This window comes from Thermobia domestica, chromosome 9 (assembly GCF_964235325.1).
Source record: "Thermobia domestica chromosome 9, izTheDome1.hap1.1, whole genome shotgun sequence".
Lineage (NCBI taxonomy): Eukaryota > Metazoa > Arthropoda > Insecta > Zygentoma > Lepismatidae > Thermobia > Thermobia domestica.
The window spans coordinates 215,938,554-216,197,742 of NC_137462.1; the positions used below are offsets into that span (position 1 = coordinate 215,938,554).

General features: G+C 35.4%; 3 protein-coding genes across 8 annotated transcripts; 2 read left to right on the forward strand and 1 right to left on the reverse strand.

Annotated features, from left to right (window-relative positions):
• The first annotated feature begins 28,857 nt into the window (after nucleotides 1–28,857).
• Nucleotides 28,858–149,894, forward strand: LOC145660590 (uncharacterized). Of its 6 annotated transcripts, none has more exons than XM_081725845.1 (3): nucleotides 28,858–29,043; nucleotides 49,052–49,642; nucleotides 148,103–149,894. In XM_081725845.1, the coding sequence occupies exons 2-3, from the start codon at nucleotides 49,061–49,063 to the stop codon at nucleotides 149,888–149,890; spliced, it is 2,370 nt and encodes a 789-aa protein (XP_081581971.1). In that variant the 5' UTR covers nucleotides 28,858–29,043; nucleotides 49,052–49,060; the 3' UTR covers nucleotides 149,891–149,894. The 6 variants fall into 6 exon arrangements, with proteins under 6 accessions (XP_081581971.1, XP_081581968.1, XP_081581966.1 ...); XM_081725842.1 differs by lacking the exon at nucleotides 148,103–149,894 and adding an exon at nucleotides 138,564–142,846 and having other exon boundaries at nucleotides 28,872–29,043; XM_081725840.1 differs by lacking the exon at nucleotides 148,103–149,894 and adding an exon at nucleotides 117,853–123,221 and having other exon boundaries at nucleotides 28,875–29,043.
• A 7-nt stretch (nucleotides 149,895–149,901) lies between these two features.
• Nucleotides 149,902–161,477, forward strand: LOC145660591 (uncharacterized). Its single transcript, XM_081725846.1, has 2 exons — nucleotides 149,902–150,210; nucleotides 159,308–161,477. Exon 2 carries the CDS (start codon nucleotides 159,422–159,424, stop codon nucleotides 161,183–161,185), a length of 1,764 nt encoding a protein of 587 aa, XP_081581972.1. The 5' UTR covers nucleotides 149,902–150,210; nucleotides 159,308–159,421; the 3' UTR covers nucleotides 161,186–161,477.
• A 21,079-nt stretch (nucleotides 161,478–182,556) lies between these two features.
• LOC145660592 (uncharacterized) lies at nucleotides 182,557–237,810 on the reverse strand. The gene is made up of 3 exons (XM_081725847.1): nucleotides 237,622–237,810; nucleotides 186,454–186,640; nucleotides 182,557–183,416 (listed from the first exon to the last, which is right to left on the reverse strand). The coding sequence occupies exons 1-3, from the start codon at nucleotides 237,693–237,695 to the stop codon at nucleotides 182,703–182,705; spliced, it is 975 nt and encodes a 324-aa protein (XP_081581973.1). The 5' UTR covers nucleotides 237,696–237,810; the 3' UTR covers nucleotides 182,557–182,702.
• Between the last annotated feature and the right edge of the window lie 21,379 nt (nucleotides 237,811–259,189).

Sequence of the window (259,189 nt, forward strand, 5' to 3'; positions counted from 1 at the left end):
CGTTTTACTTGTTTGTTGATTTACATTTTTTGCAGTATCTAAGAAATATCGAATCTTCAGAACACACATGATTTTGGCAGGTCCTGCATGTTTGCCTTTGTAATTGTCCTTTTCGCGCATCACACAAGTATAAAATATTTTCTTCTTTCTTTCTCCAACCTTACGTTGGTAACATGCATTAGCCTAAATCAATAGTTTTGAACTTGGCAGCCACATACTGGATTGATTTGTCAAGATCTACAGCACGTCTATTTCCAATATGTGGCTCGATGTGACTTTCTGCTATTGCAGTAAGAATATCCTTTCTGAAAGTATTCCGATCAGGATGTAATGTACTCCAGACGAATAGGCTGCAACAGCTCATACATCAAGCCAATTCATAAAAATAAATGGTCATATATTAGTATTTCTTTGCCATGAATATTCATGGTCCAATTGGTCTCTTCATTCCTTCAGTTTGGTAAGAATTCGGGTGGGACGAACGTCTTTTGTTTTTCAATGTTCCCACTATTGTAAGGCCATTGCCAAGCAATGTGTTGGCGAGATCAAAATGTGTGAAATAATTATCGCATGTGGTATTATTTTACTCCCAGAATAAGACTCCACCAAATGCAAGACCACATTTTCTCCCAAGTTTTTGGCTGTTATTTTCTTTCCAACGTAAGTTGTACCATACAAAAGAATAGTGTGTTTTGGAATCTGCTATTCATCATACCTTCATCCCACACTTACGTGCTTTCAATGGCATATATTGCGTAAATGGACATCTATCTACGAATGGAACAAGCTGTTTGTCAACATTCAAATTTTCACCAGGGCCATAGTGGCTTTTCTAGCATTGGTTCATTCTTTCCCAAACTTCACGTATTGACGCCAGTTTATCTTTATTTCTTCTGTCACTTCTTGTTGTTTTGTCATCCAATTGGATAAATATGAGCAAATACTTAAACCTGTTTTTACTCATAGCACCGCGAAATATTGGAGGTCCATACTTTTTGTCCCATAGCAGTTTTGTGTTCAGATCTTTGCCTTTGGAACGATCAGTAGTATACAAAGGTTCAAGTAAATACTTCAATTCTCTCTCATCGACCGGCTTCCACTGATTCTGCATGTTGCTTCTTCATGAGTATACCGAACGATAATCTTCACACCGTCTTGAATAAATAATAACAGAGCGTCTAAGGGATCTTCGATTATTTTATTTGGAAAAAGGAACCTTATTTACTCCCCCTGATGATGTTCTGAGATTTCGTCTTCTGTAGTCAAGGAGGTTCAAAATATCATGTGGTTCCGTCCTTTGCATATCAAATCTTTTCATTACTTTGGCACCGATTTCCAAAATCTTCAATCTCAGAATTACTATCAGTATCAGAAACTTCTAATGCTTCACTTTCCCAAACACATCCGCTATCTTCAAGTTCACTGCACATAATGTCTTCGTTTTCATCCCCAACACCTGACGAATTACTTACACAATATTTGAAGAAGCAGGTATTTCTGCACTTCCATTAGCAATAACATACATTAAGAGTTCCACAATTTGCACCACAACAATAATCAACTGATACAAATGTGACATATAGTTAATAATTTAAAGACAATTTCCTATATTACCACAGGGAACCCAAATATATGAACAATTTAGTAATGAGTCCATTGGACTCATGTTGGCCTTTTGTGTTACGAAATTAGAAATATATTTTTAAAATCTATCCTAACGTATATTTTTTCAATTCCAAATTGTATTCACACTTTACATTACCTACCGATAGCATATCTATAAAGAGACATCTATTGACCAAGAAATAAATTGCAGCTGGATAAAAATTATACACGATGAGTCCATTGGACTCACGTTGGCCGTTTAAGGGTTAAAATTATCTTCCTTCTTATATTGTGGTCTCTATTTCAGCCATCTCGCTTTACAAAATTATTGTTTATTTTTATCTTTATGTATAGTTTTAGTTTTGCCACCATTAACTTAAATGGATTTATATCTCCTGTTAAACAAGAAGCATTAAGAGTCTTTATGTACAGAGGAGATATTGATGTGTTGTTCGCTCAAGAAGTGGCCCTTCAAGAGTATGTTATCTTTCAAATCATACATGCTATTCTTGTTTTACGGAGAATTGGCTAGGTAGAGCTATCATTTATCGTAGTGATCTAGAGTTTAAGGCCGTTAATGATGACCCAAATGAACGAACCTCCGTTGGAATGCTTCAACATATCAAATTATGTAATATTTATGTCCCGTCTGGTTCTCACAAAAAGCGAGAGAAACAGGATTTCTTCAACACTGACCTTGCACAGGCCTTATTTAATGGTACCAACCCTAGTATATTAGGTGGAGATTATAATTCCGTTTTACAGAATATTGACCAGACTCCAAACTTTAACTTCTCACCTGAACTCCAGTGAATAGTAGACACATATCATCTAGTTGATGTGTTGCGTCACTTTGGACCCACTGACCCAGGTCACTCATTTCATACGTCAAAATCATTCAGTCCCTTGGACCATTTTTACATAAGTCGCTCACTGGTTGCACAAGTACGAGGTGTTACCTTTGAACCTGTTTGTTTTAACGATCACTATGTTCTTATTATGAGAATAACCGTACCTGTGTCAAAATCTTCGACAAGTAGTCCCTTTTGGTATTTGAACACTTCTATACTTAAGGACCCTCAATATCAGCATTTAATTCGAGAGTAATGGAGGATCTTGTTTCCGTTAATATCACGCTATCAGGGAAAACTTAAGTATTTTTGGGAGAATCGAGTTAAACCTAGATTTCCATCCACAAGTAAGTAATATTGTATCCAAAAGAACCAGGCATATAATACTGAATACAACTATTACTCGCATCTACTCAAAGAATACATGCAAGAACAATTGCGAGGCCTTCTGGTCAGGCCTCAAATACAAGAAATCAAAGCCCATTTGTCATTGCGTAAATAATGAATGCGCCGTTCTTTGTCCGAAGCAAAATTGACCCAACCGATGACACGTAATAGGTCAGCATTGTACAAATTGAAAAAGAATGACTCAGAGACAAACAAAAGTTGATTTCGTCCATTAAGAGCAAGAATGGTCAAATTTATGAAGGTTTATAGGAACTTCCCCAATTTCTTCAGCATTATAAAAAACTGTATTCAGCACCTCAGGTAACGAATGTGGAGGAATTTCTTTTAGACTTTATCCCTTCAATCCTAGATGTTAATGCTCAAGAGTATCTAAATTAGACTTTACCATCGATGAAGTTGAGACCTCCATTAGATTACGCAAACGTGGAAAATTTGAAACTGGGATTGACTCTCTTCCATTAGAATTTTATTTTAGTTTCATTGATATTCTTGCCCCCTTCCTCATGGATCTCTTCAATGAATATCCAGAAAATTTTACTTTAGGAGAATCTCTCTCTATGGGTATTACTGATTTAATACCTAAAAAGCCTAACTCTACGTTTATTGATAATTATCGCCCGATCAGTATTTTATGTGCAGATTTAAAAATCTTAACCTGATGTCTAGCGCTTCGTATGAACAATTATACGGGAGAGTTGCTTAGTTTCTGTCAATACTGTCATGGACGACACACGTTACTTTATGAACCTTTAGCTAACGTAAGAGATTTTATACCCTATATGAGTCTGCCGCCCCCACCCCTGTGACCATTTTATCCCTGATTTCTCACAAGCTTTTGACAAGGGATCACACGACTATATCTTTAAAGTTCTTCACAAATTTGGATTTAATGGCACTTTTCTGTCCATACTACAAGGAGTGTATCACAACAGAACAACGAAGTTAAAAATCAATGGTGATTTAAGTTTCGTTATCCCTTTGTGTACTGGAATTCTTCAAGGTGACACCATGTCCAGTACTCTATTTAGTCTCTCAATCGCACCTCTAATATACTGGCGCAGACCAAACTCAATGGCATCAAAATTTACGACGCTTCTATTTCAGTCGCGAGCTACTTAGATAATATACACTTCTATGTGAACAGTATTTCCACCCTCGATGATATTCAGAGTCTTTTAGACACGTATCAAAGTATTTCAGGAGCAAAATTAAATAAACAAAAACTCGTCTTTATTCCAAATACCCGAATCAATACAGTGCATACTACACGGCTTTTAATTCAGTCAAATTCTGGGTATTGAATGGTTCAATAACATCAAACAAACCATTACTTTCAATTATTATATAATAGCACACAAAAAACGTGGTTTTCTGATACGACATAAACCTCGCAATATGAACATGATCAATAGAAATTTCTTTCTCAAATAAAAATATTTTAGCCTTCTGTGGTTTGTTTGCTCTGTTTTTCCCCTTCTCCTACAAACATACAAATTCCTCACTAGTCAACCTCTGTTCTTTCTGTGCCATAATAAAGTATTCGTGTTTCGCGTGAGCAACTCGTACTATCCCCGGCACAAGGTGGAATCTCATTCCAAGGTATAGCGATGCAAGATTAAGGACTACTGTTGAAAAGAAACATCGACGTGTTTAAGAACGATACGAACAGAGATCTCTAGTAATGTTATCTCTGCTTGTTTAGTTTGCGTCGACCTCGAAACACCTATTAATATATTTCCTAGCGGATATAAATTCCCACACATTCGAGAACCAGTTCTTGATTTACCGTATGAGTTGATTTCCCGACGTAATTTAGGCCCCATGCCTGTGAGAGCAATTTATCGACGTTACATACAGACACAACACTTCGTCACGCTTCATTTTCAATTGAAAGAATCACACCTTCACTGGCCTGATATTTGGCGAAATATTAATGCTTTCTTAACTACTTAACAGAAATTGCTTTGGTGTTTTATTGTAAACAACAAATTCGACACTCTAGACAGACTCTTTCACTTAGGAATAGTGAATCACAATATATGTTTCCACTGCAATAACATAGATACTATTGAGCATCGCTTACAATTTTGTACAGAGATTCAAAATATCTGGCAACATTTTAGCTTACTTATAAGTAAATTTGTCGCTCGTCTCCACACTATATTACGGCTACCAACATTCTTATCTATCCTGATTTTAATTGTTTTCCTAAAGCAAAGATAACAGTGTAATTTGGCTCGTTGCATATACTAGTCTATATGTGCTTACCACACATCCACTATATCATGCCGATGTGTTTCGTCTTATCTCCGACACCATTTGCAGAAAATTCCTGTGCAGTATAACAAAAACATTTTGCAAAATTATTTAGTTGTCTTAGCTTCACAAACTAGTATCTACTTTTCTTAATCGTCAATTGTTTCTATATTTTAACCAACATCTTTTGTATCGACTGAATAACAGCCCAATGTAATGACTATCAACTCTTTGCAATAATTTGGTTGTCTTACCTTCACAACAACTTGTGTTTACTATTCATAATTGTCAATTGTTCCTTCTTTATTTATTTTTGAAATTTTTCTTTCATTTTTCCAATTTACTTTTATATTTTTCAACCACATTGTTTTTGTATTACATTTGTAACTGTCCAATTTAACTGTAATTAAATTGTTAATAAAGTTTTTTTAAAAAGGTGCCAAGTCGAAAGAGCACTCGCCTAGTAGTCAAATGGTTGGTGTTTTGCGCCCACACCAGGATGTTTTTTTACTTTTTAAAAATGTTTTAGAGACCTTAAATATAAACAAATTACGCACTTAGGCGACTTAACATATCTTGGGGAGTAGTTTTTGTGGTTCATTGTCCTTTCGTAGCATCTCTGCCGCTGGTGGTATAATTTTCAAAACGGAAGTGGGGCCAGCGCAAATCGTCGCTACGGGGATCCAATTTTTTGTGAGATGTCACTAGTTGCGCATCGGCCTTCTTTTGGGTTATTTCAAGAGAGATTTTATTTATTTTAATTTCACACAAAAATCGTTTCCATCCTTTAGTTCTTCAATTTGTTTTACACACGTGTGAAATACGAAATATGCAAGATTTACTACGTCTATAAGGAACCAACATCCAATTTTCCTTTTAAACATTTCTAACTTTCATTATGATACAATTTCGACTTTTAATGTAGGCTCTTTCTGATAGAAATTTAACAGCAAAATAGTACTCATTCAATTTTTCTTTGTCCTTTTTCTATATTTTCTTTTCTTTTTCTTTTCTTTTGTTCAGTTTGCATTAATAGTCTGGAATGGAAGGTACGACCTACGCAACCTACCAGGTTTATTATAATGTATTTCAGTTCTGTACGTTTAATGAACACTACCGAATTTGCAACCGAACCACGCGGAAAGACGGGATGTGTTTTAAACTTTTAGCACGATCCTAGATGTGTCTCGGATCTTTTCAGTTTCAATGGAAATTGAGTATTTAATTTGATAGCCAAGTTTGGTGTTCATTATGAAAGTGACTTAATGATTAATTTTTCAAGCATCTTCTACGTATTTATTTAAATAGTTCTTACAAAAATTTAAAAAAAAAGTTATTTCTATATTGCTGTTGAATTTCTGGAAACGGAATATAATGTTAGGTTCTATTGTTACTGACGTTTAAATCCAATATTTTTATCTGTGCTCCCTTTTCTTTTTCTTCTTCTAGCTTCTTTTCTCTCTCTGTCTCACTTCCGTACCTCTAACAGATATCTATTGGTTTCAATTTTTCATTGAGATAGTTTAAGTTTCTCTCTACATCAGCTTATGAATCTCGTTTCATCTTATTTTTATTTTTTCACTTTATTGACACTAATACATGTATATTTTGAAATTATAATTGTGCTCATGTTGTTGCAGATTTTAATATGAGAGACAGAAAAGAAGGAAAGAGAGGGATTATCTCTACCAAACACGATTGTGGGTTAAGAAGGTATATATTGGATGGCCTACATGCAAGGTGTTAGCTGTCACTTTTTTAAGTGGAGTGTATAAGTTCAGTAATTCACCAAGAATATAGTCAATCAAAAGCGTTTTGTAACGAAGAAATAACAACATGAATTTTTAAATCTCTTTTAACAAACTGTCGAGATCTTAGGGTCAACTAACTTTACACTTTCCGATACCGATTACCTCGAAACCCCGGTAGCCAGAATTAGCCCGGGATAGAGCACTTATATATTAAAAGAATGACAAACTCAGCAAAATGCAGACGTCTTCTAGTGTGAGAGAAAAAAGGAATTAAATCTCTCATTTCTAGTTCTATTAATCTTGTAGTTCTGAGTCAGTGTCAAAATTACCGACAGAAATAAGGACAATGAATTATGATTACTTTGTAGAACATTCCACTTTATTATCACAAGAATTTCATCTTCCGGTTAGTTTAGTTGTGAAGAATTATAGAGTATATTGCTATACTATGTAAAGTATGTGTACTGTCGCTGATTTCTGATGACAATCAGAAACAGAGGTAAGAGATAAATTACAGTAATAGTTTTCAATTAAGGGAGAAGTATAACTACTTTTATTTTAACAAATATTTTGGCTTAAAACGTTTGTTTGGGTTCACCCCTTCCCTCTCAACGTTGGATACGGAATGCAAGAACATATTTAGATTTTGGTTATTGATTCCAGTATATTTCAAGCATCATTTCTCGGATGTAGGCCTGTGCGATATATCGATATCAATATTGACACATATCAACATTCGATATCGCAAATATATCGATTTAGGAGGGCGAGGCATAGAGGACCACCTAAGACTGGCGATGGGAAACGAAACATAACTTAATTTTTACAATAATGTCTTTCAATGACAATTTCTTTATTACCACAAATAGCAATGTAAATAAATTCACTTGCAAATTTGCAATATTGTATATTGTAATTTCTTAGGCGCCTAAAATTTCTCTTCCCGAAAAAAGAAGAAAGAAAAAAGCACCTGTCAAAAACAAATGCTTCGAACTTTGACTTAGAATTTATCATAAGAAAGTGTTTTTATTTCTCTCTCTCGGAGATATCCATCCCATTTGGCATTTGAGACTGCCATTGACAAAAAACCGCGCACATGACCGCTATATGCAAACATGCTCTTAGGCAGAATCAGATATTGGGAAAGGAAACGAGTTTTCAATAATAATAATAATAATAATAATAATAATAATAATAATAATAATAATAATAATATAATTGAGTTTACAAGTTGGGTCCCGTCTTCTATCTTGCATGGGAGTCTCGCAAATCTACTACCCTAATGGTGTCCCTTAGTCTGTGTTTGTCTTTCTTTCCGTTTCCTGTGCTGTTAGACGTTTATATTAAACTTTTACATTATGTTACTTATTTTCTTAATTCCGACTCTTTTTGAAAAAGGAAAGAAACTGCTTTCCTCTGATATCTATTTCTTACCAGTCATCTTGTTTCCACTGCTTAAGTAAGACCATTTTGTAACTTTTTGTGTCATCCATTTCTCTCACAATAATGAAACCATCATTCTTAACAATTTACTTTATTCTTTTTTTTTGCAGTTTGCTACACTGATATATATGTAACAGAATTGAGGTTTGGTCCAACGCTTTTCGAATTCTCAACCAACACAATTTCCGACTTTTGAGGTTGCCTACTATTGCAGGAAAAGTAGAATTGCAGGTGGTAACGCACTTTTGGAGTCGTGTATACATTATTAGTTAATAAAATTGTTCGTTGTAGAACATTTGTGGTCTAAGTTATGGCTTCCGCTTCTGAGGTCGTTGGTTTGTTGAAGGAGTAAATAAAAATATTTCTGTTGATTTTTCCTCACCCTCCAAGTTTCTTTAATCATATAAGTTCAGGACGTAACAAAACCATATTCATGCATTGTATCATTGATGTGATTTGTATTTTGTATATTCAAATTTTCAAAAATATTTAACATATTCACATTTGTTCATGTGATCTCAGGTTCCTCTGGCACATCCTATTCCAAAAAATGAAAGAAAGAAGAGAAAAAAGAAAAGATAGTAGTATAATAAGACATGTTGATTCTTTTAGGTATAATAAGATTTTTGTCACCTACTTTTCCACACGTAAAATAACATTTCCAATGAAAGGAAACACAGCGAACATAATTCCCGCATGCATAGTATAATAAAAAGACAAAAAAAAACAGCATTTGCAACGGATTGTCTTAAAAATTCAGTTATGTTTCTTTGAACGAACTCAGCAGGGATGTTCATCTTAGCTCAGTGGTAAGCCACGTAACTTGTCATCGTAAGTTCGAAAATTCTAATCCCGTTTCTAGTGATGAGCGCAAGAGTCTTGGTCTTGCAGTTTGTGCAAGAGTCTTGCATGCAAGACCAAGACCAAGACGAGGAATCCTGATGCAAGACCAAGACCAAGGGGTGCAAGATCAAGACTCTTGCGCAAGAGTCTTGCACAAGTACCGGTACTACTTGAATTCTTTTATAGAATGTAAACAAAGAGGAAAAATCATTACATCTTTCACTTGAATTTCTTGCCTTCAGTAAAAATGCCGCTTGAGTGAATGTGTTCCCAGTAATTTATGCAACCCTGTGAGTAGATCTGCCCCTGTAGCATAGCTACAATATGTCGTTTTCTGAATCGGTTGTTCGCGTTTTCTGTAGTTATTTCAAGCTACACAGGTTCATTGTAATCAAAGCTAGTTGCACACAAAGAAATGTGTCATTGGTGCTGGATTTTGATGCGTTCCTGCGTTTCTAAACAATGAGGATTGCTTATCGGGAAACAGTAGCGTAACGCAAAAATGTCGGCTCCCCCGCAGGATTATTTTTGCCCCTCTCCCTTTCCATGCCCATTGACTTCCCACTATATTTTGTCTCTGTAGAAGACAATGGTTCATATATCATAATTAACATAGTAACCATAGAATATAATTAAATTGCAATTAAAATTAATACTCATCAAAAAAAAAAAAAAAACACGAACTGCTGAATTTCGAAGTTCATTTGAAACTGTGTAACTTTCTATCATATTTTTCTGCAAATATTTCTATTATATTACTTACGTAATTGCTCTTGTTCTTTTGAGCTCCTCTGTGGCTAAGCGGTTAGCGTACGCGCCTTTGGCATGGGAGACCGGGGTTCGATTCCCGGCGGGATCTCAGGTGGTTCGGATTCCACGTTAACCATTACCTCCACGTCTCATATAGTCTTGCTGCTGAACGGGACGTTAAACTCATAATCAACTCAACTCAACTCTTGTTCTCTCGCATTCAACACTTAAAATACTGAGACTGGTCAACCGTTCTTGAGTTATGGAACTGCGTAAATAGTTCTTTATCAGTTTTAATTTTGTAAAAGATCTCTCCGCTGCAGAAACACTCATTGGTAAGGTCAAAAATTAACAAGAAAAAAAAAACTGTGCATACACTGGGAACGCTAGAAGCCAAAATATAGTTATCCATTAATAGGATATAGGTCTATGCTAGGTCCCGAGTTGTTGTTTTCAACTTTATTTCATTGTGTAATACCAATTTGAAATCGCAACAATGTAAGTTATAAAGGTTCTGAACTGAATGTAGTAATAGGAATACCTATTTCTTTTGCTTAAATTTTTGCGCCAAACAAGACAATTTCAGCACATTGTACAGTCGGCAGCAAAATTATTTTTCCTTAATCCTAGAGTGCTAAGATGATTTTTCAAACTCATATTACTAGAATGGATAAATTTTCATTCAGAATATAGCCTAACTTTTCCTTTTCTAAAGTAAATAATATTATGCAAGGAAATGGATATTCCGTATTCAGCTCACTTTTTTGTTGTTTATAGTTTTTGACATTTTCTTCGCGGAGGGTCCCCAACCTGTGGCTCCCCCTCCCCCGCACTGCAGGCCCTGTGGCCCCCTTCAGTTATGCCACTGTCGGGAAAGCTGACACTATTCTACAGGTGTGTGTTATCTGGAGTAAATTTAAACTTTTGACCTTCGAGCTGGTAAAGTTTGTTGGCTCGTCCTGACATAAATATAGCAAAAAAGGGGTTTGTTTTTCACCCTTCAGTTGTTTCGCTACAAGCAGTCTGCTAACGAAACGCCACAAACGTTCAGTAAGAAACTGAATGCGAAATTGAAAAAAGTCTTTCTCATTCTGCACTGAACAGTTAGCTTCTAAAAAAAGTGCATTGAATTTTTTTAAAATTAACATCTTGGGTTTTAATTCTCGGGGTTTTCCCGCTTCCTTCTACTTTCTTCATTCCATCATTTTATTCATTTCTCATCATCCGTCTCCCTGAGCCTTGGTGCATAAACGTAGGACGTTAAACTAGATATTTCATTTCATTTCAAAACATGTTTTGGGTGTTCTTCTTCCAAAACTAAAGAGAAATGTATTATTGAACATCGGTAATTCCGTACATCAAAAGTGCCGACTACATAGCCTTGGATCCGAGGCTTAAGCATCCGTTGGAAATTTTTAATGTGTGCTTATAAATTTACTATCGAAATAACATTTTCATAACATTGAAAAAAACTTACTGCATGTGACCGCAAGTTTGATTTCATGGGTGGATGCTTATACATTGAATAATTGTTTACCAATATAACGTTTTGCCTCCTTCGGTATACGGCACATCAAAGATTGAGCGATATAACATTATACAACAATAAATAATCCATATTCACAAGTAAGAGTGATTTTGTACAGTTATTTCAAATAACTTAGAGTTTGATGCCCTTATTTTGGATTTCTAATATAGGTCAAAAGCAGTGGCGAATTTAGGATTTTGTTCCGGGGGTAAGAACAAGAATAAGTACTTATATTTTTCCTTTTCAGTTCCTACAAATTTTAATGAAATTGCGCATATAATAATTTTTTTTCTGTTGGCTTGAGCCTGGTAGTCCCCTATATACACCACTGGTCAAAAGTATTTATATAAATTGAGTTTACTTAAAAGACGTAGACAGTTGAGTCGTTTTCAGTTTTCACTCAAACTATTCTAAAATATTAAGAAGTTTGATTATTATTATTATTCTTTCATTTTTTCTCTCTTTTTGGCCAATATTGGTAAACATATCACCACCACCATCATCATAGCCATTCTGCCATTATTATCAGGTCACTTGCTGCAACTGAGAAGCTTAGATGTATGGTGGTTCTTAGCTACTGTCTTCGTCTTCAGGTAGCAATTTTGTTTTAATACCTTCCTTCAACTACAGTCTGCTTCATTCCCTCCCTCTCTTTCTTTCTACCATACTCTCTAGCACTTCCCTCATAATACAGTTCCTCTTCAGCCAATATTTGTGCCAGTTCCTCTTCCTCCTCTTAATTACATCTAAAATTCTTCTTTTCTCCCCTAGTGCTACTATTTCTAACACCTTCTCATTCATTTTCCCTTCAATCCAGATAATTTTCTTCTTTTTCCTCCACGCCCATGTTTCGAAAGCCTCCAATTTTTTAATCGCTTTTGCGTAATGTCCATGTTTCTGCCGTATAGAGTACGTATTGGAATCAGTAAAGCAAAATCTCAATATTTAATTGGGAGTTTGTTAAATACAAAGATCACCTAATCGTGGTTGAAAAGAAAAAAATCTGACATCATTAGAGTGTAAAAATAATTTTGCAATTAATGGTATTTCAGTAACCTGTGCCGTCTTGATTTTCTTTCATGCGTCTCAGGGTAGCTTCTAGAGTTTGTGCTGTGGGCTTCCAGTAGCTTTCATAAATACAAAGCTTTGTGCTGTGGGCACCCATTGAAAAAAAGTAAAGGTCATCGCCTATGTTGTACACCATCATCATACTTACACGAAGGTAAACTATAGTACATTTAGAGACATATATTGTATTTCCGTTATTATTATTGGTGCATTGTAGAATTTATTATCCCTTATATCCAGAGTAAAGTTTACCTATGAAAAACATAAGATGTTTTAAAAGCAAGGCTTGCAAGACTCATGTAAGCAAGACCAAAATCAAGACCAAGACCGAGGGTTCGAATGCAAGACCAAGACTAAGACCAAGACAACCCGGGTCTTGGTCTTGATCTTGCATTTGCTCATCACTACCCGTTTCGGTAAAGCTTTTCTTAGGTAACCATATATTCCTCAATGAATGAATAATTCTATAAAATAATTCCATTAAATAAATCAATACATATATACACCACCAATCCAAATGTGCTGGACTGCATAACTAAATGAACAAATTTAGTTTGGTTTGACCCTCCGGCTCTCGAAAATCGTAACAATCAGTCGGCCTGGGACGAGCTCATTGTTAATTACCATGTAGCTTCTTTATTGCAGACTACAAATAACATTGAAGATAAGGCCAGGCTTCTCGCGGTCATGTCCCCTGGAAACGGTGCATGGCTTCAAGCTCTACCATCACCATCTCTGGGCCTACACCTATCCAATGAGAGCTTCCGAGTATCCGTCGCTCTACGATTGGGAGCAGATATATGTGAACCACACCACTGCCCCAATTGCAACACCTTAGTAGATAAAAAAAAAAAAAAAAAAAAAGATGACACGGTTTGTCGTGCAAAAGCAGCTCCGGCAGACATCCACGTCACTCAAGTGAGAATGATATAATATTAAGAGCTTTAATATCTGCGGGGCTCCAAGCAGTGAGGGAACCGAATGGATGTAGCCGTTCAGACGGAAAAAGACCTCATTGTATGACATTAGTACCATGGAAGAAAGGAAAGACATTGATTTGGGATTTCACATGTTCAGATACTTATGCCCCCTTCAATCTTCAATATTTCTCAGTACAAGCTGGACTCTTAGCTGCTTGAAGAGCGAAAGAAAAGAGGAATAAATATAGTAATCTACTCGATAACTATTGCTTTGTTGCAATAGCAATTGAGTCTAGCGGTTCTTAGGAAGAAGGCGGCCTCAAATTTATAAATGAAATTGGCCACCGTCTATCAATTAAATCAGGAGATACTCGAGCAAAATCTTTCCTGATTCAACGCATTAGTATAGCCATTCAACGTAGGAACGTGTCGCCTATTATGGAAACGTTACCCACCGGTAAAGAGCTGGAAGAGGTCTTTCTTCTGTGATTGCAGAGCAGGGAGGTTTTGAGTAAAAACAAATCATTAGTGCAACAATTTATGTAACAACCGAGCAAGGAGTAGGGAGAGAGAGCTCACAGCCCATAAGTTTATATGAAAAATTACGGCAGAATGCTGTAGCGTACGTCAAGACATTGACATAACATGACCTGCTGGAGCCATTGAAAGCAGAAGATTTAGTATTACCTGCCAAACAGAATGGGAATAAAGGTGTGTATGCGAGCTGTGGTTTCTTGGAAAATATCTCCGATCATGCTGAACGGGTAGCACTTCGAGGAATCATGTAGCCTATGTTCGGAAGCTTTCTGAGGCCAGCAAAGCGAAACAAGAGGCACGTAGAACAGGCGAATAAGAATGCAAAGAGACAGAGAAGAGTTTAAGCGTTCTTGTTAGTAAAATTGTAAATCATGAAAAATTACAATATCTTATTGTTGTATTAAAAATTTAAAAATATATAATAAACAGTATTATATATATATATATATATATATATATATACAAAATGTTCATTTATTATGTATCCAAAATCCATTGCTGAAATCCTCTCGATGCCGAAAACGAGGAAAGTGTAACTTTGAGGCTGCCTATATCGAAAACTATAAGACATATTAAGGACGGTTAAAAAAATCAGAGGAACTAGTACACTCTCTATCTAAATATCCATGTTTCAGAGTTAGGTCCTACCGGTGCAACGAATTTTATACAGGGAGCAGGGGTACAGGAACCTTGATTTAAGCAAGTATAGAAAAAAGAAGATATGTTTTGATAGAGAATGTCTAATTATCGGTTTATTAAGCTGTTAGGTCATGTACATGAGTATTATCATTTGTAAATTTCACATTATCACTAATTTTAATATCTGCAATTATGCAATCACACATAGCATAGTTTAACATCAAAGAAAAGTGGTTGACAACACTTGTGAACCAAATTCTAACAGTTAATATCATTTGATAACGGTGATCTAAAAGTGTTATACAAACAAAAATGATAAACAAATAATTACGGAGATACAGAAATAAGAATTGGTGTGAAAACGAACATTAGAACAAAGGATTCAAAAAAAAAAAACTATTTACCGAAGAGCTGGTGTAGCATGGTACATTCACTGACATCTTACTTTTTCTATCCAATAGTAGATATGGTAGATATTGCGAGTAAATGACGATGAAAGAAATAATAGAATGAAAAGTTGGAGGAAACGGGAGATCTCAAGTAAACCCATTAACACGATGTCGTCCAGTACGAATTTACGTACTATAACATATTGAAAGAGTATACATATTTGTTCTGCGTACCACAATGAACAAGAATCCAGATAACAATAATCGATGTGTCATCCATCATCAGTACACATTTAATGAAATGGCTGATATATATCTTAGTATGGTCGTGCCTATGGGAACCCACATGAAGCACAACTACTATACCATGAATATTTTGCAAATCGTGTTCTTCCCTACCATAGTACTTTTGCTGCAATCGATAGGGCATGTGTATGCTACATATGATTCAGTTAGGCGCCTTTGGACATTCTTGACATCTGATCGAGAAGAGAGAATTCTTCAGATAATTAAAGAAGGTCCTTTTACCAGTACAAAAAGGCTAGCAACACTAGGTGTTTCACATGGAGCCGTGTGGAAAGTATTTCGCGAACAACTCTATCTCTTCCACTTGCAACATGTGCACGGAATAGAAGAAAGAGTCTATTGTCGGCGAAGACACCTTTGCAAGTGGTATTTTAATCGGTGTGTAGAAAACTCTCTATTTCCTTCATTAATCATATTTATTGATAAGAGGTTCACGCGAGATAGTGTTGTCAACATCGACAACGAACACCAATTGGCAGAAGAAAACCCCAACGCAAATGTACCTACCCGACACCATCAATTCTCGATTAACTTCTGGGCAGACATGTTGAGGAACGCACTTCTAGGGCTATACATTTTATCACAACGTGTCACAGGTGCAACATACTTGCAATTTCTTCAACGAAACCTTCCGGAATGGTTGGAAAATGTTCCTTTCTCAAGAAAGTCTCTCAACTTTGGTTAAGACACGATGGTGCTCCACCACATTTTCTGCGAGACGTTCGTGTATTTCTTGATCAGTACTTTCAAGACGGATGAATAGGGAGAGGAAGACTCATACAGTGCCATCCTCGCACTCCTGACCGAAATCCTTTGGATTTTTATTTGTGGGACACCTGAAAAGTATACTGTACAAAACACAAATAAACGAAATACATGAATTGCAGCAAAAAATTCGTAATTGATTTGCCAAGGTACGTAATACACCTGTGCGTTCCAATAGTGTACGTGAATCACTATCATCTCGTGCAGAGTATTGTATTAAAGTGACGGATGACGGATGACACATCTAGCATCTGTTATAATTATTATTGTTATCTGGATTCTTGTTCAGCGTAATAGTTCAGAACAAATATGTACACTCTTTTGATACGTTATAGTATGTAAATTCGTGGTGGACAACATCGTGTTCATGGTTTTACTCGAGATCTTCCGTTTCCTCTAACTTTTCATTCTATCATTTCTTTCATCATTTACTCACAATATCTACCATATCTACTATTGGATAGAAAAAGTGAGATGTCAGTGAATGTACCATGCTACACCCGCTTTTCGGTAAATAGTTTTTCCGAATCCTTTGTTCTAATGTTCGTTTTCACAGCAATTCTTATTTCTATATCTCTGCAATTATTTGTTTATCATTTTTGTTTGTATGCCACTTATCTTGCTTAGATTACCGTTATCAAATGATATTAACTGTTAGAACTTGGTTCACAAGTGTTATCAACCATTTTTCTTTGATGTTAAACTGTGCTATGTGTGGTTGCATAATTGCAGATATTAAAATTAGTGATAATGTGAAATTTACAAATGATAATACTCATGTACACGACCTAACAGCTTAATAAACCGATAATTAGACATTCTCTATCAAAACTATCTTCTTTTTCCTATACGTGCTTAAATCAGGGTTCCGATACCCCTGCTCCCTCTATAAAATTCATTGCACCGGTAGGACTAACTCTGAAACATGGATATTTAGATAGAGAGTGTACTAGTTCCTCAAAGTTACACTTTTCTCGTTTTCGGCATCGTATAACTTTGAAACAACGCGGTTTTCTCCCTATGTCCATGATGTCCATGTGGGCTTTTTTATTTGTTTAGGTGAGAGGATTTTACCAGTGAACTTTGGGTACATAATAAATGAACACCCTGTATATATATATATATATATATATATATATATATATATATATATATATATATATATATATATATATATATATATATATATATATATATATATATATATATATATATATATACAAGCAGTAGCCAGACCAAAAATGTAGGGGGGTCGATCAAACGTATTATAGTTCATCACCATATTATTGTTCATTTGCAAGCCTACCGTGGAAATTTTAGGGTGGCCAGCAAAAGTTTAGAGGGGTCCCGGCCCACCTAGACTCCCTAGGATACGGGCCTGTATATACAGGTTGTCCCAGGAAGGAGGGGCAATATTTTGGGAAATGGTAGTATGAGTGCTTCTAAGCAAAAAAAAAAAAAAAAAAGTTCATATTAACATAGTTCCTAATCTCAACGGTTTGAGAGGTACAGGTTGTGAACCATTTTTGACTTTGTTGCGTATTGTTCACCCTGTAACTGTTTTATAGTGGTAAAACAGCGAATTTGAAAAATGATGGAATGACCTTTCCCACAGTATGCAGCATGTGGCAGTATTGTCTTCAACTATTGGCAGGAAGTATAAAGCGAGTGTTTCGTGTTATCATTTCCCTGTGTTCTGATAATGTGACACTTCGTGGACATCGAGAATCTGTGAAACAATGCTACAACTCAGGTAATTTCCTTCCAACTATCAGTCTTACGGCAGAATTTGATGATGTTTCGAAGGTCCTTTTAGAAGACAACAGGAAGATCAAATATCTAAGTCAACAAATTATTATTGATATCACTGATAAATCTGCAATGAGATTCAAGAGGTTTTTTTTTTTTTTTTTTTTTTTTTTTAAGCATTATCCTGGATTCAACGTAAGACTTTACAACAACCGAGCAAATAAGCATCACCATTCGTTATGTTATCTTCTAAACATAGTGATCATTTCCCACAGTTTGAATTTGTAAAAAGCTTCCTTGGATTTTATTATATGGATACACACTGTGCAGAAAATTATGAAAATTTAATAATAAAACTCCTATTAGAAAATAGGATTGACATTAAAAAGTGCAAAGGGGAAGGCCACGATGGAGCAGCAGTAATGAGTGGTCGTATTTCTGGCTCGCAATTGCGGATTCAGAAACATGCCAAGAATACCACATATCTTCAGTGCGCAGCACATAATCTGAACCTCGTGTTATCGGATACTGCAAAAGTTAACACAGAAGCTGTTAATTTCTTAGCCATTCTACAAGATATATGCAACTTCTTTGGTAGCAGCGGGAAACAATGGAAGTCTTTACAAGACTGTATTCCCAAGGACACATCTCCGGAAAATTAAACGACACTGAAGAAACTCTCTCAAACACTCTGGGATTCAAGTCATAATGCCGTGTAGGCACTAAGAAAGAGATATGCGGACGTTGTGAAATGTTTTAATGTAATGTGCCTTAATGGAACACAAAAATAAAACGGACAGAAGCAGCTCGTTATAAACGAAAAATGGAAAGATTCGATTTTTTTGGTAATGCTTGTGTTGTGGGAAAAATTTCTAACATTGTAAGAAGCATTAATGTTGTATCAGAAAAGCTGCAGAACCCTAGTATGTGCTTGCTAGTGTGTCAACGGGAACTGAAAAAAAAAAATGCTCTACAGCGGTGCAAGATCTTAAAAAGAATGTGTCTCAAGTATTCGAGGAAGCCAGTGCTTGTGCACGCAGATTTGGTGTTTCAAGTAAGTTAGAAGAAAGAAGGAAGCCAGTGCCGAAAATATTCTTTGATGAATTGACATAAGATACTCAATTTACTGACCCTGTCACTCCGAAGGTTTATTATTTATTTTATAATTATGTAAAATCGTAACATACTATATATATTCATTTTAAATCCTTTTGATAATACTGGTTGATACATTACTGTTTATTTACACTACCACTGCAAAAAAGTTTGAATTTTACATGAATATGTTTTTAATGAACAAGGCACTCCGTCCAGTTTATTTTTAAAAGACATACCACAACGATATAAAAACTGTCAATACCCTTCTATTGATAATTTTCGGTTTATGGTCGCTTCTGCGCGTACGCATGTTATAAATGGTCATACATGGGGCCTGTTCGATGGGTGAGAGGGCGCAACTAGGGATTTTTCCCAGGGGCGCCAAAGGCAATTGTTACGCCACTGACCAGGCCAATGTTTTCCGTGGTGGTAGCACTTGATGGTCTCCCAGATCTCGGCTAATTTTCAACACTCTGCCTACCACGCTTGAATTCCTGCACCCATCTTTTCATTGTGGCATATGAAGGAGCAGATTCATCTACATTTTGACCATATCCTGTTGGGTCTCAAACGCCGACATTCCTTTTAATTGCAGATACTTGAGACTGACCTGTACACGTTTTTTTTTCAACTTCTTTCATCTCACTCTAGTGGCGGTTTTAGCGGGTAGGCCAGGTAGGCACCCAAAAGTTTTTAAACAATAAAGATTAAATATATTTCCCACTGTTTATATTAATGGTAGATAATTATTTAACAAATAGCATCAACCACTACTGTAAAAATAACTTTCTACTGTCATTAATCAATCAAATCCATGTGCGAGGTAGCGAACCTAAACAAAATTAAAATTCTAAAGCCACCCCTGTCTCACTCACTTCAAAAGCTTGTAAAAGACAAAAGAAATTACTTAGAGCTTAATATACATTAATATCAAAGGTTGTACCATTCTAATACATATATTTATTCTATTCTAGATTATCATTTTCTATGTTAGGCTCAAAACTTTTCAGTCACCCCTCGTAAGCTTGAAGTACAATGTGGTAAGTAACAGGAGTAAATCTGTGTGTATATATGCCTATGGAGAAAAGTGGTGTAGCACCTGGTCTGTGCTTTGGAGCATAAAATGGCGAATACCAAAAATGTGGAATAATAAAAAAAAAAAAAACGAAGGTAGAAAAGTGAGCAGGAACACATACCGAACGTGTGTGGGACGTGTCTGACAACATTTATGTATTGCAACACACGAGAATACAAAATATCAATAATTTGAGCGTTGTATGCAACAAAATCTGGAAACTGCACTGAACTGAATCTAATCAGATTCAAAATCCGGGACCACAGATACAGAAAAAAAAGCAGCGTTCCGCACTTTCTTGTAAAACTACTGCTTGGCAAGAGTAACAAATAGTAGCAGAGCTTCCACATCCTTCTTTGAATTCTTGATTCCCGGTTTGGCTGGTTTCTTGAGGAAGAACAGAATGGTGTCCAGTGATGGTGCCTGCACGGAATAAGCTTTTTCTCTTACACTGCAACTGCAATATGTTTTCGAAACTGAGAGAAATCCATGAGGGGGGTTCATCCTCTTCCCCTTGCCCGATTTACTAGTAAATCCGGAAACCGGACTCGGATTAAATATCCGAATTACAAATCATGGGTTTTGATTTTCAAATCTGACATGCGAAATCCAGATTTTAATCTGGATCCGGATATCCAATATCCGAATATTTCAAAACCTGAATATTTCAATATCCGGATTTTTGACGGCACTGTTTGAATTTCCATATTAACATCGAAGAAGAACCAAAACACTGCAGTTCGCCCTGATTTTGCTATATTTCTTTGCAAGAGTTCACGATTTATCTTTCTCTTTCATCCCTTTCACTTCTGTCATTCTTATTCGACTGTTCGATTTTGTCAATTTCGAGACAAAATGGTCAAGTATGTCTCCCTACCAATGCTTTCACTTGAAACGACCCTTGAAAACACAGACACGTCGGGTCGCCTCCTCGCATCTACCAGTGTTTGCTTCACTAGACGCAGACAGCTGCGCCCTTGTTACCCGTACCGGGAAACGGCGACTCGATGGAGATGAATTGTGTGTGTGTGTTTTTTTTTTCACAATAGGCTCTTTCAATATGCACTAGAGGCAGTTGCGGATCTAGGACAGGTCGGGGGGCCTAGGCTCCAACTAGTTTTTTAAATGACAAAAATAATTTAAGCTTTTATTTATATATTTTTGAAAGTTTATAGTAAACATAGTCTGAATTCTGGCTGCCCCCCAGTTTTTACCTTCTAGATCCGCCACTGACTAGAGGTGACGGAAAAGGAAAGTAAGTCCACACGCCTTCTATATCAATGTTTTACCAGGAATCGAGGTAACTCGACTTCGCTTGTTATTGCTGAGGGCACTTCAATTCTATATGTAAGATATATACTGGTACTAGATATATGATTATTCAATGGCAAATTCGTTATTTTTCCTATAATTTGTGCCTCATATCATATTTTAAAAATGAACTCAAGTTGAAAAAATCACTAGAGGTACCTAAGCCCTGAAGGGGGATATTTTGACAGAGCGTAGAGGCATGAGTAGCCGACTATCCTTTTATAGAACTGTGCAGCCGCCATTGGGCGGAAGTACGTCATACATGACACATCCAAAGAAAGTGGAGCTTTCGTACTTTTTCCCTACTCGCTTTTCTCAAAGCACATATTGCATCAGGATAAATGTTCAAGCTAGAGGTCTACGCAGGTCGGAATTTTTAGCTAGGGATAAGCACGAGTCGAGACATGTCTCGAATCTCGCCTCGAGTCGACTCGAATTCGAGTCGAGATTTGAGTCACACTGTAAAATTCGAGACAAGTCGAAACAAACGTATTTCTCGACTTGAATTTTTGAGTCGAGACTACTCGTAAAAATCTCGACTCGACTCTAATGTCTCGAAAATCTTTCCATAATTTTTAATATTATTTTGAACAAAGTATTCACTCAGAAACACTCGGCACGAGAATTTCGAAGGCTGCAGGACTTGTCGGGTGTTCAAGGAGTGCTGTGGTAAGTGCCTTCAACAAGTGGCGAAACCAAGAGGAAACGACGTCCAAACGTCGAGGAGCAGGGCACTCCTCAACACATTACAGAAGTCGGGCGTCGTAGGCTGGGCAGATTGGTAAAACAGGGCAGGCAGCGAACTGTGGCGTAACTAACATCAGACTTTAATTATGGGAAAAGTACAAGTGTGTCTGAACATACAGTGCACCGAACACTCCTAACGATGGACCTCCACAGTCGACGACCCATCCATGTGCGAGTGTTAACACTACGACATCGGCAACTATGACTGAAATGAACACGTAACCATTGCCACTGGACCTTGGTACAGTGGCAGAGCGTTGCATTGTCTTATGAATCCCGATGCCTTGATCATCATGACGATGGGAGGGTGCAAATCCGTCGTGTTCCAAGGGAACAACTCCTTGACACCTGTACTGCGGGACGGAGACAAGCTGGAGGCTGCTTAATTATGCTCTGGGGAACATTAATGTAAGCACACATGTATAAAGTGGAGCTCGGGCAAGGCACCATGACGGCCGAGGTGTATCGCACACTGCTTGCAGACTACGTACACCACTTCATAACGACCATGTTTCCCAACGGTACTGGCATTTTTCAACAAGATAATACACCATGTCCGAAGGCCAGGAGTGTGATGGAGTGGTTCGAGGAACACAGGGGCGAGTTCCAAGAGATGTGCTGTCCCCCAACTTGCCGGATCTGAGCCCAATCGAACACACCTGGGATGTAATTGAATGTGACATCAGAGCGCATCGACCCCCTCCCCGGAATTTACGGAAATTAGGTGACCTGTGTGTGGACATGTGATGCCAACTCTCTCCAGCGACCTACCATGCCAAGACGCGTCGTCATTGTTATCCGTACCAAAGGTGGACATAATGACAATTAGGTAGGTAGTCATAATGTTCTGGCTTATGTGTGCGTATATTTTAACTCGTATAATTTTGTCTCGAGACGAGTCGGGACAAAAACTGTCAAGTCGAGACAACATTTTCTCGAGACGAGTCGAGACAGGCTTAAATCTCGACTCGGCTAGACTCGTGCGCATCAATATTTTTAGCACGGGCCTGGCAAAGCACGGGAATTTATAATGCGAGGACCGACCCAAGTCCAAAACATGTTTTAGCCTTTAGACCCGTGCTCGTGTGATAATCACATGAGCCCGAAATAATCCCGAATTACAGAAACTTAATAATAAATGCAAAATTGTATTTTTATTTACAATAATTAAAGGTTCAATTTTAAAGTTTAAAAGCTTCATGATTCAGAGAGAATAACGAAATAAAGGTTATTGTTTACATTTACTAACTATCAGGCACGCAACCAGATGGGGCTAGGGGGGCCTGGCCTCCCTAATCTTTTCGTGGCCCCCAGGCATCAACACAAAATGCCATTATTAATAGAAAACACATAATTTAAATATTTGTAAGAGAATTTTTTAATGACTTGCCCCCCTAACATGTTTATGCCCCCCCCCAAACATATGTGGCTAGTTTTGGACCTGCTAACTGTATGAATTCTCTAAAGAAAATGGTCATTTATTTTTTATTTCGTCTCTCTTGTTCTCGGTGCATAAACATGGGACGTTAAATTAAAAATTTCCTTTCACACAGAGAAAAATCCGTTCTCCGGACAGCGGTATATTGTACAAATATACGGTATCCTCTTGCTTACTATCGAAATCAGTACGGAGCGTATTTTATCCGTATGCTACATAGGCACTGCCCTTAGGTGTTACATCATGCCGTTGCAGGATGTCTGACATCTAACAGTTCTCCGTATATCACATGTATATACTTAGGTTACCTTCATCAGCTATATGTTTTATACTTCTATTTGTATGTGAGATCTTGACCGCCTACTTTGTTTCATACGGAAAGTAGGTATAGATGGAACACTTATACAGAAAGTATTATAAAACATGCGTTTTCAGTTATACGTCTGCTGTACGTTAAGTCCAAAAACTACAGGAATTACGCATGTGACCTATCTTTTTAAGTACGCCACTTACAATTATTTTTCTCAGTGCATTTCATTTAGGAAATTCTCATGAAATTGAAACATGAATATTCCAAATATTTAAAACAAAATATCAATGTGTGCAAATTCTTATGCAAAGGGATGTGTACTTAACACACTCAGATACTCCTCAGCCATTGTCAATTGCTGTAAAGAAAAAAAAAAGGAATCCACAATCTGGCTGCTCAAAATTTCAATCACAGGTAAGCTAAGTATATTTTCTTCTGCTACTTTTAGTTTTTTCCTCCACTACACAATTCGTTTTATTCTCAAATCCACAATGATAATCAAATTTTTAGTGTGCGCGTCTCAAGTTACAAATTTAGATATACTTTAAAAGTTCTCTAGAGAGAACGATTTGGTAAATATCGTTGTACAGTATATTTACAAGGTTAGACCCAAGAAATATGGTTGTATAGGCCTATTTAAAGTTTACAGCCCGAGCCAACCCCAACCCCGAAGTGATCTATGCTTTGTAGGTCCGGGCCCGTGCAGACCTCTAATTCAAGCACGCCATTGCAACAATAAAGCTTGTATATGCAAGAGAATAAAGAGGACATTGGTGTACCCAAGGGGATTTCGGGGTTTGAATTCCCCTTGAGCAGTGTACCAACATCTGAAAATATATAAACTTGAGAGCTTGAACTCCTCTAAATGAATTTCTGCGTACGATACTGAAAGATATCATATGGATCACCGATAAACGAAACTGTGATTTTCAACTATATTTTGTGGTAGTGTATTGCCCGCAGGGCCGTACTACAACCCAGGGACCCACCGGTTCTCCCGTTTCCTCCCACTTTCTTCATTTCACCATTTCATTCATTTATCATCATCACTGTCTCCTTTACCCTAGTCGGCATAACTGTGGGACGTAAAACTCAAAGATTTCATTTCATTTTCATAATTTATAGAATTGGAACACTTCTCCATTATCATGTATTAATAGTAGTATCATAACTTTGTAAAGAAGATATTCTGATGTTCTATCATCCCCAGAATCTACACAACCTCAAAGTGTGCACACAGTATGAATTCTTGCAGAGGATATCTCTCTCCCCCACTTTCACACATGCGAAGTGGATTGCTGTAATCACTCTCACATGTAAAGATACCTCCATTAATCAGCTGTCTACAAAGTATCGAACTATTAAAATAACTCATTACCAGTGGTGTATTTAGAATCTCGTTTCGGGGGGTGGCTTGATAACCTGTGAGAAACATTTGTGTTGTACGCATAATGCCAAAAAATAATAGACCCCCTAATGAAATTATTTCGGGGGGCTTAGGCCCGATAGCCACCCTCCTAAATACGCCACTGCTCATTACTAAAAAATATATATATCATCAGTGACATCAAAATATATATTTCTCAGTTTTTTTTAAAATATGTTCTGTATAATTTGCTTTACAGCAGCTGTTTGTACTCATCTATGATCTGATCCACGTATTTTCAATGTACTATACTAATATTTGACTTATACATTCACATAATAACGTTAATGAAATACACGTAGGAAATGCCCATTTTTCACAAGTATAAAGAAAGGGCCCACAAAATTCTAATACTGGCAGTATGCACAATTCAAAGCAAATATATAGTATTGTACTTTTTCGCACAAAGGACTCATTTCACACTGAATCACAGTCCTTAAGAAAAGCCATAAGTACGTAGGTAGATCATTTTAAAGTAAGGTTTGAACGTTTGAATTTCGTTTATTTTCTTTAAACATTTTTGGAGGAACGGAAAGGAAGACGAATTAAATTTGCATTTGCACAAGGCCCCTTATAATACTCTTAATATGTTTTTAAAATACAGTGTGTCCGTAAAGTCACGGTGCACTTTTGACCGGTGACAGGAAATCAATTAAACAAGATGAAAATATAAAATCTTCACCAAATAAAAGTAAAACTCTCCAAGTTTCATACCTATTCAATGCAGTTCGATGTGGCTTTTATTTGTTGTCCCACACACATCTAAACGATATTCAAGTTTTTCCCACACAAGGATAAGGACGTCTGGTGTAACAGAGTGAATAAAGTTTGTGATTCTGTTTTATATTATTAATGTCGTTGATACTTTCAGTGTACACATGTTGCTTCACATAACGCAAAATGTAAAAGTCTAAGGGCTTCAGATCCGGACATCGTGATGGCCATAGCTTGGCAGAACCCCTGCCAATCAACCGCTGGGGGAAAGTTGTATCCAGAAACTCATGAACAATGTCGGTGCAGTGTGAAGGAGCACCGTCATGTTGAAAGATGACACAATCTGGAAATTGTGGCAAAGCATACAATTCCAACATTTCAAGGCACTGTAGTTTGCTATCACAGTCTGCTCGGCAAAGAAAAATGGGCCTATCACTTTGTCATACATTAGGCCACACCACACGTTCACTTTAGGGGTGTTACGTTCGTACTCAACGTCGGCACGAGGATTTTCAGCAGTCCATATTCGGACTTTATGGTGATGAATATGTCCACAGACATGGAATATCGCTTCATCGGTAAACACAATCTTCTGCAGAAATCGTTCATCATTCATATCTGTACAAACTTGAATCGTTTGGATCTATCCGCCGGTCTGATAGCATGCAACAGCAGCACTTTGTATCCCGAAAAACGTAGTCGTTTCTTGAACACTTAATGAACTGTAGTCTTGCTTAGGTGTAATTATCGAGCACACACACGAACAGACTTTTTAGGTAGCTATCATGTATAGCCGCTACAGAATCGTCATTTACCGATGGCATTCCAGAATAGGGTTTGTCCAACAAACTGCCGGTATCCAACTGCTTATCCCATCAAGTAATTTTATTCCTATGTGGTGGCGCTTTGTTGTACACGTGACGGTATTTAAGTTGCACTTTGGTCACGGATTCGAGTTTAGAAACCCACAGAACACACTGAACTTTCCTCTGTACAGTCCACATCTCGACTGGCGTGGGCGTGGGCTAGTACGGAGTTCATGGTGTTGCATCAACTGTGTGTGCACACGCTTGCACATCATACTACGGAAACTAGGAGAGTTTTCGTTTTATTTGATGATTCTACATTTCTATCTTCTTTTCTGCTTTGTTTTCCTGTTGTTTACCTGTGACCGGTCAAAAGTGCACCACGAATTTACGGCCACACTGTACATCGTTTAAAACAGCTACTTAGCTGCAACAGTGATTTATTCTGAGATTTTCCTCTAAAGATATAAATATTTTCCTCTTTTTTTTTAAAAAAAAAAAGAAAAATCGAGTTGAGTTTTCATGTTTTGTTCTGGACTCCGTGACCAAGGAGCCCCCCAAAATTTTAAAATTACTGAAAACATTTTCACCATAAAAGTTTAAAAATATGACGAGTCACTCCTATATAAAACATGGCCGCTTTTGAACATGTTGAGAGAAAGCCCATCATAGAAGTTTTTCAGGGGTCCCTTTATATTTTCCCGTGTCCAGGGCCCCGATGGTCTTAATCCGGCCCTGTATATTCTCTACGCGGAAAACAACAGTGCTATAAAGTGTAAATTATTATTTAGTTTCAAATTATGGCATCATTTGAGACTTCAATTTAGCTGAATACTTCAATATTAACAAAATTATAGAGCAAGATGGGCAATTAGTAACCTTTCAATGGTTGAATTACAAAAAAAAAAAAAAAAAAAAAAAAAAAAAAAGGGTGAAAGGCTCATGGGGCAACAATATTGGTTTGGGATTAGCTGACTGTATTGCCGGTACTCGACGTGTTATCGTCCTCCGTTCCGTTAATCCCGTGTGCGAGAAGTATGTGCCTTTTTTGTACCGCTACTTACGATACAGGGCGGAGGGCCCACCGGGAAATTTCCCGGTTCCCTGCCTGGCCAGTACGGCCCTGATTGCTCGGATTTGTGTGTTTTCAATCGAAGCAATGAAATATAAATTTTAATATATAAATATGCAGTAGTAATTTTTCTAGCGTAACTACTATTTATGTTAATATTTAAAATAAGAAATTACAGCATTGATTGTTGGAATTTTACTATCAAATTACAACAAAAGGCTATGATTTAAATAAATCTATTGCACTTGTTTTCTGTAATCTGAGGGATCAGTATGAACAGTCTTAGCATAATTCTGCGTACCACAATGCAATGTAAAACGTAATTATTACCCCAATTTTTATTGAATTTTGCGTTCCGCTGACGCAGACTGTCGAAGAATGTGCCCGCTAATCAAATTTCTGTGGAACCACCAGCTACTAACGTAGACAGATTTTACTGTACATAACTGGCAGATACACAAAATCCATGAGTATATTCGGTTCTCTGCTCACACTGTTTCACATTAATATTTCAAATGTTATTTCTATAATGAAGCTGTGAAATAAATACTAACAGTGCTCCTTAAATGTAAATAAATTTCGCGCCAATTTCAAAGGTTCATGATTGTATAAAATTATAATCATAGCGGAAAAAGTGTTTAATTGGTAACACTGTAGAACAGTGCTCTACAGTTTTCAAAGTAAAGTAGGAGTTACATAATTGTAATTTTACTGTAAATTTTAGTTATTCCTCAATTATACTTTTATGATATATTGTATACAGTTAAGTTAGTGATATGCATTTTCTTTAGCATATCATCAGCAATTTTCGAATGCACTTTGCTGAGCTCAATAAAATTTTGAATTTTCCCTCTCCACGACAAACTTGCCAGATGGTTATTACGCATAGCTAGCTTATTGACAATTTGAGTTTGCAACGATGATTCATTATAAGTTTTAAATTAATATTGTAAATTATAAAATATGTCAGTATGGATAATAACATTTAACATTTACCCACTTTCAATAATAACATTTTTATATTCTATTTCTATGTGCCCCACCTCCTCTGTAATTTGTATAGGAGAATCGCTCACGTACAAAGGATTCGTAAGGTTGATCTGGTACCTCTGAGCCATCAGTGGAATCTGGAATGTTGGTGAACGATGAAGCGACGCCAAGCTGAAAGTGTGAAGTCCTTGAAGTGAAAATATCACTAAACTACAAATTTATAGCATGGTGTAACTACAAATAAACAGGTAAATACATAGAAGTATTGTGTCGAAATATATATATGCTTGTATTTTTATTAGCCTAATTTTGCATGATTTGAGTTAAATTCTATTTCATGAACGCAATGAATAGCTTTAATGATTTTCTTCGATTTTTTTACTCCTGTTCTTGCACCTTAATATGAAACCGCAGTGTTATCTTCATGCTGGCATGGCTCTGATTGTTTTATTAGCAAGTGTAGCAGAAACATCAAAAGTCTGGTGCTCTATGCTATTTTTCACTCATAAAAAGAAAATTCACCAGAATTTTTATTAACCACTAAATTATACCAAGACGCCATTTTGTGATTGTGTTGGTGCCACTGAACTACAGAGTAAATAGCAGTGTGCTAAACTACGTATATTAATGGAAGTGTTGTTCTATATATGATGTTTCATTTCGCATCTTCGAAAATTAGTTGAAATGTCGTGCATTTCTATCTTCGAATTCGTAAAATATTAGTGTAAGGGATGGAAAGGTCGATTTCATGAAGAAGTTTAGGAATGGCGTCAGAACTTACCAAAATGGCGATGATACAAGTCTAATTGTAAGGTAAATATTTAAAATGTCAAGAGCATGAAAAAAAAAAAAAAGTTTAAGCATTGCTCGATATCTGTTTATGGTTAATTGTGTGTAAAGTTTTCTTTTAATTATTTAATGGGGAGGAAATCATTTGTACGGAAATACATACGTATCGAGATGCACAATTCCCCGGTTTTATGAACAGTGATGCAAACTTTGGGCGTAGATTTGGTTCATTAGTACCTTACATTTTTACTGTTGTTCTAGAGTCATTAAATGTTACAAGTTTAGGTGCAGCTTTACTATACGGATCCCAGATTGTAAAATGTACGGAAACATTCGGTGAAGTTAATTTATCCATTTTATGTTGAGAGCAGAATCCAACAAACTCGTGCGGGCTTCTAACCCGTTACTATTACTACTTATACTATGGATCCGTATAGTAAAACTAGACACAAGTTTAATTTTGGTAATGTACTGGAAGCGTGTTTATTTTGTGCAAATTCTGAATATCCAGGCTTCTATATTATGATCGGTCAATGTTCTGGTAAGGGGGTCCAGTGCCTTTGACACCACTTCTTTCTATTGATTTTCGTTTGATTACATGATATAACGTTATATCAGGTTAAGTTAGGTCAGGTCTGGTTTGGTTTGGTTAGGTTAGCTTAGCTTAGCTTAAAGGGGTCCAGTGTAGTTTTGGACCCCCTTAATGGACCTTATGATCAAAAATGATTACTTGTATATCGGTAAGGTCGCTGTTGGCTTATTGTAGTCCCCATGCAAATTATGTAAGAATTTCAAACTTTCAAAAGTCATAATTAAATATAGAAAGCTTTCTTTAAAACTGCTTCCCAAGAATATGGTCTAATCGATTCCTAATGGAATGAGAGCTCGTATTCTATTAGTACCTCTCTACAATACGCATAAGCATTTATGTATATAGCAATTTATGGCTAGTCACTGTTTACACTCGCAGACCTCTTATGGATCCATAAATTCATTGCATGTATGCTTTTTTAGCTGGGTGGATTGATTTAAATCATTTGATTTTTTAAATAAAAATCATTGGTTTAATTAAAATTCCGAAATAAATTAATTTAAAGTGAAGATATGTAAAATCCCGTTTCTGTTCTATTATTTCGATTATGGAAGATAATTATAATACAATGAGACTCAAATGTATGTCAGCGCAATATGAAAACTAGTATCATGCAGAGGATGGAGAAAATCCCGTTTTGGATGGGTGACTGGTGAATCCTAGGAAATCACCATGGACATTTAAGATGAAGATTCTTTTGTGTCCACGTCTATTTCTTTGTTTCCAGGTAATATGGGCGTATTTAGAGAGGTCTGATCCCCTCCGAAGAAAAAATAAAAACAATTAAAACTTTAGTCGAAATTCATGTACTAAATACGTAGAAGTTCCTCGGAATTGTGATACGACAAATTTTGGATGCGTTAAAATATCAAATGATACTTTTGATAAAGTGAATACTTTCAAATATCTAGGATAAATATTAAGACGAAAACGATATTTACGAAGGAAATAAATGTCAGTTAAAAACAGGGAATTCGTGTTATTATTCAGTTCAAAATCTCTCGTCGCGAATTCTGTCGAGGAATTTGGAGCTTAAAATACATAAAACGGTAACCATGGCTCTTGTTCTGTATGGTTGCGAAATATGATCGTTTACAATGAGGGGAGAGCATAGACTGAAAGTATTTGAGAATAACATCCTGAGACGAATATTCGGGCCCAATTGGAATGGGGAATGGCGGAAACTTCATAACGAGGAACTACATAATTTATACGGTTTACCAAACATTGTTGGGGTCATCTAGTCTAGGAGACTTAGGTGGGCAGGTCATGTAGCCATGATGGAAGAAAGTAGGAACACTTTCAATGTCTTGAGTGGAAAACCAATGGAAAATAAAAATATTAGGAAGAGCTAGACACAGATGGGAGGGCGTAACCGGTAACATCCCGGTATATTTTCATTCTTTGCATAGCTATATGGGATTCACTCGACGGTTCTGTCAAATAGAATATATGGATAGTAGACGGTGTCGAACATTTTTGAAGGAATGAGAGTAATTACTGATACTATCAATGCGCAGCATATTGAAATGAACTTTGAGTGATAGTGTAAGTATTGTATGTTTTACTTTGCTTGGCTGATATTTAGTATTCCCCCCCCCCCCCCCCCCAATGTTGCACATATAAGGTTTACAGTGTGTTACTTACTTTACAAACTAAAATGGAAGAAAGTAGAAACGCTTTCAAAGTCTTGACTGGAAGACCCATAGGAAAACGACCATTAGGAAGACCTAGGCGCAGATGGGAGGATAATATTAAGATGGATCTCGCAGAGATAGGAATACAAAGTAGAAACTGGATGCAATTAGCTAAGGACAGAAGTCAGTGGAGAGCTTTTGTGAACGCGGCACTGAATCTGCGGGCTCCATAGGCCATAGAGTTAGTTAGTTAGTTAGTTAGTTAGTTACTTTACAAAATATAGCTGAACTTGGGACAGCTAGCGAAATCATGGAACGATTAGGGGAGATACTAAATGGCATCCCTTTGCTCTTTCACTATCGTTAAGCATATATCCCCGTCGCTGACACGCCTGCTCACTACAGACCCACCCCCTCGCTGCCACTCGGACCCTCACTCGGTTAGGTAGCATTCGTTCCTTTTTTTGTGACCACCCAGCACAAGTTTGTTCGTGTTTTATTCACTGTAGTTTTTATACCATACGTCCACACTGTATTTATACTGAGTCCTCCTGAAGTCAATCTGAAAGTAATACTGGAGCTCCTCATTTAGTACATGCTCTGCTAAAACAAATGCAAAGCTCTGACCTACTCTGAACATGTTAGAATTTGCTAGAACCGTCTGCTGGAGCAGGGTTGGCAAAAACCATGGTTTTTATCAAAAAAACCAAAAAAACCGGTTTTTTTTGGTTTAAACCAGGTTTTTATGGTTTAAATGATTTGCTCTATATATGCACTCTATCATATATGGACAGAAATAAGTTTGTTTCGCCTTGATGTTATTATGCAACAACCGGGTTATGCTGGAAGGGGTCACATAAGCTTAAAGCGGAATAAAAACAGCTTCTCGAGTTACATCCGAGAGAAATTGTCCTCCATTTGAACTCGGAACCAGGACTAATTGGCCACAAATGCGATACGTCTGCCGACTCACTCACGAAGGAATCCTGATAAAAAAAAAAATACGTTGTACTGATCTTTACATGCTTCTTAAATAACTGTCAAGAGTCATTTCAGAAGGACAAAAAGATAAACAGTTGCACAAGTGAAACCATTACACAGAATTACATATGAACAATTTCAAAGTACGACGGAGTACAGAAGAACTAATTTAGTTCAAGTTAGTTAACAACGACTTTTATTGGTCCAAATTAAAGAAATACACCGACTTAATCTGCATATCAATAAGAAAAGTGTATAAAGATACGAATTATTTGAGTCCACTCTGGCTCAGACTCATTTATACATAAATAGATACCAAAGATACTTATTTCACTAAATGCCTCTCGTGGGGTCTGTATGACCCCCCCCCCCCACACACACACACAAAAAGTACGGCATTTTCGATGTATTTTATCAATAGTAAACATTGAAACGAAACAATATTTAGAATTTTTCTTCGATTGCAATTACATAACAATAATAACAACTACAAAAAAATCACAAAATAAACATTTATAAACTTGTAAAAAAAAAAGTTGCTTTTGTAGTATAATCTTTTTGAGTAATGAATGGGGAATTTAGGTCTGAATATAATACGAATAATATACGAGAGTGAAACGTGATAACCCACAAATGTGTGTTCATCAAGATTTTACAAACACACTTTTACGAACATTTTTTTGTATTTTGGTTTAAACCAGTTGGTTTTTTTGAAAAAACCAGCTGGTTTAAACCATGGTTTAAACCACCTTGGCTTAAACCAGCCAACCCTGTGCTGGAGTAATGCCCATATATATATATTCCATAATAACGTGAAGCATTATTTAGTAAGTTTCACAGATAAATGGATCGTTAACTCTAGTACTTCTGGGATTGCGTGTCATGAGTTAGCACTCTGCCTTCTGATACTTTTGCTTTTTTTGTTGTGTTTAATTGCTAGCTTATGGACGAAACCTTGTTTAGCAGGTCAAGTATGATTGATATAGTTATATATGGATTCACATTTCACAGGTAAGAACATAATATACAGTGGATTCTTTTTAATTCGAAGTCCAAGGGGACAGGAAAAAACTTCGAATTATCCAACAACATTCATTTTCACATATATATAACAACAAACAAACCAAAGTACTGTGCATCAAAACCATATTCATATGGTGTAGACTATCTTTAAAGCAGCTTATTATTTGCGTGATTGAATACCACAAACTAACAAACGACATTGACTCCATTCAAACTACGTGTACAATGGAAAATATATTTACGTACAACACTACAACATACATTGAATAGCCCAAACAATTAAACACCAGTAACAATTTGAATATTTTGTTCTCACTTTTAAAAAGTCGTAAACATCAGTTGCTTAAATTTGATTGTTTTTGTACGGTCAATAAATCTTGAATTTCATGTATTGCGTGGAATACGATATTAATAACATTTGGTTGAGCTTATCAACAATTCATCTTAAATGTTCAACCAGTTCTGAAACAAGATGAGATTGGCACACGTTCTCTATCTTTACTTCTTTTCCAACTCACCTTCATCTTTATCATTACATAGATTTTCTATTTAGCTTTTGTATTACTCTTCCCTATGGCTGCATCTGGATAACTGAAAACACGTTAAAACTATATTTCTCTATTTACATCTGTCCAACATTAAAAACTTCAACTGTATTTACTTCGAATTATCCAAAACATAGATTCAAGAGTTCGATTTATCCACGATTTTTTACTATTGTTTTCAATACAGTTTTCAAGGGGAATGGACTTCCGTTCGATTTAACGATACTCCACTTTACCGTATTTCGATTATTTGCACATTACTATGATAAAATATCACAAATATGTTTAGTAAATTTTACAAATGTGTGGATTGGTACAGTTTTTTTGGCACTGTTTAGCACAGAGAACCATCACATGGCCCAGTGCGTGCGATTTTATTTCTCTACAGAAATTTGCGACTTTGCATTTTTGGTGTAGATTTACAATAATCCGCCAATTACAACATATGAATTACACGGTTACAATGAATGAGTACATTTGAAAGGTGATTTGAAACTTATATATATATATATATATATATATATATATATATATATATGTGTTATGTTATGTTATGTTTACAAGAGTAGGGTTTCTAGTATAAAGCTGCAAATGAACTTCAGGCACACCAATCAAACTAATTGGGTGTTACAATTCGTTCACTAATATATTTATTATACTCCAAAGATATGTGGTGGGATGCATGACAACACTCTACTTAGCATAGATGAAATGCAAGGAAACCAACCGAAGTAATTGTTGAAAATTTAAAATTCTTTCAGTATATGCGCATAAATATAGCTTCCGGACATGTGTCATAAAAGTCACAGTGTAAGGAACACTAACCAACCTGTGCTAGGTGGTCACGAAAAGCACGAATACTGGCTTTCCTAATTAGGGGGTGGGGAAGCTGTTGGATTTGCTCGGGGGATCAGCTACTTGAGCGATGTTGCGTATATGGTGAACGAGGGAAGTGGAAAGACTTCTCTCCAGTAGTAAGAGTTTTACTATAGCACGTGTAAAAGTTTCACACTGGTACACACACAGTATAAGAACACAGCTTTTGCATACTGTTCAGAAATACGAACCGTCTGTAAATGTTATAGTCCTTTTACATTTGCATTTATTTATATTAACTGTCTAATATCACTCGCAATGGTTGTACACTGGTAATCCCACACGTACAAATATAAAATACGGCTGTATTACTTATTGTTTTTTAGTTCTACCCTTAATCATCCACCCCCCTTAGAATGAAGGGCTTGAACGTGTTACAGTAAACAATTTCATTTCATTTCATTTAACCGTAAAATTACCGATTTTACGGAAAGCATGCACTTGATAATTTGGGTACTTGCAACAGATAGTTCATTTCTGTCACGATATTTATTTCATATATCATTCAGGTTGAACCACTGAAAGCTGTATTAAAATGCTTGTGAACACAACATTCACCCTTTTGTAATGGCCAAGTAGTACAGGTTGTTGTAAACTTCGTGTTTTTAGCATAGTGTCTAGTTTTTGCGCATACTCACTGTCGTTTCGTTGGTACTTCCTACGGAAGAGCTACCGCACTGTAGAGGTCTGCATGCAGGGTTTGAAAAAATCTGGGTTTTTTCGAAATATTTCAATGTCTTTGGGGTAAAAGTAATTAAATGTGATTTATATTTCAAGATTATCATTATCACAAGTTGCAACAATTTTGTATTCACTGCTATTTTTTTTTTTTTTTAATGGTCGCCATTTTGAAATTTTACGTTGGATCGCCGCCAAAATGTATATAGCTAATTTAGAGTGTTTCGTGCTCGTACTCTGAAGATTTCAACCTAAACAACCAAAATTGCGCTTTGTAACGTGGATACCTGCTATTTTGAATGAAATGGCAGCCATTTTGAAATTTTACGTTGGTATGCCACCAAAATCTATATACAGGAAATTTAGTGTCTCGTGCTTGTACCCTGAAAATTTAAATTTACGACGAGACCGAAAGTTTAAATGTAGTATGTATGTATGTATGATACAGGCAGACAAACGAACGAATGTATATTGAATCATCCCAGTAGCCTCAGTGCAGGGCCGTAACTTGTGAGGGGCAGGGGGCAACTGCCCCCAAGGAAGCTCCCCGCCCTTCGAGGGGGGGCACTTCAAGACAAAATTTTCTTACTCCACATACGATAAGATCATGAATTTATAAATGAAGCATCAAGCAGGTTCACTACATTACATAAAGCAACACACAAAAGGTAAATAAAACAAAACTGAGTCATGGGCCCATTTCAGTAAAAAGATCTGTATTATAAGGAGCCCTAGAAATAATATTTATTCGTATGGTTTGGAAATTTGTCAATATTGTTCCTTTAATTAATTTGTCATGTATGGAACGGGCTCAGGGGCGTAACTAACGGCCCCGCAGACCTTGCCTTGCGGGAGGGCCCGCAGGCTCCGGGAGACCCATATAAAGAGAAGATGGAACAACTTTTTCTAGGAGGTCAAAAGGCACGTATTAATGCTTGATCCCCAGAAAAAATCTAAGCTGCGGCACTGCCTCAGTGACGTTCGCCAAATATGAACACCAAATATATTAATTTAAAACCAAAATATAATTCATATTTATAAAATAAATGTTTCAAAATGTGTTATACGACATAAATATTTCCCAGCGTAAAATAAATAGTTTTATTGTTGAAGTTCACTTCCGATACTTTGTGCGTTCAATTACGGGAATTTCCCGAGCACTTGTTGCAAGACGGTTGGTTCTATCTAGAAAATTAGTTTAAAACTATTAACGAAGATATAATTCATATTTTATAAAGTAAATGTTTAAAATGAAGTATCTTCCATCGTAAAATAAATAGTTTTATTGTTGAAGTATTCAGTTCCGATGCTTTGTTCGTTCAATTGCGGAAATTTCCCGAGTACTTTTGCGACTTTTTTTTTTCTTCGAAAATGCAGCTTTCTGTACTGTACATCGAAGTTTCCAGTAGTACACAAGTTTCAATTCAGCACTTGAAATAGTAAGCGTTACGTAGTTCTCGGAACTCTGAACATTAAGCTTCTTAAATTTGACATGAATTTTTAGGTTATTGCTGGTGTTGATTCTACAGAATGCTTATTCGAAGAGTAACAACAAATAACTGAATTAAACTTGTTGTTGGAAAACCAAATTTTACTGAAGAATACTTGTGTTACCATCAAAGGTAATCAAAAATAATACCAATAGTTTTACGAATGCACTACAAATTTACTGGTAGTACTGGCACCTACGGCCTTAAATCCGTCAAACATATGAGGGATAACGTCCCTCGGCGTCGCCGAGTCGGCAAGCACACTCTTCACGGAAAGTATTTTCAAAAATAAATGAAAAATTGCATATGTTACTTCAAATAAGCTTAATACATACATTAATTTGGGTCCATGACGTTTGGGCGCAAAACCTTTAATCCAAATAGGTTTACCTACCCTACCTACATATGTTGTAATGTATTTCATAACTAGAGCACCCAGTGTTCAAGCACTGGAAATTTCGAAAAACTTCTACATATCATGCACAACTTGTCTCAGCAAGTTGAAAAGATATGGGAACACACCGTAGCAAACTATTGACTGCCCGTCTCCTTGCTATGCGGCTTAGTTTTAAAAGAATATTTCCTTTTAATAAAACAAGACATATGTAATAAAGACATGTAATTTGTGTAGTAAAAAAAAAAAAAAGTATGTTTTTCGTTAATGTTATTTTAAACGTGTGACTATGTATTCATACCGCACTGTGTACTTTATTTTTTGAGTCAGACATTATTAGAGTTATCTTAAAATGTGTACATTGATGTACATATTTTCATTTCTATAATAAATTATACCAATATTTAAGACCAAGGGGTCAGAAAGAAACTAATAAGAGCTGTTTTTGGAATAAAAATGGTATTTTTAATGATGTGTAATTCAGGAATCATTTATTGAATGCTTTTTTCTTATTTGATTTGCCCATTAGGCCGGATAGTTGATACTCTATTGTATTGTATATCTGTAAAGTTATTTAAGATTTCATAAAAATAGGCACTAGCTATACATTGAAATAGGAAGAATTAGCCTATTCTTCCTATTTAAAATTTACTGTAAGCAGTCTGTGACACTCCAAAACAAATTTTTGTCCTTTATAATATATCTAACGTAAAAGAGCGATACGATTGGGCTGCAAAAGAAGAACAGCATTATTTCCAATAAGGATACGGAATCCGTATGACACTATGACAGAGTTTTCAATGACCAGTTAAGAACGAACAACCACGCCGAAGCAGCTCATCATGGACTGCTTTGCGCCCAAACGTCCTGCTCCAATTAATTTGTTCTATAATTATCTCAAGCTAAGGCAAGTTTCGTTATTCATTCAGTGCATTCAGAATTTTATAAAGGTCTCATGTGGAATGTCGTTGTATACCTTAACGTGAAAGCATTTAGTTCGCCCAAGGAAAGTTCAAAATCTGATAAAAATCACTTTCAATGTGATCACCTTAGTTATACCAATAATATTAACAAAATGCTCAAAAACTCTTTTTAAAGTAGGTCACACCCGAAAAGACTCAGTGGTGTTTTTCGGGCTGGACCCACTTGGGCAAACCATGTAACTCATGTGTGATCAGTGTTTTTTCGATGTGCAGTATGTAGTGAAATAATAGTACATTATACGCACAACGAGTTATAATGTGTAATGTAGCATTCATTGGACAACACGCTCCAAAGAGTAGAGATAAATCTTAAGGTTGAGATTTGTTTTTTGTGCATGAACTGCACAGCAGAGACCTGTTTCAGTACTCCATAGTCTTACCAACTGTGGTCGCCGACTTGAAATGTTAAGTGTAAATAGGGTTGCATCTGTCCAGGCATTTGCCAAGTCATGGCGAATTACCCTGTATTTGGTTTTCTCTGCATTTCTTTCTGTTGTCCTCATATCATCCCCTATCAGATTAACGTCATCAGCATCAGCCATAACCTGAGAGTCCCATTGAGCTCTAGGTCCTGACTGCTGTAAATTTTCCTCATAGCGTATTCCAGAGCAAAATTTAATGAAAATAGCGACAGCATGTCTCCATGTTCCAGGACATTCTCGACGTGAAAGCTCATTCCCTATTCGGATTTGATTTTGGATTTTATTTAAACATATCTTAATTAATGTAATGAGCTTTTTACGGTATACCAAATTCAATAAGTATGTTGCACAATATTTCCCACAACCCAGTCATAGGAATTTCTGAAATAATTGATGTACAGTTCGCAGCAAAAAACCTGCAACTTGAGCATGTAAGTTTATTGTCAAACTACGCCTAACAGCGCAAGGAATCAACATAACGTCCAAGTGGCACGGATCACGCCAGGAGAAACCTCGGCGTCCTCCCCTGCACATTTATTTTGGAACAAAAGACTTCGTCGTTCACAATAAGCTTACATGCTCATGTTGCAGGTTTTTTGCTGTGGACTGTGCCGGGGTATTGTATTCCTATTTCTTTTTCGAATACTTGGCGGATGGTAAATGTCTGGTCAATAGTTGATAGATTTCGTCTAAATCCACACTAATAATCTCCAATAATTATCTGTATGCGGGGTCAATATTTCTAACAGAATGTTTGAGAGCATTTTATAGAATGTTGACAAGAGAGACCTCGATAACACTAGTCAACAAGGTTTTTGCCACATGAAAGAAGAATGCTGATCTTTAAGGAACTTTGGCCGCTGAATTCGAATCTGCAATCCATTTTTCTCTATCACGCACAGTTTTCCCGTGACAGAGTGATTTTCGGGAAATTTCCCCTTTTCTTCATTTTTGTACCTCTAGCTCGGGTACCCTTAGGCATGTAAACATACAAATTATATACTAGGTTAGCTTGATTTATACTTAGTAAACCCTGTAAGTTTCATCTGAGTCGCATCATTCATCATTGAGAAATAAATATATTTCTATAAATATATGCTATGTGTACTGTCCATTTTACCATATAAAATAGGTGCAGAAAAATCACATGTAACTTCCACGGGGATTACAATATAAGCAAGGTTTATACTTAATTGGATTTGTAATGAAACATACTTTACAATGATGTATACACCATGTCCGCCATTTTTATGAGGGGAATTCTAGAGTGATTTTTCGGGAAATTGGACAATGAAGAAAATGAGTTCCTTATTTCATGATTTTCCCCTCCAGCTAATTAACTCATTGGGAATTTCTTCTATACCTGGAAATTTGTATTTTTTTAAATTTCTTGGTAGGAATTTCTTTGTTCGACTAAGCTGTGAAATATATGATTGTGCTGTATGAACTGCACTTTTTAACGCGTTTATCAAGTTGATAAAGAAATCTTTTCAGCTATTCAAAATACTACCCATGTCCTTGACAATTTTTCATAAGCCTGCTGTTGATAGCCTTAACTTTTTGATACCATTATACAAGTCCCAGATATTTTTATTGTTATTGTTATCTTCAAGCAGGGTTGGCAAAAACCATGGTTTTTATTTTAAAAAAAAAAAACTTTTTTTTTTTTTTTTTTGTTTAAACCAGGTTTATTTGGTTTAAATAATTTGCTCTATATATTCATATCATATATGGACAGGAATAAGTTGCTTTTGTAGTATAATCTTTTTGAGTAATGAATGGGGAATTTAGGTCTGAATATAATACGAATAATATACGGGAGCGAAACGTGATAACCCACAAATGTGTGTTCAAACCCAAGATTTTACAAACACTTTTACGAACATTTTTCGTTTTTTGGTTTAAACTTTTTTTTAAACATCTGGTTTAAACCAGCCAACCCTGTCTTCAAGTTCCATAACTTTGGCTTTAATAAAATTACGTTTCTTTGTTCTAAATGTTTTGGAAATTTCCCACCCGATTTCAATGAAATTTTGTGCATTTCTATCGTTCGGATTTTGTATCCAACACGGTTTTGTCTCTCTTCTGTGATAGTTTAGTGTATTATTTGTATGAGATATTTTTATAGTGAGTGTGTGTGTGTGTGCTTCTTTTGAAGGTAATATATGTACATATCTTTTTTGCTTTTATACTAAAGTTTATAACTATTACGTATGACCCTTGTAAACAATGAAATGTATGAGTTGTGTAGAGTTGGGTGGACATCCACACGTTCAACAAAGACATTGCTCTCCACCACTTACAACAACGCAGGCTCAATGCATTACATCTCTTGATAACTCCGCCCACTGGTACACTTCTTTTATGAAGTGTTCTAACCTCAGGGCTTCTAGGTAACAAAAGATTTCGAATGCATTTGAAATAGCTTTTATTGATTGGACTTTTCCGTCCAATTATAATTAATTCAGCGATAGCCACACCTTTTGTGTTCCTTTCGAAGGAATCCTGACATACCATTCATGCCCAACCACTGAACTTTTCCATTGCACCGTAAATTTGTGTCGTGTTACACCTTGCACTGGCACAATTGAGCCCTTCAAGAACTCCCTCCCCCCTGTTTTGGACAGACTTATCGGTCGTTTCACCCAAGGGTTAAGTTCTGAATGCGGACACTACCAGGGTACGCACTTGGTCCTGTACCGCTAATCAGAATTATGCTTTGCCAAGGTCCCACAATTGACGCTGCACAGAATTCCTGTAAGATGATACCCGTGTAACTTACGAACAGAAGACATTGATACCACTACCACCGTTGAATTGAGTATTATCGAGTCACTGAAAGGTGGCCTCTGACAGATAGCTGCACATGTTGTAAACAAAACGAGAGGGAGGATTATTTGCCAGTCACAGTAGTGTTCTTTCACGCTGTTGCTTGGCAACGAATGTCACTAACCGCGCTGTTGCCGGTAGTTGAAACAAATTGTTAAACGTCTTAAGTTTGTCGGCAGAGCTGCTGTCTCTATTGCGGAGCCTCTGGCAACAGCGCCTCCAATACTCCATGTGCTCTATCTGTCAGAAGCCACCTTTCCTTGCGCACACAGTGGTGCTGAATGCATTTCCATAACTAGGTACCAGCTACAACTAGGGCTTTGATTTTCAGATGAGTCATTTTGAAATGAATCTATCAAATCTTGGCTAGACTCCGGTCTTGTAAGTAGCGTCAAGCCGAATAGACAGCGTGACTCTTCTAATAGCCAGATACCAAATTACAACTTAACTTATTTGACTCACAGCCTGGTATCAAGGTAGTATCCTATACTTCGGGTTGCAGACCATCCCAGTCGCTTTGAACAAGATCGAATAATTCTTTGATTGGATTAAGTTCCTATCAATAACGCCAGAGACTGTGAGGTAGTACAATGAAAGTTAGAAACCTTTTACATCTTACACTGTAATGTCCTAGATATCTTACGAGTATTTGGATCTGATTCTCGTTCCCCCGTTATTAAACATTCTAAAGAAATTTCGCACAGTTCACCCACCTCACTCGTGGAGTCTGTATTTTTCCTTTAAAGAAAACTATTAAATATAGTCACTCTGCAAAGGTAGTCGCTCTTTAATTTGCGGCCTAGTAAAAGATACATCGTGAACTAGTGAGTATCAAGTCTTTGACAGAATAATTATTACCAGTTCTGTGAAGTTAAGTCTAGGCCGAAGCCAACGCTACCCTGTAAACTAAGATTTTTCGATTTGGTTATAGATGCCATCAGGAGATAGTCCGAGATAGTCCCTGAAGTTTCTGACCAGGTGCGGAGGGAAAATGCAGCCCCTACTTTGGTGCTAGTGTTACGAACCACGGTCACTCCATTTACACCATTAAGAAAATTGCCATTATAGATGCACTGAAAAAGCATTGATGCGTGGGGGAAACGGCGCTGCGAGCTGGCAGAGACCCTTCTCTTGCTGGCTCCTCTTTAGTATCTGAGTTCGTGTTCCTTATTGTGATTCTGCCGCTTGGATAATATTTAGGCTTTGTAGTCTTTTGCAAATCAGTTTCCTAAAGAATTTTGGCTTGTTACTAAGCTTTCGTGTAGGTGTCGAACTAAGTTACCGGAAAACTCTACCGTCGGCTCACCTCATTAATTGGTGGGTAGCGATGAAGCAAAGTGTTTCGCTGCTCATCACAAGATAAACATGAATTTATTCTTCGTTGCAAACTAAAAGGTGTGGTTTTTAATTATTATTCAATCGGTATCGTCAGAATTTCACGATGGTCTTAGTTTTGGTTTAATGTTACACGCAATAGTGTAACTTAATATGTAAAGTATACGAGGGAGGAACCCAAAACAAACCGGATTGAAAGTGCTGTGCCTTCCTAGGCATAGTAGAGTTCTCATACTAGGTAGGTCTATTAGAGACCTTCCCAAATAACAGGGTTGGCAAAAACTGTGGTTTTTATTGAAAAAACAAAACAAAACTTTTTAAACCTTTGTTTGTTTGTTTGTTTAAATAATTTTCTCTATGTATTTATATCACATATGGACAGAAATAACTTTGTTTCGCCTTTGTGTAACTATGCAACAACCGGGTTATGTTGGAAGGGTTCACACAAGCTTAAAGCGTAGTCCAAATCGTTTCTCAACTTACATCCGAAACAGATTGTCCTCCATTTGAACTCGAAACCGGGACTAATTGGCCACAAATGTGATACGTCTGCCGACTCACTTACGAAGGATTCCTGATACGTTATACTAATCTTTACATATTTCTAATACAATTGTCTAATTGTCAAGAGTCATTTGAGAAGGACAGAAAGATAAACAGTTGCACAAGTGAAACTATTATACAGAATTACATATGGACAATTTTAAAATACTGCAGAGTACAGAAGAACTAATTAAGTTCAAGTTAGTTCACTACAGGGTTTGAAAAAACCCAACCCACCTGGGTCCATGTGGGTTTTTCGGGTTTTATTGGGTTTTTTTCGGGTTTAATTGGGTTTTTTCGATATATTTCAATCTCTTTGGGGTAAAAATGTTAAAATATGATTTACATTTCATGAGTGTCATTGTCACAACTTGCAACAACTTTCTATTCAATGCTGTTTTGAAAAAATGCCGCCATTTTGAAATTTTATATTGGATCGCCGAAAAAGTCTATACATCAAATTTAGAATGTCTTGTGCTTCTATCCTCAAAATATCAACTTAAAAAGTACGAAAATTGTACCTTGTAGCATGGATAACCGCTATTTTGAAAAATGGACGCCATTTTGAAATTTTATGTCGCCAAAATATATACAGCTAATTTAGTCTCTCGTGCTTCTACTTTGAAAATTTCAGCTTGAAAGACCTAAAATTGCGTTTTGTAGCGTGGATATCACCAGCAGCGCAAATTTGTCTTCAACATTGGGGGGACGGGTAAGACGGTATATATATATATATATATATATATATGCGATGTACAAAATATTATGAAGGCAAAAAACAATGCTGGGGAGGATTACCCATGTCGGTCCCGGCGTCCTCTACAGGGGACATAAAATATGACGACATTATAATTGCTTTATAACTTTAAAATCCGACCAGCAACATTGAAAACTGTTCACAAGGGATGATCCAAATATGATCATTCCCTGTAAACAATTCTCAATGTTGCCAGTCTGATTTTAAAGTTGTAAAGCAATAATAATATCGTCATATTTTATGTCCCCTGTGTGGGACTCCGGGACAACATGGGTAGGGGAGCAGAGTTGTCTTCAACATTGTGAGGCGGTCAGATTTGAGGTTTATTCTGGGAGGTATCAATTTCATCTCACGTTCCTTTGTGACAGTTGGACACAAATCATCACATTTCTTCCTAAAAGACACATTTCCAATCGGATTATTGAGGGGGACAGTTCCAAGATTGTAGGGGATATGTCCCCATCATCCCCCGGGATTTTCGCCAGTGGATATCAGCTATTTTTTTTAAAAAAAAAAAAGAGCGCCATTTTGTAATTTTACGTTGGTATACTGCCAAAATCTAAACAGAAAACTTAGTGTCTCTGGTTTGTATCCTGAAAATTTAAAAGACCGAAAGTTGAACACTGTGTGGTAAAGGCAGACAAGCTAACAAATGTAGATCGAGTCATCCTAGGAGCCTCAGTGACGTTCGCCAAATAGCTATATTAATTTAAAACAGACATAATTCATCAAAATGTCTTAAATATTTTTCAACGTAAAATAAATGGTCTTTCGATGCTTTCGATTACCCGAGCACTTGTTGCAAGACCGTTCTTTTCCGAAAATTAATTTAAAACAATTAACAAAGATAGGCCTATAATTTATATTTTATAAAGTAAATGTTTCAAAATGTCTAAAATGAAATGTCCTCCAGCGTAAAATAAATAAATTTATTGTTGAAGTATTCACTTTCGATGCTTTGTGGGTTCAATTGCGGGAATTTCCCGAACACTTCTTTCACGACGGGTTTTCCCTGAAAATGCAGCTTGCTTTAATGTACACCGAAACTTCCATTAATACTGAAGTTTGAATGCAGCACTTGAAATAGTAAGCGTTACGTAGTCTTTGGAGCTCCAAGCATTAAGCTTCTTAATTTTGACAAGAATTTTTACGTTATTGCTAGTGTTGATTCTACAGAATGCTTATTTGAAGGCTAGCAACAAATGAGTGAACTTAACTGTTGTTGGAAAACTAAATTTTACTGAATACTTTTGTTACCATCAAAGTTAAGAAATAATACTAATAGTTTTACTAATGTATTTACATATCTATTGTTAGTACCGGCACCTATGACCTTAAACCCGTCAACGTATGAGGGATAACGTCCCTCGGCGGCGCCGAGTCAGGAAACACACTATTTACGGAAAGTATTTTCTAAAATATACAATCGCTTACTTTACTTCAAATAGGCTATAAGCATAATCCGCACATTTATTTGTTCTACAATTATCTCAAGCTAAGGAGAGGTTTATTTATTTATTCATTCATTCAGTGCATTTAAAGCTTTATAAAGGTCTTATGTTCAATATTGTTGTCTATCTTAACATGAAAGCATATAATTCGCCCAAAGAAAGTTTAAAATCTGATAAAAATAACTTTCAACGTGATCACCTTAGTTGTACCAATAATACAATAACAAAAAAGTAAAAAACCCAGGTGGGTTTTAAGATGGTTTTTTTCCGGTGGGTCCAACCCGAAAAAACCCGGTGGGTTTTTTCGGGCTGGGCCCACTTGGGCAAACCCTGGTTCACTACGACTTTTATTAGTCCAAGTTAAAGAAATACGACGACTTAATTTGCAGATCAGTAAGAAAAGTGAATAAAGATAAGAATTATTTGGGTCCACTTTGGCTCTAACCCATTTATACATAGATAGATACCAAAGATACTTCTGATTTCAATAAATGCGTCTCGTGTGGTTTGTATGATCCCCTCTCTCCAAAAAGTACGGTATTTTCGATGTATTTTATCAGTAGTAAGCTATATTAAAACGAAACAATATTTAGAATTTTTCTTTGATTGCAATTGCATAACAGTAATTACAAACTAAAAAAAATCACATAAGAAACTTCATAAACTTACAAAAAAAATGTTGCTTTTGTAGTATAATCTCTTTGAGTAATAAATGGGGAATTTAGGTCTGAATGTAATACGAATAATATGCGGGAGTGACACGTGATAACCCACAGATTTTACGAACACTTACACTTTTACGAACATTTTTCGTTGTTTTTTGTTTAAGGCAGCTGGTTTAAACTAGCTAACCCTGCCAAATAAGTTGCCCAAGCGACTTCTACGTAGGAGGTTAACGTTTGATCGTAGTGTTATTCTCAACTTTTCTCGTTTGCCTCTTGGGAAATCGTTATGGCAGATTTAAAAGAAGAAAGAAAAAGTGTTTGAAATTTCCCTCCTGCTTGAAAAATCGGCAGTGGGAGCCAAAAGGTTTTCAAGAAGGATATTGTTAGCTGCACACACATTTTCGAATGGTTTTGGTGCTTTAAGCGTGGTGAGATACATGTTGAAGATCGTGATCGTTCTGGGCGCCCTTCATCATCTCGAAACAGCCAAAACATTGAAAACGTCACCAAAGACAATTAATCGTCGTTTCGTGATGATGAAATTTCAGAACAGACAGTGAGTTGGAGATCGAATTAACGGAGTTTTACTGAGGATTTGCAAATGGGACGTGTTGTCGCGAAGTTTGTTCTTCGCTTGTTCATACAGGATCAAAACACATTCGTCTGTTCGGAATCTCAGGGGTGGACTACCGTTCCCCATCATCCGTATCGCTGAATCTAGTTCCGTGTGACTTTTTTTCTGTTTCCGAGAATGAAAAAAAAAAAAGGCTAAAAGAAGAGAGTTGCGATGATGTGGAGGATGTAAAAAAGAGTTTCGCAGAGGACACTAGACAATACCAAAGTCGAAGAATTTCAGAGGTGCTTCAAGCAATGAGAAAGAACACAGAAGTAGTGCATCGCATCTAATGAAAAGTACTTTGAAGGAGACTGAAAGGATTTTGTTGGAAAGAAGAAAAAAAACTTTACAAAACTCAAGTTTCTTCTGGGTCCTCCTCCTCATATTTTGCCCGATAGAAGTCCAAAATCTTGTTTAACAAACTTTGTCCTACGGCTTGGTTTATCAATATTATTGTAGTATAATGCTCGAAAACATAAATGGGTTTTTAAGTGCTTCAAACTGCGCTCACTTGAGCAGACCCTGGTTGAAATAAAAGAATCGGAAATGTGAACAGAGAAGGGATGTACGTTAGTTGAAAAGAATAGGCGGAAAAATGACAAAGTGTACGTGGAATAAGAGTAGTAGAAGGATATTGCCTCGCATTAACGTTATTTAATTAGAAGAAATAATGAATACTCGAAAGAAAGAAGACTGTTTTCTACTAGTAGAAGCTTGAAGAAATAAATGCACGGTTTCGGGATAATGTGGCCCTTGCTATGGAATCTCAACAGACAAGTGAAGTGAAGAAAAGCTGCGAAAAATAGGAGTTGAACACTAATTTTAGATGAAAGCAGTGGTGGGTTGAATTAAGCGTTTCTGTCAGTTACAAAAGTGAGAGGAGGACATAGAGTACATGACTAGTTTTCGGAATCTAGGAGATATTACTAGTAAAGATACGAAGTGCGAACGTGAGGCGAAAGCAAGGACACAAAAGGTGAGCGAAGCATGTAGAAGAAATAAGAAGATATACTGTGAGTTTTGAAATAAAGATCTAAGAAAGCGATTCACCAAGTATTTTGTTTCGAGTATCGTTCTCCAAGGAGCAGAAACATGGGCGTTACACTATAAGTGCAAATGCTATGGCTTAGAAATAGGCAAGAAAAAAGAAAGAAAGAAAAAAAACTCTAGAAGAATTTATTATTTCTCAAATTTTTGTATATAAAAGTTGTACTGTAATTATAGAGTAGAAAACATACATTCATTCATTTTTTTAGGTGGTATTTTTTATGTAGCAGCCATTTTGCATAGACGCGTAATCGATATCCTTTTTTGCAGTTTACAAAGATTGCGGTAAAGGCTGTAGTTCTGTTATCTTTGAAGATATCGATTTCAAACATGAGCCATTTGAAATAATTAAATGTTTAGAGTTCGATATCAGAGTATCGCCTTTTTGTTACGTGTCTTTAAACATGACGATTTTTTTCAAACATCGTCTAGTTCAACCTGAAGTATCTCGAAAGGGACACATAAATAAACTCGCAAATCTTCACAAAACAATCGTTGTTTGCGTAGTAATACATTGTTAAATATGATTACTAATACTTTTACATAATATGCATATGGAAGATTCGTTGATAGTTTTATAATTGTATTTTTCTGTCATTTCAGATCTGAGTCATGGCTGAAGGAATAGTAATAAAACAGGAACAGCACACAGGTCCCAGAAATAATAAGTGCTTCATCTGTTCTTGTTTGTTAGGGACATCTCTTAGAGGATGTTTCAACATATTTGAAGCAAATATATCCTCAAGTATTGGTTCAACAGTGAACAAAGTTCTCGCTGACAGTCTTACTGATATTTTAGGTATTGAAGTCAATCAAGAATCTGTTCATAGTCACGTCATTTGCAAGAAGTGTTACAAATTACTCTGTGACATTAATGACCTTGAAGTCAGAGTTATTTATTTAAAGAGTGAAGTTTACAAGAAATACCAAGAAGGTCTTCAAAGAGAGAGAGAAAATGAACCTGGTCCAATTGTGATTAGTGTAGATCCTAACCAAGTTTTATCTGACAATGAATGGGAGAGTACAGACGAAAGGAAGAGAGCTAATACATCAGCACAACAGTCCTCACAGCAAGAAACAGCAGCAGCAGCAGCAGCATCGGAAAAGGAAAAGAGTGAACCTGTTGCCAAAAGGACGAGAAAAGAGATTGCTCCCAGACCTGTTAAAATTGAACCTCTACCTCAAGAAATCGAGGTAAGTATTTGGATTATATTAAAGTTGTCGCGTGAATACAAGGCTTGACGCTTAGAATGAAGGTCACATAATTCTAAACGAATGTCCTGTATTATTGTGGAATATACAAAATTATCACTCCACTAGAATTTTGTATTTGATGAAATTATGGCATGCCTTTTGCCATTAGTGGCCCAGATTATCCCTATTTTCAGCTTTGCTTATCGTTTTAGTGCATTGTACCCTACGTAGACTCAGCCATTTGCAAATAAACCGTAGACAAGTTCAATATAATTTATATTCTGGCTCATTATAATACTAAGGAAACAAGAATCATCTGCCATGTTGAAAAAATGCCATCTGCTATATTACTTAAGGCGGACTAATATTTTGATTTTGTTAATTTCGTAAGGAAACTAAACAGTACTATATTTAATAGAAACATTTCATATTGATGGAAGACTGAGGTGATCAAAATTCGAAAGTACATTATGCTGTCATTGTACAGCGTCGATGTGTTGTATTATCTCTCTCTCTTCTGTACAATTGGTGGGCTTTTCGTTCAAAATACCTAACTTCAAGAATGAAAAATTCAACTTTATAGTGTACAGGGATTTTGATTAGCTGAGTTTCGCTCTCTCTCTCTCTCTCTCTCTCTCTCTCTCTCTCTCTCTCTCTCGGAGTTCAAACTACTAGTTTATTGTGTATTTCATCAAGAAAATAGATGCATACGTGATGAATTATAGGATAGTAAGTTGACCATTTTTGCAAAAATAAGTTTTATTTCTGCTAAAAGTGCTAGCACAGCTTTAAACCTTGTATGTAACTATAAGGGGCGATCAAATGAAACCCGTTCAGTGGTCATAATTCATGAAATAAATTTTATTTCGAGTGGAAACTTGTACACTATCTAGAGGCGTCTATGGTTAGCGTGCAGTAAAAATATTGTTCAGAATAAGTCACCATTAGTGTTGAGACACTTGTTCCACTGTGTCACTAATTTACAAATGCCGTCCATGTAAAATTTGGACGGCTGACTATCAAACCAATCACGCACAGCGTCCTGAATCTCAGCGTCAGACTGAAACAGTGTCTATTGGTCACGAATGTCACGAAAAAGTCACAAAATCAGAAAACGGTCATGAAATCTAGCTTTTGGGTCACGATTTTTATTTATTTATTTATTTATGTATTTATTTATTATTAAATAACTAAAATTGTAAGTACAGATTGGAAAATGTTGTTCTATAAAAACGTTGAAATTCACCACCAAAAATGTCTATGGTCGGTTTTAGACGCTACCAAATCGCAAGCAAAATAAGTTTCTATCGCATGCATGAAAATTCGGCCTAATTCGCTCTTGAAAATGTTAAGAAATTTTATGATTTGGTAAAGAAAAGGTCACGAAAAAGTCACGAAATTTCATTTTGGAATTTTAGTAGACACCCTGTGAAATATCTGACCTTTCAATGCCTTCTTTAAAGGCTCAAAGATGTGAAAGTCACAAGCTATGGATTGAATACTAATGCGTCTATCCGCAGCTGTAGCCGCATTCACCTTTTCACGCGTGTCTTTTGTGGCAACAACATGGGCTTGACCAGGACGGGGATAATCAGTGGTTTATTCACGCTCCTTCCGAAACATTCTGGCCCAGTCCATCACTGTTGTTTTGGAGACGCATACATCACCATACACGTCTTTCTTACGCCGGAACACTTCAGCTGGTTGACAACCTTCGGCACTCAGAAACTGGATGACGGCACGCTGGTCCTGTTTGGACGGATTGGTAGAGATACGATTTTGTTGGTAGAGGTTCGATTTTGTGGTAAATAAAAATTCGCAATTTCGTTATAAAAAAAATACGCATAAAGCGGAATAAAATCGTGAATAAAAATTCAATGTAAGAACACTATTTTCCTTGCCAATTACAATTAGTTACCTTTTATTTAACCTTAATTTCCACTCATCAATCACCATGATATGAGCTTATGCATGACTATATCAAACAATATTTGAGTTTTTAAACAATAACACTAAGCATACTCACTGAATAAAAGTATCATTTAAAGAAAAACACACACAGAGAGAACATTAATAGAAAAAATAACTTTAGTGTTCACAGTTTACTTATGCAAATAACACTTAAGCATTGTTTCATTGTTTTCTGGTGTTAAATTTGTTCTTTTCTCGTTAAGTATGTCATTGTAAGAAGAGAGAACCCTCTCCACATCAACATTCGAAACTGATATGTACACTCATGTCCAAAATGATTGTTGCATATCGATAAGTGTCTTGTAAGACATAATTTGATAATGCTTTTGTAGGATACTTTTAATACTGATACTATGTGTATAATCGGGAAATGAATATTTGTGGTAAATTTCATAGGGAAAGAATTATAAATACGTAAATTAGTATGAGTGAAACAAAATGTTGCTAAATGGACAAGAAAGTTTTGTTTTCGTTTTATTGTTCTTATTTACTGCTCTTTTGACATGAAATGTGTGTCACATACATGTCTTTGCCGATTATACACATACTAAAAATGTAAGAAATACGGGGCAAATTCGTTATCAAATTACATTCCTTCAACAACATATTTATAGACATGCGACAATAATTTTGGACAGTAGTGTACATTAGTTGGAGACACTTTCAAGCGATTTCTGAATGCTCATGTAACATACCGCGCAACACTCTTTCTACACTAATCACTTCACCCGTACATACCGTTTGGAGCTCGCATGTACAATTTCAAAAATTCATGGTGGTCAGTTTTCTCAAAAATGAGAATTTTCATCACATTGCGTTGAAAAATTGTCACTTTTGAGTAAATTTCGTGGAATAACGGGACTTGTTGCAAATTTCGCTAATTCGACAAAATTTCGAGTTTAATCGTGAGCGTTATATGGCCTAACAAATGGTGAAAAAGTATAAATTTTAGATACACAACGTTTTCGCACAAAACTGATTCATTTCGCGTTTTCGCGTGTCACCAAAAAATCGTGTCTCTACGGATTGGGGATCTTAAACGTCATCTTTCACTCGTTATACCTGCAAAACGGAAACGCGTATCAACATTTCTACACACAAGGACATTAGCTATTACACACTATTAAACAAACAATATCCGCCTACATACTATACCAATAATACATGGAACGAACGGGTTTCAGTTGATCGCCCCTTATACTTAAAGAACAATAGTACTAACTCAGTCAGAACTAACTCATAAACAATAGTTAAGTTTTCTCGTGATATCGTGGACATTTATTCAAGCGGCAGTGAAATTGCACCAAGGAGATAAAATAGTACCTTCTTTTATTTCTAATTGGACATACTTCACGCCAATATCGTGCACCTATCGGAAATAACGGGAAATTCGCTTACTGGAATTTGAAAAAATTATCAAATGGTATTGTGCATCGAAAGATGTTAAACCATAAAAAGTACCGAAAATACCCTTACTATAGGAGGAGACTGGGCGTCTCAGCCTGAGAGTTACGCTAATTCCTAATAGTTACAGTCGTGCTAATAGATGTTGCTGTCTGCCTTGCCAATAGTTGACAGTAACATGCAAGCGTATTTGTGGTCCGAACAGCACAAGCAACAGAAATCATATCGTTTTATTCATAGTGATGCTCATTCAGATGATGATGATACCGAATAAGTTCAATCGCTAGTGAATAATACTTAGTGTATAAAGGGCAAGATAATAAGCATTGAAGACGCTTATACACTATACGACTTTGAAAACTGATATTTAATTACTTGAATGGGGATAATAATTAATGATAATATTTAGTTCGCCTCCAAAAAGTACTGCTTCGTATTACCTTTCGTACGTAAAACAGACATATTATTCTTCCTCGTGATCTTGGTTGAATGATCAATAAGCATAGTAGTAGTACTTGTCCTGCCGCTCTCTCATCTAGCGTGTTAAAAGATATTTCAATGTTGACCAATTACCATCTTAACCATTTTGAAAGTGATGGGTGACAAGGATTTTATACTTCATAAGAAGACCTGTACGGTGTATGTATTATTCGTGCATCCAGCTGGTTTCCATGTATTTAACCTTTATAATCGTATCTGAGACTATCAGAGATCTTCGCCTTTGTTTCAAGCCTTGTGTTCACGTGTTCATTTCTTTTTTGCGTAAGGTTTAAGCTATCCGGTGAAGTTTTGGGCAGTTTTACAATTTTCAATATTCCTTAACTGCTAGTTTTATTTTGATCAGATTAACAGAGCAACTTTCTATTCGAACATGGAAATTGTTTTCAACAGTAAAATATGCTTGCTGTGCGGTCTATACAATGAGAACAATAAGTATGTAGAACGTTTGAACAGACTACCAAATTTTGATATTATGTCGGATTAAATTACTATGAGGATATTAATGTCGAGTGAATTGGTAAGACTAAAAACTTGAAATTTCGGTAGGCAAGAAGGCCGGTTGAATTAAAATTAAGACGTTAGGAATATGTACTAAAACTTTATACACAGGAGAAAAAAATTCCTATTCACCGATACTTTGCATAATTTGATGTTACATTTATTATTGAAATATGTAGTTATTAGCATAGATTTATTATTATTCTATATCAATGAAACTCCATTGCTATTTTATATCAATAAAAGATGAATGCACTGCAGAACTAATATGGTAAGTTCTCTAACAGCCATCACGTACATCAGGCTTTCCAATACTCCTATATTTCCTAAATATTTGCGTCTCTTCCTATAAACTCCTATATTTTTGTGGCATTGCTACTTCCACTTGTGAAAATAACATAAGGAAATCATGCGTGGGTGGTTGGACGCCTTTTCTCTTCACAGTAGAATGGTTAAATGGAGAGCACAAGATAAAGCATGTCATGAAAATAATCGTTACAGAAGGATTAAACAATTTCTGAAAGACTAATTGTTTGAAGCCAGACTGCATTTTGTCATTTGTACATCAGTTATTTTTGATAAATTTTTGTGTTTCAACACACAGACCCACTAACTCATTTACGCTACTCAGAGTTATCAGAACTAAACCCTGGCCGGCGAACAATGTTTTCTGACAGCTCATCTCGCGAGGACGACTGAGGAGTGCGGTATTGCCATGTACTTCTCGCGCAAGGGGAGAATCGTCTGCTTCCTCGCTGATGGCGAGAGGGGGTGAGTGAAAGTTTGGCAAATGTGCGGTGGTTACCATGGAGACGCGACTGGTTCTGAGCCTAAGGTTGGTTGACCTGCTGTCTTCTGCTCACCGCCGTGGTCTTGTACAAAGCTGTCAGAAATCGTTCACCGACCAGGGTATAATCAGAATGCTGCTATTGAAGTTCGTGAAACCAGATGTGTTTGAGGGAGAAGAAGAGAACTTATTTATCTGCAATTGATTTCAAGAACTGCAAATACAATCTGCGGCAACCTAAAGTTGGAGTGAAAGAGCAAACTGTAATAGCTAACTGCTCAGAGCTACAAAAGAGGGAATTCAGGGAAGATGTGAAGCGATTTTACATTTGTGTGGTTTCAAAACTGCTTAAGAAATTACCAATATCGAAACGATTGTTGAAGTACATGCAATGTCTACATCCACTATTCAGAAAGGGGATTACTTGTTTATCCCTTGAATGAAATTTGGCAAAAGAAATGAATCCTGTATTTGCAGATTGTAAGAACATCGATGTCTTCATGGACGAGTGGAAACTATTCTGTAGAGCCTTACCGATGATTCTTGGTTTATGAAAAAAAAAAAAAAAAACTGTGATGATGTCAGATACTTGTCCGTGAATCAATACTGGACAAGAGTATGTGATATAAGAAATTCAAATGGAACAATTATAAATATCCAGCGATGTCTGAAGTGATCAAAGCTTGTCTTATCAGTATTTCATGGTAGTGCTGATGTGGAACGTCGTTTCTCAGAGAATAAACCCATTTTAGGAAGTGATCGATCCCATCTTGCACACGAGACTGTAAAGGACGGCATTAGAATGTATGGAGGAAAAGTTGAAAACCTACCTGCTACAAAGCAATTAATAGATGCTATGCAGAATGCCTGGAGAAAGTATAAAGATTACTTAGAAGACTGCAGATCCAAAGAACGCACAGTGGGCAAGATTTCCAAACAAGAAAGTGCGTTAAGAAATGCGAAGCAAGAAGCTATATCAAAGTAAGTTTCAAAGAGTGAATCGTCTCTAAAGAAATTAAATGAAATGGACGAAACAGTACAGAAGGAAATGGAGGTAGAATGATGAAAGATGCTCACACAAGTATTTTTTAATACCTATTGGATATTTGAAATCCTTTTTCAGAGCTTCACGAAACCTCCTATATTTTTTCGTCATGTTTTTTCATTTTCATTGGCATTGATAAAGACTGCTTACATTCATCTCCAGTTTATCGCATTTTTGGGATACTATTAGGGAAGTTTGTTTTATTTTGGCACACTTCCCGCCAATGCACTTGGTTGGCTTTTAAAGTATTTTCTGACAGCACTCACGTGAACGTTTTAATTCAATTGACGTTTTATTGGCTTTGTCGTGTAGGTGACGTTAGTTGTCAGCCAGCACATCAAGAGGTCATTGCTATTTGGCATGTATTTGAAAGCTTAGTTGCCACACGCAAACAAATTTGTTAGTGATTTGAGAGTGGTGTGACGTTTTGCTGTATTTCCTAGCGTATTGCAACTCGCAACTTAACCGTGGCTTGGGAAACACGCGTTGCAGACAGATCCAGTATTGACAACCTTATATCCAGTTATAGACATAAGTATTCCTACAGAACTAGTTCTGAAATAAACCATGTATTTAAAATGAACCTGAAAGAGCTACCTATAATAAATTAGTTTCGTTTCAATGATTGTAAAAATTTAATGAAAGCGTAATGTCGTTAATATGATTACAACAGATTGTACAAATGACTAATAATGTAGTACTGCTTCTATTTTACTAGACGTAAATATTCAGCCATCGTGTAATAACACAAAAAATAGCCATGCCATCAACCAATGACTCAGCAATATTGTTTACAATATGTATCAAATGGTGTTCATATGAAGCAGAACAAGGTAATGGCGGCAAAAACCGAAGGATAATACATTGGAAGAAAGATATTTTGATATGCTGTTACTCCGAAAGCAAAAAGTCACCTATATAGTGCAGAGACGTTTGGCTAGTACACACAATATAAAGATAGAGCAACCAATGTAAGCATTAAAAGGGACCAAGGAACTTGAAAATAATACAAAAGTGATTTCCTGAGAGAGATCGACACAGTGCATGAGCACTTGAGAAAATAAGTGAAACCATGCACTATCTAATGATTCCTCAGCCAAGCGGGATACAGATGTAGAATGTAAAGAATAATAGTCGTATATTAACGTAATAAAAATTCCATTCTCTTACATAAGGCATGGGTACATTGGTGCTTTCTATTCAAATCGGTGAGGGTGTGTTGGTTCACCTTTTAAATTTAGGAATTGTGAAAAAATAAAATTTCATAAATATTTTCCAGGACCAAATATAAATTTCTGTACATTTGATTGGTCCTGCTTATCCCCACATATGAGTAAACAAACAAAAAGAAACAAAAAAAAAAAAGCCCAAATTATAAACATTGTCATATCACGTGATAGGTTATTGACCTAATGTATCTTCTTTGATAAGGCTTCCTCAACATACAGTTATATGGTTGGATGCAGGGTCTGTTCTCCTTCATAGGACATACATACATTGATGTATCCCTCTTAATTTTTGGGAGGGGTACATTGGCTTACCTTTAAATTTAGGAACACTAAAAGAAAAAAATGTTAAATGTTTTCTAGAACTCAAGTGTATATTTCTGTATATTTGGACGGTCCAGTTTATCCTTTTTATGGATAAAAAAAAATGTCAAAAAATCAAAATTGGAAAGCTTTTGATATATCATTTTTGAGGCTTTAGTGTGTTACATGCTTATGGAGATGGATGCATGGTGCCATGTCTCCTTCATAAGACATAAGTACAATGATAATCCCTTTCAAAATTTGGAAAGGTATACATAGAATCACCCCTTAAATTTAGTAATTGTTAAAAAACAAAATTTTGTAATAGGTTTTTAGGACTGAAATACATACCTTGTAAATTTGAGCGGTACTGCTTGTCCCGTTCCATGCTTAAAAAAATTACCGTAGTATTTATATTACCATGTGGTAGGTTATTGATCTAATTTATGTTCTTAGATGCAGCTTTATTACAACATATGTTTATATGGTGTTAAGTACAGGGTCTGCTCTCTCTCTCTTCATAGGACATAGGTACGCTAATACTGTTCTGAATTTTTGGGACGAATACATTTTCCCTCTCATTAAATTTGAGAATCGTGAAAAAACAAAAAATTGGTAATATTCTGTATGACTGGCTTATGTATATTAAAAAAAAAAAAAAAAAAAATCAGTGGTTCACGTTGATCCCTTGCATGGATAAAACATTACCAAAATTTAAATTTGGGGATTTTAATCTCATCTAAGGTAAGATACTATTATATTATATGGATGAGTACAGTATATAGTGTAAGGTCGTTGTTGAAGAGTTCTTTGTTGAAATCGGATTTGTTGACCCCATTTGTGACCTCAAATTTTGGGTTTGAAACGTGATATGTAATTTATTGTAACGTTGATATACATCAATAATTTCACACTTTAAATCTTAGGATTGTGGTTACAAGTCTTAGTGTGTCATTGATGGAAAAGTTATTCTTGGTGCAATCTGATCGGTTGTTGAAAAATAGTTTATTTACATTTTTATTATTATTTTTTTTAAAATCACTGTTCCAAAACTTTTTCAGTTTTTTTAAAAAAAATATTATTGTAGTTACGACTCCCAGTCTGTCTGATGGAAAATTTTAGAACTTGAAACCTGATCAGTAATTAATAAAACTTATTGATATACACACTTTGAATCTTAAGATTTGAAGTAATGACAGGGTCTAAGATCATAGATTTATTTGAATAATTGTAAACGTTTTTGTTATTCGAATAGTTGGATATCCGATAAAGTTTGACGGTTAACTGAGAAATATTTATTACAATATTTCTATTTCAATTTATTAAAGACTGAGTTAGGGCTTGCGCCTTATCTTCCAATATTTTTCCTTGTCATTGTTTGTTTTGCTGAAGAGTATAGTTATGCTTTTTAAACAGAGTATTTGTAGTACCTAATACCTAATTATTAAAACTGATTTATGTGCAACAATTTCACACTTTGAACTTTACCTACAACTTAATAATCATAGATCATTGATGGAAAGTTATTCTTGGTGCAGTCTAATTGATAAATCACTTTCAGTTATATTTAAATTTTTAAAAAGGTTTCAGATTTTTAAAGTTTTTCAGGTAGAAAATTGTTGATTAGATGTTTGAAAACTTGATTTGAATTGTTTCACTACTGACAAAATTTAGAAGTGTAAGAAAAGACTCGGAATAGTTTCGAATGAAGAAATATCGTAGAATTTCATCATAATGCAGTCATACATGTCACAAGTAGTTTATAAAGCGTCAGCAGAATTTGCATCGTATCCATTTATAATTGTTTTCGATACTTTAGGTTGTACATGAAATGAAAAACAATGATTTATAATTTTGCTTTTTACTTTTTATAAAGAGATACTACTTGCCGACCACATACATCCATGTCGAGCTTCACACAGTCTGCATAAATGTTGTACGATATGCATTACACATTTCTCAAATAGACTTTTTCGGAAATATGCTTATCAAACAACACAATTCAACACAATGTTTTACACAGTTCAGTGCACTTGTAAAGTTGTTCGATTCAGTTTATAACAGGTGCACAATGTAGCGTGGCACTTTCCTTACGTAAGAGCACCATTTTCTCACCAAGTATTGTACGTAATACTTTTATTTTTGTGCCTAATGATTTCACAGTTGTCACATTCAGTTCATCATGAAAAGATTTACTAATATCAACTAGGTGAGATTTTCCAGTCTTCAGTGTCCAATTGCACACCAAACAGTTCTGCTTCGCCAGATCTTGTGACAAGTTCAAATGAAGTAGTATTTATACCAATAATTACATGCTTAGTTTTCAATGTATTTATTTATTGGGTAGTAGTTGGCAAGCAGTTCTTCGTAAACTTCAGCGTTAGCAGTACACATCTTTTGTACTTGAATGGTCTTGCTAGAACGATTTCATCACAAATTAGATTGTTGTTAATGATGCCATGCTGAATCATCGTTGTCATTAAAATGGAATGTTACTGAAGTTGTAAGATCCAATGAACACAAAAACATTCACTAAACATTAAGATGTAATGACATTGCATGGAATTGTGTATTAAATCGCAGTTGATGACACTTTCCAGCTAATCCTTTGCAAACTGGAAAAAAAAATCATGATTTTTTAAAAATCTCATCTTATCTTTATATCTTATCGTATAAGTTGTGAACTAAAAAATCGGAACTAGCTTGCGGCACAAAATAAATATAAAATACATACATTTCGCCTGAAGTTATAAAATCTTTAAAAATAAAAAAAAAAAAAAAAATCGGAGAGGGGATCGGACGCCTCTAAATACGCCCCTATGATCTGAAACAAACAAATACGCACACGAAAGAATTTTCGTCTTAGATGTCAATGGTGATTTTCCCGGTGGAATAGTTAACGATTTACAAACCCTAGGTTACGAAGAGAAGGAAGCAGAATTCCTTCATTACCCGTTCAAAATGGAATTTTTCTTAATTATCCTCTGCATGAAACTCGTTTTCATACTGGGGGACGCGGTGACTCAGTGGTAGAGCGTTCACCTTCGGTGCTTGGGGTCCCTGGTTCGATCCCAGCTCGCGCCGTGTGGACTTTGTGGTGGACAAACACCGTGCTCGTGGGTTTTCTCGGGGCTCTCCCGTTTCCTCCCACTTTCTTTATTCCACCATTTCACTCATCTCTCATTATCACCGTCTCCTTTAGCCTAACCGGCATAAGCGTGGGACGTAAAACAAAGATTTCATTTTTTCGTTTCATTTTGTTTTCATACTGTGCTCTACATACATTTGAGTCTCATTGTATATTGTATTACGATTATTAACTTCCGTAATCAAAGTAACAGAAACGGGATTTTACATATTTGCACTTTAAATTAATTTATTTCGGAATTTGATTTAAATCAATCCACCCTGATCCTTTGTAGAATAAGTGTACAAATCTGATGTTTAAGAAGCTTACTAGTTCTTGTTTTGTAGCTTTCGTCGGTAAATAGTTTAAATATTTAATAGAGTTCTAAATTATAAAGATTGTAAACAAAAATGTTCAGGCAAAAGAAAAAGAAAAGAAACAAAAATTTTCAAGCTTAAATAATTTTAATCAAACATGTTCAAAGGAAACAACAGTCAGGGTTGGCAAAAACCATGGTTTTTATTGAAAAAACAAAAAACCCGGTTTTTTAGGTTTGAATCAGGTTTTTATGGTTTAAATAATTTGCTCTAAGTATTTATACCAGATATGGAAAGAAAAAAGTTCGTTTCGCCCTGGTGTTATTATGCAACAATCGGATTATGCTGGAAGGCTTCACATAAGCTTAAAACGGAATCCAAACTGCTTCTCGACTTACATCCGAGAGAAATTGTCCTCCATTTGAAGTCGAAGCCGGGACTAATTGGCTACAAATGCGATACATCTGCCGACTCACTCACGAAGGACTCCTGACAAAAATACGTTGTACTAATCTTTACGTAATTGTTAATATAATTGTCAAGAGTCATTTGAGAAGAACAAACAGGTAAACAGTTACAAAAGTGAAACCATTATACTGAATTACAGATGGACAATTTCAAAATACTGCAGAGTACAGAACTAATTTAGTCCAAGTTAGTTCACTACGACTTTTGTTAGTCCAAGTTAAAGAAATACGACGACTTAATTTGCAGATCAGTAGGAAAAGTTAATAAAGATACGGATTATTTGAGTCCATTTTGACTGACCAATTTATACATAAATAGATACCAAAGATACTTCTGATTTCAGTGAATGCCTCTCGTGGGGTTTGTATGCCCCCTCCCCCTCAAAAAAAGTACGGCAATTCGATTTTATCAATAGTAAACATTATTAAAGAAGGAAATAATATTTAGAATTTTCCTCTGATTGCAGTTGCATAACAATAATAAACTTAAAAAATCACAAAAGAAGCATTCATGAACTTATTTTAAAAAGTTGCTTTTGTAATATAATCTCTTTGAGTAATGAATAGTGAATTTAGGTCTGAATATAATACGAATAATATACGGGAGAGAAACCGATAACCCATAAATGTGTGTTCATCAAGATTTTACGAACACTTACGCTTTTATGGTGTTTTTTTTTCTTTCTTTCTTTTTTTTTTTTTTGGTTTTGTTTTGTTTTGTTTAAACCATCAAAAATTTTAACTTAAAAAAATTAAACCAGATTTTCAAACTAAAAATTCTCAATCCAAATTTTTCAAACTAAAAATATAAAACCTCAGACACTGATTTTTTTCTTTGTAAGAAAAATTCGAAACCTGTTAAAAGTTTAAACAGACTTTTGAAAATGGTCAGCCAATCAGATTACATCAAGAATAACTTCGCATCAATGACTTAAGGTTATATTTTCAAACTAAAATTTTGAAACAAAAGCTTTCAAAAAAATTAAAGTGATCAATCAAATTGTATAAAGAATAACTATTCACTAATTATCTTACATTATGAGTTATAGATTCAAAGTGTGACATTGTTGCATATAAATCCGTTTTAACAATAATCTATCGGCTACTACAAATACTTTCAATTTGGAAAACAGACGTACATCCTTCAGCAAAACAAACATTGACAAGTAAAAGTATTTTAATAAGTAAAACTTTTTTACAGTTAACCGTCAAAGTTTACCCGATTTTCAGCTATTCGGATTACAAATGGTTTTCAGTTATTCAACATCTATGATTTTAAACTGTGTCGCGACTCAAAGTATAAAAGATTCAAAGTATAAAAATTTTTGTTGTATATCAGTAAGTTTTAATTACCTATCAGGTTTAAAGTCCTAAAATTTTCCATTAAGGACCTTAGATTGAGAGCTGTACGAGGGCCTCTATTTATATTTTGAGCCTAGCAATGAAAAAACAGTAATTTGTTATTAAATATTGATTTATAGTTTTTCGAAATATTCTTCTTTATGATCAATATACTTTTGCATTCGTTCGAACCATTTGTTAAAGCATTTTTCCAGTCTTCCTGAGACACGTCCATAATATGATTTTTGAATGCTTCTTCCGCTGACGAAAATCATTGCCCACGCAATTTATTCTTGACATTTGGGTACAAGAAGTCATTGGGTATCAAATCAGGACTGTACGGCGGATAACCCATCAATTCGATTTTTTGTGTGCTCAAATAGTCGGTTCTTGATGAAGAATAATCCGACGGTGCTTGTTTGATTTCCGTATTTGACCGAAGATCTCCGGCAAACAAATTGTGTACCGTTCAGAGTTGACCGTTCTACGTTCCTCTAAAGGTACAGTTGCCACATGACCAGTTTTCCCGAAAAAAAAAAAAAAAAAAGAAAGGCGACTATTTGTTTCGGTGTGCTTCGAGCGCTAACAAATTTTGTTGGATTTGGTTCATCTTGAAATACCCATTCAGTCAACTGCTGTTTACGTTCCTGCTCATGTGCATATATCCATTATTCGTCACCTGTTACAATCTTATATACGTCTTTTGAAGCACCACCATTGTATTGAGCATTTGTGTGCACCAATCGACGCGATCTTCTTTTTGAGTTTTTGTCAAATTATGTGGGATCCATCGAGAACAATCCTTTCTCACAGCTAAATAATCATGTAATATTTTATATATGGTGGTGGAACTAGTGTCTAGGGTTGCCTCAATCTCACAGTATATCACATGACGATCTTGCACTATTAGGTTTTGCAAAACATCAATGTTTTCTTGAATAACAACTGATATTGGACGGCCTTCGCAAATTTCTTCAGTGAGCGAATGGCGGCCACGACTAAAATCGTTACACCAGCGTTTCACAGTGGCAAAAGAAATTGGGCTTCATCTCAAGTGTGGAAGTAAGTTGATCGATGCACTCTTGTCTTGATAATCCACATCGAAAATAGTATAAATCATCGCACGAAAATTTTCACGAGTTAATTCCATTTTTCTGTTGTCACGCAATCTTCAAGTCGACGTAAACAACACAAATTAATATATTGATGAAATATTTGAAGTTCGTTATGGTCAACAATGTCAAACGTTTCTATGCAAACAAAAAATAGCGCCTAATCAGTGTTGCCAAGGCTCAAAATATAAATAGTGGCCCTCGTAACTACAGTACTAAGGATCAACAATTTTTCAAACTAACAGAGTAGTTTTGAAACAGTGATCGAAAAGATTTTTAAACAGAACTTTTAAAAAATGTTGAAGCAAATATTTGAAAGTGATCAACCAATCAGATTGCACCAAGAATAAACTTTTCCACCAATGACCTTAGATTGAGAGTGGTAACTACAATCCTAAGATTCGAAGTATGAAATTGTTGTATAAGTTACAATAATTGCATATCAGGTTTCAAATCCAAAATTTGAGGATAGAGATAGAGATCAACCAATCAGATTTCAACAAAAATAAATTTCCAATAACAATCTTACTGTACTCATCTGTATGGTAATATGATATAATGAAATCGCTTATCTTACAAGGAGAAAGCATACTTTGGTAACTGAACTTCGGAGCCATTTTTTTCAAGATGATAGTGTGCATTTAGAGTGTTCATATTACAAACTGGGAGAGCGGAATGGTCTAATATAGCAAAGAAAAAGCATCATAAAGTTTTCGATTCGCCACATATGTCGTACGTTGCGCAAGTTTACCAAGTGACGGCGTGGCAGAATCAGTAGCATCTGTGACTCACGTGCCAACGGTTCGGGTTCTTTTCCCTTGGAGTCAACTTTTTCGTTTTTTGCTTGAACCAATAAAGTAGCCACTTGTAGCTACAAGTAAAATGTTAATTCACCATATGTTTATAATGAATTAAAACAATAGAAATATTCAAATCAGTTGTAAAATCTTTCAATGTTCCATGTAAACTACCAACGAAATGTAATCTATTTCGTAAATATTTCGATATCACGAGTTATATTATGGCTACCACAGTCGTTGTGTAAAAAATGTTCTTGACGCTTTGTGTCTACATCTGTTGACAGTGTGTGTATTACAAGCACTGGCGCAAATGGCACGGGGGGGGAGGGGCAGGAGAACATGTCTCTTCCAATCTTGAAACTGAGCAACTGTCCTCCTAAAAATCCGATTTGAAATGTGAGTTTTGGGGAGAAATGTGATTTGTGTCCGATTCCCACAAAGGAAAATGAGATGAAATTAATATACCCCCCAGAATAAGCCTCAAATCTGCCCGCCTCCTAATTTTGAAGACCACTCTGCTCCCATGATCCTCCACAGTACTGTTTTCCAACATAAATATTTTGAACATTGCTTTGAAACAATATGGGAACGGTCTACCCGTCTTCCCCCCCAATGTTGGAAACAGATTTTTGCCGCTTATTGCAAGGGGAATAAGAGGGAAATTCCTTTGGTTATAGGAACATCCAGTATTACCAAAGGAGATTTCCTTCTCATCCCCCTTGTAATTCTCACACTGCGAACAGATGTAGACACGAAGCGTCAAGAGCATTTTAAACAACGACTGTGGTAACCATAATATACATAACTCATGATATCAATATATTTACGAAATAGATGACATTTCGTTGGTAGTTTACATGGAACATTGAAAGATTTTACAACTGATTTGAATATTTCTATTGTTTTAATTCATTATAAACATATGGTGAATTAACATTTTACTTGTAGCTACAAGTGGCTACTTTATTGGTTCAAGCAAAAAACGAAAAAGTTGACTCCAAGGGAAAAGAACCCGGACCGTTGGCACGTGAGTCACAGATGCTACTGATTCTGCCACGCCGTCACTTGGTAAACTTGCGCAACGTACGACATATGTGGCGAATCGAAAACTTTATGATGCTTTTTCTTTGCTATATTAGACCATTGCGCTCTCCCAGTTTGTAATATGAACACTCTAAATGCACACTATCATCTTGAAAAAAATGGCTCCGAAGTTCATTTACCAAAGTATGCTTTCTCCTTGTTAGATGAGGTCAAAATTCCCAAATTTAAATTTTGGTAATGGTTTACTCATGCAAGGGATCAACGTGAGTCATTCAAATTTTCAAAAATTATGTAAACCAAAGTCATAGTAAATATTAACCTTTTTTTATTTACAGTTCTCAAATTTAAGAGTTGTGCCAAATTTTGATGTTTTGACAACTTTTTTACCCATAAAAGAGATAAGCTGGACCATCCAAATATACAGAAATATCTGTTAAATTCCTAGGCGACATTTACCGAATTTTGTTTTTTCACAGTTCCCAAATTTAAAGGTGGGCAAATATACCCCTTCCAATAATTAGGAGGAATGCATCAATGTACCTATGTCATATGAAAGAGGACGACCCTGTACTTTAACCATATAACCGTATGTTAAGTAAACCCTCATTATAGAAAATAAATTAGATCAAAACCAAACGCGTGACGAACATGTGACAGTACCAATATTTGGCAATTTTTGACCCATGGAAGGGTTACGAAGGACCACCCAAATTTACTAAATTATGTATTAGTGTCCTAGAAAAAATTACCAAATTTTATTTTTTGACAATTCGTAAACTTAAAGGGTAATCCTATATAACCTCAAAATTTTGAAAAGGAAGTGTGGATGGGAAACAAAATTCTAGGCGGCAATTCACTGCTTGCTATCAGTGTGAAATTCAGTGAATTTTCTAACAGGAAGAGCAAATTATTAGATGAATATTCTTCCTAGAGTATAGATACAGTGCAATTTGGTGGTAGCATATCGAAGAACATATTTTTAAAAAATCAGACATTTGTAGCTAATCCGGAGAAATTGATTTTGTTCTCAAGCCTTTTCATGAACATAGTTAATCAGTGCGTTAGGAACAGGAAATAATTTTAATACCTTTAAAAAATAATAAAAACGCCACTTACTTAAGTATTACTTAAGTATTAATTACAAATTTTCAGTTATATTAAGTATGTATTTTAGTGTGTTTAGAGCTTACAAAATTTATTCTTTATAGACAGGACGAACAAAAATTGTTGCAAGTCTAAATACTTCTTATTTTACTCAACTGAACTAAACAATTTGTCTATAAGGAACTCAAGGTTTAGCGCCGCAGAAACTAGACCTCTCCATTAAATTCTGTCCTGTTTCTAACTAATCCATAGCGAATTGTTATTACCCATCTCTTTACAATCTTAGTTAATATTATTTCATCTTGGAACTGCAGTGGCTTACATTGTAGAACCCTCATCTCTGGTGTTTGGAGTCCTTGATTCTATTCCAACTCCCGCCAAGTGGGCTTTATGGATTTAATCGTGCTTTCGTCACCCTAAATGTCTTTAACTTCCCAATTACAGTAGGAAGTTAAAAATCTAAAATAATTGGGACCGTAGGTAGTTCGGATTTTCGTAAATGACCAAGAAAGTGCCATTTAGGCTTAAATATACTGTATGGTATGCTCTTTTATCGATACAGTGGTTATACAGTACATACAGTAATTACAATACTGTACGTAAGGCTACTTACATTTAATATTTCTGAAGAATCTGCTCGTACACTAAATTACATTGTTCTTGTAACTCACACTTAAACCTTAACTTGTATAGGCCTAAGGGAAAATTTAAAATATATATATATAACAAACAATTACATATGAATGGGCTTTTGTAAAAACACTGACTTAACACAACGCTGACAGTTCGTTTATCGCTAGCGCTAAGACAAAATGTAAAAAGCTTCTACGGACCGAGTTCGGATTTTTGACGTCCTACTGCATGACTTCTTTTTTTTCGCTCTGCTCTTTAGAAAACCTCCTCAAGTATTGAGAACAGATTGCTTAAAAAATTAAAAAATGACGCTTTTTGATATGCTACACATATCAGCCAACTTCGGATAGTGCTGATAGGAATGGGCAAATCAGTGTTCGACAATCCGATGACCGATTACCTCAAATGGAGTAAGAGGTTAAATATATGATCGGCAAAAAAGTCCTTAAACTAGAAAGGATAAGATCGATCCTATCACAGGTTATTATAAGGCAATATCGTCCAAAACCTTTTACAAATTATAGACTCCTGAAACCCCATCCAAAACGATTGCCGTGATTTCATTGCCAATAGAACCTTTCAGTTCCATAGTTGTCTGCGTTCTACGTTAAAATCACAAAACAGCAGATCCAGTGGCGAGCAGTCTATTCAATATTCTAGAGAATTTCTTGTAGAGCTGCTAGTTATTTTATATATCAAAAACTAACCTGAATAATATTCCTTTTTAATAAATTTTTAGCCGATATTTTCAGTACGTCCCACGGGTACTTTTCTTCGGGGCTAAAGTTTGACTATCCTCTATGCTGTTCTTTACATGTTTGTGTTATAGTTCTAATTTTTATTTTTATTAATATAATTTGTAATAATCGTATCCCAGTCCTTCTCAAGGTTTCCTTTTTCAGTGTTCAAAAGTTTTTTTTTTTTTTTTTTTAAATTACCGTATAGAATCGTTACGAGTTTCAAATACATTCCTTTGAATGTTACTGATCGCTGTATGGAACTCCTCTACCTTTTGTACTGAATGTTTTGTAGTTTGCGGATGTTTAGATAGTTTTTGTTCTCCCGCGACTCTGTGTTCCTGTAATGTAGTGCTTATATTTCTTTCGTTATTGCAATATAGAAAGCGTCATAAGCACAATCTGATATATACTACTTCGGCAAATTTTATCCACAAAATAGTTCGTGTACTCAAAATATTTTTCAAGTTTCTCGGGGGCTTAAAACTAACTTTAGGAGTATGTCTTTTAGCTGTTTTCGTCAGTTTGGGCGATATCCCGGATACAACGGAAATGATAACCAACGGAAGGGGAGGAGTTCTTGTTTACGATTTTTTTCTGACCCATTTTCTCTAATCTTAGACGTACAGTGAGCTTTGTTTCCATCAGGGTGGAAAAATATCGTGATTTTTTTTAAAAATCATTTTATTTTTTTTTTATTTAAATCGATTTTTTTGATTTAAATCAAATCTTTCTCCTCGTATAATACAAGTCGCGAATTGAAAAAAAAAAAAAATTGGAATTAGTATTAAATGTTAATTATGCCATTTAAGTGAAAGTGTTGGGGTTGAATTTTGAATTATCCCCAGTTGTTAACCTATATCAATCCCAAACAATGTTTCTTACCCTTTTTAAATTATGGCTCTTTTTAAAGGTAAATTATAGACTTTCAGTCAAACAGCTACAGCATCATCCCTATTTATCCTAGGATCATGGTACTTATATCACTCTCTTTAGGATAGAACAGCTTTTGAAACGGTAACATTCACATTTCCCTATCATGTCCCTGAAGCGGTAAATTTTGAGAGTAATCGGCATTTTTTTTTTTTAATCCCCTCTGGATACCCGTGTGTTAACGCACAGATCTCAAAATCAACTGGGAAATACTAAGGGATGTACTAAATGTGTGTACAAAATTTCAAGCTTCTATCTTGAGTAGTAAGGGTGAGGAAACTATTTAAGAATGAGCTAAGAACATTCCCACAATGACCCGGGTGTAATATAAAAATTTCCTCAGACATCCCTATTTATCTTAGGATCATGATTTGTACATTATTCTCTTCAGAATAAAACAAATTTTCAAACGGTACCCTTCAAATATCTCCATCATGTATCTGGGGCGGGCAAATCACGAAAAAAGGAATTTTCTGTTGAAAATATCTTTAAAAAAAAATCTCCGTGAACCCCTCCCCCTGTTTTAAGGCTGAGATCTGAAACAAATCTGAAAAATGCTGAGGGGTTCACTGAGTAAATGTGCAAAATTTCAATCTTGTAGGTGCAAAAGTAAGCCCGCGAAAAATTATATTCCCCAAATATCCCAGATTCCCGTGTAAAACAGGATCTCAGGAAACAGTTTCCTGAGACATCCCTATTTATCTTAGCATAGTACGTACGTCATTTTATTCAGAATAGAACAGCCTTTCAAACGGCACCATTCATATGTCTCCATCTGAGGCGGGAAAATCACGAAAAAAGCTATTTTTGTTAAAAATATCCTTTTTAAAAGCATTTTTTGCCCCTCTGGACCCCAATGTTTCCACGCAGAGATCTGAAAACATCTGAAAATTATTAAAGGATGCACTGAACGAGTGTAAAAAATTTCAGTCTTCTGAATGCAAAATGTAACCCTCCAAAAAATAATAATAACGCGTATAACAAAAATTATCTTTTTAAATTTGACGTCATCACACACAATGCCTCAACGCAGAAAGGCGTGAAAGCATATGTAACGTGTTCTAAAATGCCTCCAGTCTTGAAGAAAACGAAGTAAAGAAGCCCTATTGGTACTTTTTTAATCGAATAATGAAGATTCTACCCTATCACTAAAAATAGGTGATATAATTTAAAATGTTAAGCATTAAGGAAAAAGTACAGCAACATTTATCAAAATGACACTTTTTTTCACAAAAGTTACTGATATTTGGCAGGGGCCTATTTTTAAAAACTCAGAACTAGCTTGCGGCATGAAATACATAAATTTCGCCTAAAGTTATAAAATTAATCAAAAAAAAAATGGAGAGGGGATAGGACCCCTTTAAATACGCCCTATTGTCTGGGAACAAATAAACACACACAAAAAAAGAATTTTCGTCTTAAATGTCGATGGTGATTTCCACGTTGGAATAGTTAACGATTTTAAAACCCAAACTCAATGTTACGAAAAGAAGAGCAGGATTGCTCCGTTACCTGTTCAAAACGGGATTTTCCCTAATCATCCTCTGCATGACACTTGTTTTCATACTATACTGTACATTTGAGTCTCATTGTATTATGATTATTAACTTCCATAATCAAAGTAACAGAACAGAAACGGGATTTTACTTATTTGCACTTTAAATTAATTTATTTCGGAATTCAGTTTAAATCAACGATTTTTATTCAAAAAATCAAGTGATTTAAATCAGACTGATTTAAATCAATCCACTTTGGTTTCCATCATTAAGAAAGAAAAAAAAAAAAATATATATATATATCATGGTTTTTGAGCTTTTAGTTAGTATATTATTGGTACGACTATGATCACATTGAAAGTGATTTTTGACTTTCCTTGAGCGAATTAGATGCTTTCATGATAAAGTATACAACATTCAACATTAGACCTGTATGAAGTTCTGAATGCACTGAATGAATAAAAAGACTTACCTTAACTTCAGATAATTATAGAACAAATTAATGTATGGATTGTCTTTATAGCCTATTTGAAGTAAAATATATAATTTTCTATTTTAGAAAACACTTTCCGTGAACAGTGTGCTCGCCGACTCGGCAACGTTATCCCTCATACATTTGACGAGTTTAAGGCCATAGGTGCTTGTACCACCAGTAAATATGTAAATACATTAGTGAAACTATTACTATTATTCCATACATTTGATGGTAACACAAGTATTCATTAAATTTCGTTTTCCAACAACAGTAGTTTAGTTCAGTCATTAGTTGCTACTCTTCAAATAAGCATTCTGTAGAATCAACACCAGCAATAGCGTAAAGATTCTTGCCAAATTTAAAAAGCTTAGCGCTTGGAGTTCGAAGATTATGTAACTTTACTATTTCAATGCTGAATTTCTACTTCTGTACTAGTAGAAGTGTCGAAGTACAGCAAAGAAAGCTGCATTTTCGGGAAAAACCCGTCGTGAAAGAAGTGCTGGGGAAATTCCCGCAATTGAACGCACAAAGCATCGTAAGGAAATACTTCAACAATAAAACTATTTATTTTAAGCTGGAAAATAACTTATTTGCCATATAAGACATTTTGAAACATTTATTTTATAAAGTATGAATTATCTCTTTGTTAATTGTTTTAAATTCATTTTCGGGAAAGAACCGTCTTGCTAGTGCTAGGGAAATTCCCGTAATTGAACGCGCAAATTAAACTTCAAAAATAAAACCATTTATTTTACGCTGGAAAATATTTGCCATGTAAGACATTTTGAAACAGTTATTTTATAATACATGAATTATATCTTTGTTTTAAATTAATATATTTGGTATTCATATTTGGCGAACGTTACTAAGGCTCCTGGGATGACTCGATCTAAATTTGTTCGTTTGTCTGCCTGTACCACACACACATTACAGGATACAACTTTCGGTCTTTTAAGTTTAAATTTTCAGGGTACAAGCACGAGACACACTAAATTTTCTGTATATATATATATATATAATGGCGGCGATCCAACGTAAAATTTCAAAATGGCGGCCATTTTTCAACTAGCGGGTATCCATGTTATAGAGTTCAATTTTCAGACTTTTAAGTTGAAATTTTAAGAGTAGAAGCAAGAGACATTCTAAATTTGCTGTATAAATTTTCTCGGCGATCCAATGTAAAATTTCAAAATGGCGATCATTTTTTCAAAACAGTAGTGAACAGAAAATTGTTGCAAGTTGCGACAATGATAAACTTGAAATATAAATCACATTTTAATACTGCCCCAAAGACGTTGAAATGTTTCGAGAAAAAACAAACGAAAAAAACTCACATGGGCCAGGTGGGTTTGTTTTATTAAACCCTGATATATATATATATATATATATATATATATATATATATATATATATATACTGTGTGTGTGTGTGTGTGAACATAAATTAGCAGTAATGTTAATTATGGCAACATTGCAGTACAAGAATTTAAACTTACGAAGTGTTGGAAGACACATTGAATGCAGAAAATCACAAAAACTAGATATTAATAAACAATATAGAATCTAGGTGGCATTTAGAGCTAGTGCACTAACTGTTATCATATATAGAGAGTTTGTGTATATTTTCATACAAACATAAACATATAAAGAACAATATAGAGGATATTTTTAAACCCTAGACCGAAGAAGAGTAATCCTGGAACATACTGCAAATATCGACTAAAGATTCATTAAAAAGAGCATTATTTCTGTTAGTTTTTGATGTATATTATAAACATTTAAACAAAATGAAGTAGCAATAATAACTTAGCACATTAAGGGCTCTAATAGACCAGATGATGCATTCAGAAGACTGTGTGTTTTGTGTTACGTAGGTGAAAAGTACACACAAACTGTAAGAGGTCTAGATAATATACGAAGTGGGTTGAGGAAATGAGACACAACACAGCGCTCGAACCTACAACACTGGTGCCCCCACCATTACACGGCAGCTAAATTAATCCTTGCCATTGACTCAGCACAAGTTTGAACTTGCTCCAGTTATTTCACAATCGTTGAGAGCGTTTGAAATGAAGTTGTGCTTGTGCGGTGCGTTATGGAAAGCATTGTCAAAAGTGTGTGCCATCAAATTTCCTGTAAATCCGCTACTCTGACTTACGAAAAGTTACAAAGGGCTTATGGAAAACTTACCTATCCAGGACACAAAAGTAGGATGACCGTAGTGAGTTAAATTTGAACATATTTACCGTCTGTCAAATTTTAACACAGGATTTGGACATGGAAAAAATGTGCTCCAATATAGTTTTAAAGTACCTCATTACTGAGTAGGCCAATTGGAGGGATGTGTGTCTTCATCTTCTGAACTCCCTTAAGAGAGAGCCAGAATTCTTCGGTCGTATTATCACAGATGAATCGTGGGATTTTGAGTCCGATCCCGAAACAAAACACCGAAATCAGCACACGGCAAACTCTTCCTGTCTCAAGAAAGCGAAAATGAACAAGTCGTTTTTCAATTATTATTATTATTTAACATCGGAGGATCTCACAAGGAATTTGTGCCACCACGACAAATTGTCAATCAAACTTTTAAAGACCTTGAAACACTCAGGAGAAGGGTGACATGTACACTGATGCTGCTCAACACCACCACCATGTCACGTGCATTCTCCCCATGAATGAACTTTGATGTAGACTGGTTTCTCGGTCGCTATTTGCTGTTATATTCCCCTTGCCCATAAATGCCATCTAGATAATTTGGATTATGACCTGAAGGACTGAAAGATATTATTCCAGCAGAAGCCTTTCAGCATTGCTACAAAGAATGGAAACAACGCCTCCATCACTGTAACTGCTCAAGTAGACTATTTTGAAGAGGATAATCTTGATTTATAAAAGTAATAATTAATTGCTAACGAAAACCACTCATTACTTTTCTAACACACCACGTATTAACGCATGTGTTAATAGTATTTGAACAGACGACTTTTTCTAGGTATAGTATAGTAATTTGACTTGTTAATAATTGTAATTTGACTTGTTTTTAAATAATTTACAGAGTTAAAGCTAACTAGCAGACCAGAGGAATTATCAGAAAATCAAGTCCATTACAGTAATAACGTTCAGTTTTTATGTAAACTTTTCGTTTTACAGTAATATGAAAGATATATATTTGTAAGAGCCAATTCAGTATCACGCTGATTTTACCTTTATTTATTAGACAGTAGAAAGATATTTTTCATTGTTGTGTAATAATCGGCTATTCTTCATATTTATTCGAAATATTCTTGCAAAGAAAGTTGCTCTGTTATGTCGGAACTTAACTATATCTTTTCACTTAACTTACTGGAAGAGTTTAAACCTTGGGCAGTTGGAAGTAGCATTCGATCAGATGCCGATACAAATTCTATGATATTATCGGATATTATTTTAATAGTGTGAAATAGTGAAATATTCGCTCCCTTTTTTATGTGTAAGGAGGCAGGATTATGAAAACATAATTTAACTACCATTTTTTAAATACAAAAAATACCTATTATACATGTCAAGCAATTTCTGATCAAATGCTTCCGACTATATTTTAACGATGTATTTGCTTTTTTAAGTATTTTATATTTTAATCTTGTAATATGTGATGTGAACACTATTTAATCCTTTTGAGATTTTATTTTGTACATGTGTAATAAAGTGAATATTCTTGTAAAATAGTATATAACTCGGTAGAGTTAATGCAGATATCACCAAGATATGTCACTTCCTAACACTAGTGTACCATTTTGCACAATAGTTGCGTATATAACAAAACATAAAAACCACCGGGAGACACTTGATCAGAGGTCATGAACCCCTGTTGTGACGTCATCAAAATGACCGTCGTATCGAGTGATGTAAGTTCGTTTGAATGATTTTATCTCATTACCGATCGTGATATTTTGATGTTTCAATATACACCATTTGAAAGATATGGAATTAAGCTACAGAAAAGGTTCCAGAACTATTTTTTTTTTAAACACGAACAGTTAAGAAGTTAGAGTGACAAAAAAATTGGAAGTAAGTGATATAATAGTAATATTAAAAAAATATAAAAGCTTTTTACAGCGATATTTAAGTTTTTTTTTCCTTCGACATTTGAGTAACATGTGTTTTTAGGTATAATAAGACCCTTCTGAACATAAATCTGAATATTTTCAATTCGAATTTCACTTACTTGTATCCGAAACTCAAGATTGCGGCCAAAATTACTACAGTATATATATTAGCTGCAACTATTGCTGTGCGATATCATTTCCTAGGTTTTTGAGGATAAGGAATCAATTTGTGACTCCGGAAGTGTCTCAAAGTCACAAAAGCCAAGATGGTATCCAAATTCGACAAGAAATAAAAAGTACTGCTTATTAATGTAAGATATCAACCCATGTTTTCAAGGTCAAGTGTCACATTGATATTGCTTAGATTCTGATTCTGAAATCGAAAGTGCTCAGAAACTCAAGGTAGCTACCCAAAAATGACTCAGTTCATGGAAAAATTTGCAGTCAAAAAAGAATAATAGCACAGCTTCGTTCTTGGAATGAGCTAAATACATCTTTGATGTTGCACATCATTTTTCCCCTGACTTATTTTTCCTAGAGTCGGGTTCACCCCAAAGTCCAAATCTCTAAAATCTTCCCGTAATTTACAGGAAGAAAATTGTAGTGTTTTCGTATACTGTTTGAAAGATCTTGAATCAAGATACAGAAAGACTTTTTTTTTTTTTTTTTTTTTTTTTTTTTTTTTTTTTTTTTTTTTTTTTAAGGCGAACGGTTTAGGAATGGCGACAGCAATTTAAAAGGAAGTGAAAAACAAGAAACGTACGTACAATTGTTGTTTTAGTCTCTGTATTAAGCCTGCCAGCTACAAAGCAACGTAAAATTTAATCCAGATTTTATGCATCGACAATGGTTGCATTTCTTTATATTTCATGATATTAAGTCTTTCTAGCTTGTCCGTAATGATCTCGGTATTAGCTGACCAGAAGGACTCGTAGTCATCTTCAACTTTTTTATCAATCCCCACTCGGATCTTAAGGCTAAAGTTTTCTTTGGAGATAATTTGTCATAATGAACACTGGAGGGTAGCTCTCATCAGGTGACGCAGCAGAGCATTACTTGTCGGTGAAATATTTTTAATTGGCCTATTCTGCTGCGTAAGGAGAACCTACCGCAAGAGTTCCTCATTTATGGTCTCCACTGAAGTTGAGAAATGGTACATTAGAACGACGGAACGCTAAATGAGAGAATAATTTTTCATCTTCAGAGATGATGTCGGGAACCTTGGAATAACCCGAAAAACCTTCTCTATGTCTCGAAATGCATCCATGTTTTTCATGTGTATTTTTACCAATATCTGCAGAAACTAGTCAGCTCCTATAAAGGCATGGAGAAAAGGCAAAGGTCTGAAACTTTGTATTGCAACAAGTAGATGGGACTATATTTGAGATGTTTGAAGAGGATGGAAAAATTCGGAAATGAATGTGAGCCCATCTGGTCAGCTAACGCCGAATGCAAATGCAGAGAGAGATGTAGTCGCTATCGATGCGTAAAATCTGGCTTAAATGATTCTTTGCCATGTAGCTATGAGGCTCAGTGTAGAGGTTAAAATACAACCATGGAAGGCATGTTCCTTGTTCTTAAGTCCCTTTCAAATTGCTGTCACCATAACTTCCTAAACCGTGCGTCTGACAAAAAGATGTTACATGACCTTTTTTGTAACTTAAGGGTCTTTCAAATGGTATATAATAACATTACAATAACCATCCCGTAATTTGTGGAAAGATTTTGAGGATTTGGGCTGGGAGTAAATTCGCCTTTGTATAAGGAAAGTCTTGGGAGAATAATATGCAATAACCAGTTATGTATTCAGTCCATTTCCAGAAGGAAACTGTGCTATTATTGCTTTTGATTTATTTATTTATTATTATTATTATTATTATTATTATTATTATTTTAATAGCAAACTTGAGATTTTGAATATTTTGGAATCAGAATTTAAGCAATGAGATCCTTAACCCCGAAAAATGAGAAACGATACCTCACATTCCAATATGCAGTACTTTTTATTTCTCGTCAAAATTAGCCTGCATCTTGGTTTTTGTGGTGGTTTGAGTAATTTCCGGTGGTCAGATTGAATTCAGAGATCAAAAATTGATTTTTGACTTCGAAGACCTGGGAAACAAAAAGAAGTATTTTTCTGAAATGTTACAATATCGCTCACTTCGAAATGTTTGCCATAATAACTGCTCAAACATTCGTGTTCAAAAAAAAAAAAAAAAAAAAAAAAAAAGTCCAAAACATTTTTTGGAACTTAATTCGAAGTCTTTCAAATGATGTATTGAAACATCACAATTCGTTATTGATAATGGAGATATAATCATTTAAACGGACCTACGTCTCTCGACACAATGGCCATTTCAATGACGCCACTGCAGAAGCACATGACTTCCGATCAAATGGCTCTCGACGGTTTTTCATTCTTTGATATGTACATAACCGCTGTAAAAGTTTCACACTATTTTCAGGAAACGAAATATTTTTACGCTAACTCCATTGACTAGAAAACAAAATATAAATTCTAACAATATGAAGGAATTTCGTCTCAGTGTGACAGTTTATTGAATACACAAGCTATTCAAAATCATATATACTGAAATGCATATCTGATAATTACGTAGGATACATAGAGTGCTTCATGTATGCGAAAATTAATAGAACAAAGAGAAATTTGTAATACGTACTCCTGTGAAATAATAGTATACAAGTGCAAAACAAAATAAAAGTTGCAGATTGCAATAATATTTGCATTAAAAATTTGCCAAATCAAGTATTCATGGCCACCACTCAATAGTAAAACCCAGTAAACAGCATCATATCGGTTGATTTTCTCTGGATTTTCCCGTTTCCTCACTTTTTTTTTTCCATTCATAATCACTCATTTGCATATATCGTTCGCCTCTTGTAGTCTAAAGAACATAGACGTGAAATGTTGAATAAAGTGAAGTGTTCGTTAGTTTCAAGTAGAATTATTTATATATAGTTGCTTAAAGAACATGAACACTTAGCTGATTTTTAACACTCACCTCTATGATTCCCGAAGGTATAATATGAATGTTTTTCAGTGGTAATGATTTCCTTGTATTTAATTTTTTTTTCTTAAGTGTACCTATGTAACTCGACGCTTTTTTACACTTTAAAGACGTATTATATTTTACAAAACCCTTTGATTAAATCACTTTATAGTATTGGTATTCATAGTCTTTTTGGTCTAAAATCGAAGTTTTTCAATATGCCCCCATCTTGCTGATGAATATGCACATTATCTGTCGTCAGGAAACATGGAAGTGAGTGTGATATACTCACATGTACGTTGTGCATGTCGATTTAACAGAATTAGTATCATCTGACAGGTTCAGTTTCCGAAGAATAAATTATATTAAACAAGTTTTGTATTTCGTGTACCGTGAAACAGGACGTCTCCTTATATGTATTTCGAGCTTCATGTTTATTCATTAGCATGAGTTGAACGTAAAGCCGATGAAATTAACAAAAACAGAATTGTTGTAAATTCCTTCCTAGTTGGTAAAAGTTAAGAACTTTCATCTCACCCCAGTTACTCCTTCATATTATTATCGGTCTCCGCGTATGGACGTTTAAAATATCTAAACACGTATAAAGAACCTCGTGTGGCCTCTGTCTTATTATTGTCGTATTTTTAAGTACTTGTTTATGTTAAATGTTCTCACTGAAATAAATAACACTTGTGCGTAGTGTAATTTAATATAATTCAACTTGCTCGTTCATTTTGATAGTTGGATTCTATGAGAATTGTCTTAGAATGACAAAATATATCTACTAAATGAGAGACTACTGAACTGTAAGAGTTGGAAATTGTACTTAATATAATCGTATAATTTCCATCTACATACTTCAGATAAAATAATCTGTCTCAGCATAATGTAATATTGAGACGCTGATTTAGTTTATAACATGTAGTAATTACATATTGTTACACAGTTTAACAGATATATATATACTAGTCCTTTTTCAAGTTTCTAATCAGATACTAGGTCACAAGATAAAAAGTACAAGTTGTGTCCTCAGAACTCATCACCTGTCTTCTACGAAATACCTTATTCTCATTAGTTTGCATGTACGCTGCATTGTATTCATCATGCTGATGGACGCCTGTCGATTTTTCCCTTCTAAATGCAGTCACTCTTGAAATCAGGAATACCACTTGCCAGTTGACTTACTGAGGGTGGGTTGGTTCCTAATTTCGTTTGGAAGTACCGTTAAACGGTCGCATTGTATTTCTTGGGTTGTTAGAATTATTAGATGCTTACCTAAAAGTGTTCATATAATTCGTCCTTTAATAATAATAATAATAATAATAATAATAATAATAATAATAGGACAAACAGAATACCAGGAAGTTGCTTCTCACAACAGCACAGAGCCGACAACATGTTTACGGATAGAAAGTAGCTAGTTCAGAGTAGTGATATAGGTTGGGTAAACACCCAGTGGTTAGATAAATTTAAAATGTTTATAACTTGTTTACCCACCCAAAAAGTGAATATTTTACGAAAAATTATTATTTGTGAACTTGTTTGAATTGTTAGTCATACTGATGGTATCTTGTATATTTTTATCACAAAATAATTCCAAATATTGCACGACAGATATTTTATACTGAACTGCATAGCAAACCTTAGTTTTGTAGGGATTTTTGCATTATGTTTTAGTCCTAAATATTTGCCGAGAGTTTGGTTACACGAAAAAAAATAACAAAGATTGATTATTTTATTCTTTCATGAAAATATCTTAGATTATTGGAAATGTATAATAAGGTATTAGAAGTCATACTTGTTAGGTTTATTTTTGTCTGCTATTGGGAGAAATGAACTAGTTGGTCACGTGGAAAGATTTTCTGACCTCTTACGTTCGTCGAATATGTTTCTGTTTAAACAAATAGACATGTCTTGGTCTAAAGATAAAATATCCATAATGTATTGACAATTGTATTTCGTGTGTTCTGTTCGGGAGCCCTTTGCAGTGATTTTGAAGGAAGTGATATAAATAAGCATTATATTTTTCGTGTACAAGAGGAAATCCAAATATTGCTAATTTAAGTCCACTAAAATTCCAATTTGGATAAATACCCGGGTATTTACTGGACCACTCTACAAGGTTTCAGGTCGAGAAATTTCTGAGAGATTTTATATTCTAGCCACTATCACCAGTGTATCTAAGAAACGCAAAGCTCAAGTTGATTTCTGAACCGGTTTGGAAGTTAAAGATTTTTTTTTTTTTTTTTAAATTTATCAAAAATTGTGAGTGATATTTGCTGCTGGTCTCAAGACGTAGGACATCAGTTAAGGTGTCATTTTAAAGCTTATAAGCCATCTGAAAGCTCTTGTCATAACGCTATAGATTTTTAATTATTAAGTCGAAACAATCAGTTTTGAATTTGATTTGCTCAAAAACCATATTTTAAAAATTTGAATAATCGAACTACTGTATTACAAATGTATCCCCAAAGTTTTATTTTGGGATCATTTGTTATGTTTCCATTTTCAAACACAGAGTTAAAAGTCAGTTTAATTTAGGTTCATAAGAAAAGATCACACTAAAGAAATAACGATGTATTGAAATCAAATTAATAATATATAGTCGTTAAAAAAAAAGACATTGAGTAGCTTTTTTATCCATAGTTGGAAGTTCAGGTCGTCTTGGATACTGCTTACAATTGGGTTTGCAGTGAACTTGAAAGGTTTTTTTCGGTTGTGACTATATCTTTGTCAGGCAGTTTGTATAGTCGGCCCGTTGGGATCACACAGTTCACCCACCTAACATAATATATCCACTGCATAAAATCAGAGAACAGCTGATTCCCCTGGATATGCAAAACATGGAGATCAACCAGCCGAAGAAAGAAACATCACTTTCGCTTGACCATTGTCCAAAACATATGACTGCCATTGCCAGCTTGGCGTCGAATTTGATGAGTTACTCTGGTAGTTTCCATATTTTGAATAAGAAATGGCTTTCGTATTATGTCGACTTGTATACATTTCCAGGAGTACGTATGTCGAAGAAATGTTTTCCTCCAAATTCTTATTCAGCCTGGACATTATCGGAGGTTGTTTCACCGTAAGTTGATGGAATGGTAGGAGTCCAACCTTTTGTCTGCAGCGAGATTATGGGAGACAGAACATACTGCTTAAAGGCTTCAAGTGGCATCCGAAGGCAGTCGCCCGCATTCGGAATCAAACCCGGGACGCAAAAAGCACAATCGTTAGCCACTGGGCCAGACTTCACGTTAGGATACGGAGATGAATATTTGTTCTAGATTAGGATGTTTTTTTCTCAGTACTGGATTAGCACATCGTATTACTCGTGTAGCTTTCAAGTGCACAAATAATGCATTCGAATTTTTACTTAGCGTATATAATGTTAATGCCTTTATTAAACTTGTTTCATACTCCTTTGTTCTGGAGTATATATATTGTTTTAAAAAGAACAGTGACATAGAATCAAATTTATTACAAATTTCTATGATGAAAAATTTAGGAAAAAGACTTAAGTATGTTATTTCGATTTAAATAATAATAATTATCTCTTGATTGAGGTATGAAAGAAAATAAGACGTTTTACTAATAATTGATATGAATATCAGATTAAGAAACTGGAACTTCAGTTGAGCGTAAATCCTTTCGTTTAGAAGGAACGGACGTTATGTGATATCCTAGTTGTCATAAAGCTTGGGCTGCAGTTGCTTGTATTTGTGATTAGTTCGTATTGAGTTTTTAAAATCTTTGGTCGTGAAATCGATCCATACTTGTTTGTTAGTTTCCCAAAAAGCATTTTTCGTTTAATTAGATTCATTGTACAAAGTAAGCGAAAGACTAATGAATCTTTTCATTTCAATAGTACAAAGAAAAATTTTTAGTGTAGTTCTGGTGTAAACAGTGATCGTACACACTTCATTTTGAAGTAATCATTTATAAAACAAATTTATTGACATTGTTCAAAATATTAGGAATGGTAACCACATGTAAGATCATTTTGTAAAAGATCTTGGGTATATGACATAAGGAGAAGCAGTATATATATATATATATATATATATATATATATATATATATATATATATATATATATATATATATACACTACTACTACTACTACTACTACTCAAAATGATAAAAATGTGGAAACTGTAAACTGCGGGAATTTTCAGTGAGATCTGCTCAGATTGGCTATTTCTGAAAATTAGACACTTGTAAATTCCATAATTTCAGGATTTTTATGTAGTGTACAAAATGAAGTCTAAAATGTATAGATGCATGATATAAAAATAACTCTTAACTACCAACAAATGGAAACAGTACCTTGTATTTAGTCAAGAGAGCTGTCAATGATGTTACGATAAAACATTACATGAGAGTTTTATGTAGGAATTCATCAATATTGCAGTCTCTTATACTCTATATTTTTCATGTAATTCCTCCTTTTGCGAGATGAACGAATACACATGTTTGTTCGGAAGCCTTAAATTCTTCATCTGCAGTCTGTAAAGAGATTTTCCATTCGCAAGTTACAGCTATTTGGCAAGACGTGGGATAAAATTTTCAGGGTTCATTAAATGGAGTAAATAACTTGTAACTAATGTTCATTTATTGGGAAGGTTAACGTGTTCTACTTCCTATCAGAAGTTGGGATCTGCAAATAGTAGTGAAGATTTACTTCTCAAGCTGGAGTCAGCTAAGTTCTTGATCGTGGATGCCAGGCATAACAGAGTCTAATCGGAGATCTGTTCCAGAACAATTCTAAACATTGAATTGAGAGCAAATTCAAGAAAAAAATATGTAGATCCCTTCCTTAAATTTAGAAAATCTGAACTTGTACTTTCAAATTGTAGGAATTTGGGATATCCAGATAATCATACCATATGTTTGTTCCTGTTTATCACAATTCAGTGCTTGGTATGTGATCCAATTTGTCTCACTAGTTAAATATTAGCGTTGTTAATCAAAGAAATTGCGCGTTAATATAATCATTGATTTTGTAATATAATTATTAAATGCCCACGTTCCTTAACTTACAAAAGGAAAAGTGTTATACGGGTAATTACATGCTCCTTATCCTTTTTTGTAGGTTATATCGACAGATACATGTATAATACATACAGAACATTTCATAAATTCTATTAGTCATGTAATAATTTGAATATGTGGTCACATGATCTTACATGTTTAGTACTTGAGGAGTGCCATATTGTCAATATCCAGTCAGTAGATTAGTTTGTAATTAGTTGTTAGTCAGTGTGATAACTGCTGCCCATTTTAAAATTGAACCTGTGAAGTGCTTTTTCTAAAGGACACTTTTCGACTAAAACTTCCTAAACCAAGTTAGATGTGGTAATGATGTTTAACACCAAATAGAAAACTCAATAACTTATAGGTTAAAATTTGATTGATTTAAAGGTAAAATTTGCTGTTCTTGCTACACGTTGTCAGTGTTAATCCAAACGACACCAGTTAAATCAACGTGATACGCGCGAATGAAATAAAACTTAACTTTCTTACGCTACAGCTCACGAAGGTTGATAGCCACCAAATAACGCGAAAATCAACTTCCAATCTTCATATTTCGCTTCGAAAAATAAGGTCAATAATAATGTAATATCATTCTTACAAACATTTATCATTAGTTTATTTCCAGCATCAGTGTGAGAAAGATTGGGAGGGAGATTGTCAAAGGCACTTCATACTAGAAGTGCCATTTCTGTTTATCTGGAACTTACTGTTTTCATAGTGTAAGAACATTTAGAGAAATTTCCAATAGTGTTAAAGAAGGTCGAGGTAGATAGCGATGCTAATGTGATTAGCATCATGTAGCTAGTTTTTAATTGAATATTTTACTACATTCTTGGAATGGCAATATTACTTTCTTGGTATATTTGTTCGATCTTAGTGTTTGGTGTATGGATTATACTTGCGTTTTTCGTTGCAAGTATAATGTGGTATACACTTCGTGATATATCGGTGTTTGTGGCAGTCGATTATACAAATGTTAAATCATCTCAAAGTGAGGAAGAAGCAGCCATGCCTAATGAGGACCACTGAAATATTTTGGGGATGGATTGAAGTTTATCTCAACATGTTGACCATTATTCACGATGGTGAGTTTCTAGTTCGTAAGATATGTCTATTTCTAAAACTTAGGAAAATAAATGTCTCATTATTATGTGTTATATAACCCTGGAAAGATTTAAGTAATTTAAAGTGCAAAATAGTGTGCGTGATAAAATAGTTACTAATTTTTAAAAGATTTTAAAGCATTTTCCAATTCACGTGATACACATTTTATTTTTGATTAGTAGTACTTGGAATTGCTATAAACCTATATAGTACTTAATTGGAATAACTGCTTCGTTTTATTATTTCTCGGAAACTTACAGCAGAAGGCACAAGTAAACAAATCCCCCAAAGATCGATCTGGTATACGATATTTATTTCTTCCCTTGATTTTGTTTAAAGCTAATTACTTCTAGTTGCAAAAGAAGGCAATGTATACGAGATTAGCCTCTGTACACTCACCGAAAATTTTATCTTAGCTCGGGGAAGAAAATTGCCGCATTAAAAGATAGTATAGCCACTAAGAAGGATTGCTTAGTATATATGTCTTACTTGTGATGACATTTTTGGAAAGAATTGAAATTTCATGACTACCTGAACAACCTCAAGCAATTATAATATTATAACATATTACATTCCAGTTATTACGTGTGTAGAAAACTCAAACTGCTGTTGTTGTGAATGAATACCTTGCGTCCAAAATAGTAATTGATTATCGGGAATAATGACACAAATATTTTATTTGAAGAAGTACTTTTTGTAGTGAGGTTGATGATAACGAAAGCTTTTGACGTTGTAATAGAAGTAACTGCAGCTCAGATGGGATGGGTCCTAAATTGCTTATTGCTGTCGTCTTTGGTTCCGTGTGTCCGTGTTTGTTACATTTCGTGGTCACGTGGGTTTTAAATCGATTTAAACTCAGTCAGAAATTCACCACGTGGGAGTTTATTATTATTATTATTATTTTCCTTTGTTCATTTCTGAAATACTTAAAAGCAAATTAGAAATTTAAGTTCCTTTTTCTTGGCTCTTTCGCCGATTCATAAATAGCCCGCAGAATGTTAACGTATCGTTTGATAAACAGGGGTGTCAAGTACTTATAAAGTACTGTGGCACAGTGAGCGATTTTAGACAGAAATGGATGAATACTTCCGTGATAATGCATGTCACGAAAATACGGAGTGTTTTAGCTCTTAAGTTTCTGTAATTATTAGGAAACTTGTGTTCATAATTCTGATGTTAGTTTTCCGTTACTTTGAAATTTATAATAATACTAAAACATCGAAAAAATCCTGGCCACCCATTGCTCTCGAAAAAATCCTGGCCACCCATTGTTCTCGAAAAAATCCTGCCCATCCATTGAAGAAAGATGTGAATTGACAAAGATGCACAGTTGTTTAATTCAGGTCTGTCAATTGATGAGAACATGTATCTTTTCAGTAAGAGGCTGATTTTTGGACAAGGCTGATTAACTGCGAGTAAGTTTATTTTGCCTCCTGCAGTAAAAATACTCCGTGATAGTTGTAACATATCCGTAGAAAATATGAAATTAGTATTTTTCAAGTATCACTAATTGATTCCAATACTGTTATCGTTACGTAAGTGTACGGCATTTTTGATGATGGCGTGTATGCGAGGAAGAATTTTAGTACAATATAAGAGTTCCGTCTAATTGTGGAGTGTCTACTATTAACTTGAAATCCTGAAATTTGTATCGATACTGGAAATTATTGTGTTACACTGGAGAAATGTAAAAAATGCTTTTGAAACCCTTCAAGAAGTATCCTCATCATTAGGTGTAGGTGGTGTAGGGATAACTGGTCAACCACTGGAAAACTAACTACTCGAGAAAGAAAATTGATAATGCTTATAAGACCTGTTTATAATATAACAGTGTGTAATTGAAAATTTGCAGAACAACACTTTGGTTTCCCAGCGGGTTGTACATAATGCAGTTTCTAACCATGGAAGCATTTCATATGTAAATATTTCCAGAAGGATGATTCAGGCTGTGAGAAACTCAAGAAGTGGCCTTCTACTTAATATTGTATTCTGTACCAAACGTAATATGAATATAAATAAAATTCCAAATATATGTAATACAGTGAACTAGGTAAGAAGATTTGTGATGGATGGTGACTTCCGTTTTAGTTTTTATCCACTGTGCATTCTTTGTATTAGAATACTGAAAAATACTGCTTTTTCAACATATTTTAGTCTGTTAAATACCACAGCATACAGTAGTATGTGGTACTCGCTTTTTTTGGTTCACCGTTATGTACTTGATTTTTTTCTAGCACAACATTGGGTAGTATTGGAAATATCCAAACCAACTCCAGTAGACACCCTGAACTGACATAAATTGGCCGAAGTTGTCTCGGTTTTACAGTGCTATGTCTCGAACTATGAAAAAACTCGTTGCGAACTATTCTAACTTTTACGCTGTTCAGTTGAGAATTTCATATAAAATATTTTTAAGACTGTACGGCGTAAATGCATAGTAGATCTAAGTGCTATTTTAAATGTATTAAAATTTTATGCAAGGTAACTTTTATAACGCTGCTGTACGGTAATCAAACATAATCGTTTATTCGGAAATTGGCGGTGTATTTCAACATTTTTTTTCTTTCTTTCGTGCCCTAAGTATACTACATAAGGGACGTGTACATAACAGTATCATACACAGAACAGTAGCATGCTTTTGTTATGTGAATGAAATCTTCAATATTTTGCCCTTCGTTCATGAAATGTTGAAGCGTTAAAAATGGCAGACAGTGTGTGTTGATCGTTTGTTGTGTATTTAATCGTGATATTAACAGCACTAGTTCCGATTGCACTCTTTCAAAGAAAAATAATTAATTGTAATTAAATGAAACACATTCAAATTTAACATTATGTTCAAAAATTCATTTCGCTGAAATTATCTTCTAAAAAATTCTAAGATTTGTAGTGTGATATTAAAATATGTTGTATGGACACGTTGAAAATATGTGTAAACACGATTTAAAGAGATATTCGTGATATTCGGTCTTGAAGGATTTTCACTTACAAATAGTTGGCGTACAAATGAAATTTAACTAATAGTTATTAGTAATTTGAAGTAAACACGTAGTGATGCAGACATAGTAGTAAGAAAATCAGCTGAAAGTTTTGGTAATACTCTAGCATTGAGTATGTTGGTAGTATTAATAAATTGCAATGCCTATTAAAAAAAGAGCAATACAAGGATTATTTTCTCAAGGTTTTAGTAAAAAAGATGGAATTATAATTTTAATTGTATGTGGTACGTCATAGGTGCCTAGAAAAATACTAAATGCCACATTCCCAAATTTTTCTAAATTCCGGAATTGGCTGTTCCTACTCCCGCCGGATATTAGTGTCAATTTCATAGTTTTCTAAATCGCTGAGGTAGTGATATTTTCGACGCCGTCTATGTCCAACTTCGGCTCCCATCGTCATCGGGGGAGGAGTAGTGTGAAAAATAGCATGTCCAAAATGACCGATATTTGTGACGAATAAGTAGTTTCGAGGTCGTCAAGGTGATTGGTGACAATTCTGATGATATTTAATAGTTCAAACAGAAAGTAACGTGTTAGCTGGTCCGGGAATTGATAGGGGCAACTCTGAAGTGATTGCTGTTCATTCTACTCATTTCTGTACTTTCAGATATGACATGGTATAAATCTTATCCTCCCAATGCGAAGAATGGGTATTTCAGCTAGTTTCCCCTAGAAGGAAAGGGAAAAAAAGTGGAAAGCAAAAAGATGGAGTTACAATTGTTGTAACATGGCCACATATCAAAATTATTTAAGGATTCCGTTATTTAGGTCTTTAATTTAAAATAATTAAAGACTTATTTCAGTGTTTTATGTTCCATTAGATGGAAAGAGGAAAAACATGTGGGTTGCAATAGTTATAATAAGGTACCCATGTTTCAAATTTCCGTAATTCCGAGACATGTTAGGAATATAAAACTTGATATATATCAACTTCTTCTTCAAAATAAGTGAGCATATGCCATATTGAAATTCCGCTTTTAACGAGACAAGAGTCAGTTTCTGATTTTTCAGTCAGTATAAAAAAATAATTTCAAAAGTGTCAGTCTCATCACGGGAAAAGGTGTGAAGTTTTGAAGTTAATTTTTGAACAGACAGAAGACTTGGGCTGACGTGGATTTTTGTCCTTTCACTTTCATTGGAATGTGTATTCTAATGGAGCGGAGGGAGGGGGGGAAAGAAGTTTAAATTTTTCGCAAAGGATAATGCCATAAACTTATTTTTGTGCGATGAGCGGAAGCAAAGGCGTGTGGGGAGGGAGTTCCAGCCAACGAAGGCTAGTAATAAAATAAAATTGCTTTGAACGGGCAAAATTGGATTTCGTGTAAGCAGCAATATTGTTTTTCTAATGCATTTTGGTTATTCAGGGTTCCCATCAACCTGGAAGTTCCGGAAAAGTCGGGGAGTTTTAAGTACGAATCTTTTTTCAGAATATTTGAGAAATGTCGGTCTGTGAGATTTTTCTTTCCGCCTTCCCCGGCTATTTGGTAAGAGTGAGTTTATAAAATGAATGAATGTTTTACAAAACTCCTCTCCTACACACACTATATACATACACATATTGATAAGGAACCATCTGGTTGGAGAAAATGTAGTTGCATATTTATATTATATATAGACTTGAAAATTTGTAAATCGTGATATTAAATGACTGGGAACCTTGTTACTTTATTTCCAAAAATAACAGGCAAGATATTGCAATTTTATCTTACGGGGACAGTGTGTGTTGAGCCAGCAAACATGGCGGGAGTGAGCGTGGCGAAACTGTGACGTTTGGCTATATGATTTTGCTGTATGGGCATAACCTCTATATTACAACAACATTGAATCATAGATCTGTTATATGTGAATGATAAATAAATAGATAAATGAAAATACATCGTATAGATATATACATTTTTCAAGTTCGATAAAGAGATTTTCAATTTTGTGGAAGCACTTCCTGAATAAACTCGCATTTAATAATCACTTATTGTTAAGAAAAAAGAAATTATGAAAAGTATTTGAGCTTCGTGTGTTTTAACGTTTTAGACTCCTTTATAAGAGAGTAAACACTTTTATTCAAATTACAGAGAGTTACGCTAGAAATATCTTAGTCGAGAGTACTTAATTCGCTAGGTAAAGAAAATGAACCAAAGAAAAGAAAATACAATGTGATACTAATTCCACTATTCTGAATTTTGTTTTCCTGAGGTGTCACTCGCCGTTATACTCAAGAGGCGTTTCTATAATTAACAGAATTTTAATAGAGAGGTATAATGAAATAACTATAAAAATGTTTCTGAAATTTCTCTCGATACCTTTTGTTACATAATATCATTATACAAGTTACATGTAAAATCAAAGTTGACTTCTAATAATACTTAGGTACTGACCGCCGATCAGCTTACTCGGCACTTATTAGTGGTTATCAAAATAATGGAAACACCTGAAAGAAAAATGCAATTTATCTGATTAACCGGCTGGTCGACTCATCAGCGTGCAGAACAGCTCTCATTCCTTGTGCAATGCAACATTCAGTTCTATTACCGAGAATGCAAGGATATCTTCTTCGGGAGTCTGAGATCTGGGGATTGGATGTTGAGACCAGGGCAGATGTTCACCTATTGTTCATGAAACCATGCCCTAATTGCTTCGGCAATGTGATCCTGGAATGTTGCGTCATTCATTGATCGAAAAGCTTGGACCATAGGAAGCACGAAGTCACGCTAAAATGTCCATAAAAATACTTGACACCAATGCATTCTGTGAATGTCATTACAGGACCTACGGAGTGCCAGGACATTGCAGCCCACAGCATCACAGAGCCGATGCGATATTAAACGTTAGGGAGGAGACTGTTGAGGTCATAAGCATGGCCTATTGCTAAAAATAAAATAAAAGAGAACTTATTGGATCATATTATTATGCGTTTTAAGTTATCGGCGGTGAACTTGCAATTCTAGTTACTATTTTCGTCACACTATAAACGTTAATGGTCGTGATCAGCGGTTTGGAAATTGCAGTCGACGGCAAGTGTTAGTTTTCAACTCACGTCCGAACTGTAAAATTGGCACATTAGGCTTGTTTCAAGTGTTGATCGTGTTCCGCAACCACTTGCCACTTTCACTCTGCGGTCTTTGATAGGTTTTTTTATTTTTATTTTATTTATTTATTTATTTATTTATTTTTAGTAGATACTGCTCTTCACGAAACACCTAACACTGACCTCTTACGTTAACTGCAAACCCACAATTTGACCTGAAACTCATCAGATTCTCTCTCTCAGATATATATACTGACATTACAGACTGTCACTTAGCACACCACTAAAAACGTCCAGTCGCTACACACACGTTCTGAGTGTTACTACCCCACACATCTTATGTGTTGCAGAAAAGTGTTTCCGTTATTTTCATAACCATGTGTACGTGCATGACAGTTGAATCTATTCGGAAAATCAAAAGGTCTGTGATACTTATTCTTATGTATGCTAGAGTTACGTATATTGTGATTATAAGTCAAGTGATTTGCGAATGATTTATCATTTAGTTACGTTAAAAATAATTTACTTGCAACATTTATTTTTTTCTCCTATTGAACATAATCGATTGAAATGAACTTCATAGTTTTGTTTCTCATAAGTTTTCTTTCCGTAAATCATTTGTGGTGTCTCAGAAAAAGAAATGAGTAAGAAGTCATAAAAAGGAACATACGTTAATTATGATTATACTGACGAATAGAGGAAACGACACATTTTTAACACACTTCCTTTTATAGGTCCCAATTCAATGATACTCAGAATTAAAAATTGCATGACTGGACCGGCACTCGAGCCTGGGATCTTCCATCGTACCGTGTCCATGCGTTAACCACACTATACTGACTTCGAGTGAGAGTGTGTGTGGCTGTTCAGTATAAAATATTTCTGATCCAATAATACACTTTCTCATTCTTTGAGTATCATTGAATTCACACTTATAGAGGAATTAGCGTATATAATGTTACAACCGTCGGAGGTAATCTGTATGTGGATACCAGATTGCCTAAGCACAACAGGAAGTTGTAGTACAAGCCATAGGGTCTGAGGAAAAGAACACCAACTTCAAGAATGAGAGAATATATGGCTGTTCAGTAAGCAAACTGGGTAGCGTAGTGGTTAATGTATCGGCACGGTAATCCGAAGATCCCGGTCCAGTCATGCACTTTTCACTCTGTGTATCATTATGTTTAGGTCTATTCTAAAGTTAAGAGTCTGGACAGTTAAGTACAATTCAGTTTCCTTAATCACTCAAGTGATTGTGACGTAATGCGGGACGAAGTACAGTGGGTTTTACGTGTGTGAACACGACGTACCTCAGTTGTCACATAACGTTTGTATTGTCCGTTTTCATTGTTTACTGGCATGATTTTGCACACTTTTGAAACTAAAGTGGACTGAAGGAAGCAACCACTTGAGTGGTTAAGAAATAAGTGCAACCCACAGAGTTAAAAATTGGATGAATGAGCATTTTACTTACATAGTATTTGAAATCAAATAATTTTTTGATGTGTTTCTAGGGGACTGAACTGTAGGAATGTATTAAAATTGAGCATTAAGAAAAACAAAAAGATGCTAATATCAAATTATTAAAAAAATAATAACACCAATACTAATTCCGTGAAAGACTTATAGTCGTTAACAGAAACATAAGAATTTCTCTTAGCATGGTTCACACTGACCTTGATGAGTCAGGAAATTTGTTAGGAATGTCTTCTAGCTGTCCACAGAAGATATAAAGAACACCTGAAAGAATCAAGACAGATTCGAAAAGATGGTATTCAGGAAAAGGCTGAAAAAATAAAATTATCTTGAGAAATAAAGAAGCTTGAATAAATAAGTATGTTACAGTTTTGGTAATGTATGACTCCCTTAATCAGACACAGTATGAAGTAAAATCTAAATGCTACAGCTTATGTGTCTCAGAAAATGAGAGGAGGTTATTTCTAAGAACGAGAGACACAATTTTGTGGTAAATAAGAACTCGTAATTTCGTTATAAAAATATGCGTAAAACGGGATAAAATCGGTGAATAAAAATTCAATGTAAGAACACCATTTTTCTGGCAATTACAATTAGTTGCCTTTTATTTCACCTTAATTTCCACTCATCAATTATCATGACATGAGCTCATACATGACTATATTAAACAATATTTGAATTTTTAAAAAATAACACTAAGCATTCTCATTGAATAAAAGTCATTTTAAAGAAGAAAAAACGCGCACAGAGAACATTAATAGAGAAAACTAACTAGTGTTCACAGTTTACTTATGCAAATAACACGTAAGCATTGTTTCAATGTTTTCTGGTCTTAAATTTGTTCTTTTTTCGGAAACACACCAACTCCTTTTTGTGGTTTTGGCTTTCATTGTGCTTCACACACGAATCGCGTCGCTTCCAGGCTAGTCTAATATTACAAAACTTACAACTATTTTTTGACGTGCATCAAACACTAGTAACTATGATCTTTAAATCCTTGTGCTCTATCGAAACAGTGTTGTGATTTTTCGGCATTGTACCGGTTGCTTTGCTGTTCAGAAGTACAGGAGGCAAATCTGGGACCACACTCGTTGCAGTCAAGAAAACAAACAAACTTAGGGAGAACTGGCGCCAGACAGCAGGCAGTCCCATATTTTGTTGTGGTAGACTCACGGTCAAGTATGCAGAAGAGAGAGATAATGATAATGAATAAATCGTAAAAGCGTCGAAAACTTGACACTTACGTAAATTTCGTGGAATATCGAGACTTATCGCAAATTTCGCTAATTTGACAGAATTTCGCGTTTAATCGCGAGCGTTATATGGCCTAACAAATAGTGAAAAAATACGTATTTTAGGTACACAAGTTTTTCATACAAAGCTGATACATTTCGCATGTCACCAAAAAATCGTGTGTCTACTAAGATCCAATGAGATTCTTCCTTTCATTTGTAACAGCTTTTAATTGCATACAGATTTGAACTTTTGATTATGAAATTTTCACTTTTTTAAAAATTTAAACTTTAGTAGGACACCCACCTGCGCCATTCCACGTATATTTTCAACACACTTGTATTGTCTTCTCTTTCATCTCTGCTCTATTCAAAATCTGTCTCCACAACTCATGGATATTCAGTCGACTATTCCAGTTCATCAATTTCTCTGTCTTCATATCTATTCCGCGTCATTCCATTTTCTGACAATATTTCTTCTTTTTCTCTCCATTGTTTCCACGTCTTCCTAGTCGGTTTCTTGTCCTGTTTCTGTCACATACTTATATCAGGGTTTGAAAAAAAACGGGTATTTTTGAAAAAAAACCAACCCACCGAGACCCATGTTTTTTTTTGGGGGGGGGGTATTTTCTGGTTTAATTTTTTCCCCTAAATATTTCAATGTCTTTGGGGTAAAAGTGTGAAAATGTAATTTATATTTCAAGATTTTCATTGTCGCGACTTGCAACAACTTTCTGTTCACTACTGGTTTGAAAAAATGGCCTCCATTTTGAAATTTTACATTGGATCTCCGAGAAAATTTATACAGCAAATTTAGAATATATATATATATATATATACGGCTAATTTAGTGTGTCTCGTGCTTGTACTCTGAAAATTTCTATTTAAAAGACCGAAGACTGTGCTTTGTAACGTGGATACCCGCTACTTTTTTTTTTTTTTTTTTTTAAAAAAAAAAGGACGCCATTTTGAAATTTTACGTTGATATTCTGCCAAAGTCTGCATAGGAAATTTAGTGCGCCTCGTGCTTGTACCTTGAAAATTTAAACTTAAAAGACCTAAAGTTGTACCCTGTAACTTGTGTGGTACAGGCAGACAAACGAACAAATGTAGATCGAGTCATCCCAGGAGCCTTAGTAACGTTCGCCAAATATGAATACCAAATATATTAATCTAAAACAAAGATATAATTCATGTATTATAAAATAACTGTTTCAAAATGTCTTATATAGCAAATATTTTCCATCGTAAAATAAATGGTTTTATTGTTGTTCACTTCCCATACTTTGCGCGTTCAATTACGATAATTTCTCTAGCACTGGTAAGACTGTTCTTTCCCAGAAATGAATTTAAAACAATTAACAAAGAGAGAATTCATATTTTACAAAGTAAATGTTTCAAAAAGTCTTAAATGAAATTAAATATCTTCCACCTTAAAATAAATAGTTTTATTGTTGAAGTTTTCACTTCCGGTGCTTTGTGCGTTCAATTGCGGGAATTTCCCCAGCACTTCTTTCACGACGGGTTTTCCCCGAAAATGCAGCTTTCTTTACTGTACATCGACACTTCTACTAGTACAGAAGTTTAAATTCAGCATTGAAATAGTAGAGTTACATAATCTTCGGAACTCCAAGCGTTAAGCTTCTTAAATTTGACAAGAATTTTTACGCTGCTGTAGGTGTTGATTCTACAGAATGCTTATTTGAAGACTAGCAACTAATGACTGAACTAAACTACTGTTGTTGGAAAACGAAATTTAATGAAGAATACTTGTGTTACCATCAAATGTATGGAATAATAGTAATAGTTTTACTAATGTATTTACATTTTTATTGGTGATACAGGCACCTATGGCCTTAAACTCGTCAAATGTATGAGGGATAACGTTGCCGAGTCGGCGAGCACACTGTTCACGGAAAGTGTTTTCTAAAATATAAAATTACATATTTTACTTCAAATAGGCTATAAAGACAAACCATACATTAATTTGTTCTATAATTATATAATTACCTCAAGCTAAGGAAAGTTTTATCCATGCAGTGCATTCAGAACTTTATATAGGTCTAATGTTGAATGTTGTATACTTTATCATGAAAGTATTTAATTCGCCCAAGGAAAGTCCAAAATCTGATAAAAATCACTTTCAGTGTAGTCATCGTAGTTGTACCAATAATATACTAACAGAAAGCTCAGAAACCCAGTTTTTTTTTTTTTGGGGGGGGGGGGGGAGTTGGGCAAACCCTGGCCTATATACTGCGTTATTTTCCGTCTACAATCTAACGTCGTCCTTGTGTTGTGCATTTTTTTTCCTTCTAACTTCTTCTCTGTTCCTCTTGCATAACTCATTTTCCATTCTTTGAACCTAATTGTATATATATATATGTATACTATATTTCCCTTCATCACTTCGTTGAATCTCAGTTTCTCATTCCTTTCAATAAATCTAATATTCTCCTACTGCCTTCCCTGTATATTTGTTCTTCTTCAAGACTGGGAAGGTGTGGAAGGATTGGAAATTGAAAGAGGCAGAATGAATACGAAAACAAGAGAGAGAGAACTTGATGAATTAGAATAGTGGACTGAATATCCATAATTTGTGGAGAAAGATTTTGGATAGGTAGAAAAGAAAGAAGAAAAAAAGATAACATGGAGTGTTGCAGGCGTTGAATTAAAAGTTTAAAATCTTTCAAAGGTGAAAATTTTTTCATTAAATTCAGATCTGTACTCAATTAAAAGCTGTTAAAAATGAAAGAAAGGATCTCATTGGTTCTTAGAAATAACCTCCTTTCGTTTTCTGAGATACATATAAGACGTAGGATTTAGATTTTATTTCATAATGTGTCTGATGAAGGGAATCATACAAACACTTACTTATTAAAAGTGATTCCTTTGGTCAGGTTTTCATTTTTAATTAAGGCAAAGAAGTTCAAGGTTAGAATGAACTGCGTTCATAAAGGAAAGAAGTTTCCTTGGTTGTAAATAATCAGAGAGACAAAATTATGATATATAAGTTGTCTTGTTCTATGTTTATGAATATATTCAGAATGCCAAGATATTCAAGATATCGTTAGTGAAATATTGTTTGGTGCTAGTGTTTATTGTATACCAAATGCAGGAAGTATGACTCACTAAGTATTTACATTAAGAAAATAACCTTATTCTGTATTTAAAAAAATGAAAAGTAGACTTTCGGGCGGCTTTGGGGATCGTTGAGCCCGATTTAAAAGATTTCCATAAATGTTTTTAGGTGAGGGAAATTTACTTACTTAGCCAAGGAAATTCAGAGAAATCAGTACCAGAATTTTATAAAGCTGTTTAGGTTATGCTTCTTCTTTTCTTCATGTAACTAATTTAACTAATTCACTTTACATGAAAGTGATTTACACAAAATAATAATTGGTTATATAACTAATTGTTGATTATCGGATTATTAGAAAACACTGAAATTAAAGTTATTTGAAACTCGTTGAATGTTGGACCTGGACTATTAAAAACAACTTAAATGCGTCCATTTCAGTCTTTAGTATATGCTATTTTTTTTATATAATATATACTTTTTTATGCCATGAAATTGAAATTCGTCAGCACGTCTATCGAAACAGTGTCCCTTTTAATTTGAAGCAGCTCAAGACAGCACATCAGTAGTGTAAAGCAAAGATAAGAAATTTTGTAAGTGATGTAATATTTACGAACTATAACTGTACACTATGTAGATTTTCCTTATCTTTTAATTTCATAGCTATTCATAATTCAGAAGTGGTAAGAGTATGCAAATCGTGGTGAAAATATAAATTCCAGAGTATTTATATATGGAGTAAACGTACACTAAATGCAATGTGCATTTTTTATTTCATTAGTCTTTCACTTATAATGGTTCAATGTATAGAGACTAACGTCCCTGAAGAAGAACTTTCCGCTCACCAGATTTGTGAGCTGGTTAGAATCTTTCATTGTACAAAGCCGAGGATAAATAGGGTTGCAGCTTCTAAAAATCGCTAGGATCGTACGGAATTATGGAAGTTACAGTACTTCATATCAAATTTCCGTGCATTTAAACTAGACTTCATTAACTCCTCACTAATTAGAAAATATTGCATAATTACACGCGCTCTATCTACAAACCGCAATATCACTGCAATTGTAACACTGTATAGGCTGTTACACAACCCTTCCACACGTTTCTGGCTATATATTTATTATTACATCATAACTAATAGGTGTAAAAGTGTGAATATTCGTTTTAATTTATGTGGACTTGACGTGGGATTAGTATATCTGAACGCCCAAGACTCAAACTAGTTCTTAGCAAATAGTATGTGTAGATGAAAAATATTTGTTGTTATGTGTCTAGTAAATTTCTTTTCATTAGTAACTGTGTACTAAACTATTGATCGCTTCTTCATTTATATCCTATAGAACCCGTTTTACTTTAGTAAAGTGCGCCAATTGAGATATGTCAATTGAAGCAGTTGGTGTGATATAATATTCATATCATTTCAGAAAGTTAATTTTTAATTTAAAAAAGAAAAAAAAATCTTCGAATATAAATTCGTAGTTACAGCACGTTATCCTATCTCCACAAACACGTGTAGTTTTTAATGCATCATTGCAAATATTTCTGTAAAAGTTTTCTTTCTTTCTTCCTTTGGACTCAAATACCGGAGGGTATTGTGATTTTGGTTTGTTTCTCCTTCGTTTGTTCATAATAAATAATTGCTTTTTAAAATAAATGTACGTTGTATATACGAGAATCTGACTAAAACTGATGAGCAACAATGTTTCATGAATTAAGTTTTGGTTTTAGTAAAGAAAATCACATTACATCTTAATCTACAGAGTTTTTCTTCTTTTCAACTGTCTCCATTTGTTTGACATATCTCGAACACCTTTCCTGAAGCTTGAGTTAGTGTTTCTGTACTACTTTTTGTACGTCCTCTATTGTCTGGTAGTATTGACCTCATAATTGGTGCTTCACAAAACCGAACTTGATAGTCGGAGGGTGCAGTGCTGCTTAATGAACTGAGATTAAGGGTGTGGCTTGTAGTGTTGAATGATTTTCTTTCCAGGACGTTTATTTCGCTGCAGCACGGAGCATTTGGTTTGACATAACAGTGAGCATTTGTGGCTTTCCCAAGTTCAAGGAATTCAATTAGTATGCATTGCATTGTATCCTAGAGGGCAGTGTCCATAACTTTCGCAGCAGATGGCACTACCTTTGTTTTCCTTGATGACGTAGAAAAGTGGTGGTACATATTTTGCAACTTTATTTCCGGTTCATAGATGGTGAGACGAGCTTTTATCACCATTAAAAAAAAAAAATGTCTAAAGAAGTTCTTGAGCCATGTTTTTAGGGCACTTTGTATTCAACCATCGACAAACATTGGGCCCAGCGGCAACAAAATTTTCGATAACCTAATCTCCCAGTCATTTCCTGCAGTTCACTGTACTGTAACAAATATTGGTATACTTGCATCCACATTGACCGTCTATCTTTTTAATGATGATAACTTATTTCAGTATAGTGTTCTGTTGAGGCAGTTTGTAGGAGATCGCTACGAGGCTGATCTTCGATACTTGTGTTTCCATCTTGAAAATGTTTTGGCCATCTTTTAACACACACATATCTCCATATGCATGTTGAATCTTGTAAATTTCAGCAACAGGAATTCCCTCGTTAACGAGGAATCCAGTGATGATGATAGCTATTTTGAAACTATCACACAATCGAAGCCAGTGATGTTACACGACGTCGGCGCGTTCAGTAGTCTGTAGATTGAAATGATTTCCTTCATTTGCTTACTTTTTTCCCCTTCCTCATTATTTTCAGTATCCTCCTTGTACGAATTTTACACAAACAATTGTACTGTGTTCGAGGAGTTGAGTTTTTCCATTTTAGAGAAAAGTAAATAGTTCTTAAACAAAGCAAGAAATCCTCTTAAATTATACATGACAAACTTAATGCAAACGAGTTTTCACTAAAATGTTTGTATATTCGTAGAAACACAAAACTACGGAGATAAAATATGCAAGGTTAATTTGTCTGCTTGACTCAGAAATGGATATCACTAGAAATTTATTATGACATCGTGAAAAAAAAAAAACATACCAAATCATTTCTTATTAGACTTTAATTTGCTTTATCTCCAGTGTGTTAATGAAATGAAATGAAATGAGTACATACATATTTTACTTCTATTAGCTATGATGACAAATTTCGTATGAATTAAAACCATGTAACCGACTCGCATGGGCAAACAATATAAGATGCAGAAGTGACGATCATAAGTGATTAAGGCTGAACGCACATCCCATTTGTAGCTTTCGTTTTCAGTGAGTTTTGCGTACTGTATGTAAATAATTGAAATAGTGTACAAAACCTTTCACAAGCTCAGTTTATTCATCGAAAATTTGCTTTCATGGAGGCAGTAATGTGGAGACTCACACTAAGTGACAATTTCCATCTACCTTGCCTCTATTGAATACTAATTGGGCCGCCTGGCTCGTACGGCGCAGCATGTTTACGTGTATGTGGAATGTAAATAAAATGGTTACTCATTAAAATAATCGAAAAGACAGTGGGAGAGTGAACGACTATTATATTTTGCCTGTGCTTTATTTCCGTATACAATTCTGAAGTTCTGAAGGAATATGAAACGAACTTGGGTTTTTTTTTTTTTTGTGTGTGTGTGTGTGTGTGTCTTTATGCCCTCGTCGGGATTCGAACCCAGGACCACATGCGACCATCAAGAGAATGTAAAGAACATGTTTAAAACAAGTGATTAATTGTTAAGGAATATGTCTCTTGTTTCGATGTTCTTTGCTTAATGGTTTTATTTTGAAATAAAACTGTACAACTTCCCTTCTGCTAATGTAAGAAGGAAAACTAAATTCGTTCGTTTGTTTTACATTATCCAACCAGCTGTTTCTCGACTTAAGGTACTTGAGTACAAAATGCAACTAGATAAAAGATAACTAGTTGATGCAGACTGAGCTAAATTGAAAACAATTGCGAGTTAATGGAAAATCTCTGTGTAATTCATAACTTGTGCTTCGTGATTTAATTTGGCATGGATTGTTTCAAGCATTTCAGTTTACACGTATCAGAAAAAATATCGTGGTCCTGGGTTTCTTTGTAAAAATTTGGGTTGGGTAAGTTCATCGAATATAAAAATAAAGTAGACTAGCAACATTATTTTCTTGACAAGCAAGTTTTCGTCCATTTTATTTTTCGTGCGACCTTTTGTTTCCAATATTAAAACTCTGAATGATTAGAAATATAACTGTTACTAGTTTATATTAATGAATGAAAGAAACATTTCTATTTCTAATCATTCTTTTTCTTTCTTTGCTTCAGGAAGATGTTTGTGAAACATATGAAATCACCCTAGATAATGATAGTGACATTGAATCAGGACAGTATTATGAGGAAGATGTAATAGTAGAAGCAGTACAAGCCAAAGACGATGATACTGGTGTTTATGTGCAAGTCATTCCTGGTGCAGGGCAAGAACTCAAGTGCGTAGTAAAGGAGCAAGACGAATATATTTGTGCTTTCTGTGAAAAGAGATTTTCAGGAGCCAGGTATATGACAGATCATTTAAAGAAAATGCATGAAATAACTTTACATATATGCGATCAGTGTGACAAGACTTTCGATTCGTATGAGGATCTACTTAAACATATAAAGGAGCATATTAGTAATGAACAGGATGAAGGGGAAAATGAACCGGGTGAATTTCAATGTGAAGTTTGTAACAAAATTTTAAATAGCTTTAAAGAATTGCAGAAGCATTCTGACATACATCATGGAAAGAGATTTGAATGTGAAGAATGTGGAGAAGTTTGCAAAACTAAAAACTTATTGAAGATTCATCAAAAGAAAACCCATAAAAAATTTTGTCCTTATAAATGTGAGGAGTGTCGTATGGAATTTGCAACGAAAACCAACTGGGCTGTCCATATGAAAGTGCACAAGATGAAAACAATACATTTAACATGTAGGTATTGTGGTAAAGTAGCCTCTAGTCCTCTTCGACTTGAACGCCATGAAAGTTTACACGGAGGACAAAAAGATTTTGTATGTTCTATATGTGGTAAGACATATGCAACCGTGGCCAGTCTTAAGAATCATACTCTTGTTCACCAGGATACTAAACGGTTTGTATGTAATGTATGTGGGAAACCCTTCAGGACCAAACGTGAACTGGCTGACCATGAACGAACCCATACGGGAGAACGTCCGTACCAATGCGAGATCTGTGGCATGAGTTTCGGCCGCAGCAGCAACTTATGGCTGCACAAACAAGCAACGCATTTTGATGATATTCGTTACAAGTGCGATATCTGCGGTAAGGGATTTAAACGACGTCGTTTGGTTAATTTCCACAAACAAGCTGTACATACCGGGGAGCGCCATACCAAATGTCCACAGTGTCCTGCGACCTTTGTTTATCCTTGGCACTTAAAGAAACATCTTCGCATTCACACAGGCGAAAAACCATATAACTGTGAGATATGTGGTAAGGCTTTTTCAACAAGCGAAAATCGTAACGCACACCGATATATCCACAGCAGTAAGAAACAATATGAATGTTGTGTCTGTGGAGCAGGCTTTATGAGGAAACCACAATTGTTCCTTCACATGAAGAATGAAGGTCACATCAATGATACCATTATTGTCAACCAGTCCACAGCACCGATCAAGAAGGAAATAAAAATTGAACCAGCTCAAGAAATGGAAGAAGTAGCTATGCTGGACGGCCATACACAGATATATATCCAAAGCACAGATGAACACGTCATCATACCTGAGCTTACACAAGCTGATGGCGCTGTTCATGTTTACAGCATTGAAGATAACGATATGGATCATGATGATGATAAAGTTCAGCATGTTATTATTGAAGGCCCCATTCATTTTGCAGAAGATGGTGAAAACAATGAACTCACTGGCGCTATGACGTACGAAGTGACTGAAGACGAATCGGGAAGGCCCACTCTAGTTATTCCAGCCGCGTCGGTTATTAGTGATCCTTCAGTGTTACAAGGTGATACAGTTATGATCAATGAAGGTATAGTTGAATCTACTGGGACCGAAACACCGATGATTATTAGGGTAACAATTCCAGAACAATCAGAAAAATCAGATTAAAAACTCCAGTGTTTATTCAGTTGTAACTTTACAGTGTTCTGTTAATCAACTGAATTTTTGAAGCAAATATAAAACAAGTACTTTGTCATTGTACTTTCTGTACTGAAAATGGTGGTAATTTATAGCATGTAATAATACATTCATGAACTGAAATGAGATGTACATAGTGTCGAGTTACCACGTTGATCTTTTATTAAATGTTTCACATCCTGTAATTCCACTAATTGACTTTGGAACAAATGCTATGCAGTTTGACAAAATTTATGAATTTACAATAGTTGTATGTTAATAAAGAAGTTTCATATTTCAAATAATTATTTTTTACTTAATAAATATACTAGCTGAAAACATCTCATGCGAGTACATAGTATGATCTAGAAACTGCTCACGTTCTTCTTTTAAAAATTCTTGTTATTAATGCGTTTGTTGGGTGATAGCCTACAACCAAATTAAGTTTTTGTGTGAAAATAGATTTTTTTAATGTAATAAAATACTCTTTAAATTTTGAGATTAATGTATTTGCACTCTAAATTGATCAGCTACAAGTGAAACAGTTAGTATTTTGCAATATGGTAGCAACGCTAAGCATTCAATATAATTTATGTATGCTTCATTGAGTAGAATGAGTAAAAGTACACTTCTAAATATTTCAGTTTGTTTTAAACTCTAGATTCAATATTCATCTTATTACAAGAACAATGTATATAATATAGTTCGTTGTTAATATTACATACTAATATAATTATGAACGTGGTTTGAAAACAGCCAGATGCTGGAGTCAGCACATGCATAAAATAAAAGTATTTGAAGAAGTGACAATAGAAGAGATGTTTTTTATTTGTATCTTCAGACAGAATATGCAGAAATTGTAGAAAAAAATAAGTAGTGTTGAAGATAATAAGTACGACAAGTGTGTTTGCAAGCCATTTATTAAATTGAATGGTCTTTTAAATTAAAATAATTGGTAAGAATCACTGTTTAAAATTTGATTTTAAAGAAAGGCTGGTTTAGTATGCATTTCTTTTGTCTTGTCCAAGTGTTCTGCCCAGCGTATTTGACATAGCCAATAGGAATAAGACAGTAAAGGAAAAAGGTAGGTTGGTACAGGCATAACGTCATTCGGCAGCTGAAGTTCTTATAATCACATTAGATATTGCTCGATGAATATGAGTGAACTTTCTGCAAAATTGCACTGTATTTTACAATTTTATTTCGATAAAAGCGCAAGTATTGCGCAGGCTCATGAAGAAACGTGTGTTGTTTATGGACAACGTTATCAAAAGCAACGGCCAAAAGATGATTCAGTTGCTTTCGTTCTGGCGACCAATCACAGCAGAAGTGGATAGTATTCTGGCAAAAGTCAGTAAGACTGGCATGTAAGCTATAATGACCGCCAATGACCTAAATATCCATTACAAACAGTGTTAAATCATTTGGAGAAAGCTGGCTACAAAAGAAAGTTCGACGTTTGAGTGCTACATGATCCATTATCTGACTCGAAAACATTTACTCTATCGAATTTTATCTGCGAATCTCGACTGAAATGTAACGAACTTGAGCCATTTCGAAAGCCGTTGATCACGAGTGGTAAAAAGTGGATAAGCTACGTCAACAATGTGCAAAAAGCATCGTGGTAGAAGCGAGAAACTTCATAATCTGTAGCAAAGCCCACAGTGAAACCCAGGAAAGTTGTGTGTGTATGTTTGATGGGATTGGAAAGACATTGTACATCACGAGCTGCTGCTACCAGGCAGAACGATGTACTCTGACCTGTACTGTCGACAATCAGCGCGAGTGGACCTAGCGATTGAAAAGGAACTGCGGGAACTGGTTAACAGAAAAGGTGTCGTATACCACGCTGACAACACCAGACCGTATACATCTTTAACGACCCGTCAGAATTGAGAACTTGGGAGGTTTTAAGGCATTCATTGTATATCCAGGATCTGTTACCATTAGACTACCATTTTGTTTCGATCTTGGCTGAACTCCCTGAATGGTGTTAATTTCAAAAGAGACATGTGAAAGCCACGTATCACAATTTTTTGACCAGAAACCACATAAATTCGATAGCGACGAGATTATATTGTTCCGGAAAAATGGCGGAAGGTCATCGAAGAAAACGGTGCGTAAGTGGTTCCATAATGTTATGTTCAAATCAGTAAATATATTCTTAATTTTAACCCCCAAAGACCCAGGCAACCTATTGAAATTAGGAAACAGATTGAAGGTTTAGATTGAGAATCAGCATAGGTAGTGATGGTCAAATGGCGGCCCGCTCAATAGAAAGAGAAATGTGTGATTGGTTGCGGTTAACTCCATGCGTAACAGAAGTGTGTAGCTGGCCATCATAATACTCCTGAATCGAGAATGTATTTTTAACTATGAGAATATTTTCTTAACCTTTGAATTACTAAGTTCATTTTGCAAGGTAAGGCTGTTAATAGCGGACTCTGTATTAGAAAAATCGGAATTTTCATAGTTACTTGAAATGATCATAGTTCAGGTTCTAACTATCCTAGACACATGAAGAAAGAATCAGGATATGAGGAATGCAAAGAAGACTCAAATGTATGATTTAGGGTGCGGGAAATGAAAATAGAAAATTCCTCGCAAGTGTTATTTTGTTCTGGCCTGCAGTGCCTTACATATTGGCCATTATTGAGCATAGGAATACCACGTATGAAGGACTGATATAAGGCACTCTGGTTCCTTAATGTCAAAATAGCAGATTCTTCACATAGATAAATCTTCGGCAGTTGTGGTATAGTTGCTGTGTTCGGAGCAGTGTGTGTGTGTGTGAGAGAGAGAGAGAGTTTTACAATTCCCTAAACTCAAAAATAAAGTTTGTTATAAGTACAATTAAGAAAGAAGTTATCAATAAGGTAAGAACAGACTACTCAGATGACTCCAACTTTCCAAGTATTTATACCGGTTCTTAAAACGAAATCCAGACGTTAAGGCACTATGACATTTTGAAACATTTTAGAAACAGTATTGACAGGGGATTCATTCTGCAGAAATAAGTGGAGCACTTTTTTTTTTCTAGAAAGATACAGAATGACATGGCAAATATATATATATATATATATATATATATATATATATATATATATATATATATATATATATATATATATATATATATATTCTTTTTCTTGATTTGCTATTCACACAAAGCGTTCTCGTTTTACGTACTGTTCGATGTTCCTAATTATTAACAGGTTATATCTAAAAATTAATGTGTGTTATTCCTTTGACTTCTTTTAGTGTTCAGAGTAACGTTAATTTTAAATGTAATATTCTCTGTTAATACCGAAGTATATAGAACGTAGGTGTACAACCTAACAATTGACATTAAACTGCTAACAAAGCACTTAGGCAAATCCCACTTGTATATCCGGGCTCTATCTTTCAACAGAATGTAGTGTTGATTTGAAGTTTACATATCCTACATTAATATATTTTAACACTTCTATTAAGTGTTTATTGTAATATTGAAATTAATAAGGTTCAGTTGGCAGTAATACTTATGTCAGAATATAAGGTGACAATGCATCCCTGATACTTTGTGCATTTTGCTACAATAATACGAGTATTGAAAATAGTGAGTTTTCATACTGCTTCTCGATTTTTGTACATCATTACACACAAGCAAAGTTTTCGTTGTTTTTGTCTATTCACTTTTTTTAAACTGTAATTTCCATATTCAGAAATATGAAAAGCACATAAATGCTTGATGTAGACAAATAACAAAAGGATATTGTTCAAGAGGGAAATAAAGCAATGTCGTACAATGAATTTGCGTAATAATTGGATGTTTCAAATCAACGGGAAGTTTCTGAAAGTACAAAGTGGGTATTTACAAAGTGTAAGTGAATGTTCACATTGCGTTATTTGTGTGGTCTATCATAACATCCCCCCCCCCCCCCTTTTGCATATAGCGCAACAACCGCTTCTAACAGTGCCTGAAATTACTAAGAAAATATGAAGTCCTGTAGAGCCTTATCAGTTCATAAGGACCCTCAACCGCTGACCTGCTAAGAATATTTCATTCATGCTATAAATTATAAAATGGTAGCAGTTGGGAAAGGCGCGCCTAGAGCGCGTAAGTCAGCTATGATCAGATGTTACAGAAAGTCACAAGAGCAAGTTTATATTGTTCAGTAGTGATGTCTTGCATTAAGTGCCTAAAGGGAAAAGTTTCTATCTAAAGTACTGAATTCGTCAATAGAACTAGCAGTTATGTTATTTCGCGCCTTCGTGGAAGATTTGCACACACGTCATATGATATGGAAAATAATTAATCATATTTTAACTGAGTAACAACCTAAAACACCGAACAGCTTTGTCCTGTCTAAATATCTTATAACCGACACACTTTCACTGTCAAGTCATTTGCTTTGTACAGTGAGCTGCGAAAGCGTGTGAGTGGCTAAAGAACTCTACAGAAAAATTCGATTAACTCGAAGGAAATACCGCATTCAACTGTTGTTATTCATTTCGCGTCCATACTCAAGGCGATGCATTGGAATTTTTTTCAATTAACTTCGTTTAACTAGAAAATTGTTCATCTAGTACCTCTTATTATAACATTTTACGGGTTGATAAAAATTATATATAGTGGCGGATTCAGGATATGATCAAGGGAGGGGCTAAACCGTAGTTTGCCGCTTTATCCAGTGTAAAACAGGATTAAAGTCCATTTTATCCAATGTATCCCTTGGATCCGCCCTTGTATATATATATATAAACCTCTCAAACCGAGAATGTTTTTTTTTTTTCCTCACCAGTATTATGTGTGATTGATTAGAAATGTTACTGCATCTGTTTCACAACAATGAACCGTGGAAGACACATAGTTTAATAAATTAATTCATCGATATTAGAATTCTTATAATGTGAAAACATACAGATTAGAATCAATTCATGGCATTGAAACCGAAATAAGCTGAACAGAATAGCTAGCTAGGTAGTCATAGTAATAGCTTGCTCCCGCAATCTGCTCTCAGAGAACCTTATAAGACAGAAAATCTAAACTAAAGTGTACTAAGATATAAATTTTAAGAAAAATTGAGTGAAATTTGTTACATCTGGATAGATTTCAGTGCATACATGCTTACTTCTTACAGTAAATAAATGTTTGCCTGATGATTACGTAATGAAATAAATTGACCCATAATAGTATTTAATATTGATCATTTACTGACTTACCTCTTAATGTGAAGAATTGCTAAACGGATTCTCCGAAAACCTTCTGACCTTGATGACTTGGAAATTCCCACTGCAAACTTACACCACATCTCATGACTGAACAATAATATTTTTCATTATCACTGGTACCTCACAGGTAAAGAATATAGCTTCCCACTTAGCATTCCAGCTTATAAAATTCCTTAAAAATCAACTTTTTGTTAGTCATTAAAAATCAGTGTGCACTTCCTAACATTCTTCTGAACCTTGAGCGTAACAATCACTTTCTGTTTAAACATGTGTGTAATTTTAAAAATATTACTTTTTAAGTATGATACTTACCAAAGTGATTGGCCTTGATTTCCCTTGTGACGTAAGGAAAGAAAGGAAAAAAAAAAAACTAGCATTACAGAAATTGAAGAATGTCATCTTACTAGAGATGCAAGTGCTCGGCAAAGCTCTTTTCCACTTTTTTCTTTTTATAGTATTTCAACTTAGTTGAAGAAATAACTGCGTTCATCTTTCTCTTCGCTTCTTTAATATGTACATTCTAAAAAAAAAAAAAAAAAAAAAAAAAAAAAAAAAAAAAAAAAAAAAACAATCGTAAGGTTCAATAAATCAAGGATAACCAATCTCTTGATAGAAAATTAGAGGCAAATCGATGGGGACAGTGGGTTTTCTAGTTCAAATGAATTGTTTGAAGAGTTACTAGAGCTATATTCAACGACAAAAGTGTTCTAGTGAAAATCTAATAATGTTAGCTGTAACATTTCTGAAATTGTTAGACTTAGTGTAGTGGAAAAAATTATTATTTAGAATTAATACATAAATTGAACTTCAGTAGTACGGTTTTAGAGCTAAAGACTATGAGGAAGTGTATCTACCTATATATATAACATTTATTGAGGTCGTTAAAATTCGAAAAGGTGGCCGTGTGTGGCTGTAATTTTGTAAACTGAACTTATATTAATTTTAACAAAATATCTGAAGCTCACAGTAAAGTGTTTCCAGAACAGAGAACAAAATTATATACCAAAACAAAAATTGCTTTATATCTTTTTCTTGGTTTATGATACTTTTTTCTTGTCTACCAAGTGAGTTTAGGCAACCAACATGACCATTCTGATACGCTGGGTTGCATAATGTACACTTACTGAGTACCAATTCAGTGCCACTTAGAAAATCAATAAAGATATCCAGCCCTGGACTGAACATAGAACTCATGAGTAATGCATGTTGTAAAGGCGCCTTTTTTAATTGTAGAATCCACAACAGAAAAGCAAGGTGATACTAGAATAACAAAACAATAAGTGAAGGAAAAGCGAAAATTTCCTCTTTTTTTTTTTTTCCTTTCTTTCTTATCCAAAAGAAAGGTCTGCTTTTATGGGAGAACCTTCGTCTCAAAAAATACTACATTTTTTGCATCTCTACTTCCTACATAATTGAATGAATCACTACATTGAATATTAGTTGTTATCCCATGTATGATAAAAGAAGTTATGCATTATAATTTGACAAGTTTGTAAATCATGCCCTGTTTTTTGAGAGACAGTAGCGGTTACACATACGAAAACAGGAAAAGCCATACGGTACACAGATCCTCAACAAATGCGTTGCAGATAATGAAATCACCTGTTCTAATTACATCGCGTCCATTTTTTTTTTTTCCCTCGTCACTTCACTGTTACTTTGATATTTGGAGCGTTTGTTCCTTTTTGTTTACTGTGGGAATTCTTGATTCAGTGTCTACAAGAAGAGTAATAACTGCAATGCAAGTAGATCTAATCATTTTATTTTTTTACCAAAACCTCGGAATTCACCATATCAAAAGCCTTCGCTTAAGTTAACATGCACCATATACCCGATACAAATTAAAAATTGAAAGGTAAATGAAATGAACCTGTGGTTTCGATTTTTCAACCGAAGTAAACTACTACTGCAACAGAAGACAGTAGCATCCATTGCTGTTCCTTCACGACAGAAAGGTTCTATTTTGGGTTGTCTCAAAGTTCAAATAACTCATTGAGAAATGTTCCCTCAAGAACCCGATGGTAATCTTTCAGCCACCTGTTAGGTTGTAAAGAATGCAGACCAATTCACTACACAGCATATTACAGAGATGGTCACAGAAACGAAGACTTCTTGTGCACTTGATATCTTTCTACATCTAGAAGAGAATTGTCTCCATTGGATTCACTTGCCGTGCGTTTCAAGATGCAAGAACATGTCTTTCTTTTCGAAAGCTAGATAACACCGTTCAGTGCCCCTCTATCTTTCTCCAGTTGTTTTTCAAGACTGATGATTGATTCATGAACGATACGCCGATGGCCAAGAAATATTCTTTTTCTATGCCCTATTTTTAATTGAAATGACATAAAAAAGAAGCTTTTGGTTTAGAATATTAGTTCAAGGAAACGAAATTAATCCACTTTGCATTTAGCTATAACGTAAACTAGAAACTGAATATTTGTGAAAATATTGTGATTTTTGTCGTACAAATGAAACTTCAGGCATTGCTTAATTCGTCATTTGTTTGTTAACGACATTTCACATTGAACTTTTTAAAAATAAATAAAAGCCATATGTGTACACTCAAGATTAATTACCAGCTTAACAATCTGTAGAATGACAAAATTAGTAATTTTTTTGAAAAAAACATTGTCATATTACTTTTCATTATATTTATTCATGATAGACAGGATTTGTTATATCATGATTTCGTAAAACAGAAAAACACATTAATAATAAGAATATCAGGATTTCCACAGACCTGGAATGTCAGAGAAACCAAGTAGTCGTTTCCAATAATGAACAAAGATTTGAAGTGAGAAAGGTATTTGGGATTCAGAAATCATTCGATACAGCAATATAGAGTAAGAAGTTACAGATACCTTAAGTCATATTAAGGTGTGTTCTGCTATGATTTGTAGTTTGGTTCTGAACTCTGAAATCAATTGAGCTACAGCATCTTGAATCCCATAATCTAGACAGTGTGTGGCGCCTCTAGCCTGAACTGAAATACATACATCTTTTTAACTGTCTTTAAAAAGAGGACGAGGATGTCAATTCGACCTGCTTATTTGTGTGGATGCGTAGGTTGAGGCATAAGTCTTCCGACACAGATTGACGGATTTTAATGGTTCTTTATTTGTTGTTTTATTCTTTTCCGGTTGTTTCACATCTAACCATAGTTTTCCGAGGTAGACCATGCAGGTTCTTAATAGCTGATAGTGTTCATACCATAATTGTATGTATGATCACGCATAATTTGGACATAGGTGTACCAATTTCGTTGCTTTTCTTTTGTATGAAAAAGACTCTTGCATTGATTTCATTTAAATTTAATTAGGATCTTGATAGTCAGCTGAGTTAGACTATGAAATTCCTCAAGTTGATACTGTTAATATCATAATTAACCGACTTCATTCTGCAAGCTCTCACACAACTTGAACACAGATGTACTGATTAGGGATGGCCACAAAGTTCCGGTTCCGCGAGGAACCGGTTCTCGGAGATCCGGTTTTCAGAACTGTTCCGGACCTGGATCCGAAAACCCGATTCCAGAACCGGATCTTAAGAACCGGTTCCAGATCTGGATCTGAAAACCCGGTTCCAGACCTGGATCCTAAAGCCCCCAAAGACCCGTAAAGAAGGCAGAAAGTTCACCTTCATAAATAATGCAAAGAGGATCATGCGCTTGTGCCTTCCCCGCCCAAACGAAAAGGGTCTTTCACACTCACAAACAAAAAGGACACGAATGATCCTGGTTATTGATTAAGTTGCTTCCGGCGTCCATATCTGGAATTTAACTGAAACTGTTGACACTCCGTAAAAAATATAGTGAAGCGTCATACTTGCTTTTGGCGACTTACACTCCTTTACATTCATATACAAGAGCATATTTCGGTAAACCTACCAGTCAGTCTTGTGTCAGAAAATGCTGCAAAATAAAAGGATCAATGGCTGTGAAATGTAATTATGAAATATTTCATTTATCAGTTATATGATGGTGTCCATAAATTTGTTTCTCGTAGAAATACTAGACTGTAAGGAAATATAAATTTTGGTTGTTTTTATGTTAGTTTGAAGATTATAAAGGAACGGAGATGTAAGAAAACCGAGATATATACCATCCTGTGTAATATTTAGTTCAACTCAAATATCAATAACTTCTAGCTGCCTTCAAGGTTACTTTTTAGAAAGCACGTCAATGTAACATACAGTAAAGTTTGTGACACTTCCCAACATGTCATGGTAGCTTTCTTTCATTTTACTTTGTTACAAATTAAAACTACAGTAATTCTGTGAAGACACTGTCTTGAAATTGCGAGATTTTGTCTTGGAGATCTTTCCAGAAAATGCGTTCTCTGCACCACGCCAGTAACGTGCAAGACATTATAGTCGAGTAAGAGGAGTTCAAGAAGGTGAGTTAATAGAAACAATAGCGCCTCAGAAAACTTAAAATGTCAAATAAGTAAAGTGATAAAATTATGTTTGATTTGGAGACATTCTGTTGTTGGGCTTCAACTTGAGTGAAATAATGTAAAGAACTATTTCTAAATTCACAGCAAGATGAGAGGGAGAGAGAGAAGAAATGAGTTTTCTCTCTTTCACGTAACAGTATATTTTTTACAGTCGAACTATGTAATTACACAGACTTGTTCAAAAGTAAATTGAACCTCTTTCGTGTGTATCCTGTGGAATATTTATACTGATTTCCACGTAAGGCATATTTATAATTGCAAACTAATATAAAGAAACAAATGAATAAACATTATCCTGGTTGCCATGCGCTGTGATCTGCTATTACTATTCGGTTCATGGAAGAGCTGTTCAACAGTAGAATTATTTTCAAGGATGCATCATGAAAGAAACTGGACTTCCAAATAACTATTTGTTAGAAATTAAAAATCATTAACAACAAAGAATAAATAAAATACATGAATTTTGGCCCCTCAAAATGTTAGTTTATGTGGGGAAAAGATCTTTCGGTAGACCAAGGAGAGAGAATAATATAAAGTAGTATCTTAGAGAAATGAGTAAAATAACCTTAATTAGATTGACAGGTTAGAATTACTGGCGGGCATTTAAGATTTGTAAAACCATCGAGTTGGTAGCGAGTAGTTCAGATTACAGTACTTTCCGGAAACATCGTAATGTAGAATCACTGAACTCAGTACGATATAAAAGTACATAAATCCAAGTCCGCAATAGTGGAAGCCTAAGTGAGTCTTTAATACAAATTCTACAAAGTACTACCATACCTGTTCGTACTTCGTATACCGATTTAGTATCTATTGATAATTCTCTTCAGGAAGCGTTAATGTGATGTATTCGCTTTTACAGTTTTCTAATCACAGAATTAATTTCCACGTGGCTCTAGCTTCATCCATTTGTTGAAGCGTTGTTGAGTGAATACTTCAACTCTACTGTAGTCCATTTTACCTAGTTACTAAACTAGAAATGCATCGCTGGAGTATCCTTTACGTAACTTTTGCGAATACAATCCATAACAGACATATACAATCCATACGTAAGCTTTTTTTTTTAACTAGGTGACGTTGATTTACCCCCTCCCCCTCCTTCCAAACTTACCGTTGAAAACTAGAAATGAATTTCCTTTTCATAGGCCGATCCCATTGTTCCAGTTTTTCAGTTGAAACATAACATTTTGAGTACTAGATTCCTTATACCTATATACACGTATTTAGTAATCAATATAGCCCTACATTGAGCGTGAATGAATTTGTCAGTGTCATTTTTCTTTTGTTTATTTTCAAATGTTGTAGGTAACTTGAATAATTTGTATCTAGAGTAGAGGAAGATAAAGTCTTTGAATGATCCGTTAGAATAAATTTCCACGTGAGATATCAGGATTGGAATACATTACATTCATGTTATTTATTTCATATTTAAGGTTTCAGGATTGGATACTGTTAGAATAGTAGATATGTATATAGCTATGGTGTTGATTTGGTTTAGAAAACTCTGATCAAATTGCATCCATATGAGATACACAGAATGAGCCTTCTGTTGTTTCCTATTGGACAGATTTCCTTTGTGTATATGTGTGTGTGTGTTAAACGAGATATCAACTCTCTTAGAACAAATCTCAATGTCCTGTGACAGTTTTCATTTGTAGAAACCTTCGAATCCATGCAAAGTGTATTACAAGACACTTTTTTTTTTATTATTATTATTAAGTAATTGTTTTCCGTAATTGAAGTAGAATTAAGTCATTACATGAAATGTGTGTGATTTTGCGTTTGCGTTATATGTTACTATGTTTATATAATTAATAATAAAAGTTGTTTGTCATTTCCATTATATTTTAATAAAGTTTCTAATATTAAAATAGTTACCTAATTCGTGATTAAAATGTGATATGTAGGCTGCTTTTAGAGTTGTACAAAGTTTTGCTCTCTTGAGAATGTTATTTAAGGGAAATAAGGGATAGAATTGATAAAGAATTACTTGTACAGAAATAAAGGGGTTGCTGTCTAATTGTCTTACTTTCTCTCACTCTAGGAAGACAATGAGTCTGTAGAATGCGCCCTAGATGGAGATAGTGACAGTGACTTTGTTCCGACTGAGTATTATGATGAAGATGTATCAGACAATGAGCAAGAAACAGCTCCAAAACAAGAGAAAGAACGCTCCAAAACAAAGACGAGAAACAGAACTAAAGAGCAGCCACAGACAAAGGAAGAGCTTCAAGTAGAATCTGAAAAAGAGGAAGAAATTAATCAGGTTAAAGAGGTTAAAGAGGAAAAGACCAGTACAGATTATGTTTCTAAAGATGGTGATACATACGTTTGTACAGTGTGTGACAATCGGTTTTCAGTGGCAAAATCAATGACAGATCATCTGAAGAAATCTCACCAGATCAAATTGTTCCTGTGTGAAGAATGCGACGAGAAATTCCCAGTAAAGAAAGAACTTAAAAAGCATATGGAAAAACATGAAGACATGGAAGTTGGCGCAGACAATGAAGAAGGAGAATTCCAGTGTGAATTTTGCAATAAGTATTTCAATAATCTAAAAGACTTTAAACTGCATAAAAAGAGTCATCGCGATAAAAATTATCGCTGTGAAACATGTGGAAAGTTCTGCAAAAGCAAGCACTTACTGAAAGTTCATGAAAATACTCACAAGAAAACTCCGTCGTACAAATGTGAGACTTGTAACATAGACTTCACAACAAAAACCAACTGGGAGGTTCATATGAAGATCCATAAACTCAAAAGTGAACGCTTTAAATGCACATACTGTGAGAAGCCTTTCACGAGTCGTGTTCGACTGGAGCGCCACGAAACCTTACATGGTGGTCGAAATGATTTTCCGTGTCCTACTTGTGGCAAAGCATTTGTGTCAGAGGCAGGGTTAAAAGCACATAGTTTGCTTCATTCAGGTTTGAAACGCTTTATTTGTAATTTGTGCGGTAAGGCTTTCACTACAAAGCCGCGTCTTGTGGATCACGAACGCTCGCACACAGGCGAAAAACCGTTCCAGTGTGAGATGTGTGGGGTTAGTTTCGGTCGACGCAGCAATTTACAGTTGCATAAGCAGTCAGTTCACAGTGATGAACGTCCATTTAAATGCCATATTTGTGGAAAAGGCTTCAAGCGTCGGCGGCTGGTCAACTTCCATATTCAGGCTGCCCACACTGGAGAACGTTCCTACAAGTGCTCTCAGTGTAACGCAATGTTTGTGTACCCGTGGCATTTGAAAAAACATACTCGTATCCATACGGGCGAGAAACCTTACAAATGCGAATTCTGTGGCAAAGGATTTAGTACCAGTGACAACAGGAACGCTCATAGATTCATTCATAGTAAGAAAAAACCGTATGAGTGTAGTGTGTGTGGAGCCGGTTTCATGCGGAAACCACAGTTGTTCCTACATATGAAGAACGAGGACCATAACAGTGACACGGTGATTATTAACAAAAAGAATGTTCCGCCAATGCAACAAAGGGAGGTACGACGAATCGATGTGAACGAGGATCAGGAAGCAGTGACTGCAATACAACAGCAACAGCATCATCCTCAACAGCAGCAGCATCCACAACAGGCACCACCACAACATCATCAACAGCAACATCACATACAACAAAGAGAACAGCTGGATCACAGAAACGTAGCAATCGAAAGTAGATCCATAGAAAGCCGAAATATTATGATGGAAAGTAGGAATATGCATATTCAGCCAAGAAATATGTCTGACGGTCAGAGGCACATATATATTGAAGGCGCTAGTGAGCATGTTATTATACCAGATCTCGCAGGAGCAGAAGCTATCCATGTATTTGGTTTAGAGCAAGAGGCAAACGCTCGCAATGAAATGGAAACAAATCGCGATCGTGTTCAGCATGTTATTATCGAAGGCCCTATTCATTTTTCAACACTTGATGGAAATGAAGGTGGTGGACATTTGTTGTCACTGTAATTGGAGAGAGGTTATATATAGAAATCATATAACCTTCGTGAAATAACACAGCAACCCATATACAAAATAAAACTATAGGCAGCAAGATTGTAGAGAAATAGACTTATTTCTTAATGACAAGTGTACTGAATGTTAATAGTATTAAAACTACTTATTTATACAGTTAGTGTTTTATGTTCGTAATTTGATGTAGGTATTTTAATGAGAAATTGCTGTGCATGTATATGTATATATGTGCTACATGTAGAAAAATGTAGTGAGCAATAACTAATAGTAACAGCTTCGCTCACAGTATCCTTCAGTACTATAGTTATTTTAAAATAAAAAGTATATTAAGAAATAGATACATTTACGAGTGAAATAATATAAATATTCTTATACATACAATATTATGTAACTAACCTTCGGTGTTCAAAAGAATTTCGTGTTACTTTATTTCTGTTCTTTTTTCCTTAAATGAAATTTTGTGATAAAACGAAAATCTAAATTGTAGATTTTAAAAACATATTTTCAAACAATATTATGATTCTCTATTATAGCAAATTATTTTTATGATGATTAAGTTACGAAATAAAATTACACTTTTCATTTCAAAATATCGCCTTTATTGTATTGAAAGTAATTTTATGCAATACTTTTGTGATGTATAGATATATATATTGTTTTGGGAAAATCATGTTATTAAATCCAGTGCTTGAGAAAAGTAAGCGAAAACGAAAACAGATTTCGGTACAATATTTAACATTGTATTACACTCATGTTATCAATAAAGCAAAAAATCTCAAATACTAAGTTGTCTCTTGTCTTTTATGGTAGCAATGTCAGACTTTCCTTTGATCTTATGTGTAAAGTTTCATAGAGAAGCTTTGAAAATTAGAAATCTATTGAAATTGCATTTTTTCCAGCCAGCATCTCACGTATAATGTTACAGTTTACAAAGATTGTCATGTCTTTTGATAAAAATTGAAAAAGAGAGGAACTTCGAGTAGGTGTATTTGTAGTGAACGATAATAGCCATCTCAAACCGTTTTCGGTCTTATCTTTGAACTAAAAACAATGCAGTCCTCGACAAGAACGTTATAAATAAACTTTTTTTTTTTTGTTTTCTTTTGTTTAAAGAATTTTGTCTATTAGATACTTTTCCCAGGTGTATTCAACATAATATTCTCAACCCAAAAATAGTAAAACTAATTATTGATATTTATTTTATGTGATTCTCATTCTGAGATAGTTCTTTTATTTTTAAAAAAAAAAAAATGTAAAAATACAGCTTAAATCTGTACTAGCTAGGTATATTGATGGGAATCAAATGAATTACAAATATGCATTTTTGTAAAAGAAAATAATAACATTTAAACATTTACATTTCACGATGATTAGTAACTTCTTAATTCTCAGTTATATTGTCTCGTTTTTTTAATTTTATTTATTTATTTATTTATTTATTTAATAAATTGACGATATGTACGTTAGTGAAATTATTTTATATAAACACTTAGTCAAAATATGCATTTGTTTTCGAAACTAAAACCATTTATTAATAAAAAGTACCAAAGATCAACTATGCTAATGCCCCTTACAGAAGTTTTTAATTGATTGATTGCTGTTAAATAGAAATCCAAAGAATGAAAAAGTGCGGGACTTTAATTCTCACCTGTAAGAGAAGTGGTATAACAAAAACTTCTATTTCTCCCATTCTGTCGCGTATGATTAGTATTAGTTGCTTTGACAGAAATGTTATCTTATTTAGTGTGATACGGGATAAGAGTCGTCGTCGTCGGTATTCAATACACGTAAAAAGATTCTAATGAAACTTGTTTTAATATTCAGAAATAACTGAATACTTTGCAGTGCAGTGACACTGAAAGTTGCATGCTTGTTTTTAGTGCAAATTATCGATTTTTTTTTCGTGTGGAATTAATGAGTATTTTTGTTATTAACTAATGTGATTCGAACTTAAAATGATTGGCCATAGCTGAACTCATTAATTTCAGTATTGAAAGATCATATGTTGATACAGTGTTACTTTTTACAATTTTAAATTTTGCTGTGGAGCAGTTTGATAATAAATTATAGTATTAATATTGAATGAATATCAAATGGCTATCATCTTAACTGTGTGCTTTTTTCTACTCTAGGATGACTGTGAGTCAGTTGATTTCGCACTAGAAGCAGATAATGACAGTGACAGTGATTTTGATCCAGGAAAATATGGCGGTCGTGAGGATGATGCCTCAGACGTTGAGAAACAGCCGGAGCGTAAAAGAGGGAGGCCAAGCAAGGCTGATCGACCTCCCATTAAAATTCAGATAAAACAAAACAAAAAGAAAAAACAGGAAGTGATAGTGTCAGTGATTCAGGTGAAGGAAGAACGTACTACAAAAGTCAAAGAAGAACGTACATCGAAAGTGAAAGAAGAAGGTGCAGAGGGACGCAGAAGGGTTAGAGAAGACAAGAAGGATTATGTGACTAAAGAGGGTGATGAATATGTGTGTTTAATGTGTAACAAAAGATTCCCTGGCACGAGACATGTGAGCGACCACCTGAAGCGCCAACATCGTGTAAGTTTATTTTTATGCGAGCACTGTGATAAAACATACACATCCAAACAGGGCCTTCAAATCCACACCAACAAACAACATTCAGGAATTTCCATTGCGACTCCTACCAAGAGTAACAACAAAACGGAAACTGAGAAAGAGGCTGCTGCTGAACCTGAGGGCGATGATACACCAGACGCTGATAATCACATAGCTGCAAATGATGACGATGATGATGATGGTGGTGGTGGTGAATGTGCAGAAAATATTGCTAAAGATACTGCTACGTCAGGTATAACTACTACTGTAGGTGATAACACAGAAGAAACTAAACCTTTTGAGAATATTGAAGGGGATTTCCAGTGTGAGGTTTGCAATAAAATTTTCAACAATATGAAGGACTTAAAGAGACATCATAAAGTTCACAATGATATGAAATTCCAGTGCAACGAGTGCGGAAAAGTCTGTAAATCAGGCCATTTATTGAAAGTACATGAAAATATCCACAACAAAATCTTCCCGTACAAGTGTGAAATCTGTTCGAAGGATTTTGTTTCCAAAAGCAACTATCAAGTGCATGTCAAAATCCATAAAATGCAATTCGAAAACCTCAAATGCAAATATTGTGGACAGTGTTTATCAAGTCCGCTTCGGCTGGAGCGCCATGAAAGTTTACACAATGGTCAAAAAGATTTTCCATGCACAATATGTGGCAAGTCGTACGTGTCAATTAGCCGCTTGAGGTCCCATACAATCAATCATACCGCCGAAAAGCGTTTTATATGTAGCATGTGTGGCAAGGCGTTCAAGACAAAACCCGAGAAAACTGACCATGAACGCACCCACACTGGCGAAAAACCATTCCAGTGTGAGATGTGTGGGACAAGTTTTGGCAGTAGCAGTAACTTACGTTTGCATAAACGCGCAGTCCATTACAACGATCGTCGTTATGAGTGTCATATCTGTAGTAAGCGATTCAAATTAAATCGTCTATTGAAATTCCACATCCAAGCTGTGCACACGGGCGAACGACCACTTCAGTGTACAGAATGCAGCGCAAGATTCGTATATCCATGGCATCTGAAAAAGCATCTCCGTATTCATACGGGCGAAAAACCCTACAAATGTGAGATATGTGGAAAAGGATTTAATACAAGTGAAAATCGCAAAGCGCATCAGTTTATTCACAGCAGCAAAAAACAATATGAATGTTCTGTTTGTGGGAAAGGTTTCATGCGTAAACCACAGTTGCTTCTTCACATGAAGAACGATGGTCATACTAATAGTACCATTATCGTAAATCAAGCAGCACCTGTAAGTACTCGAGATACATCCGGTGCTGAACGGATGCCTCGAGAGATTCATTTGCAGAGACAAATAATCCCGCAGCAACAGCATGACCAACAACAGCAGCAGCATCACCAGCAACAGCAGCAGCAACAACCTCCACCTCCACAGCACAGACAAGAAGTTGACAATCGAGGTATAATGGAAGGTCACAGACAACTATACATAGAAAGCACCAATGAACATGTCATTATTCCTGACATGGAAGCTGTGTATAGTATGGATGAGCAGAATACAAGAAACAGGGAAAGAGTACAACATGTTATAATTGAAGGTCCTATCAGTTTCACTGAATTAGAAAGTAGTAGTAGTGCTGCTGAACATATGGCTCATGCTATGGGCTTTGGAATAAACCAAGGTAATCCAGGTGCCAATCACATGGGAATTCCAACGTCGTCACATATGATCCCAGTGCCAGTAAGTGGGGCGACGATGTATCAGAGAGATATGTCAGCAGTTATGATGAACAATCATGTTCAGACTTCGGGTGCTCAGAACACTCCAATGATAATTCAAGTCGCAGTTCCTAAACACTAACTTTTTTTTTTTTTTTTTTTTTTAACATGATCATAAACTTGATGTTCTGTATTAGTGTTGTGTAAGTGAACAGGTGCTCAGCTAGAGAAAACTATCGTCCGGTACAGAAATTGTAATATCAATCAATCCTAAAGCTCTGCTAGCGTGTAAATGAAACCCAGTCGCGTGTATGTTTCCTGAGAAAGGATTATGGCATAGAAAATGCTTATATTAAAGCATTCGTTTTTTGCTGCATGATAGAAAATGAATCATATATACATATATAGTTAGATATAAATTATTTGTGTAAGCTGTTTTTAAGAAATCTAACATGGGAAAATATATTATTGAAATATTATGCAATCATTACAACAAAAACTGAACATGACGTGTCGAAGAAATTTTTTGAGAGTTCAGAAACTATTAACTTGTAATGAAGTGTCCATGAATTAACGAAAAATTCAAATTACTTAGGTTCAGAGAAGTAGTGACTTTACTTCTTGGTAGATTCCTTGTCAGTTTTTGTTGACAATGATCATTTGATCTATTGTAGTTAAAATTGCAGTATTAGAAAAATACGCAACCGGTTAAGTGGTACATTGTACAGGCATGTATGTAATAGATTCTATTTATTTTTATTGACATTATCTAGAGTTGAATTATGAGTAATTCGTAAGCATTCGCTTACTTGTGGGCCATGCTGTGCTGTGAACATTTTTGTTTCATTAGCATATGCATAGAATAAGCGACTGCGCAAGAAATATTGTCGTGTAGGGAAAAGGAACTAATTTGAAAAAGTTAATTGTAATCGTTAACTTGTTTTTATGTTGATATACTCATCAGTTACTTTCATTGTTCTTATTAATAAACTGATAACGTGAACGATGTCTCTCTTGTAATGGATCAGTGCATTTGCGTATGACCTCCTGAACATAGTTGGTTTTATACAGTACCGATAGTTAATCTTTACGATGAGCGAGAGCTTCAGTTTTAAGCTTTCGTACTAATGAAGTTCGCAAAGAAAGAAAAAGAACGTTCTGGATCTTTCGACACCGTTTTAGTTGGTATTTGTTTACCAATAAATAAATAAAATTGGAGAATTTAACTCCAAGAAGTCATTTTTAGGATTAACAAACTACAAAATATCTTCTTGGGAATGATTGTGTCGTCTGTGTAAAGAATAGTGCCAAAACCGTAACTATATTTGTGAAATAAAGCAAAAAAGTACACAAGAACGAGTAGATCTGTTTACAAATGCTGGAACATTTTACTATACGAGTAGCCAGATTGAAGTTATGCATGAGATAATGAGTCTCTATACGTGAAGAACAAATACGTATATGTATTTGGGTTCATTATTAAGTTTTGATACACGAGCTTTCTTAACGTATACCTGTACACACACACACACACACATATATATATATATATATATATATATATATATATATATATATATATATATATATTGTTCTTTACGAAAACAACATAAAGTAGAAATAGCTTCAGTTGGAATCATTAACTTTTCGTTTTGAGACAAAAGATTAATTCCACGATTGTAAGAGATCAAAACGGAATTACAATGGAAAAACGTTTTCAGAATATTCCCTTTTACAGAAAAGAACTTGTAGAGCAAACTGAGTAGAGTAATCAAATGGATAGCAATCTCGACTACGGTAGGCGGATACGATGTTAATTATCCCCATTTGGATCGTAACGTTTTCAGCGTCTTGTCGTACAGAACATTACGAAAATAATCTTTGAAATCAAATGAACTCGATTTGAACTTAGCTTTCTGGGCAACACCTTTTGTTGCAAGATCATACCCGTAATTTTCAGCCATCAAACACACAAAAGAATACGTCATCTACGCAAGTAGAATTTGGACGTTTATTGCGCGAGTTGTCTGTGCAAAGTTCGTGCTTCTGTTTGCCCGAAGTTTATACCATCCATTTTTAATCACTGTTCTCAATTTTATCAAGGAATAGCTTTCTCTTTTATATTTAGCATCATTAAAACACTGCTTGGAGAGCCAATTCAAAAAGTAATCATAAGACCTTGCTATACATGTTAAGAATCGTAAAAATTGGTGGAAGGTTCCCAAGCATATTCTCATTAAATATGAAATTAACCTTTGGATCCAGTGGGATTCGGAATATCATTGATAACCTACCTAGCGTCCAACCTAGTGTTTTTATTTTTGATACATCTCTGATTTACTTGAGTTTTCGTAGTTTTTTAAATTTTATTTAACGTACTTCATTGCTGCTCGGATCGATTTTAGTTTTCAAATCATGATGCCGTCAAAATGTGACTAATAAGAGAAATACTCATTTTAAAATTATATGTATCATATGAAATGTAGGTTGTAGAAGACAAAAATCAGGATGAATATTTCCTACAGTAGGAAACGTGTACCAAAATTTGATTACCAGTCTAGGAAGTATTAAGTTTTTCATTCTTTTAAATATTGGATCTCAAAGCAAATATAAAAGAATATAATAGCAACTAAGACGATCGAAATACACACATTAAGATGCAGAAACAATTCCTATTTCTTTTCTATGTAAATCTTAATCCTTCTCATTATTGACTGTAGGTTTCAATGTTTTTGCCTTAGTAAGTGACTTAATTGGACACAAAATTGCTTTTTCTTATATTCTATATCGTAAAAGATACTAATAAAATTATAAATCACTTGTAGGTGGTTGTGTGTGTAAACAGGTTTAATATTGGATGAGATGGTACCCTTAGTTCTGATATTTGTACTTTACACATTGGAGATGGGACGAACTAATAGAAAACCTGTTTTCAGTTTATTTTAAATTAATGCAGCCGTGTAGTTTTTTGTCGGTTTGAATATAGATTAGGAGTAACTTCGTGATGTATGATCCCTTTAAGTAAGAAACATTTGCTTACCACTTAACTGGTTTCGTAAAAATGTATTTTGTGCGAGATGTCTTAATTAGCTTTGTAGTGTATGTAGAATGTATTTACTAATTTTATCATTGAGAAAATATACGTGTCATTAGAAATGTGCTAGTAGATTGTGTTGCTATTAACTAGTAGCAAATTAATCAATAAAAACTTTCATGTTCTTAGAAGACTCTTTATTTTTTCAAATAAATAAGGAACAGTTCGCTGATGTATTTAGAGGTTTCTTCAGAATACTTAGAATATAAGTAAAACTTCAGACTGAATATGCATTGTGCTAACTTAGATATTTAATCATAACATGATAATATACATATTTTGTATTCATTTGGATTAACTTTGGTATGCGTCTGTTACAGTTAGTAATTATTCCCGACAGTTTCAGTGGGAACTTTAATTATCTTCGGCGGGGTTTTTCTGCGAAACATCTACAGCAAACCCATCAGGTCACAGAACTTCCATTGTTTTGATATTCATTCTTGAAAGCTTGAACTTTCACGGAATCACTCTAAAACTTTTTTGATTCTACTCAAAACTGATTTGTGCAGATGAGCCATATAGTTGTCATCTTTGAGACCGTAATCAGTGCTGATCTTCTACTTGAGGATAGCGTGATGCATACAGAGATTTTATACTATCCTTGGCGTGTCATAAGCATATGCTAACTAATCCGTACTGCATTTAATTTTTTACAAGATAACATTTGTTGGCACACTTTCACTACTTATTTTACAGAAAGCACTAATTGGAATTCCTATACAATAATTTGTCCAAATGCTGCCTATGATTCTGTAAAATAAAGCAGATTTGAAATAAGTCGTTTGCTGGTCAAGGAATATGATTATTATACCTTATTCTTAACAACTATATACCTTGGCAGTCACTAAATTTCAGACGTATACCAAGGTTAGTCCAAGTTAATATTTGTTATCATGCATCAGTTTAGTATTAAGTTACTATGCATATTTCGTATTAAGAATATAAGGGGTGTAACACACACACACAAATAAGATGTATTAGTCATAACGCATTACTTCCTGATATGCTCTTCACCTTCGAATACCCTGTTTGGCATTTCCACACTTGCATTCACTACTACCACTGATGGAAACAACATTGAAAGTTATTTTCTGTGAGTCACGCATAAAGTCTGCTGTTGTAGGAAACGAGAGAATCTATTACATATTTCAACATACAATATTGTTTCAATATATGCTATATACAGGCGCGGATCCAAGGGGGAGGGCTATAGGGGCTACACTGGATAAAATGGGCTTCAAACCTACTTTACATTGGATAAAGCGGCAAACTATGGTTTAGCCTCTCCCTTGATCATATCCTGGATTCGCCACTGTATATACAGGATGTTTCAAAACAACACAGACAAACGTTTGGGAGGTGATTTCTGACACCAAGACAAGACAGAAAGTATAGACCAACCTGGGTGCACAAATACTTCCTTTCGGAGTTATAGGCTACCGAAATCTTGAAAAAATGAACTTTAAAGGTTCATAGCTCCAATACTATGGGACCTACCGTAGTCGGGTCAAGACTTCACTTAGGAACTAGTAAATGTCCTATCCAAAAATACATGTTTCAGAATCCTGCGGTATTTCCGCAATAATTTTTATAGAGAAAGTTTGGCTATGGGCATATAATTTGAAATACTCGCCAACTACCTCTATAAAAATTGTTGCGAAAATACCGCAGGATTCTGAAACATGGATATTTGGATTGGGTACATACTAGTTCCTAAGTAGTCTTCAGAAATCACCTCCCAAATGTTGTCGATGTTGTTTTGAAACACCCTATATATATTATATTATTTCTTAGATTATAAGGCGCACCTTTTTGCCAGCTTTTAGACGTCCAAAATTCAGGTGCGCCTTGAATTCGATGTATATACTGCAATATACATATTTATTCATTGCACGTAGGTTACAACATAGAATCTACTGCACTCTTTAGTACTGGTAGTTACAACTAATTTGTTTGAAATTGGTTGTACCTTGTATTAAACGACAGACTGTACAAAAATGGTAATCGCTCACGAAGAATGAACATATCGTTTTACTGATAAGAAAATGCGTATCGAAATAGGAATGCATTTGTACATTATTTCTGCGCCTTAGATTCGATGGCGTCTTGTATTCGAAGAAATACGGTATATATATATATATATATATATATATATATATATATATATATATATATACGAGGGTCATTTAACTCGAAAGAAGCTTACAGTCCTTCGATGTAGTCTCCACCAGCCTTCTTTAATTTTTGGGTCAAGATCAAAATCGCAGGGGCTCATATCCAGGGAGTATGGTGGGTGCTCTAGTACCTTCCAACTCCATCGTCGCAACAGTCTGTACTGTATTGGCTGTATGGCATCTGACTTGTGTAGGAGAATTGGTCTAGACTCCAGGAGGTGTGGATGTTTGCGCCGCAATACTGATCGCAAACGGTAACTGAGGTATGAAGCATTGACGGTAACGCCCGGTGGAACTTGATGTGACAGGATACTGCCTTCGTGGTCGTATGACATCATCACCTTCACGTTTGCTGGCTCTTGCCTAAGCTTTTTCGCTCGTGGAGATTCTGGGTAGCGCCATTCAATCGACTGACGTTTCAATTCAGGCTCGTACGATCTTTCACACGTTTCTTCACTTCCAATAATGCAGTGCAAGAAGTCATCACCTTCCTAACTGTAACGTTGAAGGTGTAGGCGCGCACATCCCCACCAATGCCACTTTTGAACCTCGGTCAGAGCATGAGGTACCCATCTGGCTGCAATTTTCCACATGCCAAGGTGTTGTGTAAGCATGCGGAACACTGATCCGGAAGAAATGTTCAGCTCCTGCGCCAATTCACTACAAGTTCACCGCGGATCACCGTCAAGCAGTGTCCGTAGTCTTGCAAGATGAATTTCGTTCGTAGCCGTTCCCTCTACTGTGCATTTTGTCTGTTGACTGTTATCCCGTCTGAAATGCTGCAAACCATTTCGCCACTGTCCGATACGGTAGAGCAACTTCACCACAGGCCTCTGCTAATCCTCTGTGAATCATCCTAACATTTCACCCTCTTGCCACCTAGAATTTCATAAACACACGCTGTTCTGCACGCGTGAATATTCCGTTAGGGCCGTATTTCACACAACAGTCACTTTAACAATGTCTGCTTGCCACTCACACAATGTCTGCTTGCCACTCACACCGTAATATGGGACCGCAGTAGCGTTGAACTGACTCGTACACATCACGGAACATACTACGTTCGTCATTTGTCTCCTGCTCACATGACACTCCAATCGTAGCAGTGTTGCCAGTTCGAGTTAAATGACCCTCGTATATATATATATATATATATATATAGGGTGAGCGGTAACTACGTGGACAAATTTAGACAGGTGATAGTACTTGTAAAAAGAAGCAAAAAATGTCCTAATGAACATGGAAGAAAATCCGTACCGTTTAGAAGTGACAGTGTGTCGAAAGCGTGGGAACATGAACTTCAGAGGACAACAGCCTAAAAACAATACATCGTAGAGAGTGCGGTTAGAAACGTCACAAAGTCATACCTACTTTATTGAAAAATGCATGTTTGAAAATGCAGCTATACATGCGCACGAGATTCCCCAAAGGAACGGAGGGATTCCCGGACATGCTGTAAAGGAAAGAAGTGTCACATATTGTTCATCCCGTGCGCACACGTAGCTAGCTGCATTTTCAAACATACAGTTTTCAATAAAGTAGGTATGACTTTCTAAGTGCACTAGTTTATTAAAGTTTAATACTAGCGATTTCACGTTGCAGAAGAGATTTCTTTCGGGTGTATAATATGAGTATTTTATGTGAGTGAGGGGTTTCTCCTGAAATCGTGTCAATAATTGTATATATTGGAATAGGACTATTACGCAGTTACAGTTGTATTTAACATACGAGTTGACAGTACTACTTGCAGTCGGGTATGGAGAAGAAGCTGCCAGATGACCAAGCTTACAAGAAATCTCAACTGTAAAGTCCTTTAACCTACAGGAAAAACGGATAGAACGTATACTTTATTTATTTACTTATTTTCTTATATTTAGTTTTAATCTTTGGTGTTTACCGAAAACAGTGACTTCCAGTTTTGACCTTCCGTCTACATCCTACTACATCTCAAAAAATATGACAGTTTTTTAATTGTATATTTTCAGAAATGGCCAATCATGTTTTCCTTGTCGATCCAGTAACTTAATTATTACTCTCGGTCAAGTTACGTCTACATAGTTAAACGGTACTTTTTTATGTACAGATTAGGCTTGACTTTTATGAACAATAATATAAAACTTGGAGTAGCACATAGTTAAGTTTACTTATACATGTGATCCCAAAGTTGATTCCTGATAGGAAAACAAGTGTTTTTATTCTACATCGAATTGTAAGAATGCAAATATGTATAGCTTCGATGGACAATAAGAAAAAAGTTCAAATCAAAGATAAATTTGTAAGTAAAAGCTGAAAATTTATTTTCTATATTAATTCATTTCTTTTGATTATACATTACATCTTCTTACTTACATGAAACACATGATGTATGCAACAGTTTTAAATATAGCCAATGTGATATTATTGTGGTCCTGTGCTCCGTGTTCTAGACCCCGCCACTGATGGTAGCACTCATCATTTGAATATTCGAGATGGCGTAGCAAGATTATTAGTTCGATGTTGTCAACTAATGTTATATACATGAACAGAAAAATTCAAAATAATGAGAGGGGTGCGTTATCACTTGAAGCTATATACAATCCGCTGGATAGCACTGGATGAACCTTTGCATTACTGCAAATTTCTACCATGGTCCTTGTAGTGCAGTTACAAGTGTAGCGAGTAGTGGTGGTTACGTGGTATGTGCTGATGTCGTATATACAGAATTAAATACCTCCAAGAAATGAAGTATCATTGGAAAAAATTTCTACGATTGTAGCATTACGACAGGCAGGCTGCATATCCTTGAAACAGTCCGACTGCATCATGTGTCCCGTAGTAGTGTTTACATATTCTCCACGTACGTATGTGGAAACTAATGTTTTGAAGGACTGGTCTAAACAAGCTCAGTGGTAGAGCGTTTCCCTCTGTTACGACGAGTCCCTGGTTCGATCCTCGGCCAAGTAAGTTTGTAGTGTATAACATTGTATCTAGGTTTTCTCAGGGTACTAGTTTCCTCCCACGTTCTCATGCAACTAACACTTCCATCATTATTCACTTGTCTTAATCATTCTCACACGCAGAATCGTGGGGCATTAAAACTGATAGATTGAAAGACTGGTCAGGCTAGGGAGACATAGAAAAGCCATTATAATTAGTTAAAGAACATAAGGAACACAGATTATTAATTTTCCATAGTCACCTCTACATTACCTGATTCCAGATTTAAGCTTATTCTCTTTTGTTGTATTTCTGAACAATCGGAAACTTATTTTTACTGGTTACATCATTCTTGTTTGCTGAATCCGTATCAACAGTATTATTATTTCAGATAAGTGATTTCGTATACAGTAGAAACTCGATTAACCGTCACTCTGTTATCCGTCACTGCTCCGGACAGTACTGTGCTTTAAATTGCCGTAATTGGCGCCGTGCAGAGCACGGAATAAAGTGTAAGCGAAATGGACTGAAATAGTCATGCGTCACTTCCGGTCATGCTAGTTTTCACACAAAAAACTTGGTACAGTACTGAAACCCTTATGGAGAAAAACATGGACTTGAAACACTCAAAATGGCAGAAATTAAATTCCAAACTTATGAATTATTTTCAAGACGAACCTATATTAGTGTAACATGGAAGGAATACGGTTTACTCTGGTTCTGTTCAATCATTATAAGTTGTGATGGATATTTATAAAAATCAATTTTATAGAAAGGAGATGTTGCTTGATTTCCGCTTTTTCCAACGCCGGTCCGGCTTAAGAACCTTTTAAATCTACTTACTGTAAGAGGTTTATAACGATATTTCTGTTATCCGTCTATTCGCTTAACCGTCATGGTCCCGGTCCCGAGGGTGACGGTTAATCGAGTTTCTACTGTATATACATGATTTTCGTGTGTAAATAACTTAGTATTTTTAGGTGCTCCTAACTATATTCCATGATAAACTAGGTAGCTTGTCAGTTATCAGTAAATCTGTGTGAGTATTCTTTTTCGTATTGTACATGTTAAAAGTTCACTATTTTTGTTAGATTCTTTTCAGGATCTAGAAAGTGTAAAATGAAATAAAGAGTATATAAATGTCATTCACCATTGCGTGATGAGGGATACTTTTTTTTCCGAAATATAAAGCAGAAGATAAGTATAAATTTTGAACGTGGAAACACGCAGTGTCAATCTGAAGGGGCCAGTACTAACCAGGGAACAGTTGTCACGTCTATCTAAAATAATAATAATCTAGAATGGGCAAAACAAAGAAACTGAACATGTAGCTAATGGAAAGAGGATTTTATTACAGATAAACTGAGTTATGATTAACCCTTTGAGGATTTTATGGTACAATTTGTACCATACGCGTTTTTCATGGTACATTGCGTTATAACTCTCCTATTTGAGCTTTTCCGTCCGTTTTTAGTCCAGAGGCATTGTAGAAGACATTACGTATGGTTTCACACCTTCCTGCGTCCAGACATAGGAGGTGATGACGTCATAAGTCTAAAATATATTTTTTCATTTATTAAGCCTATGTTCAATATTTTTTGGCGCGCTTATTTTTGCACGTAGAAGATTGAAATTTTGCACAAACGTTCAGTCCACCGAGTAGTATTTACCAGATTTTTTTTCAGATTTGTGAGTTAAAACAAGGGGGGGAACCAGAGGGTCAAATGGTTGAAAAAAGGGATATTTTTACCCCCAAAATCCCTTTCTTCAGGATTTTCCCGCCTTATATACATAATGGAGACACGTGAGTCATACCGTCTGAAAGCCAGTTTTATTCTGAAGAGAACGATGTGCGAAACATGATCCTAGGGTAATTAGGGATGTGTCAGGGAATTTTTATCAAAATATACTTCCGTATAGGGGAATATGGGGCAATGTCGGTATATATATTTTATGGCGGGCTTATTTTTGCACCTAGAAGATTGAAATTGTGCACAAACATTCAGTCCACCGAGTAGTATTTAACAGATTTTTTTTCCGGATTTATGCGTTAAAACAGGGGGGTCCAGAGGGGCTAAAAGTTGAAAAAAGGGATATTTAGACCAAAAAATCCTTTTTTTTTTTTTTTCGAGAATTTCCCGCCTTAGATACATGATGGAGACATGTGAATGGTACCGTCTGAAAGGCAGTTCTATTCTGAAGAGAATGATGGGCGAAACATGACCCTAGGGTAATTCGGGATGTCTCAGGAATTTTTTTCCCTGAGATCATAGTGTTTTGTGGTAATTTGGGCCATTGTGGGAATTCTTCATAAAATTTCTCCCGCCCTTACTATTCAAGATAGAAACTTGAAATTTGGCACACACATTCAGTATACCAAGTACTATTTATCAGATTTTTTTTAGATGGCTACGTTTACACAGGGCCGCTCCATGGGAGGCCAAAGTGCGAGAAAAAAAAATTCCCTCTGAAATTTTCCCTTTGACATCATTTTTCCCGCTCCTGGTATATGGTATGAGCATGCAAGTAGTACCATTTGAAAGCCAGCTCTATTCTAAAGAGAATGAGGTATGAACCATGATCCTAGGATAAATAGTGACGATGCAGTAGCTGCTTGACTGAAAGTCTAAAAAATAGCCCAAAAAGCCGAAATCTGGAAAGGGTTAAAGCTTGTTTTCTCGCCTTTCTAGAAAGTTGTGACCTTCCACTCAGCCGACTATTAAACAGAAGAGGTTTCTGGTATCAAGAGTTTGGAGGTGCTTCAGTAGTGTAGTATTTGTAGGATACTTGGAATCGAAACAGCACCACAGAATTCTCTTGCTTCATACCAATTTATGTGGGATTCCTGTAGCAAGGAAGAGATGCATGTAGATAGGGCGGCATGATTTGACCTTATTCAGAGACCGGACTGCTACCCTACTGAGTTGCTATTTTCTCGATTGTGCAATTTTGCAACATCTGTCTGTGCCGTTGCTCTAGTGGTTAGCGCGCGCGCCTTCTATACACGGGCTCTGGCTTCGATTTACAGTAGGAGACTATTGAAATTTGAACACTATGGAGGTTCAAATTACACCTTAAACTGTAGGTCCACGTCTCACATAGCTTCCGTGTAGAAAAGGAACGTTAAATTTTTAACAAATAAACAAATCCATCTGGACCTGGGCAATATTACAAGACGATAGCCAGAAACAAGTAGGGAAATTAATAAATAGTATGGTGTTCATATGCACTACAATAATTGCAGCATATGGAGAATATTTTCGCTCCTGCATTCGTTATTCTATTGATTTTACATATTTACATAATATTCATGCTTGTGGTAAATCAATACTAATAATTTCATTACATGTTTTCTGATTAGCTTGCTTTTATTGAAACTAGAGTGGCGATAGTATAAATCAGTGGTGTCCAATTATAATTAGCCTGCGGGCCATAACTGTCTTTACTAGTAAAGTGGAGGGCCGCAGCTAATAATAATAATAATAATATTATTATTATTATTATTATTATACTACAAAAGAAAAATATAGAAAATGTATTTGAAATATTACATACGTATTCGATGTGACAAATGAAGGTCACTAGCAGCGTTTACAAGGGCTGGGACATCTACGTCCATTCCTGTTGTTGCGAGCCGCAGATGATGTAAAAGAGAAGAATCTCCAAGGCACCTTGTGAAGCGATTCTTCACAGTTTCCTTGGTGAAAAATACACTTTCACACAAATAAGTACTACCAAACATTAACACTTTTTTTCGACTAAACTCTCAAAGCTTAAGAAAATGTGCTGCCGTGAATGCCCGCGCCTTTTTGTTGTACAAAGCGCTAAATTGATACTTTATTTCGAAAGAAGAGTGGAAATATTAAAAGAATGAATAAATATAAATGAAAATACGAGTGAAAATACGTAGTATGAGTGATAACAATCGTAAGTCCTGAAAGCTTTGTGGGCCACAGAAAATGGTTTGGCGGGCCGCATGCGGCCCGCGGGCCGCCATTTGGACAGCACTGGTATAAATGAACACTTAAAAGGTTATATAGGTGATTAACAAATAAAGAAACTGTGATTGATTTTATAGATTTCATATGTAATGTGAATGCATAAAAAGTGAAACTTTTTCTTTTTTCATTAGACAATATAATCTTAAACAACTTTTTAAAAATCACATGTTCGATCATCATATCAATCGGAAATTGAATTTCCTATGCAGCGAAAACTTGTGTATAAGAATATACTTGGGGATGTACACAAGCCTTGTTTGTTTCTGTTCAGTTTTTTTTTTTTTTTTTTTTCTTTCTTTCTTTCTTCAAAATTCTATCGGGCTAATAAGAAAATTCGACATACACATGTAAGAACAGAGTTCAAAAAAGTGTTTGTGAAAAGGATGTCCTTTTCTAATCATTTTGTAGATTCGATCTTTTCTCAGAATCACTTTTAATACAGCCTAATTAATGCAAAGAACGTGCCAATACAACATAAAATATGTATCGATATTTGGCAACACTGCGTATAACCTTGACGCTTTGACAATGGGTAGACCAGTTATTTTAATAGCGATAGCAGCAGAGGACACATTTATAGCGGGTGTGCTGATAGGGAAAGTTGAATAAACGCTGTTTTCTGTACCCCTTGGGATTTGTAGTTCCAGGGAGAAATGGATGTTAGAGCATGTCAACTAAAGGAACCTGTAGGATAAACTATTTGCTGCAGGAAGATTACACACCAAGCGAAAGTAGCACTTGAAAGTCAGTTTCACCATTTAAGGCAGAAAAGGTTCATCAATCCAAATCAACTAGAAAAATTATGTTAAATCATTTCGTCGACTGTCAAGAAGAGACTTATCAAGACATTGTTTCCCCAGACATTGAAGAAACATGTGGTATGAAAACGTTGCATGCGTCACACATGAACACCACAATAACCCCAAACCACACAAGGCCAATACGGGTATTTCATATGCGCTTCACATATATATATCAGAATGTAGACGCCTTGTTTACTTAAACGTGAATTTATGTAAGAATAAGGATACACTTCTGGGTAGATGAATTAACTTACAGCTAACCTTCTAAATTTGCAACTCAAGTCGAATGGTCAGTACGATAAGATGTAGAACAGCTTGCCATGTAATCTGGGTGCTGCAAAGGATTAAAATCCAGATCGTGAATTAAATCATCAGAAAATAACATAGCCCACTGGTTTACAGTTCATGTACAATGCTTCCACACAAAACTAGCAGGCTATTTATGTGTTGTAATCAGTGGCTTCATCAGACCGATTTGCGGGTATACAACCCTGTATTCATGGTAAGTCGCAGCCAGTGAATGCAACGAGATCTCTCAATAGCTCCCCGACTCGACGCGGGCGTCGTCATACAATTATTTATTAATAATACTGTGACCCATTGGGTTACATGGAAAGTACACTTTATGAGCTATTGAGCAGTGATCTCTTAATGGTCTGATATTGTTCAAATTGGAGTGAAATGATTCGGTGGGTCATATTTCTTTTCTAAACAGGACGTTAGCAGGAACACAGCACACGATAGTGAGTTGCATGTCTTGCCTAAGCGCGATCACAAATGGCCGACGACGGTACGAAATATTTCGTTTTGTATTGGACGGCTCAAATACCGTCTGGCTGCCGCGTCAACAGGTAGGAGGCATTTCTCGGTCACTGTTGAATACTTCAGGCGAATACTTGATTGTGCAGATTTAGTTTAGGTCGGCGTAAAAGTAATTTCTTTAAATGTATTTGTTAAAACAAAATCCTAATGCCTTAGTATACAATTTATCAATATAATTTCGTGCAATATACTTCAAAACAACGACGACAACGTTTGGGAGGTGATTCCTGACACCAAGATAAGACAAAAGATATAAGACCAACCTGGGTGCACAAATGCTTCCTTTCGGAGTTATAGGCTGCCGAAAACATGAAAAAACGAGCTTTAAAGGTCCATATCTCAAAAACTATGGGACCTTCCGTAGTCGGGTCAAGACTTCACGTAGAAACTAATATGTGCCCAATCCAAAAATCCGTGTTTCAGAATCCTAAGGTACTCACACAACAATTTTTATAGAGGCAGTTTGGCTACGGACATATAATCTGAAGTACTCACCAACCACCTCTATAAAAATTGTTGTGGAAGTTCCGCAAGATTCTGAAAGATGTGTATTGAGATTGGGCACATACTAGTTCATAGTGAAGTCTTGACCCGACTACGGTAGGTCCCATAGTTCTGGAGCTATGGACCTTTATAAAAATTGTTTTTTCGTGTTTTCGAATTTGCAAAAAATTTGTTCTTTTTCAATAATCAAGAATTTATGCTGTAGTACAAATAAAGCAAAATAAAATTTCCTTGGTGCAGATTTTGAAACATTTGCAAATGAATGTTAAAAAATTAAAATGTTGATCCAAGCGGTTTGAAATTTGAAAATATATTGCTCTGAAGTTGAAAACTTTTCCTTCGAAAAATTTTCTTCTTCTCTTACTATTATTACACTGGTCAAAACTATTAGGGGAGCAAGCCAGAAAACGAAAAAAAAAAAAAAAAAAAATTTCCAATGTACTTAGTTGTAGGGGTTGTTGCCTTGATAATTTCAATGTATGTGTGCTGAGTAGTCCGCGTGAACGAACACGGATGTAATGTCGCACGCCCGAGGCACAATTTGCGATAAGGGGTGAAATCATGAGGATATTGGGCTGCTAAACATCGTGACTTGGGAATGTTAAGTGCTCTGTTTACTTCAGCTTGCAGTTAGAGAATCGACGTATTCTCATCTGGAGGGAACGTGGATCTTAAAATTATTTATCACATATTCAGGAATTATCGCAGTATGAAGGTGATGGAATATTGGTATGGGCAGGAATCAGTATCGGATGAAGTATGGCCCTGCAGATCATCCAGAATGGTACTCTGTAACAGCTCAGCGGTACTAAAATGAGATCCCCACGCCTTACATTGTTCCAATGGCTGTAGTAATTGGCAGTCGTTTCATTTTTATGGATGATAATTCCAGATATCACCGAGTACGTGTAGGCAGAGAGTATAGAAGAATTGTGTGGCCAGTTTCTTCCTCAGACCTCAATCTCATTGAACACCTAGGACACACTAGGCAAACTTACTGGGTGCTAGGTCAGCAACAGCTACAACTCTCCAATAGTGGGGAAACGTCCTATAGACTAGCATCGACAACCTGATCCAATCCAATCCATGCCAATCAGAAGTGCAACAGTTTTAGCCGTTTGAGAGATTATGCACCTTATGAGAGATTTGTGTCAAACTAAACACAACGTACTGAGCAAAGCTATGTGATAATATATAACACAATCACGTAACAGTTTCAACACAATAACTATGTCTTCATCAGACTTCCACTCCTTCTGTTGTGTTAAAACTGTTACGTGATTGTGTTTTATATGTATAATTACATTGCCTTGCTCAATGTGTTGTTCTGTTTAGTTTAACGTATGGAAACAAGGCCTGATAGAATAGATTTGTGTGTGCATGTGCACATGTCCATTTCTGTCATGTTACCACGATGTTCACGTAAGTTTATTATTATTATTATTTTATTCATTCAAGTGCATAAATCACTCCTAGAATTCATTCGTGTTGATCATACAGCACAGACATATTAGTGATTACGGCAACGAAAACCTACAACCAAATACAGAAGGAAATTCGATTTCCCTCTGTCTTCTAGTTTTGTTTCTTGGTTTGCTCCCCTAATTGTTTTGAACACTGTTTTAATGAAAGTAAATTCAGAGTGTATGTTCAGGACAGTCTGTTAAAATTTATAAAGTTGCTGTTCGAATGTTCTGTGACAAATGTGATCATCATCGTCACCTTTCATCCAGTTCCCAGTTTACGGACCTGTTTCAATAGAAATTGGTATAAATATTGCATTACGACATGACATATAGACGTTCATAAAATATATAAGGCAATTATTGTAACAAATAATACATTAAGGTTCCTGTTTCTTTAAACAATATGTTCTGCATGTAAAAGATTAGTAACGGAATTCTAAATTTAGTGCAACATTCTCCAAGTGCAATTTTTAAACACACCTTTGAATATTCATAACATCTCGCCATACAAGAGAACATTTTACAACCAAAAGGAGGTTACACGATCTCCAAGTTCTATAGAACCAAATCAATAGAATTCAGCCGTATTCGTTGTTCCGGATATATAAAGTTACAACATATAAAACAGTGTTCGATCATGGCAAATATTTGCTACGCTTGTGGAGGCTCTGGCCATATTTCTTCTGCCTGTGACAAAATAAACAGAAAAAAGCAAAGAATGATGACAGTGGAAAATACAGAGACAAATGAAGACATTATACTCACCGCGATACAAAGTGAAGATTCTTACGAAGACAACATATCTAACCTCATTCAACGAGAAAATATGATATACGTACAAGAGTTATTGCACTCTGAATCATGGAAACTAGAAAATACTACTTATTTCATGCAATGCTACTCATTATGAAGAAGCGGAAAAATATCTTAATCTTATGGAAAAAGATGAATTACCTTATATAAATAATTTGGACTGTTGTCTAATATATGTACTTTGATTTTTCGGAAGGTATGCCTGAGCAAGTGTCACCTAATAGTACAGAGAAATTAGCTAACTGATATTTTTCGTAAAGAATTAAATTCTAATAAAGAAGTAATGAACGATTATGTACTTAAGACATCAACGAGGGAGCCAGTACTTCAAGAGAGTGCACGAAGAGATCTACTTGAAGGCAATGTGAGGAAAAGGTTTAAAAAATTCGAAAGATAACAAGTCGGAAACTAAACAGATAATGGTAAAGAGTCATGTAGTAGAGGAGGAAGAAGAAATAACAGTTGACAATAAACCATTAGGAAATACTAAAAAGAAGCAGAATTTTGGAAAGGGAGTTACTTTATTTTATTGTATAAATACGATTATGGCGATAGGTATAAGTGTATAGAAATGAAAAAAAGGTAAAAATGATTGAATGTTGTATAACAAAAAAAGAGGAGGTGAATGTTGGGAGTTATAATCTTAATTTAATGTCTTGACGGGATCTAAGCTATTTGATAGTTGTGGCTGAGCCCTGGATTGAAAATAAAAGATGAGACTAGTGGATTTTAGATCATTATTAATTCATATTGAGGTTGTTAATGGTATCATCTAAGAAGACATTGATACTCATTATTTATAATATAGAAGGCTTGATAAATAATAATAATAGCAACAAATATAAACAACATGGACCATTCCATACTTGTTGCAGGCCTTTCAATATATACATATATATATGTTTAATAACAAACCTGATATACTTACTGAATCAAAGTTCTTCACATATATAATGAAATAAAGTGAGCCTATTCATCAAGACAAATAATCCGACATTAAATATAGGTAAAGGTAATTTTAAACGTGGTTAACGCAGTAAACAGTCTTGTTTAAAAATCTGACAATACTACTATTGCTTCTTATTAGTATCACGCTAGTAAACCGTATAAAGCTTCTAATATCAGTACTATATACGTCCATTACTCCACACGATAACTCTTGAACTATTGCGATTTTTCTTTTCGCAGTAATAGACGTTATCAGTGGCTATCCATACCCTATTTATTCATATATATACAGTATGTTTCGTGTAACTAATATACAAACATCAAAACATTCAAGAGTTGCGGATTGCATAAGTCTAAGCAGAAATATTAATATAATCTTTATTATAAACGCAAACCTATTCATTCATAAATATACGTTTCGCGTGATCCTCTTTACTGTCTGTAGCAGGGTTTATTTTTTCTAACACACAAATATGATAAGTAACATCTCCACTTCACAGAAATTTTCGAAAACAAATCCTTTATTTTAGTATTTACAAATAAGGAACCCTACTGTCACTTTTCGTTTAGAGAGTAATTATTGAATAAACAGAATAACTTGTGAAAGTTAATAATACAAAATAAATGTCTGAACTTCAGTAGGACTTATCCATTACTGTGAATGTACTTTTGTCACGTACACTACATACTATAGAAGTTATTATGGAATATTCTCCAAATCAGATTGGATCCAATTACACAACTAAAATATGTAGGTTCTTCATTACAATAGTCAGTATGCATTTGATTTGGTTTTTTATTCTCATATTGTAAAATATACAACTGCTAGTAAATCTGCAGGACATTTAGCACCTAAATCTTATACTTAGAAACAAGGTTTTGATTACATTCAAAGAAGAATTTTTAAAAAATATCTTAACAGATATTATGTAGATGTAATGTGTGTGTACATATATGTATGTGTTGTAGCGAAATAGTATACTTGAATATTTGATACATTCAATTGTTTACCTTTTTCTGCTCTAGGATGAAACTGAGTTGAACGGCTTAGAAGCAGATAGTGACAGTGATAGTGACTTTGATCCAGGTGAATATGGTGCCGACCTTGATTGTGCTACAGAAGCATCTGATAATGAGGAAAGAGTAATTTTAGTTGTTCCGAAAAATAAGAAGAAATCAAGATCTTCTGGCAGCACATCTTCTGGGAAACAAACCAAGACTTTTTCTGCTGAAGTGGAAAAGAAGTATGACGAGGAGGAGACAAATCGTAAAACAGAGGAAGGAGAAGGAGAAGAGAAATTACAAGATGAACCTGTTGCAATTAATAGAAAGACAAAAGATGCCAAGAAGCAAATCGCAGCCATAAATGAAGTTAAAGAAAGACTATCTAAGAAAAGTTCTGGAGAAACGTGTGAATTTAGTTGCATATTGTGTAAAACTACCTACGTAGAATTGAATGACCTTGTTCTACATTTAAAATCAGATCATAACGTAATTTTGTATATGTGTGATAAATGTGAAAAGATATACACATCAAAACCAGGTCTTAAGAACCACACTGCACAGCAGCATGGAGAAGGGGCAACTTTGAAACAACCGAAAATCGAAAAACCGAGTGCATCAGACATCATTGTAGATGAACTAATAGATATTAAAACCCAAATTGACAAATCAATAGAACCAGACTTGGGAGATAATACAGAAGGCGACTTTCAATGTGATGTTTGCAATAAAATTTTTAACTCGTCACGTGATTTAATACAACACAACAAAGTACATAACGATAAGAAATTTCAGTGCCAGGAATGTGGGAAGGTTTGTAAATCAGCACATCTGCTGAAAGTACATGAAAACAGTCACAAAAGAGTGAAAAATTATACATGTGAAATTTGTTCAAAGGATTTTGTTTCAAAAACAACTTGGGAGGTTCATATGAGAATACATCAAATCAAAACGGAAAAACTACGTTGTCAGCATTGTGGAAAATGTCTTTCAACGCCACTTCGACTGGAACGTCACGAGAAGCTACACAATGGCCAGACAGATTTCCCATGTACTACGTGCGGAAAATCCTATACGTCTGTGAACCGTCTAAAAGCACATATGGGCACTCATTCAAAGTGTAAACGGTATATTTGTAACCTGTGTGGGAAGGCATTCCGAACAAAACCGGAATTAGGCGATCATGAACGAACACACACAAAGGAAAAGCCATTCCAGTGTGAGATGTGTGGAATGAGTTTTGGTAGTAGCAGTAATCTACGGTTGCATAAACGAGCGGTTCACTTCAATGATAGACGTTACGTGTGTGAGTACTGTCAGAAAGGATTTAAGTTAAACCGTCTTCTAAAATTTCATATCACTGCTGTGCACAAAGGTGAGAAACCATTACAATGTCCTCAGTGCACATCGAGATTTGTCTATCCATGGCATCTGAAAAAACATCTTCGAATTCATACGGGCGAAAAACCATACAAATGTGAAATATGTGGTAAAGCTTTCAATACAAGTGCTAATCGAAATGCTCATCGATTTATTCACAGCAGTAAGAAACCGTACGAATGTTCCGTTTGTGGCAAAGGATTTATGCGGAAACCTCAGCTGTTCCTCCATATGAAGAACGATGGTCATACTAGCAGTGCGATTGTCATTAACCAGGCGTCTGAAGTTGTCGATAAGCCTATGGAACAACAGCAACCACAACAAACACAACAGCATCACCATCTTCACCATCAACAGCAGCAGCAGCGCTCAGAATCAGAAGAACAGAACATGATGAATACTCACCGTCAGGTTTATATCGAAGGTGCCAATGAACATCACGTCGTAATGCCGGAAATACAACATCAGCAGGTCCATGTGTATGGCATAAATGAGGATGCGAACCGAAGGAACGAACGAGAAAGGGTACCACATGTTATCATCGAGGGTCCCATCAGCTTTGCTGAATTAGAAGGTAGTGTCAGCACTGAACATATGCCTCATCACATGAATTATGGTGTAAATCAAGGAAACAGTGGAGAAAATCCTATGGTGGCTATTCCTACCTCTTCTCACATGATACCTGTAAGTGGAGCTCCTATGTATCAGAGAGATATGACACAGGTAATGATGTCGAATCGTATACCGACATCTGGTGCACAGTCGTCGCCAATGATCATTCAGTTGACAGTTCCTAAACATTGAATTGACATCTAAACATGTTTCTTGTTAAGTGTACGTAAGAAATGTGTTCAAGTTAAATTTAAAATTCTCACAATAAGAAATTTTATTTAGGAAAGAATTGAAATACCTGAATTATAGACTGATTTTGCTTACGTACCTGTTAATCATTACAAAAGAGTAGTTGCTCTACCAGTGTACTTTTTCAGTCATTCAATTTCATGGCAGAAACTTAAGTAGATAGTGTTTTATACATGTATGCCAAACGGAAAATAGTATCTTTAGTAGCTGCATATTCATGCTGAATGTGCTTTACAAGGGTTGATAGAAAAAATGATTCATAGTATCTTGTTCATTGTAGCTTTGTAAATATTCCACAGTATTAATATAACAAACTGACCAAAGCATCAAATATATATTAATAATACTTAAGTAACAGTTTGGGCAACGTAGCACTGCCTTCACCAGACACGTTATGAAAGATCAGTCAAAGAATAGCAACGTAGATGTACACAGAAAAGAAGAGGAAGACACGCCAAACTTCACAGAGCCAGTCAAGCTTTCCATTCACTTTTTAACTTAAAGTGATTGACTAAAACTGAAGGGAAAGCTTGATTGGCTCTGTGAAGTGTGGGCATGTCCTGCTCTCACTTTCTGTGTACTTTCAAGTTGTTATTCTTGGATTGATCTTTCATACGTGTCTGATAAAGGCGGTGTTATGTTGTCGAAATCGTTACTCAAGAACTATTAATATATATTTAGTGCTTTGGTCAATTTTGTTTTATTAAGACTTCATAGTGTGTGTTATAAACGTAAAGTTTCGGCAAAAAGTAAATATTTATCAGGAAATCATAAAATTGTGTTAAGTAAAAAGTGAAATAATGTGATGGAGTCATTGTAACTTAGAATGGAGGTATAAAGTTGGCTTTTTTTGTTTGTAGTACAGCTCTTAAGTAAAATGAAAGACTTAAGAGGCGAAAACAGGAAACATTTCGTTCTAAATATATTTATTTAGTTGCGTTCTTAGACTTAGAAAAACAACAGTTGCTCTTTTAAGGAGATGATAAACTCAGATATCATAATTTTCCTTCTTTTTTCGTATTTTGCTCATCTACAGTATATATTATTTTACATACCGTGTCTTGCTGAAATAGAGACTTGGAAGTTAATTTTGGTTTTAATTGATTAACAACATTTACTTGATTGTTGTGCTACATCAGTTTTTACTTCCAACATTGCCATCATAATAAATAGCATGAAGGACATCGAACAATTTGAAAAATATTCGAACCATTTAGTTTTTGCGTTACGTGCTACTTTTGTTGCACATTGTAATAGTTTCCTGGAAACTTCAAATACTTATCTCCGGATACCTCTCGAAATGAATTCTTTGCAGGTTTCCCCTTCTTTTTCCACTTTTATTTAAAGTTTTATTATTTAGAACTTACTAAATATTAGTAAATCTGATATATTATTGTTTCTGCAACCAGTTCACATAGATTATATGGATTTCTTTCATGCAGTGCTTGACTGTTAAGTGCTAGTGCAATACTAGTACATATTCTTCCGTAGGAGAAATATAAAAATTCGACGTATTTTCAGATTTCCCGAAAATAAATCTATATTGTGATGTGAAGGGATTTGTAAATTGTGTTCTGATTTAATCAAGGTATTATTTTTGTTTGTAAATAGATCATTTTATGATATAGCTTACATAATGGGAAAAATATTTGTAGTTGTAAAATTAGAAACATACCTTTTATAAAAAAGCTTATAATTTAAAATGTGCATGTTTATATTGTTCCGTAGTTTCTTAATACTTGTTTAGAAATTATTCATATTTCGTGAGTATGAATACCATCGGTTTGATTTTTTAAAATTTTATTTTGAAGATTTTTTTTTTTAATTTGTAAATGTCTTGAAATCAGTGAACATGAAAATAAAATTCTATTACGTGTCTTGAATGTGTAGAGTGTATATACCGCTGTATTTGTAAACAATAATATATGGAAAACATGTATTGGTTCCATTTAAAGGTTATTAAATCAAGAAAATTCTTACTAGCAATCTTTAGTGCTTTGGTGTGTAGATTTGTCACACAGTGAACTGTAGTAAGAAAACCACTAAAATAAATAAAAATAAAAATATATAGTTGTTTTATTCCATTACTTGCACAATCAGGAAAAGATTTGACTGTATGTGAAAAATTTTTGTAGTTTGAAAGTTGAAACTTTTCTTATACCTGATAACGACTACGAATCGGATTATATTTTAATATAAATTATACATGTATTAGAAATTTCAATACGTATAAAAAGTTCAATAAGTATTTACGCATTATCATTAAATTTGGTGCAAGATATTATTCAAGTAAACTATTTCTGTTATATTTAAGAACGACGTCCGTCCAATTAAAAGTTACAGATTAAATAATATCAAGAAAAATTCCTTATATATCGATGAAACATAATTATTAAAATGTCAGAATTGTTTATCTTATCCGGAATTTTTTCTTAATTTTTTTGGAAGCATTTGAATAATATTTATATATATTAACGGAAATTACTAATTATTCGCTGTTTCTTGCAGAGAAAAAATCTTATTACTGAATTAAACATTAGTATGACGTGAGGATTCTGGTAGAAGATAGGTGAAAATCCATTGTAATGTTATGTCAATCAAATGCTATAAGATAATTCTTGTAAATTTTACCAAAAGTAAAAACTAACGATCTTTTTTTTATGAAATGGGGTGCATCTATCGTGAGAAAGCAGTATAGATGAGTCTTGATTTTGGGAAAATTAATTTAGAGGGATCTGAAGATTTTTATGAAGTAGGGTGAACGAACCGTTTCAAATGCGAAAAATTAGCTAAGATTATCCCTTTTCAGAGTTGGAAATAATTCTAAATCTATTGCAGTCATCAAATGTTTAATTATTGTGTTATAGGTATAATGACGTAATATGGTAGATGGAAGAAGGAAAAAAATTAAAAGAATTCACAATTATTACGAAACACGGTTTATATATATATATATATATATATATATATATAATGTGTAATTAATGTAGTTACTTTCATAACATTAATTTGTAGCCCTAATTTTGGTTTTAGAACATCCGAGATTTAGTTCCGTGTATTGTAGAACCAACTATATTTGTATGTGTAAATACGAAGCTTTAACATGTATTCCATTTACCCTTTCAGAACTGAGAGCGGAAATATCCCTAGCAAACTGTAAACCCCGAAGCCACTTTTCCATATTTTGTATTGCACGTTTCTTTTGTCTTGTGGTAAGATTTTTTTTTTTGGGGGGGGGGGGGGGCAGTAGACCTTGATTTAAAAAAAAAAAATCTGCTCAATAAAGTTGCTAACAGTTACATTCACGTCATGTGTTCGGATTTGTTTATTCTATGTTGCGTAGGCTTATTCCTGCCATCAACTTCCTTCAAAACAAGCGATTACAAGTCCAGCTGAAAACGTGAGTGCATATTACTTGTTAAAAGTGTCGACAGAATCAATAAATAAAGACCGCGATCTGTTCTCTACATCACTTTTAAGGGTTTAACGCTATAGCTGTTCATTTTTCTTTTGTCTCTTCAAAAGAGGCCTTCGTTAGGTAGAAAATTATTTTTCATTATCTCAGATCCTCACGTTTTCAGGTGAATTGGGAGATGGTTTTCTAGCAGGATTCCTTTCGCATTTGAGAGATATGTAAGGCTGTAGGAGTTTAGTTGAAGTTTTTTCATTTCTTGCTGTGTTTTGTAAGAAAATGCTTCTGGAACTTTTTGAGTAGCTCGTATTTATGGTTATCTTTGTATTATGATCAGCTATATTTGTTTCTTGATAATACATCGAGCAATAAAGGAAAACGCTATGCATCAAACGAAAGGTATTTTCTGTATCATCTAGATTAGTGATTCCCAACTGTTTGGACAGGAAGGGCGAGCAAGATGGGGAAGGCTACTGACAGAAATAAACTATATTCGTAGTTATAAATATTACGACCGTTGAAACAAAAAGCAAATTAAATACCATACAAACATAAAACAAAATCTGGTAAAGGCAGTAAAGAGTATCACTCAAAACGTACATTTATGAATGAATGGGTTTGCGTTTATAATAAGAACTAAGAATATCTAAATATTTTCGCATAGATGTTTATGCAACCAGTAATTCTTACGTGTTTTGAGAGTTACATATTAGCGTTAGGCGAAACGTACTTGTATCAATAATGTGATATGGGTACCCACCGTTAAAGTCATGTGTTTATCCATGGAGATGTTAACAGATTGATTCCATTAACGAACTCGGCTGAGATATTAACTCTGTCTAATACAAGAAGCTGAATTCAAAATTTCCCTTTCATTCACGAGTTATGTGGAATAACAGACGTTACGTACCAACATTACAATCTTACAAGGTCCACTAGCGTGATCCTAATAATCCATCAAGAACGAAGCTGGTAATAAATAATACTGTACTACAATGGTATGCAGAAATAAATATAAATTGGTGATTATTATTATTATTATTATTATTGAAGTTTTGAGAATTCAATGCTGCATCTGAAATCACAATGGAGTTTAGACCAACGAGCAGCCAAGTTTACTGTAGGCCAGGGTGCAAAATCTTTTGGAAACTTTAGGGTTAAAGAGTTTAGTGATCCATATTAATACGTAATTGTGCTTCTTTTTGGAATCAATATTAATGCGGAATTCTTGGTAGGGGGAAATTGCTCGTCCTCCTTCTCCACCCCCACCCTTCGTGATTTAGCTCCCTGCTGTTACCTAATAATTAACATATTCATAAAACTCCAGACCACTTTTATGTCACTAAAGCAAACAAGTGGATCAACTACTTATAAAAACCTACAGATTACCCATATTAGAAGAGGATCTTATATGCACGACAAAGATATTTTACAAATCCGAGAAAACAGACAAGAATTGGCAAGGAGTGGCTAACAAAAAGCCATTAGTACCTGAAACACCTGAGAAAGTAACATAAATCGTTCCAGCGCAGTTTCTTAAAATCTTTTGAAGGTCAACAGACATCTTTAGCAGTATAATTTAAAACCTGTATTAAAACCATCAATTAATGCAGGAAAGGCATTAATACATTTCAGAAATTATTTCAAGGAAAAACGAGATGTTATCGGGAGTATATTAGGCTTCGTGAGAACACTGGGATGACAAACCTAATAACGTCAGGTAAAAAGCATAAAAGGAAGTCTGAAAATAGCATTATCACCATATTTCGCCATTCAAAACATTTAAAGAAAAGCATTAGCACACTAAAAAACTCCAATATGTCGTCTAGGTCGCATTAACAATTTATTTTTGTGTGATTCTTTTCTTTTAATAAATTGTAAACATGGTGTGTAATGGTTCCAGGGCAGAAGTCCAAGAATTAGCTCCTTTAAATGAGCTGTTTAGTAATGTCGATGTGCAGTCTGATGCATCATGTAATTTAGCCGCTTGATCGTTGTATGCAAGGTTCAAGTTATTTACATCTCAAGTTCACCTAATATAATCTTTCCTCCCCCAGAAATTATCTATTTATTGGTTTGTTTAAAGAATTCGTTGCACTCTACTTCAAAGGAAGAGGAGGAAACATTCCGTGGCCGATTTGTCACTTTTGTCTTACATACCTTTCAAAAGGACGAACTCCAAGAATTATTAGATACTATTGTAACGTGAATTCACAGTTAGAAATGGAATGGAAAAATAAAATAAACTTGAATAGCTTCGAAACAATCATTGCATACATAATAGAGATAGATAGATGTTTTCATTCGGAAAATGCGAGAAGCTTTCGTGAAAATTTGTCGTAAATTTAAATATTTTTTATGAATGTATACGTATAAAATTAAGACATCCCAAACAGGTCTTTAATATATTTTATTAATACTAATTGAAGAAAAGTATAATTAAATTTTACCGAAATCAATACTGATTTAAGCATAACATGGTTTCTTATATACACCTTAGTATTTCTAACAATTGAAATTTAGATCTACAGATGATTGTCAAAATAATTAAAACACCTGTAGTTTGCAACACGTAAGACATACATGGGAAGTTAAGTCATTGTCTGTAGTACGCTAGGCAGAAAAATGGTGATGCAAAACGGAAAACTTCTCTGATTTTAAAACAGCCCAAATCAACGGTGCGCGGTTAGTTGGCGCAAATGCATCTAAGGTGGCCATTGTGTTATGTATGCCGCGAGGAACTGTGTCCAAGGTAATGACAGTCTACAACTCATGGCTAAATAACATTGGCGAAGAGCAATATTGGACGGAAGAGAAGCCTTACTGATAAGTATTATCAAGGATTCAAGAGGGTTGACACCAAGAACCGTAAAGCAGATGTGGTAAAAGTGACTGCGTAGATCAGTCAGCAACTGGAACAGCCTATTGCGACAATCCGACACGAGTCGCAGAACCTGAAGATCCACATCACGGTGCAATTTCCAAATCACTAATCGCCACCAACAACGCTTTAGCGCGAAGAAAATAGTGTCTGGAACATGCTACCTCTTTCCCCTTATTTCCAACAATAAATTGTGTTTATGTGTGGTAGTTGTCCAAAAGAAGCTTATGATCCAAACTGTTACCTCTCTACCGTAGCACATGGCGGTGCTGTGGGCCGTAAATTCCTGGTATTCCGTGGGTCATATGATTACACTCAGAGGTTCTTCACTGTCAGTGATTATGTGAATATTTTAGGAATTCATGTGCCTCCTACGCCTATATGTTGTTTCCGGTCAATGACGTAGTTTTCCAAGATGGCAATGTGCAAATTCATGCTGCTGAAGGCCCGGTTTCGTGAGCATCTGGATGAACTATACTACATTCCCTGTCCGCCGAGTCCCCAGACTTCGACACTATTGAGCATAAGTCATAAGTTTTGGAGTATATATCCTCTTCCATTCCCCCTGATGGAACTTATAACCTGATAGATTCGTTATAGAACATAATTCAACTAGCCTCAAGTACGTACGTTATTCCATTGTATTCTTAAGTAACTTAAGAATTTGGAAAATGTAGATGAACTAAACTAACCATCCTTTTCTTCCGGATCCTACCCTTCCAATTATAAATTTGAGTGTAGCACTGCATGAATAATAATACAATAATCCTGTGGAGACTATTCACGACTTATATGCATCCATTCCACGACGAATCAGGTAGCTATTTTGCAGGCTAGCGATGGTCTCATGCCCTTTTAAGTTAGTTTCATTGTTTTCAAGTGTTTTCATTATTTTCATAACCATGTGTATATTGTACTATGAGAAATTGTTTGGTAATTATTTATTGATAACTTAATTAGTTTATCAATATAGTTACTTTTTTCATTTTGAAGTATTCAAGTGATAGTGTTTTACTTTTTCTAATTTAGGGAGGAATTGTAAACGAGGATATTCCTGACAATGACTTGAAGCCATGGAATTGTGATGAAGATAGTGCACCATCAGAAAACGAATATTTGGTAAACAGTGAAAGAAAAAATCAAGAAGGTTCGCAGAAAACAACAGAAGCTGAACAATGTAATAATAAAATGCAGGTTATCAAATACTTCGTTCAATATGGTGCCTGTTATATGTGTACGTTATGCAAAATGAAGTTTTCAGAAATATTAGGTGTTAAAAACCACTTACGAATATTCCATAATATAAAGTTACATTTATGTCATCAGTGTGACAGGGTGTTCGAAAGAGAACATGATCTTGTGCAGCATATTATTGACCACGCCATTGTGGAAGTCAAAAAGGAAGTAATTCAGGTAGAAGTATCCTCTTCTTCGGAAGAAGAAAAAGATTATGAACGTTCATGTGATAATATAGAGACCAAAGAGCAGTGTCAGCAAAGAAAGCAGGAGGATGAACAGGTACGAGAGACTTTTCAGAAGGAAGTATGTAGTAAACATTCTGAGCAACGTAAAATAAAAGAAGAGGAATCGCACTTACAGTGTAAAGAATGTGGATGTCGTTTTGAATCAAAACAATCATTACAAGTACATAAAAAGAAACATAAGGAATCCTTGTTCTATATGTGTCAAACTTGTTCACTATATTTCCCTAATAAGTCACTGTGGATTACTCATACAAAAGAACACAAAACAAGCGAGGAACCATTGATATGCAGATACTGCGAACATCCTTTTATCACTAAGCGTGGACTTAAACAACATGAGGAACTGCATGACGGGCAAAAAGATTTTCCGTGTAAAATTTGTGGAAAAAGTTACCGAACAGCTAAGTTATTGCGCGTCCACCAAAGAACCCATATAACACCGAAAAGGTATATGTGTAGTGAATGTGGGAAAGCTTTTAATACGCGTTATGGATTTATAGTTCACGGACGTGTTCATAGCGGAGAGAAGCCATTCCAATGTGAAATTTGTGGAAAGAATTTTTCAAGTCAAAGTAGCATCCGTCTTCATAAACAATCAAAACATTCTGATGAAAAACCTTACAAATGTAGCCAATGTGATAAAAGATTTTCAATCAAACAGCTTCTTATTTACCATGAACAATCAATACATGTCAAAAATAAACCATATCAGTGTACTGAGTGTAAAGCTAGTTTCGTGTTTCCTGCATTGTTGAAGAAACATATTCGTCTGCACGAAGGAGAGCGGCCATATTCTTGTGAAACTTGCGGCAAAACATTTCGAACAAAAGAAAACTGGAAAATCCATCAGTTTACTCATACGAATATTAGGCCATTCCAATGTTCAGTATGTGGCACTGGATATTCCACAAGGCCTCGACTGTTAGCTCATATGAAGAATGAAGCGCACGAAGGTAGTATAATTAGAAATGAACCAAAGCTTCCTATGGTGTCAAAAGAAGCTAATAAATTACAGAGACACGAAACAAAAATGAAAGACGAAAATAAACAGATTGTAGTAAAAGAAATAAATATGTATGAAGTAGATCAACAGGTCGACGTAGTAAAGGAAGAGACAGTACAGCATGTTATAATTGAAGCACCGTTTAGTGAAGAAAATGAAAGTAATGTTATTTATCAAATATTTGAAGGAGATGGTCATACGGTTGTTGTTCCGAATACAGCAGAAGATCAACTGAATAGTATAACTATTTATGAAACAGATTTGGTGTCAGTAAGTGAACTCGGAGCAGTGGAAATTATACAGGACGACAAAGAGCAATGTGTAAAATAAATAATTTTTTTTAAAAAAAAGTGGGGGAGTATTTTGATTAGTTACACCGAACGAAATAATAAAAAAAAAACTCATGAAGTTGCAAGGTGTAACACAACTTAAATCTACTGAGCATGATAAAGATAATAAGATCGTCTTTAAATTTAACGTAAAAAAATAACTCAGAATTTTCCACTCCATCTGTTTCTGTCAATAAATAAATAAATAAAATGCAATTTTCCTTAACTGCATGAAAGTAAACAGTAAATAAACGGATTCTCGGACAACAAACTAAGATTAATTCCAATTGTACGAATTTGAGGCAACCAATTTTACTGCATGTACGTATATTTTTCGTTGTTGCATCATTAAAATATATATATGTTATAGTAATATGATACTTTTCTTTTGCAATAGATTTTGCTTCTTTGTATAACAATTGTGTAATTCAAAAATCAAGAAAAAAACACCTTGTATTTATTTTCCTTCTTAAAGGATCATGATTTTAATGACTGTAACTTAAATTGTTTGCTAATGTAATAGGCATCTCCAGTTGGGAATCAAACAAGTTTTCTTTACTCATATCCAGAAGAGCTGGGAATTAGATGAGAATTTAGAGCAAAAAGGTGCGACTACATCGAAAATCGATTGCTGCTAACTGCTATGCCACTTACTTTGCTCCTTGAGAAAAACACTTTTCTACACTTGAGATTGATGCTAAACCATTCAAATAACATGGACTGTATCACAACTTCCATTGTACTTACGAGAGCTAAATTAGATATTATATAAGAATAGAGGAATCGACTGTTTTTTTTGTTACTTCATATAGCTGCGAATTCGATTATATTCAGAGTACAGGAAATTACCTTTTATTTAACCCAGATTTCAATTTCTAATTATTAATTGTGCTATTACGTCATTAAGTAAAAGTAAGTAAAATCGATTTTTCATCGAATTGGCAGCAGTCAATAACATAAAGCATCGAAAAATCAGTTGATTTTTCTAGTCTTATATAGTATCTAATTCAATTTCTACTAAGTATTTCTTAGTTTAACCACTAGATTGTCCAAGCACAGGAGTTCTGCTACAACCCACGCGATCTGAGTAGCTGAGTATCAACTTAAAGAATGGAATTAATTGACTGATTAAAGAGTGGACTGGGTGGTTATCGCAAGGCACGAAAAGTCGGAAACAAGTTCATTCACAATTCAGTCACACTTTTTCAATTTGTGTAAAATATAATAGTTGATTACAACTGAAAATAATTTTAACTGAATATAGTACAATATAACCGAAAAGCACTCTCACCGAACAATCTGGGAATTCCGAGTTCAATCTACTTAGGCTGAGATTTCCTTCCTTATAGTCAAATGGCATTTGAAATAAAATACTATTCCTGGGTCTTATTGAAGGTTTGTGTTTGCAACAACTAAAAAATTGCTCGAATGTCAACTTTGTTCCTTTGGGCAAAACTAGACCTTGAATATCAAAATCCGATTTCAACTTTAAAGAATTAAATGATGTCGTTTTATAAAGCATATCTCGAGTTTCAAGGTCAGTTAAAAAAATAAACACTTATTAGTATCTATTTAATAATTCTCAATTTAGTAATCGCCGATCGATATATTTTCTATTGGAAATTTGTAAAATTAAAATAACTTGATTCTTTTCCTTTATAATGCCAGTTTGAAATTTCATTCTTAAAGACAATTTTTGTTTTTTTACTTTACTGTACTTTACTTTACTTTACTTAACTTTCAGGAAAACAAAGCAGTGTTCTCTGTATGTGTGTATGTGAGTTTAAATCTCCTGCAAACTTATAACTTTGGTTACAACAAAATTATATTAGATATCACAAAATATATTGGATGAGTAAAATAAATTAGCGTATAACGAGTAGAACGCCTCAGCTAAATTTTGTGGATTATTTTTAAAATATTGCAATGAATAGAAAAACAATGAAATTTTACAATAGTTCTTAATACAAAACACTGGACCTAATACGAAATGATAGAACTGTCAGTAGTAGAAAGCATATTGATATTGATCAGTTGCTTTCGTTCACCATTTTGAGGACAAAGTAGAGACAAAACTTCTATAGACGAAACCTGTAACTTAGAAGGAGGCCCAAGTAATCCTTTTGTGATTTCCTTTTCCGCATCTTCATAATTCGATTTACGAACCCAGACCTATTAAAGTGCGTAGATAAGAGTATTGATCTGATGAAATTGGAAAGTCTGATAGCTACCAGAAATACTGGCATTAACTTTGCAGTCAGATGTTTTTTCCTAAGATAAACATGAATAAAGGTCAAGGAATAACAGGAATTTGAATTTTTTTACGTGATTGACGCGCATTCTACTTACAACAGAACTTTTGCTTTAAATACAAAACTGTTGAGATTTCTCTTCGTTAGTTCCTTGTGTGTATGAAGTGTAGCATTCATTCCATATAGGGCAAAGAGATTTCTTTTTGTACACGAACTTCATAATCTCATGCTATTGGGGGATGATGAGCTTGCTGAAAACGTTTAAATATATATTTCTTCACTGTAGAAGCTACAAATCTTTAAGAAGTCTTTCAAAGTTGTAACAAATTAAGCTTTGACTGTACCTATACTTGGCGGTCACGAAAAGAACAAACATTTGTGAAAACTAATAAAAAAAAGGCGGGGGTTATTACCTTATTATTCGTACAGGGAATGCAAAGGTAGAATCACTACTGTAAATTTTTTGATTAGTAAATCACTGCTGGCAGAAAACATAGTTGTTATACAAAAGCATATTCGTGTTTTAAGTACGCCATGTAGCAGATATTGACCAGATGCAATCGATGGTTTATGTGATAACTGTTGGAAGATACTGCGGAGCATACTTGCCAAACAGAAGGTAGAAAGAAATGCATATAGCAAAAAGTACATAAGAAGAGAAAGTTGGGAGCGCATTACTTTTCATCGACCAGTGTGTTTTCAATGGTACCGTCTTAATGAAATGTTCGTATCTATTCCGCATTTTTTCTTCCTTTACTCAGGACAATCTTTATATATAATGAGAATCATGGAAGGAAAATGCTAATCTAAATAATGTTTTGTAAAATGTTGGTGTTTTCCGGCAATATTTTATAGTTTCTTTCTTTTATAGTTAACAATTTTATTGATATTTGTTCGACTTAAAACAACACACCGTCCGATGAGAAGTAATGTTACATATATATTTACGATAGCACCGATGAGAAGTAATGTTACATATATATTTACGATAGCAAAGTAGGGTGCGTAATAAGTCGCAAACAAACTGCACTGTCTTGAACGAATTTATTACTTTTGAACAAATATGACACCTAAAATGCAGAAAGTCACGAACTTCAACATCATCAAATGCATGAAATTTCGAGAGTAACACTTCAAGGTGTATGTATCATACTTGCGAGCTTCATATAAAACATCTTTTTATTACAGGTATACTACCAACTAGGTGTTTAAACCAATACAGAGTACATTTTAGTAATATCACTTTACTAAAATCAAATGAATCGGAAATCATTAGCTGTTGCTTGGCAGTATAGTAAATAATTAAATTTTCATTCTGTTCTATTTTTTTTTCTTTCTTTCTTTTTTACATTATGAATTAACAAAATAAGAGAACTGTGACGGTAAAACTTAAGGTATTCATTCAGTTGGATAATAAACAGTCAGCACATTTATTTTCATACCAATAGACATTTATTGTATTAGCTTCTCTGTGATAGTGCTGTGAAGAACAATAAGTACGAATGTACGAATGCATGAGTATAGAAATAAATACACTATGAGCAAATTACTCATTTTAAATGTTTTAACTCGCTGTTTGAATTTTCTTTGATCTACTTTTAGTGTCTAGAAATTCGGGTACTAGTTATTATAGAATTCGAAGTTAAACTACCTATATATTGAAATGCTAGAAGGAAATGGATTTGTGTTTGTCATTTTTCCCGGGACTTCTGTCTTTTTACTCATTTATGACGCGTCTTAGATTTTGAAGGAAATCATACATCTAATAATATTTCATTGTTTTTACCTTTCTCATCATGGAAAGCTGTTGCAGTCATAAAACTCGGTTCTGCTTGTGGAAAAGTACATTAAAGGAATTTTTCTTTTAAAATAAATAAGTAGAAATAATAAACTCTGGATTATGTGCGTTGATCAATATGGCATTTTCTTCATTCGTAAGAAGTAAGGTTAACAAAAGGCAAGTGCTGCTTGATGAATACTCACAACTATTATCAGAGGTACGACATTTTATTTAATAGGCATTATCGAATAGGAAAACGAGAGTAATGAATGTAAAACATTCCAAACAAAAATTAATAATAAACTTCCTCGTCGCTTAATTATTAGTTGTTTTCTCATTTGATGCTGGAGATCCGAGCTTGGAGTACTTGTGGTTCGAATCATACTTCAAGCTGTACGTCCACATCTCACATAGGTGCTAAAAAAGGAAGTTAAATTTCAAACAAAGAGTGAATTGTTTTCTGTGTCGCTCCATTCTTTTGTCGTATGTGCTTACAATGAACAGATGCAGAGTGCAAAAATACATGAGGTTTCAATTGATTAAAGTACAACAAATAGGGTGCCATGAAATTTTTATCTGAAACCGGGACAGGTTCCGGCTTTTTAAAAATCATGAGAACTGAGACACAGGTCAGTGCGTAAATTAGTCCCTGCTTACCTTAACAATACCTGATACATTTATATTGTAATGTAATATAATATATATAAGGTATAAAATATAAACAGCATTTAACTTAGAAAATAGTAGAACATGATACTGCTGTATGTAGGGAATTTCAGTTTAATTATTGCCTCTTTGTTATTATTAATTATTAGTACCTTTACAAGAAGTAAATATACTAATTTACTTCTTTCACTTAAAACAGGACAAAACCTACATTTTTCCAACTACTGACGGGACGGCCGGGACACACTTCTAAAACGGGATTTATGGTCGACCTTATTTAAAACTCATCATGTGGTTTATCAGATTGGATATTAAAATCAAATTACGAGCCCATATAGTATCAGATACTTTTCTTTCTAAAACAGTACCAGGTATATTATTATGATGAAAAGAGTTCTAATTTATTCTTGGTGGGTGAAGTCAGTCCCTTCATACACAATTGGTATCGGGTTTAGCATATGTTGGCAGTGATTTTTCTCGTAATATTTTGTAGCTAACAACAATACAGGGTGATAATAGTAGGTATACAGTACCGTACTAATCAGCTCATTGCATTGTATATAATTTCTTATTGCTATCCATCAGGTAGACTTAGTTTCTTTATTATTTGTTCTTAATATCCTTTTTCTTACACGTTAAGCTCGGAACAGCCGAAGCAAATAAAACCATAAACTAGAATGTTATACTAGATCAATGCAGGGGTAGGGGGCGCGGTAGCTCAGTGCTAGAGCGCTCACCTCCGGTGCTTGGGGTCTCTGGTTCGATCCCAGCTCGCGCCGTGTGGACTTTGTGGTGGACAAACACCGTGCTCGTGGGTTTTCTCGGGGTTCTCCCGTTTCCTCCCACTTTCTTCATTCCACCATTTCACTCATTTCTCATCATCACTGTCTCCTTTAGCCCAACCGGCATAATCGTGGTACGTAAAACTTAAAGATTTCATTTTCAATGCAGGGGTGTATACCTATTTTTGGGCCACTCTGTATATAGAACACTCTCCTTCAGTGCTCCATCATGTCTAAGTTGTTACTCGTTCTTGTCTGGCATGAAAGATTTGGGTTCGATTTCCGGTGGAAGCTCATGTAGTTCAGATTTCATGTTAAAACTGTAGGTCCATGGCTCATATAGCCTCGATAGTGCAAAGGAATGTTAAAACATACCAACCAAATCTCTCTCTCACGGATAAAAGTTACAGAGTCACGTGATATTCCTTTCGTAATTTTAATATTTCGTCTTGTATTCGTATGATTTCAACTTCGGAGTCATAGGATGGAAATGTCGGATGGACAGAACTGAGCACTTCTGAAGTTTGATTTTAATTAAAATGTGAATTCTGCCAAAGTCACAGCAAGCATTCGAGAGTTCTAGGGCATGGGGCTGGCAAACTGAAACGTTTATGGGAACAGCCCTCAAACGTTTCTCAAGGAAATATAAATAACTGCCTTCTTTATGTACAGGGTGGTACAAAAGTAGGTATACAGTACCGTACTGATCAGGTCATTGCATTTTATATCATTTCTTATTGTTATTCACCTGGTAGACTTAGTTTCTTTATTATTTGTTCTTAATGTGTTTTTATTTATATCTTAAGCTCGGAACAGCGGAAACAAATAAACCCATAAACCAAAATGTTATACTAGTTGAACACGCATGAACTTTTATACTTACGCGCCTAATTTTGTGCAGTTCAGAAAGATCCACCAATTGGTTTACCGGTATGTCTTACATAGATATTTTTTTTTTTTTCGCTAAACGCTAACAACACTAGAAATTTCACGTCACAGTTAAAACTTAGTTACTACTTTTTGGTTGTATTATATAAAGGGTAAATTCACTGAGTGACTCACTGATTTACTCATCAATAAGTCTTAGAAATTATTAGGCCTATAACCATGACGTTTTGTGAAAATTTTCCTCTTGCACCCTAGGCTGTACATAATATGAAATTTGGCAAGAGAAGATAGGGGAGGCTTGAATATTTTTTGCGTTCGCCAGATTTCCGAAACTATTACACGTAAAGCTGTGAAATTTTCTATAAATATTTTCCTTACACCTTAAGCTTCAAATAAGGCAAGGTTTTGGGAATTTCTTATCCTAAGTGGAGATGAGGAGCTTAAATATTTTCATTTGGCGTTCGCTTTATCTCCGAAACTATTAGGTCATGAGCCTTGAAATTTCCTATAAATATTCTCCCTGCACCGTAAGCTTCAAATAAAGCGAGGTTTTGGAAATTTCATATGCTAAGGGGGATGGAGCTTAAATAGTTTTCTGGCGTTTTCCAGATCTCCAAAACTGTTTGTACATAGAACATTGCAATTTTGCATAAATGTCCTCCTAAGACCCTAGGCTGCAAATAACGCAAAGTTTCGTGAATTGCGTATCCTTAGGAGTAATGGGAACTTAAATAGGTTCTTGGTGTGTTTGTATCTTGACATATCGAAGATGAAAAGGAAAGGAACACACGAAGAAGAAGAGACGAAAAATATCATCCGTGGTATCATGGGGAGGTAGACGCTAGTTAATACCTATACCTGAAAGTGTATTGTTTGTAATCGAAAAACGAACAGCTGAACCGTTTAAATACTCGAACTTTTGTTTTAATCACGTCACTTTGGTTGTAACACATAACCTAAGAGGCTAAGGCTCAAAATTTATGAGAAATTGAGTGTCTCGTGAGTATGTCAAGTTAGAAAGGCGAAGCTTGGCACATAAACTGCTCATTACAAATAAGCGAACACATGTCCAGAATTTTTGAAAATTCCTGTTGCAAGGAGGAGGGGGCATCTGATATATTTTAAAGGCACATTCAAAGTGACGTTGTGTGTTGTTTTGATCGCATCATCAAAAAACGGCTGAACAGTTTGAAATTAATCTTGAAACAACTAAGGTAAAAAGGGCACATAGGCTTACCCACTACACCAAGAACGCACGACTTTGATTCTCCTCAGCTTGTTTTTGTTACTGTTCTGTTGACAGTGTACCCTCTACAGCCTAGAATTTGACATGCAGTTTTCCAGTTTCTGACTTTTATCTCCTTTTCTGTCATAATTTATGATAATCTTCTATATGTCACTTGTATATTTACTTGGCGGCAATGTCTAGATGATCTATTTCTATTTCTATGATGCGTGTTGCTCCATAACAGAATGATCAAATGTATTTTCCTTGTAAGTAGTCCAAGGGACTTCAGGATCTATGTTCAACTTTTGGGACAACTCTGGAAGGCAATCTAGGTTTTTGTAAACAGAAGTTTACCACGGAAGCTTTTACATATGTTAACCTTCTGTATATAGTCAAGCAATATTTAAGAAGTTCATTTTGATAAAGTTATCCCAAACATGTGAAGAAAAAAATATCAAGTATTAGGTGTGACATCACTATATGTAGGTTCGATATAAATATCTGAACTTTGACATGTTTTAATATACCCACATTAGAATGAAAATGTACTATTGCGTAACATAAAATGAACACGTGAATGTAATCGACGTTAATCAGCAGTTATAAATGCGTTCGCAATATTTTATTCCGATTTATTTTTTGTATTACTTTTCGCGAAAAGGATTTGCACAACGAACTTGAAAATAAATAAATAATAAAAAAAAAAAACTATTAACACAAATATTCTAATTACAAGCCTAAAGTACATATTCTGAATTTATTGAAAAGATACTAAAAGTGTGTCAAAGATGATTATATGTATATAGTGACTGTGTAACTTTGGTCAACTTGTAGTAGAATCGACCTTAGTATTTGAAGTTAGAAAACACCTTTGTCCCTGGTGTTTTAAACTTGTAGTAAATCTTTTCACTTTTTGAAATAGGTATTTAAGTGGAACGATAATTGAAAGATATATTTCCTTATTCTTTCGGACTCATTTCGAACGCTGTTCGTTTTTAACGAGTTTCTATTCCTTTCCCTGACAAAAGATGAGAATGATGAATAAAATGCAATAGTTTTAGACAAAGTAATCATTCATTTTGCGTTTTAAATAATACATACTATATTTAATTTTCTCTTTCAACTCATAATGTAGGGAGCCGCAGTGGCTCAATGGTAGAACACTCACCTCTGATGCGTTGGGTCCCTGTTTCGATCCCAGCACGCGGCAAGTAGAATTTGTAATAGATAAACATGGTGTTCGTGGTTTTTGTCGGGATTCTTCTCCCTTCATTCCATCATTTTATTCATTATTATCACCGTCTCCCTTAGTTCGGTGCATAATCGTGGGACGGTAGAACTTGAAATTCCATTTCACTTCATAATGTAAAGGTTGTATTTATTTTTTGTAGTATAGAGTAGAGACAGTATAGAAATGAGTATTGATAATTTTACATTATAAAGGAGATCAACACTTTTCCAGAACGGCTTTTCGTTAACATATTGTACCAAGATTTTAGACTCATTCCCAGGCGTATTGGTACAAACCAAATACATCTTACGTAGAATAGTCTCTTTATTGGTAGTATCAATTACATAAGTGGCTTTATTTTTTGGATGAAATGATACGAAGTGCAAGTCTTCTAACATCATATTTATTTCGTGAAATCGTCGTATATTGCTATAATTTGTAAAGAGTATTTAGTCACCTTACAATGAAAAAAAAATTACCGTAAAGTGTAATTTTAGATTGATTGAAATTAGTTATATTTATGTATTTTGTATGCATATATATATATATAAATGAGAAGTAAACATATATTTTGCCTCTTTTTCTGGTTAGGAAGAAAGCGATAAGTCTCAGAATGCAAGCCTGTCAGAGGAGGACATCGACAATTGTGATTCGACTCCTTTCAGATATTATGAAGAGTGTGATTTATCGGATACTGAATATGATATGAGCAATTCACAACACATTCATGGAAGTGAAGAGGATGTCAAAGGTGACAAGTACAGTGAACTTTATATTGAACAAACAAGTAAACAGCAAATTAATGAAAAGCGTTCTATAAATTATATAATGCAAGATGGTGTAGAATATACATGTATGTTCTGTCGAGAAAAATTTCCAGGGTTATGGTATGTTAAAGATCATTTACAGATAAAACACGATGTAACTCTTCATGTCTGTGGACAGTGTAATATGCCATTTGAAGAAGAACATGATCTTGTGCAACATATTATAGACCATGCAGTTGTAGAAGAATTTCGTGCAGACCAATTTAATGTGGAGGTGACAAGTACTGAAAGGGAGAATGTTAATTTTACTTTGAACGAAAATAAAACTACTAGAAGACCTGGCAGACCTAGAAAATGTGAAAATGTTGAAGGAGACTTTCAGTGTGAAATCTGTAACAAGATATACAATAATTCTTGGGACTTACGAAAGCATAAAAAGGAACACGAAGAATTGAATGTGAAGTGTGAAGAATGTGGAAAATGCTTCAGATCAAAATATTCATTAAAATTACATCGAAAATCTCATGAAAGTACGTATCCTTATCGATGTGAAAACTGTTCAAAATCTTTTCGTAAAAAGACATTGTGGAAGGTTCATTTGAGGGTTCATAGGATAAATGAAGGTCCACGGAAATGTAAGTATTGTGATCGTCCCTTTTACACTAATTACAGGTTAAAAAAACATGAAGAATTACATAATGGACAAAAGGATTTTCCGTGTAAAGTCTGTGAGAAAACCTACTCTACGGCCAAACTTTTACGCATGCATTCTGCAACACATTCCGATTTAAAAAAATTTGTCTGCAATGAATGTGGGAAGGCGTTTCGGACACGGCCAGAATTTACTGATCATGAACGCATACACACAGGCGAGAAGCCTTTCCAATGTGAATTTTGCGGCAAAAATTTCGCGAACCAAAGCAACATGCGTGTACATAAGCGGGCGAAACACTTTGATGAAAGACCCCATAAGTGTAACTTGTGTGAAAAACGCTTCACCATTAAGCAGCTCTTGAATTACCATATGAATTCTGCTCATACCGGTATAAAACCCTATAAATGTTCTCATTGTAAGGCAAGTTTCGTTTATCCAACTCATTTGAAGAAACATATGCGTTTACATAGCGGAGAGAGGCCATTTAGCTGTGAAATTTGTCACAAAACTTTTATAACTAAAGAAAACTGTAATGCACATCGATTTACACATACAAATATACGCCCTTTTGAATGCTCCGTGTGCAGGAGAGGCTTTTTAAGGAAACCATCACTGCTTTTGCACATGAAAGAAGAAGGCCACGAAGGAGGGATAATCAGAAATCAACCGCTAAAGTCGCTACTAGACGAACACCTACAAGTGAAACAAGAAAGTCAAAATAGTCATGTATTAATGGAAAACAGCACATTCCATCAAATTTTCTTACCTCAGACACAAACAGAACAGATTCATGTATATAAAATTGAGAACACGGAACAGGATGCTAATGATGTACAGCATGTGATAATTCAGACGTCATTAGACGAAGAAACTACCAATAATATTATTTATCGAGTGACAGAAAACAATATTGATGCTTCTACTGTGATGGTTCCAAATACACAAGACGAACAAACGGAAAATTTGGCTTCGTACGAAACAGATATACCATCTGTAAATCAACTGGGAGCTGTAGAAGTTATTCATATTACAGTTCCTGATCAGTGAAATCAAAATGCTAATAAAAAAAAATATTGTTCCTTTTCATTGATGAAATATACTAAATAATTAATTTAATGATATGAAGTCAGTGTATATTGTTATAATAGCTTTGTATGATTATATTTTGTATAAACCATGTATGAACTGAAATGCTGAATTAAAGTTTTCTGTGTACCTAGTAGTTTCTTGGCAGTGAAGATATTTGAACAGTTTCTTAAAATACTCATTTCCACGTTTCCAAAATTTCTACCTTATTTACTCTGAAAAGTTGGAAAAATTAACATATGACAAGAAATAATAATAATATAAGTACAAAATTGAGCAACAAGTTCAAAAACTCTCAAAATACTGAATTTCCACTTTCGGGTTAAGAATAATTTTCCATTATCATACAACTGCAGTACTCAAGGCATATCTAACAAGTAAAATGAATCAGTAATTCATGTATATGTCTGTAAGGTAACGTAACTGATAATTTATTTCATTGAAAATTTATTGGTATTTATTTAATTCGGCTTACAACAGAGTGGAACTCAGCCTCAGTTCAGTGAGTATGAAACAAATGAACTTCGATATACAAATATAAAATCGTCTGCTCCGCATTTTTCATTACAAATTCGAGTCTTGGTTGGAGCTTTTTAAGTAGATAGTATGCATAAATTTGAGCATATTTTAAAAACCAGTGGTACGCATATTTGAATAGACCTTACAAGCATTCAGTGATTTCTTGTTTCTTCAAAAGTGAAGACTTCCATACAAGAATGGGACAGCTCCAATTTTACATTTCAATTTTACGTTTCAGGATTGCAAATAAACACAAATCAATTTATTTTACTCTGGCCTCGATTTTTTTTTTTTTGTGTGTGTGTGTGTGTGTGTGTAAAGGCGTATGTTATTGTAAGGTAATACCTTTCTTTACCAAACGTTTGAAGGCAAAAGGACAATAAATTTATTTTTAACGAAGTTTTGTTGCAATCCTGTGCCAAATGTAAAATTTGGTGCTGTCCCCTTCTTGCACCGAGGTCTTCAATTTTAATGTGCCAGAGACACCCATGATGTAAGTTAGGCGATAAACATGTAAAAATGTATTTTGCTGAAAGATATAAGTGTTAAAATTAAACGAAAACTTCAGTTTAATGGTGGTTAGTTTGAAATATAACGTTCTTGTCAGTACCGAAACTATATGAGTCTTGAACCTACAGCTTAATGTGGGATACAAAGTACATAACCTTTCACCGGAAATTGAGCTCCCTCGTGCCTAGGCAGTTAGCGTATGTGCCTTTGGCGCTGGAGATTTGGGTTTGATTCCCGGCATGAGCTCATGTTCAGATTCCACGTTAAGCTTAAGATCCACGTCTCATATAACCTCGCCGTTCAAAGAAACGCAAACTCAAATCAAAACCAAACCAGTTCCACCGGGAATTGAACACGGATTTCCCGCGCCAAAGGCCCGTACTTTAACCATATAGTCATGAGGTAGTTCGTGTTTAGTTTAAAGTCGCACAATTGTGCTCTGTAGACTAAAGGAAATGAATTATAAATGTCATGGAGTGAATTGTCATGGAAGAACTTATGGGAGAAGAAATTAGAAGGAATCAGGAGAACTCCGGGAAACTCCAACACCTGACATTGTCGATCACAAACTCACCTGGCCTGAGATCGCTCAAGAGGTGAGACTTCTCCACGTAGATAAACTGTCAACATATTTCAGTTTAAAAATCAACTAGAAATGCAGACTGCAATGTCCTCTCTGTCAGAGAAACTCTTATTCTTTTGTTTTGTTTTGTTTCTTTCTTTAGATGTACAAACTTCTAGAAAATAGAACAGTTTACTATAGAGGTATATAATTGGAACAAATAAATCTCAAAACGGGTATGAAAGACAAATTAGTTACCAGAAAAAAATATAAGTATTATCACACGTCACAAAAGAAAATGAATGTAAGTACTTTCGTTACGCTTCATCAGGGAAGAGTAGAAATACAAAGGAAAGGAAAGAACAAAGAAAAGGAAGAGAGAAATAGCTGTGAATCGTCCAGCCAGGTGCTATACTGAAATCCAGCCAAATGGATACTAAGCAACTCCCTTTGTTATATTTTTCTTTCTACTCCCTCTCTTTATGGTGCTTAACGCACATGTTTTCTGTGCTCGTGCTCCCTGATTCGATTCCTTATGGGTATACTTGCTTCTGGTACACACTCAAGTAGTATTTTGGGTCTCACTTCAAGCAGTACCATCTCGTATAGCTTTTAGTATTTAAAAGAGACGTTAAATTCATATAAATCAACTTAACTTTTGTGCCATGTGATAATGTTCATACTACACTGGTGTGCAAAACTTAAGAATGAGATAGATAAAATAACATAAAATATTGCGTAGTCGATAAAAATGAATGAAAGTCCGGCAGTATGTTGTCAGAGGTCTCCTACATGTGCATAAGGAAAAAGATGTTGCGTAGTGTGATCGTAAACGTCGCACGGATCTGCTTCCCCAACAGGAAGCAGTTGAGTAAAAGGGATAAGCTGTTACGGTGCGTTGTTGTAGTGTTATAACATGGCCCGGAGAAAACATTTTGGAAACTTCCCGGAAATTGTCGTCGGGAAACTTAAAGAGGGACGAAGTGTGACCCAGAAGTTTGGTATTGTCCATAGTATTGTTTCACATGCATGAGGAACATTCCGAACCACAGATAAGGCTATGCGAAGCAGAGGTAGTTGTCGACCACTGGCAACTACAGCAGAGGAGAGGCGCTACATTGTAAAATAGGCAAGGCAAGAAGGATCCGGCGTCAAACAGCGAGTGCAATTACAAACACATCAAAGAGGACTTAAAGTCACCCAATCTCATCGGGGTAGTATCCTTGCCCAATGGCTATTACGTTGTTTCCTGTTGACATCCGCACCAGCAGCACCGTTTGCGATACTACCAAGAACATCAAAACTAAACCAATGTTCTCCAATGCGAGTAGATTCACTCTAAGTAGTGATTCTGGACGTACGCTCATTTGGCAAGGGTAGGAATAGTAATGAATCCAAGAACATTGTCGAACATTATCATTTTGGTGGTTCGGTGCTTTTATGTGGGGATGTATAATGTTGCATACCGACCTAATTTTTATACGCGGTACACTCATCGGTAAATGTTACTGGGACACTATACTTCTCCACATGCGTATTTTCAGAAGTGCATTCAGCCCCAGCTTCGTTACGGATGATAATGCTCGACCGCATCGAACATTGCAGATGGCGCAGCTCTTGGAAAGGGAAGGTATTCAGCGAATGGACTGACCTTTCTGTTCCCCCCGGCTTGAATTCCTATCGAGCACGTTTGCGATGCTATGGGGAGACATCTTGCAGCACGCCTAGATGCATAAAGGGAGATCCAGCAGTTGTCAACAGCGCTGAACTCCGTGAACTCTATGTGAATGTAACATCAAACCACAACAACTCATTACCAACTTTGTGAACAACATAGAAGCACATTGCAAAGCATACATTCATTGCTGTCCGTGATCACATGCACTTTTAAGGACCATTTTACTTCTTCTGTAATGTCAGGGAAGGGCATCATGATTGTGGTGGATAACTTATTGCCTCTGTATAAAAATGCTATTTTGTTCTAATCAAGTATTTCTTTCTGTCGTTTCTTGCATCATACTTTAGCACTACGTTCTATATATGGGTTAAACTTCACCATCTGTGCAGCTTGAAAGTGACACAGCACGCGAAACTTACTTTATCTTTAAATTTTGCATATCACTATATTTTCTTACATATATCAGCGTTTTTTACTTTATTTATTTATTTATTTTAATTTTAAGATTTTGGTTTTCGTGTCGCAAATTGCTAAACAAATTTAAAATTTGCGTCGCAATTTCCAAGTTTTGTATCACATTCTTGGAAGTAAAGGAACATATTGTTATAATAACTCATTCATGTGGATAGGGAACAACAATCAGTAATGATAATGAAAAGCAACGCAACGAAAAAGTAGGTGGTTTTGAATACGTCCACATGGAGTTTTCTATTAAGTGCTGAGTCCGAAACAGTATTTGAGTTATGCAGTCTACGAAGTGAATTTTCATTTTCACGATAAGGACACAATAAGTTAATTGCACACAAATGTTAGTTTCCTAACTAATATTGTTTCAAATACTACTTGTATTAAGTTCATTATCCCACTTTTCTAAAAGTTTTAAACCAAACACTACTTTTCTTTCTCTATTTTTGAAGAGAAAACTTTAACAAAAAGAATATTTCTGGACTAACGCAATGTAATAACTAAATGTATTGTTTATGACATTCTTAGGAGAGCTTGAAACAACTATGAAAAGATAGAACAAAAAAGAGCTTAGAACTACTACTAAATTCCCATGCTTTTGCTAATTGTCTTTTTGCCGAAACGTAAGATGGAACCTTGCATCTCGAAATCTGATTAAGGAGCTTTATTTCCAGATGCAATATAATGCCAAAGAACATAAGTTATCTTTGCCGTCATTCCTATGACCAGTCTCCAGTAATATGGTGTGTAGTCCGTAGTGAATTCTTTGTATTACTGAGAGCCTAACATATACACAAATGGAAAAGGTTGAGTTTTTGAGCGAGGAAATATTTATCACTGAACGTTTACTAGTACATTGAAAGAAAACCGTTCTGCTTGAAGAGAAGACAATCATATGCTGCTTTTTCTTTATTCCAAAAGTACCACACTTTTGTAAGAAATTATGATCAAAAGTGTATTGCATTTTGCAATGCAACATTTCATTTGCATGACTTGGTATCGCAAACTGTTATGTGCTAACGCTTAAAATATATATATAGAGAGATGCATAGATAAATAAATAAATAAATAAATAAAATATGGTGGTCCTTAATTTTCGACTTCCGAGATACCTTGAGTCTCATCCACAAGAATTGTTCCATATCAGACCAAAGTAACCTATGAGAAAAATTAGCTCAATTGAATAATATTAAATGGTGCCCCAAGCGACCTCAAGTTTTGAATGCATTCACAATATACAATATTAGACAAAGATATTAAATAATCAACTAATTGCTGAGCAAAGCAAACCAATTTTATTTTAAAACTAATAACTTGCGACAATTTCGCCAGCTAAACACTTGTCTTCATCAGATACTATCAGTCTGATAAAGACAAGTGTTTAGTTGGCGAATCTATCAAATGCTACAAGTTTTATAATAAAATGGGTTTGGTTTGGTTTACTCAGCGATTAGTTTATATCAATTGTATATAATAGGCAAAGCTGGTAGAATGGAGAGTATTACAAAAAAAATGAAATCTTTGAGTTTTACGTCCCACGGTTATGCCGGTTAGGCTAAAGGAGACGGTGATGATGAGAGATGAGTGAAATGGTGGAATGAAGAAAGTGGGAGGAAACGGGAGAACCCCGAGAAAACCCACGAGCACGGTGTTTGTCCACCACAAAGTTCACTTGGCGGGGGCTGGGATCGAACCCGGGACCGCAAGCACCAGAGGTGAACGCTCTACTACTGAGCCACCGCGCCCCCCGGAGAGTATTACAGTAGGCAAAGTTACACACATATATTTGGAAGATAACAACTACTAAATGATTAGAGATGAAATGGAAATAACGTCAGATGTGTGTTTGTAATGAGAAGGTACTTCGAAAACGGCATGATATATGATTCCTATTCTCTTCCTATTAAAAATTTTGGACCTGAATTCAAGATGAGAGCCTTGATGATACTATACAGTAATAAATGCGAATCTTTCTCCATTACCGATATCTAAAATAAGGTGTCACTCCCTCTAGTCGTTTCAAACTTACAAGGTACTTTAGCCCCATATTCCACACTGTAAATGCATTGAAAATTTGAAGTCGCATGGGACATCATTTTATATTGCAATATCCTGAACAGTTGTGTTTACAAACATTAACCATGTGCGGATTACTATGGCTGCAGACGACAGAGACAACAGCAACGCCACTGCTTCACCTGGAGCACCTATATAACCGAGAGAGTTCCAAGGAAAGACATCAGTCTGCGACTGGTCATCCCTCCTCTAGCTTGCTCTGGAGCTCTAGGAGATACCTATCCCTAAGCCTCTATTTTGTTTCGGAACTCCAGGTTCCCCATCTGCTCTTACCTTGCTCGGAGTTCTGTTGGGTATCCTAATCTCAGACACAGTAATATATAGATAACGAGAAACAAGTTTCTGATATGGATTCAGTACCGCAAGAATTATTTCCATCACCAACTTTATTCCTTTATTGCAAACGGAAATGGTAGAAATATGTTACTTCCTGTTTAAATATTGTTCAATGGAGCGGTAACGGTAATAGGAGGTGACAAACTATTTTTATATGGATTCATCTCAGCCTTATTCTTTACTGAAACAAGTAGTCAGAAACAGTAGTACCTTCCGTTTCAATATTGATTTCTATATAGTTGTAAGAAATAGCAAGAAGGTGTTTTCGATATGGATTCAGCGTCAGATGAACAGGTTCTGTCTCTCACATTATCCCTTTATTGCAGCTGGAAGTTATAAATTGTTTTAATATTAAATTAGCATAGTCTGAAAGTTCACAGTTCATCATAGTTTCACAACTGTGAAACGAAACTAACTTTTCCTTTTTTAAAAGATGTTTCATTTCATTTCATTTTTTTTTTTATTTCGTCTTTAGAATCACACATATTGCACAAATTAGTGTGTATGAATAAGACTCGTCAAAGTATAAAAATATACATGGTGATTTTTTTTTAAAACTCACGGATTTCATTTGGGTCTAGAATTTCTAACTGAAGTCCGATTCCCATGCGGTTTGTGGCAAAGCAAATATTCGCCAGTGTACCTTACAGTTGGAATGAGGTTCGTGTAGTATGGAGATTTGAGTCTTCTTCGTTAGATGGCAACCTCGCCAAGGTCAATAAGAAACAGGAAACTGAGCCGTTGTATTGGGAATTGTGTTGTACATTTCTGTGCTGCTGTGTGAGTATGATCAGAACTCAGTGAGAATAGTGTACTCTTTCGAGCAACATGAATTTATCGTTAAAATTTTTTGGAGAACGAAATCTGTTGTTGCTACTCAAAGGGCATTTAGAAACAAATTTGCCTCACGTTCTACCCCAGACAGGATCATAATATGGTCACTAGTGAATAAATAGGAAGAAACAGGATCGCTTCTGAGTGAGACAGGGAAGCATCGTACCCCGCGGGCGGGTATTGTCGAAGATGTCAGTTATTGACTCCTTAGGTTGCCCAAGAAATCTCTCCATCGTTTGTCGCAACAAACCGGATATAGCTATTCAACATGTGATCTATGGGTGTTTCCACTAATACTTAATTTGTATTCTGCAATTTCGCTTCAAAAATCCAAAACTTCATTCCATTGTAAGGTACACTGGCGAATATTTGCTGTTTTTCTTGAGGCGTGGTCGATATTATACCGGATGAATTTAAATCAGTAAACATAGTCCCATAAATCTCCCATCCCTCCTTATTATTTGCCACAAATTGTATGAAAATTGAACTTCCGTTAGAAATTCTAGACTCAGATGAAATCCGTGAGTTTTTAAAAAATCGCCCTGTATAAACATACATACTTTTGACATATACATGCTGATTACATTGAAATACTAGGCTACATCCACGATACAAAAGAAACACAAAAAATAGACATCTTTAATACTATCAGTGATCAAATTCATTTACATATCTAGGTTTAATCATATAATGCAATTTAATTGTGAGTAAGTCGAACTTTTGATTTGAAATTCTTTTGTGAATTCAGAAAAGCTTCAGAATGAAATTTAAAAGAGACAGTAACGAGTACCTTTCCTTGACCTCATGAATTCTAGTACATTTTACTCCTTTCTCTCTATCCCCTTTAATTCTGAAACTGTACACAACGCCTACATGACTCTTTGTGACGTATCTATCTTTCCACTTTTTATCATGATTGTGTACGGATTAAATTGGATAAATAATGAAGATGATAATCTGGCTGCAGAATGTAAGATTGTAGTGTCTAGCCAAATCACTGAGAATAAAATATCTTAATTTAAAATTTGCTTTGTAATATGAATTGGTTTCAATTGCTTTCTAATTACAATGACTCTGACGTACTTTCTGAACATTTATTGAAGTTATTTCTGTGTAATTTTAACGTCTTTATCCTACAAGAACGGGTCTACCTAAAAAAAAAAAAAAAAAAATCGCTGGTATACCCCGTAACTTAATGAAATGCATTAAGTTATATTGTGTTTGCATTTATACAAGGGGAAAAAAAGTGAAATGATAATTAGTCTATATGAAAGCTACGAAAACATAAGCATGTTGTTTATGAAGTCAGAAAGCAGTAATTCTGCAAAAATTAACTCATCTGTCAATAATAATAATAATAATAATAATAAACTGTGGAAGGTAATTAATTCTAAAGTTAAAAGAAAACGAGATTGTGTTTATCCTCTTCCAGAAAATTTTAATAATTACTTTGTGAACTCTGTAGTTTAGGTAGTAATAATATTGACAAACTTAATATGACAGCTGTCAATCTATTGAATTCAAGTATAAATTCTGTACAAAGTAATTTTTCATTTAGAAATATATCTCCTCTACTATTTTGAATATCATAAATAATTTTAAATCTTCAAACAGTATCGATATTTATGGATTATCGAGTAATGTAATTTAAGAAAAGCTATTGATTGAATTGTCTTGCTACTCACCTTTTACATTAAGCAATGTCTAATACAAAGAATCTTCCCTCAATTTTTAAAAGTATCACGAGTTGTACCTATCTATAAAAAGGGACCCGAATATTTTCCATCCAGTTATCGACCCATTTCCTTAGTAGCTTAGTTTCTTTATTATTTGTTCTTAATGTATTTTTACTTGTATCTTAAGCGCGGAACAGCCGAAGGAAATAAGTTAGAATTTATACTTGATCAATGTAGGGGTGTTACCTACTTTCGGGCCACCTTGTATGGGACATATAGGTCAAGTTGTTCTATATATTTCCAACCTTGAAAGGGTGGGATCACTTCCGCGCAAGGAATTGAAACTTGTTTTGGAACTTACTCGAGAAATTCTTTCAGGAAAAATATAGGTTATCTCCAGATTCAAGGTTCAACTTTGGAGTAATCTCTGGTAAGACTATTGTAGTATGTCGTAACTTTGAGTGAGCTGTCCCTTGAACAATCACTGATGACAAGCATATTATTTAAATCTTATTATAATATTTCCCCTTCATAACAGAGACTTCCTAGTTCATATTTGTCAGTGGTGATAAATGAACATTTTACTTGGCCGTTTGTACATTATTTAGGGGACAACAGAGGGAAGGGGATCGCCGCCTTGGAATAAATCCCTCTGCAAAGAAATCTTAGAAAGCATAATCTCAGATTTCTATCCCCTTTATAATGGAGGTCATAGGCGGCGAGGGCCTATACTGACTAAGGTAGCCATGTCAAACTTATTCTTCCAAATCGCTTATTATAAACTATTATATTAAAAATATATATTTTTTTCTCTATAAAATTACATTTGCCCTTCTTCAAACGGAACAAAATAATTTAATGAAAGACAAGGATTAAGACAAACGTTAAAGTACAATGTCTACTTCATACTCAAGAATAATCGTATTATGTTCAAAATTAAGGATTCCGCTAGTCCCCAATTTTCAAATCAATTAAGACGCCATAGCTCTAGAAAATGAACAACTCGTTCACCAATGAAAAATATTTCAGAATCACTTATGGTTCTGTAAGGCACTTTGTATTATTAGGAAATATACATTTATATTGTAAAATTTATATAGATTAAAATTAAAGTTGTAAAGGGAGAAACTGCTTATATTTCTTGAAATTCTTCCTGAGTGTGACTTTTGCTTTTTCATTTTTCTTAGACGGGTGAAAATTCTCCATTATGTTTTCTAGTAAAATAAGTAAATAAGAACATCTAGTATCAATATGTTCTTCTTCCCTAACTAATAATAGGTGACATCACTTCCAAATTTCTTTTTAATGAATGTAAAATGCAGATGAAAAGAACAATATAAACCTTAAAACAGACGATACATCAGAAGGAAGCGCCCTGTTGCCTACCCGGCTGGTATAGTGGCTGGCGCACCAAAAAAAAAAAAAAAATCACAATCATTCACTTTCATTAATGGTCCGTCTCTTTTAGGCTATAGGGCATAACTGTGGGACGTTCAATTAAAATTTAGCTTTATTTCAAGCGCCCTGGTATAGTCAGAGTTCATGTATATTTCAGTCGAGAAAGCTTTACCATATCAATATTATTTTTCGATTTTAAGAGAAATACCAATTCAAGTTATGTAAAATTTAAGTTTGACATGGCTAGACCGAAGTGTTAATGACATCTCTCAGGCCCGTCAAAATCCCGGGAGATGGTAGCTATTAAGCATATATGAGCTTTTAACTGCTTGCCCAAGACCAGAAGTCATCGGACTTCGACTGTAAATTACTACAAATTCAAATTTTAGGAAATCTGTATTTAGTATAAAAGAACGCATTGGAATATTAGGAACTCGTTGTTGTACAAAAGGTCTTCAGGTCTTGTGCAAAAACCTACAGAAATTGTATTGCATTTTAGTTATTGATCAGAAACTGGTAATGCACTCAGTAGATCTCGTACAATCAAGCTCTTCATATTATTATTTCATCCATAACTTTGGAACGAATTAATCGATTTGATACCGGATTTCACTAAATTAGTTAACACTAACGCTCTTTCAACACTTACAAAAATAAAGAAACACTACTTTATTCCTTTAAATTGTTCTGATGTTACAAATAGGAGCAAAGATAATGAATTTCAATGGACTTAGGAAGCTTGATATTGTACTCTTGTTTTTTTTTTAACTCCATAAATAGCATTCAACTCAATTTTAAACATCCCTGAAAGTGTGACCAACACAAAGGAAAATTTATCTGCTTCTTAGCATTGGCATTTATCAATGCATACACACGCATAAACAGTGGTCTAATTCATTTTCCAACGAGTTAGCTTCATTACGTCTGTATGATACATTCGTAGTGTATGGGACTATAATCGAATTTTTATTTACAAACGTGATTTGTGTGAGAAAATCCTCCATTAGATGCGAATTAAATCCTTTTACTAACCACTCCATACATTTCCACATAAAAATTTAAAAGAAAGCGTAATTAATTGCTTAGCCGGTAAGGTAGTGACTCGATGATTCGTAAGGCTAGGGTTTCTATGACATGCCATATTTTTATTTTGGCATCTTCTTATACGTATGTCTAATTAAATGTAAATACATTTTGTAACTCTGCTATTGGATTTTTTTTTTTTTTTAACAACTTTTCCGCCACCAATTAATATCACTTTGTAGTTACTATTGTTCGAGTAAATTGTTCTACACGCTAGGAACTGGCAATAGTGAGAGGAGGAGAAAAAAGGAAGAAAGAAGATGCTTGTTAGTGACTGCAGGAAAAACTGGAATCGTTTGCAAAAATTCGTCTAAATGCAAGATAGTTGTTAACTACTTTGGAAAATACTGTATTATTGCAACTTAAAAATGACTCTGCGGAAATTAAGTTATATGCACGAGCATTTCCATATTTGCTTACATGTTTCAAGTGAATAAGAAAGACAAAGGAAACACATGTGTTAAAAAAATGTTACTTGTGATTTGCTACAGAAAAATCGTAATAAGTGATAATCCAAATCTATTATTTTCTCAAAATAATCCACGTTGTATATGCCAACAATTTGTGTGGTGAAATTGGGAGTCAAAGTTCGTTATTTAGTAAAAATCGGAAGAATGATAGGTTAACCTATCACTAAGAATATCAGAATATTTAAAGATCTATTAACAGGTACAGTTCATCATCACAAATAAAAGTATAGAAGCATAAAACCATCCTTACTAATCTTTTGATAAGTGATTAACAACAACAAAAAAGCTTTAGGTCAACTAGGTAGGTTTGCATAATAAAATGTTATGTTGTTTGGAATTCTTCATGGTGTATGCTTTTGCTTAAAAAGAATTTGATTAAAAGTGCAATGTGCTTTCAACTGAACATTTTAATTTACCAATTTCCAATAATATGGTTAACAGTGTTACATGCAAGTTTGTGCAAGAGTGTGAAAGCGTGAGCGAGCAAAGATACGACTTAAGATCAAAGGCAAACTTAGATTGAGACTGAAGAGTATTGTACTCGATATTTTTTATTGTGTTGATACAGAAGTTGTTAACGAGGTTATCCAGAAATAATACTCGATTGAAAGGAAATTATAGTACCTTTGAAGGGTTATACTTCGGGATAAATTCGGGCCTGCTCTTAGGAATTTTTCGAAAAATATTTCAAACTATGTTGTATTCAGTATCAGATATTGATCAAAGTCTTTTGTCGAAACCTTCTGGCTTATGAAAAATATACAGGAACATAATACTTTCCTGGACCGGGGTACCCCCCAGCAGCTACAATTTCTGATTATTCTGAATACTAAAATTAGATTTTTATTGGTCACATAAATGTATAATTGAACTATATTTTTGGTTCTATTTTAGGTAAATTTCACTTATTGCTCAGAAACATACTTGTCATTATTAATAATGAGGTTATTTGGAACTTTCTTAGAATATTTAGCTTTGTGTAACAGGATTTTAAGGAATACTGCAGTCTGAACGTAACAGTTCTTAATCTGGGGTAATACAACCATTTTCAACAGAAAAAATCGACACCTCATCCTATATCTTCCTTCTCGCCTGCAGTAATACCTAAAATCTAGTTCTTTTGTTGTATATTGGTGAAAAATATTTCAGAAAAATTTGATGAAGTAATGGTAAATTTCTACCTCTCTCCGAAACATATCCAATATAACATTGTGTTCACAACTTTTCATCATCCACTGGAACTGTATTGAAAAAGAAGATTAAGGTACCGCACAAATTTTTTCTACGTTTCACACTAGAATAGACATTACTTTCGTTCATGTTTTCTCTTTACAGGGTTAGCATTGTGCTGTGATGAGTGGTTTACGTCTTAAGATCATTTATTCAGGACAGAACAACTTTGTAAACTTCTTAATAAATTGCTGTTCTCAAAAATTGTTGTTAAATACTTATTTCTTGTGAATCATTCTGTCATTTTTAGGGTATAAATATAAGGATGTTTTCAAAGATTTTCAATCAGAGAGATCCGAGCCCTAGTGATTACGTGTAGAACTTATGAATTTGAGTATACATCTATCGCGAAGAGATATGTTATTAATAAAATAAAATGTAATGTATCCATATAAATTTTCAGACCCAAATATTGCTATTTTGTATAATACGTCAGAGATTTAGCCCTAAGAGAACAGTAATTAGTGTTTCGTAAGAGTTCACGCTAAAAATAAAGAAAAGTAGAAAGGGAGTTTCTTGGTCGATATTATATTTTCATTATATTTCTTGGTTATCTGTATTTCAAATAACTGGCTTCGTACCGTTATAAAATGCAATCTAATTAAACCGAAAACCATGTACGAAACAGAAAACAAAACAGTATATTTTCCATTATGTTCTCATATGAAAAAAGGTTGTTTCATATGAAATAGCTCCAGAGATAAAAAGACAACAGAAAGTACCCAATTTGTTAGAACAGATACATCCTTAACTTTCATAATCCATTACAGAGGAAATCGATATTCTATAAAGATGAAACTAATAAGACTGACAGTTACATAAAAGTGGAAGGACTTTGAAGGGCCAAAGAATGAGTGGAAGCCATAAATTTATCAAAATAGAAGCAAGAAGACGTCTCAACAGTATTCATTAACTACACTCCTGGCCTGAATCCGAAATTTTCTAAGTCAGCGTCTACATATAAAAGCAGATCTATTTATACCAAACGAATAGAAATTTCAAAATCCTATAACTGAGACAATGCTTATAAAAGTATGTTAAGGCTTAGGACAGAAATTAATGGAGAGCTTTTGTGAACAGAGCATTGAACCTCCGGGTTTCATAGCGAGTTAGTTCGTATGTTCAGCCTTTAGAGGGTGTTTCTATAAGTCAACAAAATAGAAAAGAACCTCTATCTGTCATATACGCAAGCGTGATCATCAATAGGAGAGACATTTTCCTTCAAATTGGCCAACACAATATGAGAAAAATTACTATTCTCAGAAATTCCGTTGCACGCCTCACTGAAGTGCGAAACTCCTTTCTGATAATAATTGAGCATGTTTGCACTCCGATTTTTCATCTAGAACAGCAACTGAAGGTATAATTGTTCAATATGTTATACGTTGAAATTTCTCACGATTATACGCATAAAGTAAAAAAGTTTCAGAAACAAGATAACATAGCAAGATAAAGGGCAGTTGTTTGCTCTGTAACATATTCTATCAACATGTATATTGGAGTATACAAGGAACTGTTTGCTTGTTGACGACATATAGTGTATGAAATATGAATATATGACTAAATTTTGTTTCAAAACAAACCCGATGTCACTACTCATCCTGGTTTTATTATTGTTCGCGGTGAAACTGTCAAGGGGTCAGGATTGTAGGAAATTAGTTGCAAATGGAGTTATCAAAAAATAAATGTACACTCATGTCCAAAATTATTGTCGCATGTCTATAAATATGTTGTTGTAGAAATATAATTTGATAACGAATTCCCCCGGTATTTCTTATAATGTTGGTATGTGTATAATCGGCAAAGACATGTATGTGGCAATAAAACTTTCTTGTCCATTTAGCAACATTTTGTTTTACTCATTCTAATTTTCATATTTATAATTCTTTTCCTATGAAATTAACCACAAATATATATTTTCCGATTATACACATAGTATCAGTATTAAAAGTACATTGCAAAAACATTATCGAATTATATTCTTACAAAAAGACAGTTATAGATATGCGACAATCATTTTGGACATGAGTGTACATCATAAGTTTAGTAGCCTTAGCATAATAAATCAGATACATGAAGAATATAACAAACTATATAGTATTACCACTGAGAAGAATACAATTGTTCATTGGGCTATTTGAAATTATATGCCACGCTGTAAGTTTTTATATACTTAGTATACAGATAAAAACATTACATTCCAATAGCATACTAAAAAAATAAATTTAATAACAATAACGAACAAGCAATGACCTAGACTGTGAAGTGGTATATTGTTTAGCCGTCTGTCTGCTTGCTCACGAAATCACCCTGTTTTTCTTCTATAGTTTACTCTGATCACAGATTTCTGTATTGTTAAATTTCAAATTCTGTACACTGATGTGGTGTAGATGTTCTTCATAATGAGTTCGACTTGCCAAAGACCATGTCATTCAACGTATCGAATGGACCAGCTTAATTGAATAAAACTACGTAGACATTTTCTGGAAATTTTTAGAAATGAATAAAACTGTACAACCTTTTAGAAGAATGTAGAAAAGAATAAAAGCAGAGAAAACTTTGTATGCACTCTGTGAAATTTGTATGCCTTTTGAACAACGTAACTGGAAAACACAGACATACTTCGTCAAAAACATAACCTCCTTGACAAGTAATAACAATAGTAATGATAAAAACAAATAAGAGTAAAGAATGAAAGTATTAACAGACTTTGGCATTATTAAAAAAAAATCAAATATAAATAAAGCAGAAGTATACAAAAATAAGCATTTTCCACCTTACTGCGAGTTTTGCTTAATTTCGATAAATAAAATTTAATTTTATCCTTTACTATTGTTTATATTTTGAATTACATATACAAATTAAAATTATGTAGGCGCATGAGAGGATGATTCGAATTACAAGAGCAATTCGAAGAAAGAAAGAAAGAAAAAAGAAAAACAACTTTTGCGCATGTGAGAAATGGCCGGGAAGAGTGACGTCAGTTCTGTGGTGCTGTGTGCAGTAGTTTAGTAGACAGTGAGCAATGAAAGGAGATGGTGTGTTGCATTTCACTCGTCCGCTATAACAATTGAAAATGAACGTTTCAACAGCAAAACCCGCCAAATTTGAAGTACGTATGGTCACACGATTTCTTAGTGTCAAAAAACTTTTCGCAGCTGCAATTCATCGCGAACTGTGAGGTGTTTACCGACCAAACGTGATGAGTGAAGATGTCGTACGTGAATGGTGTCGCATGTTTAAAGATGAACGAACTGACGTGCACGATGCGACAAGAAGTAGGCTCCCATCTGTACTCAGCAATGAACTCGTGCAGGAAATTAACAAAACTGTCCGTGAAATCCGTCGATTCTCTTCAGGGACGTCAAACATTGGCTTACGTCGCACCATTTCGACATTTTTCCAATCTTTGTTATGGAGTTTTTGGCGGTTGCCTTTGCCATTATACTAGCCTACCCTAGGAAAGTGTCTATTTATTGTGACAATCAAGCAGTAATTTACTGCTTTACAAAACGAATATGTAGAGTGTGGTATCTTCTTCCTGTAGCCCATATTGTTTATAACTTACATAACTATGTAATTACATTTGTAAATTCTGAACATAATAAAGCGGATGAAGCCTCACGCGCAGAGGGCGCGATCCTCTTACTGCCCTCAACCAATCGGGACGCGCCACCTGGATCCTGCGGTAACAAAACCCAGGAGACAGGTGGTGGCAACTCAGTTCTCGGGGATTGAGGGTAGAGAGAGGGTCGCTGCTCCGCGCGCGTGGGGACTTCGATTTCACAATGCTGTTAGCGGGTGAATTCATTCCCAGGCAGGAGGAATTTCAAATCTTGTAAAATGTTATGATAAATGCCTCCATTTGAATGGTGAATATGTTGAAAAGTATTGTAATGTACCAGTTCTGTACCTGCGAGTATTCTGTATCTGTCATTGATAGCCAAACGTCAGTTTTTTATTATTTTTTTCGAATTGCCCTCATAACAAAAAACTGGTCACGTATCAATATATCCTCCCGTGTGAAAACTAAATATTCTCCAGACGTATCGGAACAAGCTAGTTCCGTCTTCAGTGGAAAGGTAACAAGGATAAAAAATGGATAAGAGAAATATGGCAAGAGAACGAGAATACATACCACCACATGAACGTAACATAAAGATTGGTACTGAAAAGAACGAGCAGAGCACAGTGGAAGAAAGGAAGAGTTGAGTCTGAAAGAAGCATAATGTCTATGCAACGTCACTGTTGCCAGAACCAAAATACACATCAGAAGTAAGCAGTCAGATTTTATCAATGTTGCCAGAATCCAGATTTAAAACCAGATTATATTTATAAATAGAGAATGATTTTTTTTCTAGTAATGCCTTACATATATTAATATTTGGGGGCACAAAATCTTTTAAATGCTTAAGGTCTCTACGGGTTTTAATCCGGCCCTGGCACTGCCTGTATATTTCTTATCATAGTCATCAACAGTTGTCAATCCACATCTGGATTAGGGCTTTTCCAACTTCTTTCAAACATTGGGTAATTATTTTTTTACGTTACTCTATTTCATTTCTTAATTTGCAGAGTGGGTGTCAGCTCAAGACTTTCCAGCTTCTTCAGTTCCTCCACGTGTTGTAAAGATAGACCCTAGACAATTTCCTTTCTCTTCCTTTCCTCGTAGTTCTTAAACTTTCCCAGTGTCCATAGCAACTTGAATTTCACGTTTTCTCTCCATAATTCTTTTCATTTTTTCATTTCTTTTTGGTTTATCACATCATATTTCTTTGCATGGCGAGAACCCAGCCATCTTTTGATTTTAAAAAGATTTTGACTAATATCTTCCTATATCTGTACTCCCATATGTCAGTTAATATACTATGATCATGTTTTCAAACGTTACGGGTCAATATGTGTTTGTTCGCTAGTAATTGTCAGGCAGTATGTACAAAATATCAATGGTGCAGTCAGAAGGGTTGATCAGGCTCAAGTCCCCACTCCCTTCTTTGTGCAGTGATATTGAAAAAATGATTCTGTTTACATGCAGTATTGGATGTAAACACGTTTTTCCATTTTGTGAACTCAATGTTTCACAAATTTAAAAAAAGTATTCTACAGTATTGTAAAAAAAAAAAAAAAGAAAAGAAAGAAAAAAGAAAAAAGGTACTCTCCAAAAGCTTCAAATTTAACGCTTCGTAAGATTTCAACAAACTAGTTATATGCTGAATTCTTCATCTTTTTCAGTTATTTCCTGTAAGAAATGCATCCAAATTTAGTACCTGTAGGTGCAAATAGAAAGCATTAAAAAAAGAGAGTAAACGTTTTAAGTTTCAAAAAAATATCACTGAACTCTTCTTGAGATTGTATACAGTATATGAGTATATGCAGAGCACGAAATTTCAGGTCTGCTGCCCATTTTCTCGCGCACAGATTAATTTATCCAAATGCATATCACAAAACTAAAATATTTGGTCGCCAGCCAACCGAAAATTTTGCCTTGGTACTACAAAAAAAAACCTTTTGAGCACTTTTTTTGAGAGTAAGGTGAATATATATATATATATATATATATATATATATATATATATATATATATATATATATATATATATATATATATATATATATGCGACTAATTTATATTATTTTATTAAAGGTGAACCTAATGATAAATTTCAGCTAAAAAGTGAATTTTCTGCTGTCTTGACTTCCCTGTCGTTTTAGAAAACCACGAATTTGGCCTTTCTTATAATTTAACTGTAGCTATGGTTACCCAAACACTATGACAAATTTTCACAGACTTATCGGGCTTTGCTTATTCAAACGAATAATAATAATAATACTTAGCTGAATCTGCGCTCTCTACACAACGCATCATTCACATATGAGCATGAATCTCCTTGTCATTCCTCACAACATCTGTACATATCCCTTTACATACACAAGTGAAAGACTCTTGATAAAAATCGGCAAGAGATACCGTAAAGGGTAGACATTTTCGATTATTTTTTCAATATCTTGCACCATTTGCAAGATTTGAGTCTACTTTCGGTTGGAATTTCTAATTCATGTATGATCAGTGTTTTCTTTCTTCTTGCATACAGTATATAATAAGCAAATACATAACACACAATTAATTATAATGTCAGTGATATACGGTGTTCATTGGGCAAAACACTCCAAACAATAAACATTTATCTCAGACTGAAGAAATGGTTATTCTTCGTTTTCATAATCATTTCTTGAAATTATCATTATCGGGTTAATCGATGCTAAGTGATCGAGAAAAAAGAAACATTGCTGCTCGACCTTTTCAAAAAAATCTAATTTGTTCAGAAGTGTTGAGTCGATACAAGAGTACTTCAAAACCACAATTAATTATTTTTTTCAACATCCAATGGCAACGCAGCGGCTGCCGCCATTTTGCGTTTTCTCGATTTCAGGCGTTTATGTTGTTTTGAATATCTCACCGTGTGTTTGTCCTAGCAAATTAAAAATTGTTGGGCGTCTCCAACTTCTGCAGAGCTAAAACTTTGATCTCTTAACATTTTTGCCTAAAACCATTTGAAAGAGGTGAAAATCAGGGCCTACAGTAGCAATATTTTTGGACATTGAAAATATGTTTGGGAAGAGGAAACAACTGACGTAGAGGTCTGAATTTGTGTGTGTGTATATGTAGTATGGGGTCATAAGTTTATACAAAAAATTTTGCGGACCTATAGCTGCTCCCAAAGGCCTGAAAAAATATTAAGTTGGGGAATTATGCCAATGCGGCATATTTCATTGTCCAATATCTTCAATGGGCCTGGATAAAAAAATCAAACTTTGGGAATAGTTACTCCTTAAGTATACCATATCATACAAAAACAGTGCGTTTAGTATTTTTGAGCAAAAGGGGGTCAAAGTATTAAGGAATGACGTCATACTGTAGGAGATGTTTTGTTCAAAAATTCAATTGGAAACTCGTTGTTGTGAAGTAAAATACAGTAAATGGTTAGTACAGTCAAGGCTCTAAGCTCGTTTCTTTCCTCTAGTTATGACTCACTGTCTTATCACACTCACAGCAGCACTGGTGAAAAATGCCACTATCAGCAGAAGGCGAGAAAAGTTAAAATGCACACTTGGCAAAAAGTCCATGGTATCTTGAGTGCATAAATTGCGATAAGAAAATTAATTTAGGCAAATTTGAACGATTTGCTAAAGATACCATGGACTTATATCTCCAAAACTACACATTGTATCCAATCCCTGTGGACCAGCATAAAATATTACTGCACGGAAGAAAGATACTTGCGATATGTATATTGCCTATAGGGCAATTTCCGGAAGAGGCTCAAGAAGCACGAAATAAAGATAGTAGACGATTTCGAGAAAGGTTTACGCGAAAAACTTTTAGAGTGGATAAAAGTGGACAATCAATCTACTCCTTATCATGTTAGTTGAAGTCTTCGAAATTTCCCACATACAAATCACACGAAGACGAGCCAAGATATACACGAGTTGTTAAAAATTGAGAATACACTTCCAGAAGGAGACAATTCCATCAACTACAATTCCGAAGACAGATCAGATGAGGAAAGAAACTTCAGTGATTCTGAATAATATTGTCAGTACCTACTTTTGTCAGGTATTTTTGTTGCTTTTGCATTTTATTAGTTATTGTTTTCAGCAGTCTTTTATGAGTGAGGTACTTTAGGGTTCCACAAATGTGTAATTCACCATCATTTTCAATATGTAGTTACCATACTACATTCTTCATTTTGTATTAAACTGCAAACTCCTTGCCAAAGCTTCTTTTAGTGTCTCAACTACTATATTTAACACTGGAAAGTCGACTAGGCTATTCTTTACTAAAATTGAATTTTTTCCACCTAGATTGCTGAAATTTAACACTGTGCCGGAGAGAGATACTAATCCTGTATGCAAAAGTGTGGTGTTGGAATGTATAACTCGCACGATAATATGTTTCACTTTTTTATAATTTCAACACTTCCGCTGTACCCCTAAAAATGTAATAAAGAAATAATGGCCATTTTTTTATTCAATTAGAACTGAACAATTTACACAAAATTTGGAATCGACCAGAGAAAACGGCACGTTTCTAGCAGTTGTGGTTTCCGAGATCTCATTGTCGAAAGGACTAAAGAGAAATATATAAACTTTTCCTAACCACGAACATATAAACCTAGCATTCTAATATATAGATGACTCGAAAAATGATCACTTAAGCAAACGAAAATCCCTCTCAAAATTATATTAGTTAGTATTTTAGCCTTTATAGAGAGAAGTCTATCTAACACTGTAAGTCTCGATTTATGATAAAACCCAGTCTTCATTACTTACAAAACCTAACAATATGTTCAAATGCAAACAGACAACGCTCTGAAGAAAATGAAGATATGGATCAGCAGTCAAACAATAGGAAGAAGCAGCAAAAGAGCTGTGTACGTACAAAAAAACAAAAAGAAAAAAGATATTAAAAGGATTATCGATATGGATTACACATGTTTCGTTCAAAATTTAATAAGTTAATACAGTGTCTCACTATATCTTACAATTAACAATGGAAAAGTTAATTACACTTTACAGAGTAGAAAGCACTTATGCTTCCCCTTGGTTCTACGTTGAAAGGAATCTCAATTTTTCCGATTTTCTAAACATGCACAAAATTCTTTCTACGTAACTTCTTCATATTCGGTAAACGAATATTTAAGCACGTCCTTGCATACTCATAACCATCTGGTGAATAATGATATAACAGATTAGCAAAGGAAGTAAGAGTATTACTATATATACTACCTTTCGTCTTATGGCGTGCCATAATTTCTATTATGTCTGGAAAGAACGACGATAAACAAAGTGCACCTTTTTCGCTTATTAAGTCTCTACTTTTAAGTTCAGTCACAAGATCTTGTAAACTAGACACTTCGACATCGTGATTTTTTTTAGAAAGAGGCACAGGATTCTGTTCACTTTTATTCACTTCATTTTCACATTTCCTTATCAATTTACTGGGACTCAAAGATACGTAATAGTTATGATCCTCATCTAAATCCGATGACTCATTTTGTTCGGTGAGTTGCATGTATTCTGACAAAAGATAACGTTGTTCTTCTAACAAAAAAGGTTCATCACCACGCAAGAGCTCTATAGTCTGTAGCCCTGAATTGTCTTCCGTAACAACCATTGTATCTGCACAATCTAAATCTACCTTGTCTTTAGTTACTTCTTCAATTACCAGTGTCAATTTCTCCGTTTCAAAATCACTTTCACTGTCTGTGGCTTCCTCACGTGATGATTTTGCTGCTTGTAATCCACATCTTCCTCTTTTTGGTAATGATCTTTTGTTGAACGATTTTTTTCTTCCCTAAAAACAACAAATAATTCTAAATAAATTAACTTCTTATTGGATATTTACATATAGGATACACCACAACTTACGACTAGCCTAAAACATTAAAATATTGATCTTTTAATCACTATTATTGTATCAGTACTAAAAACACTAGTTTATTGTAATGTTATGATTACTATCTTTATATTCATAGTGTCCCTGAAAGGATAGTCAAGAATGATGATTAAAGAAAGAAAGAAAAAAAAGAAAACGAAATCCTTGGACCAAAATACAAAAGAAAATAGTAGGCCGACAAAACATTCTGCAGCAACATGATTCTGAAAGAATAAACTATAATACCATAAATAATGACAAGAAAATATCATACTTCTAGTCTTTATTATGCATTATTGCACACTTAATTTATAACAAATTCCCAGTTGGAATCAAGCAATGCAAAACTCAAGGAACCGCCTCCACAAACACACTGGAATTTCCCTATTGTATTCTGAAATTTAACAACTTAAAAAAACTTGTTCAAATCATATCTCAGATATAAAAGGTACTTCGAATATTTATTGTCACTTTGGTATGCAATATTGTAAAACAGATGCTTACAAATGTGAGACATGTCTTTTTTTATTCTTTACCAATTTATTGTTCATTTCATTTAGAAATATCTAACAGCAAAATAAACATTTTGCAGATATGTAGAAAGAAACTCATCTTGCATCTGGTGCTGCTGTTTCCCCTGTTAAAACTCCATAATATTCAATATTTCGGCCCACGCTGGAGCCAAGGACGCGAACACTCCTACTACAAACTGAAACTAATTATTGGGACATTGTTTTTTTGTCCCATAACTAACTAACTAACTCTATGGCCTATGGAACCCGGAGGTTCAATGCCGCATTTACAAAAAGCTCCTCATTGACTTTTGTCTTTAGCCAACTGGATCGAGTTTCTACTTTGTATCCCTATTTCTGCGAGATCCATCTTAATATTGTCTTCCCATATGCGCCTAGGTCTTCCTAATGGTCGTTTTCCGATTGCATTTCCAGTTAAAACTTTGAACTCGTTCATACTTTCTTCCATTCTGACTATATGACCTGCCCGACCTGCCTTTTTCATTCTACCGATGCTTTTAGATGGTGCTAGCAAGTATCAACGTCTGCATCTATCGACTTAAAATGCCATCTGGAAACAGTCGATGTAATTATTCAGTGGACGGGAAAATTAACTCTTTGGCCCTTTATTTACGACGCAACGCGACGTTGTCACACAGTGAAATTTGCATCTTCGGACGAAGACCCGAAAGGTATACAATTATATATATTTTCACTTTATTTTTACCTGTAGGATAGTGCGCTGTGAGTGCCATTTTTAGAATACCCGATAAAGTTTGAATTATCCACAAATATGTATTGCTAAATATCCAAAGAAACAAAATTAATATATCTATATGGATAAAAGTAATATGAAGTAGACTCCACCTTTAAGGGAGTATATTATTTTCGTAAAACAAGACAGACAAACGACATTTACTGGTATAAATTAAGTTACACACCTACGAGGAAGTATAGTACCACATACACTGAATTAATACACAAATCCATATACACAAGTAATAATAACCTTTATTATTTGTCCTCACTTAAAGGAGTTCGTGATCATCGTTTAGTTTGAATTGATTGTGTTTACGTTACCAGTAAAACCTTCTATTTCATTTATTGTGTTAATACGTTATGCGTAACATTTGGTTGACATTCAATAGATCATGTTAAGAATAGATCACCACATTCAAAATTTTCAACCATTTCGGAAGCTTCAGATGAAATGTCATACCGTTTCTTTACTTCATCGCCGAAATCGTCTCTATCTTTATCATAATCATCATCAGATAGATTGTTTTTGTGTTACTCTTGTCTAGGGCTGCCTCTCAATGACTAAAAAGCAATTATAACTGCAGTTTTCTATTCGCAATCAATCCACCACTAAAAATTCTGGCCCTGTATTACTTCGAATTATCTAAGGAGAAGGTAAAAAAAAATCGATTTACTCATAATTTTTACCATAGTTTTCAAGAGGAATAGACTTCAGTTAGAATTAAGCAGTCCGCCGTATGTATATAGATAGATAGATAGATAGATATAGATATATGAGAGATAGATATAAGGGAGTTTTTTTTTTTAATTTGATACAAATGTGTAATTTCTAAACCAATAAATAAAAAGCGCTGTCATTTTGTAAGAAGCAAACATCAATAGGGGGAAATAATTTGATATACTGCACACGGTGTTGCCAACTCCATATACAATTATAATTTTTTTTAAATGACACGACGTCAGATTATTGCATATGTCAAATTTATACGTTAAACGTAAACTTACAATACCATACTTACTATTCAGTATGTTGCAAACCAAGGACGATACAGTATTACAAATATACAAATTTTTGTAGCCTCTATCACGCTAACAGCTCAACAGATCTTCAATTTAAAAATACGACTAAAATCAAGTTCTCAATATATAAATAATAATCAATACTTCTTTAAATGCCATAGTTAAATATAGTTATTTTGTATAGCAGCGGTTGATTTAAAAAAAAAAAAAAAGCTAAAAATAAGAATAGCGGGTGGAATTTTTGATTTGATACAATATCTTCAAGAAGTATCTCTCTTTGACAAGGTTCGTGATTTGTTTTCCTCTTTAGCAGCGGCACAAAAGGGAAGGGTAGGAGAGTTTGTTTCGATTGCCTATCAGCTTAAGTGAAGTGAATGGTAGTTATATTTCTATTATTTTAACATAACAATTGAATGTTAGAGATTTAGTTTCATTCGCTGCGTATTGCACTTTTGTGTGCATAATATTTAACGAACTACAAGTGATTATTTGATAATTTTAAGTGCGTTATTCTTAATTTTATTGAGATCAACCACCACTGAATGAAAACCATGCAGAAATTACCATTCAGCCGTACATAAAAATGTGTATCATGTGACTTACTTAAGTCATAAAAAATGGATTACTTAAATAATTTAAACTGTTAAAAATAGAGTAAAGCTTACCTTTTGAAATGAAAAAATAGTTGGTACCGCATCATCTCTTAGTTGTTTCCGATTGACATAACCACTCAAGTAACAACTTTCGTCAAAATGTGCCGAACAGATTCGATGATGTGGTGATGGCTTAAAATTTTTCCTCCCTATAGCTTCAACCCATTGTTGGCAAATTTCATTATTGCTGAGAGGAAATCTGCGAAAGGTAATATAGTCAATAACATTACGAAAATATTTTATCGATTTTTTTTTAAAACTCTTACTTAGCAAAAGCGTTTTTAACATATTAATCAAACATACCAGTACTATGTGCTCTACAAGTAAGTGTGATATCCTTTCGGTTACATGAAACCCTACCGACAAGCTCACACCTAATTGTTGATAATAACTAAAAATCAGATTATGTAGTAAATAAATGATTATGTTCTCCAGAATTATAATATAAGAAAGACGAACCGATAAGTATTATAATACACATACTCCTGCTTCTTCCAACTGTTTTTCAATGAAGTTCTATTCTCTTAATATTTTCCTTATGGTAAAAACTGAGTTAAAATGAAAGACTGTTGTCAATACTAAGTCCTTGACTGAGTAACTTTCCAATCATAGAAGTTCAAATGTCATGAGATGAAAATCAAATAGTGGACTTTTACTGGATGACTTACATATTTGCATTCATTAGTATTAGTTTCTTATTTTCCTAATGTCATAAATCACTGCAATCATGATCTCAGTCATTTATTAACGACGTTTCAGATACAGCCAAAAGGCTATAATACTCTTAAGTTAAAGTATTAACAAAGGGAAAGAAAATCTGAAATCAATCAGAACCTATATATTAAGATACAACCAGTAATCATCTGCTGAGACAGGTAAAAAGCCTGTAGAACTCGCCACGATGGTCGACCTTCGGATTCGAACCCAGAACCTCTAAAATAAGAAATACGTACTCTAATCAACCACCTATGCTCATTCGAAAATCATTTTAGTAATTTAATACTGAAAAATGTTCAATATAATATACATGTCCTTATACACTTTCAAGAGAAAAATATAAGAATAAGAAAAGTATTGTAGCCATTTGTAAGTTTTAATTATTATACTAACCACCCATAAAACACGTAGGGAACCCATACTTAAAATAGCACTTATTACAGTTGTTTCCTTTTACGACGGCCTGGAACAATTTTACTCATGGGAAACTTCTGCAGTGAAACAAATCTTTCTGCCTTGCCCACCTTTTCTTCTGAATCCAGTAAAGCGTGCTATACACTACGAGATCAATCCTAGGAAATATCTTAGAATTTATCTTCGGAAAAATGTTATGACATATCTTGTAGGAAATCTTACCCTTTTTGTCCCATACACGTAAAGAGTTTTCCTGTCTGACCGAATGACGTTTATCAACATTGTGAAATAGTTCATTTTAATAAAAGTACAAAGTCGAAAAATTACTATGCTAACCACACTGCACATCCCACTGATATTAATATCAGGCGCTATATTGTTAAATTGGATACCTCTTTTAAGAAAAAAAAAAACATAAAAATCAGAAGGGTGCTAGTATACTTCTGGCGCACCACATTTTAGAAGATTTACAAGTAAAATTTAATACTTTGCATGAAAAGACATATTTATAAGGAACAAAGTTTTTGCAAGCAACATAATTAAATACAAAGTAGTACACCTGTATTTTATGTTTAAAACTGCAGGGTTACTAGTGTAAAATCATTTGAGAGAGAATGTTTAGCAGAAAGGGTCCAGCTATTTTTTCTAAGAAATGTTACAATTTCGGTAGTTTCTATTCACATTAGTTTAGTTTAGGTTGGTTAGGGTTAGTTACGGTTATGTTACGTTAGATTATATTAGTATATGGGTCTAACACAATTTTCAAAAAGTGATAGAATTTCGCTTACTTCTATTAATATTAGGTTAGTTTAAGTTAGTTAATTTCATTAGCTTAGATTTGGTTAGGTTGTGTTAGGTCTAAGTACTTGCATCTTCCATTTCTCCTGTAAATTTTGTATGTTCTGCTTGCTTCTGGGCCCCTTCTGCGAAACATTTACCTAAGTGAGTGCATATGAAAGATGACCGGTGATACTATTTTCCATTACCGGTATATTTCTGCATAGTTTACAGAAGCTATAATTTATGTTTGCAAGTGGAGCGCTACTACCACGATACCATGACATGTGCTACTCAAACTCGTATCATTGCCAAAACCCACTCGTTTTCACTGCATTCACTGACGCGCCTGTTTCCTTCGCTCGCACCCCCTCACTGACGCTCGGACCCCCGCTTCGCCCTACCCTGACTCGGTTAGATAGCATTCATACTTTCTAGAAGCGACCAGCGCAACTTGGTTTGCGTTTTTTGCACTATAGTTTTTATACTATATATCTGGACCCCGTATTTGTACACAAATCATAAAAGAATTGTAGTTTATCAATTACTTTTGATGGTCCCCTTCAGGGATTTTATCTATGCTATGTTAGATATTTTCATGTCGGTCAACGCAAATCATTTAGGAAACAGTGTCAAATTATAATTTTTCAACAATTATTTCGAGTGGTACACCTAAAGTAAACCTGCACGATCAGAAGATACCTCATCAGTTGTGTTTTCACTTGTTTTGTTTTCACTTTCTCTCACCTGATGTCGCTTAAATCCAAATCTTACGAATTTTCTTTCCGAAATAGAGCGTGCTCTAAACAAGAGAAATCTCATAGGATCGTTCAGAACACAGGAAATGACATGCGATCTGATGCCATACACGTTGAGATTTCGACTCTAGGACAAATCGTAAGAGATTTCCTAGGATCTATCTTATAGTGTATAGCTGGCCTAAGAGACCGAATACGCGTTCTACGTTAAGATGGTGTCTGCAGACATAAAGCATCGCTATATTTTGTTATTACATTTAGTTTTCCCTGCTTGTAAATTGTATTTATGTTAATATCAAGGATATTAAAATAAACTGCAAGGTTCTCTTTTACAGTATTTGATATCTTCGTCTCTTTTCACTTGTACCTGATATACGAAGTATTGCTCATGAATAAAAAATATCCGTACAAGAAATTACTATTTGGAGGGTGGAGACGATTAATTCACAACTGCATACAGTTTTTATTATTATTATTATTATTATTATTATTAAACTCTACATAATGTCCTTATCTCGTAACAAGCATAATTTCGTCCCCTCGTTTGAATAAATAGGCCTGTGCAAGACCATGGAAGGTATACAAGTATATAGACGTATTTATATAATTCTATATCATCATCGTCACGTGTTCTAAAACTGCAGACTTACGACTTAAACACATCTATAGGGTATATCTTAAATTGTCTGAATATATTATTGAAATAAACTCACGTGCTAAAAATTTAGGAACAGCAGCACACAACATTGGTACCTTCTGCCGACGGAGTAAATTGTGTGAACCGGTACAACAATGGAGTTAACATTGACATAACTTTCATCAGTAGAGACCGGATGTTAGGCAAAATGCTTATTCTTTAATATTAAAGATATGGTCAAAAATAACGTTTTAAAGTTTATATGGGGGGGTTATAGTTTCAATTTAAGCCAATTTTATTTTACCTATTTCGCCCATTCCTGCGTAAATAATTGCTTTTGTGCCTAATGTTGCCTATTCTATGCATTTTCTTCAAAATAATTTTACTGGAAAAAATATATAACAGTATTTTAAGAAAGGATTCTGCTTCTTCCGAGAAATATAAATATAAAAGTATTGTTTATAGTGATAATATGTCGTAAACCTTTGGACTGCTATGTGTACTGATAAAGTACTATAAAATTTTGGACTGCTGTGTGTACTGACAAGTGTATAAAATTTGGACTGTTGTGATAAAGTGCTGTATACATTAAAAGAAGACATTAATAAACAGATATGAAAAATGAAATGAAATCTTTGAGTTTTACTTCCCACGATTATCCCGGCTAGCCTAAACGAGACGATGAGAAATGGATGAATTGAAGAAAGTGGGAGGAAACGGGAGCCCCGAGGAAACCCACGCACACGGTGTCTGTCCATCACAAAGCTCACTTGGCGCGACCTGGGATCGAACCAGGAACCCCAAGCACCAGAGGTGAACTCTCTACCACTGAGCTACCGCAGCCCCACAAACAGGTATGTTTCGATATTCTTTGAACATTATCTACGACTTGATTTTATTTTTTATGTGTATTCAGTGTTTATCTTCATTATTTGGAAGTTAATTTTAATGCTTATTTTTTAAAATTTTAAGTGCCCCTTTACGTGCCTATTTTCCAGGTTTTTAATGCCTAAACATCCGGTCACTATTCATCAGTTATAGCTATTGGACGATACTGTCATAATTGGTCGTATGAAGGGTTATCACAGTTTGATCGTGGAGAGAGTATGAATGGGGCACACACTATCACCAAAGCAGCCATTCTTCTAGGATTTTCTTAAACAAGACGTCACATGTACTCCCATGCGCAAAAAAAATTGCGCGTATACTGTAACTCAAGATTTTTCGCATTTATTCCATTTTCCTTACGTTTATGGGTAAAATTCAGTTATTAGTATGTGGAGATAATAAAAAGCAATTCATGTAAGGAGATATTTCCAAAAAATATAATAAAATAATAAAAATATAAGCAAAAAACAAAATTATGCTTGGTTTTGTGTATACTGGCAACGGTGATTTCTAGGGATTTTTTCAGTAGCAGATCACAATTGCGGAGGGAATTCAGTAGGGGAATCGAGAAGTTGGATCAAGGAACTGGATAGTGGACTAAAATGTTGCATTTATTGGTTAAAACCTAGTGTGTAGATTGCCTGCCAAATATAAATTAGCTTCTGTAACTAAGATGTCGTACGAAAATATAGAATTAAACAGAAAAACTCTTATCTTAAGGTTCGAAGCGATACGGACCATGGTTATGAAGATAATTTCTTTAAAAAAAGGAGCTAACACCATGTAGCCTCCTTGGTTCGGTGGGTAGAGTGGCGGAGTCGTAGTTATTTTATAATTGTGACACCACATCGAATCCCATCTCATCCCATCCCATTTCTTTTTACAAAACATTATAATTTTCATGTTAATAAGAACCGAAGCAATATAATAAGGACAACTTACTAATATTTTGCTGTAATGACGTATTTATCCAGGATTAGAGAACTATTGTTAATAGCTATTATTTTCTGTTCATGCTGTTGTATAGTTTCTCTCATCCTGTTTTCTTGGGGAAAAAACAATTTTGTCTCCAACGAAGTGTGAAGGATATATACGGACAGAAAGAGACATCTTAGTACCAAACGTGATTTATCGTGATAAAGTGGAATAGTTTGCCATTATTAAAAAAAAAAAAAAAAAAAAAAAAAACTGAAGTTGGCTTTTCTTTAGGATTTAGCTTAAAAAAAATATGTTTTTCTTTATAAGACTATACTTTATGATTCAAGGTGTGTGATCATACCCACAAATTTAGCTAGTGAGTGAAAGATAATTGTTTATACAAACATTTTACAGGTTTAGGTGCGTGAAACACCAATACACCATGGTCTCGCTTATCCGACCATCCTTTGTTCCACATACCATATGATCCGATATATCATTGCAAATAGCACCAATCGGCAAGAAGATCTGCAAGTTGTGGTCTTAATCTATTTTTCATGCTGTGGAGTCTATCGCCTAGCGCGCCCGTCTACACCTTGACTCATACGTCTATCATTCAGTGCAGACACGTATCCAGGTTTTCTATTCGGAGGGGGCCCAACACGAATCCTCGTAAGCACGTAATTCTAATGTTTTTAAATATCAATAATAATAATAATAATGCAACAGTTCTGTACCTCTCTTAAACTTTTTCCTACTTTTCATTTATAAACCGGTTTATTTTGGAAACTGCATTATAGCACAAACAAAATGAAACATATTTTCGAGAGAAATGTAACTAAAGAAAACTGTCTGCTACGTATATCACATAACAAAAATAGCAAGAAGACATGGAGTGTATCGTTCTAATATATTAAAGTTAAAAACAGAACGGAAACGAAATGTTAATCCTATTTAAAACTGTTCTTTAATTCCACCTGGATCAGTGGCGTATTTACGATTTTGTTTCGGGAGGGGATTTGCTAACTTTCGGGGGGGGCTTTGCCTGGAAATGTGAAAATTCTGCAAGATATTTCATTTACTTTACTATACTAAGTAAGATTTCGTGGGGGGCTTAAACCCGGAAGCCACCCCCCTAAATACGCCACTGCACCTGGTATAATGGCATTATGGTATGTTCTTAGAATTATAACAAGACAACAGCACATTGCCCAAAGTTTGGACACTGACTACTAGTAAACTGATATAAAAGAACCTCAAAAGGGTAAAGGCAAGTTTATTAAAAAGTGCTTGAGTTTCGGAGAGAGACAGCTCTCAGGCCCTCACGCTGGATACGTCCCTGATTCAGTGCAGTGCAGTTATTTGTTATAAAACATTATTATTAGATGCGTAATATGTAAAATTATATCGTAAGTTTTACTTTTAATAGGTCTTTTCTTAACACATCCATATTATCCAGCGTTCTGCCTGCCTGTTTATGTCGGATAAGCGAAACTCTACTGTATTTCCAAAGCTAGCATATACATGAACTAGAATTGTATCGTCCTAGAACAGACAATAGTCTGAAATGCTTATATTAAAAGGCTGGAATTAAAAAAAAAGCATAAGTACTGATTTGCAAGCGTGAGAACAAATTAAAAACAATTCAATATATTTCCTAGGTATCAGATTATCATCTTATTATGTCGATGTGTATTCTTTTTTAAACATAGTTTTAAAAGTTATACCATTCGCAATATTCCTGAGGAAATCGAAAGAAAAACTCCTTGTGCCTCTTATGGCAAAGCGGCTTAAGTGCATGGTCCGAAACCGATTCCCACGTTAAGGTATAGATAAAGTTCCCGTACTTCAAAAATGCAAATCCGGGACGCTACTAAATTACGAGAATCTTTGAAATGCTTAAAACTGAAAGAAGTGTTGAATACTAATTTACTTTCCTCCATTAGATAGAGTTGTTCAAGTATTACGTTATCACATTTTTATTCATTTCACCAGATCTTCCAAGGACGCCAATTTCTCTTTAAATTTGGAGGGGGGGGGCATTCAAATGCAGAAGATATATATATGAGGATTTTAAGACAAATTACACTCAAATAATGCCAAATATTGTATATTCATAAATACAAAGGAGGCCTACATGAGCTTTGAGCGGGCTCGGCCCCCCAGGATCGGCGCCCTTGCCTTCTTCCTAGTTAAGCAAACGCAAGCAGATGATTTACTCCCTCCCCCTGGTAAGCAAAATTGTTTTTTTTTTTTTTTTTTTTCCTCAAGATCTGTTGTGTTTCGTGAAATAACAGCAGGAATTTCCTGATTACTTAACCATCTAAATGAATGTTTTCACTTAGAGCCATCCCGTCGATTCGCGTTGCCTAGGACTAAAATAAATTAAGGGTCAATAATGAAGATGAGACTTCCATATCAAACATGAAGAGACATGTGGATCGGAGATCTTTCTTTGCTCCAACTTTGATTTTTTTTCAAATCCATGATGGGAAATTATATTATGAGTACAATTTTCGAAATTAATAGTATACAATCGTAAAAATATCTTACAAAACGATGGTTTATTGCAAAATACTTTGACTGAAAGAATAAATTACAAGTAATAAACTTGTTACTTTTCCTGAAGACTCTAAGTCGTGAATGAGACGGAAGCTGTCGAGCGTAGTGCTTGGAACGATTGCCTCACTTGTTCTACCTTCCCGTGGCGCAGCCTTGATTCGACTTGATCCTAAACGGATTATTCAGAAGTCGAAGTCGGAAGATGTTTCCCATTTTTCCAAAACACTCTTGGTCGATTACAATCTGCCTCACTCGTGAGGGGACAATCCCATGCCGTAAGCGTCGGTGGACCACCGATAGGCAACTAGTGACATGTCCCCAAAAATTGGCGGTCCCGCAGCCAAAAATTGGTCCCACTTCCGTTTTGAAAATTATACCACCACCGACAGAGAAGCGACGGAACGCCAACGAACCACAAAATTATTCCCCTAAAATACGTTAAATCGCCTATATGCGTAATTTCTTTGCATCAAGATGAGTCTAAAAACATTTTTAAAAAAATAAAACGAAAGTGCCCTGAGCTGGGCGTGAACCATCAACCTTAGGGTTACTAATTGCGTGTTCTTCCGAATTCGTCACGGAGGCGATTATGAAGAGACAGCTTGTAGAGTGATAAATCGTTGAAGTATTTTTAATATTTCTAATCAGAGTGCTTCTTTAACCGTGTATATTTGAAGACAACTGTTCGGAATCAAATCAAATGCACTCGTCATGTAATTTTATAACAAAATGGCAAGCGTCTATTTACTTTTTTCATAGTTCTCCCATATTCACTTGCTAGTGATCGGCGACAGTTGCCAACTAAATTCATACAATTATACGCACCCACCTCAAGATTTTTCACTTCATGATGTAAAGGCAGGAGTTTGACCCCCGGAGCTCAAATATTGTCCTTATAATAACAATTCGTCAGGGAAAAATAATATATAATAATAACCGCATGCACATGACTGGCGATAGTTCATGTTGGTCCCTTTACGATTCTCCGTGACAAATCAAACGAGCGCGGACCAAAATGAAGTCCTCGTTCTTACGTTGTGGTAACTTCAATACCCCCGATTCTAGATATCTGCTTCGACTCGACGAATCCCTGCCACTAGTGGTACGTTAGCGGCAATTCTTCGACGCGTCGCTATATCGACGATCGCCATTTACCGGCAAGTGAGCCACTAGGAGTTGGCGACGTTTACGGCATGGGGAAGCTAATAAACAAACAAACAAAAAAAAATTATAATAATAAATCTAAAGCCTTATAAAAAAATTTTCTGAAAAGTTACATCTAGCAAAATCATTTGTTGGTATTCCAGAACTGTGAATTCACCTTTATTCATAATTTACTTCTATCGTAGTTTTGATATGAGAATGATATGTCTGAAACTAACACAGGTCATTAATACTTTTTTTTTTTTTTTTTGCTTTACTCAGATTTAGCAGTTTTACTTAACAGTCAGTCAATTTGGATCTGTGATATCAGAGTTTTAGAGATTTCCTTAATTTTTTCATTTCTAAAAAAGTTTGCAACTAACACCATTAACGTATCTCTTTCGATATTTCCATATGTAATGGCTTGGTCACTCCCAGTATATTTCAAACAATAAAATATTTACGGTGTCTTACTCCATTAATCCGAACTACATTTTACATCCAACAACTCTGTGCATTTTCCCTTAAATCTGCAAACTTTCTACTAGGTTAAAACTCAGTATTTTCTATTTTCTTCCTTTCTTGCTAAAACGAAAGTGTTCTTTAGACAACCTGGAATGATGACTCTATACTACATTATGTTGCATAGGGCATTTTATGTAGCATATCATTTGACAGTTGGACACTTTCTTTTTATATTGAAAGCAACAGGGATTAAGTCCTTCTACACTTATAAGTAAACACATTCTTTTTGATTCGTGGAATTGTGCCAATGCACTAGGTCCAGAGAGTTTTTAATTTAAGATAATAATAATAATAATAATAATAATAACAATAATAATAATAATAATAATAATAATAATAATAATAATAATAATAATAATAATAATAACTATTATTATAATTATTATTATTATTATTGACTTAGGTTTTCCTGAATATTAAGCAATATTTCACAAAAAGCTGGTATTTTTAAACAAATATGTTCGATATCAAGTTTTCATAAAAGTAGTCACTCTCTCCTATAGATAATTTCAGAGGGGCCGCGGTGGCTCAGTGATAAAGCGTTCACCTTTGGTGCATGGGATCCTTGGTTCGACCCCAGCTCGCACCAAGTGAATTTTGTGGTGGAGAAACACCATGTGCATTGGTTTTCTCGGGGTTCTTTCGTTTTCTCCCACTTTTTTCATTCCACCATTGCATTCATTTTTCATCACCGTGTCCTTTAGCCTAGCCGGTATAACCGTGGGTCGTAAAACTTAAAGATTTGATTTCAAATAATTCCAACCCAAACAGTTGCAGGAAGTATGTCATTTCGAATAAAACAAACCACTCTATAAAATTCTGAGTATTATTATTTTTTATATATACAATTCTAGCGGACCTTATTTCTAAATCGAAGGGTAAGAAGACTAAATTCACTCTCTTATTATTATAAATTCATTTCAATTGAAGCAGTTAAAATAGTTGGGAAAAATTAGAAAGCCATACCCTATATTCCAGTGTGCCACAACCGGATAACGTAGCACACTGGCGTGCCCAGCAAAATGAACAGTGTGACGCAAACTTTTACCTATTATTTACAAGAATATTTGTCGAGTTTATTTTATTTATTATTATGAACGATTTTTCCACGGATCAGCTCTCTGTATACAATTAAACAAACAAGTATCACATTGAGGGAATGAGTGTAATTATTTACTTTAATAGTAATAGAAATGTATATATATATATATATATATATATATATATATATATATATTGCATTTTCTACCGGGAATAACTGCATCCGGTCTAGAAAGCTGGGACTAACAACAAAGGAACCCGATGTGCTAAACACACACCACCTACACCTACGCACTTCAATACACTAACGAAGGTGCAGACTATTCATGAATTAAAGTCTCTCACCCAATGTATTCTCCTAACATGTCTCCCAGCGATTACAACATTTTTTGGTATCTCAATCACTTCCTAGTAGGATAGGTTTACATAGAGACCACTGATTAACCTGGTATTGGATGTTTCACTTTCTTACCTTTGGAGTTGACAGTCATCGGTTGAACAATCTCACACGCAAATATCTAATATTAACAACGTTCCTTCTATAATTTCGTAATATTGTATTATTTCTTTATATTATTTATTAGGTTGGTTAGGCTTGTTTCAACACTTTTCTCTTTGCACCTACTTATTACCTTATTGTTCATTTGTAGATGTAATATTAATTTTGTAAGCCTGTTGTAACTGGGATAAAATCCTGTAATAGGCAGCAATAATAAATAAATAAATAAATAAATAAATACCTTAACGTTGGATAAAAATACACTAGCTCTCACCGGGAATCAAATCCAGAACCAATGGACTTGAACCATTTGGCAACAACAAGGCACATTTAAATAGAAGTTTCGATTTTGTTAGGAAAATTGTAATTAGGTGTAACATTTAAAAATATATTTAAGAATGGGTACGGATGAAACGCACTGAATTTTCTCGCTCGAATTTCTTAAACTGACTCGTGTTAGGCTGCAGCTATTACTGAAACATTTATTTGGGAAATGCGAATAAAATAATGTGTTTTGGAATGTTCGAAGCAACTTATGTCCAAAAGTAAAGTACCCATTGGTCATATTTCTGTTAGAAATAACTTATGCCATATATTAAAATTATTAAGGAAATAATTGTATGTGAACTATGAGCAAAAGCGTCTGAGTACTTTCTGAGAAATCGTCAAAAAAGTCATCCCCAAGAATAAAATATCCCTTGTGTATCGTTTCAGGACAAACGAGTTATGCTATTTATGAAATACGAACAAAATTGCCTGAGTCGTTCTCCACAAAATCGTAGGGTAAATCTTACTCCGAAAAGTATTATACCACTTCTAGCTTTTTAGGATGATGGAATTATGCCGTATCGTTAGGTTATTTATGTGACATTTATTTATGAAATATGAACAAAATTGGGTCAGGCGTTAATGGGAAAATCGTGGAAAAGTAGGCTAAACTACCCTTCTGAATGTTTACAGGACGAACGAGTTGTGTCATATTGTTAGGTTATTAATGATACATTTATTTATAAAATGTGATTGAGAAAATTGTTCGAAAAAACGCATCCCATACAGTAAATTACACCTTACGTATTTTTTCAGAGCAATGATGGAAACTATATTTGTAAAAAAAATAAGCAAAATCTTTACAGCTATTTTTGAAACAATTTAATTATTTTAAATTTTCATCCTTCAGGAAACTACCCTTATTTTTATGTGTCGGAGAATATAGAATTCGAAACGATAAAGTGTTATAAAAACTTCATGTCTAGACTTAGGTCCAGATACGTCGAACAGTATGGCCTCTATTTGAATGCATGTAAAAGCGTGACGAACCAACAAACGAACAAATGGACAGGCATCAAAATCACTTTTTCGATATGTGGGGACGTGAAACTTGAATTCATTGAAATCTCGAATTCGATTTTTATCACTATTACTACAATTTCTTCTTTCGTCGCTTGAACGTGAAAAAGAATAGGAATACAACGACACGTAAGGTGATAATTTGTAATTCCCAAAATTTAATGAGTTACGTTTAATGTGTTGCCATGCTAGAAAAAAAAGCTTATGCCTGTTTGTTATATCATTTTAATATCAGTTTTTCACGCTACTATATAATGTAGAAATATGGTATGATTATCGTTCATATTCATTCTATATTTGGAAATATTCGTGTTCCGTATACATAGATCTGTATAATTTAGTTACGTTCAACGAAAGCATTCTTGCACTTCTGGATATGAAAAAAAAAAAAAAAAAAAAGAGAGAGAGAGAGAGAAAGAAAGTCAATACTCTAAAAAGCAAAAAACAAGCACACACACACACACACATAAACGATCATTTAACATCAGGTCGATGTAACAAGGGGTAAGACTGGGCAGACAGTCAAGGTCGCGTATGTTCTTCCTGACACACAAACCCGAAGTGAGTTGTCTGCTGTTCAAGAACGGGAAGTAACATGCAAGACTATAAACTGAAAACAATAACTGTTTCCAATAGTACACGTATTCTAATACTGAATAAATACGTCGATTAAAGGATACTACCAATAAATTATTTCCTTATTATATTGTTTCGGTTCTTATTAACATCAAAATTAAACACTTCCTATAATGTTTTGTAAAAAAAAAAAAAAAAAAAAAAAAAAAAAAAAAAATGGGATGGGATGAGATTCGATGTGGTGTCAAAATAATAAAATAACTACGACTCCGCCACTCTATCCACCTAACCACGGAGGCTACGTTGTGTCGCCTCTTTTTTTAAAGAAATTATCTTCATAATCATGGTGCGTATCGCTTCGAACCTTAAGATAAGAGTTTTTCTGTTTAATTCTATATTTTCGTACGACATCTTAGTTACAGAAGCTAATTTATATTTGGCAGGCAATCTACACACTAGGTTTTAACCAATAAATGCAACATTTTAGTTCACTATCCAGTTCCTTGATCCAACTTCTCGATTCCCCTACTGAATTCCCTCCGCAATTGTGATCTGCTACTGAAAAAATCCCTAGAAATCATCGTTGCCAGTATACACAAAACCGAGCATAATTTTGTCTTTTGTTTATATTTTTATTATTTTATTATATTTTTTGGAAATATCTCCTTAGATGAATTGCTTTCTATTATCTCCACATACTAATAACTGAATTTTACCCATAAACGTAAGGAAAATGGAATAAATGAGAAAAATCTTGAGTTACAGTATACGCGCTTTTTTTTTTTTTTTCGCATGGGAGTACATATTAGGTGACCATGGCGGATGCAATAACACAACCGGACGATTAACTAGGATGGTGTAACCATACAACAAAGGCAAACTCTATGACAGATCATAACCAAATTAATTGCGAATACTACTGAACTCCTAAGTCAACGTACTGTACAACTCACACTGTATTTCTTACTTTGGTAGCTGTAAATCTACGTAAAAGTGTCAGTGTTAGCATTTAGTCATCGGGTACTGTGCCTTACCCAGAACAGAAAACATTCAAAGTAAACAGTGGACGACTGACGCCGTATACCTAATTGACAAATCAGATTTCAGATCTTTCAAGCTGATAGTCATATATACGAGGGTCATTTAACTTGAAGTGGCAACATAGTTGTGAAATGGAATGTAGTGAATCACTTATCTCAAGAAGCTTACAATCCTTCGATGTAGTCTCCGCCAGCTTGTTGAACCCTTCGCCAGATGTCTGGTAACCGTGGAATAGCTACCTGTCAAAGCCCCCACTTTGTGAGAGGGTGTTGGCATTGCGCCCCTAAGACACAAACAATGCTGGGAATGTCTTTGAAACGTTTTCCCCTGAGAGGTTCTTTTATTTTTTGGGAAAAGATCAAAATTGCAGGGGCTCATATCTGGGAAGTATGGCGGGTGCTCCAGTACCTCCCAACCCCATCGTCGTAACAGAGCCTGTACTGGATTGGCTGTATGGCATTTGACATTGTTGTGTAGAATTGGTCCACACTTCAGGAGGTGTGTACGTTTGCGCCGCATTGCTAGTCGCAAATGGTGACTGAGGTATGAAGCATTGACGATAACGCCCGATGGAATTTGATGTGACAGGATGCTTTCGTGGTCGTATGACATCATCATCTTCACCTTCACGTTTGCTAGCTCTTGCCTAAGTTTTTTCGGTCGTGGAGATTCTGGGTGGCACCATTCAATCAACTGACGTTTCAATTCAGGCTCGTAGAATCTTCCCCATGTTTCATCACTTGCAATAATGCGGTGCAAGAAGTCATCACCTTCCTCATTGTAACGTTGAAGGTGTAGGCGCGCACATTCCCAGCTATGCCACTTTTAAACTTCGGTCAGAGCATGGGGTACCCATCTGGCTGCAATTTTCCACATGCCAAGATCTTGTGTTAGCATGCGGACCACTGATCCGGAAATAATGTTCAGCTCCTGCGCCAATTCACTACATATCCAGCGCCAATGTGTCCGTCGTTTTGGTTGTCAAGCAGTGTCCTTAGTCTTTCAAGATGAATTTCGTCCGTAGCCGTTTGCATATGCCCTCCACCGTGCATTTTGTCTGTTGACTGTTATCCCGCCTGAAATGCTGCAACCCATCTCGCCACTCTCCGATACGGTGGATCAGGCCTCTACTAATCCTCTGTGAATCGTCCTTTCATTTCGCCCTTGTGTCACCTGGAATTTCATAAACACACGCTGTTCTGCACGCGTGAACATTGCATTAGGGCGGTATTTCATACAACAATCACTTTAACAATGCCTACTCGCCACACACACCGTAATATGGGACCGCAGCAGCGCTAAACTGACTCGAACACATCCACGGAACACACTACGTTCGTCATTTGTCTCCTGCTCACACGACATTCCAAATGTAGCAGTATTGCCAGTTCGAGTTAAATGACGCTCGTATACGACCACATGAAGCTATGGATTCATTGTGTCAGCACGGTGCGGTGCTTTTGTAATGGTGTGAGGTGTATTTTATTACTGGGAACAGGAACCTTTAGTGAGATCTGTCTATGTCCATACCTCCCCATAAGGGACTTGCACAACAGTGATTCGAAGAACACCTGACAGTTTCAAGTGCTCTATTAGTGCCCTCGGTTGCCAGATATAAACCCTCATTTAGCAAACGCCACTGAGTGACAAAATGCAACCATTTATTTGGTCTAGGAATTAATTCGTGCGGTTGGTACGCACACATTGAAGCTGTAGTACAAACACAAAATACATAAATACCTTAAGAAAAATATTGTCCATCGCTAGCCACCACTTTCGCCCATCTGTCAGGCAATGTACGGATTCCGTGGCGAAAGAAGTCCTCATCCTTGGAAGCGATCCAGTCAGAGACCCATGTTTCGATATCTTCTGAAGAAGTAAACCGCTGTCCAATCAAATCGTTGTTCATGCAAGCGAACAAGTAGTAGTCCGAAGGAGCAACGTCTGGTGAATACGGCGGGTGGGGTAAAACTTCCCATCCGACATTTTCTAATAGCCCAGTCAATAAAGGTTTTTGCAAGGAAAAAATTTGGGTAAAGCTGATTTTCTCTCAAGTGATAGACCACTATGAGAGGAACATTTTCCCAAAAGTCCCCGCCCCTCCCCCTGGAGCTTCTCCCCCCACGCCCCCTCAAAGTTAAAAAATGGGCGTTTTAGAAAAAGGGCCATATCTTCAAAACTAATGGACATATTGGCATGCTTCTTTTTTTCTCGTAATTTGTGAAATATGCTCTACAATTTTGTATTCCTTAAAGTTTTTCATAAACCTAATGGTTTCTTGGCAATTTTAACCTAAAGAGTAAAAAATGAAAAAAAAAATCGCCAGCGCCATTTTGTTTTTCCTCTTATATTTCCTTAGTGACTTGTGATATGGAAAAATGTTTCAAATAAATCTTAAAGAGCATAAAATTATCTTTCCAACGGTGTATATATTGTGGGGGTTACTCTTAAAATTAGCCATGTAGCGAGGTAAGTTTGAAGACGAGCGGGCTCAAATTTTCGCCTCAAATATCAGTCACTATGTTTCATTTCGAAAGAAAAAAAAATAATAATAACAAAGCTTTTTTTTTAAATAATAAACCACTGCATTGTTAGAAAAGCATTTTTGTTTAGTCCTGCCTCCCCTGTGAAGCTTTAACCCTTACTCTATCCCCATTACCATTCCAAATTTAAAAATAAGCGTTTCTGATAAAAGATATTATTTCCAAAACTATTCAACACACTGATAATTTTCACATTCTGTTTTATTCTTAAAAAGTGATAAAATTATTTTATTTTATTTTCTATTTTTTTTATAAATCTAATAATTTCTAGATAAACAAATAAACTATAAAAATTTGAAATATTTTGTTTGCTCTTCCTTTCCCTATTTTTTTGCCTTGGATCTCCTCAGTCAATTAGCGTATGAAATTATATCTATAACATTTTTTATTATGTTTACATCTTAATTTTGAACATGTCCCCTATGCTTACTATAGTATTTTCAACTTAATCTTCCGTAGCTATACACTATACTATTTAATTTTCGGATGATGATTCTACAAGTTCTTCCTCGGAATAGAAATGTGAATTTAGGCAAGACAGACCATACAGTGCTCACATGGCAGAGCAATCTATTTTAGTTATTTTACATTTACAGTATTGCCTACATCCTTGCTTACACGAACATGATATTATGTACAGAAGCTCGTCTGGTGCAAATGGCTTGGATGTGGGAATATTTTTCAATGTCTTTTTGGAGCGTCCGTTTTCTTTAATTAATTTTATCCTCCAACCCCATTCTGCGTCAGGAAGTTTATTTCCTAACCATTTCTGTACTTGCAAAACTACTCTGAGCGAATGCTCATTACACGCTTCAGAAGTTGGAGGTAGTTTAGCCAGGTCGAAGTTAGATCTTAGTGAACTTTTCTTTGTGAAAGACAAAAATCTGTGGTATCGGGCTTCATTCAAATTTGAGTATTTTCCCAAATCATACAAAGCCAAAACTAATTTTTCACCTGTAGATAATATTTCTCCTTTAGATTTTGAAATATCCAAAAACACTCTGGCCCAGTTTTGAAATTCCGGTGATTTGAGCATATCTATTACTTTTAATTTGCCCATACCATAAAAACACGATGTCGTGTCACATCCTGTAAACGCGTGACAGAACAAAAGTAGTTGCCGGCAATCTCCAAACTTTTCAATCAATGTTTCGATCCTGAAGTACCGTGTGTTCGGAGTCGCGCCACCTTTCTCTTTACAGAAGTAAACAGAAGCACTTTCTTTCTCAGGACTAGAGATGCAAAAAAGCCGGTTTTTTTGAATCGATGGTTTTTTTCACATAAAAAGCCGGCTTTTTTGGGAAAAAAACGAGAATTTTGGAAATTTTGGCTTTTTTCAACTTCATGATTTTTCCATCTAAATAGCTTTCTTATAGTATATTCTATAGTTAGATAAAAATTCCATGACCTGAATGTGATATTTCGCTCTGAAATTCACCATCAAGATGGATGGAGCACATGTTTTACGAATTAAAGCTAACATGAAGAATGTAGTATTTGAGGGTAATTTTAGAGGCTATTTAACTTTATTTTAACTTTTGAGTTATCGACATCTTTTTTCTTCTCTAGTTTGTCATCCGTGTTTCATTTCTAAGAGCTTTTAGTACTCTAGCTTCTAGCGCAAAAGTTAAACTTACGTTTTTCTATATATCCGTCAAAGCGTACTTTTTTTAATATGTCCGTCAAACCGTACTTCTACATTTCTGTTATACTGTAGTTGTGCAATGATTTAGCAATAATTTTCCGGATATAACCTTGAATACCAATTTATACAAATAATCAGTAGCGGATTTAGAAAAGTACTTTGGGAGGGGTTTCTCTGATTGTTTCGTTTTCTAAAAAGTCCTAATTTTATTTGGGAGGTCTTGAAGTTTATGAGTACAGGCATAACTAATATTTTCGTTTCGTTTATATGTTTAGCAATAATCTTCCGGATACAACTTTAAAAATCATTTTATACTGAGAATCAGTGGCGGATTTAGAAAAGTATTTTGGGAAGGGTTTCTTACTAATGTTTAGTTTTTTTAAACATTCGTAATTTTTATTTGACGGGAGCTTAAAGTTTATGAGTAAAGGCATAAATAATAGATATTTCGTTTGTTGCAGACATTCCGTAACTTTAGGGAACGGGCTTCAGTCCGAAAGACCGCCCCCCTAACCTTCGCAAAACCGTCACTGTTGGTAATTAGTAATAATAACGATTTAAAAACAATAAAAAAGGAAGTCGCCCAACTCACAGTACACGCACTATTTCTACATTCACAGATGGAATGAAGAAAAGCTTTGTCAGAATGGTCGAATGCTGGTTGAATCCCGGACTTCCCGATAGAAGCGCAAAAGCTAATCACTCAGTCATGTTTGTTGTGCAGTTGTATTTAGCTTAACTTAAATATATTCCGTAGTCCTTCTTTGGGGGGGGGGGGGTCCGTAATGATATGTTGAATCCCTCTTGTTAAAAATTCAGAAAACTTGAGGATTGGGTAAACTGTGATGGTGGTTCTATAAAACTTAACTGTAGAATTTCAAGAATATACAGAACCAAAAGCTCTAGATGTGCAGCCTTTAAGTGTATCATATAAATCTAAGTATTTCTCTTATGTTTTATTTTAATTTTATTTTGTTTCAAAAAGAGGGTATGGAATATTTTGAAGTAAAAATACTACATACTATTTTGCTAGTTATTTGTGTATTCTTTAAAAAGAAGTGTTTACTTTTAGGGTTGGCTGATTTACACCAACTTTTTTTTTAATAACTGGTTTAAACCACAAAAATAAAACGAATGAAAAATGCGAATCGTGTGAACTTCATGGTAACGTTTCCAGATATCAAACTACCTGCAATAGTTTTATTTCCCTTTCACCTTTTAATCAAGGTGTCCCATGTTCAATTCTCGGTCGAACCACAATCCTTCTTTCATGCGTAACCCAAGTAGCGGTTCGGATGTCAGTTTAAGCGAAAGTCTTCTCCTTGATAACCTCGGTATTTCGTAAGGATGTTAAGCCTAAATATACGAAACAAACCAAATTGTATATTTCTACATGCCTAAATGTGTGTTGTTTTATAAAGAAGCTAATATTGCTTAAATATATTGATAGAAATTGGCAAAATTTATCGATTGCCTACGTAGCTTCCAACATTAGCTTGGATTGGACTTTCAATGATATCTACGTACCGGTACTAAATTTGTAATTTAATACCTCAGTTTTAGCGTACTGATTATGGTACGTTGACCTTTAAATTTTACATGCAAAGCAATAACAGGATTTTCCCGTTATTGTCTTACATTTCAAGTAATGACGGGATTTTCCCAATGGCTAGGGCGGGAGATTCTCAACTTAAGAAATTTACTGACCGCACTTCTTTAAGCTTATGGGAGTTCTTCCGGCATAACCCCACTGTTGCATAATAACATCAAGGCGAAACAAACTTAGGCTATTTCTGTGAATATGTTATATAAATACATAAAGCAAAAAATCTAAGTCAAAAAAGCCTGGTTTAAACCAAAAAAGCCTGGTTTAAACATCCCCCCAAAAACGGGTTTTTGGCATTTTCAAAAACAACCACGGTTCTTGCCAACTCTCCTATCTTTTGTATATAGGAGGTTAAAAAATTCTTATTATATACATTGGTTAATCCTGTGGAATTCATAATGTAAATATGTTGAAGAAAAATTGTTTGAAATATTTTTTCGAAATTCATAGTTTATTTTCGAGGTTTTATATTATTATCAGCATCAACCACTAATTAAATGATTTTTTGTGTTATAGAGAAGCGATACAAAGTCTGTTTTATCAATTTAAAGCAGTATTTTGAAAAAAGCCCAAAATTTCCGAAGCAAAAAAGCAAAGCAGAAAAAACAGAGTTTTTTTTCAAAAAAGCCGGTTTTTTTCCGAGCCCTTGCATCTCTACTCAGGACACAAAGCAGTAAGTAAGACTACCAGGTCAGTATCAGATCCTACAACAATAACTTTTGAAGCAGTTTTCAACTGTTGAATGGCCGTCATTACAATGTCAACATCTGCGTCTTCGTCTGCTGTAATTACAGTCAATCCCCGTTTCACGAGTTCAGACCCCAGAGCCAACGATAATCTCTTCTTATTGTTTCTATTACCTAAGAACTCGTCTTTTCCCGTGGCAAGACTGTTTTGACAAAAAATTGTCTTGTGAAGATTTTTTCGCCGCTCTCCTGTTTTGTTCTTCATTTTTCGTGGTAGGCTCACTAGGGTAACCATCAAAAACAGCGATAGATTTTTGACCATATTTATTAAGAACATGTGTACAATAGTTCTCTAAGACAGCTCCAAAGATACAATTTTATGGCCATGGCAGATGGTGAAGAAGAAACCCTCCGTCTACAATATATGTTGCATTCTTTACATCTAGTTCTTCGATGATTCCTTCTTCAAAAACTTTCATCAAGGATGATTTTGTACCTTTTCGAAGAGAAACTTCGTCAAACAGAGCTGGTGGGCGTACTGCCAATTCATATTCGAAATATGTCTTTAATATGCTGGCGCTATCACAGGCACATAATATCCGATTAAAAAGCTGTTGAGAATTGATATTGATCTCTTTTGATCTTACTCTTGCTGACTTCTGTGCTGCCTGTGTGTTCACCTTTTCTGTGCAGTTTGAGTTCTTGGAAATTTTTACCTTTAATTTTGTTCATGGTAGAAAAACCGACATCGTATGCTTGATCACAGTTTATTGAATCATCACAAACAAACCCAGTGGCCAAAGAGACCAATTCACCAGACAACTTTGTAAAAGGATTGTGTTCTTGTAACCAAGCTGTAAACTTCTGTAAGTCTAGCAAGTCTTTCTTCTTTCTGGATTCTCGTAGTTACACGTGCTGTTCGCTAAACAGCATTGCTGTTCCGAAAAAATCTTCTACAGCCTCATGGACTTTGAGAAAGAATGGTGTTCCAAGTACCCATTTTGAAAGAGTATTGTCAGTAATGCCACGGCCATGTGTCAGTCCTCCAACAGATTTCATGGGTCTCATCAAATCTTGTTCTATGCACATATCAGACCACGTTCCTGACCAGCACTTGCCTTTCCGCCTAATAGTGAAGAATCCTTTCTCCTTAAAAAGAACTAGTTCTTGATTTGTGAGTTTTGATTTAAGTTTGCACATCTCTTGTGCATACAAGTGGGCGGATTTAGCATAGGGGAGATGTCCGGCAGCATGAAAATATGGGAGCATTTGAATTGTTGTATTCAGATGTAAATCCCAGTTTCCTGATCTTTCTGCAATGATAAACAGCATTATAAGGTCAATGCATCTAAGGAGATTAACCCACAGCTTAATTGTTCTGCTTAAAGTTCTAATTTCCTGCAAGAAATCGTTAAATTTGCTCAAAGCTTCTTTAACAGCTGGTTCTTCTAGAACATCTTGTTCATTAAAACTCTTTTCAAGAAGATCTTTAGAAATATTTTCCAAATGTGCAAGAGAGCCATTTATTTCAGGAAAACTGCTCTTCATCACTTTAACAATCGCACAAGCAGTAAGGCTATATGCTCGGACGGCTCTTGCGTATGCGTGACCATTCAAATGTGGTTCACAGTCAGTTTACCGTAAACTGTAGCCCATAGGTCTTCCAAACCACTCCCCTCCATTATCTTTCCAATAGCACCCATAAAAGACATTAATAGATGGAATACTCCTAGCCTCAGAATAATTTTTGACACTTCACTGTTGGGATTTGCTGACTCTACAATTTCAGCCGCCTTTAAAAACAATGGTTGATCGAACGTAACAATACAGGCATGGCATTGCTTCTGACATTGTTCTGCAGCATAACTGAGAGCAGAGAAAATTGTTGATGGATTGCTAGGATCCATGTTTATAAAGGGAATTCCTAATATATATGTATCCTCACAATCTTCTCTTCTAGTCATTACGGAGGTCATGAATCCATTCCACCCAGGCTGCATTATCTGCGCCTGCAATCCACAAAACATTCATTGGAAATGCGGGGTGTACCGTTCGACATTCAATTTCTCTGGTAACTTTCAAGTCATTAAAATCTTCCACAAAAATATTGGAGATCCCACTACGGTGACTTTTTTGGCATACGAAAGAATACGAATAGTTTCAGGATTGAATGAGCCCAACGGAGTTCGCTTCACCTCCACTTCTGTTTTAACACATTTCCTTAGTGTTATGCATTTTATCCCTCCATGATATTTGAGGCGAAAATTTGAGCCCGCTCGTCTTCAAACTTACCTCGCTACATGGCTAATTTTAAGAGTAAGCCCCACAATATATACACCGTTGGAAAGATAATTTTATGCTTTTTAAGATTTATTTGAAACATTTTTCCATATCACAAGTCACTAAGGAAATATAAGAGGAAAAACAAAATGGCGCTGGCGATTTTTTTCATTTTTTACTCTTTAGGTTAAAATTGCCAAGAAACCATTAGGTTTATGAAAAACTTTAAGGAATACAAAATTGTAGAGCATATTTTACAGATTACGAGAAAAAAAGAAGCATGCCAATATGTCCATTAGTTTTGAAGATATGGCCCTTTTTCTAAAACGCCCATTTTTTAACTTTGAGGGGGCGTGGGGGGAGAAGCTCTAGGGGGAGGGGCGGGGACTTTTGGGAAAATGCTCCTCTCATAGTGGTCTATCACTTAAGAGAAAATCAGCTTTACCCAATTTTTTTCCGAACTTTGATGTTTTTCGACCTTCATTGACTGGGCTATAAATAGGTTTTGACCGGTTTTGCGACATGTGGGCGAGCGTTATCATGTTGAACAATAAGTTTATCATGTCTGTTCTCCCATTCTGGTCGTGTTCTGGCCAGAGCTTGCTTCAAACGCATTAATTGTCGTCGATAACGTTCTCCATTCATAGTTTCACCCGGTTGCAGCAGCTCATAGTACACCACACCTTTCATATCCCACCATATGCACAGCATAACCTTTGCACAGTGAATATCTCGTTTTGGTTGTGATGGACCTGGTTCACCTGGTTTCACCCAGGTCTTTTTTCGTTTAGGGTTCTCGTAATGGATCCACTTCTCATCACCCGTAATAATTCGATGCAGAAACCCCTTTCTGCGCTGTCGTTGAAGCAGCAATTCGCAAATGGTTTTTCGTCTTTCAACGTCTCTGTCTTTCAATTCATGTGGAACCCAATGTGACATCTTTTAAATCATTCCCATGGCTTTCAAGCGTTTGGAGACTGTTGTTTGATCAACGCCTAATGCTGCTGCAAGTTGTTCCTGCGTTTGACACGAATCCTGCTCGAGCAATGCTGTCAATTCTTCGTCTTGAAATTTTTTTGGCTGTCCAGCTCGCTCTTGGTCTGCCAAGCCGAAATCACCACTTCTAAACCGTGCAAACCACTTCTGACACGTTCGGTCAGCTAGAGCATGGTCACCATACACTTCCACCAAAATACGATGACTTTCAGTCGCACTTTTCTGCATGTTAAAGTAATGCAGCAGGACACCCCGCAAAAACACTTTATCAGGCACAAATTGCGCCATGTTCACTTAACTACAAACTGGTGTTGTTGACGCTTTAATCCACTGCCCTATACTACGAACGATACGCGATGACAGGGGTTTGCAACACATATGTGGATACACGGAACTGTGGGACGCTTCGTTCGTTGCGCCATCTCTTGTCCACCCGCACGAATTAATTCCTAGACCAAATATAATCAGACGCTCACCATATCTGGAAACATATGTACAACTTCAGGAAGAGACTCTACGTTCTGGTAAGGTACTTTTGTCAATTCATAACCAAAATAGCGCGTGATATTGTTTGACCCCATGCATTGATATTTACATGTAAAAATTACAAAGAAAATCATTAAAAGCCATTGAAATTAAAATTCTATATGCATGTTGGCAAAGAAAAAGGGGATATATTTAATAACAATAATAAACTTATATCACACACTGAAAGTACGTTCCTACTTGTATGCAATGATAATATCTGAAACATCAATTTTAACTATAATTTTCTTTTTTGTCAATGTTAGTGAAATACATAAATAACTAAGAGCAACACCCTTGGCGTTGCCCTGTCAATGGGTGTAATAAATAAATAAATAAATAAATAACGAAGAGCAACTCCTTCGACGCCGTCTCTCTCAATATGAGTGAAATAACAAATACCAAAAAATAACGCCTGGGGTGTTGCCCCTGTCAGTTTCCGACTAGCTGTCATATCCCTTCTTGCCTAAACTTCAACTTGCCTTGCTCAAATGTCATCAAGACTATCATCATCAGCGTCATCATCATGGGTATTCTGCATTTATTGGCAGGTCACTTGCGTACAAGTGTCACTTTATGCCTCTTGCTTGTATATATTTAAAATTTTAATATCGTAGGTATACGCATATATTATTAGTATTATTATATGTTTAATTATGATAAAACAAGATGGGGATCCCAGGCCTGGGTAGCATTTAATTCATATATTCTGATTAGCATGTAAGAATTATTATCAATATTATTATTGTATATATGTTTGTATATTCCATGTATTTTTTTTTTTTCTCTTAGAGTTTCTTAAAATTATTGACAAAAATCTTTCTTTCCTATTGCTACTTTTAGAAACAAGTTTATTTCTGGATTTAGCCAGCCAGCTTTCGAGAGGGGGGAGACCGCTTTCTCTCGGAGTATCAATGGATTGTTTGTAAGGGAGGTCAAAACGTCCCTTTGGGTAGTTCCCTATAAATACGAGGAGGAGCTGTCCTCCAAATCTTCATTTTTGGCTAGACTTTACGCTCGACGCCTCGAAGATCATTTTTTCATCTTTATGCTGGCTTTTGCCTTAGTAATGGCATTATAGGTTATGATAGGTTCCTTAGAAGTTTAGCACTTTTCGAGACTCAGATGAGTGATTCTGAGACAGGAAGTTTCACAGCTTTTCAAATGAGAGGCTGTATTCCTGGGTAAGATAGGTTTGGTAGGGCAGTCCCTGGTTAGGAATTTCTAATTTCTTTCTTTTCTGAACTATAAGGATTTAGTTAGAAGTTATTAAGTTAATATATGTGATTTTAATCCTACTCCTATTTTGGAAATTGGATTTTTCTTAGAATTTTTTCTGAGGCTTTGTAAGCTCTCAGTTAAGTCTGGTTTCTACTTGAGGGCCAGCAGCCGGCCAAATTGGTATTTACGGATCCTATGGTTTTGGGTTCGATTCCCCTTATGAAGGCAGGTGTCGTGATCGGCCTGCTGGATAGAGTTTATAGGTCTTACTCTTAAGCGATAGAGATTATGGGCCTATATCGTTTTGTTAAACATTCAACAATTTACCCTGTTCCGAAGTGAGGGACATAATTATTTCCTACTTGAGGAAATATTGCCTTACCTTTAACCTTACCCACTCCTTGTAAACTGATTAGATTAGAATCCTTTATTTAGTAGTACTGCCTCTGACAGGTTTTACTACGAGTAGGCATTAGGCCAGGTTTCTGAACGAGTGCCGAAGGAACCTTTGAAAATTAAAGGCTCACTGGAAGGCGTGTGAGTGAATGCAAAGAAGGTGAGTCCGCAAGCCCAAAGATTTAGAGTAACTTTAGTTAAATTAAGGTTTCATTTAATGTTCTTAAAGAGGAACTATATCTCGAATACGGGATATAATTTGGAATATAGTTTCCGAGAGCCAACTTGTGGACTCGATAACTCTTTGAGAATTAGATTGATTCAACGTTAAGCCCAAAGATTTTTCTTTTATAAATAAAGCAGAGAGAGGAAAGAATTTAAGGCTTTTATTTACAGGATATGTTCCCGTATGTAATTCCATTGGATCAAATTTTATACCCCTAGACACAGCCAGAAACTGATGTCCTCTGGGTTAATAGGATATTAGAATTTGTATAATATCTTTTAAAATATATGCAAGGGATTGGAGCACTTATTCTTGAGATTTCGAGTTAATTAATTGAGAATGTTTGTATGGCGGGTTGCCTAACATAATTACCATCTCCCGAGCGAGATACGGTCAGTAACTATTAAAATATATACACAATCCCCATAAGATTTAATATCAACAACACTCGCTTTTTTTATATATTTTTTTTCTTGCATGCCGCAGCTAAGAAGCTTTCATGCTCCACGGTCTTCCGTTAACCTCTTCGTCTTCGCGTTTGATCTTTCTGTTTTTATATAATCTATAACCTGTAGCCTCCTTCGCCCTCTCTTCCTCTTTCCTGCCACCATACTCTCTAGCACGTCGCTATTTCTTTCCATGCAATATCTGAACCAGTTTCTCTTCCTCTTCTCAATAATATCTACAAGTGTTTTTCCCCCCCAATTTCTAACACCCTCTCGTTCGTTTTCAGCTCGATCCAACTAATTCTTTCCATGCTTCTCCACACCCACATTTCGAAGGCTTCCGGTCGCTTTTCATCACTTTTACGTAATGTTCATGTTTCCGCCCTATATAGTATAACACTCCACACGAAGCATTTTATAAGACTTTTTCTCAACTCTTTATTCAAGATCCCTCAAAATACTTTTCTTCCTCATTTCGTCATTCCTATCCTTGCTTTTATTTCGCGTTCGCACTTCATGTCATTACTAAGAATACTACCCGGATATTGAAAACTATTCACTTGTTCTATTTTCTTCTCTCCCACTTATATTTGACACAGACCGCTTCATTCCAATCACCATAGCTTTTGTCTTTCTAACATTTATTTTCATCCCATATTCTTCAAAGCCCTTCTTCAAGTTTTCTAACATCCTATTGATTTTCTTTTCAGATTCTGCAAAAAGCGCCATATCGTCTACAAATCTTATACATCTAATCATTCTACTTCTTACCGAAATACCGTCTTCATCGTGTAGGCTCTTTTTCACTATTTCTTCTAAATAGATATTAAATAATGTTGGCGGAGCACCCTTGTCGAACTCCCATTCCAACTGCACTTTCCTCTGTCAGTTCCTCCCCAACAATTGCTTGTTGGTTCATATATAAGTTTCTTATGAATCTCCGATCTTTCCATTCCAACCCAATCTTCTTTAGAACTTCCAATTCACGCGGTCAAAAGCCTTTTCTAAATCAATAAATACAACATGCGCCTCTTTCCCTTTTTCTATAAACCTTTCACCGATCATCCTTCATAATCCAATTGCATCTCTTGTGTCTGAACCCGAATTGTTCCTCCTCAACTTTTTCCTTTGTTCATCCATACAACCTTCTGTTCATCCGGAGCAGAATTTTAGCAACATGATATATGAGACTATTAGTTCTATAATCCTTACATCTCATTGGGTTGGATTTCTTCGTAATCGGTATCATGATCATCTTCAGAAAGTCTTTCGGCCACTCTCCTGTTTCATATATTTCATTGCAGAGTCGGAACAATTTTTCCTTGCCCTTGTCTCCCATATTTTTAATGAATTCGATTGGTATATTATCTATTCCGTTTGCCTTTCCATTCCTAATCTCGAATATAGCCTTTTCAAACTCATCCCGACGAATTTAAACCCTTTATCATTCTTACCACTAGAACCACACTATGCTTACCATTTTCAAAAATATTACACATAACTTCTCGACTCAAATTGATGTTATGACGTAAATTTCATCCATAAACATCTTTATTGAGCTTTTATTAACTTTTAATTTTCTTTGGTGTTGTTTTAACAAAATACAGGCTATAATCAACGCATACTTTCACATTTTCAGTTTTAATACTCTTGACCTAAATTAAGAAATATTCATATTTAATGTATTTTAGCAGGACAATTTGCCTTCAGATACATAATTAAAAGTAGAGGTTTCTCCTGAGGGAAGTCACACAGTTAAAAAGTTAAAGTTTTCTTGCTTCAAAGTAAGGGGAAAAAGTAATCTAATGAACTTAGAAGATGCAGGCCCGATTTGGAACACTATTGTGGGGCTCCAGGTTCCAGAAAAACATGTAAAGAAATCGCACTAAGACTATACCATCCCGGTATTCATGGAGGTGTCATATCACTTAATAGGCCTATTTTTTTCATCGGAAGTTGGAAACGTAAAGAAATAAAGAAACTACTGCTGAATTAACTTAAGAAAATATTGCTTGATTCCAGAAACTTAATACAAACTATTCACTCCCTCAAATTCTAGATAGAGGCCAACAGGCTATAAGCTCCCTTGTTTATGTTCATGGATGTACACCTTGTCTCAAAAAGGTTGAGCGCATTCTTTATTGGTGTTTTGAGGCAAAAATTTTCTAAGTCCAGCTTCGGGTATCTTCGGGAAAAAGTAAGCCAGGTTCGAACCTCCAAGCCAGCCTTTGCAATCGGGAAAAAGTTTGCAGATGTGTTTTTCTTCTTTTAAATATAATAAGACTTGTTACCAAGTGTTCAAAAAAGCAACATTGATTGAAATACTTAATGATACAATATTTCGAAACCTTTTATTAATATGAGCACATGCTTCTTTGTCATTTATCTCTCTATACGTAATGGAGCATTTAAATACGTTAAAGAATCTCTCCATATGTAAAAGAATGCTCAAAGTTAAGAAATAGAACATAATTATCGCCTGAGTACTAAAATAAAAGTCAAAGTAGAACAGAAACAGCGTTTGTAATGGATATGAATGCCATAATTATCTTGAGATCCGTTATACATCGCTCGAAGCTTAGTTCTAGAAGTCCTTGTGTTAGCTCATTTGTAAGCTGTCGGATTTCAAATCATAAGGTTGTGAGTTCGAATCTCATCTGGGTCAATACTTTTTTTAAAATTATATTTTCCGCAATGCATGAAAAATTATATAAAATAATTATATTAAAATACATAAGTTGTTTATATATAACATAATAATTGCAGAACATAGTAATTATTATGTTTAAAATATAACATCTGAGATAATTTTCACAGTAGGTCGTTATTATATATCAGAATGTTAAATACAAGTTAGGAAAATAGTTTAATAGCAATAAATAAGTTATGTAGTGTATTTATTTGCAGCTATTTGTCATACAGATTTAACTTCTCAATATTCTCATTACAGTATGTTATTTATATTCGTGAAATACAGTATATTCCTACGGATATAGAAAGTGTATAAACAGAGTATCCAAAGTCGTATCCTGCTTCAAGACACATAACTTTTCCCGATCCCCTTAACGTCACGGGAAGCAACACAAATTCTCTTTAGAACGGAATGTCGTTACTTAGAGTCTCATTCGAATACGTTGAATATGCTTTTGTGTATTCATCTCTCTCTCTCTCTCTCTCTCTCTTTCGCTTTGTTTATGTGTGTGTGTGTGTTGCGGAATATCCCAAGTTGAATACAACATTTGCAAAGTATATGAGCATCATTGTCATCGAATACCAGAAATTGAAAGTCGTGTTTCTTCAGGTTAGGTTTGCGTGTTTATGTTAGCTCACTGGTAGAGTACGGACTTGCCACTGAAGAGGTCTTGAGTTCAAAGCCTACAGCTAATTATCATTCTTTTGTTAGTAGGATTGCACAGAAATCGGATACAAGGAGTGGTTTACTTCTAGAAATATTTTCAGAAGCGTTTAGGTAGCCCTGAAAAGGGCTGTTTTCGGGAGTTAAGGCGGGGACATTAATATTGTGTCCAAGACCCTTCTGAATTTATTACACGCTCCATTCTTCTGGGCATGGAATCTATTACATGGGTGACAAATCTATCTCCTTCCCCTACCTCCAGCCATGCTTCGGAAACAAGATGCCACAGGTCATCCTGAGTTCTTGGTAGATCTGCCTCAGGCCAACTTTCCCTTAGAGTACGCTTCACTTCTGCTCACATATTTTCCATGAGATTGAGGTCTGCTCCACGAGGCGGCCAGTCGATTAAATCAATCTCAGGGTGCCCTGCGAACCATTCCTGAACCACACGGGAATTATGTATTGGCGACTGGTATTGCTGGAACTGAATTACACCATCAGGCTGAAATACTCGTACAGATGGCACCATGATATTACTGATAATGTCTAAGTACTGAGCATTGTCCAGATGTCCTTCAATTCTATGAAGCTGTCCTGCTCCGCGACTGGAAATCCAACCCCAACATAAAATAGATACATGGCCACTGCGATTGCAAGCAGCCACATATCCATGGTCATATCGGGTGCCTCTCGGACGATACACAAAACGGCGTCCCTCCTTTGATGTTGTGAATATGGATTCATCTGAGAAAACTACGTTTTCCCAATTGAGACCCACATTCGCCTGTGCAAACGCGAGACGGTAAATTTTGTGGTCGTCTGAGAGTTTTTCCTTCACGGCAGCAAGACGGCCACGTAACCCAGCATGACGAAGCCTTCGCAGAGCTGTATGCTTACTACCAGGAAAGAGAGAAGCTTCCCTTATCTGTCTAGACGTCCTTAGTGGGTCTAACCGGGCTTCGTTTACTAATCTCGCATCTTGGGCTTCGATTGACACATGCGGACGACAAGGAGATCGTAAATTACCAGTCTGACCTGTAGCACCATATTTCCGAATCCATTGCCTTCCTGTAGAGGCCGGGACACCTACTCGTCTGCTAGCTGCAGTTGCAGAATAACCTTCCAACTCCCATAAAGTAATTACTGCTGTACGTCTATCCATAGTTACCAATGTTCTGAGCTGTGAGAAGAAAGCAATAGGTAAAAGCTAGTACCTGACGTGTGATTAGTTACTTGCACGACACGCCTATTGTGGGGACAGCGTTGCCAGATCTAGCATAATGATGCTAGATCTAGCATAATTTGCATGTCTCTAGCACCTAGCATCTTGCTTTTAGCATCCTGCCCAAATCTAGCACAATTTCAGCAAGTTATCAAAAAGCCGTAAAACCTGGAGAAGTTGGTCGTGGGAAGAAAAAGAACGGCAAAAATGTATCCTCTTCCATTGATTCATACACTCGGTAAACCATACAGGCAGTCTTATTTTCCTAAGTAAGTTCGGAACGGCTTTGGGCTTTTTTTTTTTTTTTTTTTGGCTCCACCCAGGGTTTTCTAATCCTTTAACTCCGAGGCATGGGCGGAGCTATGGGGGCCATTCTCCCCCAACTTTTTGACAACTTCACCATCTTTACTTCTGACTTCATGATCATATTTATTCCTGAAATGACAGCTCCGAGACCGACCAAAAATCTGCCCCCTCCCCCAGCAGACGATTCCCAACTCCGCTTATGCTGCGAAGTAATTTTCTTTCAAAATATGTAAACAAAAACTTTGCATTCATTTATACGATATATACGCCATTGAGTTTGGCAACGACTGCAGTAATTTAGTTGAGTTAAAATTTTGGTGCGTGAAGTATTGAGTTCTATCCATGCATTCTTGCTCTCTGTGTATTTTAAGTTACGTTATCGTATCTCAACTTTGTTTTTTTTTTTTTTTTTAACTCCTGAATTAGTAATTATGAGGATCTAGCATAATTTGACCGAATCTAGCATAAGTTCGATCAGGTTTTGGAATAATTCCGAGCTGTGAGTCTGGCAACGCTGGTGGCGAACGACTTGGTCAACGACTCGCGAAAGAAATCTGAAAATGGTGCGCCGTAATAATAATAATAAAAACAGTTTTTATAAAGGAATATTAATACATACGAAAAGCTGTTTAAAGAATGAATTGTTATACTGACTTTACACGTATAAAAACATATACCATATACCAAACAGATTGAGCGATATGATTATAGCTGTTTTGAGACGAACACTTTCGAAGTCCAACTTCGGGTGTCTTCGGAAAACAGTAAACTAAAGCTGCTGGTTCGAACCTGCAAAGCCAACCTTAGTAATCGGGAAAAGATGTACAGATATGTTTTTCCTTCTGTTAAATATAATAAGACATGTTGAAATGGTATTAAGTGTAGAAAAAAGTAACATTGATTGAAATACTTAATGATACAATATTTCAAGACTATGTATTCACACTCTCGTTTCGTCATTGTGATTTCCATACGGAAAAGAGCATTTACGTATGAGCTCAGTTATATTTCAGAAGCAGCTTCCGAAAAGCGGTCATGTTAGCTCAGTGGTACACCACCGAGCGTTTAAATCGTGAGTTCGATACCCGTTCAGGTGAGATTCCTTTATGATATTCTACTTTCCTCAATGCATGAAAATTATGTAAAATAGTTACATTACAATTCATCAGTTGTATATATATTTTCATATCATCAGTTGTATATATGAGTTGAATACATATATTCATATCATCAGTTGTATATATCAGTTGAATATATATATTCATATCATTTCACGACATAAGTAATTCTTATCTTTAAAATATAACATCTGAGGTATTCACAGAACGTCGGTGTGTTATGTGTGAATATTGAATACAAATTTAAAAAATCGTGTAATAGATTTTTTAATGTAATAATGTAATAAATAAGTTATGTAATATATTTATTTGCAGCTACTTTCATCGCAGATAACTTCTCAATATTCGCATTACAGCATTTAGGTAGAGCATATCGAAAATCGGATCGTGGTTCAAGACAAAAAACTAGCTAGCCCCAAACTGTCACGTAAGAAATTCACGAATCGCAAAAGTAAAGTGAAGAGATTGAGAGCGGTAATTCCTTAATCGCTCTCTCTCAACTCTCTCTTATCTGCATTTATACATATAAAAGTGTATGTATGTATGTTCCATCATAACTCATGTATGCCTAGAGCAGGGTTTCTCAACCTGGGAGTCGCGGCCCCTAGGGGATCGCGAAGATAAGCGGAAGAGATAAATATAGTTAGAATCTAATACCAGAAATTATTTTTAAATATTATTTTTAATTTTGTTCTGATAGGCATACTTTTATTTTTTATACACACTGTAAAGAACAATAAAAAATAAGTCTACTGAACATTTTCAAAGGGTGTAGAATTCGTGTTACTATTCGGTTCAAAGTCTCTTGTCGTCGCGAATTCTGTCGAGAAATTTGAAGCTTAAAATATACAAAACGATAATCATGCCTGTTGTTCTGTATGGTTGCGAAACATGGTCGCTTACTCTGAGGGAAGAACATAGACTGAAAGTATTTGAGAACAAGATCCTTAGACGAATATTCGGACCCAAGAGGAACGGGAATGGGGAATGGCGGAAACTTCATAACGAGGAACTACATAATTTATACATTGCTAGGGTCGTCAAGTCTAGGAGGCTTAGGTGGACAGGTCAGGTAGCTAGAATGGAAGAAAGTAGAAACGCTTTGAAAGTCTTGACTGGAAGACCAAACGGAAAACGACCATTAGGAAGACCTAGGGGCAGATGGGAGGACAATATTAAGATGGATCTTGCAGAGATAAGAATACAAAGTAGAAACTGGATCCAATTGGCTAAGAATAGAAGTCAGTGTAGAGCTTTTGTGAACGCGGCATTGAACCTCCGGGTTCCATAGGCCATAGAGTTAGTTAGTTAGTAGAGTTGTTTAAAAATGAATTTAAATCAAAGAGGTATGATATAAAACTAATGAGAACTGTATATAGAAATACTAGAAAAATACACATGAAACAAAACCTGCACATTGAAATACAATTAAAATTAAAACCTAATGAGATACCTAAGCATGGTGTAATTTCACTAGTGCACCAATGCCCGGTTCAATCTTCATGACGAATATTATCAAGCCATTTTCAACTGATAAGCGATTTCTTATCTTTGTTTTAATGTTTACCATAAAAAAAAACACTTTCGCACAAGTACGATATAGCAAATGGAATTATTACTTTTAAAGCAGCAATCACCAGACCAGGATATTCTTCTCTCCTCATCAGGCAGAACTTGTCCAAGTCTTCGTTACAGAAAACCAGTTGCAAAGACTTGTCGCATGATCATTCTATTATTTGGTCAAGAAGTTGTGGGCTTAGATCGGATACGTTAATGGCCTCTTCAATGCAGGAGTTTAACATCCATCTTGAACCAGCACCTTCGTCGTTGGGAATATAGATATTACAGTTACTGTATCCACTGTCAGTGCCGGGCGCCGAAAAGAGGGGCCACACATTTCGGAGGAAGTGTGTTACTCAAGTTAGGAAAGTGCATGTGCACATGTGTAAAATAGAAGGAAAAACGTAATAAAATATGCTCAAAATTAAGGAAAGGTAGGGTTTATTTTGAAAATGTTATTGAGCTTCGTGCCAACCATGGTGGCGCTTCGTAGCTAGTCTGTCGACGTCACTCATATATACGGTGACATCGTACTATACTCTCGCCCCGGGCAATGATTTTCCATGGCATTGTTCACTATAAACAAAAAAAAATGGATTCTACTATTATAGAAATAGGTATGTTAAAAATCCCACACAAGCTTATTATAAAACAAATTATAAAAGGGTCGCTGGCAAGAGCGTGTGATAAAAGGGGATCGTGATAGGAATTAGATTGAGAACCACTGGCCTAGAGTAATTTTAACCACATTTCTTATAGTTTCAAAAAGAGTGCTGTCGGGTTACCTATGGTGAATGGGAGGGGGATACATATAAAAGATTGCTAGAAAATGATCGATATTAGATTCATAGTTTTCGGGGTCGCTTAGATAAATAGTGAGACTTTCAATTTCGCTTAACTCCGATTAAGCTCTCATTAGTAGGGATGGGCACGAACGACTTTTCTTTGAAACCCGACTCGACTCGAAACAGACATCTTTGAGGTCTACTCTTGGACTCGGCGCGAAAAATATCTTCCAACTCGACTCGGATTAGAGTCAAGTCGAACCAAAACGAGCCAAATCCTGTGTGTAGTCCTACCTAGACAATACATAGACAATAATTATTATATCATCAATTATACTACTGTTACTACAAATAATAATAATAATAATAATAATAATAATAATAATAATAATAATAATAATAATAATAATAATAATAATAATAATAATAATTATTATTATTATTATTATTATTATTATTATTATTATTATTATTATTATTATTATTATTATGACAACACCGTGTACAAACATGAACGATAGATGGTTAGTAAAGGAATACTAAAAGCTAGTTGACTGCCGACGTCGGTAGTCATGAAGTCTACAAGGCAAGGACATCGTTCATTACCCTAAGCTGTAAGCGTCGGTGGACTACAGATGGTCAACTATTAACCTCTCGCCAGAAATTGGTGGCCCCGCAGCGACGATCCGTGATGGCCCAAGTTCCATTTTGAAAACTTTACTACCAGCGGCAGAGACGCGATGAAACGCCAACGAACCACAAAATTACTCTCCCAAAATATGTTAAAATGCCTATATGTGTGATTTGTTTATATTTAGGTGAAACAAAAAAACACAAAACAAATACCCCGGGGTGGACGCGAACTATCAATATTACGATTACTAGGCACGTGTTCTTCTGACTTCCCCACGGAAACGATCATAAAAAGCTTGGTTGTTGAAGGATAAATCATTGACGTCTTAATTTAGCCAATCAGACAAAAACCTACATCTCGAGTTCTAGGAGGTCATACCGTGAACCGTTTCAGATTTATTGCTTTCTGGTGGAGTACTATCCATGCGCAAAATTTGAGCATAATAGCCGACATGCATCTTCGGTGCCTCTTATCTTTAGTAAAATTTTAACCAGAGATGGTGTGGGTCAATGAAAATTTGATCCACGACCCACCATGACCCACTATGACCCACCACCCAAATGACCCATTGGCCCACTCTGACCCATCAACTATCGTGATCCACTCTGACCCACCACCAACTATGAACCACTCTGAACCATTGCGACCAACTCCGACCCACCAAAACCCATCGACATCAACTCTGACCGATGACCCACGTCCTCCTCTCCATTGACTAAAGAGATTACACTTGTAATAAAACAAGACTGTGAAATTATCACTTATCGGAGTTTGAATTTCTACCGTCATTGGCTCAAGCACCTCTTTGTTACAATACTGGTGGGTCTGACCTTTACGATATATAATGGCAAAGTGTTTCTCATCTTCCGAATTAAAATGAATTTAAATTTATCATATGTAATTATTTCTTTGTTGCCTTACAGACACATTTCAGTAGAAAATAGGGTGAAATTTAAAAGTTTCGAATCAAGGAAAAGTAGACCAACGTAAAAAAAAAAAAAAAAAAAAAAAAAAAAGAGAGAGAGAGAGAAACTAATTTTCTATATAATCAAGCATGCCGTACTAATTGAAAATGCCCATGTCATTAAGTTTAGAATACAAATTTTATGGCCATTTTTCTCTAACTTTATGGCTTGATTGCCTTATGCTCGGAACGCTCCATATATTAAACACCAGCTTCAGCAATTATAAATAGAAAGCAGTGGGTATAAAATTCAAAAAGAACTTTAGTTTGCATTACTCAATTTTTTTCTCAACTAATATCAATCGTTTTCGATTATTTTTACAAATCAACCCACTACCAATTTCCAATATATAGAAAATGCACCCCCGTGCCCCCGCTCATAAAAGACAATTTTAAAAAATGCCAGGGCATATTCTCTTTATTTTTAATAAAGAGTTATATGCTGAATTTCAGCTCTCAGTTGAACGGCTTGTGAGATACTAAATTTTTCGCAAAAATTCGGACTTCTACTCCCCCTAAGGATATGTATTATAATGAAAGTGACACGCGTATGATAACTTCCCAGTTGGGATTGGAGCCTGATTATATACCAAACGTCAATTCATTTGACTTTGCAATTTGACCGTGATGATTACGCAGACATAGTTACTTTCAATTTTTTATGATACATATCCTTATTTCATATGTTACAGATGATTCAAAAATATTTTTTCAAGCAGTTAGCTCCTCTAGAATCTCACAGGCTGCATCCCAAAATCCAACTCCTACTATCCTATGACAATCCAAAAGTGACTGAACTTTTTTTATTAGGAAGAAATGACAAAAGAAAAATGGAGATCTTGAAAGTAAAATGTAGAAAAGCTCGGTGCCCCCAATAACTCCATATTTCTCCGCCCCTTCATTCTGAACTTAAAAATAAAACTTAATTCGAATATGGTTAATTAGTGAATTTATTACAGTTAAATTCCACTCACTACATGCTACAGCTACAACTATGTAAGAGAAAATAACAACTGTGAAACATGTTTTGAATTACTATTACATTTCTTACGCTATTATTAAACATATTAGAATAGTAAAAGAGGATTGTTCGTGAAATAGTATATTTGCTCATGATTTTTAACTTTTTCATACGGAAAAAATTAAAATATTATTCAAGTTTTAAAATTTGCACTCTGCAAATATGTTGCCCTCTAGGCAATGGGACTAATGTGGACTAATGGGAAATGCTGCACTGTTAGCGGCGCTGAAAACTTACGATTCGATTCTAATATCGGTTGATTTCGATATCTTTATGTCGCTACGTAACCACCCTGGGTGCTAATGGGAGCTTAATTGGACTTGAATTGAAAGTAGAGCTATTCACCTAAGTGACCACGAAACTATGGATTCAATAATAATATCGACCCGTTTCTAGCATTTTTGATATGTATCCCGACAGTACTCTTTTTCCAGACTGTAAGAAATATAGTTAAAATTGCTCTAGATATATCAGAATTATGTTGAAACACACACATAAATCCACTTTTATATTCTGTATAAATAGAGAGAGAGTGAGCGAGCGAGAGAGGGCGACTCAAGGCATCACCACTTCCACATTGCAAAAGCATATATCAGGAATTGAATTGAAAATCTATGTAAAGACTTTCTGCTGTGGCATGCTTCATAAGGACAATTCCAGTCTGCTCACGTGACCTTTGGGGTTCATGAATATTTTTGCGAGCGTTCCGACTTTGGATTCTCTGTTTATACCCTCTGTTTATGCATCGAATACCTTTTCAAGAACATAAATGACATTCTATATTATGAATGTTGAGAATTATTCTCTATATGACAAATAGCTGCAAATAAATACACTACATGATTTATTTATTGCTATTGAACGAGTTTCTTAACTTGTATTTACATCCTCATATATAATACCGACCTACTGTGAAAATTATCTCAGATGTTATATTTTAAACATAATAATTACTATGTTCTGCAATTATTATGTTATATATAAACAACTTATGTATTTTAATGTAATTATTTTATATAATTTTTCATGCATTGCGGAAAATATAATTTTAAAAAAAGTATTGACCCAGTTGGGATTCGAACTCACAACCTTATGATTTGAAATCCGACAGCTTACAAATGAGCTAACACAAGGACTTCTAGAACTAAGCTTCGAGCGATGTATAACGGATCTCAAGATAATCATGATATTCATATCCATTACAAACGCTGTTTCTGTTCTACTTTGACTTTTATTTTAGTACTCAGGCGATAATTATGTTCTATTTCTTAACTTTGAGCATTCTTTTACATATGGAAAGATTCTTTAACGTATTTAAATGTTCCATTACGTATAGAGAGATAAATGACAAACAAGCATGTGCTCATATTAATAAAAGGTTTCGAAATATTGTATCATTAAGTATTTCAATCAATGTTGCTTTTTTAAACCTTGGTAACAAGTCTTATTATATTTAAAAGAAGAAAAACACAACTGTAAACTTTTTCCCGATTGCAAAGGCTGGCTTGGAGGTTCGAACCTGGCTTACTTTTTCCCGAAGATACCCGAAGCTGGACTTAGAAAATTTTTGCCTCAAAACACCAATAAAGAATGCGCTCAACCTTTTTGAGACAAGGTGTACATGTATTACAATATGTTATTGTGAGCACTTTACAAGCCAAGAGTAGCAGAGCCATCTAACAGTCTGATGATCACTTGGCCGAGGGTCCCGCGAGCAGAATGTATTAATTATATGTATTACTTGCAGAATTTAGTCATAGGAGCCACACTGGTTTCCACAGGGGCTCATTATACTGCTAAGACGGCACTGGATAGTAGATTACACTCTAGCGCGGCGCCCGACTGGGAGCAATCGGTCCAATCCGCTGAAGTCCGGCCCTGATTGTAGTATACGACAATTAATATACTTTGACTACAATTACAAATAGGCCAAATAACTCAGTATAAAGTAGAGCTACTAATGTTGTATAGCAGTTATCAGATATCAGAATAAAATAGGGATGTTGCAAGTTTAATGTGTGAAGCATGGGCGACAGTAACCCTAATTTTGGCCCTGGAAATTTTGGAACCAAATTTTTCTCATAAGCCTGACAATTCATCACTCCATTAAAATAATTTCATGATTAGAAATGAATATTTACATAATAGAATTTGCTTGCTAACAGGACTAGTGATTCTGGTTTCTGACTTTTATTATTATTATTATTACGAAATCATACTCAGATGTATTTAGGCCTTGCTTCTTAGCGCTGCCGTCGTTCTTGCAGACCACCATTCAAACAAATCTCTTTCTTATTTATTAACACTAAGCTTTTTTTTTTTTTTTTTGTTCATAAGTTGTTGTTTTGTTCTTAGTAAATAAAATAAGAAAGAAATTTATTTGATAAGTGGTCTGCAAGTGTGATGACAGCCTTAAGACTTGAACTTTGCAACATTCTTAATATTTTATTCTGATGTCTGATAACTCCTATATGACATTAGTGATATAGCCTATTTTCTATTGAGGAACTAGGCCTACTAGTAGTCAAAGCTCAGATTTAAATATCAGGAGCATTTTATTTCAAGTTCTTCAAAGTCCACCCAAGTTTAATACATTAAACCCTGCAACAGCCTTATCATTTTATTTTTATATCTGACAACTGATATATAGCATTAGTAGCTCTATTTTCTACTGAATTAGGTCTACTACTAGTCAAAGTCTAAATTTTAATACTTCTTTATACCCATCATATGTTTTTTCTAAAGCGAAATGAAATATATCTCAGATACTTTCAGCCATAGTGAAAAAAAAAAAAAAATAAGAAGGAGATACCCTTTCCCCAAAATTTCGTTTTCCGATATTTCTGTGCTGCAAAATTTCTTGCACCGAAAGTTTCAGCACAGGGGAGGGGGTTGGATTGCTTTCTTCAGTAAAACGAAGTAGTATTCTTTTGTTTGTCCAAATCAGTTTTCAGTTTATATTTTAATATTCAAAATCTACTTTATATTAATATTCAAAGTCTAGTTTTCATTTTTGTCATATTTTCCGTTTGTCATTTTTCCGTTGCTTATTTATTTTATTCAAGTTTATTTTCCTTTGCAATTAAATTAGTTAACCTATAAATGTAATGGGGATGGGAAAGGGGGAGGGTTAACATTCTTCAGAGCCTAACACTTTCATTTTGAATGTCTTAGGCTGACTTGGTGACGGGGGTTCAGAAGGTATATACTGGATTGTGGACCACACAATGGTTCAATACTTGCTATACATTCACAATCAGTATATCATACTGTAATTTGAACATTTCGTTATGCTAACTAAACGATTAACAAAATCACCTATAATTTATTCTTAATAAAAATCATTGGACAACAGTATTACAAGCCCTCCCCACTGGTCTTGTGACTAGCACGCGCGCCTTTGTTGATCGATTCCCGGTTGGAAAGTATTGAACGACAGTGGTTCAGATTCCACGTTAAAACTATAAGTCCATGTCTCATATAGCTTCGTTGATGAAAGAGGACGCTGAAAGATAATCAATTAATCAATCAACAATATTGCAAATTTCAGCTGCATAAACAACCTATGAGTTGTGGGACAAGTTAGTTCGTTTTGTTAAAGCAGCTGTTTTAACGAAGTTCGTGTATTAACGTGTCAGATATTTCTATGAGATAAAAAAAAAAAAAAAAAAAAAAACATTATTTTGTAACTAAATGATAGCTCTATCCACACACACTCTGCAAACAGAAACAATGAAAATCGATATAAAAGCGACTCACATTATTTTAACAAAAATCGATTTAGATAATAGTTTGGGCTGTCACAAAAACAGGAAAGGTTAGAAAATTCCGATTAATTGTAACAACTCCATCAGGGGTGGCAATTGGAGGGGGGAGTACGCCATTAATCAGCCCATTAAGGTGTACAAACTCGTGAGCCCGACGCTCGCGAGCATGGCACTCGCGCTCAATCGGGCTCGAGCTCAATAATTGAGCCCGAGTACAAGTAAACTCGAGCCCCAATGAAATACGAGAGCGCGAGCCCAATTGAGAGAAATGAGCGCGAGCGCAGTCAAGAAAAAGAGCGTGAGTCCGAGTGAGCTCGAGCCAGGTGAGACAGATGAGCGCGAGCCAGGGTGAGTGCAAGCCCAGTGGAGAGGAGTGAGCGCGAGCTCAGTTGGGAGAAGTGGTCGCGGGTCCAATTGATACAGGTGAGTGCGAGCCCGGGTGAGTGCAAGCCCAGTAGATAGATGTGAGCGCGAACCCGGGTGAGTGCAAGCCCAGTGGAGAGGAGTGTGCGCGAGCCCAGATAAGATTAGTGAGTGCGAGCGCGAGCCCAGTTGGGAGAAGTGATCGCGAGTCCAGTTGAGACAGGTGAGCGCGAGCCCAGTTGAAAGAGATGAGCGAGCCCAGTGGAAAATGGCCATCTATGGACAGCCCACTGTGTCTACTGATTTTCCTTTTTTCTTTCGAGTGACCGAATTTCTTCGATTCTTTAACTTTATGTGGTTATTTTCTTCGGAATACAGTAATTAAATTTCTTTTCACGTTCTAATGGGGACAGAAAGGTGAAACGTACTGTTATTTTCAATAAAATTGAAATGTTAAAAAAAAATCACTGGGAAAACAGCCATGGACTTTTTAAAAATTACTGTTTTCAAGGCATCTCTAGTTGAAGTAAATGAAGTCAAGTTTAGGAAGAGGAAATATAATAGAAGAAGAAGTGTTGGAAACTGGTAAGTTTTTGGTGGTGTAGAAGTGGAAATAATGAACATATTTTTAGTACTTGTTGCAAGGAAAAGAAACATTACGCTCCGTCATAAAGGCCAAGATTTTGTCTGAATGATATGCTCATTTACTTGTTAATCATTCCATAGAGTTCGTATATACTTCAGCTAGTGTTAAGATTTTCGAACAAAATCAGGAACGTTTGAAAGGCAGTGATTTATTAGTGCTCATACAAGGCAATTGAAAGCCGTTGGTGTAATGTGAGGTACTTTATCCTTCATTTTGGGAAAAGTTATTTGCCCGAATTCCTATTTATTCATAATTGTTCCAGAAAAAGTATTGTGCACGATTTTTATCTGCTTGCTGTTGCAGATTTATATAACTTTCAACTTTGAAATTATGGTAAGAAATATTGCACATTTCATTAAACAACAATGATGTCGGAGGTTCGGGGAGATCTTTATCCCCCGCATCAAAATGAGCAGTAGGTAATTAGGTATTTTTCATGCGTTATTTCATAAAAGAATAATGTCGGGGGATTTAACCCTTTAGTGTGCAATTTACTATATCACACAAATGGTATTCTTGGGCTGTGGCCCTCCTTTGAGCCTGAAGTACACCTCTACTCGTATATTGAAAATAAAAGCAACACGATATTTAATAAATAGAGTTGTTACATAGCGTGTTACTTAGGCATTTATAATGGCAGTGTGTTTACATGCTCGAAAGTATTGGCGCTACGCAAGCATACCATCCGCAGCACCGGGTTATAACTGGAGCGGCGGCTTATGAGCGCGAACCCATTACGAAGTGAAGTCAAGTCAAGTAAAGACAGTGTGTTAATTCATGATGCAAGAAGTGTAAAGCAGTGTGTTAATTCATAATATGTTACGGGTAGGAGATCTTAAATCTTCTAAGAAGTTCTTAAATCTAGCAAGAAATATATAAGTGATTAGAGTATATAGGGATCTTACCTATCCTCTACATCAATAATAATGTTTAAAAAATGTAATTCAAATTGTACGCTTGTAACCACGTAATAATCCATTAAGAAGCCGTCATAAATCGATTTTGTATATCAATGTAATGTATTAAGTCATGAACCGTAACTACAGAAGAATCCAAAAGCTACTCGAGAGTACAAGCATAGCAACGCAGCATTTTTTCACTACCTTGATTTACTCGCAGACCTACCATTACTGATGTGCCTGCTTCCTATGGATCCCCCCCCCCCTCCCCAAGCAAACCCACCATCCTCGCCCTATCCTCACGCGGGTTACATCAAATTTGTGCTTTTAAATGGCCACAAGTTAGTTGGTGTTTTTGCACTGCTTTTATGATACATGCCCAGCCAATACATTTAAACCCATAACGGTTAAGCCATCCTAAAGCAAATCTGGATCTAGGAATGCAATTTCAACGAAAATAAATAATTGATAATGCACCAGGAGTGCACTTCCTAATTAAAGAAGTACATAAATGAAATCATGCTTATTTCCATAAATTGGGATAGCACGATATTTTGTTGGTGCCAGGGCTATCCTTTTTACGGGACAGGACGTTTGGGCGCCACCATATGGGCGCGGACATTTCAGCACTGCCGTTTGGGCGTCGGACGTTTGGGCGCAAAGCCGTTTAGGCGCGAGGTACATAGTAAAAATCACAATTTACGACATATAAAGTAAGCTAGGCACTGAAAACTAAGCGCGAATCAAGATATATATACATTTCCTACACTCCTATCTTTATCTCACCTCATTTATCTGTATATTTTCCATCTCTATCTTATTTATTCATCTAAATTAAATAGGTTAATGCGTTTCTGGCATTTGTTGCCTAACCTCGTCATGGATTGATTTTTCGCTTGTTTACGATTCTTGTACTTCTAATCTAATGATCTCATTTTTGTATTATATAAGAAAGCTAGGAAATGAAGGAATCAGACGAACTGTTAATAATTTTCTTAATGTTAATAATTACATACTTATGAACATTAAAATTCGTTTTCTTTCGTATTACGTTTGCCAAATTCCTATCTTCCTTAAGTCCAATAAAGAACTATCAATAAAAGATTTCCGCGCACTTGAGTTGAGGGAAGTGGCCCCGCGTAGCGTAGTCGCTAACGCTCTCGCCTTCGGTGCGAGCGGTCCCGGGTTCGATTCCCGATGAGGGCATTCTGTCGAAAAATTGTAACACGCTCTTTGTAACACGCCAGCCACCGTGAATGAGGTTTTCCTGGGTTTTTCTCATTCACATCAGGCAAATGCCGGGGTGGTACCTAACTTATAGGTCCAGGCCGCTTCCTTCCTCCCCTTTCCCCGGATAGTGAACTACCTCAAACGTGACGGGCTAAATGGCCTTAGATGCCGAAAGCCCAGAAATCTAAAAATCCTAAATTCTAATCGAGTTGAGGGAAAGATGTTAATACAGGGTGTCTAAGACATTGAGTTTAGGAACTGCAGTATGCCGTATTTCGGGTATCACTTTTTTTTTAACATTCCAATATAAAAATCAAAACTTAACACACTTTTTTTTTCCGTCCTATTATTGTAAGCATTTAATCTGCATTGAAGAAAGTAGCGAAAGGAAAAAAAAGAACGATTTCAAAGTGAAAAATAATTGTTAAGTGTACATATATTGGTCATTTAGCCACTAGAAATGTGTTTGACATTTACACTTATCGCATAACTACAGTAGAAGACCTGCTTTAAGGTTTTTAATGGAATAGGCTCACTATGTATGTAATGCAGGCAATCATATCTAGTTTGGTCTACTTACCTTAGCTTGAAAAGTTATCAAATAAAAAGGACACTTAACTTTGGCTGGAACTTAAATTTACAAAATTTAATTGTTAATTCAGTTTTTAGAATTTTGGAATTCCAGTATTTCTAGTATGTAAAACAAAATCCAGTATAATTCAAGGACTTCCACTACAGTAGACACCTTGTGATATCTTGATTCGAACTTAGTACTCAGCGCCTAACATAATGACTTTTTAATTTAACTCGCGCCCAAACGTAACGTACCGCCTTTTTACGGGGAGATTAACTTGGAAATTTTACGGAAGAATTATAACTGATTTCACAATAGGATAGTAAAAATATATCAGAATCTTACCAATCACATATACAAAATACAAATACGAAATGAAAGGCATGTTCGTTGCTACGTAGTATTCCAAAAGGAAGACATGATGAAATGAAGTGCTGCTACACGAAGGCAGTGTACGAAGCGTCCAACAGGGGTGCCTCTCGCGAGATATGTGCTTTTATGCCATAGAAAGTGTTATTCCACTATCTTTGTTTTTGCATATACCCACCATCCCTGACGTGCTGGTTCCTACGGACGCACACCGTGCGGGTTACCCTGTGCCTATGTTTAGTTGAAAGGGACCATCCTTTTCGAAAAATGTTAGCTTTACTAATTTCTGTTAATATTAGCTTAGGTTAGGGGTAGCACTTGCATCATTGCATTCATACTCCCTTATGTGAGTTTCCGGAAGTATAGTCTCTAACATTTCTCATTTCTACATACTTCTACTCCATTCTTAAACGAGTAGAAGTATGTAGAACTTATAGAACTTAAACGAGTAGAACTTAGTTTCCCTTAGTTCAACTAATTTCTCCTGGAAACCTTTCTATTTTTTACCTACTTCTGGTCCCCTTCATCTAAACTTTCCCATGCCCAGCCACCCTACTGCCAACTCGATTAGACAGTACTCTGCCTTTTAATGGTCACCTAGCGCAAGTTAGTGTTTTTATATTGGTTTCTGTCCATTACTCGAGCAGACGGTTCTAACAAATTTTGACAAATTTGTTACATTTTCAGGTTGGTTAAAGCTTTGTATTTCTTTCAGCAGAGCATGCACTAAATGAGGAGCTCCATTACTACTTGCAGATCGACTTCAGGAGGGCTCAGTGTAAATACACTTTAGACGTAAGACATAAATACTTCAGTGCATAAAACACAAACCAACTTGCGCTAACTTAATTTCCATCTAACCGAGTCAGAGAAGGAAAGGATCACAGCAGGGGGGCCGACCAGTAGTGAAGGGGATTCGTAAGGAGTAGGCGCGTCAGCGACGATCATACGCATAAACGAGAATAGTGGAAGAACACACACATATATTTTCACTATCACTCAAAATTGACCTCGATATGCTGTGCAATGACAGTAATTACTTTCACACTCTCTTTCCTTCACGGAAAAGGTTTCACATCATATTTAATCTATGAATTTTACTACTTGGTAGAACCCTCTTTACGAGTGACCCAGTTCGTGTTTTGTGTATTGTGACGGTACTTTTTATAGTGTATGTCTACACGCTTATCTACGCACAACCATACTAAAGTCAATCTGAACACGTTAATGCATCTCCTCTAAGAAATACTTTCTACTTAAATAAGTATACATTTCCTCTTAAGAAATATTTCATAAATATGCATTCGTAAAATACATTACGTAATTTTCCTTGCTTATCTTATATTTCTTCGTGCAGCTTTATTATACGGATCCATAGTATAAGTAGGAATAGGAGTAGCAGTGGTAGTAGGAACGGGTTAGAAATCCCGCAGGGGTTTGCTGAGTTCTGTTGTCGACATAAAATGAACAAATTAAAGACTTCCCCAAATTTTTCCGTACATTTTACAATCTGTGGATCTGTATAGTGCACCTTTCCAGGTATTTATACGCAAACTGATAAAGAATTGTAATTTTTCAACAATTACTTTTGGTGGCCCCTTGAATTAAATCTATACCAAGTGAGATATTTTCATTTCGCCCAGCGCAAATCTTTTAGGAGACAATAAAAAGGAAATTAGTGAAAGGATTCCAATTTTTCAGCAATTATTTTGAGTGGTGCGCCAAAAGAAAACCTGCATACCTTTCTCTTTTGAAATAACATTTGTAAATTTAAAAAAAAAATCGTAAAATACAACAGCACCATATTTTTGAACATATTTCTTTGTTTTTAAATTTAACATCCATAAAATAATTGTTTTTACAATGTCTTCTTGGTGCTGGTGTAGTTTTGGCGCACCACGTTTTGGAAGATTTACAGGTGAAATTGAACACTTTGTATTGAAAGATATAACGTGGGTTCCTGTCACCACGGCATGGCGCGTCCTCAGGTTGCGGATCGAGGAGAAGGCCTCTAGATATAGAGGTTAGCTGCGAATATACTGAATAAGCAGTCGCGGACAGACGACTAGGAGTGGTCCTCCAGCTTGGGGGTTTGGGTAGGGCTAACACCTTCATCCTGTAAAAAAAGGTACTTGTTCAGAAATATTCACAAAAGCCTCGGACAAGGACTGATAACTTGGCACGACATCAGCAAAAGAAAATGGACATGAGATTTGGAACATGGAATATTAGAAGTCTTTATAGGGCAGGCGCGTTAAAATCTGTAACGAGTGAGTTAGAGAAATACAGGATGGACTTAGTAGGAGTTCAGGAAGTTAGGTGGGAAGGAAATGGATCTGAGAATTCCGGAAATTTTACGTTCTTTTACGGGGAAGGAAATAAAAATCACCAGTTAGGAACAGGGTTTTTCGTTCACAAACGAATATTACCAGCAATTAAACGGGTTGAATTTGTTACTGACAGACTTTCTTTTATTACTCTTAAGGGACGGTGGTGTGATATTATTGTTTTAAATGTACATGCTCCAACTGAAGATAAGGGTGACGATGTAAAAGACAGTTTTTACGAAGAAGTGGAACGGATATTTGACCAACTCCCGCGATACCATATGAAGATTCTATTAGGGGATTTCAATGCGAAGGTAGGACGAGAGGATATTCTCAAACCGATTATAGGGAACGAAAGTTTGCATAAGGAAAGTAATGACAACGGTGTTAGACTCGTGAACTTTGCAACATCCAAAAACCTAATCGTGAAGAGTACAAAATTCCCACATCGCGACGTTCATAAATACACTTGGACATCACCAGACGGAAAAACACATAATCAAATTGATCACGTTTTAGTAGATAGAAGAAGACAATCTAGCATAATTGACGTACGGTCGTTTAGAGGGGCTGATTGCGACACTGATCACTACCTGGTAGCAGCGATAATACGGGAGAGATTATCGTTGAATAAAGGTAATACTCAATGTCCGAAAACGGAGAGATTTAATTTAAAGAAATTAGAAGAGAGCCAGGTAAGAGAGGAATACCAGATTGAAGTTTCGAAAAGATTCGCGGTTTTAGAAGACTCGGAGTGCACTAGTGTTGAGGATACTTGGATTGAAATTAGAGATAGCATTAAAAGTTCAGCAATAGAAAAATTGGGACACGCGGAAATACGTAGGAACAAACCATGGTTCGACCAGGAATGCATTAAACTAGCAGAGAAGAGAAAACAGGCAAAATTACGCTGGCTACAAAATCCGAATGAAATAACTACACAAAATTTCGCAGATATCAGGCGGGAAACTTCCAAAACTTATAGAACAAAGAAACGGGATTTTTTGAAAGCTAAAATTAAGGAACTTGAAGATAATAGTAAAAATAAAAATATTCGGGACATGTATAAGGGGATCAGCGAATTAAGAAAGGCTATCAACCTCGTGCTTATATATTAAAGAAATCTGACGGAACAGTTCTCACTGATACGGATAGCCTCTTAAACAGATGGAAAGATTTCTTTGACAATTTGCTGAACACGCAGACAAAAACTAATGTGCGTGGAGAAAAGGAGATACACACCGCAGAACCGTATATTCCAGAACCCAATCGAATAGAAGCGGAAGCCGCTATAAAGAAATTAAAGAAACACAAATCTCCGGGTGTAGATGAAATTCCGGCTGAGTTAATTTTAGCTGGAGGCGAAAAATTGTGGAACAAGATACACAAACTCATTCTCCTTATCTGGAACAAGGAAGAATTGCCACAAGAGTGGAAAGAGTCAATCATTGTTCCAATTCACAAGAAAGCCGACAAAACTGACTGTAATAATTATCGAGGCATTTCTCTTCTGTCAACATCCTATAAAATCCTTTCAAATATTCTGTTAGCAAGATTGACCCCATAGGCAGATGAAATTATTGGAGATTATCAGTGCGGATTTAAACGAAATCGGTCAACTATCGACCAAATATTTACCATTCGCCAAATACTCGAAAAGAAGTGGGAATACAATACCCCGGTACACCAACTATTTATTGATTTTAGAAAGGCTTACGACTCGGTTAGGAGAGAAACGTTATACAACGTTCTTACAGAGCTTGGAATACCGAGAAAGCTAATTAGATTAATTAAGATATGTTTAAGTGAATCCCAAAGTAAAGTCCGGGTAGGAAAATTTTTGTCCACGAGCTTCCACGTCGAAAATGGCCTGAAACAAGGAGATGCGTTGTCGCCATTATTATTTAACTTTGTGCTGGAATACGCCATAAGGAAAATCAAAGATAGCAACCAGGGCCTAGAGTTGAACGGCATTCACCAGGTTATGGCATATGCTGATGATGTAAATTTAATAGGGGATGATAGGAGAACAGTAGAAAGAAATGCAGAGATCTTATTAAACGCTTGCAGAGACATGGGTTTAGAAGTAAATGCAGAGAAAACTAAATACGTGGAAGTGCGTCGGGACCGTAATACGGCAAATTGTGGAGGCGTTAAAATATTAAATAATACTTTTGATAAAGTGGATACTTTCAAATATTTAGGATCAATATTAACAGACGAAAATCATATTCACGAAGAAATTAAATGTCGACTAAAAGCAGGGAATTCGTGTTACTATTCGGTTCAAAATCTCTTGTCGTCGCGAATTCTGTCGAGGAATTTGAAGCTTAAAATATATAAAACGATAATCATGCCTGTTGTTCTGTATGGTTGCGAAACATGGTCGCTTACTCTGAGGGAAGAACATAGACTGAAAGTATTTGAGAACAGGATCCTGAGAAGAATATTCGGACCCAAGAGGAACGAGAATGGGGAATGGCGGAAGCTTCATAACGAGGAACTACATAGTTTATACGGTTTACCCAACATTGTTAGGGTCGTCAAGTCTAGGAGGCTTAGGTGGGCAGGTCATGTAACTAGAATGGAAGAAAGCAGAAACGCTTTCAAAGTCTTGACTGGTAGACTCATAGGAAAACGACCATTAGAAGGACCTAGGCGCAGATGGGAGGATAATATTAAGATGGATCTCGCAGAGATAGGAATACAAAGTAGAAACTGAATGCAATTAGCTAAGGATAGAAGTCAGTGGAGAGCTTTTGTGAACGCGGTACTGAACCTCCGGGTTCCATAGGCCATAGAGTTAGTTAGTTTTAGTATTGAAAGATATATTCATAAGGAAAATATCTCAGCAGGCGAGAAAATTTTATACAAATACAGCTGTATTTCAGGTTTACAAGTGTAGGGTTACTAGTGTAAGATCATTACAAGTGTTTTACGTTGGTTAAAATAAGTGAGAGCATATGAAATATAACTGTATTAGATATTATTTTCCGCTGGCTGTGGATTTCTGCACAGTGTACAGAAGTTTTATTTTATGTTTACAAGTGTAAGGTTACTAGTGTAAAGCCATGGCAAGTGCCATAGAAACACACATATTTGCCAGTATCCACTTTTTCACGGTTCTCGCTTACGCATCGCTGACGCGCCTGCTCCCTCCGAACGCACTTCGCGCTAGTGCGCGTCTTACCAGTTTCGCCCTATAGTGACCCGGTTTGATAACATTCGTGCTTTTTAGTGGTCACCTAGCACAGGTTGTTTTGTGATTTTTGCACTGTAGTTCTTTTGCCGCACATATACGTAAACCGTATTTATAAGAAAATCGAAAAAGAACTAAGTATTCAACAATTACCTCTGGTGGCCCCCTTGAATTTTATCTATGCCAAGTAAGATATATTCATGTCGCCCAGCACAAATCTTTTAGGAGACAATAATAACTAAATTACTGAAATTACAATTTTTCGACAATTGTTCCTAGCGCTTCCATATATAGCGAGTTCTCTTGATTTAATTTTAATGAACATAATAATCCTCGCTACCAACTAGTGACATGAAACTGCCTTCAAATGGCGCTAACATTTTCATGGGATATAAAATCTTGCAACTGATAATATCTTTGTTCATTACCTGTGAAATGTTATGCTCTTGTCAGTATTATTACGTCTATTATAACATTTATGAACTGCACACGAGCTAACCATAATATTCCATTAGTGACGTTTCCCAACAAATGGATCGTACAAATTAAATACAACCATTAATGTCAAACTAACAGTCTTGTACTTGTTCCTCTTCTTCTTCTTCTTCTTCTCTGCTTTCTTGCCCTGATGCCAGACCTTTGTACAGTTCAGGTATATATGAGCCAGATGGTATAGGTGATTTTTACACAGACCACATGCGGAGAATATTCACTGAACTGTTATATAAGGAATAGTTATATAATATCTAGTTGAAATGTTGTTGACTATAATGTACTGGAGAAGATTATAAACTACAGAGCGTATATTGTTCGCTAAGATAAACGAAATGGTCACTGGGGAAGTGTTGTGAAAACGATGTATTATCATAAAGAGAATGTCACGATAAGCTGGCGTTAATTTACACTGAAATATGAGATGAAGTAAGCTTCCGTCCGTTTCACCGCAGTAACACAAGGGTGTATTGCGGTATCCTTGCTGATATAAACAGTACGGTGTTTGAGCGATACCTAGGTATAACCTAAAGAGTAAACATACGTGTCTCCTCGTCCATCCTTCGGGTGATGTCCACTTTTTGATCGTGGGATTTGGGAAGATAGAAAAAGCAAGCGCATTGATTTCGTTCCCTAAGAATCGAGAGTTGTTGTTTAATATTGCTGTGAATCCATGATATGCGGCTCGAAACAGCAGCTGTGTGTATACTTTGTAATGCACCAAGGCTATCACTACAGATGCCAAAATAACGATATTTATGCTCTATGGCATGTTTTAAGCCTACACGAATAGCCCATAGTTCTGCATGAAATATAGACATCTGATTCGGTACTCGTTGAATTACAAACTGCGATGTTTGTGGAATGTATATTGGCACTCCGGTATATTCCAAGTCACCATGAGTTCTTTTGGAAGCATCTGTATAGATTAGGATGCGGTGTGAGTGATGCTGAGCCATATAATATTCCCATCTCGGCGCTACACTGTTCGGGCTTAAGAGATTCGTTCGTTTGGTAGTGGTGATCGCAAATTCCAATTCCACGGCTTGAAGAGTGGTAAGGTACTGAATGGTGTAACACGGTAAACGAGGATTGCGATATATAACTTATATCCAACGGCGTAGATTGACATATGTCTGGTATATCCAGGGTAGCCTCTGTCGGTACGGTAGAGAACCGGTTCTGTTTTGTGTGTATAGTAGTTCCAGTTTGGGGATGACTGTAGAGGAAGTCATGCCTAGTCTTCTCATTATGTAACGAGCAGCAGAATGATCTGTTTGTATTGGAAACGGTATTATGCCTGCAGCTTCTAAGAGAGCGTTGATTGGAGCAGATTGAGGTAGCGAGAAAATTGTGCGGAGAGTATATGCTTGAAGGCGTACAGGAAGAGAACTGAGTCTAGCTGGAATCGGTGACAGAAGGAATCCTCCATAATTCAATATGGCTTCTATACATAGTTGAGAAACTCGGAGTAGGGTGCCAATATCCGTCCCCCATTTTTTGTTGCTGACACTTCTTATTATATTGATATAAGGTTGTATCTTTACCTGAAGAGTTTCAAGTTGGGGCTTCCAGGAAAGACGTGCATCAAAAACAATTCCCAGGTAAGAGCTGTGATTGACGGTTCAGTGTATGATTGTCTATGAGCAATCCAATATTTCCCACTTGTCTTTTGCGTGTAAAAACGGTATATGTCGTTTTATTCCAGTTGACCTGCATTCCATTGGACAAGTGACAGTGTGAGAAAAATGTTAGTGCTGCTTGAAGTTTGTTCTTGGCTTCCTGTAGAGAGGAACTACGGACATATACGAGATGGTCATCAAAGTAACTAAGAATTCTAACATGTTGTTTAAGTGCAAGGTGAAAGTCAAGCATGTAGATGTTGAATAACAGTGGACGGAGGCATGAACCTTGAGGCAAACCTTGAGATGTAAGTCGTGGAGCAGATATTTTCCCTTGGTATTTTATACTGATTCTTCTATTGACTAGCCAGTTGTGTACGTACCTGATGAACTGTGAAGGCAGATGAGCAGCAGTGAGATGATATACCAATCTGTCTAAATCTATCCGGTCGTAAGCTCTGTCAAAATCCAGTTTAAGCGCAACAACATATTGGCGATGTTGGAATGCTTGCCAAATGTCTAGTAGAAAAGTGGAGAGCGCATCATGAGTAGCCTTTCCTTTACGAGTTCCGATGACTGTGTTAGGAAGGATATTATGGTATTCTGTGTACCATTCAATTTTCCTCAATACGATTTTTTCCAGTGTTTTGCTAAGGCAGGAAAGCAAAGTGATAGGTCTATAGCTGGTAGCTTGACCTACTGTTTCTTTCGGTTTCAAGATTGGAAGTACTAAATGATGTTTCCAACTCGGCGGTACATGTCCCGTAGACCAAATAGCTTGAAAACATTGTAGTAATAGTTGAATACCTGAAGCTGGTAGGTCCTTAAGGTGCTGGTATGTGATTTGATCCACGTCTGGGCTGGTTTGACGTCCTGTTGATAGGGCTTCTGCTAATTCTTCAGAGAAGATGGTTGCGACGGCAGGAGATAGAGGTGCAGTAGTAAGGTTCGACAGTAAAGTTTTGCGGGAAGACAAGACAGTCGGAGCCGTTAAATTACAATGAAATTCTTCCAGCCAGGATGGGTTAGGATGTGGCGCATGGTGAGGAGAACGCGTTAACAATTGAGTCCGTATGAATTTCCAGATAGATGTAGCGCTAGTTCCTTCTTGTAAGGTTTTGCAATATTGTTGCCAATGAGTTCTACGGCATCTTTGCATGTGTTGTTTTAGTTGTGACTGCGCCAATCTGGAGCGAAAATAGGTTTCAGGAGTTCGATCTTGGAAGTATTGTTTCTGGGCCGATTTGCTGTTATTAAACAGTTTTTGACAATACGTATCCCACCAGGGATATTTGTAACGTCAAGATCTTTCCCTTCGAAGTGCCTGTCCTCTGTTAGCCTGGTTTGCGCCAGTTACGATGTGTTCCGTCAGAAGTTGTAATGAATGTATTCCATCTGTAGTCTGTAGAAAAGTGCCAGCGTGTTCGAGGTAAGCCTGGAAAAGGTCTCTGTCGTAAGTCCTGGTGACATATGGCAACGGTGTTGAAGCGTAACCGGGTCGGTGAGATGATCTAGGTCCTTGCAAGTGGTCCAAGGTGGTGATAATGGGAAAATGGTCACTGCCTCCTGTGAATCCGTAAACCTGCCAGGTGTGCTGTAGAAAGTTGTCCACACTAAGTAACGTTAGATCTGGTGCAGAAGGAGGTGAATTTAAATTAGGAAGACGTGTAGCCGTACCATCATTTGCTATCAGCAGTGGTTTGCCCTCCAGAGCCTCAATGAGGTGATCCGCGGGCCGGTTGGTACTCGAAGATCCCCATAGTTTACTCTTGGTATTTGGGTCGCCTGCTATGATGCAAGGTGAGCGGCATTGCGTGAAGAGGTAGGTCCAGAGATGCTTTGAAATCTTCTGGTCTGGAGGAGAATAAACGTTTATGAGTGCTAGCTGTTTTTATCGAAAGCCTTGCACTTGAGTGGGAGGTTTCAATAAAGGATGCTGAAGATCTAAGAGTTGAATTTCATCGAATGATATCTGTTTATGAAAACCTATTGCCACGCCTCCGTAACCATCAATTCTATGCTGAGTGTATAGTCGATAGTCCGGGACCGGTGGTGAGTAGTCTACTGTACTCCATGTTTCCTGTAGTAGTAAGATGGCTGGAGTAAAAATACCGCATAAATGCCATAAAAATGGTTCTCTAGCCTTAAGTTGACGGCAGTTCCATTGAAGAATAGTGAAAGCTGATCTACTGGCCATTATCTAAAGATCGAAAATATTCATGTAAGAGTGTATATAACGGAGAGTCTTCTGTGGTTTGCGTAGCGGGCTTATAAACATAATTAATGGCGGCGTATTTCTCAATACTATGAAGTAAATTCTGGAGAAAGCTTTGTAAGGAATCTTCACGTTGAACTGTATTGTCGGACGTCCTCGATTGGATCATCATCCTGCGTCTTGTTAGCGAAGCATCACTCAGGTGATCCCCTGTGTCTTCCAGAGTTCGACGTTGTTTAATGCTAGAAGTTCCTGGGTTGCTCAGGTGTGGAGGATGAGATGTTTCCCTCTCGTCGTCTTGTCGTGGTACTCTACGTTTTTTGGATTGTTCCTGCATCCGTCCCACCTGCCGAGGAGGAGAGATGGTTGACCTGACGGTTATCTAAATTGGGACGGGGCGATCGGGGCTTTAGGGATGAACGTGACGAGGATGGGCCTTGGAATAAGACATGTATTTCTGTTGTGGGGTTGCGTTGGGATGTCGAGGGTAGGGGAGAAGAGGAACTTTGGTTAACTGATTCTTTCGTCGTGGGTATTCTTTTTTGCGCTTCATTGTAGGTAAGTTTATCGATAGCCATGAGTTGATTAATTCTATTGTGTCGTTGTCGTTCCGGACATTGCTTATCGGTGGCCATATGCTCTCGTCCACAATTAATGCATTTAGGGTCGTTTGTGCAGGAACTAGCATCATGGGGAGTTCCACATCGGTAACATAGTTTTTGTTTAGAACGACACGACCTCTGGAGATGGCCTAGGCGATAACATCCGTTAGTACACTGTTTGACAGCGGGTATATAAGTATGGATAGTATGACCTGAGTTATATAGGGAGCAAAAGTCCGGGAGACGCTGTGTATTAAAGGTTATCACTACAGATTGGGTAGGTCGGCGTTCAGAATCTATCCATTTGGTAATCATTCTTACATGTAACACTGGAGCTCGACACTCTAGGTGTTCTTGAATTTCTGCTTCAGTGAAGTCCGTGTATACTCCATGAATGATTCCCACTGATCTTGTTGTATAATAAAGAACGAAAGCTGACCAGCCGTGAGATTTGAGTAATTCGTGAGAGAGAAAGTCATTTGCCTGTGGACCGGTATGAAATTCAATTTTAATGAGGTTCTTCCCTACGGGATGGAATGATTTTATGCCAGCAACTTTAGATTGAAACAGAATTTTGCCCAAGACTTGGGGATGTTTTCGCACAGTTATATTGTTGTGTTCCGGGGTTGAATTCGGTACCACATGTACCACGTATGGTGGAGCATGATGAGCTAAATATAAATTGGGTAGTGGGGAAGAGTTTACTGTGACTTCTTTAGCTATTGGAATCGATTCTTCCATATGTACTTCATTTGAGTTGTTAATAAGTGGCACGGACACTATATTTGGAGGGGGAGAGTTCCCTCCGGATACTTCCGCCATTAGGCGGGGTAATTAATCACAACTGTCACTAGTTAAATGTACGTCAAAATCACTCCCGAGAAACACACACTTTAAATGAGAGATAATGTCACACTAGTAACACGTCACTGTAATTGAGACACCGTGGATGAAGAAAGATTTCCGTATCTTGTACAACAACCACGTCCACCTACAACGCTGACTTTCAACATTAAAAAGTCCTGCGACGCACCATGAACGTTCTGCCTTCTTGTTCCTCTCACAAAGTAAGAGTTTGGAAGGTGTGGGAATGACCCATTTCACCTGCATAAGTAAATAATTCTTCTTCACTTCACTTGTCTTGACTTTTCCACTAATTTTAGATTTACACTTACTTGCGTAGGGATTCTGAGAGGACCCCCTTTTATTATTATTATTTTTATTTTTTTAAATAGAAATAGTGTTATTGGTATAAAAAAACAACTTTCTAGATTATCTCCTAGATTTTTGATATAAACTATATATAATCCCTACTTTTTGCTTTTTCTTTTAATAGTAGTAAGATTTTTTTCTTTATAATTTTATATTATTTTTCTTAAGGTATTTTACGAGAATCTTATATACTTCTAATTTCTTACTTTCTAATATACATTTGATATTATAAGGACCATAGGGTAAGTATATTGAAAATAGTTTGAACATGGTCTCTCTAAATTCCTTAAAAAGATTACATTCTAAAATAATGTGTTCAAGTGAGCCAGTCTCCAGCAAACACTGACATAATGGCGAATCCCGTTTTTTCATCATATAAAGTTTTTCTGGAGTTAAGGCAGTACCCAGTCGGAGTCTTGTTATTTGTATGATGTCTGTTCTATTCCATTCTTTTAGTTTTGTGATAAATGGCATATCATTAATAGATTTGATGGACCAATAATGTTTACCTGGGCCTAAACGATATGAGATTTTTCTTCTTAGGTACAAGGTCTCAGCATGACTTTTTACTAAATTGAAGAAGTTATGATATGGTAATTTAATATTGGAAGTTTTTCCATTATAGCAGGAATCCTTAGCAAGTTTATCAACTTCATTATGCAAAATGATGCCTGTATGACCCATGGTCCAAATAGAAGTTACATAACCTTTGTTTTTATTGATTTTAGTAATTAGCGATTTCAAATTTAAGATTATCCAGGTAGTTTGTTTACACCATTTCGTGGATTCAAGACTTTTTAAAACACTCAGTAAGTCTGAACAAATACAAACATGTTTTAGTTTTTCTTTATATACTATTAATAATGCCTGTCTGATTGCGAAAGCCTCACCTTCAAAAATTGATGTATTAGACGGGAGCTTGTACTTTTGTGTAAAATCTTTCTGTGGTAAATATACAGCAGCGCCTACTGGAAGTCCTTTACTTTTGGAAGCATCAGTGAAGATAAATGTATATCCTGGTAGTTTATGTATATAGTTGAGCCATACCGAGTAAAATGCTGAAGGAATTCTAGATTTATATATGGTTGGAGGATATTTAAGAATAATAATTCTTTTGTTTGTTGAAGATTTGTGTAATAATTTACCGAAAAACATGGAAGTATTGGAAACTTTTGGATCGAAGATGCTAAATTATGAAATTTTCTGTATGCCAAGTAAATCCAAGGTAGTTTTTTTAAGGAAGATTTCATTTATTTTATTTTTCTTCGTTTTTTTATTTGTTAACCTTGAGATTGCGGTGTCTAATTGCAATAGGCTTGTATTGATTATAGTTGTAGTGTTCGCTAATCGAGAAAGTATAAATTTAGTTGCCATATTTTCTAAGATCAAATCTATTGGAATAGTATCAGATTCTTCTAAGAGTGCATTTCGAGGAGTATTTCTGGGCTATGAAAAAAATATTCGTTGAGAATCATATTGAATTTTTATCATAGACAAAACATTCTTATATGGACGTGGAGACATAAATATGCCTCCATACAATAACTTTGCTTCAACGCATAGTTTATAGATTTTTGGTAAAACTAGGATTGGTTCCCCAATTTTTATAACTTAGACTTTTAATTACATTAATTACATAATTAATATGAACTTTAATATTATTGATGTGCGACGTCCAATGAAGTCTAGAGTCCAAATTTAGTCCTAAATATTCAATACTAGACATGTTTTATTTCTAAATTAGCTATATTTATACTAATGTTTGGGATTTTTCTTTTCGTTGAAAATACAATGAGATTAGTTTTATTCCCATCTATGGTGAAACCATTATTATCGCACCATCCTATAATATCCCTCATGACTAATTCTAATGTTTTCAAGTCTTTTTGAATATTAGATGTAGTTATGTAAAAATGATGTCGTCTGCATAAGCAAAGACCTTAACATGTTTTTAAATCAGATTAATTAACTGTAATATATAGATATTGAATAGTATAGGGCAGAGGCGGACTGGCAATCATAGGGCCCACCCTGCTAAACTGAAATGAGGGCCCACTGTATAAAAATGTAAAAAATGTACTTGGCATTCTTCATATGTATTACATATAAAAATCCATCTTCGAACCCATAAATAGTATACCATATATTCATACTAAAGCATAACATTAATTACAAAAAATCTGAAGTAGAACATTTTAATAGTAACTCATAGTGTGTAATTGGCATTATTATTTTTTGTTGTAAACACACACAATACCGGAATTGGTGCTTTCAGTTATTTATATAGTGTTATTTTTTATGGAATGAATTTAAACCGTTTATTTAACAAATGAGTATCATGTTTTAGAAAACCCAAAATATATACATGTGCAATAAGTTAAAACTAATCTTAAGTCAACTTTGAAACACTAAATAACTAAAGCACTGACAGAAATAATGTAAGTTTCTTTCCTCATAAATCAGTTCTAATATCAAATTGGTTGAAATTTTCTACTGAATTGCATACTGTTACCTAATATAATATAATATTAATATGAATTCCAGAAATGTATCCTAATATTAATATCTTTATTATGCCCCAGTTACACTTGGGACACAGGTCGGGTCAGGGCTGCTCTAGCCACGGGTCGGCTCGGGTCAACTTTCTTATGCGTCGTTTCGGCTAAAACCTATTCGGGTCATGAGTCGGGTCGGGTTGACGTTCAACTCGACCCGAGAAGGATTTAGCCGAAACGGCGCATAAGAAAGTTGACCAGAGCCGACCCATGGCTAGAGCAGCCCCGACCCTAGCGTAGGTGACCTGACCCAACCCGTGTCTCAAGCAGGCTTGACTCGACCCCTGTCCCATGAAAGCCTGATCTGACCTGTTTGAAAGCACTACGCGGCAGCAAACAGTTCAGTTAATTTCGTGTTCGCCTGTTAAAGTTGTGTAATTTCAAGTAAAAATAGCCATAAAAGATAAGCTACAATTGACTGAAATCATCCAAAGACGTGGTGTATACATTATAATTTATAAACACCTTAGACAGAAAATAAACTGGCAACTGTCCTGCAGTACTCGAATGAGTCACATCAAGCTCATTTGTTTCTTGGGGCTTCACTGATTCAAATAGCCTACGTTGTTTTGGGTCAGATGCAGCTTTTTGTAAATCACATCTTCGTTTGTGTTCTCGCTTTTTAGCACCAGTTTTATATTTTTTCTTTACAGTAATCTTACAATCACTCCTACCATCCATACTGACACAACCACATCTGTCTTCCACGACAAACGACACGTAACTGGTGTTCCAATAATTGAATTGCTGCTATCGGATTTGCTCTTCGATGTAATATACAAATAAAACACGCGCCGAGGGCAGCAACTTCATTTGAGGTTTGTATAAAACAATCGTTGATAGTGGCGACTAATTTCTTTTCGCTTTACCGCACTGAAAAGAAACTGAAGCCTGATCCGATTTCTTTCTTCGAAGCTTGGTCTGAGGACAATGCAGCTCAAAAGCGTTCCGGCTCCCCCTCCACCTCCACCTCCACTTTCCACAATAACAATATCTACGAAACTATTGTTTCTTTAAAACACCGCCACTCGCCGGCTTGTAAAAGGACCAGAGTAGGCAATGGTATCCAAATCCAATAACAGCCTGAAATCTACTGTGTTTCTTAGATTTAAAAAAGTAGTAGTTAACGTGCTCGTTTTTAACAGCTGCTGTATTACAAACCGCGCAATGTTTTAGGGTCTGATTGTCTCATAAACAGAATCTTTTCAAGTCGATAAACGTGAAGAAGAATACGTAAGGTCTGTTCATGAAAGTTTAACTTTACGTCTTTTTTATGCAAAACACAAGTTTGCGGGAGTTGCCCTGCCATATTTTTGATGCTGGTAGGTTTAATTGAGCACATCGTTTTTAAAATTGGTGGAGGGGGCCCACCTGTTTGAGGGGCTAAGTTTACTACCCTGACTTACACCTTTAGATGTCTGTCTAGGAGCATTACAATATCTGCCTAATTTGATAGATATTTCTGTATTTATGAGTAAATTGTGTATAATACGTACAAATTTTGAATGAATTTTAATTTTATACATGTAATTAATTAAATTTTCTAATATTACATTACCATGTGCTCCCTTAATATCTAAACTTATGGCTATTACTGACTGTTTTTGTTGAAATGCTGTCCATTAATCTATGATTAATGATCCTATTGCATCTAAAGTGGAGAAATTTTTACGAAAACCTACTAAGTTTGGAGGAAATATATTATTATATTCTATGTACCACATTAGTCTATTTAATAGCAGTTGTTCAAATAATTTTAATATACAGGAAGTTAAGGCTATAGGCCTGTAACTATCAGCCTGGCCTACGAGTTTTTTCTTTTTTTTATTGGCACTATCAATATTTTTTTCCATGACTTTGGGATAAGCGAAGATTCCCAGATTTTGTTAAACATATTCAAAAGGATTTTGATACCTGAAATATGTAGATTTCTAATATGTGAGTATCTCACTCCATCATGCCCAGGAGTTGTATCCCGTTTTTGTTGCTGAAGTGCAAGGAGAAATTCATCCATCGAAAAAGCTGACGTTACATTTATGTTTTTCATATCTTGTCTGTTGTTTAAGAGGGCTTGTATTATTGATTTCCTATCAGGGTTTACATAAGATGGTGTTATTTTCCTGTGAAACTCATCTATCCATGTATTATTATTTTCGTCAAATGAGATTATCGCTGATTGAACCGGATGAGTTTCTTTCTTAAGATATTTCCAAATATTTGGCCAAGATGTTGATGGTGAAAGTTTATTGCAAAATTCTTCCCAATGTTGTTTCCTCAAATTTAATAAATTTGGTTTCCTTTTTGCTTCTATTTTTTGATACTTTGCAAAGTTCTAATTTGTTTTAGCCTTGAAATAATTTCTAAGATATAGATGACACAAATTTACCCATTTTTGACATTCAGAGTTCCACAAAAAGGTTTTTTGTATATATTCCTTGTTTGTTTGCGTCTTCTCTTTTTATTAGCCCAAGACAAAGAATTTCCCCCCGACGAATCTGCAATATGATGGATTGTGTCTGTAAATTTATTAATACTCTTGTCTATAGATTGATTACTATGAGATGTCTGGTGATTATTGAAGAAAAATTCGGAATTGAAAGAATATAGGGACCAATTTAAAGAATGAGGTATATAATGAAGTTTTTCTTTTTGGAATCTATCGGGCACCAAATTGATATGTGATAATTGAGTACTGTTATTACTTGTTAGTTGAGTAATAATAGGGAAATGATCACTACCCATAGGGTTATAAAAACACTCCAATTACAATTTAGATATAAATCTAAGCTGGTAATAGTTACATCAGGAGCACTATTGTTGTTTAATGTAAGCCGAGTGGGTGTACCATCATTTAAGTAAATTGATTTATTTTTAGCTAATGCCGTTTGAAGATTTCGTCCGGCAGAGTTTGTATGAGAACTCCCCCATAATATTGAGTGATTATTACAATCTGACGCTATTACATATGGCTTTTGAACTTGTCTAAAAATATCATTCCAGACCTTGGTTGAAGGAATGACATTAGGTGTCGAGTATATATTAATAAATGAAATGTTTGATATTTTTATACCTATAATTTGTGTTTTTTGTGGTAATACTAACTTGTTAAAATTTATATTCGAGTGTGGAATATCTGACTTAATACCAATGGCCACACCCCCATAACCATCATATCTTAAATTTTCATAAATAATATAACCTGGAATTTTTAGAGGTAAGTTTGCCTTTGTCCATGATTCTTGGATAAGAACTAAGTGAGGATTATAAATGTTGATGAGTAATTGTAATAAGTGTAATTTCCCCTTTAGACTTTGTGCATTCCATTGTAACAAAGTTAAGACTTTATTTGACTTGATTGCCATTATGTAACCAAAAGAAGAATTTGTTCAATTATATTTTGAATATGATCTGGGGACTGGCTGATATTTTGTACTAATAAGGAAGTGTTGAGAATTTTTGATAGACCTTCTTTAATTTTATTTAATTTTTCTGTATTAGGAGTGGAATTATTCGATTGCTTAGAATAATTACTTGCACTGTGATATGAAGATTGCTCTTTGCTTTTATTTGAAAAAGCGAAAGATTGTTCTTTGTATGTTTCATTATATGACGTGGGTAGCCCTCTTTTCTTAGTTTGTGAAGTAATATGCGTCTTTGTTCTAGTTTTAGAAGTCGAAGGGTCTTGGCGACTAAAAACCATCCATGGTGTGTCAGATTGTATTATCATGGAGTCTCCCTCCCCCTCATCCTCTTCTAATTCTTTACGTTTTTTAAACGATTTGAGTTGGGTGTTATTGTTTTGATTTTCTGAATTAAAAATTACATTATTTGTCTGTGAGGAAGGTTGTGTTCCTTGTGTGAATTTATTGTTTGATTTGTTGGTGAATGAATAATTATGTTTTGTCAGTTAACTACTATTAGAATGATTTATACCACTTACGGCACTTACAGATTTTTGTACCCCAACCGGTACATTTGAAGTTGTAATACTTCTATATGAAATAGTTGGTACTAACTTACTAGCCTCATTAAATGAGATAGGGTTTGTAGCCATTAGGTGGATTATATTGCATTGACGTTGATATTCCCTACATTCTTTCGAGTCAGCCTCATGTGTTTCTTTACAGTGAAAACATTTTAATGATGACGTACAGGTCTCAATTTCATGTTTTCCCCACATTTTTTGCAACGTGTATTACTAGATTTACCATTTTTTTGGATGTGACTAAATAAGAGACATTTGGAGCATTGTCTTACTTGTGGTATGTACGGTTCTATGTCTAATTTTTGGTAGTAAAGTTTTCAGTCTCTCGGTAGGTATTGAGTATTGAAAGTCAATACTACTGTTCCCGTAGGGACTCTCTTTTTGTCTTTATCATTTCTAAATATGCGCCTAACAGATGAAATTTCTATTGAACATTCTATATCTGTTAACAGTTCATCCGTACTAATATCTGGATCTACATTTCTAATTATCCCCATTGATGACACAGCGTGTGTCGGAATGAACGCTGACCAATTATTATTCTTTATAATATCATGAGTTGCATTCTTGCCTGAATCAAAAGTTACCTTAATTAGATTTTTGCCAATAGTCTGGAAATTCATAATCCCATTAATTTCTGCTAGATATAATTTTCTGCTTATTCCCATTGGGTGCACTTCTCCCAACTCTTTATCATTCGACTTAAAAATACAAAATATGAGGCAAGATGATGATTTTGGTATGTGTTATTTTGTATTTCACCTTTTGACTTGGTAATCATTGATTTATTGTTATCATTTTCGTATGACACTTCCATTTTAGTTTCATTACTTGTACTGATGTTGTCCTTATTAGAAGGATTATCTGTAGAACTGATTAAATCTATACCATTCACTTGTTCATTAATTATCTGAAGACTTTCCGCCATTTTTAAATGAGCCTTAACCCTAACAAGAAATAAGTTAAAATATCTAAACCTAATGCCTTAACACTTATATATACAACCCTAACCTATTTATTATTATTTGCTGGAAAATCTTACTACTATTAACTTATCTTAAAATTAAGACAGCTTGCTCATTTATTTTTCACTTAAAGTAAGGGAGTCCATTTTTTCCCTACAGTTTCCATTTCTTTGTTTCTGGAATAATCCATGTCGTTTTAACTAACGTCACTGAACACACAATAAAAGTATCACTTTACATTTTAGTTTTTTAATTTTTCACTTTTTAATAGAACCCATATAATTTGTCGTTCACTAATAGAATGAAATATGACCGCTTATGCACAGAAATTCTATAATTATTTTTTCACTAATAACGAAGCACTTCATCCGTTACAGTTGCCGCCATCTTTCTTCAAAACTAACAGTCTCATAATATAATTAGAAGAATAAATATTCTTGTCACCTTCACCTTCACCTTCACCTATCGAGAGGTGTTGCATTATCGGAGTGCAGACATAGTCTGTTTCACCCATATCCTTGGAATTGTAAGCGGAGTAACATTGTGTTTGTTGCTTAGAAAGTGTGTTTTGACCTTTTCCGGTGGAAATTGAAATATGAGAACTGGTTTAGTCATTCCCTCTTGTTGGAATATATGAGTGATGTTAATTCCGTTGCCTATGTAGGAAATACAGATCTATGATTTTCTAGTGAAGTTCTTTTTTTTCTCCACCGGAAGATGAAATGTAAACGAAAAAATGATATTATTAACCAGGTAATGATTAAAGTAAATTAAAGGACAAGTTCATTATCTTGGAAAAAAATATTAAATGTTTCAGGGTATCCAAATCATTGTGCGTCAAAATTTGTTTGATGGTGAAGGGTCCATAACCATAGCGTTTATTTAGCTCTTCCATAACTTGAGTTCTATTTTTAGATAACAAAGGACATTGAAATATGAGATGATTCAGAGTTCCAACCTCTTCGTTGCACCAACAGAGAGGTGAATTTCTCCGGTGAATTTTGTACAGAAGATATGGAGTAATTGCAGTGTTGAAACGAAGTCTATAATATAATATGATTTTTGACCGTGACCAAGTGCGAAGTGCATTCCAGCTGGGTGATTGCAAATGGTTAGTTTGCCAATAGTATGTTCCTGGTCCACTTCTGATTTTATGTTTCCAAAGGACTGTTTGCTCCGTGATTATCTGGTCAGTGTAAAATAAAAAGTTGAGAGGTGGTAATTTTATATTGGCTGAAATACCAGAGTTACGAGACTTTTTGGTTAAATCGTCGACAAATTCATTCGGTTTTATGTCAACATGACTTAGGACGTGGATAAAATCTATGATATGACCCATTTCAATTAATTTTCGATAAATGGATCTTATGTTTAGTACTGTCGAAGTAGATTTAATTGTCCAGTGAACAGAAGAAAGTGCTTGTAACAAACTGTAGGAATCCGTGCAGATACATGCACGCCAGATATTGTTACGTGGAATGAGTGGTAAGGCTTGTCGTACTCCAAACGCTTCACCCTCAAATACTGCAGTGACAACTGGAAGTTTCAGTTGTTGGATAATATCAAGTTGGGGAACAAAGATAGCTACTCCAACTGGACCTTAGAGGCATCAGTGTAAAGGAAAATTGTTTCAGGGTGGAATTGATCGAAAAAACTTTGCCAAATATTTTTGTTTATGCGATGAGATTGATCTTTAATCTTGGTATCTACATGTGAAGGCAGAATAGGTTTTATAATTGTTGTATTTGTTTCATATGCGAAACTATAGCATGGCAGGTTGGGAAGTTTTATTATTTGAGTTTGGAGGTTTTTCAAAAGTAAAAATGCTTTGTATATCCATGGTAACTTAGTAACATATGGTAATTTGGTATTACGGTTCTGTACTTCTAAGGCTCCCAATTTCGTGAGTAGTGGCGAATTCATGATGGCGAGTCGAGGTACGATATATTTACAGGCAAGTTTGAGTATTTTGATAGATAACGGTAGCGTACCTGTTTCCTCCAAAATGGCATTTTTAAGACAAAAGTGGGGTTGGGAAAGTATAATTTTTAAAGTAGTGTACTGAATCGCTGTTAGTGATTTATAGAATTTTGGCATGGTGATAGAGTAGATTATACTTCCATATAGTATCTTGGCTTCAATGCATTGTTGAAAAACAGTATATAATGTGTGCGGATGAATGCCCCATTTTTTAGAACTTAAGCTGCTGAGAATGTTCTGTACTTGTTTACATTCTTTTATTACGTAAGTTAAATGTGATTTCCAAGTTAATTTGTGATCGAGGTATAATCCAAGATATTTTATATTTGTTGTGCTGAGAAGCTGTGTATGAGAAAGTTGAAGAGGATGGAACTTAGTGATTTTCTTTTTAGTAAATACTATGTAATTTGTTTTATTCCAGTTAATTTCTAGACCAGGTTGTAATTATTTCCAATGATGACTGCAATTTCTTTCGACCAGTATCCATATCATTTGTAACGTTATAATTGAGTAAGTCATCTGCAAAGAGAAAGGCTGATACACCACTATTGAGTATTTGCAGTAATTCCACCATGAAGATATTAAAAAGTGTGGGACTAAGCTTGCTACCTTGCATAAGACCAAGAGAAGTTTGCCGATGAGTGCAATATTTATTATTTGAGATAGATTTGTCTATTAATGAGTACATTATGAACAAATCTTATGAAAGCGGTAGGGATGTTCATTTTTGCCATTTTAGTTATCAATAAGTCCAATTGAACTAGGTCATATGCCTGTTTAAGATTAATGCTTATAGCCATGAGATATTTACGATGTTGAAAAGTTGTCCAAATGTTTACAAGGAATGGACTAAGTGCATGTAAAGTTGACTTGTGTTTTCTAAAGGCTGTCATATTAGGGAAAATATCTGGTGATATTCCAGAAACCATAGTAATCTGGTTAGAATTAATTGTTCTAATGTTTTTAAATAACAAGATATTAAAGCGATCGGTCTATAGCTCCTATGGGTTTTGTTGGTTTCCGTATTGGAGTAATCGGAACTTTCTTCCACTGTGAAGGAATCTGTGAAGTTTTCCAGATGGAATTATAGAAATTTAACAATGCATAGATTCCCTCCGACGGAAGATTCTTGCGGTGTTTATAATGTATTCCATCGAACCCTGGAGATGAATCTCTTTTTAGTGATTGGAGTACAGTGGTTATTTCCACAAAAGTGAACGGAAAATCTGAAGAAGAGTGTGATCTCGAAGAAAAATATTTTACAAGATCTAACCGGTTATTATTTACAAAAGGTGGAGCCAGATTCTGATGAAATTCTTCGATCCAAGTATATCCACTGAGTTGAGTAACGTTCCCACTAGAACAGTTATTCTAACTTTTAATTCGCAACAATTACCATCAGAAGTTTGAGAAAGTATAATTTTACTTCTGATGGTAATTGTTGCGAATTAAAAGTTAGAATAACTGTTCTAGTGGGAACGTTCTGGTTATTATTTCCATTTCTAAGAATATGGCGCGCAGAGATAATTGTTATCTCAGAATCCAAGTCCTGTAGTAAGTCATCTGTTGAAATGTCAACATCAATATCTTTAACAACTCCCGTAGAATACAGAGCGTGATTTGGAATATAGGACGGCCAGTCCTGTGTTTTGTGGATTGGTTGCACATAAATTGATTAGCTTCAGTTCCTGTGTTAAAGTGAATTTTTAAAAGGTTTCTACCAATTGTTTGAATTTTGTTAATGCCAGGGATTTCTGCTAGATAGAGTTTCCGACTTATTGACATAATGTGCTTTCTCCCAATTTCTCCTTTGTTCGCTTTTAAAAAGATAAAATATGGGGCAAAATGATGATCACTATATAGATTTACATGATCATTATGTTTCGAAAAGTTTTGAAATTCCTGTTTCTTATTTTGATTTTTATCTATGATTGGAATTGATTTAGTTCCCTGAATGTTTTGAACTTCTTTCGTAATTACTTCCATTTCGTTTGATATTTCCATCGAGTCTGGAGAGATAGGGATGATGTTAGTATTTAAGACTTGAGTTATTTGGGTGCCATTTGCATCTGTATGAGGCTCCAATGCATGGAGACAATTGATCATGAAATGATATGTTTATAAGATTATGTGTTGCAAAAAGCTACACCTAAAAACCAAACAAACACAATATTAATAATTAATGTCACAATTAAATCAACAATGGTAAGATCTTACCGATATCAGAAAATATTAATTACTCAGAATGTATCATAAAATAAATACACTTTTTCTTCTTCCTCTCCGTGGTGATATTCTTGTCTGTGTGGTTAGTCTTCACTTCTCCCTGTTACATACGGTATGTGTTGCTAACCATACTGATTTTTCATTAATGAACTGAATTTTCAAATTACATACTAATGTACAGATCGATTTTTGTAGTAAAACAGTTGTAATTTGGTGCAGATTTACTGTACATATCCACATATTTGTAAATATTTTAGAAAAACTTTATAATACTATTTTAATAGGCCAGTGTGTAAGGTAAGTAATCTAAACATATCAGGCCTTATGCAGAGTTGTTTTGACGTATGATTAGAGTCATACTAAAAGCCAGCCTATGCAGGCAACATATGTTTGTTGAACGTTTTAGTACTGCACTAATCAAGCTTCAGAACGACTCTGCATAAGGCCCATTGTACCCTTAACTGTGCGATGGATCTACGTAAAAATACATTAGTGAGAGACTGACATGATAAGTATTGTAAACTATTCATTGTAGTTTTAGAAAATTCAAGATTGGTAATAAAATTCCAGCTGACCAAAACAGTATATATATACAGGAAGGTAGTACACAGTGGATCAGAAGGCGTTATTTATTGCACAAATTCACCTAGCGCATGTCAGTTATTCTGTTTTCACATTACACACTTATGAACGAAATGTCATTAACAATGGATGCTTCTCATTTGTGGTGATGTGAAAATTCTGTTTTCCTTGTGCTGGAGTAAGAAATAAAGTAATAGAAGTGAATGCTCTGACGCTGTGATTTATCTTGTAATTTAGAATATCACGGGGATGGGTGGTAGGTAAGAATGTATTTGTAGTATATCATTGTTTATTTTGTTCTACTTTAATAGATCCTTGTTGTGAGAAACTGTTTGGGTTGACACCAATAAGTACACAGTGGATCACATCGGTGTGGTACACAGTGGGCTGATCCACTCTGTACCTCTTTGTGTTTATAGAAGTTCAATGAATTTGGCATACTCGTTTATAAACAAGTCATAGTCTTACAAGTAACACTTCACATCGTTGCTGCCGGTCTGACGCTAAACTATACATTTTCGGAAAGCACTAGTCCTAAATAGGATAACTACACAGTGCGACGGTCAGACGTTGCCGCGTTCAGGACTTATGGAGCGTCAAACATTAACATGGGGTTTATGAGAGTTACAGGAAACGAAGAAGAACACAAGGTTTGTGACGTTTGAATCGACGTTGTCTGATTGAGCACTTGTTTGCGTAAGTTAAAGGGTACAATCAATGTGCAAATCGTCGAACAGAGCATGAGAGATGCAAAGAGTGCGCTCACAGTGTGCACACTTGACGAACGGTAGTTCGCCGCACGTGAAGCACACGTCACCTTCGTCGAGGGAGTCAAAGCAGTACTCGTGCGGAGAGATCCACATTCCCGGCTCCTCGTCCAGATAGCCAGCCTTGTGGAAAGCGTACCGGATCAGGTTCTTGAATCGGGGTGCGCTGAACTGGTAGAGTGAAAACGACTGTAGTGCCAGGAATCGATCGCGATGCCAGATATCCATGACACTGTCCATGGCCAGTGTGTCGGTCACAAAGCGTACAAAGGACTTGTACTGACGGAAGAAATGCACATCTAAAGGCTGAATCTTTCCAGTGCAACCACCAGGAATCAGTCTCTTGTGCAACGCAACGTCGGCAGGCTTCAGTGCGTTCGATAGATTGTCGTCCTTGTTCAGAGTCCACGAGTCCAATAGCAAAACGATCTTCTTCCGATCATCAGGCATGCTTGGCCAGAACACTTGCTCGTAGAAGTCCTTAAGGTCGTCCCTGTTCATGTTGGACGTTTTGCCAGCAAATGATTTGATGTTCGGTGGATCTGCAGGCTTGTTTCCCGGAAACTTTCCACTTGGTTCCGACACCAGTACATACATCGGCCGCAGAATCTCTCCGGCCATGGTGATCACGGGCATGATCATGTAGCTGTGGGTTGTTGCGCTCATGGATCCCACAACCGCTCGCACGACTGTTGTTCCTTTGGTACGGAGAGTGCGAGTACTCTGCAACAACTTCTTGAAGCTACTCTGATCTGCATTGGCAACCTGCGTTGGTGGGATGCTTTCGCTTGCAATGAGCTCGCGAGTCGCTAATACGAAAGCATCAGCCTGCTGCTGCAAGTCCAACTCTTTCAGTTGCCAGGTCCTGCCGACCCTGTGGGTGATTGCACGGTCCACGATGTTGTTGCGCTTCTTGAATCTGTACACCCACGACGGTGATGCCTTGAACTTGAGACTCTTGTTAGGGTCCAGTTCATTAGCTGTTTGCCTAGCCCAAATTCGCAACGTTCGATCGTGAATGATAGCAGTGTGCTGTTTCTCCGCGAACATGCCCCGAACTGCCTCATTGATCTCTGCCATCAGCGTCTTCTTGTCATCTTTGCCTTGTGTTGCCCCAAAGTGACGTAGCACGCCAATGTTCCGAATATACCTGAACTGATTCTGCAGAGTCGAGTGGGTAGCACGACCGGTCTTTGTGTTCCAAGGCCTACCTGTTTTTGGATTTACCGTCCAGTAGGCATAGGCTTTTGCCTTGTACTCGCGCCACTGCTCTGGTGTCATTTTGGAGTCTTCTGGAGGCTGATCCTGGAACTTCGGCTTCTTCACAGGAGAGGGCAGGTATTCTGACGCTGATGAGCCAGATGCGGAAGACGTATGAGACTGCTGCGATGACGAAGGCATCTCTGCATCCTCCTGCTCTTGGTCTTCCTCGTCTCCAAAATCCATGTCTCCGTCCCCCTGGTCACCATCACTGTCACCGAAGCCGAGCGTACGAATCTCTTCAACGACTTCCATCCCGCTGGTCAAAAGAGACTTGATGTGTGCCACCATCCTTTGCTCTTCCAAATTTGGATTGCGCTCATTTGTCCCGATCTCGGCCACCAGAGCCCAAACGACCACTTTCGGATCCATCTTACAACGCATACCTAAAAAACACAAAAACAACACAAATGTTAGCACAGAGTACAAATGCAAGACGAATTAGCATGAAATAATACGACTGCTACAACACACATGTTAGCACAGAGTTCAAATGCAAGACGAATTAGCATGAAATAATACGACTGCTATGGTTACTCTCATAAACCCCATGTTAATGTTTGACGCTCCATAAGTCCTGAACGCGGCAACGTCTGACCGTCGCACTGTGTAGTTATCCTATTTAGGACTAGTGCTTTCCGAAAATGTATAGTTTAGCGTCAGACCGGCAGCAACGATGTGAAGTGTTACTTGTTAGTCTACGTTGCCATGAGGCGTTTGGCATATGAAATTGGCAAGAACAACAATATATCGATACCTGCTTCGTGGAAAAAAAAGCAAAATTTCAGGTCTAGAGGGAATCGTAATAAAGATCTTAGTATTCGAAATCCCGAAGATGTGTTGAATAGCGTCAATCTTAGACTCTCAAGATTGATATCATTCAACAAACACAATGTTGAGGCATTCTTTAGTAATTTAGGTACCTTATCTACGAAATATCCCAAATTATGTAACCTTTCACGTATTTCCAACTTAGACATGAACTAAAATAGTTCAGACATCCAAGAAAGTAATAACAGAGAAAGAAGCCAGTGAACAAAAGGAGTCCAAATTCAGCAGCAATCTGAAGCAAAACGGATAAAATAAAGACTTTCGGTCCTGAAGAAAGGGAAAGAAAATTGTAGTTCAACGAAAAATGATGATTTTAAGTCAATCATATTATAAGATTCTTTAGATGATGATGATACTTTAAAAAACGAAATCTTTCAGTTTAACGTCACACGATTATGCCCCTCAGGCTAATGAAGACGGACCATGTTACTTTAGAGAAAGAAACTACTACTTATTGATGATTTGGAATGGAGCCAAATAGAAGTTCAACCTGGTGATTACGTTCTTGTAAGATTTCTTTCACAAACACATTACATTGGTCAAATCACGACTAGGAAATACAATGAAAATGATTTTTAGATTTCGTTTCTAAGAAGTGAGAAGATACCGGTACATGAAAGTTTCGTCCACCCAAATAATCCAGATATTTCACCCACACACAATATTTGAATAGTAAGACGGCTTCCAAAACCTCTTATTGTG

Bases quoted from the DNA above. Each gene is read 5' to 3' on its own strand.
- LOC145660590 (XM_081725840.1), top strand. From the start codon at position 49,061: ATGGCTGAAGGAATAGTAATAAAACAGGAACAGCACACAGGTCCCAGA. The intron at 49,643-117,852 runs GTAAGTATTTGG...TTTCTACTCTAG, and splicing joins CTCTACCTCAAGAAATCGAG to GATGACTGTGAGTCAGTTGA.
- LOC145660592 (XM_081725847.1), bottom strand. From the start codon at position 237,695: ATGGTTAGCTCGTGTGCAGTTCATAAATGTTATAATAGACGTAATAAT. The intron at 186,641-237,621 runs GTAATGAACAAA...TACCTTTCGCAG, and splicing joins AAGAGCATAACATTTCACAG to ATTTCCTCTCAGCAATAATG. The intron at 183,417-186,453 runs GTAAGCTTTACT...TGTTGTTTTTAG, and splicing joins CTATTTTTTCATTTCAAAAG to GGAAGAAAAAAATCGTTCAA.
- LOC145660591 (XM_081725846.1), top strand. From the start codon at position 159,422: ATGAGCAATTCACAACACATTCATGGAAGTGAAGAGGATGTCAAAGGT.